Source organism: Ochotona curzoniae, unplaced genomic scaffold (genome assembly GCF_017591425.1).
Source record: "Ochotona curzoniae isolate NIBS_2020 unplaced genomic scaffold, NIBS_Ocur_1.0 scaffold_3208, whole genome shotgun sequence".
Classification (NCBI taxonomy): Eukaryota; Metazoa; Chordata; class Mammalia; order Lagomorpha; family Ochotonidae; genus Ochotona; species Ochotona curzoniae.
This window is the reverse complement of record NW_024467106.1, coordinates 32,720,204-32,954,258: the sequence shown is the minus strand read 5'-3', so window position 1 is coordinate 32,954,258 and position 234,055 is coordinate 32,720,204. Positions and strand designations below refer to the sequence as shown.

General features: G+C 47.8%; 5 protein-coding genes and 4 non-coding genes across 21 annotated transcripts; 1 reads left to right on the top strand and 8 right to left on the bottom strand.

The window, feature by feature from the left end:
• Positions 1 to 6,309: 6,309 nt before the first annotated feature.
• On the bottom strand, positions 6,310 to 16,098 carry AQP7 (aquaporin 7). Of its 9 annotated transcripts, none has more exons than XM_040963716.1 (7): positions 15,601 to 15,917; positions 9,124 to 9,247; positions 8,627 to 8,764; positions 8,315 to 8,433; positions 7,912 to 8,129; positions 6,793 to 6,883; positions 6,310 to 6,457 (listed from the first exon to the last, which is right to left on the bottom strand). In XM_040963716.1, the coding sequence occupies exons 1-7, from the start codon at positions 15,748 to 15,750 to the stop codon at positions 6,440 to 6,442; spliced, it is 858 nt and encodes a 285-aa protein (XP_040819650.1). In that variant the 5' UTR covers positions 15,751 to 15,917; the 3' UTR covers positions 6,310 to 6,439. The 9 variants fall into 9 exon arrangements, with proteins under 9 accessions (XP_040819650.1, XP_040819646.1, XP_040819647.1 ...); XM_040963712.1 differs by lacking the exon at positions 6,310 to 6,457 and adding an exon at positions 15,925 to 16,098 and having other exon boundaries at positions 6,615 to 7,704; positions 15,601 to 15,706; XM_040963713.1 differs by lacking the exon at positions 6,310 to 6,457 and adding an exon at positions 7,687 to 7,704 and having other exon boundaries at positions 6,615 to 7,611.
• A 45,930-nt stretch (positions 16,099 to 62,028) lies between these two features.
• AQP3 (aquaporin 3 (Gill blood group)) lies at positions 62,029 to 66,654 on the bottom strand. Of its 2 annotated transcripts, XM_040962887.1 has the most exons (6): positions 66,534 to 66,654; positions 63,812 to 63,938; positions 63,340 to 63,477; positions 62,873 to 62,991; positions 62,452 to 62,669; positions 62,098 to 62,354 (listed from the first exon to the last, which is right to left on the bottom strand). In XM_040962887.1, exons 1-6 carry the CDS (start codon positions 66,639 to 66,641, stop codon positions 62,183 to 62,185), a joined length of 882 nt encoding a protein of 293 aa, XP_040818821.1. In that variant the 5' UTR covers positions 66,642 to 66,654; the 3' UTR covers positions 62,098 to 62,182. The 2 variants fall into 2 exon arrangements, with proteins under 2 accessions (XP_040818822.1, XP_040818821.1); XM_040962888.1 differs by lacking the exon at positions 62,452 to 62,669 and having other exon boundaries at positions 62,029 to 62,354; positions 66,534 to 66,641.
• Positions 66,655 to 76,600: 9,946 nt separating this feature from the next.
• On the bottom strand, positions 76,601 to 88,991 carry NOL6 (nucleolar protein 6). 2 transcript variants are annotated; one of them, XM_040963343.1, is made up of 26 exons: positions 88,905 to 88,991; positions 87,812 to 88,027; positions 87,611 to 87,727; positions 85,076 to 85,255; positions 84,728 to 84,896; positions 84,357 to 84,491; positions 84,107 to 84,270; positions 83,897 to 84,017; positions 83,624 to 83,682; positions 83,436 to 83,537; positions 83,149 to 83,264; positions 82,845 to 83,022; positions 82,232 to 82,354; positions 81,968 to 82,116; positions 81,744 to 81,819; positions 81,422 to 81,562; positions 81,189 to 81,306; positions 80,952 to 81,106; positions 80,682 to 80,845; positions 80,200 to 80,352; positions 79,907 to 80,004; positions 78,924 to 79,048; positions 78,721 to 78,810; positions 78,153 to 78,347; positions 77,944 to 78,045; positions 76,601 to 77,779 (listed from the first exon to the last, which is right to left on the bottom strand). In XM_040963343.1, the coding sequence occupies exons 1-26, from the start codon at positions 88,953 to 88,955 to the stop codon at positions 77,630 to 77,632; spliced, it is 3,447 nt and encodes a 1,148-aa protein (XP_040819277.1). In that variant the 5' UTR covers positions 88,956 to 88,991; the 3' UTR covers positions 76,601 to 77,629. The 2 variants fall into 2 exon arrangements, with proteins under 2 accessions (XP_040819277.1, XP_040819278.1); XM_040963344.1 differs by lacking the exons at positions 77,944 to 78,045; positions 78,153 to 78,347; positions 78,721 to 78,810; ... (5 more) ...; positions 81,189 to 81,306; positions 81,422 to 81,562.
• Positions 88,992 to 99,179: 10,188 nt separating this feature from the next.
• On the top strand, positions 99,180 to 157,301 carry UBE2R2 (ubiquitin conjugating enzyme E2 R2). 2 transcript variants are annotated; one of them, XM_040963216.1, is made up of 5 exons: positions 99,182 to 99,358; positions 135,969 to 136,055; positions 143,062 to 143,159; positions 151,641 to 151,775; positions 154,046 to 157,301. In XM_040963216.1, the coding sequence occupies exons 1-5, from the start codon at positions 99,182 to 99,184 to the stop codon at positions 154,263 to 154,265; spliced, it is 717 nt and encodes a 238-aa protein (XP_040819150.1). In that variant the 3' UTR covers positions 154,266 to 157,301. The 2 variants fall into 2 exon arrangements, with proteins under 2 accessions (XP_040819153.1, XP_040819150.1); XM_040963219.1 differs by lacking the exon at positions 151,641 to 151,775 and having other exon boundaries at positions 99,180 to 99,358.
• A 1,136-nt stretch (positions 157,302 to 158,437) lies between these two features.
• Positions 158,438 to 221,240, bottom strand: UBAP2 (ubiquitin associated protein 2). 2 transcript variants are annotated; one of them, XM_040963214.1, is made up of 29 exons: positions 220,844 to 221,240; positions 218,284 to 218,423; positions 213,134 to 213,211; positions 211,512 to 211,622; positions 205,563 to 205,716; positions 202,798 to 202,875; positions 195,081 to 195,135; positions 193,565 to 193,668; positions 190,846 to 190,905; positions 189,354 to 189,406; positions 186,680 to 186,747; positions 185,114 to 185,303; positions 179,697 to 179,910; positions 175,546 to 175,820; positions 174,767 to 174,936; positions 173,456 to 173,672; positions 166,929 to 166,968; positions 164,465 to 164,618; positions 163,691 to 163,760; positions 162,593 to 162,788; positions 162,055 to 162,146; positions 161,764 to 161,811; positions 160,077 to 160,158; positions 159,690 to 159,895; positions 159,393 to 159,492; positions 159,205 to 159,312; positions 159,011 to 159,078; positions 158,731 to 158,922; positions 158,438 to 158,634 (listed from the first exon to the last, which is right to left on the bottom strand). In XM_040963214.1, exons 2-29 carry the CDS (start codon positions 218,380 to 218,382, stop codon positions 158,539 to 158,541), a joined length of 3,378 nt encoding a protein of 1,125 aa, XP_040819148.1. In that variant the 5' UTR covers positions 218,383 to 218,423; positions 220,844 to 221,240; the 3' UTR covers positions 158,438 to 158,538. The 2 variants fall into 2 exon arrangements, with proteins under 2 accessions (XP_040819148.1, XP_040819149.1); XM_040963215.1 differs by lacking the exons at positions 173,456 to 173,672; positions 174,767 to 174,936; positions 175,546 to 175,820; ... (11 more) ...; positions 218,284 to 218,423; positions 220,844 to 221,240 and adding an exon at positions 168,949 to 169,100.
• Positions 165,138 to 165,218, bottom strand: LOC121145171. The gene has a single exon (XR_005881968.1). It is a non-coding gene; the product is annotated as a small nucleolar RNA SNORD121A (small nucleolar RNA).
• LOC121145149 lies at positions 178,463 to 178,570 on the bottom strand. The gene has a single exon (XR_005881947.1). It is a non-coding gene; the product is annotated as a U6 spliceosomal RNA (small nuclear RNA).
• Positions 184,972 to 185,052, bottom strand: LOC121145170. The gene has a single exon (XR_005881967.1). It is a non-coding gene; the product is annotated as a small nucleolar RNA SNORD121A (small nucleolar RNA).
• On the bottom strand, positions 188,625 to 188,758 carry LOC121145154. The gene has a single exon (XR_005881951.1). It is a non-coding gene; the product is annotated as a small nucleolar RNA SNORA71 (small nucleolar RNA).
• Positions 221,241 to 234,055: the final 12,815 nt, after the last annotated feature.

Below are 234,055 nucleotides of genomic sequence, written 5' to 3'. Positions count from 1 at the left end.
TAGGGTGGAGTGTCCATGCAAAAATGGAGTGAGGCTGTGTTGAAGTGGTTGGAGAGACATCTGCCAGGCCATGCAAACGGGAGCTGTTCTCACACCTTCGTGTCATCCACACCCACTACACAGACCCCAACAGTTAGCCAGTGAAGTAGGCATGGTGTGGGTTGTGGGAGGCAGCCCTGTTTACACAGAAGCTGTGCATCTGCCAGACCACGCTGTGACAAGGAGCATGCCAGAATCGATTTGGAGAAATAAAAACCTCTGCCAGAGCACCCAGGTGACCTTTGTGATGTCCAGGGGAGAAAGCCACCAAGCACCAACAAATTCTATGGAAAGAATGAATGTGAATGTTTCCTGATTTAATTCAAGTTATACTCCCCTACACTTGCTCAAAGAAATTGCAGATTTTGATATCAGGGAATAAAAACATTTTCAGTGACTTTAGATTTATGGATTTTTTAAAAATGATAACGCCTGCCTAGTTTTTTCTTTTTAATGTTGATTTAAGAGGCAGAGACAGATGTTCCATCCACTGGATCATTCCCAGATGGTGGCATCAGGACAGGCTGAAGCCCCAGGAACTCCCGCTGGATCTTCCTTGTAGGAAGCAGTAATCTGAGCACTTGGGCCGTTTTCCACTCCCTTCCCAAGTGCATTTGCAAGGAGTTGTATCACAAGTGGGGTGGCCCAATATGCAAAACCAGCATCACAAGTTAGAGCCAAAAGGCTGGCCCCATCTGCCTCGTCTGTTGAAAGGATTACTGCTTGATGCTATACTGAGACCAGACTATAGGGCTGAAGGAGGTGAGCATGAGGAGTAACCAGGAGACAATTGGAAGGTCACTACTAGATGCCAAGGTTCCAGTGGCTTGAACCAGGGTGGTGGGTGGTAATAAGATGTGGTTATGTCTTTTAACACTTCCAGGATTCACTGACAGCCGAGATGCAGGGCTTGTGTGTGCAAGGAGTCAGGGATGAGTTCAAAATTGGGCATGAGCAGTTGCAAGAAAGCATTTGCCATTTATTGAGACGAGAAGAACAAGTGGGAGGAGCAGTCTTGGATGGAAATCTGTCCAGTAGGCGGTCACCCATAGCATCTGGTGCCTGGAGACAGAACTTGACTGGAGAGCTAATGTGGGGTGCTGCTGGCATGATTATGTCCTGCGAAGGCTGGGAGAATGAGGAAGCGATAAGGAGCCCTGGCCCTCCGTGGTGGAGAGGGTAGGAGCTGAGCACAGGACTCCAGCAGACGTTTCCACATGGTGGCAAGGCAGGGCAATGGGGTTTCCTTCCAAGCTGTCCAGAAGAATGTAGGCATCTCTCACCTTGTCCTGACCCCTCTGAACCTCCTGAGGGAAATGACTGGCCGCAAGGACCATGCCTGGCAAGGTAAAGTCCCACAGTGTCCAGGCTCCCAGGGCTTTCAGAGAGCGCAAGCTTCAGTTGCCTCCTTCCTCTTGCCCATCCCTTAAACATGAGGCCCCGCAGGTTCTGTAACCTCTGCCCAGCTCACCTCTTCATGGAAAACCCTTCAGCTGCCACCCAAGTGTAAATGTCCCATCACCAGCTGTCACACCAGCACCCGGAGCTCAACATCTCTAATGCCAAGCCGGTCATTCCTCCTCCACGGTCTCCTGCTGACTCCACCCCCTGCCCTGGACCTCCCACACAGCCGACCTGAAGTCCCTGCCTTCAGGGATAAGTCCCTTTTCCTCTCCCTGTCACCTGTCCCACCAGCTGTATCTGCTCAGCTGCCTCTAACTTCTCCCCTCCCCAGGGGCTCCCTTCCACTGCACTCCCACACTCACAGGCCAAGTAGCTCTCCCTCAAGCACAGCTCTGGCTAGTGGCTCACCCTGACTCACCTAAATGTCTCCAGCCACTTCCTACCCATCCTCCCCATGGCACCACACTACGTGGCCCAGGGTACAGCTTGTACCTCTGCTTGCCGCTTCCTTTAGCTGAGCACCCCTGCCTCACAGTCTTGCTGAATAAGACCTGAGCCTGGGTCTTGGGAGCTGGGGAGCAAGAACGACTTCCCAGGGTGGCTCTCTAAGGGGGTTCTTGGTTGTTGAACCCCTTCCAAGATCAGATGCCACTTCAGGGCCCAGAAGCTGACCCAAAACAGCTCCCTGCAACAGAACAGGGCCTCTCATAGCCTTAAGAGTGCATCATCCTCTATTCATGGATTTATTTATTTGAAAGGCAGTTAGAGATCTGCTATCTACTACTGGTTCACTTCCCAGATGTCCACAGCCCACAGGTCTGGAGCAGTTGGGAGCTAGAAACTCCATCCGAGTCTCCCACATTGGTGATAGGAAACTAGGTACTTGGACCGTCTTCCCCTGCCTTCTCAGGCGCACTAGCACGAAGCTGGGTTGAAAGCAAAACAGCAAGATTCTAACCAGCACCTCATCCAGTATAGTATGCACTGCCATGGCAGCCCCAGGACATAGCTGACCTCATTGGCCCGCAAAGGGACTGCTTGAGTCCCTGGAAAACACAAAGGTCTCAATTGCTGTGCCTGGTGGATCTAGCTCTGAGCTATGTGTCTGCTCCTGAGGCACCTGATCCAGCCTCAGCCTCCTCCTACCCAGGCCTCCCACTCCGTGCCTGGAGCAGCCTCTCCAAGCCACTGACTCAGCCTCCAGCCAGAGAAAAGGAGGACCTAGGGGCTCCCCTGTGCTGGCTACCCGTGCTCCCCCACATCTTGCTTCCTCTGAGCTTCGTGATACAGGTGACAGCTGAGGCCTAGAGACATTGAACAGCCTGCCCCAAGTTGGGTGGTGGGTGCTTGAGTGTCTGGTGGTGGTTGTTTTCTTTAATTTGGGGTTGTATTTATTTTATTGTCATTCTAACCGTCCCTGTGTAACATTCTTGTCTGGAATATAGTTCGTGATTTTAAAAACAAAACTAGGCAATTGGGCCGATGCAGTAGCATAGAAGACTAAGCTTTTGCCTGCAATGCCAACATCCCTTATGTGTGTGAGTTCAAGTCCTGATTACTCCACTTTACAATCTAGCTTTCTGCTTATGGCCTGGGAAAGCAACAGAGGATGTCCCAAGTTCTTGGGCCCCTGCACCCATATGAGAGATCCAGAGCAAGCTCCTGCCTCCTGGCTCCAGATCAGCTCAGCTCTAGCCATTGCAGCCATTTAGGGAGTGAACCAGCAGATAGAAAACCTGTCCCTCCTCTAGCTGTGACTTTGTCTTTCCAATAAAAATAAATAAATATTGAAAACAAACATGCAGGCCGAGGGCTGGAGCTTGCCTTCCCCCTCCACAGAACCAGTCTCCCTGCCTTAGATTACTTCATGTGGGGGGCAAGTATGGTGACACGAGAGTCACATGACACAATGCATGATGACGGCAACTGATGCAGCCATGCACGCTGGGCCCTGGAAGATAGGAGTGATGATGTCACCTCATGAGCCTCCTCCAGACCAGCCAGCTGTGCCAGCAATGCCCTTCAGTGGCCAGCGAGAACCCCGCTGCACACAGGAGTGTCTGGATCTTGCTCACATCCTCTGTTCTGTTCCCAGCCAGGAATAGGGGTGAGTGAGGCCCAGACAAGAGAGCTGTGCCCGAGGTGGCTGCTCCCACCTCCTGCTGGGGACTAGGTGACAATGAAGCCAGCCAGACCCACACCCCTGGGGGGCTCTATGGGCAAGAGCAGGCCAGCCAGGGTGAGCACTCTTGACCCAGCTGTGACCAGGTGGTAGAGCACAGAACCTGTAACTGCAGAGCTAGAAGGGCCTGGCCTGGCCTGGCCTGGGAGTTGGTTCCTGCTCCCCTCCTCCAGCTCAGCTGCAGGCTCAGGGGGCAGGGTGGGGAGCCTGCAAATTGCCAGAAGCAGTTGGAGTCAGGGGCTGCCCAGATGGCGGCCAGTACAGCCCCCTGAGGTCACACGGTTGGACCCAGGACCTGGAGAATGGGGAAGGACCAAGGCATCCTCAGTGCACACCCTAGCGGGCTCCTGGAGCTGCCCAGGTTTGTCTGCAGGAGGAACCATGAGTGTGTGTGTGTGTGTGTGTACGTGTACGCATGCACATGTCAGCAGGGCCCAGCCCCTGTACACTTCCCTCACCTTTGCCTTTCAGCCCACCACACACACATACACGCACACACTTCTCTTACCTCCTCCCCTCCTTTCCGGTCTTCATCCCAGGGACCACATGACTCCACACCCCATGTCCTGGATCACCAAGCCACCACATCAGCCTCTCACAGTGACCACCAGCTCCTCTTCCTTCTTCCCACGCCCTGGACATCAGAATGTGTGTGCGGTGCAGCACATGCCCTCGGCCAACAGAGTGAAGGGCATTGCCCCTTGTGCCCAGGGGCCGGACTGTCAGGTGGCCTGGGCAGAGAACAGGCCTCCTGAATGCCTCACCTCCAGTTTTCCCTCCCAGGGACATGAGGATGCCTGGGAAGGGCTCAGCGAGGGACAGGAGGAGCCAGAACCCTGGGACCCATCACGGTTGCCTCTTTCTCTATGCTGAGGCATGCTGCCCTGGAATGCCGGGAATGAGAGCAGCTGCTGGACTCCCAGGGCCACTGACGCTGAGAGGGACAGATGGTGGGGGGGTGCACAGAGGACAAGCTCCAGACACCAGCCAAGGAATGATCCAGCTTCTCCAGGCTCGGCGGCTCCTAGCAGGGGTCTCCCTGACGCCCTGCCAGGCCCTTCCCCTACCCCACACATGTCATGGCCACTTCTTGTTTGTGTTTGTAACTACATGGTTACACAGCACATTTATATAAGTTGTGGAGAATGATCACTTGACAAACCCAGTTGGCACCCTGGAGCTCCGGGCTGCAAAGGTTCCAGGCCTGTGCTCTTCCACATCCCTTGTTGCCTAGAGGAATGACCTCCCTCCCCTCATTTAGCTTTCATAAGCACAGAAATTATGCTAAAGCTGCTAGTATTTTTTCTTTTTTTTTTATTTGCTAATATTATTTTTTTAACATTAATTTATTTGAAAGGCAATGTGATCTTCCAACCTCTGGTTCACCCCCCAAAGGGCTAAAAGGGCTGGGACTGAGCCAAGCTGAAGCCAGGAGGCCAGGACTCTGTCCAGGTCTCCCACGTGAGTGCAGGGACCCACGCACCTGAGCAATCTGCTGCTCTCCCAGATGCATTAACAGGGAGCTGGACAGAAAGAGGAGAGACCAGGACTTGAACTGGCACGCCGACATGGGTTGGAATGGTAGCACTGAAAGAAGCAGTTTAATTCACAGCGCCACCAGGCTAGTTTTTCATCCCCTTCTTTTGTTAACCACACACATGTGTGTTTCCCATAGTATCTTGACATTTCACCCGTCGGGAGCTGTCACGCTGCGTGTAGCCACATCCACGAAGCCTGGCTGCCTGGCTCTCCCCTTCAGCTCTCTCCTAATAAACAAGGCACAGCTGCGAGTGTTGATGGCTGGGACCATGGCACTCTGTAGGCCCAGAATATTGTCACAGCCACCCAGAGGGGTTGATATTCTCACCCCGTTTCACAGACATAGCACTCCAAGGCCCAGGGTGCCTGAGTGACTTGCCCAAGACCATACAGCCCTGTCCACGGTCAGCTCCCCCAACCTGGGCTATTTATCTTCCTCCCCGGAGGAGCCTCTTCTCCCTGCTGTATCCTTGGGGGGAGCACACTGCCTAGCCCCCAGGCCTGGGCCAGACAGGAAGTCCTCCCTGATTCCCCTCTCCCCTTCTAGTCACCCGTCCCTCCTAGTGCTGGTCACATCCCGAGTGTACTCTGGGTCCTCAGCACTGACCTCTTCAGTACCCGCTCTGCTCACAGCCCCAGCGCCACCCCCTGCACACAGCAGCTCAGGAGGCCCTTCTGGTCATCTTACTACTGTCCACCCTCCCAGGAGAAGTGCAGCAACCTCTGTGCTGCCCTTGGTGGCTCCCAGCTCCACAAAGGGCACCCTCACCTCCCATGTTGCTGTGTCTGCTCCTCTGAGAAGCCCTCCGGGAATTCCTTCTGCACCCCACAGCCCCCAGCAGCCCAGGCTAACTTGTTTGGTTTCCCCCCCCGGCAGATCCTCCCCCTGCCACCACCATTACAGGCATTCCTCCCACACAGGGTGCTTGCCCTCATGCACTCATATACACCACTTCCAGATAGGGCCTGCACACAGTAGGAGAGCAGGATCATTCCTGAAAGATTTATTTATCTGAAAGAGTTACAAAGAAAGATGTTCCATACACTGGTTCACCCCCAGGTTGCTCTTCAGGCTGAAGCCAGGGTCTTCCATGTGAGCAGAAGGAACCCAAACACTTGAGTCATTATCCATTGATTTTCCCAGGTGTATTAGCAGGAAACTGGATGGAAAGTGGAGCAGCTGGGACTTGAACTGGTGCCCATTTGGGATGCTGGCATGTCATTGCAGGTGGTGGATTCACCTGATGTGCTGTAGTGCTGGTCCCTCCTGCCTCTTCACCTTTTGTGGGTCTTCTTGTAATTTTTTTTAAGATGCATTTATTTGTATTGGAAAGAGATATTTACAGAGAGAAGAGAGAGATTTTCCATCCACTGGTTCACTCCCCAACCGACCACAATGGGTCTAAGGTCCCAAGGCTTCAGGCTGTCCTCTCCTGCTTTCTCAGGCCACAATCAGGGAGCTAGATTGGAAGTGGAACAGCTAAGACACAAACCAGTGCTCCTACAGGATGCTGGTGCTTGCAAATGGAGGATGAACCAATTACACCATCCTCAGCTTTTTGCCTTTTCCTTCCCAACTTCTCATGTGGGACAGTTCTGGTTCCAGAGCAAAGAACCCACTCCCTTACCTCCCCTCTCAGTCCATGCCAGGAATTGCCAAGGGAGTGAACACTGACTCTTGGAATGGAGGCAGCGGGTGGGGAAAAAAAAAAACTGACTCTGTGTGTGAAACACAGATACGCAAATGGGAAGTCAGCACCTGGCAGTTGTGGTGTGGAAATCACACATGTGGCTGTGGAACCAAGGGCCACAAGGCTGCTAAAGAGGCATGGTGGTGCAGATGGAGAGATTCCAACCTGTTCTGGGACTCTGGTCTGAGAAGAAGAGCCAGGGAAGGGGCTGGAGTCCTGTCCCCAGGGCAGCCCTAAAGCTAACTCCCCAAATCCCTGGGGCTCCCTCTGCCTCCCGTCTTCCTGAAGCTCCTCCACCCTGTACCTGCATTGGGGGCCCTTTCTGCTCTTACGTCTCTCCCCCTCCCAAACCACAGGGCTGTTCTCTCCCATTCCCCTACAAGGGGGTACTCCAGCTCCCAGGGGCTGGAACAAAGTGAAGCCTCCTTGGCTTGGGCAGCCCCAAGCTAACACATGACCCTGGAACTCCTGGTAGAAGAAACCAGGAGGGAAGGCCAGCCACAGGAGGCCCCAAGAGGTGGGGAGGGTGCCGCTACAGGACCACTTTCTTTTTTTTTTTTAATAAAGATGGGGCGGGGTCACTAAGTGTCTCAGAAGCTCTCTAGGGGCATGGAGTCGCTCAGAGTGGCGATGGGCTGCACAGAAGGTGTGTTGGTGGACATCACAGGGAAGTGAGAGCTGGTCTTAGGCAGCGCAGTTAGCCCATGGTCTTCAGACACCGCAGAGTTCTCTGGTCCCTGGGACTCCCGTGGGGCCCTGGAGCCAATGAAGACCAGGTAGACGATGCCACCTATGTAGGCACCCAAGGGTGGCGCCACCACTGGTACCCACCACCAGTTCTCGCCGGCCCTGCAGGCAAGAGATGTGATGACCAAGCGGACGCCTGCATTTACCTGGGGCCAACACTGGTCAATTAACAGAGAATCACCTTCCTCCCTTCTCTCCCCTAAGACACCCGAATCTGATTCAAGGACAGAGCTGACACCCAGTGCAGGAGCTGGATCTGTACCCAGGCTTGGCCTGGGAGAGCTGTGAGGGTACAGGCAGGGGTAGTACCTGAACACCTCTGTGCCCCAGCCAGCAATGAAGGTGAAGAAGCGGGGAGGCAGGTCCCGGGATGGATTGATAGCATAGCCGGTGTTCATGCCCAGGGATGCTCCAATGATGGTAACTAGGATGCCGATGACCAGGGCTTGTGTGCCTGGCAGCGCTGGGTTGTTCTCCTTGTCGGTGATGGCTAAGATACAAAGCTGGAGCATCCCGGTCAGTACCACCTAGGGAGCAGGCACCATGGTAGCCCAGGTCCCACTCTTACCTTGCCCAGCCCAGCACTCCCCCAAGTCCATGTGCCCAAGCATGCACACACATACACATGGGCAGGAACCGATCTTGGTACAGTCTCCCATCCAGGCTTCTGAGGAGCGCCTTGGGGAGCAGCCCCCAACCCTGGACCACTGACCTCATTCAGGAAGCCCCACCATAATGTCATGTGCTCAGGAAGATAGGTAGCAAAAATGCCTGCGGTGGCCTGAGGACCCGTCACTGCCAGCTCTCCACCGGAGAAGTGGAGAATGGCCCCTAGGGAGACACACATTGAGTGGGCACCTGCCCTAACTGAACTCCCCAGGCCTCCCCCAAAGCAGATGGCCGGGTGGAGGGCTAGGGAGCAATCCCAAGGCTTTTTGTGTCTTAACCGAGTTGGGATCCAGCAAGCGGGAGGTGTAGAGCAGAGCGGGGGTTGGAGGCAAGTGGCCCAGGGCTAGGCACCTACTGTAGAAGAGGCCGTAGATGGTGGCGGCAGCGGTGAAGGAACCCAGGAACTGGCCCAGCACGTACACGGGGTACTTCCTCCAGGACATGCGGCCCAGCGCGCAGCTAGCAAAGGTCACAGCTGCGTTCATGTGGGCCCCTGCGGAAGAGGGGGTGCGAGGGCCGGGGATGGAGGGTATTAATGGCAGGAGCAAGTATTGACAGCTGCAGGTGTCTAAGCAGTGCTTCCTGTATGACAGCACTCCCAGACACACCACCCACAAGCCAGTGACCACCATCCTTGTCCACCATAGAGAAAAGGAAGTCACCTGCCCACAGGGACTGGCTACTCACAATGGTGGCCCCTGGAGAGTCTTGAGAGGTAAGGGACTCCGAGAGTTCTCCTGCCCAGGGTGACTGGGAAAGGTGACACCCAACTATGTGGGAGGCCAATTGGAAAGGACCCGTGGGGACCCCTGGCCTTGTCCAGGTAGGTGAGGCCTGGCCTTGCTCACTTACCAGAGATGTTGCCTGCCACGTGTGCTCCCATGGTGACACCGAAGCCAAAACCTATATTGACACCGAGGTAACTCCCGTGCTTCTCATCTAGGACCATGTGGGCCACAGAACCCAGACCAAACACCTGTAAGGAAGGGCTTTTGAGGGGCCACATTCCAAGCAGCTGAGACCTCCAAAGGGCCCAACACTTGGCTCCCAGCATTGTCCCCAAAGACCCTGTGCTGCCTTCTTCCAGAACCTTCTCTTCCCTGCCCATCTAGGGCTCTGGACCTGAGCCAGTGAGAGCTGTTTGATGGGGCCAGGGCTGAGGCAATGAAAGCAAAGCCTCTCATCATGCACACACAGGTGCCTGGACCCCCATCCTTCAATCCCCGGGAGGAGGCAGGCCTGGGTGGGTGGCTCGTCTGGGTTGTGTCCTTGGGGCAGTTTGCACTCAAGCTTGAGGAAGATTTTCCAGGGGTCTCCAGGCTGCAGGCACAGTGAGAGTGTGGGTCCCAATTCTCCTGCCCTCAACTCTGTCACCTGGACTCGGACATCATTCACAAAGGCACTGCTCTTGTGCACCTGTCACCACTCCATCTGCTTGAGAGACTCCGACCTCTGCAGGGAGCGAAGAGGTCCTCACTCAGCCTCCAGTTACACCCTCCTCCCCCCGGCCTGGCTTCCACTGGTTCCCATAGACTTGAGTCTCTTCTTTCCTAATAAACCTTGCCATCTCAGTCCAGCCTCCCTCTACAGCCATGGATTTCTCAGCTGCTCCTTGCTTGTGGCCATTCCTGCATCCCTTCCCATGTACCCCTCTTCCTTCAGTCTGGCTTCTGCTCACATGAAAGCCCCCTGGCAGGGCCCTAGCAGTCTCCTCATCTCCCCAAGTGCTCCCAGGCAAATGTCTAAGCTTGACTTTGCCACCTGAGCTGCTCTTCGCCACACTGGGGTTCTGCAGGGCACCCCCCTCCATTCCTCCCCTTCCTGGTCTTCTCCCCTTTTGCTGGCCACATGGCTGTTTCTAGCTCCTGCTATTGTTTCCCATGGGTCTTGTGAACACATCTGATTCAGGCTATTTTCAACCCTAACTCCAGTCACTCTTCCTGAATCTTCCTTCCAGGACTGTGGCATCAGTTGTGCCTGAAGCATCAAAATTCCCCATCATCTCTTCACCTGGGAGCCACATTCCTATTTCTAAATACCCCGGGGGATTCCCAGACCATCACAGTCTCCATCAGCTCATCCTGTGTTCTGCTGCTCACACTTGGCTCCCCATCCCAGTGTGCCATGCCAGAAACGCAGAAGTCACTGATGAGAGCTTCCCCTCTGCCCTGCTTCCCAGCACCCCGCTCACTCTTGGGACATCCTGCCGGAGTTCCTCCTGAAAGCCAGAGGCTCCTTCCTGACCACGTCCACCCCTTCTTCAAACATTCACAGGCTCCCCTCCAATTCCAGGATGAAGTCCTAATTCAGTACCCAGTCGCTGAGGCCCCTTCAGAGGGGTGGGCATTGTGGCACAACCAGTGAAGGCATCACTCGGGGTGCCCACTCGCCCTCTCTGAGTCATTGGTCCAAGTCTCAGTTATTCTGTGCTTCTGAACCAGTTTCCTGTTTATGTGCCTGGGAGCTAGCAGCAGAAGGCACAAGGACCAGAGTTGTTGCTACCCACATGGGAGATTCACACGGAGTTCCTGACTTCTCCCCAGCCCTGCTCTGGCTGTTGGGCCATTTGAGGAGTGAACTAGCAGATGGAAGACTCTATCTCTTCTCCTTCTGTGTGTGTGTGTGTGTCTAACCTTGCCTTTCAAACACATAAACGCATATTAAAAATAATAAAAATCCCCATCATTTGAAGTTCAAACTCTCGGTCCCCTGAGCATGCAAATTTCCAACCCTTGCCCTGTGGCTCATGAACAAAGCTGGCCTTCTAGGGCCTTAGTGGTTCCAGCCCCTCCCCAGCCTGGTCAGTGAACAAGGCCCTGCCTGCTAAGTACCCCCAATAGCGAGGAGGTCAGTTCCAGGGGCCACACCCCTGTAGGCTACAGATGGTCTGCTGTCCTCATCCTGGCTGCAATAAATGGGACCCAAGGTCACCCCAGGCTCTTAGGGAAGCGCCTCCATGTGCTGACTCACAGAGCATGCTGTCATGGAGCCAGCCCCCCACTTCCTGGCACAGGTTCCACAGCCAAGAATAACAGCACAATGCCTGGTATGTGCACAAACCTTGCAAAGCTCTTTTGCAAATGTCCCTTGCCTTCTGTCTTCACGGCAAAACTGTGTGGCTAGCGTTTGGTTTTTTAAAAAGTTTTTTTTTTTTTTTTTTTTTTTTTTTAGTTTGAAAGGCAGATTTTATGGAAAAGGGAGAGACAGTGAGATCTTTCATCTGTTGGTTTACTCCCCAAATGGCCACTTGGGCTGGAGCTAGGCTACTCTGAAGCTAAGTCTCCCGTGTGGGTACAGGGTCCCAAGGACTTGGGCCATCCCCTGCTGCTTCTCTAAGTGCTTTCTCAGGGATCTGGAATGGAAGTGCAGCAGCTTGGCTTTGAACTAGTGCCCATATGGGATGGCAGCCCTACAGGCTGAGGCTTAACCTATGATTCCATGGTGACAGCTCCAGAGGTAGTGTGGATAAGGAAACTGAGGTCCTAAGAGGAGTTTTGAATGCAGTTGGGCTGCTGGGAGCAGCCCTCTTCCCTTTTCTCCTACCTCCCCCAGATACAGGGGAAAAAACTTTCCCTCACTCCTCAACCCTTCCCACCATAATCAGTAGTCTACATGGGTGTCCATCCTTCTTAACTATGTACGCATCATCAAAAATAAAGCATTTGTTTATTTTAAAAGAGGTGTCTTGAACTACTCAAAACCTGGAAATGAGAGCTTTACCCTAGCTGAGGAAGAGCTAATGAGTCAGTCTTAGGAATTGTGCTGAACCTAAGCCAAAGGGTAGACTAGAGAAATGAAGAATCAAGACTGTGGTAGTAGGGGCAGGTGTCATGGTATAGTGTGTAAAACTGCTGCCTGCAGACCAGACTAGGCAGACTACAACACCTACACGCCTCATGTGGACTAGATCAGGGAAAAGCCAGGCTGGGCTGATTATTCCTACAGGTGCAAACAGAACTAGAATGGGTGAGGGGTGTTTGAGCTTAGCCACAGCATCAGCTGGCAGAAGCTGGCACTGGGGGTTAGTTCTGTCAAGTCAAACCACAGAACTATCCGGAGAGTGCCTAATCTGGGAGTGGGAGAGGCCTGGGAGGGAAATAGTGGGCTCATCCCTCTTGGGTTACCACTTTCATGGGAGGGCATGAAAACTAGGACAGGGGCTGGGGTGGAATGGGATGTGGGACAGACTGGACTACTGCTACACATACTGGCAAATCAAGGTAGGGGGCGGGCCTGGTGGGGGTTAGTGTGGGTCGCTCTGACTAGGCTGCAGCTCCCACTGGTTTATGCGAGGGCCGAGTATGTGGTGGACAGAACCAGGCTGGACTGCAATACCCATTGGTTCCAGTGGAAGTCGGGAGTGAAAACAGAACCAACCCAGCAATTGCAACCACCAGCTGATTGGGGCGATGGACTGTGCCGGGCCCTGTACTTGCTAGCACATACAAGAATCTGGTTTGAGAACACCTCAGACAAAGTTTCTTTGGAGATCTCCCCAATCAAAATGCTGGACTCAGAACCCTAACCAAGAAAAGAGAGAAGACAGAACAGGTCAACCAACCATCTCAGCTATATCTTGGCAGCAAAATACAGGGCAGAGACTCTATGATGGACTATGTCAATCAGTGGATTCTTCAAAGACCTCATAGTGCTTGGAGTGGCAAGATTGGCAGCGATTCATAACTGTTGAAATATCAAAACCACTTGACCAAGAACCTCAGAGCATACCCTACATCCGGGACCTGGGGAGGGTGGGATATTGGGTGGGCCTTCTCCCTTAATACCTCCCCTTTAAACATGAAGGAAACAATATGGAAAAAAATTTTAAAATAATAATAAAAGAAAACACACACACACACACAAAAAAGCAAAACTGCTGCCTGCAATGCCCGCATCCTATATGCGTCCTGGCTGCTCTATTTCCAATCCAGCTCACTGCAAATGCACCTGAGAAAGCAGTGGAGGATGACTCACGTGCCTGGGCCCCAGCCTCCCACATAGGAGACCTGGATGGAGTTCCAGGCTCATGGCTTCTGCTGGCCAATGTCAGCCAATGCAGCCATATGGGCAGTGACCCAGCTGATGGAAAAATCTCTCTCTCTCTCTCTCCCTCTTTCTCTCTCTTTCTCTCTCTCCCTCTTTCTCTCTCTTTCTCTCTCTCTCTCTCACACACACACACACACAAGTAAGTGTATAAATATCACTCATTCAAAATAAAATAAGTGTAAAGAGAGAGACTGAGTGATACTAGAGCAAACTGACTTTACGCTGGACTTAATGTGTGACCTCAGGCAAATACCCAAGACTCATGGAGTCCCCAACACCCAACTGTGAAGTGCCCATGCCCCAGGCGCTCTGACGATGTGGGAGGGCACCCCATGTAAGGGCTGAGTCCCCTGGTGCTCAATAACGTCAGAGGAAGAGAAACACAGGTGTGTGCCAGCCTCCAAGTGTGTGGGTGGTGCCTGCTGTCCCTAAGAACTCCCCAAGGGGTGACCAAGGTTCCAAGGTTTAACAGCCCTCACGGGGCTGGAATGTCTTGTCATAAATGAATGACTTTGTCCCGGGCTAAGGAGAGATAGGAGTCAGCTGTTGCCACTCACAGCTCAGGAGACTGGGAAAGAGGGCGGGGTGGGGAGGGAGGGAGGGAGGGAGATGCAGGGAGCGTGCTCCTCGCAGCGACAACGGGCCCAATGCGTGTGTGCTGGGAGGCTGGCACCAGGCCTCCTCCACACAGTTCTGCCAGCTCACTGGGAGTGTTCCCTAACGAGGGAGCTCATTCTGGACAGCTAAGATTCTTTTGCCAAAGGTCACATAGCCAGAAGACAGCAGAGCCAGGATTCAAACCCATCATCAAGGCCTGGGCAGGCCCAATTCCTCACATTTACCACCTGAGAAGACAAGCTTGGAACTGGACAGATGCCCCGAACCCAGGTGTGCAGGGTGCCTCACGCTCTGGGACACTCTGTGTCCCATCATCTCCTGCACTTGTGGCTCAGTGCACAGACAGTGCACACCCAGCCCTGGGCATACCACACTTTCAACACATACACACACACACACACATGTTCACCTACAATCTTACATACACACAGCCCCAAATATACTCATACTCCCTTCACACACACACAAACATACACGTTCACCTACAATCTTACATACACACAACCCCTAATATACTCATATTCCCATCACACACACACACACCCAGCCCCAGGTACTCTCACTTTAAACCCACACAGGTTCACTCACACTCTTCTACACACACACACACACAGCCCCAGGTTCACCCACCCTCACCTCCTCCAGCTGCCTCTGACTGCCTTTGCATCCCTTCCCAGGAGTCCCTCTTCTTTTCCCAGGCCTGAAAGTCCATGGCACTTGCTTAGGGCACAGACCTCTGGGCCTGGGGACAGTCTGGAAGCCAGTGGAAAGAAGACCAGGGTCCCTCTGCCCCGTGCTCCCTGCAGTCTGTCATCTGTGCCCATCACACTCAAGAAGAGCCCATGACGAGGATTCCCAGCGACCTGGGGATCCTGGTCTGTGTGCAGCTTCCTGCCTGCTGACCACGTCCTCCTGGCGGGACAGGCCCTCGCCCCTTCTGGTTCCCCTGAGTCTTCTGATGGCTGCACCAGTGCCTGCCTGCACACACAGAAGCCTCCCTGCTGGCCCCAAACTGAGACCTCAACCCGCCAGGGCTTCTCAATGCCATGACTACAGCAATGGGCAAGTTCCTCCTTCCCTGGTCACCACCCCTCTCCCCTGTAGGTCCCACAGGGCACCCAGAATTCTCTTCTAAACTCTGCATTCTAGGGGCCAGTGCCGTGGCATAATAGATTAAGCTTCATCTGCAGTACTGCCATCCCATACAGCTGCTGGTTCATGTCCCAGCTGCTCTGTTCCCAGTCCAGCTGCCTGCTAATGGGCCTGGAAAATTGAAAGATGGCCCAAGTCCTTGGGCACCTGTACTTGCGTAGGAGACCCAGGAGAAGCTTCCAGGCTCCACACCCAACCACATCGCAGCCCTGCTGGGTAACTTCCATCACTTCCTCACCCTTCTCAGGATTGTATCTCAGAGGCTGACTTCCAAGCTTCACTTCACCCTGTCTCCCCTGGATTTCCCATCCCAATGCCATCCCTGATCCCCAACACTCCCACCTCCCAGTCACAGATCCATCCTGTCCCCAGGAGAATTGGTAAAAAAAAAGGCCCCTCTCCACACTTCCCATTGCTTCTTCCCCAGACTCTCACCTCAGGGGCGCTGGGCAAAGGACCCCCAGTCTGCCGCATTGCCGGGCCCCATCCACACTGTGCCACCTGCTCACTCACCATCATGACGTAGGTGCTCAGGAACTCTGCCAGGAACTCTCGCACACTCTCCTTCTGCAGGATTGCATGGATCCTTGGTAGTACAGGCTCGGAGACCATCCGGGAGCTGTGGGGCGGGTGGGCTGAAGCTGCAGCCAAAGTCAAGGCCATGGACAGAGAGCTGGGGCAAGTCTGCGTGGCCTGCTGCACAGCAGCCCTTCACCTCCTGGCTGAGTTAATGGGTAACCCTCACAGCACGCTCCCCACAGACACCTCCTCTTGCTCAGGGAAGCTGGGAAGCGCTAGGCCAGGAGACACCACAGAGCCTCGGGGCCAGGGCAGTACCTGGGCTGCATGGGCAGTCAGCCTCTGCTGTCCTCTACTTGGTACTCAAAGCAGTGGGAAAGGCACAATGAAGGAGGCTCTTGGCTGAGGGGTGAGCTGCAAGTGTAATGGGCAGTGCCCAGGGGCACAGAGCAAGGGGACCCGGGGGCTGGAAGAAAGCAAGAGAGAGGAGCCCAGCTATCTGCCTGTCTCTCTGACTGCTTATCTCTAAGAACCAGAGCTTTGGGGTCACAGGCCCAGGGCCCAGCAATGGTGAGGCACTCTGCCAACAGAATGGGGTGTGGCAAAGTCTACTGCAGGGCCCTCACGGCAGCCCGAGGTCTGAGGCCTGTGCTAGCTTTTGCACAAGATAAAGGGTCAGAAGATACCCGGGCTGTGTGAGATGCAGAGGGCGGGCAGAGAAGGAGGAGAGGAAGGACTGGGTCTACTCCCTCAGTGCAGAGCAGGTGTACAGCAAGCTGAATGAATGAGCACAGGGGAATCTGTCTGCCTTACTCTGGGCTAGAGCCTCTGGGGATGTCCACATCGCTGGTGCTTGATAAATACTTGTGTCATCAACACCTGGTGAGGTGAAGAAGTTCCAGGCCCTATGGTCTATGTGTTGGGGGAGACACAGGGCTGGGGCTTGGGGGAAATTATAGGCTCTGAGGAATTAGAGGGAAAAGGGAACAGACTACAGATACCCCTAGGTGTGGCGTTGGTGCTTCTTCAGACTAGTGAGCCTGCCCCGCTGGCCTCTCCCCACGCAGCCCCCTGGCCTCTCCCTACTCATTCCCCTTCAGCCTCTTTGGCGGACAGCAGCATTTCCTCCATCTCTTCCAAGTGAACACAGGGGTGAATGTTGTCCAGGGACCCTCCACTGATCAAGCTGAGGCCCCCCGTTCACCTCCCATCCACCCCAGGCCTTGCTCCACTTCTTACACTGGGGAGAGCAACCCAGGCTTAGCATGTAGATGTGGCCTAGACAACCTACCAACTCCCCATTCAACTCCAGTTCCCATGCTGCCTCCTCCAGAAGCCCAGTCTCCACTACAGAAGGCCTCCCCAGTCCTGAGGAAGAACCTGAGAGCAGGCAGGTACAGAGCAGGGATCCCCCAGGACCATCCAGGGGAGGTGCCAGAGGAGGCAGATGGGACCACCAGGAGAAATCGGAAAGCCCCACTCCTCCCTCCTCCCCAGCATCAAAGCAGCAGCAGCTGGCCAAGGAACCACGGAATACCTCCTCTGTCTGTCCCTCACAGGTCCTGCAGGAAAGGCTGCTGGCAGAATCCCAGGTCTTGGGAAGTAAAAACAACTGATGAAGGCCTGGCTCAGTAGCCTAGTGGCTAGAGTCCTGGCCTTGCATACACCGGGATGCCGTATGGGTGCCAGTTCATATCCCAGACACTGGCTTCCCTTCCAGCTCCCTGCTTGTGGCCTGGGAAAGCAGTAGAGATCGGCTCAAAGCCTAAGGACCCTGCACCCGTGTGGGAGATCCGGAAGAAGCTCCTGACTCCTGGCTTTGAATCAGCTTAGCTCTGGCTATTGTGAGCACTTGGGGAGTGAACCAGCAGATGAAGATCCTTTCTTTTTCTCTAAAAAAATATTTTTTTTTTTTATGGAGCCAGCAACTCCAAAGGGGGGATGGGTATTGCCCTGTGGGATTCTGCTGAGAGAGGCTGGCCAGAGGCAGGAGATAAAGTGACATGAGATGGGAAGAGAAGGGTGGTCCCCATGAAGCCTGGTGGAGGATTAAGCAGGATAAGAGCCTCCTCACAACCCCAACCACAGAGACCAGGGCTGGGGGCGAGCGAATGAAAGCATGCAAGCATCAGGAGGCCTCCCCCACAGTCAGGCCAAATGGTGACACCCCTGTGAGTATACCACAGGCTGCAGGAGCCCGGGCGAGTCTGAGCAGAGAGGGAAGGTCCAGGGAGACTGCAGGTGCTGGCTTAAAGCAGTGGGAGTGGCCAAGGAACACTGGACCTTTGGGCGCAAAAGACCAGTAAAAAGGCAGCTGGTCAGATGATCTGAGAGACCACACAGAAAGAACCACATTGGAGCATAGGCAGGCTAGTTGAAGGAACAGGTGTAGACTAAGAGGGCGTACAAGAAGACTAGCTTGCAAACTGAGGACTGGATGGGAAGTCAGCTCATCTAAGCAATCTGTTAGTGAGGGGCAGCACAGCTAACAACTCCCCGATACTTTAATGAACTATCCAGTCCAGCAACTTAGCCACTTCTCTTATTAGCCAGTCATGGACTCAGTCCGTTATTACATCATTTGTAAACTCGTTTAGCCATTGAATCAGATTGGTCAACCACAAACTCTCCAGCTAACTTCAACCATTCCTCTTGCTAGTCAACATTTCTTCACTCTATATGCATCTACTTACGAGTCGGTCAAAAACAAGTCTCCCAGGGAGAAGCCTGGGAGGTGTGTGTGTGTGTGTGTGTGTGTGTGTGTGTGTAGTGAGGCTGGAAAATTATTGTTCATGTTTGAGAGGGAAAGAGTCAGGGTGGCAGAGGGCGCAGGACAGCACTGCCATCCAAGCGCTCATGACACCTAGGGCTGGGCCAGGCCAAAGCTGGGAGCTGGGAAATCAATTTGGGTCTCCGACATGGGTGATGGGAGCTCAGCTTCTTGAACCATCCCCTGCTGCCACCCAGGGTGCACACTGGCAGGAAGGCCAGGACCTGAACTCAAGTCCTTCCATGTGGAAGGAAGGCATTCCAAGGGACGTCTTGGTCACTGCCCCGAGAGAGTGTTAAAGAAGAATGGCTGTGTGGAGGGCCAAGGTAGCCACAGGACTGATACAAAAACGACGAGAGGAGTGCCCATGCTAGAAGCTCTAGGAGATAGTGTTAAGACAGCATGGCAGGAAGTACCAAGGCTGTGACCTTGACTTCTGCAAAAGGTTATGGGGGAAGGAGATCAAGCAAAGAGGGCTTGGGAGTGCAGGGGGTGACTGGGCAGGGCCTGGGAGCCACTCAGAGGAGCAAGCGCCCAAGACCCCAAGGCAGTGAGAGATGGAGTCGTGTGGATGGCGGCAGGAACAAGCACCAGAGGACTTAGCAGGTCGGCTAAGGGCTGATGGGGTCACTGTGGCTGGAGCTCCGGGAGCAGGGGCCAGAGGAGTGGCAGGTGGACCAACTCCTGCTCTACCCTCCCTAAACTGCCCATCCCTGGGACCGCGGGAGAGAAAGTGAAAGAGACCCCTTCTCTGGGGCCCGTGGGTGGGTGCATGGGGAGGAGGGGTACTGGGGGGAAAGGCTGAGGGCAGGACAGGAGGAGCTCTGAGGTGAGGCTGGGGGCGGGGGGGACGACAGGTGCTTACCACCTCTGCCTGTCTGTCGAAGCCATATTTTGTCTTCCAGATAATTCCAGGCTGTGGAGCCAACATTAAGTCACTAGGACAAGGGGTAGCCCCTGATGGTGCCACCCCTAACCTACCAAGGGGGCGGGGAGGGTGGGTGTGCCAATGGGGAGAGGCGCGGGAGCCCCGCCCTCCTCTGTCCATGCTGGGAAGGGTAGGAGGTTGGGGGCAGGTCCCCTGACCCCTGGATCAGACCTTTCAGTGTTTCTCCTGACCTTCCCAAGCCTGAAACCTGACTCTGGACTCCGGAAGTGCCCACAGCTTCCTCTTAGTAACTCCAGCCCCTGACAGGTGGGCTATCCTCAGGCCCTCTTGCTGTGGGACTCCAGGGCCTCTTCTTGGACACACACACAGAACAAGGCCCTGAGAGCTCTGACAGCCCCTACCTCAGAAAAAACTGTCATCACCTGTCTTTCTTAAGCTTCTCCCTTCCCCAGGGACTCCAACTGCGAGCGTGGAGAAAGCCCCTGAGTATCTGTCCCCGGGGTCCTCTATGCGCTCCAGCCCTGCTGACCCCACCTGCTGGAGCCAAGATTGACCAATCACCAAGATTCCCTCTAGCCCCAGGGAAGGAGACTCAAGGGGCAAAACCAGTCCAATAAGCCTCCCTGGTGCCCCACGTCTGACCACATTGTTCTCCCAGCCCCATTCTCCCACCATGGACCCTAATAGCAGACTTACAGACCAAGGAGAGAGTGGGACATGCCTGTGTCCCAGTCGCACAGGACCAATTCCGAATACAAAGTCAGGCCTTCACCTCCAAGTTTGGGCTGCTGCCTCAGGCAATCAGTGACATCCTCTGCAGTGCAGTTCCCAGAGAGAGGCCCCAGTGCCACCTCTGCCTGGATCCCAGTCCTCCTGCTCAGTGTTTGTTCTCTGATTTGGCCCCAGCATGCCACATGCTAAATCCCAGGCTGGGCCCCCACGGCCCGCCTTCAGGTCCTCCTGGCTGGAACCACCTCTCAGTCTGCTCCCTCCTCTCCAGGGGAGAGGTTAGTAGGGCAAGGGGTTTTCGCCAGTACCGCTGGAGCCAAGCGTAAATATGTCACCCAAAATAGCACCCATTCTTCTGCCAGCAGGAAGAGCCAAGCTCTCCCAGTGAGAGCTCTGGGCCTCACGGTCTCAAAGGAAAGGCAGGTGCACCGGACCCAAGGGTGGGCCTGGGTCTGAGCCTCGGAGCCTCAGCCAGCCTTCCCAGCACCCCAGGCCTGAAGGAGGCTGCAGAAGCTCCTGGAGCCCCCAGCCGTGAGGAGAACTGCAGAGAATGGAGACTGGAAACCTGGGGTTTGCCCTGTGACAGCCCCCCACTGTGAAGAGGGAAAGGGAGAACCAGTGGGGGAAGGGGGAGGACAAAGAAGAACAAGCCAGGAAAATCGGGCAGGAGTCAAAGCACACCAGAGGATAGGACTTAGGGCTGAGGGAGCTCAGCCATACACACACACACACACACACACACACACACACACACACACACGTGCACGCGCATATACACACCACACCAAGCAGTGAGTCCGGGGACTGAAGATACAACCCACGGTGATGGGAAAGAATTTCTGGAGCCAAGTCCTGACTAGGTGGGCCTCATAGTGGTGTGGGCAGTTTGGAATTGAACAAGTGATCTGCAGACCGAAAGCACTCTTGCCTGGCAGGCTGAGAGCCCAGCCCTGGAGACGCTGTGGTAGGTACCAAGAGGCGACAAGAGTTGGGTGTCCAAAGCTCTGCAGTGCAAATGGAACTGTACACTAGAGGGCGCCAAAGGCCAGGCCAAGTTAGGAATCGATCCAGCCACGTGTTGGGAGGAGGATTGGGGAGGGCGAGGGCGTGGAGGAGGATGGGGCGTGGGGGACATGGGGAGAGGGGTGGGCCCCCAGTTCTCCACAGCCAGCCTCCGGTTTGCACTCCATCCCAAGTCGTCCAGTGGCCACTCTGTAGGGAGACAAGGGCCTTTGCAGTCCTATGGTTTCCTTGTCAGAAGTCCTTAGGGGTGGACCCTCAGTGCAGCCAACGAAGTCCCAGTTTCAGTTACCCCCATCCCATATCCCGGTGCCTGGTGAGTCCCATCCAACTTCCTGCTAGTGTCCTTGCCAGGAAGGAGGCAGCAGAGGATGGTGTAAGTGCTTGGGGCTCTGCCACCACGTGGGAATCCCGGATTGAGCTCCAGGTTCCAAGCTTGGGACTGCGGCTACCTGTGAGCAATGAGGATTAAAATCAACCAATCAGGGCCCGGCACAGTAGCATAGTGGTTAGAGTCCTTGCACGCGCCAGGATTCCATATGGGCTCCAGTCTGTATCCCAGCTGCTCTGCTTCCCATCCAGCTCCCTGCTTGTGGCTTGGGAAAGCAGTGGAGAACGGCCCAAAGCCTTGGGATCCTGTACCTGCATGGGAGACCTAGAGGAAGCTCCTGGCTCCTGGCTTCGAATCAGCTCAGTTCTAGCCACTGCAGCCACTTGGGGAGTGAAACAGCAGACAGAAAAATCTTTCTGTCTCTCCTTGCCTCTGTATCTGCCTTGCCAATAAAAATAAATAAATCTTTTTCTTTTTAATGCATTTAAAAATCAATCAACCAGACAATCAAAAGAAGCCTTCCTTAAGAAATAAACTGCTGGGCCTAGTGTAATGGCCTAATGGATAAGGTCCTTGCCTGGAGTGTGTCAGGATCCCATATGGGTGCAGGTTCTAGTCCTGGCGACCCAACCTCACAACCAGCTCCCTGCTTGTGGCCTGCGAAAGCAGTTGAGGACAGCACAAGGTATTGGGACCCTGCACCTGCGTGGGAGACCTGGAAGAACTCCTGGCTCCCGGCTTCAGATCGGTGCAGCACCGACCGTTGCGCTCACTTGGGAAGTGAATCATCATTCGGAGGATCTTCCTCTCTGTCTCTCCTCTCTGTATCTCTGACTTTGCAATAAAAATAAATAAATCTTTAAAGTAGCCCCAGGAGTCTCAGGCTCTGCCTGGCCCTGTCTGCAAGTTGTAAGAGGTTTTAGATGCTTCATCTCTTATTTTAAGAAGGGCAAAGACCTGTGTAACTGCACAAAAGATTAAGCTGCCACCTGCAGTGCCAGCATCCCATGCAGGTACTGGTTCCAGCCCTAGTTGCTCCACTTCCAATCCAGCTTCCTGCTAACGCACCTAGGAAAGCAGTGGAGGATGGCCCACGTGCGACCCTGTACCCATGTGGGAGACCCAGAAGCTCCTGGCTCCTGCCTTTGGATCAGCTCAGCTCTGGCCATTGCAGCCACTCAGGGAGTGAACCAGCCAATTAACGATCTCTCTCTCTCTTTCTCTCTACCTTTGCTTCTCCCTCTCTAACTCAGCCTTTCAAATGAATAAATCTTTTTAAAAAGAAGGGCAGGTGTAGCCCTGGGAGAGGGGGCTGCCTCCGTTCCTGTTTGTGCTGTCAGTATATCAAGGTCAGAAGGTAACATACAGTGGACCTAGGATCTGAGATGAGGTCAGGTTGCGAGCAGTGTGCCCTGCTCTGATATCAGGTTGGTGAGCGTGGGAACAAGGATCCAGCCGGGGACAGGGATCAGGCCCCGGCGCTGCTTTCCTGGGCTGGTTGTTGGGAGCTTTGAGGTGAAGAAGACCCACTCCCACATAGTTCAACACACACAGCAGGTAGCTTAGGGTGCACCTGGCAAGGTTAAACAGGCCTGCAGGAGGGCAGGGGTCTCTAGACATAGTGAGGTAGGCACTAAGTTAGCCAGGATGAGTGGCAGGGGGCGGGGTGAATAGCAGTGACATCTGATGTCTGGTGGTACAGTGATAAGCCTGGTGTGTCCCGGGAGCAGTGCGTGGTTCGCAGAGCGGTAAGAATGGGCACGGCTCCGTAGGATGGCCTGGCTTCGGCTCGGTTCTAAGGATCTAAACAACAGCAGGGTAGTCCAGCTGACCTGGGGCATGTAAAATCAGGGTGGTTGCTGGACCTGGGCTGGGCATTTGCCCCAGGGATTCATGAGATTATTCTGAATATGGCAAGATACCCCAGAGTGATGGGGTCTGAGGTAGAAAAGGAACTGGTAACCCCCAACACTGGACTGCCCAGGGGACGAGTGGAGCCAGCTGTGGCCCAAGGCCAGGGGTCGGGCAGCCAGGCAGGTGTTTGCAGAAAGCCCCCAATAGGCAGGTGAGCAGAGAGGGTACTGCCATGCTGGGGAGTTGGGACTGGGGAGGCAGAGAGAGAGGTCGGTCTTCCATGGCAGATTCTATTCCCTAATTCCCACAAATGAGAGGGCGGGGCCGGGTCCAAGCTGGGAGCTCCGTCACCTCCTGGGTCTTCCACGTGGATGACAAGGCCCCGAGCACTTGAGCTGTTTTCTATTACTTGCCAAGGCCCACGTTAGCAGAAAGCTGAAACAGAGTGGAGGGGGGAGCTGCTCCAAGGTCCCCAGCCATAGCTTACCCCACTGCGTCACAATGCCCACCCCTTTAGCTAACTCTGGCCAACGCTAGCCCTGGGCCACCATGAAGACCCCTCCAGATGCCTTGCACACTCACCGGAGTTTGCATCCCAGCTGATACAGAATGCATATGCAGCCTGCAATCAGACCCTGTCCCTCAAGTGTGAAAGTGAGGACCCTCCCGACCAGCTTCTTCTAGCAACCAGATGGCCCTGGAAAACGTTTGTGAAGCCAGCAGCATGTGGAAGATCCAAAACTAATCTGGAATGGCTGGTGTTGCAGTAGAGTGTTAAGCTGCCCCCTGTGCTGCCAGTATCCCATACACAGTGCTAGAACAAGTCCTTGCTGTTTCACTTTTTTTTTTTTTAAGATTTATTTGTTTTTATTGGAAAGGCAGATATATAGAGAGGAGAAGAGACAGAGAGGAAGATTTTTCATCCAATGGCTCACTCCCCAAGCGGCTACAATGGCTGGAACTGAACCAATTCGGAGGCAGGAGCCAGGAGTTTCTTCCTGGTTTCCCACGTGGGTGCAGGGTCCCAAAGCTTTGGACCATCCTTAACTGCTTTCCCAGTCCACAGGCAGGGAGCTAGATGGGGATGCCGGGATTAGAACTGGCGCCTGTCAGGGATCCCGGCGCATGCAAGGCGAGGACTTTAGCCACTATGCTGTCACTCTAGGCCCGCTGTTTCACTTTCAATCCAGTTCCTTGCTAATGGTCTGGGAAAAGCAGCTAAAGCTGGTCCAAGTGCCTGGGCCCCTGCCACCTATGCAGGGACAAGGCTGGTGTTGCCAGCTCCTGGCTTTGACCTGCCCCAGCCCTGAGCTATCCCAGCCATTTGGGGCATGGAAGGAGTGAACCTGTCGGGGGAAGAACTCCCCCTGTTTCCTGTCAGTCTACCTTCAAATATGTAAATAAATTTTAAACAATAAAAGCTAATTCGGGAGCGGCCGTTGGCCTGTTAACACACCACTGGAGTTACCTGCCTCCCATATCAGGGTGCCTGAGTGCTAGTCGTGGCTGTGGTCCCAATTCCATCTTCCAAGCAACCTGCACCCTTGCAGGCAGGCGTTAGTGGCATAGTACTTGGGTACCTGCCACCCTCCTGGGAGACTCAGGTGAAGTTCTGGGTTCCTGCCTTTCATGTGAACCAGCAGAAGAAAGATCTCTCTGAGAGCTGGTGCCATGGCTCAATTGTCTGGTCCCTCTGCCTGCAAGTGCCAGCATCCATATAGGCACTGGTTTGTGCTCGACTACTCCACTTCCCGCGCGGGTGCAGGGTCCCAAGGCTTTGGGTCGTCCTCGACTGCTTTCCCAGGCCACAGGCAGGGAGCTGGATGGGAAGTGGAGCTGCTGGGATTAGAACTGGCACCCATATGGGATCCTGGCACGTTCAAGGCAGGAACTTCAGTCGCTAGGCCACCGCACCGTGCCCAAATAAATCTTTAAAAAAAAATAAAAGTAGAAGAAATTTCTCAGATTTCTTCCTCCATCCCCTGCCTTTTTGACATATATTGCCAAAGCACCCCTAAGTCAAAGAAAATCTCCAGGACCCACAACCATGTCACTTCTAGGACAACTATTGTTAACATTTGTTCAGTTTCCTTCTAGTCCTTTCTCTCTATGTTCAGATCTACACACTGCCTCCCCACTTAGTCAACAGAAAGCAGCATGATGCTTACACAAGGTTTTATGAAGTCCTCTTTTCATTCACATTTTTTTTGTGATAGTATGTTTCCCTGCCGCAAGCTTAGGAAAAATATGGCTGGACAGCCCCTGATGGATGGTACCCCACCCTGTTGTGGCGCCCCCTGCTGGTGGACCTTCAAAGGCGCCAGACCTCTGGCACAGTAGACGCAATTGACTGAAGTCTAATTAGGAATGAAAAGACAAATAAAATTTTTTTTTCAATATTGTATTTATTTGAAAGGGAGAGAGAAAGAGATTTCCATCTGCTGCTTCGCCCTCCAAATGACTGCCACAACTGGGGCTAGTCGAGTCCCAAACTAGGAGTCAGGAACCACACTCCCATTTGGCTGGCAGGGGCCCAAGCACTTGGGCCATCTTCCATGGCTTCCCCTGGACCCATTACCAGGATCAGAAGTGGAGCAACTGGGACTCGAAGCTGCATTCCTTTGGGCTGCTGGCATCACAGGTGTGCCACAACCCGAGGTCTCACAGATAGATGTTTTCAAAATTCAAAATGAAGAACCAAAAGTGATTAAAAATGCTAAAATGTCTTTAAGTTTCCCTCAATGCTGTTTAAAAATGCTGACTTACTTCAAAAACCATCATTTCAACTCATCACTTATTTCAGGTCACATACCATGTCACCCCATTTACTTATGTAAACTGCTCCCCATCAAACTCATTCATACCTGTGGGTTTTCACACTCTTGTGGGTCCCAGAATGCTTTGTCTAACTCAGGAACCTGTGGCATCAATGAGTGTGGGAGGAAGGGGTAGAGGGAGAGGGACCTCAAATGCCCCCTTTCAGACTCACTTCTCAGAGACAGAGCAGACAGAGCAAGGTACCACCTGGCCTAAGAGGTTTCTGCACCTGCCCCAGAAGGCCAGGGGTCCCTCCACGCCACCCCCGGGAACAGGGTGTGGAGAAAGGCAAGGCCCATGCAGAAGTCCAGATGGTCTGAGGGATGGAAACTCACGACTTCCCAGCCCTTGCCTCCAGCCCCAGATGCTCATCCGTCGCAGAGTCACACGCGGGCTCTGGGATAGAGCAGATGGAAAACAACGCGGACAGGATCAGACGCCACCAAGTTCACGGGAGGCAAGGAATGGGACTAGAAACCCAGGCTTGCTCCAGCCTGGCATCAGAAACCAGGGCTGGGGTCCCCACCTGTTACTTTAGACAGGAGCCGGAACTATCTGGGGGAGGCTTCCTGGAGGAGGGACTCTGGTTGCCGAAGCAGCTGGGAGAAGTGACACTGAAGCAGTGTGCCTGTGTGGCGAGCATTTGTGTCCCCAAATCTGCCCTTGCATGAACGTGAGTCTATGTGTATCTTTTTTAGTTGTGAAAGCTTCTCTGTGGACACACACATACACACATACTTTCTCGAGTATGCACCTGTTCTTCTGGGTTAATGTTTTCCTGCCTGCGTCAGCACGGTCGCACCCGGTGGGCAGCTTGCTGCAGAAACGTGCCCTATCTGATCTGGTTAGGAGCTGTAGGCCTGGAACGGGGGCTTGGGGTGGGCAGGGAGCCCAGTTCTGCCCCCACAGGGCGAGCAATACTCCATTCTCCTGCAGGAACGAGAGAGAAAAAGAGAGGGAGAGAGAGGGAGAGAGGGAAACGGAGAGAGAAAGAGAAAGTAGGCTCAGAGGTCCTGGGCAGTCCCAGGGGGCAGGGTGTGTCTGCTGTCTCCCCTCTCCCTGGAGGGTACCTCATGGCCACCCTGCTACAACCACTACCCACTGTCCTCCGCAGGAAGGCGGTTGCAAAATGAGCATGTGCGCCCGGAGCCAGTCGGGAGGGGGGTCAGCAGCTTTCCAGGAACACAGCAATTGCAGCAAGGGCCTGCCTGTGCGCTGGGATGCCAGCGCCCAAGGGTGTTGAGCCTTGGCCAGGAAGGGCCCTGGTGGAACAGGGGGACCCGGGGCAGGGTGAGGCCTTCCCTGTTCCTGGGCCGCTCCCTACTTTGCTGGAGGGTCCTTCCATCCTCCCACACCTACACTGGCCCCCGGTGCAGGCTGGGCCAGACTGGGCAGGAAGACACTGTCTCTCCTGCTCCTGGCCAACTGCAAGATCTGGAGTGAGTCAAATCCAGGTGTCCTGGCTCTCAGCCCGGCCGAGGATGCCCCAGTGCAGCTGTGGGAGCAGGAGAGAAGAGGCTGGAGACAGGCTCCCCCAGTGCACCTGGCCTTCCTGCTCCCAGGGCTATCTCCTGAAATCCTGGAGAAGGAATCCAGCTCCGTGTGGCATGAAATTTGCCATCTTAGCTGGACCTTTTTGTTTTTTAAGATTTATTTATTTTTATTGGAAAGTCAGATTTACAGAGAGAAGGAAATACAAAGATCTTCTGTCCACTGGTTCACTCCTCAAGTGGTCGCAATGGCTGGAGCTGAGCCAATCCGAAGCCAGGAGCCAGGAGCCTCCTTTGGGACTTCCAGATGGGTGCAGGTTCCCACCTGGGAAGGCTTTGGGCTATCCTCTGCTGCTTTCCCAGGCCACAAGCAGGGAACTGGAAGGAAGTGGAGCAACAGGGATTAGAACCAGTGCCAACATGGGATCCCAGTAGATACAAGGTGAGGACTTTAGCCACTAGGCTACTGCACTGGGTCCCTCTCTAATATTTTAAAATTTCCACTTCAATAGTGGTAAGTGTATCAAGGGATCTTCTTTTTTATGATCTATTATTATTATTATCATTATCATCATTATTGAAATGCAGATCAGATTTACAGAGAGAAGAAGAAACAGAGAAAGATCTTTCATCCACTGGTTCACTCCCCAGATGGCCACAATGGCTGGAGCTAGGACGATCTGAAGCCAGGAGCTTCTTCTGGGTCTTCCACACGGGTGCAGGGTCACAAGACTTTGGGTCATCCTCTACTGCCTTCCCAGGCCACACAGGGAGCTGGATGGGAAATGGAATAGCTGGTACATGAACTGATGCCCATATGGGATCCCAGCACTTGCAAGGTGAGGATTTAGCCACTGAGCCATCTCACAAGGCCCTATGAAGGATCTTTTTAAGGTTCATGGAGGGCTGGCACTTTGGCCTTTCAAGTGAAATAAAAACATTTTCAAAAACTACACATGAGTGCTTTCTTCCATGACAGCCGTGTCATGCTTAGTGAACAATTCCATGGGATGACCAAGCGCCGGCACAGTTTCAGATGCCTGTGCACTGATGTGTTGGCTAGTTTGAGTCAGGACCCAGACGAGAGCACCCACGGCAATCGGGGTTCAATGTCCTCCCAAGCTAGGGTCACTTTGACTAGACCTTCCTCTGTCTGTGGTGCTGGCAGGTTGGGTAAACGGGGTTCTGTAGGAAGTCCCGTGTCTATGAGCTTCCTTCTAGCGTCAGTTACGTCTTTCTTAGACTACACAGAAGATAACGGATGGTGCGATTCTATTTAGAATCTTTCTGAAACAGAGAATCCCTGGAAAAGGCACACCACACCTCCCGTTGCATCCCTTATGAGGCCACAGAGTACCAGTTGCCCGCAGGACTGATGCTGCCCCATCCGTGGGCTTAGGGGGTGACGGACTGAGCCTGCCCTCAGCAAGTCCTCTCATCGGGCACTCATTCTCCTGCAGCAGCCTTTGAACTCTGCCTGCATCCATGAAAGAGTATCAGGAAGGAGACACACTCCAGGTCCTTACCACCAGGAAAGAAAAAGTCGAATACTGGAGGTGTCTCGGACACTGGGATCTCAGGGCAGGGAGGGAAGTCGGACAATGGTCACTTCACCAGGGTGAGAGAGGGCACACAGGAACAGTGGAATAACTCAGATGCCACCAGGCCAGGAGCCTGGGTTTGGGGCTGGTTTGAACTTTCCTTTTCTTTCCTAAGAAAGAGGTGCTCCCTGCCCGGATAGCTGAGCTCTTGAACTTGAATCCAGCTCAGCTCTTTAATTGGCGTTGGGTGATTGTCAGCAAGATCTTAACTGGCTGTCTTCACTCATAAAGTGTAGGCACTAATCCTCATCTCACAGCGTCGTGGGGGAATGGCTTGAGTGGCTGCAGGGTGTGGCATGTGCCTGCTACAGCAAACCCTCTGGGTGGTTGACAAGATAGAAAAGGACTTGTGTTCCATGTCTCCTACCCCAAGCCCAACAGCCAAGCTGGACATGCTGGGGGGCGGGGAGAGTACCATGTGCTCACGTCACAAAGCAGGGCACAGAGTGCAAACTTCCACCAAGATCTTCAGCCACTTCAGCCACGGGCTTCCCACCCCCCAGCCCTTCCCATCACAGCCTGGATGCTGGATATTCCACTCTGGACTAGAACGCCTGGTCTTCCCTTGGGTCTGGAGGCATAGCTGCCCCATCTACCCTGCTGTCGCTAACTTCATCAACAGGTGGCCGGCTTACGGAGCAGCTGGGGATCCAGGCATGACAGTGTCTTCTTTTAGGATGTCCGGTCCCCTGCACCCACTGAAGGAGCGGTATCCGATTCTTCATTGGGAACAGAGCAGGTGCTCAACAAGTGTATTGTGGAGAAAAATTGAGCTCCCCTCCTCTGAGTGGGAGAGAAATCAGGGAAGGCGCTTCTGTTTGAGGGGTGTGGCATGGGCTGTTTTGGGAATCCTGGAGAGAATTCTCAGGGCTCTAAGACCCAGAGGCCAGGCCTGGGGGTGGGTTTGCAGGAGGCCAGGAGAGAGTGGAGAGTGGGGGGTCCTCACATCTGCCCCAGCCTGTCTGCTCCATCCACCACTCTGATCCCCAAGCAGCAACTGTGGTCACTCAGCCTAGGTCAGTGGGACGTCGTCCCTTCCCACCCCCAACCAAACCCATATCCTTTATTCACCACCCATGAGGTGGGGCCCTTGCGCCCCCTGCTGGCAGACCACGCTGACTCTTGGGCCTGAATTGGTTTAAGACCTCAATCCAGCCCAACCAAGCCTTCCCTCTGGTAGTCTCCAAGGTCACTTCTGCCCGGGTTCTGCTCTGCTCCTGCCCCCCTCCAATCCGGCTCCCACACCTTCATATGGTTTCCCTGTTTTCTTTTTCCACGTCACCTGTACTGCTTCCTTTCTTGTTTTATTGACCTCGGTGTTGTCTCTGTTTGCTCTGGCTAAGCCTACAGCCCCAGGATGAAAACTCTGAATTTGAGAAGTGCCAACCTTGAAAGGTGGGGCAAAGTGGGGGTTGGGGGGATCCAGTGAAAGAAAGAGGACTGAGAGTAGGTCCCAACTTCAATCTGGGGAACACTATTGCTCACCCCTCCCTCCTCCACCCCATAGGCAAGCAGGGTCAGGGCCCAGGGCAGGGCTGGATGGAGTCACAGCCTCCCAGGGACAGGTCTCAGCCTGCACGTTGCTGATTTGTTTGGAAGCTCAGCTGCAGAACCCTGCACGCATCTGGCTGAGCAGATTACTACTATAGGCCCCTGGTCCTTTAAGCCCACACCCTATAAAAACCCACATGGTCCCCTCCCAGGAAGCCCCCAGACCAAGCCTTCCCATCCACCCTGGGAGGCTAGGGGGAGCCTGAACCCCACAGCCTGGTAAGATGGCCCTGCAGGGATGGCTGTCCCCCCTGGCATTTTGCCACAGCCATGTAAACCCCAGAGAGGGTCCAATGATATCTCTAAAACCATGAAGGGAGAGCTTGGAACAGCCCAGGCTTCCTGGTTCCCAGCCCAGACCTCCTGCAAGCATCTCTTAGGTCACAGAGCATGATGGGAAGGCGTCAGCAGGCTTGGGGCCCTGGGACAGGAGACAGCACACCCAGGCACAGAGTGTACACACACCTGTGGGTTTCCTAGGGGCTACAGGCTCTCCCCACCTCCTGGCAAACGAGTCTGCCAGAATCCTGTCCTTCGTCCCTGCATCAGGATAAGAGAAAACTCGGACTGGGTGTTTTGGCCATGTTTGCTGCTCCTGGCCTGCCAGTGCAGCCTGGGAAAAGCGTGTGCACCATCCTCTTCCACCACTCCCTGCTCGCTCCATCTGCCAACAGGTTAGGCCTAAAGAGCCACCCAGGCCTGCAGCCGGGCTTAAGGGATAAACTTAGAGAGGCCACCACTGTCACTGCAAATTAAGGGTACCCAGCCAAATCCTTGTCGGGGAAGCTGAGCTGTCATCAAGGCATTCTTCCCCACCTTCCACTACCCAGGCATCCTCCCCATGGTTCCCAAAGTCCCAAAGCTTCAGCCCTGCTTTAGGGAAACCCCTGCACCCATGGTCATGTATTCCAGTGCACCTACAACATGACAGTCTCATGCCCCAGGTACCCTTCCCACCGGTGGTGCAATGTCTGCACAGCCCACATGGGCGGTGTGCACCAGGCACAGCCATGAACAGGTGTGTGTCTCAGTCCCAAGCACAGACCCCAGCATGTGCACCCCCACAAATGAACACACAGGGCTGCAGTCCGCAGACTCCCTGCCCTTTTGCCAAACAAGGGACCATCTGAGGGTGAGGGATGAGTCACCTGCTACCCGCGTGAGCTGCTGAGCTGGCAGGGTGGGAAGCCCCCAAGGCCACAGCTGTGGCCTGGGGGGACCAACACCCTAAATGCCACCTGTGCCTCCTCTGTCTGACTTTCTTTATCTCCTGTGCTCAACCTCAGCCAGGGCTCAAGGCAGGAAAGTATCTGTATGCCCTTTTTAATTTTTTTAAAGATTTATTTTTATTGCAAAAGCAGACCTACAGAGAGAAGGAGAGATAGAGAAAAAGATCCTCCATCTGCTGGTTTACTCGCCAAATGGCCACAATGGCCTATCCAAAGCCAGTAGTCAAAGGAAAGAGCTTCCTCAGGGTCTTCCACATGAGTGCAGGGTCCCAGGACACAAAGGAAGCTGGGTGAAAAGTGGAAGAGCCAGGACATGAACCAGCATCCACATGGGATCCCAGTGCACACAAGGTGAGGATTTAGCCACTGAGCCATTATACCAGGCCCAATTTAAAAGGCAGACAGAGAGAGAGAGAGAGAATCTTCCTTTCATTGGTGCATTTCTCAAATGGCTTTGGACCAGGCCAGAGCCAGAAGCCAGTACTCAGTAGTGACCCAACTACTTGAGTGAGTTACTGCCTGTTTGCCCCAGGGCTCACATTAGCAAGAAGCCAGAACTGGGAGTGCAGCAGAAACGCAGCTAAGCACTCCAGGATGGGTTATGTGTCTACAAGCAGCTTTTCTTTCTTCCCACCTCCCCACCCCCCACCCGACAGTCAAGGCTTTATTTCCATTTATCTGAAAGCCAGAGTTACAGATCAAGAGAGACAGAGAGCCAAAAATTGTATTCAAGGGGTAGCAGGGACCTGCTGTCCCCCCACGTACATTGTCAAGCAGCTGGATCAGAAGTGGAATAGCCCAAGCCCCAGCTGATGTTAGAATGTTGGATGTTGGTATTGCAAGTGGTGGCTTAACCTACTGTGACACACTCCCAGCTTCAGGAAAATATGGGAATTATGTAGAACCTGGATTAAGATGTAAACTAATGTACTAAAACCCTTTAGAATGGAAAAAGGACTTTTTGAGTTTTGGTTGATGCCTACATATTTTTTATATTGTTAATGTTAGGGTCCAAAATCGTCCCACTGTTGGATACCAAAGAACCAGACGTGGATGCAACCAGCAAGCAGAGTTTATTGAGCTGGCTAGCCAGGGTCGAGCTCCTCACAGGGCCACGCAGGAAGGGTGGATGAAGCAAGACCCCGAGCTAGGGACAAGCCTGATTCTTTTTTTTTTTTTTTTAGAGATTTATTTATTTTTATTACAAAATCAGATATACAGAGAGGAGGAGAGATAGAGAGGAAGATCTTCCGTCCGATGATTCACTCCCCAAGTGAGCGCAACGGCCGGTGCTGTGCCAATCTGAAGCCAGAAGCCAGGAACCTCATCGGGTCTCCCACACAGGTGCAGGGTCCCAAGGCTTTGGGCCGTCCTTGACTGCTTCCCAGGCCACAAGCAGTCAGCTGGATGGAAGTGGAGCTGCTGGGATTGGAACTGGCGCCCATATGGGATCCCGGCGTGTTCAAGGCGAGGACTTTAGCTGCTAGGCCACACTGCCGGGCCCCAAGCCAGGTTCTTATAGGCCAGTTTGGCCGTTATCACAAAGCCCACACCCACGAAAAACACTCCAATCATTTTAAAGCAAATATGAAACATTCAGATCAATTACAGGCAATTCTAAAGGCCCGCGAAATACCTCAAGTCCCTATTCATTATGACAAGACAAAAACTATTCTAAGCTAAGGGGTTACAGATGCAAAGGAATAGGTAACCTATCTATGAAATACAAACCATGGGGCTGTTTATTTTTACCTTATCAGGGCCACTGACCCTTGCTTACATCCTGAGCTTGGGTGAAGGGTCCAAATTAGCCTGAGTTATTAAAAAGCTGCTTCTGGCTTATTCAAACTACTTCTAGTAATTAGCCTTTTAACATTTTGGTTGCCTCTAACAATATAAACAATTTTTTGTAAGTTTATTTCTATGCTTTGTTGGTGAATCATGGAATAGGTTATATAGAGAGAAGTTCTTAAATAAAGACAGCTCTGGAGGTCTGGGGCAACGGCTCAATGGACAAATCCTCAACTTGCAAGCAAGGATCCCATACGTGCACTAGTTTGTGTTTTGGCTGCTCCATTTTCCTTCCAGCTCCCTGCTTGTGGCCTGGGAAAGCAGCAGAGGACGGTCCAAAGCCTTGGGATCCTACACCCGCATGGGAGACCTGGAGGAGGTTTCTGGTTCCTGGCTTCAGATGGACACAGCTCTGGCCATTGCAGTCACTTGGGGAGTGAATCATCAGACAGAAGATCTTCCTCTCTGTCTCTCCTCCTCTCTGTATGTCTGACTTGCAATAAAAATAAATAAATCTTTAAAATAAATAAATAAAATTTTTGAAAAACAAATTTTGTTTCTCTCATTCTCCCTCCTTACACAGATCTAGTCTCTGTCCTCAACAATCCAGCTTCACACAACTGTCCTTGTCATAATCTTTATTTTTTTTTCATTTTTAAAAAATATTTATTTATTTTTATTACAAAGTCGGATATACAGAGGAGGAAAGAGAGAGAGAGAAAGATCTTCCATCCAATGATTCACTCCCCAAGTGACCACAATGGCCGGTGCTATGCAGATCTGAAGCCAGGATCCAGGAAACTCTTCCAGGTCTCCCACACAGGTGCAGGGTCCCAAAGCCTCGGGCTGTCCTCAACTGTTTTCCCAGGCCACAGGCAGGGAGCTGGCTGGGAAGTGGAGCTGCCGGGATTAGAACCGGCACCCATATGGGATCCCGGTGTGTTCAAGGCAAGGACTTTAGCTGCTAGGCCATGCCGTCGGGCCCAATTTTTTTCATTTTTTAAATGATATTTTTCTGTTTATTTGAAAGGCAGAGTGACAGAGAAAGGGGAGAGACAGAGCAGCTGGGACTCCACCCGGCTCTCTCATACGGGATGCTGGCGTTCCAGGCAGCGGCTGAGGCACCGCACTGCACCGCAGGCTCTACCGATGTCCTCTCCTGCCCACCAGCGTGACATGGTCACTCTGCACCGGCAATCTTCCCCCTCCCTCCAGTCCTCGGGAGGATGCCTGGCTCCTTCACTGCCTTCCCCTCTGCCCAGGGCCCAAGTCTCACTACGTGCCCACCCAGGCTGTGTTCAGCACCCACACTGTCCTCAGGCCTCCCTGCCTTTTATCCTACAGTGTATGTGTTAGAAAACATGTAACCAGTAGCTCTCAGTGAGAAACATTCGTGTCCATTTAGCATCCGTTGATAAAGCCGAGGAGCAGTTCATAATTTACAAATAACACTGAAACAACGCCCTGTGGAAGGTTTTGTTTCATGCCAGCTTCCCATATTTAGAGTGTTGATTTGAGACTCAAAAGTTCTGCTTCCAATCTGATTCCCTACTCACGCTTCTGGGAAAGCAGTGGAAGATGGTCCAATAGTTGCTGTCATTTAGGGAATAAACTAGTGGATAAAAGAGCTCTGTCTCCCTTTCTCTCTTTCTCACTCTCTTTATCTTTGTTACTCTGCCTTTCAAACAGTAAATAAATCTTCTTTAAAAACATTTCACACATCGCTTATTGTGAAATAGTCAGATCTTTTTTTAACAAAACAAAACTCCACAAAATATGTATGTCAAACCATTCATAGTGCTCAGACAAGATTGGGCTTGCAGCCTGCAGATTGTCAATCCCATCTCCGTGTAATCAACGAAACAAAAGACTAAGCCTTGATTTGTGGTGTTTGTCAATTTCACTCATGCAAATACTTTCACTGTGGCCTTTTTCCAACTATGAATGTGAGGTCATTGAGCCAGAAGCTGGGGAGAATGTAACACATCATTAGACAGTTTCTCTTCCTTAAAGATACAATAGATAGAAACACTTTGAAGAGCACAGATAACAGTAAAATGTGGGAATAATTAGGAAGTGATGAGTTTTGATTATATATTACCTTTGTTTTCAAAATAATTGAGTTAATTACATGTTTCTGTAATTTAATTTTTAAAAGCAGCTTTGGATAACAAGCAGTTTGCCAAATCCTGGAAAATGTCACCCTCAGCTCCGCAAACATGCTCCTGCCTGGAACACCCCCACACTCCTCTCTGGCAAATGCCAAATCGTGTGCCACCGCATTTGCCTTCAGCAGGCTCACCCAGTCCCACGGCTTCCCTCTCATGGTCGCTGAAGGCCAGGCTACCTCCCTTTTTTTCCTCACCTATTTTCCCCAGGGCATAGTGTGAGTCTTGCATCCCACAGAATCCCCCCGGCTTAGACAACGCCTAACAGTCGGAAGGGACTCAGTGAGCCACGTGTGGGCTCAAGGCGGAGGGCACAGAGGTGCCTTGCAGAGGCGATGCAGCCTAGACTGGCAGCCTGGTAGGATCACCAAGTAAGTCACCAGATTCCCACACCCACCCACGTGCAGTACGACCCTCCTACCTGAATCCCCCTTCCCCAGGATGCATCTGCTTCATCCAGGATCTGAGGGGAGGATGCATAGAACTGCACACATTGCGTCCACGTGGAATTTTATGGAGGGGCTATAAACTTTGCAGATGTCTTGTGCTTGTAGAAGCAACCCACCCCACCACTCCAGCACACACACACACACACACACACACACACACACACACACACCTCATAAGAAAGGACAATGCCAGGAACTGCTCTCTCTTCTGTTGCAGACTTCAGCTGAAACAAGGGCTCTCTCTTTCCCCATCCTGCTCTGTGTCAACTGTCCACATTTTTTTTTTTTTTAGTTGCAGAAAGAAAGATTTTTTACCCACTGATTCTCTTCCCAGATGCCACAATAGCCTGCACTGGACCAGGCAGAAGTCAGGAGTCTGCTACATGAATGCGAGGCCCAAGCACTTGGGCTATTCTCTGCTGCTTTGCCAGGCACATTGGCAGGAAGCTGGAGTGGAAGGGGAGCAGCAGATGGCCACATGTAAACCAGCATCGTGGGCAGCTGCTTTACCTGCTGCATCCACCACAATGCTAGATGCCTTTTTCACCTTTGGAATACAGCTTACCTTACGTTTGTCAGCACTAAAGATTTCCTGTCTTAGTGCACGGCAGCAGCCTGGAAGAAAGATCAATACCTTACTGCCCTGCTAATGCTGTGCCTAGATTTTGAGATCCCCCCAAAAATCATCAGGAGTCTGAAGTTGATGCAAACGCATAAGGGTGGTTTATTCAGGCTAGCCTAGCCTCCCAGCCGCCACCCAGGCACAGTAGGGCAGGGGGAGGGGCAGCAGCCTCAGCAGCAGAAGGGGCAGAAGAAGAAAAAAGGGCTGAGCTTCAACAGCACATTTATACATTTATACATTTCAGGCCAATTCTACACAATTATACAGTCATGATTGATCAGCTTAAATGTTAACTTTCTTTTTTTAAAGATTTATTTATTTTATGGCAAAGTCAGATATATACAGAGAGGAGGAGAGACAGAGAGGAAGATCTTCTGTCTGATGATTCACTCCCCAAGTGAGCGCAACAGCTGGTATTGCACTGATCTGAAGCCAGGAGCCAAAAACCTCCTCCAGGTCTCCCACATGGGTGCAGGGTCCCAAAGCTTTGGCCCATCCTCGACTGCTTTCCCTGGCCACAAGCAGTCAGCTGGATGGGAAAAGGAGCTGCTGGGATTAGAACCGGTGCCCATATGGGATCCTGGCGCATTCAAGGTGAGGACTTTAGCCACTAGGCCACCGCGCCAGGCCCGCAAACAACTTTCAACAAATTGGTGGGCTATAGGGCAGTGAGCAAGTCTTATTTAACACCAGAGGCCTCCATCCTAAGGAATTCTTTGCCTACGTGACCTGCCAGGTGTCCTGCCAGGTGTCACATAAACTGTCAGGCCTGGAGTTCACACAGCCCCCAGCCAAGCAAGCAAGGCAGAAATCACAAAAGCAGAAAACACTTAGGTTCTTCACTGCAGAGGGTCCTTGGGGCAAAAGAGACAGGACCAGGGGAACAGCAGCCTGAGGAGGGGCTTATGCCATGGGCTAGAATGCCCACTTGTTGCTTCACAGATTGGCAGGTGAGATTTGAGGGGGCCATGCACATGCGTTCATCCTGGAGCACCTCTCCTCCCTGCAGGCCTTGGCTCCGCCCTCCCTTCCCCACTCAGCCCAGTCCCTGCTGGGTTCTTTCCTGGCTCTGCCTGTGATGACGGAATCTTAAAACTTTGTCTCTGGGCTTCCCCCCCCCTTTTATTGGAAATGCAGATTTACAGATAGAAGGAGAGACAGAGAAAAAGATCTTCCATCTGCTGGTTCACTCCTACACTTGATCTTAGCCAAAAGTCTGAGAAGCGATGCTGGTTCACTTCTTAGGTGGCCGCAATGGCCAAAGCTGAGTAAGTCTGAAGCCAGGAGCCAGAAGCTTCTTCTGAGTCTCCTACAGGAGTGCAGGGTCCCAAGGCTTGGGTCATCCTTGACTGCTTTCCCAACAGGGAGCTGGAAGGGAAGCAGAGTATCTGGGACAGGAATTGGTGCCCAAATAGATCCTGTCATTTGAGAGGAAGGATTACGCAATTGAACCATCACACCAGGCCCGGGTGGCAAACAGGGACCTGACTATAAGTGAGACTGACCCCAATTCACCAGGAATAACTAAAGTCCAGAGCTGGCCTGATCCATACCCCAGGTCCCCAAGAGTCACCTCGGCTGTAGAGGCCTGAATATCTGGCTGACAAGTTAGGCTGCCCTGCTCCAACCTCCTCCCATCCATCGCCCAAGAAGACAGTGTGGGGGCCCAGCTCGCCTTGAGCGCGCCAGGATCCCATATGGGCACAGGTTCTGATCCCGGCAGCCCCACTTCCCATCCAGTTTCCTGCCTGTGACCTGGGAAAGCAGTCGAGGACAGCCCAAAGCCTTGAGACCCTGCATTCACATGAGAGACCCAGAAGAGCTCCTGGCTCCTGACTTTGAATTGGTGCAACTCTGGCCATTGTGCTCACTTGGGGAGTGAATCATTGGACGGAAAATATTCCTCTCTCTCTTTCTCTCTCCTCATCTCTATGTATGTGACTTTGCAATAAAAATAAATAAATCTTAAAAAAAAAAAAAGACAGCCTGTTGCGTATAGAGGGATAGGGTGGTAGGGCCTCTTTCATTCTGTCTTCCAAAGCAGCCCAAATGGTGATACACCTGCAGTTCCATAAGCCACCATCACCTGCCCCTCCTGTAATCCGATCTGAATCTCTCCTGCTTTCATAACCTTACCTTTCCTTCCCAGAAAGGGACCTTGGCTCCCACCCTAGAAGTGACCTCACCAAGGGACCATTCTCCACCCTCCAGCTCCTCCCCAGCCCAGACCCAAACTCTGCCCAGCCCAGCCCAGCAGAGCCCAGCCCAACCCAGCATCTGCCTGTGCAGTTCCTGGAGGAGGTCCGGAGTAGCTAGCTCAGACAGCCCACCTTTCCCTCCCTGCCCTCTGCCTGCGACTCTGCCCTGCTTCCCCTCTCCCCAACACAGGCATGCACACCCCACCCTGGGGCCAGTGCCACTGTCCACCTGTCCAGACTTGCCTTTCATCTTGCTACCTGACCGCACAACCTGGCCAGTGCCTCGAGACAGAAAGTCTCACCCAGGTCAGAGAGAAGAGCAGGAAGTGGGGTGTGGGGGACAGCAGTGTACATGTGTGTCAACTCTATCCGATCCCATGGCCAGCTGTTGTCCTTTCCCCTGCTTATCCAGTGCATGACCTCAAGGCCTGGTCCACCCAACGCCTGGTTTCTATGCTTTATAAGGAGCCACAGACCTAACAGCCAGCTCCAGAATGGGCTGGCGATGGGGACAAGAGCAGTCCCCAGGCTGAGCCCCTGGCCCTGCACTCCAAGGCCTGTTTTCCACATACAGTCCATGGTCCCCGAGGTGGCTGAAGGGGACAAAGACTTCCCAAGCTGGCCTACAGAGTGTTTGGAGATTGATGCCTCTGAAATCGCTCCCAGCTCACCCAAGTGGCAGGGGCCTCCTACCAAGGCCATACTAAAGGGGTCAGGGGCACAGGAGAGGCATGTTTCCCCAGGGGCTGGCCATAGGATGGCCATCATCAACAGAGAACTGTCTGTCCCCTAGGTAGCCATCCTGAAGAAATTCACACCATGTAGCCGGCGCCCTGTTGGGTCGCTGCCCAACACTGTTCCTAACCACACAATCACTATCCCCAACAAACTCCCACCTCTGCAATCCATTTTTTTTAAAAGATTTTTTTTTACTGGGAAGGTAGATCAGATTTACAGAGAGAAGGAAAGACAAAAAGATCTTTCACCTGCTGATTCACTCCCCAAATGTTTGCAATGGCTGGAGCTGATCGGAAGCCAGAAGCCAGGAGCTTTCTCCAGGTCTCCCACATGGGTGCAGGGTCCCAAGGCTTTGGGCCGTCCTCTGCTGCTTTCCCAGGCCACAAGCAGGGAGCTGGATGGGAAGTGGAGCAGCTGGGACCCAACAAGTGCCCAAATGGGACACTGGTGCATGAAGGGGCAGGATTAGCCAACTGAGACATTGCACGGGACCCAACAATCCACACTGTTCCTTAGCTCAAGAGACAATTTCCTCCTCAATGGAGAGTGCACCAGAACTCAGGATTTCTGTCGGAACTGTCTCCCTCAGAGCAGCGGGGAGACGGTCAGGAGTACCTGCAAGGAAACATTGTACCTTCATGACTCACTAGATCTTCAAGGGCCTGGCCAGGGTGCTGCACGTCAGAGCGCAGGTTCCCCTCCCAGCCCTGGAGGGCTCCTCAAACTAATGAGCAAACAAGTAGGTGCAGTCGTTAGAGATAATGGTGCGGGGAGCCTCTGGGAGCTGCCAGGGAGGCCTGAGATGAAGCTCAAGGATTAGAGGACACCAGGGAGGCCCTCCAGGAGGAAGCCACATTCAAATCCACCTGAACAGCAGTAGAGAAAGGGATAAACAAACGTTCCCCCAACCTCGGCCTGGGAAATCCCCCCTGGCTAGGAGTGCAGGACCCTGGAGAGGTCGGTCACCCTAGACCTGGAGCTGTCTCCTACCGGGTTCCGTCTCCCACCCGCTCCTACAGTGACAGGGAACCCCTAGCAATCCACAAATAGGGGAGGGCTTGGGAGGATTAGTACCTGAGCTCAGATTTGGGGCGGAAGGGCAGGAGTGGGGCTAAGAAATTGGTGAGGAGGCGGCAGCCGAGGGAAGCCACGCCAGAAGAGTTGGAGCTTTCACCCGGGAAACTGTGGGGCGCGGGAGCCAGAGCCGGCTTGCGCTCGAGGTGGGGGCTGATTTCCATATTTACTATTCGAATCGTCCGCTCACATTCAGAGCTCAGCCCTGGAGCGTGCGGCCGCCTGGTAGGGTGGGGGCAGGGGCGGATTTGGGGGGTTTATGACTCCAGGCAGCCCCGGGTAGCCTCTTGCTGTGTGCGGGAGGGGTTGTTTGGGACACCGAAAGAAGAGAGAGCTGAGCAAGCCGGCGGATGGAGAGCCGAGAGCAGGATGGGCTCAGCGCGCCACGCAGCTCCGTCACTCACGCCTCCCAGGTCTGGCGCCGGAAAATAGAAGCTTGGGCTCACAGGGTTTACAGTGCAGTGAATCAGAGAGTAATTCAGAGCTATAAAATACTGATACTTTCACATAAACAGCGTTTTTTGCCTCTTTTTTTTTTTACACGAAAGTACAGCTTTTATTTGGAACTGTGATAATATCCATCAAACGTGAAAGTTACAAGAAGTAAAAAGAAATTGCTCACAACTCAGAAATGGCATAATGCCTGTTAATACATTCCCTCCTTTCATCCAGTAATCTAAATACTGTTTTTTTTCTAAGTACTTTGTTGACATAATTAAAAATAATTCTGCATAAGCCTGCTTATATAAAACTCTTTTCACCTAATGCCATGATTACAGAATAATTGTCAACGCTTCAGAACTACGAGTTTTTAAAATGTTTCGTTTAATTATTTGAGAGAGAGATACAAACAGAGATATTACCCATCCACCGCCTCACTCCCCAGTCACAAACAGCTAGCCGAAACTGGAGTCCGGAGCTGTAGCCAAGAATCAAACCCAGCGACTTGCAATGCAAGATGTAGGTGTTAATTGATGGGCTACATGCCTCTTCCCCAGCACTAGGAAAAAAGCCATACTGACTTTAATGTCTTCTCCTCCATCACTGAGTTGTTAGTTTGTTTCAATATTGCAAATAAAAGACTCTGTCTACATCTCCAATTATTTTCCCAAGGATAAATCCTTGGAAATGATATAAGCAGAATATGACCTAAGAGTAAAGAGCAGAGTCTGAGTTTAATTCTCTCTTCCATTTGCTGCCTCACTCTCCCAAACTCTCACAACAACCAGCCGATCTGAAGCCAGGAGCTTCTTCTGGGTCTCCCATGCAGGTGCAGGGTCCTAGGCTTTCGCCCGTTCTCTACTGCTTTCCTAGGCCTTAAGCAGGGAGCTAGATGGAAAGTGGAGCAGCTGGGACATGAACCAATGCCCATATGGGATCCCAGCATTTGTAAGGTAAGGATTTAGCAATTGATTTAGCATTGCATCTGGCCCAAATTTAATCATTTGCATATTTACTTCTGAAACCCACCCGTTTAACGGTACGAGGGTTCAGAAGAAGGGGTCCAGAGATGCTGTGGTACACGAGTTATGCACTTACTTATGACACAGGCATCCCATGTGAGCACTGCTTGGAAGTGGAGCAGCCAGGACACAAACTGACAACCATGTGGAATCTAACATCACAGGTGGTGACTTTCTGTTTTTAACATTTAATTGTTATTTTTCTTGGAAAGGCAGGTATTCAGAGAGAAAGAAAGACACAGAGAAAGATCTTCCATCTACTGGTTCACTCCCCAAGTGGCCACAATGGTCAAAGTTGGGCCTGTCTGAAGCCAAGAACACAGAGCTTCTTCTATGTCTCCCACTTGGGTGCAGGGTCCCAAGGCTTTGGGCCATCCTTGGCTGTTTTCCCAGGCCACCAGCATAGAGCTGGATTGAAAGTGAAGCAGCTGGGACAAGAACCGACACCCACATGGGATCCTGGTGCATGCAAGGCAAGGATTTTAGCCACTAGGCTACCGCACTGGGCCCCCAGATGGTGGCTTTACCTGCCACAATGCAGATTCCTAAATAAATCTTGAAAGAAGAGGAGAAGCAGAGGCAGGAGAAGGAGGAGGAGAAGGAAAAAGACTAAAAAGAAAGGGGAAAGAAAAAGAAACATCTTCATCAGGTCCTCCCTCAACCCCTGACCCGTTCCTGCCACCTGCCTTGGAGAACTGAGAGATAAATTCAAAAGTGGCACTGTGAACCAAGCTTCTCTTTGCCCTAATTAAGTGTTTTCCTGGCTCTTTGACTAACTGCCTTTCTCTCGGCACCCTCGCTTTCTGACAAGTAAGTGTAAGTGCATCTCTCTGCTTGAACTTTGTCAGAGACACTTGTGCTCAGTCGGCTGAAAGCCCTGGAAATACTCAAAAGTAAATAAAATAGGCAGCAAATAAACAAGACAGGGTTGAAGTAGCAAGCACATGCCAAGTGCTGGACAAGGCACTCCGTGTGCGCCTGGGACTCAAGACAAGGCATTTATTCCTCATTGAGCCCCTGTTGGGAGCTCACACTGGGCCAGGATCCCTGGGGACTTGGCCGTGACGGAGATAGACAAGGCTACTACTGCTCACCAAGCTTTTGGTGGACAAGACAGCGCAACTGCCCGAGCAAGTGGCGAATCCTCTGTGTTAAGTATCAGGGTAGGTAGGAGCAGAAATCCCTTAGGGTGATGGGTAGGGGAACCTGGAAATTCTAACAAATGGGAATTCTGGACCAGGCTGGTTACTGCCAGGTGCCGTAGGTGCAGAAAGAGAAGACGTGGAGACTTCCTGGCCAGACATCTACACCCAGTGTTCCAGCACAACAGGACCCAGCCAAACAAAAGATCCATGTGAAGCTACCTTGGCCCTGGTGTAAAGGAGGGTAGAGAGCCCAGCAAGCCCAGTGGGGGAGGCCCAGCAAGGCCAGAAGACACAGGCTCCAAGCAGGCACCCACAAAGCACTTAGGGATCGCAGATAGGGGTCAGAGAAGAGAGGGACCCACCCTACCTGTAGGCAACTGGCTGGGTTGCCTTTTATCAGGCAAGTGTTACACTGTTGGGAGAATAGCAGCTAGTAGCTGGCAGACATTCTGGGCCTGGTTAATGCCAAATCTGTGATAACTATAATAGTATGCCAGCATAGTTGCCTATTCTATTTTTTTTAAAGATCTGCTAGTGGGTCCAGCATGGTAGCCTAGTGGCTAAAGGCCTCGCCTTGAACACTCCAGGATCCTATATGGGTGCCATTCAAATCCTGGCAGCCCTGCTTCCCATCCAGCTCCCTGCTTGTGGCCAGGGAAAGCAGTCAAAGATGGCTAAAAGCTTTGGGACTCTGCACCCACGTGGGTGACCCAGAAGAGTTCCTGGCTCCTGACTTCAGATCAGCTCAGCTCTAGCCATTGCAGTCACTTGGGAAGTAAATCATCAGACAGAAGATCTTCCTCTCTGTCTCTCCGCCTCTCTCTATATATCTGACTTTGCAATAAAAAAGTAAATAAATCTTTAAAAATAAATAAATAAAGATCTGCTAGTGTATGCAAAAGCTGGAGTTGGGGGCAGGGGCGTGCCTGGCTGGGTACCCATCTGCAAGTGTCAGAGCATGGGCTGGGCCAAGTCAGAATGGGCTACAGCAACCACCAGAACACTAAGAACTGGATCTAGGGTCAGATTCTGTAGGAGAATTGTGAGTTCACCTCTGTGGGACTGTAACAGCTGCCAGTTTACGCAGAGAACTGGGAGCAGTGATTGGCCAAGCCAGACTGGACCACAGAATTCAACTGACAGGAACCCACCTGACACTTGCAGGATCTGGTGCTGGGAGGAAGCCAGACTAGACCAGGCTGAAGCACCCTCCAGCACATGCAAAGGCCAGAACTGAGGGCAGACCAGGCCAAATAGGACAGCTGTCCTCACTGGCACGTGTGAGATCGGGGCCAGGAGCAGGTCTTGTATGGGGAATTTGGGGAACTCCCCTAACAGGCCTGCTGTGGGACTAGTATGGGGAGCACTAGAGCTAGGGCTGGGGGCCAACCAGACCAGGCAACTTTGTAGCATTTGTCAGCATTTGTGTGGGCTGTATCCAGGGATAGGCCAGGCTGGGGTAGGCTGGGCCAGGCCTCATCACCCACTGGCATACATGAGACCCAGGACAGCGTGTGGGCCACTCCCAGCCTGCTGGCATGCAACACCCACCAGTGAGAGCTGAGATTAAGGGTGGACCATGCCATCCTGGGTCAAAGCACCTGCCAGCACATGTAAGACCTGAGACTGGGATTGGACCTGGTAGGAGAACTGTGGGGACTCTCCTGCTGAGCTGCAGCTCCTGCTTATAAATACGAGAACAGAGACTCTGGGTGGACTAGGACAGGCAAGGGTCCAGCACCTGCTGGCCATCACCAGAGGCAGAATGGATGTGGAAAAAGCCAGGCTAGTTTGTGGCACTTACCAAATCACAGGAGAGCTGGATCTGGTGGTGGGCCACACTGAGCTACGTTGTGGCATCCACCAATGAGAGCCGGAATGAGTGTGAGCTAGTTGAGCTAGGCCATAGTACCAGCCGGTGAGTGCCAGGACTAGGGACCAGCCATGTCAGTCTGGGTAGCAGCACCCACTGGCACATGTAAGATCTGTTGCTAGGAGCAGGCCTGGTAGGAATACTTGGGGAACTACCATGCTAGGACACAGCTCCTGCTGGTGAGCGCAAGAGCCAGGGCTGGGAACAGGCTAGACAAGGCTGGGCTGCAGCACCTATTGACATGCATGTGAGCTGGGTCTGGGAGTAGACCGGACAGTATCAGTCCACAGCACAGACTGGCACAAATGAGAGCCAGGGCAGGGTTCAGGCCAGACTGAGTTGAACCACAACACCTACGAGGTCACGTGCAGGCTGGAGGTGGACCAGACTGGGCTAGGCTACTACACCCCTCAGCAAGAGCTGGGACTGGGAAAAGGCTGGGCTGAGCCAAACTGTATAGTACCTGCTAGTGAATGCTGAGACTGGAGGCAGGCCATCTCAGACTGGGCCACACTACCCTGCTAGCATATGCAAGACACAGGCCTCAGAATGGGTCTGATAGGAGACCTTCAAGGACTCCCTGACTGAACTGCCACTTCCCCAAGTGAGCACAAGAGCTGGGCCTGGCAGCAGGCCACCCTGGGGCAGGCCAAACTGGGTTAAGCTGCCATACCAACTAGTGTGCGCAAGAGCCAGGATGAGTGTGGGCCAGCCAGGCTAGGCTATAGCACCAATTGATAAGTGTCAGAAATGGGTGCTAATTATGTCAGGTGCATCCCTGGCAGGGGCAAGATCTAGGGCTGGAAACATGCCTGGCAGGGGAACTATGAGCACTCTCCTGCCAGGGATGTATCTACCAGGGATGGGGGTGCCCCAAGATGGAAAATGTCGTAGCACCTGTTGGCATATGTGAAGGCTGGGTCTGGGGGTGGATTGGACTTAGCTAAGCGGCAGCACCCACAGGTGTTCATGAGAGCTGGATGGGATACAGACTGGGCCAAACTAGATCTCAGCAGAGGTTAGCACACGCAAAAAATAAGGCTGGGAGTGGGCCTGGAGGAGCTATTGGGGGTTGCCCCAACTAGGTCACAGCACCCACTGGTATATGTGAGAACTGGATCTGTGGTGGACTGACTAGGTTGGGCCACCTCAGAACAATGAAGACCATGCAAGTGACACCCTCAGGATATTCTTCCCACCATCGGGGTCCTTGGGACAAAATCAGGAGATCATCCCTGTTCCCTGACACTGCTGAGATCTGGCAGCTAGGAGCAGCACATCTCCCTCCCCTCCCCACATAGACACACGAGGGAGGGCGAGATCTTTCCTGTCACCCACTTTCCCCTCACCCCTGCATCCCTTCCATCCCATGCAAAGACCTGCATGGGTCTGCAATCCCTATGTAACAGATATTTTAAAAATAAGTTAAATGTAAAAAGAGAGAGAGAGAACTGGGACCAGAATGATGAAGACCTGGAGGAGACAGGGATGGGGCAGGAACTGGGAAGGTGATAATGGGACAGAGGACTTAGAGATGATGAACTGGAACAGGTGAAAGGGCTGGGAGACTATTAGGACGTATATGGCAAGGATGGCATGGTGGCAGCAGAGGCAACAGGAGAGCTGGGAATGGACCAGGTTGGGTGGAGGCAGCTGATAAGGATGAGCAAGTTGGTTCAGAGAGTCACAGCTTTGGGTTGGGACTGGAACAGGCATAGTAGAAGCACTGGAGAAGGCATTGTAGTTATGGGAATTGGGTCATGTGACAGCATGGGTGAGAAAGGGGTTAGGGTTGTGATACAGAATAAGGGTGACAAGTGAAAGACAGGGTCAGAGATGAGTGATGACCAAGGTGACCCAGGGTGACAGGAAGTGTGGGTGTGATGATGTTTGCACTGTTGGCAAATTGGAGACACCCTCCACACCCCCTCCCCAGGCCTCTTTCAACACTGGGGCTGTTTCTTAGGCCGCAGGTCCCATGACTCAGTACCAGACATCAATCGTGTGTTCTGATAAGATCTCCAGGCGCACCACAGCCAGAGATATTGGCTGGGTGCCCATCTTGGCTGTGCCTAGGCCCATTGAGGGACTCAGGCATGGAATCCTAGTGTCATCCCTGCATCTTCCTCCCCACCCCACCCCACCCCACCTCACCCCCAGGTTCACATCCTCTGCTATTCAGAATCCACCAAGGATCCCTGGCACCCTTTCTTTTGAGCAAACAACTTCTAAGACAACCATCCCAAATTGGGGTGTTGGCTGTTCTACCATGCTTCTGTCACAGATGACCCCTAAATAAATTTCTAGGCTTTCTAAAGCTTTCTCATAATTGAGCCGGTCTGAATAATCACCTCCACTCATCCCACAAGTATTTACTGAGTGCTTTACAACATACTTAAGGCTGGCATTTAAGACCAGACCAGTTTCCCTGGCTCTATGAAGCTCCATCTGGGGAAGCCTTGTGGATGGCAGTCACCATGAAGAGAGCGTGTGACTCCTTATAACAGATGGGAACAAATTGCCTGTCATACCCTAAAGACAATGGGTGCCCTGCAAGAACATATTAAGGCCCATGTCATCCCCAAATGATTGCAGTAGCAAAACCAATATTTGGGAACTCCAACTTCTATATAGATGTCTGAGACTCAACTACCTGAGCCATCATCAGGTGGTGCAACCCTATGATTATTTGGGGAGGAACCAATAAATGGAAGATCTCTCTTGTTCTGTCTTTCCATCTGTCTGTAACTCTGCCTTTCAAATAAATCTTGAGAACTGGATGATATTAGTGCTAGAAAGGACATTAAGGTGCAAGTCATCTCACAATGGTGCTGATTGGAAAAATGAGACAACAAATGGTGATGGGTTTTGCTATGGCTTCTTGACCTGCCGTGTTAACCTGCTCTCAGACCATGGTGAAGTCTGGTCTCCAGTTCACTCCCACGTCTCCCAAGCTTGACAACAGGTGTGCCCATAGCAGCCACCAAGCAAAGCGGTGACAGGCTTTGATTTCCCAGAACCTCCCTAGCCAGGATTCCCTGTGAGCTTTACCCCCTGGCTTCCCAGACTCATCTGGTACCCTAACGCCAGGTGCTCTTCCAGAGCACCCCGATTGCCTCCCTTCTGCCTGAAGCATCCCACAGGCTAGTTTTTGTTCATCCTTCAGATCCCCACCTAGAGGCCACCTGGTCCTAAAAAGAGTCCCAGACTCAATTTCTTGCTATCATTGTGAAAATCTGAATCACTTTTGAACAAGCAGCCCTGCAGTTTCATTTCATACTGGGCCCCCAAAAGTCAGTGGCCAAACCTGCGTGAGAGTTTTATTTTGGTTAAAAAGCATCCCAGTTCCCAATTTCCTTTGATTGTGTTGGTAGCCTCTTTCACTAACTACTTTTCCAGAAGCAGGAACCATGTGCTAGGCTCTATTTCCCTTTTCTTAAAGGTCCTCAGTTTCCATTTGGAAATTCGTTTTGTTCAGCGAGAACTGATAACTCTCTTGGGGGCTAGAGGTGTGGCCCGTGGTCTCACTCTAATCCAGAATGCTCAGGCATGATGACAATCAGTGGGGATCTAAGGACTTGTTGGGACAACGGTGGCCAAGTTGTTCCCTCTCTCCCCTCCTGGATCTTAACAAGGAACCTTGGGGCCCGAGAACTTGATCCATTTGCAGGATAAAGAGGCAGCATGGAAGGGAGGCAAACAGGACAGAGAAAGATGAAGGCGATGGATTAAGCCTCACCGAAAGTTTTCATATACATTCCTCAGTTATGTGATCCCATGACCATACTTTTTAAAGATTTAGTTAGTTAGTTAGTTAGTTAGTTAGTTAAAGATTTAATGTTTTTATTGGAAAGTCAGATACACAGAGAGGAAGATCTTCCATCCTTGGATTCATTTCCAAAGTGGCAGCAATGGCCAGAACTAAGTCAATCTGAAGCCAGGAGACAGGAGCTTCTTCCGAGTTTCCCACATGGGTGCAGGGTCCCAAGCCTTTGGGCTGTTCTCAATTGCTTTCCCAGGCCACAAGCAGGGAACTGGATGGGAAGTCAGGCCACTGGAACATGAACCAGCATCCATGTGGTAAGGACTTGAACCACTAGGCTACCATATCAGGCCTATTTATTTTTATTTGAAAGGCAGCTTTTACAGAGATAAGGAGAGGTAGAAAAAAGATCTTCCATCTACTGGTTCACTCCCCAAATGACCACAATGGCTGGAGCTGAGCTGATCCGAAGTCAGGAGCCAGGAGCTTCTTCCAGATCTCCCATGTGGGTGCAAGTGGCTCAAGGACTTGGCCCATCCTCCACTGCTTTCCCAAGTCACAAACAGGGAGCTAGAATGGAAGTTGGTATGGCGCAATGGCTCACTGACTCCATCCTCACCATGCATGTGCCAGGATCCCATACGGGCACCAGTTCATGTCCTGGCTGCTCTACTCCCCATCCATCTCACTGTTTGTGTCCTAGGAAAGCAGTCAAGGATGGCCCAAAGCCTAGGGACCCTGCACCAGTGTGGGAAACTCGGAGGCAGCTTCTGGCTCCTGACTTCAGGTGGGCTCTTGGCACCTCCTTCTCTGTAAATATGCCTTTATAAAAATAAATAAAATGTTTAAAAGGGCTAGAGCAGCCAGGATACAAATAATTGTTCATATGGGTGCCTGCACAGGGTAGATTATCCTATTGAGTGCCACACCAGCCTATCCCATAAACATTTTTTGACCTAAACTATGTTTCACCATTGCTCTTTAGTTTGCATCCAGATGCTGCCTGTCTGATATTGTTGTACACATCTTGCTCATTATCACATTCAAGGTACCTACCAACCTGCTACAGAAAGGATGCTACACCCCAGCTGTAGGACACAGCCTAGGGTTCCTCGTACCTAAGCAAATGTTACATTGCTGGGAGAAAATAGCTGGCAGGCCTTCTGGGCCTGGTTAATGTCAACTATTTGTTTACTATACCCCAGTGTGCCAGCATAGTTGCCTGTTCTATTTTTCTTTCTTTCCTTTTCTCCTTTTATTTCTGGGATGTCTTGGGGGATGGCCTGACACAATGGGTCAGTTGACTAATCTTCTCCCTGCAGGTGTTGGGATCCCATAAGGGCAGTCCCAGCTGCTCACCTTCCCATCCAGCTGTTTACAGCCTAGGAAAGCAGTAAAGGATGGTCCCTTGGGACCCTGAAAACACATGGGAGACCTGGAAGAAGCTCCTGGCTCTTGACCTCAGATGGGTTCAACTCTGGCCATTGCGGTCATTTAGGGAGTGAATCAGTAGATGGGAGATCTTTCTCTGTCTGAGTAAATATGCCTTTCCAGTAAAATTAAATAAAACTTTACCAAAAAGAAAAAACAAAAGCTCTTGGGAGAAAGGGACAGAGTGCCTGCCATTCCACCATGGCACCATGGACACATGGTAGTTTGAGCCACCCTATTGCCATCACTGCTGACACACGCTCATGGGTGGAATAGGGATGTGTGTGCCACCAGTGGTGATGGGGATTAAAGATGGGTCACAATGTGGGTCACTGAGGACTTGTTTAACATATGTAAAATTATTTCGGGGGTTTCCACAGACCGAGCCAATGCACCCAAAGATAATCAATGGAGATGGAGTGGATCAAAAGAGGAAATCCAAAGGGTCAGGCTGAAACACCCACCTACACACAAAAGAGCCTGAGCTTGAAGTGGACTGGGTGGGTAGCTGGGTTGCAGTATCTGTGGCATTCACAAGAGTCTGTATTTGGTGGTAAGTCTGATAAGGGTTCTTTGCAGTCACCCCAACTAGGTTGCAGTACCTGCCAGTGCATGTCAGGGCTGAGGAAGGCCATGTCAGGCTAGGCTTTGGCACCCAGCAGTATAAATAACAGCTGGAACTGGGGGTGAGCCGGGTCAGACTGCAGCACCTTCTGGCACACATGGGGACCAAATCTGGATGCAGATCTTGTAGGGGTCCTTGGTAGCACCCCAACCACTTCAGAGTACCTGCCAGTGCACACCAGGCTGTGTCTGAGGAACGGGCCAGGCAGGCTAAGCTGGGCTGGCTTGGGCTGGGCTGGGCTGTAGTGCCCACTGGCACATGCAAGAGCTGGATCTAGGGACCAACTCAGTAGGAGATCTTATAAATGAGCCTGATGGACCCACTCCACCTCAGGGAACATTCCCAACCTCAGGAAATATCACATGGACATCTGATCTGGCCTCAGAATTCATGCTGAGGGACTGGGCTGCCCTTGATGCTGACTCTGTGTAGGGAAAGACAACATTCTGGGATGCACACAAAAGACAGGACAGCTAGACTCTCTGATTCAACAGAGAACCTTGAGTGCCTCAACAAAAGTTGGAAAGAAAAGCAGGTTGTACAACAGTACAGGCCAAATTCTCTACCGAGCATCTAACGCTATGGACATACTAAAACAGGCAGAGCTAGCAGTGGTAGGGGAGATGGTATCTCACCTGGCACAATACCATCTCAGAACAATCAAGATGACCCAAGTAACATCCTCAGCAATCCTCACTGTCGGGGTCCTTCCCTGTCCCCTGACACTGATGTGGTGTGGCAGCAAGGAGCAGCAAATCCTCTCCCTACCTGCACAGTCACAGGAGGGAGGGCGAGGTCTCTCCCCTCATTCATCTTCCCCTCCCCCATTTCTTCCCATCCCAGATACATGCATAGGTCTGCAATCCCCTCATCAAGGTAACAAACATTTAAAAATAAACATTTTTAAAAGGTGCTGAATAGTAACAAACCTTAAAAAAAAAAGATACTCAAGATGTAGTTTATGAAATAAGCAAATACATGGATTAAGTCCATGGCCTCTTGCAGAAAAACCTAAGGTCCTGTTTTACACCAAAGACCCTTTCAGGAGCCTTTCTGCTGGGTGGTCTCTTTGTTTCTGTAGACTTCAGGGGGTCCAACTTGTTTCTCCTGGCTAGGGCCCAAGTCTTAAGCATAGTCACTGTCTGTTCCTCCCAGACACTGAACCTCTGCCCCTTGGGCTGGGACAGCCCTATGCACCATCATAGTGAGAGCGGGTTTGCAGAACCTTCTTCGCTCAGAAGGCATAGCCTGAGACCAGGATCCAGGCCTAGGATCCATGCAGGTTGCTTGTGCTGGCAACTCAATTTGCCACCCTTCAGAATGATAGGAGGATGCCAACCGGCTGACATCACTGGGTGAGGTGACACCGACCACCAGCTGCCTGGTTACCCACACTTGTATGCAACAGATAGGCAGTGGGAGACAGGAGACTGAGTCATTTCTGCTGCTCACTTATTCTGCAAGTCTTTGCTATCAGCTACTCTATACCCCACACAGGCATCAGGACTCTGTTGGAGTTTTCAAATCTGCTTCCTGAAATCTGGCTTGTGGCCTCAAGATCTGAACACTTCCCAACCTCCTCCTTTTAGCTCTATCTGTGCTCTTATTCCATCATCCCACACACACTTGTTAGGAAAAGTGATTTGTGGGCCCAGTGCAATAGCCTAGCAGCTAAAGTCCTTGCCTTGAACTTGCAAGGATCCCATGTGGGCACCAGTTCATGACCCCGCAGCCTGGCTTCCCATCCAGTCTGTGGCCTGGGAAAGCAGTAGGGGATACCCTAAAGCTTTGGAACCTTGCAACCACATGGGAGACCTGGAAGAAGCTCCTGGTTCCTGGCTTCAAATCAGCTCAGCTCCAACTATTATGGCCACTTGGGGAGTGAATCAGTGGAAAAAAGATCTTCCTCTCTGTTTCTTCTCCTCTATATCTGACTTTCCAATAAAAATAAAAATGATTATTAAAAAACAAATATTCTTATTATTATTAATTTTGCACAATGTGAACACCCTCTCCCATCAATATTTGTATCATGCTGCTATATATTTGATAATGATCCTTTAATATTGGGAAGGGGTTTTAAAAATACTGTGATTAAACCGGGCTTCTTCCTTTGATTTTCGTATTTTAAATAAAGCCACAGACATTTATATAAAAGAAAAGCATCTGCCCCTGGGAAACTCTTTTGAGGACAGAGGTCAAAGTAAACTGTATAAGTTACTTACATCATTTCTGTATGTATTTAATATAAAGATCAATATCTGTATAACTTTAATCTTTTATTTTTTGATAACTTGTGATCATTGAGAAAGTGTTGTGAAACTTTCCAATGATGTACACCTATGATGACGTGAAAAATTCCTTCAGGGAAATTTATGTTCCTTCCATTTTTACCAAATTGCAAATTTTCATCATGGATGTGAAAAGCATTAATATTATAACTTTATGTACAAGATGAAAATAATTCGCTAAATTTGCCCTTTTTTACACAAAATAAAATATTAAAGTTAAAAATAAATAAATAAAAATAAAAGAGAGAGAGATCTTCTATTCACTGTTTCACTCCCCACATGACTGCAAACACCAGGGCTAGGTCTGACCAAAGCCACGACTCCACAACCCCACCTGGACTTCCTACATGGGTGGCAGGGGTCCAAGTATTTGGACAATCCTTCCAGGTACTTTAGCAGGGATTAACACACACACACACACACACACACACACACACTTATAGCTGGTTAGATTCAGTACATAGATGGCCCCGGCCCCCCAAGAGGCAGTGTGGATATATTTTGGAGTGTGAGGACAGCTGAATGTGTGTGTGCCAATGAGTATGTGTGTCAGATGAGGTGTGGGGGTGATAACATGCATACTCAACACAGTAAGTAATAACGTTACCAAAAAGGATATGAATTTTTTAGGGTTTTTTTTTTTAGCCTATGAAATTGTACCATAAGATTAAAGTAGAAGGGAAAAATAAATTACAAAAAAAAAAAGATTTATTTATTTGTATTGGAAAGTCAGATTTACAGAGAGGAGAGACAGAGAGAAGGATCTTGCACCCACTGGTTCACTCTCCAAATGGCCACAATGGCCAAAGCTGAGCTACTCTGAAGCCTGAAACCAGGAGGTTTTTGTGAGTTTCCAACATGGGTATAAGATCCCAAGACTTTGGGCAGTTCTCAACTGCTTTCCCAAACTACAAATAGGGAGCTGGATGGAAGTGTAGCAGCCAGGACATGAACTGGTACCCATATGGGCTCCTGGCATATGCAAGATGAGTTCTTAAGCCATTAAGCTACTTCTCTGGGCCCAAAAAGGGTATTTGAATTTAAGGCTGGGGGAATAGGTGTGTGCATAGGTTTGTGAATGTGGAAGTACATGACCACATGTATGTCCAAATGTGTTCAAATTTCTGAGGGTGCCATGACTGAGTGGATGTCAGTGTGTGAGTGTACAGTGCTTGCATGCAGGTGTGTGGAATGTTGAATGGGTGACCATTCTAGGGGTGTCTGAGGATGAGTGGGGTACAGGTATGCTTGTGTGTATGGGGCCAGCATGATGGCTCAACTGGCTAACTGCTGCCCTCAAGCACTGGCATCCCATATGGGCACTGATTCGTGTCCTAGCTGCTATACTTCCCATCCAGCACCCTGCTTGTGGCCTGGAAAAGCAGTGGAGGATGACTCAAGTCCTTGGGACTCTCTACCCACATAAGAGACCCAGAAGCTCCTGGCTTCGAATCAGCTCAGCTCTGGTCATTGTAGACATTTGGGGAGTTAACCAGCAGATGGAAGATCTTTCTCTCTGTCTCTCCTTCACTCTGTAAATCTGACTTTCCAATAAAAATGAATAAATCTTTTAGGAAAAAAATATTTTTCTTTATCCATCAGCAAACAGCCCGCCGAAGCTGGGGTCCACCCATCATCACCTTCTTCCGCACTCAGCTTAGGCCACTCCCCACCTTCCCTCAGCCAGTTCCAGTCCCACCCTGACAGTGACCTAGCAGAGAGTGAAGGATGAGGGTAGCAGGCACTCCAAGCAGGGAGCAGGAGTGGGAGGGGATCTCCATGGAGATGAGTACTGGACCTTGTCCAGATGGCTATCTGGGCTCCCACAGTCCTCTCTTTCCTCCTCTGGCCTCCTTAGCTGTGAGTGTGGAGAGGAAAGCTGGCCTGAGCCCATCATGGCTCCTCCTAGGCATGTCCCAAAAGCCACTGAGGCTGGAGCATGCAAGAATTTGTCCTTGGGTGCCTTCCTAGGATCCAAGAAGGGGGTTGAGGCAATTGGGTGTGGTTTAGGCTTTATCCCTACAACAAGGCACGTGACGTCCAGCCCCTCTTTGACACCATGTCAGACCTCATTCTGACCAAGCCCTAAAGGGAGAGGACCTATGCAAGTTCATTTTCAGCCCACTCCCCACCCCATCTCACTGTCAGCCTCCCCTGTGTTTTGGCCATGTGGTGCAGGGAGGGGAGAGGGCACAAACACTCCCTCCGCTCCCACAACTGCTGCCTCTACCAGCTGCTGGTGAGAGCTGGGAGAGGCCCCCAGGGTCCCAGGGACTGGGCTGGCTTCTGTCCCATCCTTGAGGAGCTAGGCCAGGATGCAGTCAGAGCTTGGCAGGAGTTTCCTGAGTAAACAAGGGTTGGCCGGGAGTGGGGGAGGCGGGTACCCTGCTCCTCTTGGGGACTGATTTCCTTACCACCAGCCTCCAAACCCCTACTTCCTCACCTCCACCAGAACCCCACAAGATGATGGGGTATCCAACTCTCCCTCTCCTGGGAGTCTGAGTTTTCTATAGAAAGGCTTGGAGATAGGGGCTCTGGCTACTATCTCCCCCAACCCAGGCTGATTCCACTAGAGAGCGAGGGACAGATGCTGGATGGTCTAGCTCACGAGGGCCCCACAGCAATGCCAGCCCCCTAGAGCTGGAAGAGACTCTCGGGGGCCTTGTGGTTCACTCCAAGCCGAGCTTCTCTTTGCCTCAGTATCCAGGGAGTGCCCAAAGAGGCGTCATCCCCATCATCAATCGCCTCCGCCTCTACGGCCCTGACTCCTACATCTGGCCTGGTGTTGACTCATGTAATCCTCACCTCATGTAACCTCCTGCGGTAGACAGAGCTGCTGTCCCCATTTCACAGATGAAATGCTGAAGGTACAATGATAAGGCGAAACGGGTCAGGGAGCCAGTGGTCAGAATCACCAGAGGTTGTAACGTGGAAAACTTAGGAAGGCGCTGTTTCCACTGGGGGTCACAGGGTCAAGGGGACAGATTAAGCACTGACCTGGGGACTGACAGCAGACACATCTTACCCCTTAGGCAAAAAAGCTAGAGGAGAAGCAATGTTCCCAAATGAGTACCAGCAAGTGCCCTGGAAAAGGCTTGAATACTCTACTCTCCACTTCCTCCATGACGCCTCCCACTTGCCAAGCCCAGCTGGGAGCTGGCAGGCAAGAGATCCTGAGTGCAACAGCCCATGAAAATTAGCCTCCTAGAGTGAGCACAGGGCAGCTTGGTAATTGGAACAGAGGCAAGTGGAGACTCCCAATTACCCCAGGTCCCAGGGCTGGGAAGTATGAGGTTGCAATGCAGGAGTCTAGACAAATGCACAAAGGACTGTCTTGATGAGGGGCTGGGATGGCTGGCTTCCTGTCTGGGATCCCAGCTGGGATTCAAAGAGGAAGTGACACTCCCTGACACCCTACACAGCCAAGATGGCCTAGCCATTAAGAGGACCTCTTGTGGGGATGGTACCATGGTTCAACAGACTAACCCTCCACCATGTGGCGCTAAGATCCCATATGGGCTCCGCTGACCTTCCAGCACTCTGCTTATGGCCTAGGAAAGCAACAGAGGATGGCCCAAGTCCTCGGGCTCCTGCACCCACGGAGAAGACCCAGAAGACATGCTTGGTTCCAGATTGACTCAAGTTTAACCACTGTGGCCATTTGGGGAGTGAACCAGCAGATAGAAGACCATCTCTTCTTCTCTCTGTAAATCTGCCTTTCCAATAAGAATAAATCTTTAAAGAAGACTCTTGGTTCCCATAACCTCCTTCTCATTAATCTCAGAGAAGCCAAGGACCCCAGTCACAGCTCTGAGCCCTGAACAAGTGAAACCAGTTCCACTACACCTCCTCGAGGGCCCCAGAAATCAGTTTCAAACTCAGGATCCCCTTGGTCCAAACTCTGGGGTTCTCCCTACCAGGTGTACAGGTCCCTCCTCCTAGTAGAAAGATGAGGCCCTCCTCCCACCACACCCCTGCTCTGGCTGGCCCTGCACTGCCCACCCTTCCTGACCCTGGGGTCTTTATGCTGGGTGGAGTAATCCATCTTCTCCCCTTCCCACCCCACCCGTCTCTACCCCACCTAGTTTCCCCAAGCCCAGGGATGCCCCACCCAGCTTTTCAGAGAAAAAAAAAAAAGTTACAGAGGAAGAGCAAGGAGGGAGCTCCTTACCAGGAATTAAAGGAGGAGACTTGCCCCAGGGTGAGACCAGCGGGACTGAGCTGGCAGTCCCTGGCAGGTACCTGCAGATTCGGCTGAGGACCTGCAGACGTGTGCTCCAAGGTCACATAGGGGCTGCACAGCACACAGGCTGTTTACTATCAGGAACCCGGAGACTCAGACAAAGAACCAGAAAGTGGGGGACAGAGGGAACGAGAGGGGCCCAGACATTATAAAGGTACAATCAGATATGTGGAAAGGCAGGCCCACCTGGAACACAGAAAAGCATGCTTACGTAGGCTAACACACACACATATTACATGCACACACACGCTCGCGCACAGGCCAACTCAGAGCCAAGGTCATGTGTCAGGGAGGCTGATTGCAGTCGAAGCAGGTCAGAGTGCAACAGCAACATGGACAGTGGAGTAAGGAAGACCACTGTGGGTCGAAGGCACACATGCTGCTTCCCTGTCCACAGGCTTGGAATGAGGGAAAAAGAGGCTCCCCACAGCAAGAGACATTCTCTTACTAGAATTTACTGTCAGCCAGTGCTGGCCATGGAAAGCACATGGGGGGCGGGTTCCCTCCTGGACGTGGAGTGTCTCCTGGGCCCCAGCTAAGACCCAGGCTCCAGGTCCCAGCCACGCCTCTCCCCATCTCCAGAAGTTTAATGCTCTAGCTAGCAAGTTCCCAGCGCTGCCTGTTCTTCTATACCTTGTACATCCTCCCCTCTCTTCCTATACCCCTCCCCTGCCCAGGAAACTCAGCAGTTGAGAGGATGCCAAATTCAAAGACCTTAAAAATATCTAGCCTCAGCTCCCACCCCTACCCCCTGAGGTAACACTGAGGGGGAGGTTCCCATCCAGGGCCACCCACCCCCCCACATGTCTTTCTCTTGTCGAAGAGTCATAGGCAAGGAAACCGAAGGACGTAATTGTCACTCAGCTAGCCCAGGAGCCGCCCCCTGCCCTGCAGAGAGATGCATCCTGTTGCCTCCTGGGCCACCAGGTCAGGGGCAGCAGCTGGCTTTGAGAAAAGTGGATAGCATGGAGCGTGCTGGGAAGCATGGCATGACGTTGGGCGGGGTAGGAGGGGCGCCCCAAGAGGGACCACGCAGCTGGAAAGAAACTCAGCAGTCCACTGGCTTCCCCTTCCTCATGCTGTGGCCCCCAGGGAGGGGCCGCTCCCTCTGGCACCGGTCCCTCCAGCATTCCAGACACGCCTCTGGGGAGCCCGGGGACACCAAAGAGGCAGAGACAACTGAAGTGGAATTGCCTTCTCCCACCGTCACCCCTCCAGGCACAGTGCTGGCTGTGTGACCCTGCACAGGCCACCCACCCTCTCTGGGAATGGGAAAGGGGAGAACCAGAGTTGGCTCAGTCTCTAAAATGGGCCATCCTCCTGCCAGGCCTAATGTTCCTCTGGCTCTAAGGAGTTAACCCTGCAGGAAGATTTGCTGGGGAGGGCACACCCCTCACACAATTCTGAATGCAACCAAGGGAAGATTCTAGAAGGAAAAAGAAAATGCAAAGGGGCTCTCAGGGCTTAGGTTTGCTCAGGACCTTTCTTCTCTGGGCAATCAGGGTGCCAGGGCCGGTCAGTTCAGCTCCTTCCTTACTGGGCACAAGAGTGCCTCAGATTGACAAACTGAAACAGAAGAGATAGGGATGAAGACCATGGTGATTTCTGGGCTCAGAGAGCTGGTTGTACAAGATGGTAAAGAGTGGGAGACAGCAGGGACATCTTCCTGGAGGAAGAAGCACCAGAGATCCTGATTTAAATGAGTAGGAAGATTTGCTTGGGATTTTGCAGAGCGGGTCCAAAGGCAGGAGAGTGCAGGTGTGCACAGGCAGCTTAGGTGGAGCCTTGCAAGTGGGAAGGACAGGAGGCAAGTCCTGGAGGGGCTCAGGCAACAGGGAGGGTGTTGGATGTCAAAGGGAGGGGCAGGGAGAGGCAGGGAAAGAACATGTCATTCAGCAGGTATTTCCAGAAGGTCCCTCTGGTTGCTGTGTGGCCAACTCTGGTAGGCCCAGAGCTAGAGGCTGCGAGAGGACATTGTGGACAACGTCTGGGTGGAGATGGTTCCCATCTGGCTGATCTGCCTTTTGGACAGCTGTTCTCACCTTTGGGCAGCTTGGCCTTGGAAGAAAGTTCTTCCTTGTGTAAGGCTCAATCTGGCTTCCAGGCGGTGTGTGTGGGTGCAGGGACTTGGGGGAACAAACCAGGCTATTCACTGCACTGGGGATGTCCGGAGGATAGAAGGCTGGGAAAAGTGGGGAGCACCGGGTTCAAGATGAGGCTCAGTACTAGGCTGCTTGACTTCAGGCGTGTGACTGACCCCTGCCCAGCCAGCTGGGCATCTTGGTTATTTGTGGCTAGACACCCTGAAATTTCATAACTGACCCTGAAGCTGTTGCAACAGGCTAATCCTCCACCTGCACCGCTGGCAACCCATATGGCCACTGGTTCAATTCCCAGCTACTCCACTTCCTACTTCTGGCCTAAAAAGGCAGTGGAGGATGGTCAAAGTCTTGGGACCTTATCTATGAGTGAGAGACCTGGAAGAAACGTTTGTGTCTTGGCTTTGGATCAACTCAGTTCTGGCTGTTGTGCCCATCTGAAGAGTGAATGGTGGATAGGATACCTCTGTCTACCCCTCTCTGTAATTCTTGACTTTCAAGTAGAAAACATACTAAAAAAAAAAAAAAACAACAAAAAAAAAACTGGGCTCTAGCAGCTAAAGTCCTTGCCTTGCATACGCCAAAATCCCATATGGGCACCAGTTTTTTTTCTTTTAAAGATTTATTTTTATTGCAAAGTCAGATACACAGAGAGGAGGAGAGGTAGAGAGGAAGATCTTCCATCCAATGATTCACTCCCCAAGTGAGTGCAACAGCTAGTGCTATGCTGATCTGAAGCCAGGAGCCAGGAACCTCTTCCAGGATTCCCATGCAGGTATAAGGTCCCAAGCCTTTGAACTGTCCTCAACTGCTTTCCCAGGCCACAAGCAGGGAGCTGGATGGGAAGTGGGGCTGCCAGGATTAGAACCGGCGCCCATATGGGATCCAGGTGTGTTCAATGCAAGGACTTTAGCCGTTACGCCACACCACCGGGCCCTCGGCACCAGTTCTAATCCTGGCAGTGCCGCTTCCATTCCAGCACCCTGCTTGTGGCCTAGGAAAGCAGTTGAAGACAATCCAAAGCCTTGGGACCCTGCATCTATGTGGGAGACCTGGAGGAGGCTCTTGACTCCTGGCTTCAGATAGGTGCAGCTCCGGCCATTGCGGCCACTTGGGGAGTGAATCAATGGATGGAAGATCTTTCTCTGTCTCTCCTCCTCTCTGTATATCTGACTTTTCAATAACATAAAAAAAAGGGCCTGGTGCGGTGGCCTAGCAGTTAAAGTTCTTGCCTTGAACGCGCTGGGGTGCCATATGGGTGCCATTCAAATCCCGGAAGTTCCACTTCCCATCCAGCTCCCTGCTTGTGGCCTGGGAAAGCAGTTGAGGATGACCCAAAGATTTGGGACCCTGCACCCATGTGGGAGACCCGGAAGAAGCTCCTGGCTCCTGGCTTTGGACAGACTTATCTCTAGTCGTTGAGGACACTTGGGGAGTGAATCAACAAACTAAGATCTTTCTGTCTCTCCTCTTCTGTATAAATCTGACTTTCCAAGAAAAATAAGTAAATCTTCTTATAAAAATAAAGTAAAACAAGCAGATAATTGTACAATGGGCAGTTTCAAACATTCTTTTTATTGAGTTATATATATATGTATAAAAGGCCAAAGAGTGCATTCTTGAATGGAGGATTAAAGGGGTGAAGGTAAGGATCTCCCAACCCCCACCCCTCAGACTGTAACATCTGCTGTATATATATATATATATTTTTTTTTTTTAAAAAAAGCAAACATGAAAATGATGACCTGGACTTGACCCTTGTGCCTGAATTATTACAAAAACACCGCTCCTTCCTAGGTACAGCCACAATTCTGAGCTTCCCCGAGGTTTATAGAAGCTCCCACTGAGCACACACACACACACACACACACACACACACACACACACACACACACCCTCCGCACATCGCCCCAAGGGGCTCCTGAGACACCTGTTCCCGGCTCCCCCGTTCCTAAGACCCTGTCTTCCTCTGGGCGCTCCCTCAAGAGTGCAAAGCTTTTCCCACTCCGTCCCTTGTCCTGAACACCTGGGAAACCACACACACACACACACACACACACACACACACACACACACACACACACACACACACCCTGCTGTTCGTTCTCTCCTCCGTGAAACAAGGATGTATTGTCCCTCCTCCCCATCCCACCACAGCTGCAGTCCTTTCTGGGCAGGGTGCCAGGGAAACCCTAAAGGTTCAACAGGGTGAAAGGAGAGGGGGAGCTTGCTGGTCCGGGCAGGTTCAGGGAGGTGGCTCCCAGGGAGTGGCCCCTGCACAGTCCGTGGATGCTCCAGGGAGGGGCTGGGGGTGCTGCCCTCTCAGATCTGTTCCTTGTGCTTCATGTGGGCCAGCTTCACGTTCTCTGCCTCGGTGGAGGGGGGTGGCGGCTGCTCCAGGTGGCAGCCGATCATGAGCTGGTACACAAAGACGCCCGCGATGGAGCCCAGCAGGGGCGAGACGATGGGTACCCACCACCAATGCCGGCCAGTCCTAGGGGGCACAGACACACACGGGGCTGGTGGTAAGGGGTGGGCAAGGCGTAGAGGCAGGCTAAGTCAGTCGGGGAGTCAGAAGGAGCTACACTTACGTGAAAACCTCCGAGCCCCAACCTGCAATGGCCGTGAAAAGACGGGGGCCAAAGTCCCGAGCAGGGTTGACAGCATAGCCAGAGTTGAAGCCCATGGACGTGCCGATGACCAGGACCACCAGGCCTACAGTGAATGCTTCCAGGCCGCGGGGCACTGGGTTGTTGTAGGGGTCCACAATGGCCAATACGCACACAATGAGGGAAGCTGTGCCTATAAACTAGGAAGAAAGCAAGCAGGGTTGGAGCAGTTTCCTCTTCCCCTCCCCTGCCTCAGCATCCCCACCAGCTCCCTGGAACCCTGTCACCTCTCATGCATGTGTGCATGCAAGAGAATCTCTGGCAAGCCACCACCAGGGTCTGACACCGCAGGGTAGCTCAGGTTCCTGCTTCCTATGCGGCATACTCACAGCCCAGCGCATACCTGGTCGAAGAAGCCATTGACCATGTCCAAGTGTCCAGAGGGGTAGGTGGCAAAGATGCCCGCTGTGCCGTTGGGGCCAGACACGATAAATTCGTTGTTGGCAAAGCTCAGGATTGCATCTGGTGACAGATTAAACCAGAGTGGATGAGGGCAGAGGCCTGAGCCCAGCCTCACCTCTCTGGCTGGGCCTTCTGCACCTTCCCAGGGGTCACAGGTTGAATGTAATTACCGTCATGCCCTCTGGAAGCAGAAAGCTGAGGTGGCACAAGGCGGAGGGTTGAGACCTACTGTTGCCCAACTTGTTTCTCTCCCCTGTGCCCCCTACCTTGGCCTGTGTGTAAATGGGTGAGTCACGGGGCCCAGGAGCCCAGGCAGGCCCCAGTTATCTGTCATGGCAAAGCCTGGTGCCAGTAGGTCCCAACAGCAGAAGGCGGACAGTGGGGGAGGGCAGGGTGGGAAACACTTACCATAATATAGCCCAAAAACGATGCCAGCACCCAGGAAGGCTCCAAGCGTCTGTGCCAGGGTATAGACGGGCAGCTTGATCCAGGGCTCACGTGCCAGGAAGCACATGGCAAAGGTCACAGCAGGGTTCAGGTGGGCCCCTGGGCAGAGAGGGGAGATGGGGTCTGTAAGCCTCAGCCTGCCCCAGTGTGGAGTAGAGGCCAGTTTCTCCCATCACCACCAGTTGCTGGCAGGGAGAGAAGGATTTCCTGTGCACAGAATGGCAATGGGACTATGTCCCAGGTCAAGTGTGATCATCTCTGACTCCAAGTGTCTAGTTCTGCTTCCACCCACTCCTCTCCCAAAGGCCCCAGGCTGAGGCCACAGCTATGACCTGATGAGCTGCAATTGGCTGTATCACCCAGGTAGGATCCCTGGAGGGAATGGTATCCCGACACAAGGGCCAAAGTGGAGGGGAAGTGGAAAAGACCTTACCAGAGACCTGACCAGCAACCAGGACACCCAGTGTGACAGCAAAGCCAAAGGCCAGGTTGATGGTGAGGAAGCCACCGTGGGTGCCCCTGCTGAGCACAACCTGGGCGACAGAGCCACAGCCGAACATCTGTGTCCAGAAACAAAACGAGACAGGGAGGCTGAGACCCAGCAAGTCTGGCTCCAGAAGGAACGAAGCCGGCACCCTCCCACTTCATCATCCTGGGCTCTCGCACCTGGCTCACTCATGTGGCTGATTGCACCCCTCAGAGGAAGGAGCCAGACCCTCCCCAGGACCCCTACTCCAGTAACCCAACCCCAATACAACAAGGGCCTGTGGAGGTATGTGGAAGCCCGCTGTGTGACCAGGAATCTTAGGGGATGCCTACAGCACACTTTCACTGGCTTTTCTAAAAGGCCATCAGGAGGAGGGTATCTCTCCTCCAATACTTCAACCTGTTCCTCCTCCCCTGGGGGAGGAAAAGTTCTCACAACCTGCTCCACAGGAGCTCAAGTGTCAGGGTTGGGGCGGGGAGGGTGCAGTAAACCTGAGGAGGCCAGGTGAGGTCCTCGCTACATCCTCCCTCTCAGAACCCTCCCCCCTGCTCAACCTGCTTGCACCCCCTGCCCTCCACCTCACTTTGGACCTCCTCTTGCCAGCCACCCCAACCTTTGTGCCCTAGGTGTGCAGGCTCCCCATTCGGACAGGAATCCCAGTCCCAGAGACTCTGTGGAAGAGGGGAGATGGTGAGAGGGCTTAAGGGAGGCTCAAGGCTATAGCATTCTATAAGCACAGACCATGCTGTCTGGCTCCTCTGGCCAAAACATGGAACTACTTTGCAGGGTACCCACTGCAAAGAGCTGTCACCCTGAGCCACCAGCGTCCCTCAGGTTGCTCCAGCTCTTACCTCGTCTCTTCTCCCATCTCCCTATAACTAAAGGACTGTCCTTGCCAATGGGACAGTGCCAACGTCACTGGGCTGTCAAGCATTTTCATTATCATCCCTCAGAAAGACTAAGAGATAGTGGGCAATGCTGGCAGCAGTCAGGTAGGGCAAAGGTGGGCAGGCAGGTGAGAGCAAAGATCAGAGGTTGGCAGTGTGTGTGTGTGTGTGTGTGTGTGTGTGTGTGTGTGTGCAGCTGGGGGATGGTGAGGGGCAGGCATGAGGGTCTGGACACCCTGCCTCCTTAGGCAGGCCCTGGCTCAGCTCCTTGCCCGCCTGAGGCCCAGGCCTGGCTCAGTCCCAGGAGACCTTGGAGGGAGGAGCTGTTAGAGCCAGTTCCACCACCTTGGGGCTAATCTTCCTCTTCCTCCCAGTTCCAACTCTGCCCTCCCTCCCCCCACCCTGTGTTGTTGGCCAGCCTCCCCACCACCACCACCACCACACAAAGGGGCTTCTGTCACCCCAAAGCCAACCCTGATTTCCCCTCTGCAGGCTCTAGGTTCCCCTCACCCCAACCCTCACCTTGCCCCTTCAGGAGTCCCAGGCCTGGCACCCCCTTCCCCATTTCAGCAGCCCTCGAGGCTGTATTTTTCACTGACACCTGATGCCTGGGATCTACCTGCACCTGACCACCTTTCCCACAAACATGTAGCACCTTCCTTTTGTGGTCTGGGCTAAGCCAGGGACTCAACCTAAAGGGCTGACTGCTCCTTTGGTGAAACTGGAGGACACCCTTCCTTGCCCTGGCTGCCTGAAACAGCTGGCTGCATTCATACATCAGATAGGCAATGGCGGGGGCTCCCCCCATTCCCTTGCTGGCACAGATGATGGACGGGGGAGGGGGTTGGACTTGGCAAGGCCACTAGGCTTCAGAGAGGCTGTGGATGCATGGCCTACCTGCTCCCCCCCATCTCTTTCCAGACCATACTACATTGAGTATGGGCTTCCCTCCAATCTTATTTGCTCCCCAGAATACAGTGTTTGGCGGGCCTGGACCCTCTAGGGCTGGGCCGGGGGCAGGGTGGGGGAGCAGAGCCTAATACCCCACCCCCTGCCCTGAGCAACAGAACCCAGAAGGAAGCAGGTAAAGCACTTATGCAGCTAGAAACCAAAACTGTAACTGGGACAGTAAGAGTGGGGTGTTCTCCACCGGCCTGGAGAAGCCACCAAGCCACCCAGGAACAGTTGGAGGGATCCAAGCAGTAACCCAGGCTTCCGGAAGGGTGAAGGAAGGGCTGGGAGGTGATCCAGGGTCTGGCGGGGAGGGGGTCCTAGGCACTGGGGCAACTTTCACGTGCCCTAGTCCTTGGCCTTGGAGGCTCTCCCAAGGCTTCCTGCCCCAGAATCTCCCCTCCCTGGTGTTGGCGGCCCATTTGGTCTGAGCCCTCTGCCTCCACCAGCAGCCAACTGTCCAACTTTAGGACTTTCTCCGGCTAAATTATTAATTAGGGACCAGACACCCAGGACCCAATAACACACTAAATCTCATCTGCAGGAGTGACCCCTGGCCCCAGCCTACGGGAGGGTACAGGGTCAGAGTTGTCACAGGGATTACCAGCTGTCATCCTGGCCAGGTGGTGCTGTCACAGCTGAGGTTCCAACTGCAGAGAAGGAGTGGGAGGGAAAGGCAGGGATCAACCCCACCTGCCCGCCCACCTCCCAGTCAAATCTAGACCAGAGGTCTGGAAAATCACGGCACCTTGGGTGGACAGACAAGATCGGGGCGGGGGCGGGGTGTTACCGCGCTGGAGCTGACAGGCTCCCGGGCTCCCTCCACTCACCACGAGGATGAGGGTCCCCAGGCACTCCGCCAGCGCCTGGCGCAGCAGCCGATAACGGATGTGCAGCATCTCCCCGCAGCGGGACACCAGCTCCTTCTGTCGACCCATGGTGGGGGCAGGCGGCAGCAGCAGCAGCGGAGACTGCGGAGGGCGAAGCGAGTGGTGGCCTCGAGCGCCGGCGGTGGCGCCCTTTATACAAAGCGGCCAAGCCGCCCCGCCCCGCCAGCCAGCTCCGCCCCCGCTATGGGCGAGGAGGGGGCGGTCACCTCACCACCTAGCGTGGGAGGGCAGGGGGTGCGAGCAGCTATAAGGATGGGGTGATCTTCAGGGGGCGCTTAGGAGCCTGATGTCTGTGGAGCTGATTTGGGGCACCACTGGAGGGATCATGACTGGGAAGATAGGAGCTGCCAGGGAAGGAGAGTCAGGGTGGACAGGGCAGCAAAGCGAGCTGGCTCTGGGCTCTTTGGGATGGCCAGCTGCGCCCAGAAGGAGGCCATGGGCCCCAGCTGGACGCAGGTGCTGGCTTCCAACCAGAGTTCAAGGGCCTCTTGTGCAGTGAGCACATGTTGAATGTTGCACATCCTAGCCAGCTCTGTCCACAGCTGGGTCCCACACGCGCGTGTGTGCTGAATGACTGATCACTCGTCCCCAGGGCTCCTGGTGACTGGGTACACGCCTGTTGAACACGGATGGGCCCGTCTAGCCCACACACATGTACCTGCGAGCCTGGGCCTCACATGGCCCCAAAGGCTGAGCTACATTTGTCCTGGCATGCATGCTCTTTGCCAAATTCTTGCCAGCAGGGAATGTTCCAGCTGCTGCTGGGCGCCCTCTGCTCTTCCCCAGAAAGTCTGTCCCTTTAAAACATGAAGCTGGCTGAACTGTGGGAGCCTCATCTCTAGGAGGTCAAGGGGCAAGCCTTGCACACTGTGCTGTGTGTAACAAGGAACCTCAAGGCAGGGGCTGCAGGAGCAATGAGGGTACTGCCGCTGCACTGCGGCTTAGCAAGTTAAGCCTCTGCCATCCCAGATGGGCACCAGTTCAAGTCCTGACTGCTTCACTTCCAATTCAGCTCCCTGCTTATAGCCTGGGGAAGGCAGTACAAGATGACCCTAAGTCCTTTGTCCCCTTCCACCGTGTGGGAAACCCAAAAGCTCCTGGCTCCTGGCTTTGGATTGGCTCAGCTCGAGCCTTTACAGCCATTTGGGGAGTTAGCCAGTGGATGGAGGATCTCTCTCTGTTTCTGATCTTTGTAAAATCTACCTTTCAAATAAAAATAAATAATTCTTGAGCCTGGCACAATAGTTAATGGTTAAATCCTTGCCTTGCATGTGCCAGGATCCCATGTAGGCTCCAATTCATGTCCCAGCTGTTCCACTTACCATCCAGCTCCCTGCTCCCTGCTTGTGGTCTGGGAGGGCAGTGGAGGATGGTCCAAAGCCTTGCAATCCTGCACCTGCATGGGAAACCTAGAAGAAGGTACTGGCTCCTGGCTTCAGATTGGCTCAACTCTGGTCGTTGTGGTCACTTGGGGAGTGAGTCAGTGGATGGAGGGTCTTTCTCTCTTATCTCTCCTCTCTGTCAATCTGCCTTTCCAATAAAAAATGTAAAAATTTAAAATTAAAACAAGTAAACAAATAAATTTAAAAAGAAAAAAATGCGGGTGAGGGTTTTGGCAGGGATCAGCCTGGGGTTAGGGTTAGCCCTGTTCCTCCCATGGCACAGACACATGCCTCTAGGTCAGGCAGCATTGGTAGGGGCATGCCACACCCAAACAAAAGATTCCAAGGAAGCTAAGGACCCTGGGGACTTAACCCCTAAAGAATGGCTATGAGAAATGAGAGCTTCCAGTCCTAGAAGGTGATTCAAGCCCAAAGAGATGAGGTTTAGCTAAGTGCACGGGTTAATTCACACACCAGCAGGTGCATGTGTATACACATTCTCCAGCACGCAGTCGCAAGCTCACCTAAAGAACTGCACTCACCTGAGAAGCTGACCATAGGAGCGCACACGCACACACACCACACACACTCTCCCAGCCCTTGCTTCCTTGGCCCACAGAGATGCACCCCTCCCTCTCCAGCCGGGTCCCCAGGGGCTGGGAGGCCCCATGGTGAATCAGAAAACCATCACCCAATGCCTGCCCCCTGGCCCCATTGCCAAACTGTGACTCAAGACAGAGCCCCAGACTCCTGGTGCCAGAGCCCAGACCACAGGCTATGCGAGCAGGGGATCAGCCCTGCCTGTGCTCTCCTCCCACCCTCTCTACCTTATGGTGTGCATCTCACAGGGCAGACTGGGGTCAGGGAATCCGCCACCACTGAAAGAAAGCAGGAATCCCAAGCCGCAGCACCTGTCCTCATCCTGCCCCATCCTGTCCCTCACCTGGGCCTGTTGGCAGCAAATCTGACCATGAGCAGGGGGAACACAACATGGGCCACAGCTGCCACACAAGGGCCCTGTGCACATGTGTGCTCATGCTTAGCTCACATGGGTGAACACATGTGCTGCACTGGGAGGCCGGGTTCTACCCACGCTGTGGATTAGTGTGCCTTGTTAACACTAAGCAGTGTTCATTGCAACATGTGCTGTGCATGAATATGTGTGTATATGTGCCTGTCCATAGCCTAGGTCTGCAGCTCACTAGAGAGCATCTTCATGACTCCCACCAACGTGGCTGATACCCGAGGCTCAGCGAAGAGATCTGAATGCCCTCTTCCCCTTTCCTCCTTCAGTCAGGGTCCAACCTTGAGGACCATGTGTTCCAAGCACTCCATGCCCTCCTTCCAGACTCACTCCTGTCCATGTGAGTGAGTGCACACATTGACGTAGGTGTACATGTGTGCTCCTGGGATGGTGAGTGTGGTTTTTTTGTTTGTTTGTTTTGACTGGCAGGTCTTCACGCTTCTTTGTGGATGTGAGATTTCACTGCTGGGAAGAGGAAAAGGAAGCAATGCCTTCCACAGACCCCTTATTCCTCAAGTCACCTGGAACACAGAGGGGTCATGGGAGGCTGTACAGAAGTGTCAGGCTGGACCCAGGATAGGGGGACAGAAGCGGGGCAGCCTTGCTATTGGGCTCCATTGCCAAGGTCCATGCAGTCAGCTTCTCCAGGAGCAGCAGAAGGCAGAGGAAGCTGGCATTACAGACAAGGGGGCTGGGCTTAGCGAGGCAGGAGCCTCTGAGTCACAGGGCGGCTTACCCGGAGTTCTCCAGGCTCCCCCTGGCGCTTCGGGAAGGGAAGCCTGGGGCCAGGCACCCAGGGAGGAGACAGGGCGTCTTGAGCAAGTTGTATGTCTCACCTGGGTGGGAGGACTGAGCCAGAGAAGGGGCTGGACACCCAGGACGCCCACCGTGGGAGTTTGTGACTCCTTTCAAGGTCAGAGGCAGAGAAGGACTGAGATGCAGGTTCCAGCCTGTTGGGCTAGAGGGGTTGGCAGGGCCCTTGAAGGAGTAAGGGAGGCACACCCCTTCATTTCCTGCCCCCTAGATTCTGCCCAAATGGGAGCAGCTGGAACCAGTGAAGGGGAGGGTGGAGATAGAGAAAACATCTCACTCTAGCATGCCCCCCAAAGTGTGTCCCAGGTCCCCTAACCTCCTCTAGTGTTCTCAAGTTGAGAAAGCACTTCCTACTGCTTTGCAAAAACAACTCCCAAAGTGGATGACTTCTCCCCATTTCCCAGATGACAAAATTAAGGTTTGCAGAGATTTCACCTGCCAGGATCAATGAGCTATGGAATGCTGGGCCATGATTTAAGACAGGTGGACCAATGAAGAAGACAAGAAGACCTAGAAGCAAGGAGACCTAGAATGGGGTGGGCCTTTGACACAGTGATTAAGCCCTCACTTGGGATGCCCACACCCCACAGGCTTGTTCAAGTCCTGGCTACTTTCTACTGATCCTCTTATGTGTACTGGGGAGGCATCTAGGGATGGTCCCAATACTTGGGTCCCTAGCACCCATGTGAGGAAACCCAGATGGAGCTCAGACTCCTGATTTAAGCTCACCCTGGGTGTTACAGGCTTTTGTAGAATGAACCAGTGAATAGAAGATCTTTCTCTGTGTCCCTCTGCCTTTTAAATAAAATTAAATAATACTTTCTGCTTGTTTGTTTAATGAGAACAAGCAAGGGAGTAACCAGACAGCTATAGATCTGAGGCTTAGGAGTGAGGGGGCTCAGGAAGCAGGTGCCAGAGCTCCCAAAGGCCTCCACTCATAGGCTACTGGTGAATACTATTCCTGCTGCTGCACATGGACAGTTGGGGGCTGACTCTGGACAGGCCTGGGGAGGGGAGAGCAGACCCGATCATGAGCATCCCAAGGCTGAGGAACAGGCAGGCAACTCCTCCTCCCCTGCCTACACAACGAGCCCCTATTCCCAGGTGGGCGAGAGGACAGTACAAACCCCTTGCTTGAGCACCTCTGGCTGGATGTCCAGCTCACCTTGAGAGCATTCCTCTTTTGGTCTCTGTCCTGGAACCCCGGCTCCTCCCTCTCGTTGCTGAGCTGCTTCAGCAACCTTTGAGGGATTATGACAACGGCGTGGGGGTGGGGGGGAGTCCTGGAGAGGAGGCAGAGGAGGCCTGCTGATGGGCAGAACCCTCTCAAACACCTGGTCTGGCCCCATCGACCAGTCATGTAATACTCCACAGCTCCTCAACCTGCCCACTCCTCCTCCCAGTCTGTTTCTTTACCAGCCACCTGCAGGTTTCAGCTGGAGGAGGCTTCCCACTTCCGGGTCCATATAAAAAATCAAACCAAATTGTGCCTGCTTCAGGTTTCGGCAGCTTCTACAGTTCACAAGGGAGGCCAGATCTGTAACATATTCCTTGAGTGGGTGCCCCCTTGGCAGCCCTGTGCACATATGGCTGTGTGGCCCATGTGTGTTTGTCTGTATGTACCCACTGTGGTCAGTGGGCATGTCCTTATCTGCAGCCTTGTCTCGGCCTTGCTGGGAGGCTGGGTCTGGTGTTTTTAAGAGCTGGAGATAAGACATGGGGTCTGCTGAGGAATCTGGAGGGGAACTGCTGGATTCTGGGGCTGCCCTAAGCTAGCCTACAGAACAGGGAGAGAGAAGTCAGTGACACGGAGGTGACAAAGACCAGGCCCCAGGTGTCTGAAGGGCTCTGGGTCACACCTCAGAAACCAGGCACCAGAATTTGTCATTCTATCTTCACCACCAGGGCAGCTTCTGGAACCAAGATAAGAATACTGCAGAAGGTGAGGGGTCAGGGCCAGGAGCTAAGGATAGGAAAGCTTATGGCTTCCTGGGTGTTAACCCAGTGCCCTACAACAAGGAAAGGGGACTGGCAATCAGAGGATTTCCTACAGGAGGAAATGTTTAGCTACGGATTTTGTGAAGGCCTTTCTAGGGCCAAATTCTAACAGGGACAATCAGCTGTCCTGGTCTTGAAGACAGTAGCAGAGATCCTGGACAAGAGGATGGGGAGTTTGGGAAGGACTTTGGGTTCCACACGCCAAGGGTCTAGACCTCATGCAGGGGGGGCCAAAGATCCTGGGGCTGCACTTGTGAGCAAAGGCTCTCCCTGGGACTGTGGCAGCTGGAGGTGCTGGGGAGAGGGTAGCCAAGCAGGCAAAGGCTGGCCTCACCGCCTCCAGCCACTCACAGCACACTCTGAACAGGCCTGCCAATGGTAGCTAATGGCACTCCCGAAGGTTTCTGAGCCATTTGGAAGGCTCCCTCCAGCTGCCAATTGGCCGTGGGTTGAGGGATTGTCAGGGGAAAGGTGAAGGCCAAGGGCCCTAGGAACAGACAGGTGAGGAAAAGAAACCAGACAACACAGGCTATGGCTGGAGGGAGGCAGGATTTGCAGGCTGAGGGAAGAGGGCAGCTGGGCAAGAAGCTGAAGGTAAAGGAGGTGGGCAGGAGCCTGGGACCTGCAGTCGGAGGGCAGGAGCAGCAGGCAGTGGAGGCAAAGGTGGCGAAGAGGCTGTGCATCCGGCCTGCCAGGAAGCTGATGAGTGTGTGTGAGCCAGCCTTACTCTACCTGCATCCCAGCCCTGGCTGGCTGCTTAATTACAGGGCAGCCACCGGCCACTGCCCTGAGGGAGAGGAGTCACAAGGAACGATGCCAGGGAGCTGTCAGGCTGCAGAACTTTGGGGCTTGGGTCTCTGGAGCATCGTGGAGGCAGCCTGGGGCAAGGCAAGGACGCCACAACTGACCAAGTGGGCATGGTGAGCGGGCTGCCTCTCAGTGTTCCCTTGCCCATTAGTCAGGGACCAACCTTGGCTTCTTCCTTCTCTAGGAGACCCAATCCCTGCCCTGTAGAGGTTTCTGGGGTGGGAGAAGTAGACAGCTGGATCACGGGAGTGGAGATTTCAGGTTTCATTTATTTAAAAGGTAGAGACACACAAGATGGAAGGAAGATCTTCCATTTGGCTGATGCATTCTTCAAAACGCCTGCAGTAGCCAGAACTGAGCCTTGTCAAAGCCAGAAGCCCAGAATTCCACTTGGAGTCTTCCTTAATATCCAGTGACTAAAGCTGTCATCTGCTGCCTCCCAGGTACACATTAGCAGGGAACTGGGCCTAGGAATGGAGCCAGGACCTAAACTCAGGCACTCAGATAAGGGATGTAGGAGTCCTGTCTTTTTTTTTTTTTTCAGATTTATTTATTTTTTATTGGAAAGATAGATATACAGAGAGGAGGAGAGATAGAGAGGAAGATCTTCTGTCTGATGATTCTCTCCGCAAGCTGCTGCGACGGCCAGAACTTATCTGATCCGAAGCTAGGGGCCAGGAGCTTCTTCCAGGTCTCCCAAGCAGGTGCAGAGTCCCAAGGCTTTGGGCCGTCCTCTACTGCTTTCCCATGCCACAAGCAGGAAGTGGAGCCATTGGGATACAAACCCGCGCTCATATGGGATCCTGGCACGTTCAAAGCAAGGACTTAAGGCACTAGGCTACTGAGCTGGGCCCAGTGGGTGTCCTGTTTTAACTACTGCACCCAACGTCCACCCTGGAGTGGAGGCAGAGCAGCACACACACTCCAGCTTTCTCCCTGTCCTTGACCCTGATGCTAACAGCTGCCCTTCAGCAACCCTGCGCAGGGATAGGAGAAAGGCTTTGGGCAGCCAGAAACAGAGAGGAGGAGGCTGAGCTTTCTCCTGCTCCCCTGGCCCACCAACAGAACCTGCAGCTCAAGCTGTTCTTGTCCTTGTTCTCCGCCGTTCCTGTCTCCCAGGAAAGCCTGGCTCAGCAGAAGCCATCTACCCCGGCTAATACACCTGGGTTCTCTGTAGTCCCAACCCCTAGGTCCCTGGGTGACCTCAGACAAGTTCTTACACCTCTCTGGGTCTTTCACAAACCAAACTCTGCTCCCCACCTCCTCCCAGAGCTTAGGTGGGGAGGAAATTTCCCTCTGGGTTTGGGACGCCCCTCTGCTTGCCTCCCTTTAATTCCCTGGGGCAACCTGAGACACCTTTCTCTTTCCTCTCCATGCTGTGGGACAGGCAGGTTGGCAGGGCAGGGGTGAGTCACGTGCCCTCGGCTTCTCCTCTCCCTTCTCGCTCACCTGGATAATGAGTGACTCACAAAGCAAGCACCGGATGTTGGGGGGGTGTATTACATATACATTTTGGGGGAGGGGATGAGACCAAAGCCGACCTAACAAAGGTCAGGGACTGAACAGCACTTAGGAAAGTTATCTGCTGCATGGACGGCTTGGGGTCCCAAGCAGAAGGAAGGTCTCCAATTAAGATTCTGATGCAGAGGATGTTGTCAGAGAGGACCCTCTGAGAGTTCATTAACGTGAGTGACACAGAGAGGTTTAGGTGGATCAATAGTGATTCAAGATCCATGGGCAGCCCAGCTAGGGGGAAGCTCAGAGGGAATCCAGGATCCCTGACCCCTCCTTGGTTGCTGCTTCTCCTGGAACTTGCTCTCCACAGCCAGAGCTGAAGGCAAAAACCTACACACTTACAGATGAGTGCACACACAGCACAGCTGTCATGTCCTACATCAGAAACTCGTCCCTCGTCTTTGTATTCCTCTGCAATGCTGGGTGCAGAGGCCCCTGAAGCAGGCACGCCAGGGACTGCAAAACCTATGCCACCCCATGCACACCTGCTCACTCCTAGGGCTTCTAGCAAACTCCCCAGCTGCCTTTCCCACCTTCAGCCCTGCTACATCAGCCCAAGTACCCTGCTACTCTGAAACCCTTAGAGTGGCCAAGTAAGCTTTGTCATGGGCTGCCGTGAAACAGGGTTGAGGTCTTGAACATCAGACTCCTTGCCTACATCCAAGAAATGAAAGCAAAAGGGGTCCAAGTGTCCATGTAAGAGACTGAAGTTGGAACCTGGGATTCCAGCCCCTCGGTTAACAGGGAGCAGGGAGTGTAGGAAGGGGTGGTGAAGTTCCTAGGAATTGAGTTTTCAGCCTTCTTTCTTTGATACATTGGGCACTCTGTGCTTGACAAGTCACTGTCATGCCCATTCTACAGATGGGGAGACTGAGCCCAGCAAGAGGATTTATTGGATAGTTTGGATAGCTAGCAACCTCTGGCCAATTGGATAGTTTGAAACTGGCTAGCAACCTCTGGCAAGCCCCGAGAGCCCAAAGTCTCACAGCAAGCCCCAGGGACCAATGAGAAGGGAATGGAAGGTTCCACAGATGACAGCAGATCACAGACAGGGCTTTGAAAGGGATGACACTTTTTTTTCCCCAATATTTATTTATTTTTATTGGAAAGGAAGATATACAGAAAGGAGATACAGAAAGATCCTCTGTCCACTATTCACTCCCCAAGTGGCCACAACAGCTGGAGCTAAGCTCATCTGAAGCCAGGTACCAAGAGCTTCTTCTGGGTTTCCCACAGTTTGAATTCCAAAGCTTTGGGCTGTCCTCCACTGCTTTCCCAGGCCACAAGCAGGGAGCTGGACAGGAAATAGAGCAGCCAGAACATGAACCAACACCCATATGGGATCCCAGCGCATGCAAGGTAAGGATTCAGCCACTAGGCCATTGTGCCAGGCACTGGGATGACACTTTTCACACAGAGTATAGCCTGGCATATTGACTAAAAAAATAATCATGAATGAGTCTATGAAAGAGATGTAAACCCCAGCACACACAGCATTTCAGCCCTATGCTGAGCTGCCCCAATGACAGTGAGGATGGGAGATGGCCACTTGATGTCATCCTAGGATCCCCAATGTAGAGCATGTTCCGAGGGTACTGCTTAAATGGTTTCAGTAGATCTGTACTTATTTAAGATTTGTTGGGCCCGGTGGCATGGCCTAGCAGCTGAATTCCTCACCTAGAGCGTGCCGGGATCCCATGCGGGCGCCGGTTCTAATTCCAGCAGCTCCACTTCCCATCCAGCTCCCTGCTTGTGGCCTGGGAAGCAGTCAAGGACGGCCCAAAGCTTTGGGACCCTGCACCAGTGTGGGATATCCGGAGGAAGTTCCTGGATCCTGGCTTTGGAATGGCTTAGCATTGGCCGTTGCGCTCACTTGGGGAGTGAATCAACAGATGGAACATCTTCCTCTGTCTCTCCCTCTCTGTATATCTGACTTTGATAAACATAAAATAAATCTTATATATAAAAAAAAGAGTTGTTGTATCTTTGATAGTTACCCAGAGAGAAAGAGGTCTTCTATCCACTGGTTCACTCCCCAGCTGGAACTGAGACAATCCAAAGCCAGGAGCCAGGATCCTCTTCTGGATGTACCAGATGGGTGTAGTGGCCCAAGCACCTGAGCCATCTTCTGCTGTTACCTCCGACCATAAGCAGGATACTGGATAGCAAGTAGAACAGCCAGGACAAGAACTGGTATCTATATAGATGCTGGCACTACTAGATGGATGATTAGCACTGGCCAGATCAGGATCCTTCTTCCCCTTTGGAGCCTCTTGGTGGCCTTCCTTGTCTCCCATCTGCCTGGCTCAGGGCCAACCCTGCACACAGCTGCATCCTACTTGAGTCAAGCCCCATATCAAATGCCATGAACAACACTGAGACATCTGTGTCCAAACACGTTCTCTGTCCAAAGAAGTCAGTACACAGACCAGCTGAAACCCAGGGGGAAATGGGAGGTGAGCCAGAAACACGGAAGAATGAAGCAATTTAATTTTCTATTAAAGTTAAAGACAATGCAAGAGAGTGCACTCCACTAGATGTGGCTGCCAAGTGAACTGAATGAATATTCACACTTGACTATTCCGAGGCAAGATCCCTTCAGGCTGGGGGGTGAGGGCAGGGCCTAAGGAGGGGCACTATTTGAGCTGAATCTGGAAAAACAGCCAGGATTAGGAGAGACAGAGAAGCAGGGAGAGGCTGCCAGAAAGGGGGTGTGGAGCACACGGAAAGGAGGTGGCTCTCATCCCTCCTCCCTGAGGCCTGGGGGAGCAGGATAATGGCCCATCACCTCTGTAACCTAGCTCAGGTGCAGAGCAGGGGGGTCAAATTGAGGATCATGGCAGAGCAGCAGGGCCAGGGATAGCACCCAATGTTTCCAGAGTCCCTTATGGATTGAAAGTGCCCTGGTGACCCTTCTCCCCGACCCAGCCCCTTCCTGTGCTCTGTACTTTTCCACTGTCTCCTCCCTGGGAAGCAACAGCACCAGCACAGGAGGGCATTGTGCCCCTTCAATGTGGTCCATTCATGTCCACTTGGCCTCTGTGCCCCTGCTCGGGGACCCTTGGGGGAGCCACATCTTTGCTGGGTCCCATCTCAAGTCTTGGCACTGCAGTTGAAGGCACACTGGGATCTTTGCACAGGCCCTGGCAGTGGGAAAGTGGATATGCCATCCTCTCCAAATGCTTCCAGGAGAAGCAGGTCAAAAACACACAAAATAAACAAATGAAATAGGTCCAGGCCAGGTGGACAGGTGAATAGGTTTCCTAGGTTCAGCTCACTGTCCTGAGTTGGTTCCCATAAGACATCATGGTCCTCATTCTGGCACTGGTACACTGGACAGTTAGTTAGGGCAAGGCTCCTGTTAGGGATTACAGGGCATCAGGACATCAGGCTTGCTGCAGAAGGTTCTTATGCAGTGAAGGTAGTCACCCTGTTGACATCTTGTTGCAGAATGCCAGTGTCCTGCTGCCTATCTCAGGCTTGCTCTGGGGTCAGCATCACACAGTCCACCTCTCACTTCGGACCTCCACAGCTTGCACCAGGCCTTCCCCCAGCACAGCAAAGTCCTCCAGGATTGCTTCTATGTTGGGGACCATCGCCAGCTCCTCACTCTTAGACAGCAACGTGCACCCCTTCATGCTAGAGGCCTAGGTAAAAGAAACGCATAGTAAGGTGTTTCAATGAAACATCTGGAATGAGGCCAGTGGTGGGGCAGGGATCGTGGAGATGTGCACACAAGCCCACACACTCCACACCTGACACAGACACTTGTGACCACATGTGGAAACACAGCCGTCCCAGGCCAGCATACCTTGAATGGCTGGGGCTGGAAGCTGGTGGGTTTCCAGAGAACACCAATCACCTCCCCACCATGTCGGTCATAGAAGAAAAGGGCTAGATCACCAAAGGCCTCCTGGGAAGGATGAAACAGCCAAGGTTATAGGTGGGTGGCTGGGAGCCTCCTCCATGGCCCAGCTCCACGTGGGCTTCCTCAAAGTTGGACAGTCCTTGGGGACCTACCCTGAGCTGTGCCAGGTAGAGCTGAGGAGGATCATAGCCCAGCACAGGCATCAGTGACGAGGGCCCTGGCTTGCTGAGCAGACCTCGGCAGAAGGAGGCAGCAGGTGAGTCCACAGCCTGGCGGTGCCGGGGTATGTGACGGGGAGAAAGGCGGATCAGCACATCATATATGTCCAAGGGCGGCCGGAACACTGTCTAAGGAAGCAAGAAGGAGGGATCAGCGGCACCCCCTGGAGCTAGGAACAGGACCAAAATCCCCACAACATGCCTACTTTGGGCCCTTTCCTCCATCTGACCCCATGACAGGCTTGTGTGCCTATCAGAGGGCAGGCACACCACCAAGAGCCATAGAGGAAGCAGCAGGGGCCGACTCCGGTACAGAAAGCATGCAGGGGGTAGCCGGAGGCTGTCGGGGCCCAGGCTTTTCCGCAGGCTCCACGGTGGCTTCTACACCTTCTCCAGACCCCAGCTGACTGAGCAACCTAAAGAAGACTCCTTGAATTCTGGACTTGTGAGGTTCGAGGGCAATCCCCCGAGACGCTGGACTCAGTGCTGACCAGGGGCTTACCCTGATGTCCCCATGCCCCCGGGGATCTATCAGCTGCTTCTCTAGGACAGGCAGGGCCTCAGCTGCCAGGACCACAAGCCGCTGCAGGATCTGCAGGGTAGAGAAATGTCAGCTGGGAAATAACCATGGGTATCTCCCAGCTCAGGCCTAGGCAAAGGAAAAAAATGAAATCATATATTTCATAGGCAGGTATAGGGCTGAACCTGGGCTGTGGGTCCATTCTGCGTCCACACGGAACTCTTGCGGTCCTGCGGGGTAATGATGACCATGACAGGGAGCTGGGTCCGAGCTGCCAGGAAGCCACTCCGGATCTCAGCCTGCTCCTCCACTAGACATAAGGGGGTACTGGGTTAGTCTCCCCTTCCCTGTCTGACACCCTCTACCATCCCAGGTCCTCCTATGGTGTCCCTATCAGAGATAGATTTTCCATCACCCCTCCTCCAAAAGGCAAAGGCGATGAAAGGGACACAAGGGACATGGCACCTGTCTTATCTGGGTGTGGCGTTAATCTCCCAACCTCAGCACAGAGGCAGAATTTTCCACTGCCTGGTACCCCCAGCCTAGATTCCAGGCCTCACTAGCTGAGGCCTGCCCTCTCCCAATCCCCCCCACCCCTACTCCCACACACCTGGGGAATTGAGAACCTGATACCCTGCTCCCTGCTGAGACTGGGGAGCTCTTCATGTTACAACAGGAAACCACCACTTCCACCCGACTCTAACCTCACTCACTAACAGAACTTCTCACCTGCTGCTCATGGGCCCCTCCTGTCCTTCTCTACCCTCCAGGGCCCCTAGGTAACCTGTGACCAGCTCTGATCTGTTCTTTTTACTGATTTGTTTTTATGCAAGAGACAGGCAGACAGGGACAAATCCTCCACCTGCTGACTTGATCCCCAAAATCCCCCAATGGCTAGCACTGGGCCAGGCCAAAGCCAAGAGGTGGGAATGCCATCTGTAGCCCCAGTACATTCTGTCACTACCACAAGTATAGACGGTGTCTCTATAGCCAGGTTTCAGTCATGGACACTTGTTCCCGACAGTTCCCGACCTGAGACCCTCAGTGCTGGGTGTAGAAATCCAGGAAGAGGGAGACAAGGAGGAAACCCAACAGACTGGCTGGGAAGCTCCTTGCTGCCACAGCCTTCTAGCTCTTCTAGCAGCCTGACCCCAGTCCCACCACTTACCACTGAGCTCACTGTTGAGGTTGACGATGAGGGGGTTGTTTTTCCAATCGAAAGTTGAAATCAGGAAAAGGAATCGGAGGAAGCCAACCTGGGGGGAGCTGAATGGAAGGAGTGAGCAAACCATCTGGGGTCCCCATCCCCAAAGCTCATTGCACAATCCGGGCAGCCCAGGGCCACTGGGGTGGATAGTGGGAGGGCAGGGGGTCTTGCAACCCTTTCATCCCTGGCTTGAGTTCCCAGCTCCTATTTTAAGTGTGGCAAGAAGGTGGAAAGCAGGTCCTGGGGGCAGTCACCTGGGAGGCGTAAAGGGCTCTGGATGCAGGAAAAGGAAGGCAGCCACCAGATCCAGGCTCTCATCGGTGAACTCCTCTCCCAGAAGCTGGGCGCGCACCCACCGTTTGGCCAGCCGGGCAACGCCAGAAAAGGCGGGGTGCTGCTGTTGGAGCCTGACAGTGGGAGGGGGGCAAGAAGAGCAGCAATGAGAAGCAAGCTCTTGGGAGCCAGGACGGTACCTAAGGCCCACTCCTACCCTCACCCAATGCTGGGCTTGAGTCTTTTATCTCAAGTCCTCCTAGGGCACCGGAGATTGACCCTATTAGCGCTGCTATGACGTTATGGAGCAGAATCCTTACTCAGGAGGATGTAGTGGGTGAGGGTCAGGACCCAAACTTGCACACACACATCCCCCACACCTACTCTTCCAGAGACAACCTGGAGGAGAGCAGAGTGGGGACAGGGAAGGGTCTGCAAACAAAAGCCTGGCATGCAGCCTTACCCATGCAGGGCGCTGGACAGCAAGGGCAGCTGCCTCGTGTCCCTCTCTAGCCGAAGGGAGGCAGGCGTGTCCCTCAGTGAGATCATCCCTTCGGGGCTCCGAATCTCCTTCAGGATCTGGGGCTCCCGCTGATAGGCCACCCGGATGCGGAACACAAACCCATCCTATTGAAGAGGGGGTTGCAAAGTGGAACCAGGAGACAGGATCCAGCCTGGAATTCCCAAGGTATCCTCTTCCACTCCGACACCCCCTGCCCCATACCAGCCTGACCTTGAGGACATCAGTATGGGTGGCGGTGGCGCGGCACCGCAACCCATGCTGTTGTGACAGCAGCTCTGCCAGGCGCAGTTGGAAGGCAGCTCGGACCCGCTGTATGGCCTCGGCATCCTGTGGCCACTGACCGCTGCCCTCCAGGTGGCAAATCACTGAGAAAGCAGATGAGAAGGGATTGTACAGTAGCTCGGAGTGGGAAAGGGCTTGCTCATACTCTCCCCTGAGCCCTCTTACCGCTCATGGGCTCCACATAGGCCGGACAGGGCTTATCAGGCCGGGGTAACAAGGAGGCCCGTTCTTGGAGATGCCCATGGAAGGAGGGGACTGGCCAGACGGGAGCTGGTGGGAACACCTGTAGAAGAGGGGTGGGGGTAGACACTGAGTCTGTGGCCTGAGGCGGGTGGGGGAGCATGGAGCAGGGCGGGATCATCTGGCAGGCAAGGCTCTCTGCCTCTGCTGCAGCTCACCTCTGTGTATCGCAGTACTGGGTGTGCCCCCTGGACAGCAGCCACAGTCAGAGGGAGTCCCTCCAGCCCCCACAGCAGGCGGCTGAGGTCGTCGTAGCAGCGCACAGCTGCTGCCAGGGCTTCCTCCCCAGTGCTGGAGTTCTGAGGGGTAAAGGACTGAATCAGTGGGGGCAGCATCCCTTAAAACTCATGGCCCAGGCAGCAGTGGAACCAACACCCCCTCTACTGGACACTACAGAAAGTGCAGCCTGCCTTGAACACAAAAGCCGGTTTTCTCCTGCTTCACTGCAGTTGCTAGTCTGGAACCAAAGCCCTTACTTACGTCTTTGGGGCCTTGAATGAGGGTGTCCAGGAGGCCCCCAGTGTAGTGGATGCAGGTATCTGGGATGTCAGCATGTCTGAAGGAAGAGATACACAGTGAAGGCAGCAGGGTAATGGCCCCCAGTAGCAGGTAGGCTTTCCACCCCAGAGGTCTGAGCCAGACCCTCCTCCAAAGCTATCCCAGCCTACCACTGCCTCCTGGCATCCAGAGGCTATTACACTCACACTGCTAAGAGGTGGGTAACCACCTGGTGGGGAATAAGGCGCTTCTGGAACATTGAGGCTGCCTCCCAGACCACAGCTTCCCGGATGGCTCCATCCTGGAAGCGTCGAAGCTCCGAGCGGGACCCCCAGAACTGGCGGAAGTCAGCAGCCTGAGGAGAGGTCAGGACACAAAGGCTCTAAGAAGTCTTTGTGGCACGCTTCAGTGCAGACCGCAGAAGGATCATCCGCTCCACGCCCCCCCAGGGCGAGTACTGGACTCCTCACCTCCGGCTGATCGGCCTCTGGACCCAGTTCAAGAACACTGGTCAATCCTTCAGGTCGGAGGAGCAAGCCCAAGGTCAGGGTCCCAGCGTCTTTGTGCTTTGGTGGCTCCTGGCTAATGTCCCACTGGAGGGTTGAAAACGGCTGAGCTCAACACAAGCACCCCCTAGCCTGGCCTGTAGCTGCTTGGAAGTCCTCCAGCAGAATCAAATTTTAAGGGATGGTGTAGCTGTTTGTTGTTGTTGTTAAGATGTACTTATTTTTATTGGAAAGACAGAAAGATCCTGCATCCCCTGGTTCATTCCCCAAATGGCTGAAATGGTTAGAGCTGAGCCAATCCAAACCAAGGAGCTTCTTCCTTGTCCCCCATAGGGGTGCATGGTCCCAAGGCTTTGGGTCACCCTCCACTGATCGTCCCGGCCACAAGCAGGGTGTTGGGTGGGAAGTGGAGCACTCAGGATGTGAACCAGCTCCCATATGGGATACCAGTGTTTGGAGAAGGAGAATAGCCATATGAGACATTGTGTTGGCTCCAGATGGTGTATCCTTTTATGTCCTTGGGACCCTGGATACAGCCCCACTCACTCAAAAATTCTCTAAACTCATGCCACTTTACCTCTGGGACTGGAAGTCTAGAGTGAGCCAGCAGGTGCAGTCGGGAGCCCAAGCCCTGCTCCAGGAGGGCAGTCAGTGGGCCCAGTGCAGCCGAGACATAGTCCCCACCATGGTCCTGCAGCTCTTGCCAGAGTTTCAGCTTGTGACATGCTGCCTGTAGGCGACTCAGTGGACGGAGGCTGGGAGGGCAAAGAGGGGGAATCAGGGTTGGTTAGCCCTAGGACCACCAACCCCCAGGGACATCTAAGCACCTGCTGGATGACCCTAGCCCATCACTGCAGCCTCCCTCTTCCCCCAACACTCACTGCAGGAGGTGGTCAAAAGTCCGGACCATGGGTTTGGGAGTCATCAACAGCAGCTGAAGCCCATCGTCAGTTTTGCTGTCCAGCAATGCCATGGACAGCCGTGCCTCCTGCTGTACCTGAAGCCACAGGGCAAGGAGCACCGCTGCTGTAGCCCTTGCTGACCAACAGCTCTCCCAGACATGCCTGCCCCAAGCTCTGTGGGGGTAGGTGTGGCACTGATGCAGGGGACACAGCCAGGGCCGAAATGCTGGGGGAACATGAGAGTAGGAGTGGGAACCCGCTGGTACCTGGTGGTAGGTGGAGGCAGTGACATCAGCACAGAGGTTGAGCCGGCCAGAGGGGTCCAGAAAGACAACAGGGAAGGCCTGGTGGAAGTCAGCTGGAGCTGGCTTTGGGGGGAGAGGCAGAGAAGCCAGTCAGGATTGGGGACTTACTTTCAAGCCAACAACACATAGCTAGACCTTCCCTGACTCACCAAGCTGGGGTCTGCGTTGAGACACAAACTGATCCCATTGGTGGTAAGATCAGTGGTGGCTGAAGGAACCAGAGAAGGTTAGTGTTGCTCAGAAGGTCCTCCTTTCACTGGACTGTTAAGGATGCCCTCCCTTGGCCAGGGGTGGGCATCACCACTCATCTCTAGGACAGTCTGCTCCTCTGCCAACTGGCAAAGAATCACAGGACTCTCTGCTGGGATGAAGGGGTCCCTTTACCGTGTACAGCCCAGCCCAGCCCAGCCCGGCTGTCTCACCCAGAAACTGTAAGGCGCTTCGCAGGACCTGGTAGCCACTCATGGTGGTGTGGATCTTGCGTGTGGACACAAGGAAGGCCACCAGCATGGAGATAAGAAAGCCACTAAACCCGCCCCGGCCCTGAAAGTGAGATGACCGGAGACACATGAGATCAGAGGCAGCCCATTGCATGCCAAGGCAGCAGGGAGGGTGGGCTGCCTACAACGCACCTTGTCCAGCTCCCGCTGCCGCAGCCAGACCTTCAGAAGTGCCACGCCGTCCTTTAGCCCTGGGGATGAGCCCAGCACAGTAGAGAGCAGCTGCACATGGGACTCGAGGGCAGTATCCTGCAGAACCCAGGTGTTATAATGGGGGGTAGGAGGCTCTGGGCTACCTGTGGGAGGAAAAGGAAAACTGTCATAAAAGGCCCCCACCACACCCGTTCCCTCCAGCTCCACCAGAAGACAAGCGCTGGCTCACCAGCTTCTGGAGGATTCTGCCCTTGGAACCAGGCCGAGCGCACGTTGTTCTTGGTTGGCAACAAGCGACACGGGCGGAAGAAGTCGGGTGGAGGGCACGGATATAGACGCACGGTGACCAGGCGTTCATCCTTTCCTGGATGGAGGCAGAAGGTGCTGAGATCTTGCAGCCTGGGGGCCTGCAGGAGTCTCCATACCATGCCCTCTCACACCTGAGGGCCCCATTTCCTCCCCGTCACAGATTTTGAGGTGCCTACAGCAATCCCTCTCACAGTGGAGGTCCAAGCCTCTTCCCTGGTCTTGACCTCGTGTCTCTGCCCCTCTCAGATCTGCCCTCCCACCCTGAGCCAACACCTAGTATATGTCTCCTACCACTTGGCCGCAGCAACAAGGAGGGCTTCAGGTGGCAGCCATGGGTGTAGGAGAAGCGTACACTGCCAAAGAGTGGGTCTTGGGCCAGGTGGTGAGCCAAGTGTGCCAGGTAGAGGGCACGCTTGCGGAAGTAGCGTTGGTTCAGCCCATCTTTGTCCTGCAGGATTTCCTGGAAAGACAAGGCGAGGAGAAATATGGCCAGTCCCACAGGTAGTTACAGGGCTCAGGGGCAAGATGGAGCGAGCTAAGAGAGTTCCAGCACCTCTTGAGGATCAAAGGGCTGATCCAGTCCCAGCAACGCTGTTCCCCATTTCCAGGGTGAGCTATCCCTCAAGCCTTAGACCTTACCCTGGGCATGGTCAGTGTCATGTCCACATTGATGTCTGGCCGGATGCATGTGCCTAGGAGGTAGCTGCCCACAACAGTGACGTGGGCAGGGGGCAGGAAGCGGAAACAGCCTTTCACGGTGTAGGGTACTTGGTGAACAGGAACTCGAACCCCAGCCGGGAGCCAGGACTGGTCAGTGAGCTGTGAGGAGCATACAGTGACACATGGTGATTTTTGCCTGCATTACATGGCCCCACGATACCTTCTAGACATCCTGACACACCAGTATGTTCAAATCCAAATGCCCAACCTTCTCCATCACGGCAACTCCATACTAGATACTCAGGCTAAAGCCATTTAAGCCAGCTTGACTCATTCTTTGTTAACCATTTTTCATCTACATTCAGAAATGGACCACTTCTCTGCAAGTCCCTACGTAGATGCCCCGAGTTTACTTTTGTTCCCCTTCACTCTGCTTTCCAACAAATCGAGTGAACTTTCAAAAAAAGAAAAAAAAAAAAAAAACCGAAACCTCTTAAAACCAGATGGGGTTGTAGGAGCAGGTTAAGTCACCCTCTGCGATGCTAGTTCTATGAGTGCTGGTCTGAGTTCAGCCTGCTCTGCCTCTAAGCCAAATCCCTGCTCTTGTGCCTCAGAAAGCAGCAGATATTGGCCCAAGTGTTTAGGCTCCTGCATCCTCACGGGAGATCTGCATGGAATTCCAGGCTATAGGTTTTGGCATGGGGTAACTCCAGCCGTCACAGCCATGTAGGGAGTGAATCAGAGGACAGAAGAGCTCTCTCTGCCTTTCAAGTAAATAAGTAAATCTTAAAAACAAAATAAGAAAACAACCAACCTGGAGAAGTAATCCTAAAGATCACTGCTCTGAAAAACCCCAGCAGCTCCCCGTGTCCCCTATAACAGGAGCCAAAGTCCTTATTTTAGTATACAAGGCCCTGCAGGAGGGTCTGGTATTGTGGCATACTGGATTAAGCCACTACTGGTGACGCTTGCATCCCACATCAGAATGCTAGCTTGAGGCCCGAATGTTCAGCTTCCAATCTAACTTCTTCAATTAAGCCTCTGGGAAGGCTGCAGGTGAAGGCTTGAGTACTTGGATCCCTGCCACTCACATGAGAAACCAGGATGGAGTCTCTGGCTCTTGGCTTCAGTCTGATTTATGAACTCTGGCTGTTGCAGCCATTTGGGGAGTGAACCAATAGATGGAAGAGCTCTGTCTCTTTCTCTCCATCATTCTGCCTTAAATGAGTCCCATGTGCAGCTGCTCTCCACTGCCTTAAAAGTAAAATAAAGCTAAAATAAAATAAAATAAAAGGCTCTGCATCATCTGTGGCTTTCTGCCCTAACTTTCTGAACCTATCTCCTTCTACTTTGCATTCACTGACTCTGAGGACTGCCCCAGGTACATTCTGCTATGAGCCTCCCCTGTCCTGGGATATTCTTTCTTTAGGAATCCATCTGGCTCACTTGCTGCCTTCAAGTTGTTTCATAAATCTCATTTCAACAAGGTTGACCTCAAATGCTTCATTTAAAATTGCAAACCATTGGGCCCAGCAAAGTAGCCTACTGGCTAAAGTCCTCACCTTGCACGTGCCAGGATTCCAGGTGGATGTCAGTTCGTATCCTGGCTGCTCAACTTCCCATCCAGCTCCCTGTTTAGGGCCTGGGAAAGCAGTGGAGGACAGCCCAAAGCATTGGAACCTGCACTCACATGGGAGACCCAAGTAGAGGTTCCTGGCTCCTGACTTAGGATTGGCTCAGCTCTGGCCATAGCGGCCACTTGGGAAGTGGACGGAAGATCTTTCTCTCTGTATATCTGCCTTTCTAATAAAAATAAATAAATCTAAAAAACATAAGTTGCAAGCCACTTTCATCTCCTCTTCCTTGTACCTTAGTTTGCTTTTTCCCATTTATCACCTCCCAACACAGCCATACTGCTTACTTGTCATGGCTCACTAGTTACCGTCCATAATTTCAACATCACATGATAAGATACAGTGCCCGGCATAGTAGCTTAGTGGCTAAAGTCCTCGCCTTGCATGCACCAGGATCCCATAGATGCACCGGTTCATATCCCGACTATTCCACTTCCCTTCCAGCTTCTCACTTATGGCTTGGAAAAACAATGGAGTAACGCCCAGAGCCTTGGGAACCTGCACCCGTGTGGGAGACCTGGAGGAAGCTCCTGGCTCTGGACTGGACTGGTTTGGCTCCAGCCATTGCGGCCACTTGGGGAGTGAAGCAACAAATGGAAGATCTTTTTCTCTGTCTTTCCTTCTGTCCATAAATCTGACTTCCCAACAAAAATAAATAAATCTTAAAAGAAAAAGATGATGATGTTTTTCTCTTTTGGTAACCAGCATATCACAATAACACAAATAGTGTAAGACATAGAGATACTTGCTGAATGAATAAAAACATAAATTCCTACACGCCCATTTGAGCTCTTCCGGGACCCTAAGCTTGCAAGAAAATGCAAGGCCCCCATTTGGGAAGCTCACACAGAAGTCCGCTTGGCCAGGCCACCGGCTTTACCTCTGTCTCGGGGACTGAGGGCACCTTCATGAGCCTCTGGTTAATCTCCCTTAGGAAGGCATCGATCCGATCCTTCTTCTTCTCCGACACTCTCACTTCCTTTAATAGCTCCTCTACCTGCAAGGGAGGGCAAAGCAAGAGTCTGTCAGCCTGAGGGTCCTACCTCTCTCAGCAACCACAGCCCCCCCAAACAAACAGGACCTGTAAGCGAAGCAAGCTGGAATGGAACAGACTCTCGGTCTCTCGGAGACGATTCAGCTCCTCATTGGTGGGCTCCTTATACAGTTCTGCCCTGCTGAGCTTCACAGGCTGCAGGAGTCCACTGGTGGGAGAGCCAGCTGCCGGCCGCTTCTTGGAGGATGTCTTCCTCGCCTTCCTGCCCTCCCTGCCTGTGTCTTCCGGGACTGATTCCACGGCCTGTGGTCGGAAAGGAAGAAGTCGATGTGATCAGGACATCTGCTGCCTGAAGTCCCACCAGGACATGCTGTGGGTTAAAGCTTCATGGGCTCCTGGTTCCTCCTCTGAGTGGGTGTCAATTCTCAAACTCAAGAACAGTGATCTGGGGGAACATCTCTTGAATTCCAGACTGCAAATTCTTTAACTTGAGGTTCTCTGTCATACCTGACAATACAAGCATGGAACTCTGCTTGCAGGTAGCTGGGGTAGAAGCTGCTTTAAGCCCTGCCCTACGTGACATCAAAGCCCTTTATATGGATAGGTGCTAAGAAAAATCTGGAATCCTCCTCTTCTGCTGACACCGGCTGGAACCTTTCAAATATTTTCCCCACATCCAAATTCCGCCAGGTTCCATCTGCCCCAGCTCACCGGAACAGAGTGCTTACTGAGAAGGAGCTGGAGCCTACAGGGCTTCTTGCATGCACTAAGTAGATCATTCAATCCTCACAATAATCCTTTTAGACACTCCCATCACTCACTCCCAAGTTCCACAGCTAGTGTACCCGTCCCGCGAGCAGGCCTGAAACCTAATTCGGTCAGATCCCATACTTTGCCCTGTCCTAGAGCTGCATGCCAGTACCCTCCACGATCCCACACAAACTATGAGGAGAAAGATCCAATTTGACAGCAAGGCACGAAGAGGTCAAGGGAATGACCCAGGCCGTTAAATCTGCCAAGGAGGCTGAGGCTTAGTAGGCCCCAATCCTGCTCCCCACCTCCCTTTCCAAATCCCCAACTGTTGCAGCGCCTCAGCAACGTGGCTCCTCTACGCTGACGCCCGGGCGTCCCTCCCCCGCCCTCTCGAGGCAGGGTGTGCACATCGAGCGTTTCAACCCACCGCCGGCTCTCCAGGACCTCCGCGATGCTCGCCGGCAGGGGCCGGACCCATGGCTGGGTCTCCCGCACTTCGGATTCAACACAGCTTAGCCTCCCACGTGGGCGGAAATGCTGCGCTCGGCAGCCTCACTACCGGCGAACCGCGTTCCCAGGACTCCACCCACTCCGGAGCCATAGGGCTAAGGGGTCGACAGGTTGCTCACCATTGGTTTCCGTGTTCAAGGCCCGCCCACCTTGGGAGGAACCCAACGGGAGTCCGAAAGGGACGGGTTAGTCGTGATGAGACACCGGAAGGCTGCCAGTCGCGGCTTCCTGTTTCGCTCACTTCCGCTTCTGGAGTCTAAACCGGAAGGGTGAGGTTAGTTTAGGGTTGTGTTGTTGGAATTGTTTTGTTTACCTCAGTGAATCCTTTTGCATTGTCAATAAACAATTAATATTAGTGCTGCCGCCAAAATATACTCTGAACCTACCAATTTTTTTGCTCCAGGTTTGGTCTAGGTCACAATTATCTTGTACTTAACAATTGTAATAGTTTTTCTCCAACTTTTACTTACGATTAAAAATTCAAATGGTTAAAATGATCGAAAGTATAGAGATTGTAAACACAGAAACGTTGAATGAACAGTATAATGGACTCTCACAAACCTTTCAAAATGTAGCGTTGACGTTTTACAAAGCTTATCTTTTTCTGTATATGTATATATTATTTTGCAAAGCCGTTTTAAAATCAATTGCAAACGTCTCTAAATACTTTGGGAAGTATTTAGATCACAACTCCGTCTTACATAAACATCATCCATTTATAAGTTTCAGGAAAATTAGCTTTGAATCTTATTTTGTAAATTCCATATTCAAATTTGCCAATTATGCTAATAATAGCCTTGTGTTATTGTATCTTATTTCCTGCATCGAGATAGTGTATTGTGTTTTGTTGTCATGTTTCTTTGTTTTAATCTGTAACATTCCCGGACCTTTCCTTTTTTTCAAGGGGGTGTTTATGATGACATTTTTGGAGAATATAGGAGTTTTAAATCTTGAACTTTTTAGAAGATTTATTTTTTAAAGAACGATTTTTATTGCAAAGGCAGATTTACAAGGAGAAGGAGGGACATTCAAATAATTTAAACATTCTTATCAAAGAGGGCAACGATGTTAAGTTCCCAGGACAAAAAGGCATGGTAAAATATGGAAACTCCAAAGTAGTTCAGTATAACTGGGGCATGAAATTTGAATGAAATTTTGCTGACTGCTGTTAATGTTCTTTGTTAAGTTATGTCTAAGTGAGTGCCAAAAGTTAGATCTTCTATCCACTGGTTCATTCCTCAAGTAGCCACAAGGGCCGGAGCTGAGCCAATCCAAACCCAGGAACCAGGAGCTTATTCCAGGTCTTCCACATGGGTGCAGGGTCCCAAGGTTTTAGACCATCCTCGAACACTTTCTTAGGCCTCAAACAAGGAACTGGATAGAATGGAACAGCTGGGACATAAACTGGCGTTCATATAGGATGCTACACCTGAAGATGGGGGATTAGCCAATGAGCCATGATGCCTAGATATTTGCCGAATAAACAAATGACTTTCTTGTGGGTGGACAATATAGGTAAACAATTGATTGAAGTACAGTATTGGGAGTGGTATGAAGTACTGTGGACACATGACACTGGGAACATTGCAGGGAAGTGAGGTAACTCGTGTCAACTCCAGATGTCCTGTCCACTTCTTCCTGAATGACTCTGAATCACTTTAGATTTCAGGTTGCCTTAGTTTGCTCAGTAAAATGGATTTTCCAATAATGACTGCACCATAAATTTTTTTCTTTCTTGAGGATTCAATAAGGCTTATCACATAATGATGATGCCTTATTAAGGATTCAATAAGAACCTGTCACATAATGATGATGCTTAGAAAATGCTAGCTGTTACTGTTTAGTGGCCCTCTAGGGGGAAGAAGTGCTTTTTTGTTTGCTTTTGTTTTAATTAAGAAATGTTTTTTCTTAAAACTTATTTGAAAGGCAGAGAGAGAGAAAGCGACTGATGCTTCATGTGCAGTTTAACTTGCCAGATGCCCACAACTGCTATGCTGGGCCTGATCAAAATCAGGAACAAGGGGCCCGGCGCGGTGGCGCAAGTGGTTAAAGGTCCTCGCCTTGCACGCCCGGGATCCCATATGGGCGCCGGTTCTAATCCCGGCAGCCCCGCTTCCCTTCCAGCTCCCTGCCTGTGGCCTGGGAAAGCAGTCGAGGACGGCCCAAAGCTTTGGGACCCTGCACCCACATGGGAGACCCGGAAGAGGCTCCTGGCTTCGGATCAGCATAGTATTGGCCCGTTGCGCTCACTTGGGGAGTGAATCATCAGATGGAAGATCTTCCTCTCTGTCTCTCCTCTCTGTACATCTGCCTTTCCAATAACAAAATAATAAAAACAAAATCTTTAAAAAAAATCAGGAACAAGGAAGTATATTTGGGTCTCCTATGTGCATGGCAGGACCCGGATTCTTATGCCATCATCTATTGTCTCCCACAATGCATTAGCAGGAAGATGGATCAGAAGTGGATGCAAGGGCCCAGTGCGATAGCGTAGTGTTTAAAGTCCTCGCCTTGCATGTGCTGCCAGGATCCCATATGGTCACCGGTTCTAATCCTGGTAGCCCCACTTCCCATCCAGCTCCCTGCTTGTAGCCTGGGAAAGCAGTAGAAGACAGTCCAAAGCCTTGGGATCCTGCACCGTGTGGGAGACCCAGAAGAGATCCTGGCTCCTGGCTTTGGATTGGCGCAGCATCAGCCGTTGTGTTTATTTGAGGAGTGAATCATCGGATGGAAGATCTTGCTCTCTGTCTCTCCACTCTGTCTCTCCTCCTCTCTGTATATCTGCCTTTCCAATAAATAAAAAAAATCTTTAAGAAAAAGTGGATGCAGAATATATCCCATACCCTATACAGCAGCTTAGGCTGGCACACCTAAATGCTTGCCTCTGATTCTGGCTCCTTCTAAGCAGTATCCAGGTATGTTAACATGTTAAATGAAAAGAATATTGATCCCTTAAAAAGAATCATTTTATAATGCCAAAATCAGCCTTCCTAAATCAAATACTCCTCCATTCATTTATTTGACCAAGATTTCTTTATCTTGTCAGAAGAAAGAAAATGGAGAGTCCCTTACCAGGTCCCTTACCTTACAGGCAGAGGGTAGGTCTTCTGTTTTTTATTGTCACCACCAGAGGGCAGTACTCAGTCAGGGTGGTGTTTACCTGCGATTAGGAAACCTGAGAGAGCTCTAGGAAGCAGTTTCCACCCATTCTTTCTTTGACCATATTTCTGACTGCTCAGTATGTACCAGACATAGAGTTACTGGTATATAGTTGTGGACTCTATAGTCTTTTGAGAACCTTCTGTGTGTCTGTGTGGTAGAAGGGGTGTTCAATTGTTGATTTTAGGTTTACTGATTGCCCTTCTGCCCTTGGCCATGAATCTCTAAGAACAATACTTGACATCTACTTTGTGTTATTGTGCTGGTTACTGAGGATACGGTGATGAATAAGACAGTCTTCAGCTTAGTAATTAATTATGTCTTATCAGCAAAGATTAAAAAAAAAATTAGTGCTATGGAATTCCACTTCCTTCAATGTGGGACTGGGCATACCGAGAATCTCCCAGTGAAGGCGATGCCCACTGTGGATTCTTAACATGACTTTGTGAATTGATTTAAGCCCAAGGAGCAGTTTCTGATCTAGGTGCCAGGTGTGTGTTCCAGTGAGGTAAAGCTGGTGCTCCGTCATCCTAGGGATCAGGGTGAGGCTGTGATGAGTTCATGCGGGTGAACTGCTTTGAAGATGAACTTGCTGCCTATTTGTCTACTCATAGCATTGCTATTTGGGGTGTCAACATCCTAGCCCACATCTCCAGGTCAGCACTCCTCTTGTCCCTAAATGTTGTAGTGGAGGAGGAAAAGCCAGACTCCTGTTGTACAGCATCATTTTGGGCAGGGTTAGCATGGCCGGAACACTTCCTCTTCCCTAAAGGGAGCTCTTCATTTCAGAGGGGGTTTGAATGAAGCCCTGACCTAGACGGTAAGGCTGGCGGGGGGGGCCTAGGAAGGGATGCCCTAAAATGTTGAGACTCTGGGGAGGCCACCTGGCTCATGGGTTAATTAGAATGCTGCTTGGCATGCCCCAGTCCCATGTTGCAGTGCCTTGATTTGAATTCCATCTTTGTTTTTGATCTTTGCCTCAAACGACAATGTAAAGAACTAACAACAACAAAAAAGAACTAATAACAAAAAAACTAACCTGAGACTTCATCTTTGAGGGGGAAAACAACAACATGTATGGATTTCACATAATGACTTCCTCCTAAACAGCATTGTGTAGAAAAAGGGTGGAGAGACCTGACACACTACCTCAGCCAGGTGGTGAAGGTCAACATCAACACTGCTAAGTCAGGTGCTACTTCATGCCTCAGATATGATGCGATGTAAATGGCATGTATCTCTTAGATCCTTCCCTTAAGAGAGCCATAACACCCAGTATATCTGACCATGAGGAAAACAGTGGAAGCCTTACATGAGGAACATTCTGTAAACATGATCAAGTACTCTTCAAAACTGTGAAAGTGATAAAAAAAAAAAAAAACACAGGGAAAGTCTGGGCTCAGTGCACGAGCCTAGTGGCTAAAGTCCTCATCTTGTATGAGCCAGAATCCATTTTGGGGACTGATTTGTGTCCTGGCTGCTCCACTGCCCTTCCAGCTCCCCGCTTGTGGCCTGGGAAAGCAGTTGAGGACAGCCCAAGGCCTTGGGATCCTGTACATACATGGAAGATCTGGAAGAAACTCCTGGCTCCTGGCTTCAGATCAGATCTGGCCATTGCAGCCACTTGGGGAGTGAAGCAGGGGATGGAAGATCTTCCTCTCTGTATCACCTCTGCTCAGTATTTCTACCTTTCCAATAAAAACAACTAATTTTTTAAAAGGAAAATCCAAGAAATTGACACATTTCAGAAGAGCATAGGAAGACAGGAAAGCTCAAAGCAGTCTGGTATTCCAGATGGAAACTGAGAGCACAAATAGGACCTTACATAAAACTAAAAAAACATGAACATTGGTTAACTATAGGAAATATTAACCTAAGATGTTAAATGTTCTTAGTAAGAGAAACTGTGGGGACTAGCACCATGGTATTTAAGCTAAGCTTCTGCCTGTGGTGTTGGTATCGCATACAGGCAACAGTTAAATTTCTGACTGCTCCACTTCTGATCCAGCTTCCTGCTTATTGCCTGGGAAAACAGCAGAGGATGGTTCAAGTCCTTGGCTCCCTATACCCAGGTGGGAGACCCAGAAGAAGATCTAGGCTTCTGGCTTAATCAGCGTGGCTCCCACTTTGCTGTTTGGGGGAGTGAACTAGCAGATGCAAGATCTCTTCTCTCTGTCTCTGCTACTTTGTAATTTTGCCTTTCCAATAAAAATATTTGTGGTATAACAGATTGTGTTTAACATATTCATTATTGCATAATTAGGATACATTAAGATGTTTCAAAGTTAAGACTTTTTTTTTTTTTAATTTTTAGTAATGATTACATGGCTTATCAGGGTGAGAAGGACCAGGGTTTAGGGAAAATTGGGTGAACTCATTGCTTCCAAAATTGCTATTTCTTCTTGTTGTTCCTGGGAGAAACAAATGGGGAAACCATTCCTGACTTTCCACACATCCCAGTACCCAGGGATGAGGAACTGCCACCTCATATCAACCCAGAGTCTCGGGCCCAGTGGCATGGCCTAGCAGCTAAAGTCCTCGCCTTGAACGCGCCGGTGGGCGCGCCATATGGGCGCCGGTTCTAATCCCGGCAGCCCCACTTCCCATCCAGCTCCCTGCTTGTGGCCTGGGAAAGCATTCAAGGACGGCCGAAAGTCTTGAGACCCTGCACCTGTGTGGGATACCCAGAAGAGGTTCCTGGATCCTGGCTTTGGATCAGCAAAGCATTGGCCATTGCACTCACTTGGGGAGTGAATCATCGGACGGAAGATCTTCCTCTCTGTCTCTTCTCCTCTCTGTATATCTGACTTTGCAATAAACAAATAAATCTTAAAAAATTTATATTTATTGGAAAGGAAGATTTACAAAGAGGAGAAAAATAGCAAAAACTTTTCCCTTTGCTGGTTCACTCCCCATGTAGCTGTGACAGCAGGTGCTGTGCCCATCCAAAGCCAGGAGTCAGGGGCCTCTTCTTGGGTTTCCATGTGTGGGTGCAGGATCCCAAGACCTTAGGCTATCCTCAACTGCTTTCTCAGGCCACAGCAGAGAGCTGGATGGAAAGTGGAGCAGCTGGAATCCTGGAGCTACAAGGTAAGGATTTAGTCATTGAGCCTTTGTGCCAGGCCACAGTTTTATTACTATTTGTTAAAACAGGAACAGCAGGCCAGTGAACTCTACCATCGCTTCATTATAACTAAAGCCTCTGTCAAAATGAAGCATGATATACAGAATACAGCACGCCTTTGAAGGTTTTCTTTAAAGTTCTTGTTAATGGACCATTTACCTTGTATCACGAAATACTGTACATAGATGATCTCATTTAATCATTACAATTGCTTGTGTTAGGTATAATTAACTCCCTTTTATTGGTGCTGATGAAACAGGAAGAGGTAATATTAAAGTTGGAGCTGGGGTTGAAATCAAGATCTTTCTGATCTCAAATCCTGTGCTGCTTTCACAGCATCTTGATTTTTCTAGGAAACAATCTTAGAAGACAGTGAACTGTTTGCTTCACGGATTGTGAAGTATTTTTTAAAAAGATTTTTCTATTTTGCTTTTTAAAAAGTATTTAATTTATTTTTATTGGAGAGGAGAGACAGAGAGGAAGATATTCCATCCATTGATTCACTTCCCAAGTGGTGGCAATGGCCAGAGCTGATCTGAAGCCAGGAGCCTCTTCCAGGTCTCCAAACTTTGGGCCATTCTTGACTGGATTCCCAGGCCACAGGAACAGAGCTGGATGGGAAGCAGGGCTGCTGAGATATGAACCAGCGCCCATATGGGATCATGGGCATGGAAGGAGAGAGGACTTTGAACTGTTAGTCCACCATGCTGGGCCCAAAGATTTATCTATCCTCTTTTTCTTTTCTTTCTTTCTTTCTTTTTTTTTTAAGATTTACTTATTTTTATTACAAAGTCAGGTATACAGAGAGGAGGAGAAACAGAGAGGAAGATCTTCCATCCGATGATTCATTCCCCAAGTGACCGCAACGGCCAGTGCTGCGCCAAGCCAAAGCCGGGTACCAGGAACTTCTTTTCAGGTTTCCCAAGCGGGTACAGGGTTCTGAAGCTTTCGGCCGTCCTCTACGGCTTTCCTAGGCCACAAGCAGGGAGCTGGATGGGAAGTGGTTTCCGGGATTAGAACCGGTGCCCATATGGGATCCCGGGGCGTTCAAGGCGAGGACTTTAGCCACTAGACCACGCCGTCGGGCCCGATTTATCTATTTTCTAATGGAATTTTTAAAAAGATTTATTTATTTTTTTTATTATAAAGTCAGATATATAGAGAGGAGGAGAGATAGAAAAAAATATCTTCCATCAGATGATTTACTCCCCAAGTGAGCGCAACGGCCTGAGCTGCGCCTATCCTGAGCCAGAAGCCAGGAACCTCTTCCGGGTCTCCCCTGCAGGTGCAGGGTCCCAAGGCTTTGGGCTGTCTTCCACTGCTTTCCCAGGCCACAAGCAGGGAGCTGGATGGGAAATGGAACTGCTGGGATTAGAACCGGTGCCCCTATGGGATCCTGGCGCGTTCAAGGTGAGGACTTCAGCCACTAGGCCGTCGTGCTGGGCCCTGGAAATTTTTGTTTAAAGATTTATTTATTTTTATTACAAAATCAGATATATAAAGAGGAGGAGAGTCAGAGAGAAATGTCTTCTGTCCGGTGATTCACTCCCTAAGTGACCACAACGGCCATTGCTGCGCCAATCCAAAGTCAGGAACCAGGAGCTCTTCTGGGTCTCCCATGTAGGTGCAGGGTCCCAAGGCTTTGGGTCATTCTCTATGGCCTTCCCAGGTGAAAAGCAGGGAGCTGGATGGGAAACAGAGCAGCTGTGACTAGAATCGGTGCCCACAGGGCCCGGCGCAATACCATAATGATTAAAGTGTTCGCCTTGGACAAGCCAGGATCCCATATGGTCATCGGTTCTAATCCTAGCAGCTCCACTTCCCATTCAGCTCCTTGCTTGTGGCTTGGGAAAGTGGTTGAGAATGGTTCAAAGCTTTGGGACCCTGCACCTGCTTGTGAGACCCAGAGGAGCTCCTGGCTTCTGATTGGCTCAGCTCCAGCCATTGCAGTCACTTGGGGAGTGAACCATCAGACAGAGGATCTTCCTCTCTGTCTCTCCTCCTCTCTGTATATCTGACTTTCCAATAAAAATAAATAAACAAACAAAAAAAAAAACTGGTGCCCATATGGGATCCTGGCACGTTCAAGGTGAGGACTTTAACCACTACATTATTGTGCTGGGCCTGGAAATCTCAATTTACAGAGAAGGAACTACAGAAAGTAGCTGCAAAGTCAGAGCTGATCTGATCTGAAGCCAGGAGCCAGGAATTTCTTCTGGGTCTCCCATGCGGGTGCAGGGTCCCAAGGCTCTGGACCGTCCTCTATTGTTTTTAGGCCACCAGCAGGGAGCTGGATGGGAAACAGAGCAGCTGTGACTAGAACCGGCGCCCATATGGTATATTGGCACATGCAAGGCAAGGACTTCGACCACTAGGTTCTTGCTTGGGGCCTAGACCATGACGTATATTCAAAAGCCTAGGAGTTGAGGACTGTCACGTGTCATTTCAGATGATCTCTAAAACCCCTCATTTCCAAATCGGATACTCAAACTGAACGGACTTACAGGGGCTCAAAGCCCAACCACTTTTTTTTTTTCACAAATGGTGAGCTGAAGGGCTAGCCAAGAACATTGGCCTCAAATCACACTGTGAATGGCCAGTCAGTTCCGGGCTGTGTTCTTTCCCCACCACTTGCTCTGAATTTGGGGAAGTTGTGGCAGGCCCAACGGCCCTCCCCAACTTCTCGGCTGGGAAACTGCCCCTCCCCACGGAGGTGACTTGGCCAAGGACACACTGGCATGAGCGAGGACTGGAACTGCCAAGCGACACGTCGCCGGGCCTGTTCTAGGCGATAATGCCCAAATCCTCAGCGCATCCTAATCAGGGGCCTGCTTAGGGCCAGCGGGGCGGAGTCGCGGCCTGAGGCTTCCGAACGACCCGGGCTCGGTCTCCGTCTGCTCCAGGGGGTCGAGCCCAGCGGGCTCCAGATCCCGAGCCCTCTTCCGGGACACGCCTGAGGAACCGCAGCGGGGGCGCCGTCCAACAGTCCTTCCAGGCCCAGGCGACCTCACCGCGGCCCGCCCTCGGCCCTCCACGGCCGTGCGGCCCTTTAAGGGCGGGGGGGGCGAGGAGGGAGGACACACGCCGACGTCACAAAGCGCCGCCAGCACTCGGGCCGGCGGGGGAGAAGGCGGGGAAGGGGGAGGAAGAGGAGGAGGGCGAGGCGGGCCGGGAGGGAGGGGCGCGCGCACGCGCGTCGGGCCGCTCGCCGCCGAGAGCCGTCCCCCTCCCGGCGCGCGCCCCTCCTACCTCTCGCCCTCCCTCTCGCCCTCCCTCCGACTCGGCTCCGTCGCTCCCGCGGCGCGAGGCGCTCTCGCTCTGCTCCTGCGCCCCTCCCCCCGCGCAGCCGCCGCCGCGAGACCCCCGCCCCCTCCGGCCCCGCGCGCCCTCCCGGCCCCGGCGGCCCCCGAGGAGAACGAGAGGGCGAGCGAGCGCGGCGCTCCCGGGCCGCCGGCGCGGCCCCTTCCCCTTTACCATCGCCGGCCCTCCGCCGCCTTCCTCCGCTGCCACCTTCTCTTCGCCATCCCCCACCCCACACCACCACCAGCACCGCCGCCGACGCCGCCGCCACCACCACCACCACCACCACCACCACCACCGCCGCCGCCGCCACCACCAGTCGAGGCCCCCTCCGGGGGTGGGGGGGAGGCCCGGACCCGGAGGCAAATTCCCCTAACTCCCTCACCCCCTGCCCCCATCCGGCCCGAGTGTGAAGAGGAGGGCCCGGCCCGGCCCGCGGTCGTGTGTGAGGAGGACCCCGGGCGGGCCCGCGGGCCGAGCGAGGCCTGATCCGGCCCGCCGGGTGTGTGTGCGGCCCGGCTCGAGGGCGAGCGGAGGGGAGGGGCCTGGTCGGGCCCGGCCGGTGCGTGAGGACTGGGGCCCCGGCCCGCACGGCCGCCGCCGCCGCCGCGATGGCCCAGCAGCAGATGACCAGCTCGCAGAAGGCCCTGATGCTGGAGCTGAAATCCCTGCAGGAGGAACCGGTGGAGGGCTTCCGGATCACCCTGGTGGATGAGTCGGACCTCTACAACTGGGAGGTGGCCATCTTCGGACCCCCCAACACCCTCTACGAAGGCGGCTACTTCAAGGTACTCCCTTCCCCCGACCTGTCCGTGCGGGCCCCGGGGCCTCGGCTTCCACGCCGCTCCTGGCTTGTTTTCGGGGCCCGGCGTGTGAGCGCGGCGGAGGGAGGGGGCTCCTCACCTCGGCGGCGGCCTCCCCCATCCGCGGAGGCCAGAAGGCCTTGCTCACCGGGGGCCTTTTCTTTGTCCTGTGGGTTAGGGGCGGGAGGCCGGACTACACCGGGAGAGAGGGAAGCCTCTTTCGGACTGGGGTCTTGGCTCCCGGAGGAGGAGGAGGAGGAGAAGGCCCGGTCTTTGTTTGCTTCCCAGCCGAGGGGGTAAAGGACGGGGAAGAGGTGGTGGTGGTGGTGGGGTTGCAGCCTTCCCTACTTGCCCTCCCATCGGAGCCCTCCCTAACGCAGCTGGAAGTGCCCCAGAGGGCAGGGTGACCTGCACTGACTGGATTGGACTTTTCTTTTTTGGGGGGGTGAGGTGGGGGAGGGGCATTGGCCTGTCATTCCCGAGGTTGCCAGTGCCCTGACATTTTGAGCATTTGTTGAGCTGTGATGGTTCTAACTTTGCGTTCCAGTGGGAGATAAGGAAGACCGAGACCCTAGGGGTTATTAAGAAAGAAAAGTTGGGGGGGGGGTGCTTGTTCTTTTTTTTTTTTTTTTTAACCGCTGTTCATTTCTGGGAACTTTAATTTTGCTCCTTTTCTGTCCTGACTCTCAATTTATCTCGGTCAGTGGTTCTTTCTAAGTGCCCTTTGTCCTCATCCAGGCCATTTCCCCCCTCCCTACGTGTAGAAATATCCAGAGGGTGCAACATGTTTTTTAGGGAGATAGGTGGTTTGCCACCTCGGGGAGACAAAATTGAAAGCTTTTGCTCAGGTGGTTGCTTACTTAACAAATGGGGTTGTCTCCCAGAGAAGTGTTGTGGTCCAGGTGAGGGGATTTCTCTGGGCGGGACCAGAGACATTGTTTCTTTTTTTGTTTGTTTTGTTTTCCATGATTTTAAGACAGTGGTTATTATTTCCAGAATCCAGTGATTTTGTTGTTTTCTTTTAACCCCAAAGCAGATAACTTCCAGATACTGAGTTTGGTTATGTTTTTACTTTAGCCTTTGTGCAGACTGTAATAGATTGAAGACTTGATTCATATAAATGCTGGAAACAGAGAGGAAATAGTGTTTAGGAATGCATTTAATTTTTTTATTTCCACCAAAAAAATAGGCCAGTGAGTCAATTTTAGTTTGTTTTGAAGGGAGGGGTTATCTTGGCACCAGTTTTAAATGAGTATCTTAGTCATGTAGTTGTGGTGTGTATTTTTAGGACTACCCAATTACTTAACTCTTGTTTTCTGTGCTTCTAAAGGTGGAAACCTCAATTTCAGATGTGAAATTAGGTCAACTTTGTAGGAAATGGGATTAATATGGAAATGTTTAATATTCAAGCCTGTGATAGTCTTTGAAAAGCACATTTTTAGAGTATTATGTAAGAACAGTACCTGTATCAGTTAATTGCTTCTCTTTTTTTGGGGGGTGGCGATTTTTAAAATTGCTGAGAAAAGGTGCAAGTGACAGTGACAAATTGGAAAAGATTGTTGTCTGTTGTCAAATACCAGTTTTTATTTGTATATACTGGAAAAATGAGTTACACAAGATGGAATTTATGTGAAAACTTTTCCAGCCAAATAGTAGGAAAATAGGCAGCTGAAGTTAATAGAATCCATTTTTATTTCCAAAATGTCATTTTTTGGTGGATAGCTAATGATTGGAGTAAATGGGTACTTGTTAGACTGGCATTGCTCCAATACAGTATGTTAAAAATTGGATAGGAGAGGAGTATTGCAAATGGTATATTTTTGCATCAGTAATTGGGAAAGAAGTGTGTGTAGAAAATCCTCTCAATTTGAAAATAGGTAGTATGGAAGGCTTCTCTATTGATTATATTGATTTAAACCAAATGTTTATTTTCAGTCCTGTTTAAAAAGAATGCTTTAATGTTTGTTTTAGTATGCTGAGTTTCTTGATATTTGTTTTTAGTTCTAATTCCACAAAAATGAAAATTCTTAAACAGATTTTGTTTTGTCTGGTAAGAAGTATATCATAGGGGATAGATTGAAAACCATTGTTTGTTCCACTGTTTTTGATAGCTGTGGAAGGGGACAGTTTTCCCTACCAGTATTTTTCCTACCAAATTTTAGTCCAATTTTGCATGACTTATTTTCAGGTTAAACTTTTTTTTTTAATATAACTATTTCTGAAGGCAGTGAAATTTCCAGTGATTCTTTAACTTTCTCATAAAGTGATTTTTCCTAACTTTTACCTACTAATAGGTTTATAGCTCACCTTTAGCACCATGAAATATAGTTGACACTATAGAATCTACTTGGGAGAGTTATGAGATCTGTACTATTCTTCAAACGTTTATTTTTGATTTCTCCTGCATTTGCTTATTTAATGTTTCTAGTCTGTGTGGTTTTCAGCATTAAGGGAAATGGTTGTAAAAGTGGTTTCTTCTATTTTCTGTACTATATAAATTTTTAAGTTTGTCATCTTTTTGCCTGATTTATTCCAATTTATTTGTCACTTTGAATTTTACTCTAGGGATTAAAAATCGTTCAACAAAAAAAGTATAGAGGATTGCTTAGCACACTGAGAACCTTGTGTATTTATTTTGATACTGTAGAACAAATCGGAATTTTCTTGTCACTGGAAGCATGAGTAATAGCTCAACTCAACGGTTAATGAAGATTTTCTTTTTTTTTTTAAAGATTTATTTTTATTATTTTTTTTATTGGAAAGGCGGATATACAGAGAGGAGAGACAGAGAGGAAGATCTTCCGTCCGATGATTCACTCCCCAAGTGAGCACAACGGGTCGATACTATGCCGATCCGAAGCCAGGAGCCTCTTCCGGGTCTCCCACGCGGGTGCAGGTTCCCAAGGCTTTGGGCCGTCCTCGACTGCTTTCCCAGGCCACAGGCAGGGAGCTGGAAGGGAAGCGGGGCTGCCGGGATTAGAACCGGCGCCCATATGGGATCCCGGGCGTGCAAGGCGAGGACCTTTAACCACTTGCGCCACCGCGCCGGGCCCTAATGAAGATTTTCTTAAAGACTTATTTCATTTTTATTGGAAAGTTAGACATACAGAGAGGAGGAGAGACAGAAAGATCCTCCATCCACAGACTCACTCCCCAAACACCCTCAGTGAACGGAGCTGATCTGATCCGAAGACAGGAGCCAGGAGCCAGGAGCCTTGAGCTTTCTCCAGGTCTCCCATATGGGTGCAGGGTCCATGAATGGCTTTGGGCCATCTTTGATTGCTTTTCCAGGCTGGGAGCTGGATGGAAAGCTGGGCTGCCTGAATTGGAACCAGCGCCTATATGGGACCCTGGGAATGCTAGATGACTCCAGCCACTAGTCTGCTGCACAGGGCACTAATGAAGACTTTTTAAAAAGTTCACTGCGTTTCCTTTAAATGAACTATCATGTCCATTTTCTCCTGATATGATCATAACTGAGAGGAGGCTCTTTGGTGTAGAAACTCATTGGAACTGCTGAATTATTCACCAAAAACAAGGTAACAATGAATCTAGAGTCAGAATGTAAGTACCTCTTTCATAATATGTGTAATAGCAATAACTTAAAGTATTGCAGTTGGGAGTTTTGTTGGTTTTTATTTAATAATGCAAGATAGTACAATCTGGGTGTGTTGCATTTTTAGAAGACTCCTGATAACTTAGAAAGTTATTATAAAACTCAGTTTTCCTTAATGAGACCACTCTATCAGCTTTTAAACATTGACTTACTGTTTTTCTTTTAACTTGAATTTCATTGTCTTATTATTATTACTATTGCAAAGTCGGATATATAGAGAAGGAGAGACAGAAGGATCTTCCGTCAAATGATTCAATCCCCAAGTTTCTGCAATGGTTAGAGCTGAGACTATCTGAAGCCAGGAGCCTCTTCAGGGTCTCCCACATGAGTGCAGGGTCCCAAAGCTTTGGGCCATCCTCGCAGGCTTTCCCAGGCCACAAGCAGGGAGCTGGATGGGAAGCAGGGCTGCCGGGATTAGACTGGCACCCAAATGGGATCTCAGCACGTGCAAGATGAGAACTTTAGTTGCTAGGCTCCATGGTCACAGGCTTCCCTTTCCCAGTAGCCTGAAGGAGAGAGCTCTAGAGCTCTAGAGAAAATATGAAGCAGGAGGTTGCTTCAGTCCTTATTTGGTGGGGAATATTGGCTGGTGTCTGCCATTGGTTCACAGTGACTCTGTTGCCTGAGGGGTGTGCCAGAATTCTGCCATCCCTTCTGGGTTGTAGCCTGAGGTTAGAGACATACTAGGCTGGAAGCAAGCTCCTCCTCCTTCCAGTAACCATGGTAACAATCAGTTCCCATCCCTCATCCCATTCCTTTTTTGCTTCAATTTAGATCTTCCCCTTGGGTTACAGGAATCCAATCCCTTGGGCCATTCTTTCAGGCTCCCAGGGTCTGCACTAGCAGGAAGCTGGATCTGATAGCTCTGGCATCTAACCCCGGGGAGTAGCTATGTAATGCTTTTGTTTGTTTTAAAGTTTATTTTGATTTAGAAGGCAGATATATCTGGAGGAGGAGAGATCTTCCATCTGATGGTTCACTCCCCACATTGCCACCATGACTGGAGCTGAGCCTATCTGAAGCCAGGAGCCAGGAGCATCTTCCAGGTCTCGCACATGGATATAGAGTCCCAAGGCTTTGAGTCATCCTCTGTTGCTTTCCCAGGCCACAAATAGGGAGCTGGATGGGAAGCAGGGCTGCCGGGATTAGAACCGGCGCCCATATGGGATCCCAGCACAGCAAGGACTTTAGCCACTACGCTATTGCACCAGGCCCAAAATAAAATAAATCTTAAAAAAATTATAAAAGCAATACTTTTGTGTTATAACGGTTATATGAGCCTTTTAATTTGTTTTAATTGTTTTGAGTGTTTATGACATTTATTTGAAAGGCAGAGTTATAGAGAGGGTAGGAGAGACAGAGATGTTTCCCCTCCTGAAAATGGCTGTAGTAGCTAGGACTAGACCAGGCTGAAGCCCCGAGCTTGGACAGTATCTTAAGCACTCTGGCTGGCTGTCACACTAACAGGAAGTGGATGAGAAGTGGAGCAACTGGAACTTAAGCTGGTGATCATGTGGGATGTTGGCATTGCAGTTGACTGCTTTAACTGCGTCCCAACTCCCCAACTATTTTTATCCTTTTCATGTTTATTTAAGAAAAATTTATTTTACTTGGAATGTCAGTGTAAGAGGGAGAAACAGAGAAAGAGAACTTCAATCCTCTGAGGGAGAAACGGAGAGCTTCTGTTTGCTGGTTCACTCCCCAAATGGCTGCAACAGCCTGTGCTGAAATGTTCTGAAGCCAGGAGTTTCTTCCAGGTCTCTTACACAGGTGCAAAATCCCAAACACTTGGACCAGGAGTCAGGAGTCTCCTCTGGGTCTCCCATGTAGGTGCAGGGTCCCAAGGCTTTGAGCCATCCTCTTCTGCTTTCCCAGGCCACAAGCAGGGAGCTGCATGGGAAGTGGAGTGCAGCTGGGACATGAAGTGTGCCCATGTGGCATCCCGATGGTTACAAGGTGAGGATTTTGCCACTAGGCCACCATACTGGGCCCACCTTTATTATTTTTTTTTAAGAATGTATTAAAGGCTGGGTGGGATGGTTCTGGCTAAATCTTGTAAATGCTGCACGTGGGAGACCCAGAGGAGGCTCCTGGCTTCAGATTAGTTCAGCTCCTGCAGTTGTGTCCACTTGGGAAGTGAACCAGCAGGTGGCATATCTCTCTGTCTTTCCTTGTCTCTGGTAGATTTTCCTTTTCAATAAAAATTAGTAAATCTTAAAGAAATTGTTTTTTTTGAAAGGCAGAGTGATAGAAGGGTAGGAAGAGACAGAGAGATTGTTTGCTAGTTTATTCTAGAAATGCCTAGTAATAGCTAGGGTAGGTCAAGTAGAGGCTAAAAGCCAGGAAGTCATTTAGGTTTGTATGAGTGGCAGGAATCCGGGGACAAGGACTGTCTGCTTGTTGGTTCATTAGCAGGACCTGGATGGGAAGCACTACATATTTGGGACTAGGACCAGGCTCCTGTCATGGGTTATAGTTTTGACATGCAGTGCTATAACAGTTACCTCTATTTTTTTTCTTAAAATTTTTATGTTTTTTTCCTTTAACTTTTAGGAGCCTCAAGGGCATTTTGCCTTCACTTTTTTTTTATATCTACTTGATATTTTAAATGATCTTTCGTGAGAAAATTGGGAAATGTAGATAATGGAATATGTATTTAAGATGGAATGTAATGGTCTATTTAAATAGGATTACTTGATTTGTTTTAGTTGCTAATATGAAAATGTGCTTTATGTAGTTTAGGCTGCTCTGACAAGTTATCATAGGTGGTTTAGAGGCTGGGAATCAGATCAGGGTGCTTCATGGTTGAGTTCTGCTGAAGTCTCCCTTCAGACTTACAAGTGATTCTTGGATCCTCACATAGCAGAATGAGAAAGCAACTGCTGTCTTCTTTTACTTTTTATTTAATTAAAAAAAAATTTATTTGGGTCCGGCAAGTTGGCCTAGCAGCTAAATCCTTGCCTTGAATGTGCTGGGATCCCTCATGGGCGCCAGTTCTAATCCTGGCAGCGCCACTTCCTCTCTGTTTCTCCTCCTCTCTCTGTATATATATGACTTTGCAATAAAAATAAACAAATCTCTATAAATAAATAAAAAGGGCCTGATGTGGTATCCTACTGGCTAAAGTCCTTGCCTTCATGCACTAGGATTCCATATGGGTGATGGTTCTAATTCTGGATGCTCCAGTTCCTCTCTAGCTCCCTGTCAGTGACCTAGGAGAACATTGGAGAATGGCCCAGGGTTTTGGAACCCTCTAGCTTTATGGAGGACCTAGAGGAAGCTTCTGGCTCCTGGCTTTGCATAGGCTTAGCTGCTGCCCTTGTGGCCACTTGAAGTGAATCAGCAGATGAAAGATCTTCCTGTCTCTCCTCCTCGCTGTATACTGACTTTCCAATAAAAATAAATATTTAAAAAATATATAGTTCTGGGGGGTCTGGGATGATGGCTTAATGGCTAAATTATCACCTTGCTTGTACCGGGATTCCGTATGGGTGCTGGTGCCTGTCAGTTGCTCTCCTCCTCTTCTAGCTCCCTGCTTGTGGCTTTGGAAAGCAGACAAGAATGGCTGAAGCCCTGGGAACCTGCACCCACATTGGAGACCTGGAGGAGGCTCCTGGCTTCATATTGGATAAACTCCAGCCATTGCAGTCATTTGGGGATTGAACCATCTCCTGATGGGAGATCTTTCTGTCTCTTCGTAAACTTGGTCTGCCTTCCCAATAAAAATTAATAGGGCCTGGCGCAGTAGCCAGTGGCTAAAGACCTTGCCTTGGACACACTGGGATACCATCTCGATGCTGGTAGTGTCTTGGCTACTCCACTTCCCATCCAGCTCCCTGCCTGTGGCCTGGGAAAGCAGTTGAGGATGGCCCGAAGCCTGCTGGCTCCTGGCTTCAGGATGGCTGTTGCGGCCTACTTGGGGAGTGAATGTGCGGATGAAAGATCTTCCTCTCTCCTTCTCTCTGTATATCTGCTTTTTCAATTAAAAAAATAGTAGTAAATCTTTACAAATTAATGAAACTGGGCCTGGCACTATAACCTAGTGGCTAAATCCTCACCCTTCATGCACTGGATCCCATATGGTTGCCAGTTCTTGTCCCAGCTGCTCCACTTTCCATCTAGCTCTTTGCTTGTTGTCTGGGAAAGTAATGAAGGATGGCCCAAAGCCTTAGAACCCTGCACCTGCATGGGAGACCTGGAAGAACTCCTGGCTCCTGGCTCCAGGTTGTTTTAGTTTCAGCCATTGTAGCCACTTAGGGAGTGAACCAGTGGACGGAAGATCTTTGTCTTTCCTTCTCCTTGTGTAAATTTAACATTACTATAAAAACAAATACATCCTAAGCAAATAGATAAGTAAATAAGTAAACCTTTTTTTTTTAAAAAAGATGTATTTATTCATATTGGAATGTCAGATATACAGAGAGGAGGAGAGACAGAGAGGAAAATCTTCTGTCTGTCGATTCATTCCCCAAGCAACCACAGTGGCTGGAACTGCACTGATCTGAAGCCAAGAGACTCTTCCAGGGCTTCCTCGCCAGTGCAGGGTCTCAGGCCTCAAGGTGGGAACTGGATCGAAAGCTGGGCCACTGGTATTAGAACTGGTGCCCATATGGGATCCCAGTGCGTGACAGGTGAGGACTTTACTTGTTAGGCTACTGCTGGGCCCTAAATAAATCTTTACAACAAAAATCAAGGCGAAAAGAGTTTTTGGCTTGGCATTGTAGCACAGCTGGTTAGGCTTCTGCTTGTGATTCCAGCATCCCATGTCTGAGTGCCACATCTGTTCAACAACTCCTTTCTACTGTACCTAAGAAAGTCACCTGTGATGGCCTATGTGTTTGGATCTCTGCCACCTATGTGGGACACCAAAATGGAGTTCCTAGTTCCTGAGTTTGGCCTGATCCAGCTGTGGTTGTGGCAGCCATGTGGGCAGTGAACCAACAGATAAAGAAGATTCTTTGCCACTCTGCCAGATAATTAAACACATAACTTTGAAAACAAATCAGTGCTAGTAAATGAAACTGAAGTGGCACTCTGATACAAGATACTGATATCATTGTGGCACTGCTGGCCCAGGCATTTTTAGTATTATATTAAGGAAACCTTTAAAATACTTTCTTTTATTGTTTTTACTTTTATTTATTTGGCAGGCAGAGTGACACACACAGGGTGCACAGATTGCAAGAGCTAGTGAGTGAGCAGTTTCTCATTTCCTGCTTTAACCTGCGTTGAGAGATTTTTTTCATCCTCAGGTTTTAGTGGCAGCAGTGTCTTGGATTTGTTCAGCTGGAAGCCAAGAGCCCAGAACTCAGCCTAGGTGTGTTGTGGGTGTCAGGGAGGTGAGCACTTGAGCCATCTTCTTGCTACTTTTTCAGACCCCTGTTTAGCAGAGAGCAGCCTGGACTCAAATCTTCACCGTGATATGGGATTCTGGCTATGCAGGCAGTGGTTTCAACCACACTACAATTCCTGACCCCCCTCTAAAATACCTTATTTGTTAAGACCAAATGAAGTGATGGGTCTATATACACATTTAAATTTTGAGCACTCAAGAAATGCCAGAGATAAGCATTTGGTGTGGCAATTAAGATGCCACATGGGACTCCTGCATCACATTTTAGTATGCCTGGGTTCAAGTCCTGGTGCAAATGTATTATTATGTGTTTATTTTAAAAGATTTATGTATTTTTTTAAAAGGTAGAGTTGTAGAGAGAGGGAGAAGTATCTTCCATCCACTGGTTTACTCCTCAAATGACCATAGCCATCTGGACTGTGCCAGGCTTCACAGAGGATCCTAGAACTCCATCTGGGTCTCTCCTATGTGAATGGCAGTTCCCAAGCACTTCATCCATCTCCTGCTGCTTCTCAAGGTGCATTATGAACCTGGATCTGAAAAAGAACAGCCAGGTCTCAAATTGGCACTCTGATATCGGATGCCCTAGTCACAACCAGTGACTCAGTCCATTTTGTCACTATGCTGTTGGAGGGGCGGGGGGTGTTCCACTTCAAATTATAACTTCTTGCTACCAAGTATGCTGGGAGGCAGCAGTTGATGACCCTAAGTACTTGAGTCCTTGCCATTCACATTGGGAGAGCTGGATAGACTTTCTGGTGTTCTGTTTTTGCTTGGAACGCCCTAGTCCCAACAGAGGAGATTGGGGAGTGAATACTGTTTCTTTCTCTATCTTTCAAATTAGTAAGAATAAGTAAATAGAGATATTTTAAAATTACTATTGGGTCTTTGAATTACCTAATGATTTTGCAGGGATAGTGTTTTTGGGGGTTAAATCCCTTGAGAATTAACAACCCTCCAAATTCTGCATGCAGTTTCAAGAAATTGCTATTGTTTAATTTTCACCTCAGACCTCGTTGTCTGGAACATAGTTGTAGACTTGGGACCCATTGTTTGGACTGCTTGGTTTCTCCAGTTGCCCTTTGGGTATCCAAATTCATTTTGAGTTTTTTTTTTTTTAACTGATATTTTATTTAATTGCCAGGTTCCTTAATTAGATAGGATGTTCTTGGTGACTGAAGGTTTAGATAAAAATTAATTGTGAGTGAAATCTTGGTTATGTAGCTAATATAGCAAATTAGGATCTTTGTGTAGGACTTCTTTTGCAATTAAATACACTTAAGGGGAATGGTTGAGATTTCTTGAACTGCAGTAATGAGCATGAGCGGTTTGCTATTACCTGTCAGCAGTGTAGCAACCTTCACTTCTGTGGTTCCATGAAAATAAAGAAAATATGATGCAGAAATTCTTACAAAAATGTACTATTCCAGATATTCTAATCCATTTATTCTGTCAAAATTCACTAAAATATTCATGGTGAATAATTGCTGCAAACATACTTTTTGTTAAAGTAGAATATTGGTAAAATGCTATCCCCAAATGGTACTTTTTCCTTCACTACTCATGATAAATGTGTATTAGATGTGTCCAAATTATAGAGATTAATTACACCTTACCCATTGTGGTTTGTGATGGTTAGGCATGGACCAGTCCCATGACTCACCCACACGGGTCCAGGGATCCAAGTTCTTGGACTGTGCTCTACTGCTTTCGCAGGCCTTTAGCAGGGATGATCCTGATGCTTCCTGCTATCCCACAGCACTAGTGAATTAATTCTTAACAAGGAGGTACTCTGTTGGAGGAAATTTACGTTAAAAATCTGTTATTGGGGCTGGTGTTACATAATGGTGAGTAATACCGACCCATGTATCGCCAGCATGCCATATAGGTTATATGTTCTTTTCCTGACTGCTCTAATTATGATCCAGCTACCTATAGGTGATTTTGGAAAAGTAGAGATGGCCTAAGTGTTGTAAAGTTTGGGCCTCAGCCACCCTAATGGGAGCCCTTGAATCTTGTGGCTTTGGCCTATCCCAGCCCTGGTCATTGTAGCCACTTGGGAAGTGAACTAGCGGGTGGAGGATCTTTCTGTCTCCTTTTTCTCTGTAAATCTGCCTTTCCAATAAAAATAAGTATGTTTTTAAAAGGTTTATTTATTTTTATTGGAAAGTCAGATATTCAGAGAAGAGGAGAGATAGGAAGATTTTCTATCCGCTGATTCACTTCGCAAGTGGCCACAATGGCCAGAGCTGAGCCAGTCCAAAGCCAGGAGACTCTTCTGGGTCTACCACACAGGAGCTTTGGGCCATCTTCAACTGCTTTCCCAGGCTACAGGCAGGGAGCTGGATGGGAAGCGGGGCTGCCAGGATTAAAACCAGCGCCTGTATGGGATCCTGGTGTGTGCGAGGCAAGGACTTTAGCTATTAGCTACTGTGGTGGGGGCCCAAGAAACAAATCTTTAAAAAGAAAATTATATGTAGAGGTTAGCACTAACAGACACAGCAGAATCATACTTGTTTGGGTTTGAATATGAATGTGTTTGTGTATGGATATAAATTTGTTTAAAGGAGATTATATGTAAAAATATGATGAATGTTATATATCAACAAATCTGGGAAAGATCAACCAAATACACCATTTTAGTTATATATTATAAAACTACAGGAGTTAGAAGACTGGCTAACGATTGTATGCACTGGTATAGGCATGAGCCAGAATAATGGTAGGCAGGTTGGGTTTTACCGTGGCATCAGTTGACAAGTGCTGGGACTGGAGGCAAGTTCTGTCAAGCTAGACCACAAAACCACTTGGAGGATACAAGATTCAGGATGCAGAATGGGTCCAGGTTGAGGGCTTGTGGGCACTTCTCTCATGGGCTGCAATAGCTACTGATGAGCATGAGAACCAGGATGGGGGAGTGGGCTTGGCTGGACAGGCAGTGGCGCCCTTGGCATGAGTGTGTGCTGGAGGATGGAGTTGGTTGGGTTGAGTTAGGCTTCAGTGCCCAATTATACATAGATCTCAATGGGATGTGAGGCAGACAGAACTAGTCCACTGCACGTGTTGGCAGGCACAGGAACCAGAGCTGGGGAGCCAGGGACCAGTCCATTGGGGGTTATTGGGGTTCACTCTGACTGGACTGCAGATCCCCTTGTGGTACATTAAGGCTGAGCATGTACTGGGCAGGGATGGGCTGGCTGCAGCATCCATTAGTTTGGTGAGGATTGAGGTCAAGAACAAATTGATCAGGCCCGGCGCGGTGGCGCAAGTGGTTAAAGGTCCTCGCCTTGCACGCCCGGGATCCCATATGGGCGCCGGTTCTAATCCCGGCAGCCCCGCCTCCCTTCCAGCTCCCTGCCTGTGGCCTGGGAAAGCAGTCGAGGACGGCCCAAAGCTTTGGGAACCTGCACCCGCGTGGGAGACCCGGAAGAGGCTCCTGGCTTCGGATCGGCACAGCATCGGCCGTTGCGCTCACTTGGGGAGTGAATCATCGGACGGAAGATCTTCCTCTCTGTCTCTCCTCTTTGTATATCCATCTTTCCAATAAAAAGTAATAAAAAAATAAATCTTTAAAAAAAAAGATTTAATGTTTTTATTGGAAAGTCAGATACACAGAGAGGAAGATCTCCCATCCTTGGATTCATTTCCAAAGTGGCAGAACAAATTGATCAATTACCCCAGTGAAACTTAACAGCAAATTTCTGGACCAAAGGAGACTTGGGGATGGACTATGCCAACCAATCAACCTCAGAAAAATTTTCTTGTCTGTGGAGCAATGATATCAGCATATCTCAGAACTACTGAAGAGGCTAAAGTGCTTGCCTAGCATGTGTTGCGATCCCATAGGGGCGCCGGCTCGTGTCCCAGGTGCTCTACTTCCCATTCAGCTCCCTGCTTGTGGCCTGGGAAAGCGTAGAAGATGGCCCAAAGCCTGGGAACCCTGCATCCACGTGGGAGATCCAGAAGAGCTCCTGACTCCTGTGTTCAGATCATCCCAGCTTTGGCCAGTATGGCCATTTTGGGTAGTGAACATCCAATGGAAGATCTTCCTCTGTTTCTCCTCCTCTCAGTATGTTTATTTGAAAGAGTTAAGGGAAACATCGTTCAACACTGGTTCACTTCTCAGATGGCTGAAGTGGCCAGAATGTAAGCAGGATCCACTAGCTGCCTCCAGGTCCCCCATGTTGGGGACCAAAGCACATGGGTCATCCTTTGCTTTTCCCAGGCACTTCACAGGGAGCTGGATCGGAATTGGAACAGCCAGGACATGAACCAGTCTATCATATGGGGTTCTGCTGCTATAAACCTGTGGATTTACCCACTGTGCCAGGCCGTTTGACCTACATAGTTGGCAAAATTTGCCTTTTACTGATTTTACACTTGTGTTGCAGTTCAGCACTTTCTTCTTCTTCTGTTCTCTGTGTATTATAAATTGGTAGATGGATCCAAAAGCTTGGTCAGGCTCTGGTTGAATTGGCACTACTACGAGGCAGAGTGTTGTTTTATTGTTAGGCATGTTTCTGGTATTGTGTTCTGTCATTTTGATTATGTTAGCAGTTATTGGGTTCACTGCCCAGATCTGTCAACTTCTTGGTAGCTTCAAAGTATTATTTCCTTCCTTCCTCCTTTCCTTCCTTCCTCCCTTTCTCCCTCCTCCCTAATCTATTTATCTGTTTCTGTGTTTAGTTGTTTGAAGGAGTGACAGAGATCTTCCATCTGCTGATTGACTACCCAGATGGCCACTAAGGAACCAGGAGCTTCATCCAGGTCTCCTGCAAGAGTGACAGGGGCCCAGATACTTGGGTTGGCCCTTGCTTTTTTTCCCCAGGCTACCAGCAGGGAGATAGATGGGAAGTAGAGCAGCTGGCACTTAAATCAGTACCCATGTGCGATGTTGGCATCACAGGTGGCAGCTTTAACAATTGTTATATTATGAGCACTGGCTTCACAAATAGTGACTTTTGATTATTTAGTTTTCACTTATTAATTGGAATAGTTTTATAAGGAGATTCTTTTTTAGGATGGTGAAATAGCTCTATCATCCTCTGAGAGAGACATCCACTTTTTTTTAAAGATTTAAGAATTCACAAATAGATTGAAATATATTTTTGGGGCTTTTTATTTATTTGTTTTATTGGAAAGTCAGTTATACAGAGAGTAGGAGAGATAGAGAGGAAGATCTCCTGATTGTTCACTCCACAAGTGGCCATAACAGTTGGAGCTGAGGCAATCCAAAGCCAGGAGCCAAGAGCCTCTTTCCAGGTCTCCCACATGGGTGCATGGTCCCAAGGCCTTGTGCCATCCTTAACTGTATTCCCAGGCCACAGGCAGGGAAATGCATGGGAAGTGGAGCAGCTGGGACCCATATGGAATCCCTGGGAGTGCAAAGCAAGGATTTAGCCAGGCTCTCTCATATTATTTATAATACTTTTTAAAAATTGTTACTTTATTTTGATAATCTTTATTTTTTTAAAAGGTTTATTTTTATTGCAAAGTCAGATATACAGAGAGGAGAGACTGAGAGAAAGATCTTCTTTCCAATGATTCACTCTCCAAGTGATCACAGCGGCTGGTACTACGCCAATCTGAAGCCTGGAGCCAGGAGCTCTTCTGGATCTCCCACGCTGTTGCAGGGTCCCAAGGCTTTGGGCATTGTTCTGGACTGTTTTCCCAGGCCACAAGCAGGGAGCTGGGTGGGAAGCAGGGCTGCTGGGATTAGAACTGGCAACCATGTGGGATCCCAGTACTTTCAAGGCGAGGACTTTAGCTGTGCTAGGCCACTGCCCTGGGCCCTATTTTGATAATCTTTATATAGTTGTTAGGCTACAAAGGGTCATGGGCTACAGGAAAGTGGGTTAGACCATAGTTTCCACATTTTTTTTTCTGTGTATGGGGTAAGGGGGAAGATAAAGGGAGAAGCTCCACCCAACCTCCCACCCATCTCAGGGTCTGGGGATGGAGATGGTCATTTGATGTTGGCCTGAGGCACTGATAACAGGCAAGGATGTGCCAAGGGTATTACTTGAGTGGTCCTCACTTCTGAGATGATGTTGCCTTATACCAAAAGTGAGAAACTCTGAGGCCTGTTGGCTGTGCGTGTCTACCTCAGTGTGCCCACAGATGCATGTACTTGCCATAGAGCCTGGCCATGTTGCTCAGTTTGTCTTTTGATTTGCTACTTGGTGTCCTCTTCTGGCTTAGATGAGCTGGCCATCTTGTGTCTGTCTGGGCATGCTTAGGTGGCCCAGTTGTGCAACATGTGCTCTGGGACTGGCCCGCATGTCCATGTGATTTTCCCTGAGGTTTTTTTTTTTTGTTTGTTTTGTTTTGTTTTAGTTTTTTTTAAATTGCAAAGACAGAAGGAGATACAGTGAAAAAGATCTTCCTTAGGCCCGGCGCAATGGCGCAGTGGTTAAGGTCCTCGCCTTGCACGTGCCAGTTCTAATCCTGGCAGCCCCGCTTCCCATTCCAGCTCACTGCCTGTGGCCTGGGAAAGCAGTCGAGGACAGCCCAGGGCTTTGGGACCCTGCACCCCTGTTGGAGACCTGGAAGAAGTTCCTGGCTTCGAATTGGCTCAGCTCCAGCCGATGGAAGATCTTCCTCTCTGTCTCTCCTCTCTGTATATCCGCCTTTCCAATAAAAATAAAAATAAATTAAAAAAAAAAAAGTTAAAAAAAAAAAAAGATCTTCCTTTGCTGATTTACTCCCCAAGTGGCCATAATGGCCAGAGCTAAGCTGTTCTGAAGCCAGCAGCCAGGAGCTTTTTCCACATCTTCCACGTAGGTGCAGGGTCCCAAGGCTTTGGGCCATCTTTGATTGCTTTCCCACCCTGGCCACAAGCAGGGAGCTGCAGGTGGATGATCAGCCTTCTGCACTATGGTGCCAATCTCTGTGTTGATACTGCAGACTTTATAGTTAATCTCCAACTGCATCATGCCTTATCTCTCAATGTTGATGATAATTGGATGTTCCCACAGGGGGATTTGTTGGTCAGTTACCTGGTTAGTACCAGGAAGATCCTCTGCTGAGCTAGAGTTTGGGATAATATGGCTTTTGGGAAAAGAGACACTGACTGGCCTTGGCAAGGAGTACCTAAATAAACTTTTTAGAACAGGAATGTTGGACATTTCCTGGAAGTTAGGAGCATACTAATTCTGTGTATGGTTTTGATGCGGCAGTAGGAGTAGGTGCTGTGGTACTACAGGTGGAGCTGCCACTAGGTCTGGTCTGCATCCCTTTATCAGAATTCCTGGGGCAGAGTTCTGCCTCTGTTTCCTATCTAGTTTCCTGCTAATGTGCATTTTTTCCCCTATTTTTATTATATTTTTGACAGTCTTTACATAGGGTAAAAAGCTTCAAGGGCTACAGGAAAATGGGTAGCTAATGTGCATTTTGGAGAGACAGATGAGTCAAGGACTTGGTCACCTACTACCCATGTGACAGAGATCCAGATGGAAGTACTGGCTCCTGGCTTCAGTCCAGCATAGTCTAGGCAGTTGTGAGCATTTGAGAGTGATCTAGGGGATGGAAGATCAACATTTTTCCTTTGCCCTCCTCTCCTTCCCCTTTTCCCTCTTCTTCCCATTCCTCTTCTTTCCTCTCCCTCAACCCTATAGTTGCTCCAGGGTCGAGGAAAATCTTTCCAAGCTTCTTTATTGACAAAGTCTACCTTAGTGCAGCCACACATCCAGACACCAAGTGCCAAAATTAAACCAGGAGTGTTGTCCAGCCTGCTATGCTTTCCATCTAACAAGGCAGTTGATGTACCCTGCCGGTTCAGATGATCAGACTGTCCTATCCCCTGTGTCTTTCTGGGCATGCTGTCTAATGCATAAGCAATGAGAGGCACAGTCTTGACACATGGACTCCAGGCTCAGACCACATAGTCTGTGACTTTCCTTGTGGCTGCCACACATGGTCTTCTGGCCTCCACTTTAGTTTTCAGGGTACTGTGTTCTAAGTTGCTCTTTCTGTTGGCAGTTAATTTTGTAGTGAACTCCTTTTTGAAATTGCATTTTATATTCCTACTCTGCTATCAATTTATGTATGTTGATCTTACTCATTTTCTACTTTAAGTGGATAATAGTAGTAATTGCATTCAAATAAGATGCATATTTTATATGTGTTTATGTTACAATGGCATATTGATTTTTGTATTTGCTTTTTATTATTATTATCATTTTATGATACAGCTCCCATAGTCCCTTACCCCTTCCCCAAACCTCTCCTCTCATCCACTGAATTCCCCTATGTTATTACTATAGTATAATTCTTCATAAACAGTCATATGTCTGTCATTGTAGGCATGGACAATGGCAGGAAGTTCAGCATCTTATTGTCAAGATATAGTTGGGCCTGGCATGGTGGCCCAGCAGCTAAAGTCCTCACCTTGAACGCACTGGGATTCAATATGGGCGCCAGTTCTAATCCCGGCAGCCCCACTTCCCATCCAGCTCCCTGCTTGTGCACTGGGAAAGCAGTCGAGGATGGCCCAAAGCCATGGGACCCTGCACCTGTGTGGGAGACCTGGACGAAGTTCCTGGTTCCTGGCTTCAGATCAGCGCAGCACCAGCCAATGCGGTCACTTGGGGAGTGAATCATCGGACAGAAGATTTTCCTCTCTGCCTCTCCTCCTCTCTGTATATCTGACTTTGCAATAAAAATAAAATAAGTCTTTAAAAAAAGGAGAAGATACAGTTAACAGTTTCATTGGGAGTCCATCTTTGATCTGGAAGTAGCAATGCATACTGCATTGTACCCATATCTGGAAATGATAATCTCCTTTACACAGTTACTGTACATCCCCTTAAATGGAAAGCCATAATACAAAATCAGCAGGAAGAAAAAAAGAAATTAAAAACGCCATGAAGTTAAATAACCTGCAACTGATTGACTAATGTGTTGCTGAAGAAATGAAAATCAAGAAACTTCTTGAAAATGATGCTACTGTATGATCTATGTGTCTGAAAAATTTAAGAATTTTGAAGAGATGAAAAAAAAAATCAAAATCCTTGAAATACAGTTTCCGCTGATCTTTGTTGGTGAGATATGTATCCTGTAGGCAACAAATAGATGGGTTTTGTTTTTAATCCAGTCTACTTATATATGATGTTTGATTGATGAGTTTAACCCATTTACATTCAGGGTTAATACGAATGCGTGGTAATTTGGTCCTGTCATTTTAGCAATGGATTATTAATTGATTTAGTCTTCTGTTATTTTACTGGGATGTTCTTCACATTTGCTTTTGGTTTTGGTTTATTTTTATTGGAAAGGTAGATCTACAGGGAGAAGGAGATAGAGAAAGATCTTCTGTCTGCTGGTTCACTTTCTCAGTAGCCACAATGGCTGAATCTGAGCTGATACAAAGCCAGGAGTTTCTTCCAGTTTTCCATGTGGGTGTAGGGTCCAAGGCTTTGGGCCATCCTCTACTGCTTTCCTAGGCCAGAAGCAGGGAGGTGGAGTAGCTGGAACGCAAACTGGTACCCATAAGGGATCCTGGCACGAGCAGGGCAAGGATCTAGCCACTTGAGCATTATGCCAGGCCCACTGATACTCTTTAATATTTAAAAGAATGTCATAACATATGAAGCCTGAAGGTTACATTGTAGACTGTTCAGAATGATTTTATAATTGGTGGTGAGTAATACCTTCATTATGAGAAAGGTGGAGTTAAAAATTTTAGTTCTCTGGCCATTGTGCCGGTATCACTTGTAGCACTGATTTGAGTCCGTGGCTGCTCTCTTCCAGTCTAGTTTCCTGCTGGTGGCCTGGGAAGAAAAGCTCAGGATGACCCAATGTCTTGGACTCTTGCATCCATGTGGGACACGTAGAGAAATCTCCTGGCTTTGACCTGATCTGGCTGGTGTGGCTATCTGGGAGTGAACCATCAGGTGGAAGATTTTTCTTGCTCTTTCCTCTTCTGCTTTTGCACCTCTTCCTTTCCCTGTCCCTTTCTCTGTAATCCTTTAAAACACATATCAACATTAAGAATTTGTATTCACGAAATATTATCTAATATTTTTTCTAGCTGGCCATAAGTTATAGAAATGTAGGTGCTTGATCCAAATCTGACTTGATTATGGATTCTTGCCTTGATATACTGCCCTCTGGTGGAGGTTTTGTACTTCAGGCTAAATACTGGAACATTTACCACTGGCTAAAATTTCCAGGCATTGGCAGCCATTTCAGGACCAGTTAATTAATGCCAGGTTTTGGGCACAATCCTGAGAGATTTGGCCAGAATTCTACTGGGAAGGAGAAAGATCCATCTTTACCTCCTTGCTTTCTAAGACAGGTGGCCTGCTTTTCTCCTTGAGGCCTTGTCTTGTCTGTTGTGTTGTTAGGGCAGGAATTGGGGTAGAGCTGTTCTGTTGGGGATTTTTTTACTTTCTTTTAAAGTCTATACTTTCTTGTTTTCTTCATATTAGTGTTTCTGAATTATGATAACTGAAATCAAGTCAGTGTTACAGTCATTTAAGAATTTGTAAATAGTATGTTGTTGCTCTGTGGGACAGTCATAAGGCTTTTGTTTTTGTTTTAAATATTAATTTTGGGCCCAGCTTGGTAGCTAAGTGGCTTGAGTACTCTCCTTGCCTCCACTGGGATCCTATATGAGGGCCGATTCATGTCCCTGCTGCTCCACTTTCCATCCACTCTTTGCTTCTGGCCTGGAAAAGCATTAGAAGATGGTCCAGAGCTTTGGAATCCTGCATCCACTTGGGAGACCCAGAAGAAGCTCCTGGCTTCGGATTGGCTCAGCTCTGGCCATTGTGGCCATGTAGGGAATGAACCAGCAGACAGAAGATCTTTCTCTCTGTATATCTGTTTTTTCAATTTAGAAAAAAAGTCTTAAAAATTTTTAATTTTATTTGAATGCAACAGAGACAGAAGAGAGGGGAGGAGATTTTTCATCTGTTGGTTCACTTTCAAATGGCCACAATGGCTGGCTCTGGAATAGACTGAAGTATAGGGAACCTGGAGCTCCATGTGGATTTGCTACGTGGATCCTACTTGTGCTGCTTTCCCAGGTGTGTTAGCAAGCAGCTGAATTGGAAGCTAAGCAGTTGCGACTCAAACCAGCACTCTGGTAATGGGATATTAGATGGTGGCTTAAATTATGGCATTATAACCCAGCTGCAGTTTTGTTATTTATATTTATTAATTTTATGAAGGTTTATTTATTTTTATTGCAAAGTCAAATATACAGAGAGGAAGAAAGACAGGAAGATCTTCCCTCAGATATTTCACTCCCCAAGTGACCACATTGGAAGTGGAGCTGCTGGGATTAGAACTGGCACCCATATGGTATCCCAACACGTTCAAGGTGAGGACTTGAATTGCTAGACCACCATGCCGGGCCCTGTTTTGTTTTTTTTTTTTTTAAAGAATTATTTAGTTTTATTGGAAAGTTGGATAGAGAGGAAGTTCTTCTGCCTACTGATTCACTCCCCAAGCAGCCTCAATGGCTGCAGCTGATCCGATCTGAATCCACGAGGCAGGAACTTCTTCCAGGTCTCCCACGTGAGTGCAGGGTTCCGAGGGTTTGAGCTGTGCTCTGCTGTTTCCCAGGCCATAGTCGGAAAGCTGGAAGGGAAATGGGCCACCAGGATTAAAAGTGGAGCCTTATGGGATCCTGGTGCACTCAAGTTGAAGACCATGCAAGGCTACCAAACTGGGCCCCCAGCTGCAATTTTAGCTTTTTTTTTTTTTTAAATTGATATTATAGAGAAGGAAATATATTGAGATCTTCCATCCACTGATTCACTCCCCAAGTGGCCACCGTGGCTGAAGCTGAGCTGATTCAAAGCCAGTATCCAGGAACTTCTGGTTCTCCCACATGGGTGGAGGATCCCAAGACTTTGAGCCATCCTCAGCTGCTTTCCTAGGCCACAAGCAGGGAGCTGGACAGGACATAGAGCAGCTGGGATGGAACCCAATGCTCTTGTGGGATCCTGGTCCTAGAAAGGGGAGGATTAGCCTGTTGAGCTAACACATTGGCCCCTCCTCTACAATTTTTTTTAGTTTTACTGACTTGGCAGAGTTCTGTGGTGACAACATATCATTTTGTAATCTCTTCATCTGAAATCTCATTCTAGAAGAATCCCTTAAATTGATGTAATCAAATTAATGGCATTTTTTTCTATTGTTTGTGCTTGTTACAGAAATTTAAGGTTTTGGTTTGAGAAGAGGGAGTAGGGAAGTGGGAAGAAAGAGACACAGAGAGAGTACTCCCGCAGAGCTCCTATCTGCTGGTTTACTCTAAAAGATGCTGCAGTGACTCAGGAACTAGAGATTCAGCCCAGGTCTTATCACATGGGTAGAAGGAACACAAGTGCTTGAGTCATCATCTGCTGTTTCCTAGATCCACACTGGCAGGAAGCTGGAATTGAACCCAGAGACTGTATACACAGATGGCCCAACTTGCAACGTAGCTATTTGGCTAAATGGCTCCCCTAATTTGTCCTTTTAAACAAGAGAAAGAGACATTTGAAAGCTCTACTGGTTTGTTTTCCACATGCCTACAATGATCCAGACTGGTCCTGGCTGAAACCGGGAGCTAGGACCTCAGTTTGGATCTGTTGGGTGGCTGGGAGCCAACTGCACAAGTCGGGAACCTGAGCCAAATGTGAACCTAGGCACTCTAGTGGACTGCCTGCCCCTAACTTTTATAATCTTGACGTCATGGAACACTCTCTCCAAAACCACTGGGACCCCAAAATCTGTTTGTTCATGTTCCTTATGTTGAAATGTGGCATGGTATCTGCAAATAATCTGTGCAAATCCTTTTATCTAAACTCATCCTTAGATTTGTTGTTATGTTTCATTCTTTTTATTTTTTTTTTTTTTAGATTTATTTTTATTATTATTTTTTATTGGAAAGGCGGATATACAGAGAGGAGAGACAGAGAGGAAGATCTTCCGTCCGATGATTCAACGGATCGATACTATGCCGATCCGAAGCCAGGAGCCTCTTCTGGGTCTCCCACGCAGGTGCAGGGTCCCAAAGCCTTGGGCCGTCCTCGACTGCTTTCCCGGGCCACAGGCAGGGAGCTGGAAGGGAAGCGGGGCTGCCGGGATTAGAACCGGCGCCCATATGGGATCCCGGGCGTGCAAGGCGAGGACTTAACCACTTGCGCCACCGCGCCGGGCCCTATGTTTCATTCTTATACAGTACAAACACATTGTAAATCATTGTTATACTGTATTGTTAAGAGAATAATGACAAGGAACAAAAGTGTGTATTTTTTTTTCCTCCCAAATATTTTATCTGTGGTTGGTTGAATCTGACAGTGTGAACTCCTCAGATACAGAGGATCAACTCTTTTCTTTCTTTTTTTGTTTGAAGGTTTATGTATTTGAAAGGCAGTTTCAGTCTCTATGTACACTCCAGAATGGTAGTGACAGACACCTACTGACCTTCTATGTGCTGTTCACCCCCAGAAAGACTACAACAAGCCTGGTTGGGTCAGACTGAGGTTGTATCAGGAACTGTGAGTGACATGACTCTAGAAACTTAAGCAGTCATATTGTGCCTCTCAAGTGCTTAACAAGGAGCAGAATTGGAAACTGAGTAGCCAGCTCTCAGTCTACTATGGGATGGGAATATTCCCTATCTATCTATCTATCTATCTATCTATCTATCTATCTATCTATCTATCTCTATCACATATGTATATATATAATTTATTTATTTGTAAGTCAGAGTTACAAAGAAAGAGGAAGAGACAGAGATCTGCTGGTTCACTCTCCAAATGGCTACAATTGCTAGGGCTGGGCCACATTGAAACCAGGAACTTCATTTGGGTCTCCAATGTGAATGGCCAGCATCCAAGTGTTTGGACCACCTTCTGCTTTCCCAGGCACATTAATGATTAACATTTTGCTGATTTTGCTTAATTTTTTAATTTTAAAGCAAGTTTTATTAGAAAAGCTGGGAAAAGGAACTCCCATCCTAGTGATAGGAGGGGACTTTGAGAAAGGACCCACACAGGAGGAAAGGTGGAAAAGAAAGACCAAGATTTTGTTTAATTTCTCTTTAGCTGGTTTCAATTTCTTATATATATATTTTAAGACTTATTTTTTATTTGAAAGGCAGAGGTACATAGAGAAGACAAGAGAGAATATTCCTCCTGCCGGTTCACTTCCAGATGGCCACACTGGCTGGGACTGGACCAAACAGAAGCCACAAGCCTGGAGCTTCTTCTGGATCTCCCACAGGGGCACAGGCATTTGGGTTGTCATTTGCTGATTTTCAGGAGCACTGACAGGGAGCTGGATTGGAAGTGGAACAGGTGGAACTTGAACCTGGTATATTGGATCCATTATCCTTGTGTACCATAAAGCTGTCCCTTATCTGGTTTCTTAAAACCAATTTGGATGTCATGCCATTTTACTTATAAATGATGTATCTATCTAGTTGTGGCTTTCTTATTGAAAAGCGTAATTTTTAGATCATTGCTGTAGCCTAGTCACTGAAGTCCTCACCTTGAATGCACCGAGATCCCATATGGACACTGGTTCACGTCCCAGCTGCTCTACTTCCTTGCAGCTTTCTGATTGTGGACTGGGAAAGCAGTCGAGGACAGTCCAAAGCCGCTGGGACCCTGCATCAGCAGGGAGACCTGAAGAAGTTCCTGATCGTCTTCGCTCCAGCCTTTGTGGCTACTTGGGGAGTGAATCATTGGACGGAAGATCTTCTCTCTGTCTCTTCTCTCTGTATATCTGACTTTGCAATAAAAATAGATCTTAAAATTTTTTTTTTAAATATTAAAATGGGAAACTGCAACTTTTTGTTGATAAATAGGTCTCAACAATTTCTGGTGTCAAATCAAAGCTTAGGTCTTTTTTTTTTGAGGAAAGCTTCCAAACTTGGTTTCTGGGTTAGGTGGGTGAGCCAGACAACTCTGCTTTTGCTATTCATTAAAGTTACAGACTTGTTTTGGTTTCCTTGTTTTCAGTGTGTGATATTTAGACTTGTAATTAGAGGATCTCTCGCTGACGCTTTCTAGAATACAAACCTTTTGTTTTCTGTAATGGGAGAGTAATTTACCTGACTGAAGGGCTAAAGGAAGAGACCCTAGTGTTAGCTGTTTTTAACTTTTTAAATCATTATTTCATCCTTTTACATCATGGATTTCAGAAGTACTATTGAGTTTCTAAGTCTTTCTAAGTTTCTGTGTACCCACCTGTTAAACCCCTGTTTACAGAACCACCCGTAAGTTTAAGTCTACTTTTAATAATGATTACATACTTGAGAAGGATGCATGGGCACTGGCTTTTGATTGTGTGGGGACAGTGGAGCTGTGGAGAAAGATGGATGGGATAAATATTTCAGTTCCTTTTTCCCCTTCTGTATCTGCAGGGAGGCTATGATAGTGAGGGGGCTGCTCCTTGCTGTCAGACTACATCAGTATCTGGGGGTGGGGAGATCATTTGATGATGCCTTAGAAACCCCAATGTGGGGAAGAATGTTCTGAGGGTGTTGAGTAGTTTGGCTGGTTCTGAGGCTTGTTTGGCTTGGTTTCACCAGGGTAGAGAATGTCTTTCCAGTGTTTATTGGTTGGTCTACCTTTCCAATAAAATAAATAAATCATTTAAAAAATACTTGACAACAAAAAAAAAAGGTTCTGGTTTGGGCATCTGCTTCCCACATCAGAGTGCCTGAGTCTTAGTTCCAGTGTTAGCACCTACTTGCAGCTTCCTGCTGATGCCGATCCTGGGAAGCACAGTGATAAGCTCAAGTGATTGGAATTTGGCCACCTGTTGAGGAGACCTGGATTGCCTTCATGCCTGCACACCTGTGTTAACATGTCACATACATACCCTTGAGGGCATTGATGAGTTGAACAAGCAGAGGGGAACTTTCTGTTCATTTACTCTCTTTCTCTGCTTCTCAAATAGATAAAAATATATTCATTATTTCAGTTATTAAAATACGGTTTGAGAGAAAACAAGGTTTTAAATTTTTCAGTCTATTGTTCCCCAAATGAATGTCATAGGAGATAGCTTTTGTTTTTCTGCATTTATCTTTGTCACTAAAGCATTACTTATAATTTGATATGATATACATTCAAGAGTTTGAGATTTCTTCCTGTTTTCCTTTTACCATTGCTATTACTATAATTCAAGGTTTTGCTCTTTCATAACCAGGAAACTCATTTAACCTCCTTCAGTTGTCATGTATACCTATGCTTAAGAATCTGCAGTGCTTTTCCTGAAGTCTAGTTAGGAAGGTATGCTAAATATAGTATGAAGGCAGACTGTTCTTCAGTCTGCCTTAGGTTTGTGCCGTCCACATAGGAGAGCTGCATGGTAGTCTTATTGTCACAGGCCTTAAGAAAGTGAACTAAACAGAACTAGACAGAAAATCTGTTACATCTCTCTCACTCTGCTTTTCAAGTAAGAGAGAGAATATATATATAATTGAAAGGCATTGAAGGGGAGAGACAGAGATCTCCTATCTGCTGCTTTACTCCTGCAAATCGCAACAGTGACCTGCTCTAAGCTTTGTTGAAACCTCAAGCCAGAACTTGGTCCTGGATCCCATGTGGGTGACAGGACCTCAAGTACTTGAGTCACCTTCAAGTGGCTTTCCAGGCATGCATGCTACGGAACTGGGTCAGAAGCAGAGTCGACAACTTTTTTTTTTTTTTTTAAGATTTTAAAAGTTTAATTGGAAAAGCAGATTTACAGAGAGGAGAAGCAGAATGATCATCCATTCGCTGGTTCATTCCCTTACTGGCCACAGTGGTTTGGAATTGAGTTGATCTGAAGACAGGAGCTTCTTTTGGGTCTCAGGCCAGGTTTAGGTTCTCAAGGCTTTGGACTATCGTCTGCTACTTTTGCAGTCCACAATCGGGGAGCTGGAAGAGAAGTGGAGCAGCTGGGACAAAAACCAGCACCCATATTAGTTCCCAATGCATGCAAGGTGGGGATTTAGCCTTGAGATACTGCACCAAAGCCCTATCCTGTAGTTTTTTAAGGTTGCTGGATCACTGTGCCTATATGAATGGTTTTCTGTTCAAGCTTTTCACAGTCCTAGAGAGTTCGTGATTAAGCTGGTAGAGTATATGAGTATTTTTCTCTTTTTGCCTGCTAATGTCTTTTTCCTGTGATATTATGAATGGACTTGTCTTCATGCTTCGATTTAGAAGCATTTGTCACAGAATCCTTTATCAGAAGGTCTAAACATTCCTCTTGGTTTGTGGTTTTCTCTTCAACAAAATATGGCTTAGTCTTACAAAATCAATTTTATGCTTTAAAATAATTTATAATATATATATATTTTGAAGATTTATTTATTTTTTATTACAAAGTCAGATATACAGAGAGGAGGAGAGACAGAGTGGAAGATCTTCCGTCCAATGATTCACTCTCCAAGTGAGCTGCAACAGCCGGTGCTGTGCTGATCTGGAGCCAGGATCCAGGAACTTCGTCCAGGTCTCCCACACGGGTGCAGGGTCCCATGGCTTTGGGCCATCCTCGACTGCTTTCCCAGGCCACAAGCAGGGAGCTGGATGGGAAGTGGAGCTGCCGGGATTGGAACCGGCGCCCATATGGGATTCCAGCATGTTCAAGGGGAGGACTTTAGCCACTAGGCCACACCGCCGGGCCCTTTATATATTTTTTTTCATGATGAATTCAGTAGGTTCATGTATTTACCCTCTCATCTTCCCCCATTGTCCTCCCCTCCACACTGTTTTCTCTTACATAATCACAATAGTGTAGTCCTTCAGCAACAGTCACAAGTCCATCATATATTATGGATATATATTATATACAAAATAAATATAAATTTTTAAGTGTCTAATAACATTGTAGGTATAGACAGTGGTAGAGTCCAGCATCCTGTCATCAAGATATATTTAACAATTTCATTGGGAGTCCATATTTTATTCAGAAATATAGATGCATACCGTGTTGCATCTTCTTTCTGGATATGATAGTCTCCCTTATACAATTACCCTTAAATGAATATAGGTATACATGTTTACCTTGTGTTTATCTTATATTTTGCATGAAGGTTGGCTTATATTAGAGAGAACATATGACATTTGTCCTTTTGGGATTGGCTTATTTCACTGAGCATAATTCTCTGTAGTTCGGGCCATTTTGTTGTAAATGATAAATATTTGTTCTTTTTTAATGACTGTAGTATTCCATAGAGCAGATGTACCACAGTTTCTTTTATCCATTTCTCTGTAGATGGGCTTCTTTATCTTTGCTATTGAAGATTTTTTTTTTTTAAGATTTATCTATTTATTGGCAAAGTCAGATATACAGAGAGGAGGAGAGACAGAGAGGAAGATCTTCTGTCCAATGACTCACTCCCCAAGTGAGCACAATGGCCGGTGCTGTGCTGATCTGAAGCCAGGATCCAGGAACTTCGTCCAGGTCTCCCACACGGGTGCAGGGTCCCATGGCTTTGGGCCATCCTCGACTGCTTTCCCAGGCCACAAGCAGGGAGCTGGATGGGAAGTGGAGCTGCCGGAATTAAAACTGGCGCCCATATGGATTCCGGGGCGTTCAAGGTGAGGACTTTAGCTGCTAGGCCATGCCGCCGGGTCCTGCTATTGAAGATTATGCTGCTGTAAATATAGCATTATAGGTCACTTTCTCATATGCAGACTTCATTTCCTTTGTATATATTCCACGAAGTGGGATAGTGAGTTTTAGGTAGATCAGTTTTCAGTTGTCTGAGCACTCTCCGTACAGACATCCATGATGGCTGTGTTAGCCTCTCTTCCAGCAATAATGAAGTAAGGTAATCTGTCCTCATCCTCGCCAGGAGGTATTGTTAATAGAATTCCAAATGTAGGTCATAAACTAATTTTTTCAAGAATGATTTATTTATTTGGAAGGCAGAATGATAGGGAAGAGGCAAAGAGAGATCGTCTATCTGCTGATTCACTATTCACGTGTCAGCAATAACTGGGAATTCCATCTGGGTGTCTTATGTATGTCAGAGGCCCAGGTAGTTGAGCCATTGCCTGTAGGTTTCCCCACAGGCTGGACTGACAGAAGAGACATGATCTAGCACTCTGATATTGGATACTGGTATTGCATTCATTGTTTAACTCTCTGCACCACAATGCCAATAGTTCTTTTATAGTTTTTAATTTTATATGCCATTTCTAGAGGAAATAAATGATAGAATTAAAGTTCATTTGAACATTTGGAAGAATCTTGCGTTTCATAATTTTTTTTAAAGATTTATTTATTTTTATTGGAAAGGCAGATGTACAAAGAGGAGAAACAAAGAGGAAGATCCTCTGTCCGATGATTCACTCCCCAAGCAGCCGCGACAGCCGGAGCTGAGCCAATCTGAAACCAGGCGCCTCTTCCTAGTCTCCCACGTGGGTGCAAGGTCCCAATGCCTTGGGCCATCCTTGACTGCTTTTCCAGGCTACAGGCAGGGAGCTGGATGGGAAGCGGAGCTGCCAGGACCGTTCTGGTGCAACCAGTGCAAAGACTTTAACTGCTACACTATCACGCTGGTCCTGTTTTATAATTTTTTAAGGATTTATTTATTTTTATTGGAAAAGAGATCAGATTTATGGAAAGAAGGTGAGACCAAAAGATCTTCCATCTGTTGGTTCACTCCCCAAATGACTACAACGGCTGGAGCTAACCCAGTCAAACCAGTAGCCAGAAACTTATTCCCAGTCTCCCATGTGGGTGCAGTGTTCCAAGCTTTGAGCCATCCTCGACTGCTTCCCCAAGACACAAGTAGAGAGCTGGAGGGGAATTAGAGCACCTTCAACAGGAACTGGTTCCTGTATGGTATCCCAGTTTGTGCAAAGTGAGTATTCAGCCACTGTGCCATTGTGCTGGACCCCCTTTTAAAAATCTATTTGTAGGAGTGAGAAGTCGTCCTGCTTGCTGTTTTATTTCTTTACCTTACTTCTTTTTTTTTTTTTTTTAAGGATTCATTTATTTTATTGGAAAGACAGATGTACAGAGAGGAGAGACAAGAAGATGTTCCATCCAATGTTTCACTCCCCAAGTGGCCACAACGGCTGGTGCTACACCGATCTGGAGCCAGGAGCCTGGACCTTCTTTCCGGGTCTCCTACGCGGGTGCAGGGTCCCAAAGCTTTGGGCCCTCCTCGACTGCTTTCCCAGGCCACAAGTAGGGAGGTGAATGGGAAGCAGGGCTTCTGGGATTAGAACTGGTGCCCATATGGGATCTTGTTCTAGGCAAGGACCTTAATGATTACGCTATCGCGCCGGGCCCTAACTTTCTTATTACTAATGTCATTTTGTCTTTTTGATTATGGCTGTTCCAGCAAGTATGAAGTGTGAAAGGCAAAAGCAAAGTTACAAACATACATACAGGGAGGCATGGCTCTTTATTCACTGGTTCATTCTCCAAGTAACTACAGATTAGATCTGGTCATATCTGGACCAGGTGGAAGTCAGAAGCCAGGACTCCGTTTGGGTTTCCACTTGAGTGTTAGGAGCCCGAGTGTTTGGGCTGTCTTTTCCAGGTACATTAGCAGAGACCTATATCTAACATAGAAGTTGGAATTTAAACTAGCAATCCAGAATGGAATGCCAAGGTTACAAGTGAGGAATTAAACACATAATATAAAGCTTGTTCTGGTGTTTTGTTTCTGACCAGGGCCCAACGCAGTAGCCTATGTGGATAAATCCCACCTTGCAACTGCCAGGATCCCATATGGGTTCCAGTTCTAATTCTGGCTGCTCCAATTCCCATCTAGCTCCATACTTGTAGCTTGGAAAAAAAAGGTAGAGGATGGCCCAAAGCCTTGGGTCCCTGCACTCGTGTAGGAGACCTGAAAGACGCTCTAGGCTCCTGGCTTTGAATTCAATCAGCTATGTCTGATGCGTCAACTTGGAGTGAACAGCGGGCAGAAAATCTTTCTCTCCTTTTCTTTGCAAATCTGATTTCTGATAAAAATAATAAATACATCTTTTAAAAATTCATTTTGGTAATCTTTACATAGTTGATTAGGACACAAAGGGTCATGGGCTACAGGAAAGTGGGTTAGACCAGTGTTTCCACATTAATATTATTTTTCTTCTGTATCTGGGGTAAGGGAAGAGATAAAGGGAAAAGCCCCACCCAGCCTCCCACCCATCCAAGGTCCCCTATGTGGGACATGCTCTGAGGGTCCTGCTCATGCAGTTTTGATAGTTCAACAGTTCTGAATTGCTGCCAGTCTCACTACTCCAAGCACAATGAAATCTCTTCAGAATCCACTGGCTGACATAGTCTCTACATGGTTGGGGTTCTGAGATCAGCAGTTCAGTTGGAGGGATCCCCAGAGAAACTTGGTCTGAGGTGATCTCAGACCTGAATCTTGTGTGTCCATGCTATTATAGGGTCTGGCACAGTCCATCGCCCCAATCAGCTCATGTATATGCTGGTGGTTGCAATTGCTGGTCAGTTCTGTTTCCAGAACATCTTCCTTGCGAACCGATGGGTATTGTAACCTAGCCCGATCCTGCCTACTTCATACTCAGCCCTCATGCAAACCAGTTGGAGCTGCACCCTGGTCGCGGCTACTTCCCATAAGCCCCACCAGGCCTTGCCCCCTACCCTGGTTCCCATACTTGCCAATATGTATTGCAGACTTGGTTCAGTCTGTCCCATATCCTATTTAGCTCTTGTGCATGTCAGTGGGCATTGAAGCCTAGTTCAACCCAACCTGCCCTTTTGTCCAGCCCACACACATGCTGGTGGGTGCTGTTCTGTCCAGCCACATATATCCAGTCCTGGTTTTCATGCTTTCCAGTGCAAGTGGCAACCCAAGAGGGAGGTGTCCACTATTTCCCTACTTGGCCCACTCCCAGATCATGCACTCTCCAGGTGGTTTGCAGTTTAACTTGACAGAATTTATCCCTGTGCCAGCCTCTGCCAGCTGATGCTGCGGCAAAGCCCAACCAGCCCTCACCCACTCTGATTTTTGCTTGCACCCATCGGAACAGTCAGCCCAGCCTGGCTTTTCCCTGAGCTAGCTCACATGAGGCCCACAGGTGTTGTAGTCTGGCCTGGCCTGGCCTGGTCTGGTCTGGTCTGCCCCATCCCAGCTCATGCTCTCCAGTGGGAGTGGCTATGCAGCAGGGAAGCTGTCCACATTCCCCCTACCAGCTTTGCCTCATTCCTCCCTGGTTCTCACATGCTGGTCGGGTGCTGCAGCTCAGTCTTATATGGCCCACCTTACCTTGGCATTTGCCAGTGGGTGTTGTAGCCTGGCCTGGCCCACCCCCAATTCCAGCTGATGCTAGTGAGGGTTACAGCCTAGCCCAGTCCATTTGGCATCCAGTCCCTGCCGTTAAGTTTATTAGTTTGTGTTGTGACTGAATTCGACCCCACATATGCTATTTTGGTGCTCGAACTCGCCAGCAGTTGATGTGAACTGGTTCAGCCTGGTCTGCGCCTGACCTATGCTAAATGTATGCCGCTGGATAAATATCCCTGGCCGAGTCTGGGTTTCTCCCTATCATGGTTCTTGTACTCACTTGCATGGACTGTGTCCTGACAGAGGAATTTCTAGACTGCTCTATCAGAACCTCTCATATTGTCAGATCTCACACACACCAGTGGATCCATGAGCCAGCCCTACTTAGTCTACCTCCTAGTAGGAACAGTGGGCTTTCTTGACTGGCTTTCAACCCATTCTGTTTTTACTATTGAATGTTTCAGCCCAGCCAAGGCTCATCTATACCCAGACCTGGCTTACACATGGCTCAGTAAGGGCAGAAACCTAGCCTAGTCCATCCTACACCTACCCTGGTCCCCTGGAGCACCAGTTGGTGCTGGAGTCTAGCCTGGGTTGTTGCATTCAATCCTAGCCTCCACACTCACTATTCGAACCCCAGCCCAATTAGGGTGTCTTAGCTCCCCAATCAGGCATGTTCCAGACCATAGATCGTGTGCATGCCAGTGGTTGCTCTGACCCAGCTTGGCATAGCCCGTCACCTATCTTGGCCTTTGCCTTCTATGCTGTGTCATAGTATCCCTGGTGGACCAGTTGGTGTAAGAACCTAGTTCAGCATGGCCTGTGCTCCATCCCGATTTCTGTTCTTTGTGAGTTAAGCCCTACCTGGTCCATCCCCTTCCAGTTGCAGCTTGGCCCACCCCACATCCTGTTTTAGGATGCACATTTGGGTGCTTCTGCCTTGAACTGCCTGGACTGTTGTAGGTTCCTTTACCCGTAAGTGATGGCAGGTTCCATGGTCACACCTAGCTCAGCCCATCACCACCCCAACTCGCAAGCTAACCAGTGGAACTTGTATTTCCACAGGGTTGGGCCCACACTTCCACCAGAGAATTTATCCCAGGATTTGGTTCTCTTATGTGTTGGTTAGTGTCCTGACCCTCCCAAGTGTGACCCATCCCCTGTCCCACCACTTGGACAGGTACTGATACCTAGCCCTGCCAGGCAGGCCCCAAGCCATAGCTTTTGTGTGGACTGGTGTGTGGCAGTCAGTGCTGCTCTATGGTGATAGCCCATGTCAGGATTCCCATGTGGGTTGGTGAATCAGTCTGGTCCAAACAGAACTTATGGAATCTCCCCTCCAAACCCTCAGATCTCAATCCCCAGGCTTGCAAGCAAGTTCCGTGATTTTATCGCTAGGAATCATATGGAATTCATCCTTTGCCAATACTTACACTAGCCTTATGCCTGGATGTCCCTAGGCAGCAATTACAACCCTAAAAACCCCAGGGCTTGCTGCTGGGCAGCCGGCAGGCAGAGCACAAAAGCCTAGGACTATCACAGTGTGGCGACAGTGCCGATGGGCTGAGTCCTGGACATTGCGTCTGACCTGGCCTGGGTGCTCTGCGCAAGTGGGTCAACACCATTGTGGAGGGCTGCTGTCACCTGAACTGCCAAGGTCGAACTCCCCAAAAGTAAAATCTTATTATTAAAAAATGTTATTCCAATGCTTTCTGGCTTCTTGTTTTCTGATGAGAGAAAAGGTTTATTTTAATTAAAAAAATTTTTTTGGGGGGGGGTTTGTTTTGTTTCTGAGGAACCATGCATATATATATATAAAGAATTTAAAGAATTATTTAATTTTTATTGGAAAGTCAGAAAGACCTTCCGTCTGATGATTCACTCCCCAAGTGACCACAATGGCAGGTGCTGAGCCGATCCGAAGCCAGGAGCCAGGAATTTCCTCCAGGTCTCCCAAGTAGGTGCAGGGTCCTAATGCTTTGGGCCGTCCTCCACTGCTTTCCCAAGTCAACAAGCAGGGAGCTGGATGGGAAGTGGAGCAGCTGGGATTCGAACCAGTGACCATATGGGATCCTGGCGTGTTCAAGGCGAGGACTTCATCTGCTAGGCTACCGTAATGGGTCTAACCTTTTTATATGTTGAGTTTCTTTTTTCTTGTTTTCTTTTTTCTTTCTTTTTTCAAAGGTCTGTCTTTGGCTTTCAACAGCGTGGTTATGGTATACTTGGGTGTGGCTCTCTGTGTTTATTGTGCTTAGGGTTTGTTCAGTTTCTTGGAGGAGAAAGTTAAGGTTTTCCATCCAATTTAGTAATTTTTCCACCTACTTTTTGGAATATTCTTTGTGTTCACTGATTTTCCTCATCTCCTCTTGGTCTTATTGTGTGCAGTGTTGATGTGAAGAATGATACTCCATAGGTCTCTGTATTAGTCATCAGTTTTGTCACTATAATGAAATACCTAAGGTAGGCTAAGTTGGTAAAGGAAAAAGAAGCGGTTGGGTGGACCCAATAGAATTTGAATTGTGGTGTTACAGTGCTTGCTGGCCAAACCATGAGTTGGTATAGTCTCTTGGCAAGAAAAAGTGTATGTGTCTGATTAATGTGATGTCTGTTTTATTTATTTACTTGAAAGGCAAATTAATATTCTCTATTTGGTAAGACACTGCTATCATTATTTCCTTTTATCTATTTATTTGTTTTGAAGACTTTTTTCATTTATTTGATAGGCAGAGTGTTAGAAAGAGACAGAAAAAGGCGATCTTCTATCCTCTGATTCACTTCCTAAAGGACTGCAATGGTTGGGGTTGGACCAGACTGGAAGCAGAACTCAGTGTTCTGTGTGGGTTTCCCCACATGCTTTGCAGGAGTCATTATTTGTGCCGCCTTCTGCTGTATTCCCAGGCACATTAGCAGGCAACTGGAGTCAGAAGTAAATCAGCCTGAAGCTGAGCTGCCATTCCCACAGTATGCTGGGGTTGCAGGCAGGTGATGGCTTAGTGCATTGTACCACAATGCCAGACCTCCTTCCAAGTTTTTTTGGTTAAGATATATATATATAATATAAATAATAATAATATTTAAAATAATAATATATATATTTAAGATTTACTTATTTTTATTACAAAGTCAGATATACAGAGAAGAGGAGAGACGGGGTCGGGGGAGATCTTCCGTCCAGTGATTCCCTCCCCAAGTAACCGCAACGGCTGGTGCTGTGCTGATCTGAAGCTGGGAACCAGGAACCTCTTCCGGGTCTCCCACGTGGGTGCAGGATCCCAAGGCTTCGGGCCATCCTCGACTGCTTTCCCAGGCCACAAGCAGGGAGCTGGATGGGAAGTGGAGCTGCCGGGATTAGAACTGGCACCCATATGGGATCCCAGTACATTCAGGGCGAGGACTTTAGCTGCTAGGCCATGCTCCCGGGCCTGAAAACAACTTTTAAAAACTGGTGCGCACGCACGTGTGTGTGTGTGGTTTATATGTGGTTGTGTGTGTGTATATTCCACACGATGACATATTATGTATGTACTAACTGATATGTTACAAACAGAATATTTTATGAAATGAGAAAATATATATGATATTAATGAAAAAAAATTTTTAGTTTAGCATCAGGTAGAAAAGTAAGCTTTTAAATGTGAATGGTGATATTGGAAATGGAGATAAGCTAGACTGCTTCTATATATATATATTTTTTTTTTTTTTTAAAGATTTATTTTTATTATTTTTTTTATTGGAAAGGCGGATATACAGAGAGGAGAGACAGAGAGGAAGGTCTTCCGTCCGATGATTCACTCCCCAAGTGAGCGCAACGGGCCGATACTATGCCGATCCGAAGCCAGGAGCCTCTTCTGGGTCTCCCACGCGGGTGCAGGTTCCCAAAGCTTTGGGCCGTCCTCGACTGCTTTCCCAGGCCACAGGCAGGGAGCTGGAAGGGAAGCAGGGCTGCCGGGATTAGAACCGGCGCCCATATGGGATCCCGGGCGTGCAAGGCGAGGACCTTTAACCACTTGCGCCACCGCGTCGGGCCCTATATATATATTTTTTAAGATGTATTTATTTTTCTTGGAAAGTCAGATATACAGATAGGAGAGACAGGAAGATCTTCTGTCTGTTCATTCACTCCCCAAGTGGCAACGATGGTCCAAGCTGAGCTGATCTGAAGCCAGGAGCCATGAACTTCCTCTAGGTCTTTCACACAGGTGCAGGGTCCCAAGGCTTTGGGTCATCCTCAACTACTTTCCCAGACCACAAGAAAGGAGATGGATGGGAAGTGGGGCTGCCGGGATTAGAAACAGGGATCCCGTGCGTCCAGGGGAGGACTTTAGCTGCTAGGTCACCATGTTGGGGCTGACTGCTTCTATTTTAATTGCAGTTAAGACACCAGTACTAGGAAAGTTTAAGTAGAAGTTCAGTTCCTTATTTATAAAATAACAAATGATTTAGAATAATGCAAGCATCGTGTATCTTAAAGTAGTTAGGGTTAACAGAAACATCTGTGAAAGGAATAAAGTCTAGGTTTAGAGGGAATGAAATTTATGAACGAAATACAAAACCCACTCTAACCTTGATATTTAAATAAGTGCTCTAAATGCTTTATTTATAAGTTTATTTTTTTGTTTTTGGTTTGTACAGCAAGACATTCTGAGATAAATTTTGGTAATTTTTACCTCATTAATAAAAATTTTTTTACCATCCTGTAACCACTGATACTGTTAAGAAAAACTTTGTTAAGTGCCGGGATGGGATTTCTGGCCTTGCTTCTGAAATAACAAATGTTGTGAAAGTGAAACTTGTTGAATGATAAGGGCTGTGGTGCTGACTGCCAAAAAACAACGTTTTTAAAGAAAATTTTATAATAAACAAAATACGTCCTGGAAGAATATACATCATAATGTGAATATGTATTATTTCTGGGTGGTATAGGGTCATTGCTGTACAGATAGGGAGAAAAATTTGTACTATGAATGCCATAGATTAATATTTTGTTAATGGGTGTACCTGTAGATAATACTGTTTTCAGTTCTATGAGTTAAGGTAAAATTATATGGCTGTAAATTTTAATGGTTTAACATAGTCTTCATAAGTATTTCAAAAGATGCCAAGAGAATATTCTAATCACCCTGTCAACAATAATAGCAAAGCTTAATAAAATTCATGGAAATAATATGTGTGATTCTCAAAAAATATGATGCATGAATCTCAAAATACCAAAATATTAATATTTGTGTATCAAGCTTATCTTCTGATTTTTATTTCCTATGGATTTTTTAAGTACCTTCATATGTATGCACTGTTATAATTATGAGTCTACCCTATAGAAAAAAGTTTTGTTTCTTTGGGCTACAGTAGGATGGATTTTGAGTCAGAGGAATAAGTTACAATATTATTTATTAGCGTTCAATTTTTTTTTTTCCAGGCACATATTAAATTTCCTATTGACTATCCATATTCACCTCCTACCTTCAGATTCTTGACCAAAATGTGGCACCCCAACATTTATGAGGTAAGAAATGTCCAACATAAATTGCTGTGGAAATTTTATTTGTAGAATAGCATTTTAAAAATAACCTGTATATCAGCATGCTGTGGTAGATATGGTTTTACATTTTTAGTTAGTTGCTTCAAGTTTAATTATTTCAAATTGAGGGTAGCTTATGTATACTCATTAAAGATATTTTTTCCTTTTTAAAGATTTCTTTCTCTTTATTTGGAAGATAGATTTTAACAGAGAACGGACAGAAAGGGGTTCTTCCATATGCTGGTTCACTTCTTGAATGGCCATAGCCACTGGGGCTGGGCCAATCCGAAACCACGAACCAGGAACTTTTTCCAGGTCTCCCATGTGGTTTTTGGGGGCTGAAGGACCTGAGCCATCCTTCACTGCTTTCCCAGGCCATAAGCAAGGAGCTGGATCAGAAGTGGAGCAGCTGGGACACTGGGATGCTGGCACTACAGGGTAGAGGATTAGCCTACTGTTGGCACCAAGATACAGTTTTTAAGCTTTTGCAATTCATTGTTAATAATACACAAATGTTGATGGCTGCATTTTTAAAAAATTAGTAGATAAACTTATTTGTGTACCCATCGTCTAACTACACAGCAAGGGTCACCTGTTGCTATCAGCAAAGCATCAGCTTTTTAAGAGGGGGTTTTCCCACCTCATTTGGAGTGGCCTTTCAGGAGATTTTGCTGAACATTTGAGAGCCTCCTTTGAAATAGATCTAATGTGAGGTTCTTGTACTGAACAAGTCTACATGTGATGACAATACACAGCTTTAGGTTAATTCATAAGGAAACCTAGAATACAATGTGTTAGTACATTGGAACAACTCTAATTTTCCGAAATATGGTTTATCATTGGGACAGGCTAACACTTAAGCAATATCTAGCTTTTTTCCAAAAATAAGCTCCTAAAATATTGGTTTGTTTCTGTGGTTTTATTAATATTCAATTTAGTTTGTATAAATGACAGTAAATACACCATAATAAAAATAATTTTGTTATAGGAGACAATCAGTAGAAATAATTTTTTGCTTTGCAAGTTCAGACAGATTTCAGTACTCAGAGGAGTATTTTTTGTCCTGGATTTTTATAGCAAAGTACCTTAGACTGGAAAAATTATCAAAAACAAATACATGGTTCACAGTTCCGAACTCTGGGAAGTCCCACATGATGCTGTGGCAGAGCTGGTGTCTGGTTAGGGCTTGTTTCTTTTCTTGTAAATGGCGCTTTATTGTGTGTCCTCACATGATCCAAGGGGCATGGCAGTTCACTGCGGCCTCTGCTATAAAGACATTAATCCCATTTGTAAGGATGGAGGTTTTTGTTGTTGTTTATTTATTTCAAATGCAGAGTGACAGAGATCTTTTGTCTGCCATTTCACTTCCCAAATGCCTGCAGTAGCTGGGACTGAACCAGGCGGAAACTAGGAACCTGGATTTTCATCCAGGCCTCCGAGGTGGTTGGCAGGGGCCCAAGCCCTTGGATCATCTGCTGTTGCTTTCTCAGGCCACTAGCTGGGAAATGAATTTGAAGGAAGGGGATGGAGGTTGGGGTAATCCCAGGTCCTATGGAATTGTGTCATTAAAAAAAAAAAAAAGGTAACGGGCTGGTGTGGTAGCCTAGTGGCTAAAGTCCTTGCCTTGAAGGCGCCAGGAGCTCATATGGACACCAGTTCTAATCCCACCTACTTCACATCCAACTCGTTGTTTGTGGCCCAGGGAAGCAAAGAAGGCCCAAAGCTGTGGGATCCTGCACCCGCGGGGGAGACCTGGAGGAAATTCCTGGCTCCTGCCTTCAGATCAGCTCAGCACCAGCCATTGTAATCACTTGTGGAGTGAATTGTTGGATGGAAGATCTTCTCTGTCTCTCCTCCTCTCTCTCTATATCTGACTTTGCAATAAAAATAAATCTTAAAAAAAAAAACTGCTGTACCACAGTTCTCATGCTAAGCACTGTGTTTTTGGAAGCATTAAGAGTCTTCTTAATAGCTGTATCATCTCTCTTTTTTTTTTTTTTTTTTTGGAACTGTTTATTTATTTATTTATTTTTTTTAAAGATTTATTTTTATTATTTTTTCATTGGAAAGGCGGATATACAGAGAGGAGAGACAGAGAGGAAGATCTTCCGTCCGATGATTCACTCCCCAAGTGAGCGCAACGGGCCGATACTATGCCGATCCGAAGCCAGGAGCCTCTTCCGGGTCTCCCACGCGGGTGCAGGTTCCCAAAGCTTTGGGCTGTCCTCGACTGCTTTCCCAGGCCACAAGCAGGGAGCTGGAAGGGAAGCGGGGCTGCCGGGATTAGAACCGGCGCCCATATGGGATCCCGGGCGTGCAAGGCGAGGACCTTTAACCACTTGCGCCACCGCGCCGGGCCCGGAACTGTTTATTTTTAATGTTTTTTTTACAAAATTGAGAAGGATGTATACCCATGTGGAGCCACTAATAAGGTTGGGGAGTGAGGAAGTTGAATGGAACAGATGTTTTCAATCTTTTTTCTATTTCTCCTCTCTGTATATCTAAATTTTTCAATTAAAAAAATATATATCATAAGAATTTGGGAAATAAAGCTATGAGATTGTGTTATGTTGTATCGTATTATTTTTTAATTACCCATAAGAAAGGCTTTGGGACATCCTGCTTTCCTAGGCCACAAGCAGGAAGTTGAATGTGAAGTGGAACAACCAGGATGCGAACTGATGACCATATGGGATTCTCACATGGGCATGGTGAGGATTTAGCCACTAAGCCATTGCACCAGGCCCCAAACGTCTGTATTTTTAAAAGTTTGTTAAGGCGTTCAGCATGGGATCCCATATAGGTGCTGGCTGTTCCACTTCCCATCCAGCTCCTTGCTTATGGCTTGGTAAAGCAGTAGACGACGGCCCAAAGCCTTGGGACCCTGCAATCATGTGGAATACCTGAAAGAAGCTCCTGGCTTCGGATCAGCTCAGCTCTGGCTGTTGTGGCCACTCCGGGAGTGAGCTGATGAAAGGATCTTTCTCTTTGTCTCTTCTCTCTTTAAATTGACTTCCAATAAAGATAAATCTTTCTAAAAATACCTGCCTTAAAAAAATGAAGTTGTTAAACACATTATTTAAGTAAACATACATACTTTTATTAAAGATTTATTTGTTTTTATTGCAAAGACAGATATACAGAGAGGAGGAAAGAGAGAGAGGAATGTTTTTCGTCTGATGACGCGCTCCCCAAGCGGCTGCAACAGCTGAATCTCGGCCAATCCGAAGCCAGGAGCCAGGAGCCTCTTCCGGGACTTTCTCATGGTCCCAAGGCTTTGGGCTGTCCTTGAGTGCTTTCCCAGGACGCAAGCAGGGAGCTGGATGGGAGGTGGGGCCATTGGGATTAGAACCGGCACCCATATGGGATCCTGGCACCTTCAAGGTGAGGACTTTAGTCACTAGGCCATGGCGCTGGGCCCACATGCATACTTTTATTATCTAAATCACAACTTTTAAAAATTTATTGTTTTTATTGGAAAGGCAGATCAGATTTTTTGAAAGATTTTATTTAAAAAAATTTTTTTTGGAAAGGCAGATAAACAGAAAGGAGGAGAGACAGAGAGGAAGATCTTCTGTCCGATGGTTCCCTCCCCAAGTAGCTGCAATGGCTAGAGTTGCACCAATCCAAAGCCAGGAGCTCTTCTGGATCTCCCACGTGGGTGCAGGGTCCCAAGGCTTTCGGCTGTCCTTGACTGCTTTCCCAGGCCACAAGCAGAAAGCTGGATGGGAAGCGGGGCTGCCGGAATTAGAACCGGCACCCATATGGGATGCTGGCGCATTCAAGACAAGGACTTTAGTCACTATGTTATAGCGCTGGGCCCAAGGCAGATCAGATTTACAGAGAGAAGGAAAGACAGAGAAAAAAATCTTTAGTCCTCTGGTTCACTCCCCAAGTCACCTTATTGGCTGGAACTGAGCTGATGAGACACCAGGATTCAGGATCTTCTTCTAGGTCTTCCATAGGAATTCAAGTTCCCAAGACCTCTGCTGCTTTCCCAGGCCCCAACACATTTTTATAGGAGTTTATTTTTATATTGTTTTACAAGAAGACATTGACGGGCCTGGTACGGTAGCCTAGTGGCTAAAGTCCTATTCTTGTGCATGCCAGGATCCCATATGGGTGCCAGTTCATGTCCCAGCAGCCCTAGTTCCCATCCAACTCTCTGTGGCCTGGGAAAGCAGTTGACAATGGCCCAAAGCCTGGGGACCCTGCCACCCACGTGGGAGACCCGAAAGAGGCTCCTGGCTTTGGATCACACCTCAGCTCTAGCTGTTGCAGCTGCTTGGGGAGTCAGCACGGAGGATCTTTTTCTCTGTATACCTGCCTTTCCACGAAAAATATTACAAATTAAAAAAAAAATACATTGACATAAATCACTATTTCTTGGCAATGGTAAATTTTTACTATTTTTATCATTAAAATAATTCAAAATTAATTAACTTGTAAAATATTCCAGCTTTCATGAAATGGTACAGATGTATTTTATAGAACATTTAAAAATATATACCAGGATGTAACATTGTTTTAGTATATATGATCCCGAAGCGAGCACAGGATTCACTATCTTTAAATTGCAAAATGAGCAAAATTTTAAAAATTATAATTGTTTGTAAGGATAGTACAGTTTATTCTCAAACACAAGCTGGATGAACAGATTCATTTTCTGTAACGATTAGATAATATATAAAAGAGATTTGTAAAAAGATACTTTAAGGATGGCACTGTTGTGATCAGCTAGCTACTACTTGTGGTGCTGGCATCCCTGCGGGTATTAATTGAAGTCCTGGCCATTGTGTACCCAATCCAGCTCTCTGCTAATGCAACTGGGAAAGCCGTGGAAGGTGGACCATGTGCTTTGGCCCCTAGAGCCACATGGGATACCTGAAGGAAGCTCCTGGTTTCTGGCTAGACACACAAACACATTCACTCTCTCTCTTCTCTCTCCTCTCTCTCTCTTTCCCTTCCTCCGTGTACCCCCTGTGACACACAAATCCTCCCTTCCTGCCTCTCTGTACCCCCCACCTCCCAACCCCCTTGCTATTTGGGATTGAGGCAGCAGATGGAAGACCTCTTTGCCCTATACCACCCTTTGTTGTTAGACTGTATCAGTGCCAAGGGATGGAGACAGTTGTTTGATGTTGCCCTAGAGACCTCTATTAGGGGAAGAATGATTTGTGGGTATTACTTGAGCAGTTTTGATAGTTCTGAGAAGTTGTTGGCTTAGTTGTACCAGAGGTGAGAAATTCTCTCTAAGGCCTGTTGACTGTCCATGTTCACCTCAGTGTGCCCACAGATCTAGCTACTTGCTGTAAAACGTGGCCTGGAGAGTTAGTCAGCCTACCCTTTTTTTCTATCCTTTAAAGAGTTATTCGAAGACTTCTGTTGGCTTAGATAAGCTAGCTAGCTATCTCTTGTGTGCATCTGGTATGCTGTCTATTCTTGCATGGGACTCAGCAATTAAGGCTGCCCAGTACTGCAGTGTGTGCTCCAGTGTCCGCCTACATCTCATGTCTGTGATGTTTCCCGAGGTCAGGGATCCAGTGCAGAGGCCTATTAGGAGTCCCCAAGAAATCCCCACTTGGAAGGTCCACAGATTTGGCTCCTGTGTACACTGGCTATTACAGGGTCAGGCTCAGTCCACCCCTCTACCAGCTCATACATGTTCTAGCAGGTGCATCTGCCTGGTCAGTTTGTGCCAAACCCCAGTCTCATATGAACTAGTTGGTGCTGTGATCTATCCCAGCCCAGCCACCCCCCAGTCCCAGCTCTTATGCATGCTGGTGGATGCTGCAGCATAGTCATGTTGACTCCAAAGAATCTTTACCAGGCCCACACCAGTCCTGGCCTCCTGTGGCAGGCCCCCCAGCCTGGTCTGCCCCCATCCCCTACACTTGTGCTCACCAGTAGGTACTGCAGTTTATCAAAGACAACCCCTAAGAATCCTACCAAGCTTGTTTTTGTTTTTTTTTGTTGTTTTTTTTTTTTTGTAGGGAGATATTTTCTTTCTGCTTGTTCATTTCCCAAATGTTTGCATTGCCAAGCTGGGCCCGGGCATACCTAGGAGCCAGGAACTCATCCTTGTGCTCCACTTGGTTGAATAGATCAAAGTTTGTCAGCCATCTCTTGTTGCTTGTTTTAGGCACATTGATAACGACTTGGATCTGATCAGATGTGGAGCAACAAGTTCTCAAGCCAGAGCAGCACTGCAGGTGGCTTAACCTGATGTCACTGTTCAGACCCTGAGTTATTCAGTTCAGTAAAATCCATGATATACATATTTTTGGTCAGTTGCTTATTTGTTGTCAAAATTGAAAATCCATCACTAAATCCAAGGTCATGAAATGTAACACTCCCACATACTGTTTTTTTTTTTTTTTTAAGATTTATTTATTTTTATTGGAAAGTCAGATACACAGAGAGGAGAGACAGAGAGGAAGATATTCCGTCTGTTAATTTACTCCCTAAGTGGCCTCAACAGCTAGAGCTGCGCCAGTCCAAAGCCAGGAGCTTTTTTCCAGGTTACCCACACAGGTGCAGGGTCCCAAAGCTTTGGGCTGTCCTTGGACAGCCCTCCCAGGGCTCAAGAAGCTTGGAACTGGATGGGCAGTGGAGCAATCAGGACTTGTGCTGGTGCTCTGATTTGAAGTGCAGGCATTGCAAGTGGCTGCATAACCCCCCGAATCCACAGTGTTGTTCCCCATTCTACTTTAGGATGTGTAGAATTTGATTTGTTTATCTAAACTCATGTTTATATTTCTCTCAGTATGTTATATATCTTACTAAAGATCAGTCTCAAAACATGCTTACCCATAAAGCCTTTTGCCTTTTTTTTTTCTACTCCACCTCTCATGTGGTTTCTGCTATAATATGGTGTTTCTTTTTCCTCTCTCTTCTTCCCTTTTTCCCCTTCCCCAGTCCTTCTCCTAAGTTTCTGAATAAGTTCATCACTGTATAGGTATTTGTTGAATGTTGTATTTGTGTTTTGTAGAATGGAGATGTATGCATTTCGATTCTTCATCCGCCTGTAGATGACCCACAGAGTGGAGAACTGCCCTCTGAGAGGTGGAACCCTACTCAGAATGTGAGGTAAGGTGTCACATAAGGAACAGTGGTGTTTGAGGCAGTCCTTATTTTGTCTCTGGTAAAGTAAGATCATATGTTGACCTGTAACCTACACAAAATAATCCTTTATTGTTGTTTTCTCTTTAAGAACGTTATGAAATAGTTATGAATCTTCTTTGAAGAGTTGTGTTTACTAAGCAGTATTGCAATGATTGTCATTTCCCTGTGTTTTTCATTGATATTTTCAGATCTGAATTATTCTTCCTGCACTGATCCCAGCACTTCTGTTTGGATTGATTGCTTCTTGATCTTGGCATTCTTACTACTTAACTTTTTAAGAAAAATATTTATTTTTATTGGAAAGGCAGAACAGATTTACAGATTGGAGATACAGAGAAAGATTTTCCGTATACTAGTTTACTCCCCAAGTGACCGCAGTGGCTAGAGCCAAGATGATCCGAAGCCAGGCGCCAGGAGCTTCTTCCAGGTCTTCCATGTGGGTATAGGGTCCCATAGCTTTGGGCCATCCTCTACTGCTTTCCCAAGCCACAAGCATGGAATGGAAAGGAAGTGGAGCAGCCAGGACTCGAACTTGTGCCCATATGGGATTCTGGTGCCTGCAAGGCAAGAATCTTGCCACTGAGCCAACATGCCAGGATTACTAGTTTCTTTTTCTTTTTCTTTCTTTTTTATTATTTCATTTTATGACACAGTTTCATAGGCTCTGGGATTCCCCCAACCCTTCTCCATACCCTCCCCCCATGGTGGATTCTTCCACCTTGTTGCAGTATCACAGTTCAAATCCAATCATGATTCCTTCATTGCAAGCATGTACCACGCGTAGAATCCAGCATCTTTTTGTCCAGATAAATTCAACAGTTTCTTGCGGTGCATTACTACTTAATATTTACATATTAAAGCTAGCTTTCCAAACAACATTATTTATTTATTTATAGTACAAGGATAGGAGGGGGCTGGTGAAGACAGACAAAGTTATCCTACCTGTGCTGGTATATTCCCAAGATGGCCACGGTAGCTGTGTCTAGATAGGTCTGAAGCCAGAAGGCATAGACCTCAATCCTCATCTTCTTCATGGGTGCTAGGAACCTGAGTGAAGTAAGAGTGACTCCTGAGAGTGACGTACGAATGCAGAGATCAGAGTTGACCTGGGCCTGCCTCCTTCTTGGTTGTAGAAACACAGAGATGTCCATGGTCTGTATTGTGGGTTGATAGTATGGGCACAGGGGACAAAGCCCAGAGCCATGGAGATTATTCTCAGATTTATGGAATTTGCCCTCCCTAAGTTTTGAACTGAGTTGGGACCTCCTCCCTATTTTATTTCATTCTAATTGCTCTTTTTACTATTGGGGCCAGCGTTGAGAGTCAACAGACTAATCCTCCACCTTCCAGTTGCTGTCATCCATAGGGACACTGGTTCATGTCTTGGTTTCTCTATTTCCAATCCAGCTTCTTGCTTGTGGCCTGGGAAAACAGTGGAGGATGAGCCAAAGTCTTGGGACCCTGTACCCAGTTGGGAGACCTGGAAGAAGCTGCAATCAGTTGGAGATGTGCATGAAGTCATGTTTTGGAGCCCATATGTTGTGTGGCGTTAGTGATAGTCACATAATAATACTTGCTGGGGTTCTGACACGCTGGTCTAGCAACTAAACTCCTCACCTTGAACGTACCGGGATCCCATATGGGAGTTGTTTCTAACTGTGGCAGCCCCACTTCCCATCCAGCTCCCTGCTTGTGGCCTGGGAAAACAGTTGAGGACGGCCCAAAGCCTTGGGACTGTGCACCCTCGTGGGAGACCTGGAAGAATTTCCTAATTCTTGGGTTTGAATCGGCGCAGTATTGGACGTTGCTGCCTCTTGGGGAGTGAATCATCAGACGAAAGATGTTCTTCTGTCTCTCCTCCTCTTTGTATATCTGACTTTCCAATAAAAATAATTAAATCTTTTTTTTTAAAAGGTTTATTTTTATTATTTATTTATTGGAAAGGCGGATATACAGAGAGGAGGAGAGGCAGAGAGGAAGATCCTCCGTCCGATGATTCACTCCCCAAAGTGAGCGCAACGGCCGATACTATGCCAGTCCGAAGCCAGGAGCCTCTTCTGGGTCTCCCACACGGGTGCAGGGTCCCAAAGCTTTGGGCCATCCTCGACTGCTTTCCGGGCCACAGGCAGGGAGAGCTGGAAGGGAAGCGGGGCTGCCGGGATAGAACCGGCGCCCATATGGGATCCCGGGCATGCAAGGTGAGGACCTTAACCACTGCGCCACCACGCCGGGCCCTAAAAATAATTAAATCTTGAAAAACTCATAATAATACTTGCTGGTCGGGCCCGGTGCGATGGTGCAGTGGTTAAGGTCCTCGCCTTGCACGCCTGGGATCCCATATGGGCGCTGGTTCTAATCCCGGCCGCTCCACTTCCCAAAAGCAGTTGAGGATGACCCAAAGCATTGGGACCCTGCACCCCATGGGAGACCCAGAAGAGGCTCCTGGCTTCGGATCGGCATAGTATCGGCCCGTTGCACTCACTTGGGGAGTGAATCATCTAACAGAAGATCCTCCTCTCTGTCTCTCCTCTCTGTATATCTGCCTTTCCAATAAAAATAAAATAAATTAAAAAAAAAAAATACTTGCTGGTCTCAACTTTCCATAACAAGATGTCCATCATCATACCGGGCTCATGCTCAACTTTCAGTTTATCCAAGGCCTAGGCATACTTCAGGGCGTCTTTTTCAACCTTAGCAGACTTTGAAACTTTTCAGTGTTTTGTTAGTCTGTTTCACTACTACATATGTAGATCTGATGGCCGGTTGGGATGGATTTCCCAGCTCTTCAGTGTGGGATGCTAGGCTTGTTTGTGTGCAAGCTTAGCTCACTGTGCATACCAGCACATAAGGTTACAGTTTTGAGCATTTTTGTTTTGGGCATTTTATAATTTAAACTGCACTTTACTATTTTTTTTTAAAGATTTATTTATGTTTATTGGAAAGTCAGATACACAGAGAGGAGGAGAGAGGAAGATCTTCCGTCCGATGGTTCACTCTCCCAGTCACTACAACGGCTAAAGCTAAAGCCAATCAGAAGCCAGGAGAGCCAGGGGCTTCTTTGGGGTCTTCCACACTGATGCAGGTCCCAAGGCTTTGGGCCCTCCTTGACTGCTTTCCCAGGACACAGGCAGGGAGCTGGATGGGAAGCATGGCTGCTGGGTTTAGAACTGGCGCCCATATGGGATCCTGGCATGCTCAAGGTGAGGACTTAAGCCACTATGCTATCGTGCCAGGCCCAAGTTGCACTCTTTCTGTGTGTCTAATTTGAAAGGCAGGGAGAAATAATATCTTATTTCCTGATTTGATGTGCTTAACAGCAGGGATGGTCCAGGCTAAATAAAGGTAAAGCCCATAACTTAATCCATGTCTCCCACATGGGTGGTAGAAACAAAAGAACTTCAAGCATCACCTACTGCTCCACAGTGTATTTGTTAGCAAGAGGGTGAATTGGAAGCAGAGCCAAGACTTGAACCTGTGGACTTCAGTATGGGATCCAGTATCCCAAGCTGTGAATCGTCTCTCCCATCCCACCATTAAATTCATGTACTGAATGATTACCTGGATAATTATTGCATTACCATGGGATTTCAAGATATTTTTGTTTTAAGCACACATCGATGGTATCTTTTGCCTTTCATTGGCTAAAAATATTACAGGATTTGTTGTTTGAAGATGACCAGCCATTTCTTTATCTCAGTTTCTTCAAGGTACAGGATTCCTTCATATTTATGCCTGTGTGTACTGCCTGTGGCACCAGTTACCATAATTTTTTTCTCCTGTGGCCTGCGGGCTATCTGAGCTTGATTTATTTAGCAGCATTCTCCAGAATCACGACCTGAGGAATTACTTTTATTGCTTTTTTTTTTTTAACACAGAGAAAGTAATATTTAATCAAAAGAAATGAATTTCAGGTAAGAGGATACTAGATATAAAGATTTTCTTCAGGACCAGTATGATTTGTCTAATGCTTTTTGCCATTAGAGGATTCCCATTTGCTTACTTTAAGTCAAGCAACATTAACACTTTAAAATTCGTAGTTCTGTGAAAAAGAGGTAAAGTTTAATACCTAGGATAAGTCATAGAAATGTACATGTATTTTTTTCCTTTTTATTTATTTATTTATTTTGGGGGGGAAATGATACCATCATATACTTATGAGCGCGTGATGAATTCTACTAGAGAATAAAGATTATTTGGAAGCAACCAAACTGAAATAAAACCATCAAAACACATGGGATACAGCCAAAATGTAGAGACTTTACAATAAAAACTACTTATCTTTGAATATCCCCTAGGAACTTCAATCATAATTCAAAAAGTATTTGAATTCTAATCATCTATTACCTTATTGGAATTCTTTGTACCTCTTTTTGATTAATTCTTTCTTGGTTGTGGTTTTTTTTTTTCATGTTTGTGAATTTCTTGGGGTTAATAGGATGTGTAGTATGCTTTCTATAACCTCACATAAATGAAGATGTGGTACATGGAAATCTGAAACACTAAGAGGATATAGTCAACATGGGCAAGCTTCTTCTTTGTGCTCGATTCTCTAGGGTCATTTTGTGTCTAAGGCTTCTATGTCCCATATCCAGCTTAAGGGTGGCTGTAGCAAAATAGCAGTAGAAGTGGCTTAGAGTTCAGCTTATCCTTTTGCTGTGATTTGTGGATTTGTTCACCCTGACCACCTGTCTTCTGTCCCCTCACAGCATATATCATAAAAGAAACTTGCACATGGTGGTCTTCTATAACCTACAGACTAGTAAGGAACTAAGCTTTGTGTTTGTGTTTAAGCATAAATCAGTCTGTATCATAAGACCTGAAAGTAAGAGTTGGCCAAATAGGAGAATCATGATAGTAGAATATGGTAAGGCCACATTTAAAGAGATGGAGAATCATTAACCAGGGTGAAGCAGAGAGGGCACTTCCGGAAAATAGGATAGGACAGGCTGATGGCAGAGGGGTACCTAGAGACTGATGGACACAGCAAAGCAGCGGAGACAATGATGTGGTGTTAACAGTGATCGATACCCCAGGACATTCAGTGAGCAAAGATTTGAACCCCACTGGAAACTGGAACTCCACTCGCAACCAGGTGGAAAGGGGAGTTCAGTGGGAGCTCAGCAGATAAACCAAAGAACTGCCTATCCTGCTGGTTTATGTGGTCCAAGCAGGAGCAGAGATGCAGTAGTAGATCCTAGACAGGCAGTGCTGGAAAAAGGTGGATCTCACAGCCCAGACCCTCAGCAGAGCCACATTGGGTACCATTTTGTGTATGGAGGCAGAGGTTGTTGTATATGATTGCACATGCATTGAGCTTGGAGCAAACTGATTTCTGACTTGGTACATTGCACTGACATGATATACTACAGGTTCTTCCCAAAATAGGTTCAGGTAGCCCCCAGCGGGTTCAGAACTCCACCAGTGGCACGTCAGGCGCCATTTTGTACAGTATGGCAAAGGCTATGCACATGTGCTGAATTGGGAGCGAACTCACTTCCAGCTCAGTGCATTGCACTGGTCCCACAGGGAGAATAATGCTGACTTTGGCTCCCTTACGGGTCAAAATATTACTGAAGACTTCCCCTACAGAGAAGCAAAAGCCTTGTCAACCTCACAGTTAACTGAGGAATACATCGAGAAAATGGGAGATATAGAATTCAGAAAACTCATTATAAAGCTTCTTACCAACAATGAGAAGCACATACAGGAATTCAAGGAATTTAAGGAATATGTCATATAGAAGATAGCAACACTGAAAAAAAATCAAGCAGAATTATTGGAAATGAAGGACACAATAGAGCAAATTAAAAAATCAGTAGAAAGGTTTGTTTGTTTTTTAAGATTTATTTTTATTGGAAAGGCATATATACAGAGAGAATAGACAGAGAGGAAGATCTTCCATTCGCTGATTTCACTCCCCAAGCGGCCGCAATGGTTAGAGCTGATCCGTTCTGAAGATGGGAACCAGGAGCTTCTTCTGGGTCTCCCATGTGGATACAGGATACCAAGACTGTGAACTGTCCCCTACTGCTTTACCAGGCCACAAGCAGGGAGCTAGATGGGAAGTGAAGCAACTGGGATACGAACTGGTTCCTATATGGGATCCTGGGCATGCAAGGCAAGGACTTTAGCCATGAGGCTACCGCACCGGGCCCAATGGAAAGTATTAATCTATTATTGATTGAATTTTTCACTGACTCAGATCATACATTTGCATCATCATCTTCTAGAAGGTTCTTGATTTTCATTTCTTCAGTGACACGTTAGTCATTATTATATTATTTAACCTCAGTGCATTGTGAATTTCCATTTTTCTTGTTGATTTTGTATTTAAGGGGATGTACAGTAACTGTGTAAAGGAGACTGTCACATCCAGATGTGATACAATGCAGTGTGCATCTCTACTTCCAGATGAAAGATGGACTGCCAATAAAACTGTTAAATTTATCTTAACAGAAGGTGCTGGACTCTGCCATTGTCCATGCCTGCAATGATGGACTTAGGACTGCTTATGACTGTATTACTATTGTAATAATATAGGGGAACTCAGGTGGGGGGAGGTGTCTAGAAGAAAGTTCACATGATTTCCTAGATGCACTGGATTAAATTGGCAGGTTGATCGTTTTGTAAGTTCTTTGTGGAATTAGGAAGTTTAAGGTAGAGTAGGTATGAGAAAAACAGTGGGTTTGGAAGGGTGAGTAGGACCACTTAATCCTGGTAAATGTCTCTCATGAAGAGTTTACAATACCGTGCCTCTTGCTGGAAAGCACAAAAATATACCTTAAAAACTGTTGAGAACCAAGTGGTACTTTTTGGAGGGGTTGTTCGCATCTTTCCAGGCAGTTCACAACTGCACATTGGCAGGGAGCTCAGTGGTGTGGGGATGTGACATCACACATGACAGACAACACATCGCACCCTAGTGGTGTCTTTTCCCCCCTTCTATACTTTCTCTGTGTGTGTGTGTTTGAAGAAACCCATATTTTATTCTCTGTCTACAAGTTTGGATTGCTTCGAGGAAGCTCGATCAGTCCATTTTCCATTGCTGGCAGTGATGCGTCTTTTTTTTAATCCTTTTAATGTGATTTCTGAAGAACTCCAAAAAAAACTCTTGGGAGGAGGATGGTAGCAAGACGAATTATTCTTAGCCTAATAGAAAGGAGTGTGTGTGTAACATGGAGAGGGGTGGAAATGGCAAAAATTTTGTAAAGTCAAGATACCATTTTTAGGGAAAAGCTTCATGAAATCAAACATCCAATTGCCTGGATCCCCATTTGATTGTTTATTTACTTCCTGGGAGCCAGGTGTAAGAGTCTGTTTCAAAACAACAGAATCTATAACCTTGTGCCAATAAGAAAAGGTAGAGATATTTTCTTTTTTTCCTTAATGCCTTTATGCACAGATGTTATGGAAGAAAAAGCCTAGGAACAATTATGAGTGTTTGTCATGCTTGACTTTTTTCTAGTGGAAACTTTTTATTCCTTAATTTTTATTTATGATGAAAAAGTACTTGCTTCAAGTAGACTTGAAAGCAGTAGACGGTATGGAGGCCTTGGGCTTTCCTCTGCTGTCCCCCCAGGCTATAAGTAGGGAGCTGGATGGGAAGTGGAGCAGCTGGAACACAAATTGGCATCTGTATGGGATGCTGGCTCTTATGCGGTGGCAGTGGTGATGGTCAATTAGCCAGTTAAGCCAATGTACCATCCCCAAGAATGACTTCTAAATTGCTTAGCATTGTGCACCCAATATCTTACTTGATGCCTGTTACTAAACATAGTAAGTATATTTGAATCAAAATTGCTATTTTAAGCTAGTTCTTCCATGTAAAGGCTTTTCAAAAAGCTTTTATTGTGTTGTTCTGCCTAATATTTGTTTACTTTCAAGTGTGGAAGAAAAATATATTCTGCGTATGACTGGTTTTTACATCTGTGACACCACATTAAGAACTAGACATACAGAGCAGCATCCTTTTCCACCCTCTCCCACAAACAAAAATGCAAAATACTGCCTTGAATTTGAACTCAAGTTTTTTGTGCTTTTTTTCAAACCCATTCTAATTATTTTGTTATTTTCTTACAAGATGGATTTGAAAGCTTCCAGATACCCAGCTTTGGCAGAATAAAACATGTATCTGTTGAGATAATACCTTCTAGAGTTCATTTTTTCCCCCTGCAATTGAACTTTATGCTACATGTATAGAGTTCTCTGCTTTGTCAGAGAACTCTAGCAGTTTGTATCTAGCTTCTGCTTCAGTCAAGTGTCGAAATACAATTTTATGATGATCAATTTCCATTTACCCTAAGGTCTCAAACATTATAGTCTGAAATTAAGTTATAATTTTAAGGGAGAGGAAATTGAAAATCAAGTTGATCTTTCTAAAATGCAGACTTCTTTTGAATATTGTGACTGAATATTCATGACTGACCCTTTTCTTCCTCTTTCTAGGACTATCCTATTAAGTGTAATCTCACTGCTTAATGAGCCTAACACCTTCTCTCCAGCCAATGTGGATGCCTCAGTTATGTTCAGGAAATGGAGGGACAGTAAAGGAAAAGACAAAGAATATGCTGAAATCATTAGGTAAGCAGTTTGTTTTTTCTTTTACTTACCTACAGAACCAAATTATATTCTGGAACTAAGGGATTAAATCAAACCTGAATGGCAGAATTATTATTTTTTAAATTATTTCTTTATGTTCCCTCCGCTGAACCCTGTCATCCCATCCCATGGTTGATGTCCCAGCCCTTCTCCTCCCCTTCCTTTCAGAATTATTTCTGATAAAACTAGGACAATTTATATTAAATTTACATTGTGTGAAGAGGAGATATGCGCCTGGGTCCAATGAGCTTTCCTGTACAGAGATACCTGCTACTGTGTGTATCCAGTAGATCTGTTCGATGGAGTCGACCTTTGATGGGCTTAACTCTCCCTGCTTATCCTCTACTAATTTTTACAAGTATTTTTATTGGAAAGTAGATTTACATAAAGGAGATAGAGAGAGAAAGATCTTCCGTTTGCTGGTTCACTACACAGGTGGCCATAATGGCTGGAGCGAAGCCAATCCGAAGGCAGGAGCATGGAACCTCCTCCGGGTCTCCCATGTGGGTAGGGTCCCAAGGCTTTGGGCCGTCCTTTACTGCTTTCCCAGGTCACAAGCAGGGAGCTTGATGAGAAGCATGGCTGCCGGGACACAAACTGGTGCCCATAAGGGATTCTGGTGCGTGCAAGGCGAGGATTTTTAGTGGCTAGTCCACTGCTCTGGGCCCTCTAATTTTTTAGGTTATTTATTTATTTGAATGTCAGCGACAGGCAAAGATCTGTTTTCCATCTGCTATTTCACTCTCCAGAGGGGCCACAATGGCCAGGTCTGTGGGCCGACTTAAGCTTGTAGCCAAGCAGATGCCAAATACTTAGGCCGTGATCAGCTTCCAAGCCTTTTGTGCAGTACTAGGTATCTTTTCTGTCAGATGTGCTTAAGCAGGTACAGGTGTTGGAAAGCAGTGTTAAGTTTTTTTCTTTTTTTAAGATATATTTTAATTAGAAAGTCACATGTACAGAGAGGAAGATCTTCCATCCACTGATTCATTCCCCAAGCAGCCTCAATGGCTGGAGCTAAGGTGATCGGAAGCTAGGAGCCCAGAGTCTCTTCTGGGTCTCCCATGCAGGTGCAGAGTGTTAAGGCTTTGGGCTGTTGTTGACTGCTTTCCCAGGCCACAAACAGGGAGTTGGATGGGAAGCAGGGCTGCCAGGTCACGAACCAGTGCCCATATGGGATCCTGGCACATGCAAGGCGAGGACTTTAGCTGCTAGGCCCCATGCTGGGCCCAAGAAGTTTGTTTTATTCCTATTTGATGTTTACATAGTAGGTTATAATAGGAAGAGTCAAGGGTTAGTGGAAAGTAGGTGAATCCATCATTTCCAGTTTTCTTTTTCTTTTTGTGTCTGGGGGGAAGGAGAGATAAAAGGGGAGAAGCTTCACCAGACTCTCAGCTGCCATCTGCCTCAGTATCGGGGGATGGGGAACGCCACCAGATGTCATCCCATAGGTCCCTGACGTGGAGCATGCTCTGAGGGTTCTGCTCAGGTGGTTTTGATAGTTCTGAAATGCTGTTGATTCTGCCGATCCAGGGATAAGAAAATCCTTCCAAGGGCCATTGGCTGGCATAATCCATCTTAGAGTCTCCAATCACTCAGATATTTGCTATCAACACCTGGCTGAGGTGGTTGACCAGTATGTTCTGCCTCCGTCCTCTGCTATGGTACCAGGTGTTCTCTGCAGGCCCCAGTGGTCTGCCATATCTTCAGTGTGCATCAGGGTATGCTGTTCACTGCTCCCTCTGAGCCACCAAGGAGATCTGGTTCTGACACATGTATTGAACGGTCAGCAAGTGCAGTGGCCTTATTGGTTGGAATCCTTCAGAATTGTTCCTTACCTGCAACCTCAGGAGTCCTCCCTCCAACATATCCCCTCGCCCTTTCTCTGGTTCACAGTCCCTGCACCCAGGAGTATATGGAGCGCCCAGTCCCCGATGTCACTCATGCAGAAGAGCTGGGCTGGGAGTCCATGGTGCCAAGTGTCCCCCATGTGGTTTTAAAACATATTAAAAAAAAAAATAGAATAGATGAGTATGATGGCATACTCTTATCACGAGTTTGGCATTAACTGGCCCCAGAATGCCTGCCAGCTACAGGCTGCTTTTCTCCCAGGTGTGTCACACTTGCCTAGGTACAAGGCAACCAAACTAGGCCATTTACTACAGTTGGGGGTTAAGAAAGTTTAATCGGGGCCAATTATGAATCCATTTTCAAAACTGGGCCTTACTGTAAACTTTTTGTGTTATGCTCTTTAGGAAACAGGTTTCAGCCACTAAGGCCGAAGCAGAGAAGGATGGAGTAAAGGTCCCCACAACTCTGGCGGAATACTGCATCAAAACTAAAGTGCCTTCCAATGACAACAGCTCAGATTTGCTTTATGACGACTTGTACGACGATGACATTGATGATGAAGATGAGGAGGAGGAAGATGCCGACTGTTATGATGATGATGATTCTGGGAATGAGGAATCGTGACATGCTCCTTCAGTGCCCCTGCACTGCCCTGCCTTCTCAGGCCAAAGGGAGGGGAGCAAGTGGGGACCTGGCAGAGGCCCCTCAGCAAAAACCTATTCACAGGGGGTGGGAAAACACAGCTCCTGCTGACTCCCCATATGGATCTCAGTTTGCTCCTTTTTATGGACCTTTAATGGAGAGAGAAATACCCTCCACAGAATGTCTGAATTCTTGCATTCTTTACCCTTCCATCACTGTATTGATTCTTTTTTTTTCAATGACAGCAACCCAAACTCTCACCTCACATCGTCTACAGAATGTTCACAGCAAAACACGTTTGGTCTGTTTTTAGATTCTTGAAAAATTAAATAGTCTTTCAAGATGTTTAATGTGTTTAAAGCTGGGAACCCATTTGGAGTTCACAAATGCTGCATATACTGCAAAAGAAAATGAAAAAACAAACAAACCCACAAACTTTAAAGAAAAGCAAATTTGCCAAGGTTTAGCTGCATTTACACTAGTGTGTGCATTCGTTCAGCCCCATGGTGGTGAACATTACTTCTTTTCCTTGCTAAGGCTGGGATGCAGCAGGTGTCAGGGACTCGATGCTAAGTCTAAGCCGCACGCAATGTGCTCCTTTCGCCTCCCTGAAACCATCTTAACATGAAGTCTTAGCTACTCTGAGGAAAGGAATTAGAGTTTGTTTTTTGAAATCGATTGGGATCTAAAGCCTGAAATAAATATTCATACTTTACATAGAACTGAGCACTTGGTTGCTATTTATTTTAAAGGCAGGGTTATTTTTTTCCCCACCAGGGTGTGGGCGAGTGGGGAGGATATGGGAATTAGTGTGTGGATTTGTAGTGATGGGAACAATTAAGAAATAACTATGCCAATGCTGGCTGTTGCTGCTGGAGGCAAAGCCAACACTACTACTGCCCACTGCTGGGAGACACCTGTCCTACACATCCCACTGCCTTCCCTCCAGAACTACTCTCATGGCGTTTGGATTGGTTTTTTAAAGTAGACACTTTTAATTACTCAGTATTAATCCTAGGTGCATGTGTTAAGATTTTGGTTTTCCATTGAGCTGCTTCTACCAATAGCGATAAATGTGGATGTGAGACCTGAGTGACTGGTTTTTGCTTTCCTCATTGGATGTGATCTGGGCTTATTTTTCCCCTTTCTCTGTACTTTGGCTGTGGAATACAAGCAGAAACTGCACAGAGCTCCCGGGCCTGTCTTCTGGCAGGGCCAAGGGAAGTGACTGCAGGCAGTGTTTAAGCCAGACAAGGCTACAAGATCTTCCTGCGCTGCAGTTGCTGCAGCCCTAATTTCCCAGGTCTGTTGTACATTGTTTCAATCAGTATCAACATCCAGCAGCCTTCACCAATCCAAGAATTTCAGAGCGGGAAGGTGAAATTTGGTTTGGGGCTGTTGCCAGTCCATGGGAGGGCAGTGCTCTTTGGGGAAGACTGGTAGAACAAAATGATTTTGGAAAGAAAATGTAAAATGTATACAGCAAGGGCTGAATGTGGTCCTACTCAAGATCCCTGTGCACCTGTGTCATTTTGTGAAGATCCTAGCGCAGAACCAAAAGGCAGTCCGAGTCCCAGGATGGTCAGAGTAGGCAATGCTTTACTTCCATAGCTCCTCCTTCCTTTCTGATCTCAGGGTTTTCATTCACTCTTCAATCTTTCCCAAACATAGCTATTTCCCAGCCGCCCTCTGGCCTCTCAAGTTTGATATGAAATGAGAATGCTCTAGGGGACACTGTTCAGCCTTGTCTAAAAATCTATAACCCCCACCCAGTGAGGGCTGCCTCCTTCATCCTTGATTCCAGTACCATTCAAGGAATAGGGCAGCAATGTGTTAACACGTTCTTTAGGTGATTAATTACACTCTGAACCGTCATAGTTGGTTGTTGGGTCTAACCTTTTCATCCCTGCACTGCTTAGGCAATGCTTCCAGATAACCTGCAAATATTCTGGAGCCAAAGCTTCTCTTGATCCTCTCAATTACCTAACATCCCTTCCCCTCGGCCCTGGCCCTCCCAGCCTTCTATCCCAGGTTTACAGCCAAGAGCTTGGTCTTACTCTCTTGGAGCCCTAAAATTAAGCCTTTCATTTTTACTGCTAGAGCATCTCGGACCCAGGACACGCTGGGCATCCTGGCATCAGGGGAGGTGCCGTGCTGCTCAGTGCTGTCCCATCAGGCCCCTGTTGGCCTCTGTTGCACGTTGACTCAGGGAGCCAGAGAGCCAAGTGGCGCTTGTTCTGACTACCCTTCAGGTGTTGTCTTATGAGAAGTACCATCAGTTCCAGAAATCTGGGGTGTGCTGACTTGAAGACATTATGATCGGGTAGATGCTGGTTCTGTATCCTGTCCAAAATACTTGAGTAATCAGGTGGGGGAGGGAGGGAAGTAGAGGTCTCAGCTCAACCCAGAACCTTTGCTGAGTACAGCTGTGCTGATTTAGTACGACATGAACTCAAAACCCTGCATTCTTTTTAAATTCTGATTGAGGCCTCACTGGATGCTCTTCATTTCCGTGTCTTCTGAGGCGGATGAAGGTGTAAGACAATATCATGATTCTGTTGCTGCTTCTCTCAAAGTCTTCCCCCTTTTTCTCATCATTCCGGAGTCCTTTTTTATTAGACACAAGTTTTTGTAGTCCTGGCATCTCCTTCCCTTCTCTGGCAATGATTTGCTTCTTTACTTGCTGGTTTCCTTGTATGGGGCATACATAGCAAGAGACTGCAAGGGAGAAATGTATAGTTCTTGCTGAAAAATTAACTCTACCCTCCCATTTGATAAACAAGGTTTACATTTGCAACTAAAATCCAGATGCAATTTTCAACTATTCTGAAACCAGCAGGACACATTTGACTTTAATAGTTTTCTTAGCGGAAATTGTAGATGTTTTTTTCAGTTTAACTTATGAGAAGATTATCTGATGCATTTTGTGTTGACTTCCCCTTTAGTGGTTTATTTTGTCTTTCTGCCCATCTGTCTACTAATAAAATGTGAAATAAAATATACCTGTCTTGCTACTTCCCCATGTGTTAAAAGGTGGTTTTCACTGTTCCCTTGCACTGTGCCAAGGACTTGGCTGAAATGTTACACCTTCAACCAAACCAGAAACCCTGAAAAATAGCCACCCCTATTCCTTAAGAGTTGATTTTGAGTCCCAAAAGGTCACGTTGGCTGATGGAATCATTTTTTGTTGTAGTATTTGTGGAATCATAGCCTTTATCTCAGGGAGGATCTCGAGCTATTTTCACACAGACCCTGACCATGGTGATTCCAAGGCTCGACACCCCTTGGTCATGACTCAACTATCAGCCTAGCTTCTTTGGCCATACATTATAGTCCTGAAGCGCTATCCTGGTGTCCCCAACTGGACAAAAGTGCATGGCCTGCCTGCCCTGAGAACAGCTGGTTGGTTGGAAGATTCTTGACCAAGCCTTTCGCCTGCCACATCATAACATGGTGATTCATTAGGTATCTGTTCCACTCAGCCCTCTACAACACACTTTAGTCACAATGAAAGCGACACAACTGTTAACTTGAACTGATTCTCAGTCATAACACGCAGAGGCTGTGCATGCTCTCAGAACTTTATTAGGTGGAGTTTGGGCAAGACAAAACCCCTGAAACAGTCACCCCTGGCTTAGGACAACTGGACTGGAGGAGCCTTTGCTTGGAGGCTTGCTTTCGTTGAGGTGAAAGCTTTGAACTGCTCTTGAAAGGGAGCTGCCTGGCTGGATGTCTCAGCATCTCAGTTCAGATGATTTCATATGGACAGCCAGAGGGAGGCAAGTCTTTGGGGCCGAGACCAAGCCCCTGCTTGAGATGAAGATCAGCAGGTGCCCAGGTTTGACAAAAGGGGACCGACCGAGACAAATGAGAGAAGGAGCACTTTCTTGAAGAGGTACGGAGGAATGACAGAGCAAGAGAAGTTGTGATTCCTCAATGGTGCCTGACCTGCAAACCCAAACCTTCCTGACCAGGCAGAAGAGCTCGGGAAGGCCTAACGGCAGAAGGGGGAACTGCAACGGGCCCCTGGAACGGCATGGCTCTCTGCTGGCTTCTATCACATTTACAAATACATACATAAATACACTACATACAACAGGGAGCTAGGGTGGCAGGTTCCCCCAGATGCTTGGCTGACATAACTGCATGGCTCAGGAGTTGTAGGAAAGGGTGCTGGGCTCCCAGGTATCTGCTCCATGTGCTCACTCTTGCCCAGGGAGACCCCACCCCAGACCCCCCATCTTCAGGTTCAGGTTCAGTTTGTCCAGTATGGAGAGTTGCCATAGGTGGCTTTGGAGGCTTGAGACTTGGGCTGCAGGGAGCTGGGCTGGCTGCGCTGGGCCGAGCCACTCTGAGGAGGGAGGGGGGGAGGGAGGAGGGAGAGAGGCTGTCAAGGCTGCAGCAGGATCCCTGACCCAGGAAGGTGGAGGCCTCCGCTACTGCTCACCTGGGCATCCTGCGGGAGGTGGTGGTGCAGCAGCTGCGAGTGGGGCTGCTGGTGAGCAGGCAAGATGTGCAGGAAAGGTGGGGGCGCATAGCCAGGGGCTGCCCCAGGGGCCAAGGGCCCTGTGGAGCCTAAGGCTGAAGGCAGGCTGAAAGGCGGAGGGGTCCCTGCATGAAATCCCTGCTTGTCAAAAGTCTGCAGTACAAAGATGACAGAGGTGGCCATCAGGTTGGACCACACCTCCCAGCAGGCTTCCCCTCCACCCTGTCCCTTCCTCCCTCACCTGAGTCTTGTTGTAGACAGACCCAGCCATATCAGGGAGGCCAGCGGTGCTTGAAGACACCGACACTCCTAGGAGAAAAGGCAATTATTCCCACAAGAGCTGGTGCCAGGTCCAACCTCCACACACGCGTTCCAGGGCAGTCTGGGGTAGCCCTCAACCCAGGAGGAGACTACTGGAGGAGGGATGGGTGCTACCTTTGGCAGACCCAGACCCCGCAGACTTGCTGGGAGCCTGTGCTGCACCGCCATAGCCAGCCTTCGTGTAGTCTCCGGCCGCTGTACCCTGGGTCAGGTCGTCGTAACCTGGCGTTACAGAGGATGTGTGAGCCAGGCAAGCGTGTCCTTGAGGTCCCCATGCCCCTACGTGCAGGAGTAACCTTCACCTGTGCTGTAGCTGTGCTGGCCATAGCCGCTGGTCTGCTGGAAAGGGGTGCTGGGCGTGCTGAGGTTCACACCGTGCTGCTTGGCTGACGCTGGAGGAACCTATTGGAGCAGACACGTAAGGTGTCTCGTGTAGGAGCAAGGTGAGGTGATGACCAGCACCTGGCTGCAATACTGTCACATGCCAGCGCACTGAAGAGTTGCAGGACCCTCCACCCCCAATGTCCACTTTTGTCCACAGGAGCTGGAATTTGGGTTCCAGGGCTTGCAGGCTTCTCAGCAAGTGTGCCGATACTCACAAACATTGTGGGCCCATACTGGAAGGCACCGGGCATGCCTGTGTAGTAGGGCAGGCCAGTGTAGCTGTAGCCAGGCGGCAGCGCAGGATTCAGGAAAGGCTGTTGCGCAGTGTGGTGGGCCTGGGACTGGCCCTGCTGGGGCTGAGCTAGTGTAGTGGCAGGTGCAGGTGATGCGGAGTCACCTCGGCCAAACTTGGTGACATCACCTAGAAGAAAGTGGCAGTAACTTGAGTTACTGCCATTATCCACCCAGTGGAAAAGCCAGACTGATTCCCTGGGCTCCTCTGTGGACAACTGGAAGACTCCCCTCTCAAGCTTCATCTCCGGAATCCACTGTCAGGGACTAGGCCTGCCCGTTTCTGCTTCTGGTCCGCTGAACACACTCACCTGAATAGGGGTTATTAATTAAGCTCCCATCTCGGCCTGCAAGAGCTGTGGGGGCGGCGAAGGGAATCCCCCCGTAGTAATCCTAGGAGAGAGAAAGGAGTCTGGTCAGCAGCTGGCCCAGCCACACTCATGGAGGCCGCCAGGTCCTGGGTGCCTGCTGTGCCCTGCCAGTCAGAGCTGGTACAGGCCATGACTCAAACACACACTTGGACCTCTGGCAAAGGCTGCAGGCATTGGCACCCCTGGCTTTTCAGGAGCGAGAATTAGAAAAGCCACTAATTGGAAATCAAGCCAACACTGCTTGAAGGGACAGGAGTTATGCCAGGTAGGCAGGGGCAGAAGCAGGATGCCAAGTGCAGTCTCTTAGGGCCTCCTCTCCCTGTGGTAAGCATGGAGACAATGGCTGACACAGCAGAGGTGCCAATGGAGGGCATAGGCCCAGTGTGCTGCTCTGTGAGGAGGGAACCCTATACCACACCTGTGGCCACCACTGCCAGGCACAGCTACCCAGGAATCCTGGTGGTCAGCAAGAGCTCCCAGCAGCCCTTGAACCCACTCTTCTCTACCCTGAACAGCCTCGGCCAGAGGCCCTCAGTCCAAATACAGCAGGTACAGGGGATGCTCAGAAGGGGGAGCCCTTACACAGAAAATGGGTCATTCTAAAGGCAAGAGTTGAACAGATGTACAAACATGAATTAGGGGGCCTAGTGCAGTAGCCTAGTGGCTAAATTCCTTACATTTCATGCTCCGGCATCCCATCTGGGCATGGGCTTTAATCCTAGCAGCTCTGCTTCCCACCCAACTCTCTGCCTGTGGCCTGGGAAAGCAGTTGTGGATGGCCCAAAGCCTTGGAACCCTGTACCCGCATGGGAGACCTACAGGAGGCTCCTAGTTCCTGGCTTTGGATCAGCTTAGGTCCAGCCATTGTGGCCATTTGGGCAATGAACCAGCATTTGGAAGATCTTCCTCTTTGTAAATCTTTCCAATCACAGTGGTTAGCTCTAGCTGCTCACTCTGCTGGTGGCAGAACAGTAACACATGGGCCTGGTGTGCTGGCCTAGCAGCTAAAGTCCTCGCCTTGAATGTGCTGGAATCCCATATGGGTGCCGGTTCCAATCCCGGTGGTTCCACTTCCCATCCAGCTCCCTGCTTATGGTCTGTCCTTAGACAGTCCAAGGCCTTGGGACCCTGCACCCGCGTGGAGACCCAGAAGAGGCTTCTAGCTTCAGATGGGCTCAGCACTGGCCATTTCGGCAGCTTGGGGAGTGAACCACTGGACGGAAAATATTTGTCTCTCCTCCTCTCTGTATATCTGCCTTTCCAATAAAAACTAAAAAGCAAGACGTGACAAGTGAACATGGGTCACCTTGCTGAGGGACACGTGTGGTCAAACCCAGAGGGGGAGGAAGGCTTTACCAAAGTCCAGGGCCAAGGAAGCAAACCCTATTGTGCCACGTGGCTTTCCTTTAAAAACCAAACAAAAACCCCACCACTGCTACCCATGAGCAGGGAGGATGGGAGCCTTGCGTAGCATAGGGTCTTGTCCTAAGCCCAACCAGCCAATCGAAACGATTTTATCAAGGCTGATACACAGTAGGGTAGGCAAAGCCAGGCAGGGTAGCAGCGAGGGTGTGGTGCCCAGGAGGCACACGTGCAAGCCCCACTGTGTAGGCATGCTTCCACCCACCATGGGCAGCCGGGACTGCAGCATCTGGAGCTCATCGTAGCCGTAGATCTGCAAGAGACCCAGAAAGGGCCTGTCAGGAACCCTGCCATGAACAGCAGCTGGACAAGCCTCACCGGGGAGTTCCGGCTTTGACAGGACATAGGGGAGGACCCATCAGGGTTCAGGGGGGCAGATGTGGGATGGCAAGGTGGGCACCCCATGTGATGCCCACCACCTCCCTCCCCCAGAGTTCCCGCCAAGTCTCTGCCCCCGGACCAAGGCAAAGGGGCGCTGGGGATGCTAGGGGCTCACCGGGTAGGCAGGAAGCAGTCCTCCAGGGCCCACAAGGTACTGGCTGGGCAGCAAGGGTGGCAGCCCCTGGGGCAGATTTGGGGGCGGCTTGCCTGCAGGGAGACCAAGCACACAGTGCTGCATGGCTGCGTAGGGCGACTCCACAGCTGCTCCGGTGGGAGGTGTGGGCCACGGGACAGACAAGCGCAGACCAGCATTTTTCGGGATATTTCCAGGATACAGAGCTCGGTGTCTGGGCAGAGCCCCTCCTCTGCAGCCACAAGCATCCGAATCTGCCTCTTCCCAGGCAGAGCCAGGTTTTCCAGCAGCTCCCAGACAGCCTGGCTCAGATGACAACTGGTCACTCAATGTGGCCAGCAGGAGCCCGTGGGAGGGTGCCCTCCTCCCTGCTGTAGCACCATGTCCGCCCTTGCCCTAGGTCTTGAACAAGGACAACCAATATGAGGGGCCCTGAGTCTGCCTCGCGGGAGTCCCCCAGACAAAACCTCCACCCCCAGCAGGCCATGGGGGCAACAGGAAAGGCCCCTGCAGCACGCACCTGAGGTCACCAGGGGTGCGGCCCTGGCCCCGCTGCTCAGTGCACTCCCGGCACCCCCACCCAGGCAGAGGCTGGTGGCTACGTTCATGTTGCTGGGCAGGCTGGCTCCTGAGGAGGTGGCACTCGAGGCAGAGGTGGCTGTTGTAGAGAACGTGGCAGAGGGCTGCAGGGATGGGACACTCTCCACACTGGCATGCTGGCAAAAAAAACAACAAACAAAAAACACAGGACACAGGGAGCTGGAGAGGGCAGCAGAATGCTGGCAGAGCCGAGCCAAAGCCGTGTGCTGTTCACCTCCCCATGGCTGCGGAGATGAGAGGCAGAACAACTTCCCACCACTGATCCTGCTGTAACTTAATCCTGAGACTAGCGGTCATGTGACAACACTGACAGTGCTCTGGACTCTGAGCAGAGGGACGCACAGAAGGCGTGGTAGATAGAGGGCGCTCTTCTGTGAGGTGGAGGTACACACAGGGTGGGTGCCCTGCCCCTCAGCCCCAAAACTGACAACTCGCTTCCACCATGTCCTTCCACAAGGAGGTGGCCCAGCTTGTGGAAGATCCACCCTCTGCTTGGGGACCTGCCTCCAGGAGCTGATGCTGACTGAGGCTCTGGGCCAGGAGCTCAGCCTGCAGCCTTTCCTGCAGGTCAGTGCCCACCTACAGCCTGATCCTCTTCACCCCCTGCCACCAGGCCCGCTTGCTCGTTGCCCCCTCAGTTGTTTCCTCTGTGTGGTCTCTGCAGAACAGGTGCCTGTTAGAAGGGATTCTTCCCAACAGGACTTGTACTGGGACCCAGGATGGAGTTAGCAGCGAAGCTACTCTTCTCTAAATGGCTTTCAAATGAATCAAAACAAAGCCCAGAAAATTAAACCTCTGCTGGCAGATGAAAATCAAACAGCTTGGACAGTTTTTAACAGGAAATTCATCAGCTGCCCAGCCCCTGCCCCGAGGATATAGTAGGTGTGGGAACAGTGTTGCCACGGGCCAGGCATGCCATGTCGCAATCAGCAGCACAGCCACCTGGCTAGTGTGAGACATTTCCTTCTAGCAGCTTGAGACCGGACCACAGCCCCTCAGCACTGCACCAGGAACTCACTGTGTGGGAGGTGCTCACAGAGAGGGCTGCATGCGAGGAGGGCAGGCTGCTCGGATGGCTGGAGAGGGAGCTGGAAGACAGAACAGACCGCCCAGTGTCAAGGCAGGGAGGGCTGGACTCGGGCTCGTCCACATCCCCAGAGAAACCATCCAGTCCCCATCATGTGCCGGCTGAGCACAGGGACTGAGGGCGCTGGGAGCTGAAATGATCAGTGGGCCAAGGTCACTCTACAGCTTCAGCCCATGAAGACCATCAGCGCTGGGCTGCCCGAGGAGTCCGCTGTGTCTGCACACCCCACTGAATCTGTGGGGTACGGCTCTGTGCTCTACCAACAGGCCACTCAGTGCCTAAAACGCGAAGTCAGAGTAAGTTAAAGGCTTCTGGCTCTAGACTAGAGGTGGGCTGAGTATGTCGCTATCCTCAGAAGGCGGAGACCACCAGCAAACCCACTGGCCCACCCACCCTACTAGGATCAGCTCTCTGAAGGCAGGATAGGTGCAAGGCACATGGCAGTGACCCAGAGCCACAGATCCACCAAGATCCGAGGCCTAGGACACCTTCTGGAGGTGTTGGGGGATGACAGCAAGCTCCCATCCCCACCTTCCCAGGGGATCAAGGACTCTGCTAGCCACAGACCTCTACGCACCTAAGGCCTTCATATCTGGAGTCTGCACGCGAGGGGATTCACGCAGCGGCCCAGGGCATCAAGTGCTTTGCTCACGAAAATACACTTGCCCCTATGTGCCCCTCCTGAGACACACCCTGTCCCTTTACCTGCTTAGCTGAGAGAGAGGGCTGCCAGGTTGGGTCAGGGAGGGCAGACTGGCAGTGTGCTGGGAGCTGGAGGGCAGAGGCGCAGTGCATGAGGTGGAGCTGGGCAGGGGGCCCACAGCTGGAAGGGCCGAGGCAGCGTCTGTCGTCTTTGGAGCTGGAAGAGATGAAGCAGTTGTAAGGAAAGACATCAGCTAGCTCTGGGCCGCAGTCCGAATGCCCGGTAAAGCTCGGTTAAGCCCCTTCTCTGCTAGCAGTGGGCCACCAGAGGCCATGTGGTGGCAGACTCTGCCAGGCTTGCACTGGACCGATTCCTTCTGCACACCTCACGGCCCCCTGGCCTTGCGCAGCATGCAGAACAGAAATAAGAATGACAAGGCTACCTGCAAGAGGCGGCACGCTCTCCTCTCAGAAGCCTGTTGAGGGTCTCCTGGCAGGACAGAGCTCCCACAAGCATATCCAGCAAGTTAGCTCAGGCCACTGCTGCTGCCACACTGAGGGCATGTGAGGGCAGCGAGCCAGGAATGCAGAACCAATCGGCTCCAACCAGCCATACACGCATTGTGTAACACCCACAGTCAAAAGCATGGTGAGAAGGGCCGAGCCACATGCTGGACCAGGTCAGTCTCAGAGACCAGAAACAGCTTCCTGAGGCTGCAGTCAGGTGGGTGTAACCATGGAAAAGACTCAGTTCGGGGTTCTCCACACATTTGGCTCAGATATGTGCTTGGAAAGGAAACATCACTGTCTTTTCCAGAGAGCAGCACTCCACCCTCCGCTGCTGGCAGCACGAGGGGCTCAGCATGAAGCCCCCTGGGCCAAGGGCGAGAAGAAAACAAAGACGTAGCAACAGGTTCACCACCACATCACTTCATGAACCTGGCCACCCGAGGCAGCCTGCTTCCCACTGGCATTGCACCCCAATGGAAAAACCTGTCATCATCTGCCTTGCCCAGAACTAAAATAAATTGTAATGGCTGGGCCGCAGGTTATATTGCTAACACCTGGGCCCAAAACTCCTTCACTGCAAGTCAGGTAGGGAAGAGAATGGGAAGCAACAAATGTATGTCACATGCAAACAATTGTCTACTAAATACTTCCCATATTGTTTGGTACCGAAACTTAGAACTTCAGTATGCGCCTGCCACCCTAGGCCTGCACCAAAGCTCCTCCCGCCCAGAAGCTCCAGTGGCTCACAGGCTTGGGGCTGTGGGATCCTGGCAAGCCAGCCAGGACATCAAACCTGAAACAAGACTCTGGTGCCCCCACGTTGTCATTTTTGTTCCAATCAAGGTCCTATTTCCAAGCCACTGCAAATACTGGCTGCACATTTACCTTACTGAATCAGGACAGGAAACCACTAGCATCCCTAACAAGCTGGTCAGGGCTCCCGGAGGTGCATCACCATGTTTCCTCCCAAGCATCCAGAGTATCTTCTCTAGCTTCCTAAGCCAAAGAGCTACAGACCCGAAAGCCAATGAAAAAGGGTGGCCATATTCTGCTTTGAAAGTCTCAATGAGCCTGTCACCAGCTCCTGAGAACTGTGAAGCCAAGCAAACCTTAAATAGATCGCACATTCTGCAGTGTGATCAGCAAAGAACATGAGACTATCACCTCCTCCGTCCTCTGGCTGTGACATTTCTAAAAACGTTATATCAGGGTCTGGAACTGCAGAGTGGATTAAGCTGCCATCCACCTACATCCCACAGCTTCCTGATAATGTGCCTGCAAAGGCAGCAGCAGATGGGCCTAGGGTTCAGGCACCAGCTACGCAGGTGAAAACAATGGAGCTCCTGCCTCTTCAATCAGCCTGACTGAGGCCTAGCGGCTACAGCCACAGAAACAACCGATAACAAAGGCTCCTTTCCCTCTCTCTCTCTTCCCTGTTGGTCTGCCTTTCAAAGCAATAAATCCTGGTGCCAGACGCGATGGCTCAATTGGCTAATCCTATTACTAGCAACTGCTGGGATCCCATTGGGATGCTGGCTCATGTCCAGGCTGCTCCGCTTCCCATGCAGCTCCCTGGTTGGGGCCTGGGAGCGTGGTAGAGAAGGACCCAAAACCTTGGGATACAGAAGCTCCTGCTTCAGAATGACTCAGCTTGGGCCGTTGTGGTCATTTTGGGAATGAACCAGCACACATGGGATCTTTCTGCCTCTCTCTAAAATTCTGCCTTTCCAATAAAAATAAATCAATTTTAAAAAGTGATAAATCCTTTAACAACAAAGCCACCACCAATCACCTGCTGGTGAAAAATCTCTAACTAATCTTCTTTACATTACAAGAACAATAGCTTGATTTTATTAACCAGTTTATTTAGCTCCTCTGTAGTGATAACAGCGCAAAAGTGTTAAGCAGAGAAAAATAAAAACACTAGCAGCCAACTGGTGCGCTTGTCAGCATGTGAGTCCCGCGTGCTCTGCTGGGGCTGCCGCAGGCATGATGGGAGCAGAGCCATTTTACTCACCATCTAGTGTCTGCTGACCCCGATCGCCACCATGTCCATTCTACAAGGAAAAGAAGATAAAGTAAGTGATAATCACCTAAATGACTTCCAAAGACCAATAGTGCTTTATTGTTTTAATAAAAAGAGAGGCAATTTGCTATGATGTAATAAATTGTAGGGAGCAGACATTCTTGCAAACCAGATTCAGTGACTGGAGAAAAACAACACAGGCAGCCATGAAACAAACGTCAAGCCATTAGGAAAGATCCTAACTGGACAGATTATGTCCCACCATATTCCCATCTCCTCTAACAAGTTCTGTCTTTCTGTCTCGCTAACATCCCTTGGGTAAGAAAGTACTTCCAAGTCATTAAAAACACTCTCATGCTAAGCAGTGCAGTACTGCCTGAATGGATCTCACTGGAAAAAAGAGAAGTGACCTTGCGGCACAGCTTCTGCCGCAGCCGTTTGGACAGGGCCCACTAGAGAACAGAACCCAAATAAACGTTTTGGGAGCCGTTCTGGGACACGCGGCACAGATGGAAATCGGCCTCCCCAGTGAGAGAAGCAAACTCAAGGCACGAGGGAACGGGAGGACGGAAAAGCTCAGACACTGCCACAGCTGAGAAAGAGCAAGAGAAAAAAGACAAAGCAGAGTTTTCCACATAAACATCAAAAACTAAGGAGAAAGACCATTTACCAATCGTGCTTGCAGTAATCTAAAACAAATCCTGCTCAGGAGAATGTTATAATTACGGACAATGCTTCTACTTTGCTTCGGACTGACTCAGCTCGAGCCAGTGTGACTACTGGGGGAGTCAAACAGCAAAACTGCCTTTCCAGTAAAAACAAATAAACAAAAGGTTGCAATCAAAGAAAGGCAACCCCATCAAATCTCACAGTTGTAAACCGAGGGCTGTAATTGTCATTCGGCCTAAGAGCCAGGATGCCGCATGGAATGCCTCGCTCTGTATCAGAGCGCCCAGAATCTCACGCCCAGCTCTGCTACTGTGGGCCCTGGGAGAGAGCAGGCCACTGCTGCTGCTCACACGGCAGACTTGGATTTAGGCTCCTGGCTCCTATTCTTCTGAAGATTTGGGGCTCTCTTTCTCTGCTTCTCAAAATTAAGAAACTAGACGGGTAGTAAGTAACCCAAGTACTAGCCTGCTGCCGGTCCTGAATGAAGGGTCACATCTCTCCAACACTGATCTGCACCATTTAACTAAAAAAGCAAGAAGCAGACAAATGTAAGAGGACTGCTTTCACATCTGCTCAGCCAGGGACACCAACACCCCACATCAGAACGGGGCTTCAGGTCAGGGATGCTCAACTTCTGACCCTGCCTACTGCCTGTTCCCCCTCCCACGGGCAAGACAAATCATCAACAAGGTGCACAGGGCCAGGGTGTTGCAAGCAACAGACAAGTAACCGACGGACACACAGATGCACAGGACGCTTGTCACTGCGGGCACTCTTCCCATGAGGTTCTCTGACAGACTGGAACATGCGTCCCCCAAAGGCGCTGAGAGAACAATCCCTGGGACAAAGCAACATGTCTGCCCCTCTCCGCTCACATGCCAACATCAACAGTAAGCGTCGCCCCCTCCGCAGATGCCAAACATGAACGGGACAATACAGAATCGTGGAAAAGCTTGTGCCAGTAAAATAATATCTGAGATGGACAAATTTGCTGACCAACAAAAATTAAAAACTACAGTGCCTGAAAAGCAAATGACAGAAACCAATTGTATCATTCATTAAAACCTCCTCAAAAAGACAACTTCTGGCCTAGACCGCTCAACAGATGAATGCCGACATATTAAACCAGGCACGAGGCTAATCCCACAAATGTCCTCAGAGAACATGAAATGAGTTTGGAAGTGATTAAGCAGAGATAAAATCATATAACACAATAGCAAGCAAATGGCTAATCCTGAATCCAGTTTGGAGAATCATTACGTTTTAATCTATGGAGCAAAAAGTCTAGCAGATGTTCAACATTATCTATCTGAGGTATATCTAAGAATGATCTAATAAGTACCTGAGGATATAGAGTAGAAAGCTCAGGTCTGAAAGTCACCTTCAGAGTTACAGCAAAAATTATCAGATTGGAGACTGATGTTGTAGTGCAGTGGGTTAAGCCGCCGCCTGCAACGCTGATATCCCATTTGGGTGCCGGTTCAAGTCCCGGCTGTTCCACTTCCAATCCAGCTCCCTGTTACTAGTGCACCTGGAAAAGCAGTGGAAGATGGTCCAAGTGCTTGTCTCCTCACCACCCACATGGGAAACCCAGATGAGTTCCAGGATGCTGGTTTCAGCCTGGCCCAACCCCACCTACTGCAGCTATTTCAGAAATGAGCCAGTAGATGGCAGTCTCTTCCACTCCATGACTCTGCCTTTCAAATAAATAATGCTTTAAGAAAACTGATCAGACTAAACAGCAAAAGCAAAAAGCCTTCCTGGCTAGTCACATGCCCTACTCTAAGTTGTCTTAATTGAGGTCAGACCTAGAGAAGCCAGAAACAGGCCAACAAGTAGAAAACAGAAAAACAGCATAGGGTGGAGGGCTGTACTGGCTCTCAATTTCTATGGAAATGACCATTGAAGAATCCAGAGTGACTGATTCGTGACAGCCAAGGCACAGTTCTACTGAAGGCTTTGATGTAAGAACAATGCAATGGGGGAAGGGAGAAGAAAAAAAAAACAAACAAACAAAAAAAAAAACCAAAAGAAAGCTCTAACTCAAAATATGTCCCAAGGCATAGCCAGGGATTTGGATGTCAAATCCAATACAGCAGAAAAATCTCAGAGATCACTTAATTAACATTATTCTTGGATTGCTTATACTGTCCTTATGTTCCCAGCTGACCATGCCTTATTGTCACATTACTTACCGATGTCAGAAGTACAAGGGGCAGCAGCAGCCGTGGGCCTGACTGTGAGCCCCCAGCTGGGACACCCATGTCTTAGCCTGGGCATGGATAATGTGCATCCATGGAGGGTGACAACTCTGCCTCGAGAGTGGGCTCCCGGCATCATAGGGAAGAATCACAAGGGAGCTCCACCTCTAGGCTCCGACCCTCCCCTCCGCAAGTGTTAATGCCATGTGGGAAGTGAAAAAGCAGGTGGGAAACTGTCTATTCATTTCTCTTGTGGCCTCTCAAATGGATAAAAATGACAAAAAAGGCCAAGCACACCTAGTGGCTAAAGTCCTCGCCTTGCATGCGCCAGTATCCCATACTAACCCCTGTTCTAATCCCGGCAGCTCTGCTACCCATCTACCTTCCTGCCTGTGGCCTGGGAATGCAGCCCAGGGCGGTCCAAAGCCTTGGGACCCTACACCTGCTGGGGAGACCGTGAAGAAGCTCTGGGTTCCTGGCTTCGGATCGGCTCAGATCTGGCCACTGCGGCTGCTTGGGCTGTGAATCACTGGACGGAAGATCTTCCTCTCTGTCTCTCCTCCTATCTGTATTATCTGCCTTTCCAATAAAAATCAAAAAATAAAAAGTTACACAAATCTGCTTATTTGTGAGGCTCTCCAAAAAACCTTTTTGTTAAAGGGGAAGTACATACAAAGGAACAACTGGGGCCAGTGCAGGGCTCCGCAGTCTAATCTTTTTTTTTTAAAGATTTATTTTATTATTTTTTTTATTGGAAAGACAGATATACAGAGAGGAGAGACAGAGAGGAAGATCTTCCGTCCGATGATTCACTCCCCAAGTGAGCGCAACAGCCGATGCTATGCCGATCCGAAGCCAGGAGCCTCTTCCGGGTCTCCCACGCGGATGCAGGGTCCCAAAGCTTTGGGCCGTCCTCGACTGCTTTCCCGGGCCACAGGCAGGGAGCTGGATGGGAAGCGGGGCTGCCGGGATAGAACCGGCGCCCATATGGGATCCCGGGCGTGCAAGGTGAGGACCTTAACCACTTGCGCCACCACACCGGGCCCTCCTCAGTCTAATCTTGTACCAACAGTGCTGGCAGCCTACACAGGCACTGGTTCCGGTCCCGGCACTCCACTTCTAGCACCCTAATTACGGCCTGGGAAACCAGTTGAGGATGGCTCAAAGCCTTGGGATCCATGCAGATGGCATGGGAGAAGTGAAGAAGCTTCTGGCCTCTGACCAGCTCAGCTCTGGCATTTAAAGCCATTGGGGAGCAGATGAAACATGTGTCTCTAAATTTCTCTGTAAACCTGTGGAGATTTGTGAAAAAACAAATCTTGTAAAAATTCAATTAAAGGGCTGATGTGGCCTTGTGGGTAAACCTGCAGCCTGAGCAGATTCACATCTCAACTGCTCAATTTCCAACCTAGCTCCCTGGTAATGGCACGAGAAAGCAATGAAAGGCAGCCCACGTGCTGGGGCCCTGCTCGAATGCTAGGGAGCTACAAGAATCTGGCTTTGGTCTAGTTCAACTCTTGATGTTGCAGCAACCTGGGAAATCAACCAGCATATGGAATGTATCTCTCTCTGAGGCGCTTTCAAGTATGCAAATGAAGATCCTCCATCTGCCAGTTAACTCTCCAAGTAGCCCCAACAGCAGGAGCTGAGCCAATCCAAAGTCAGGAACCATGAGCTTCCTCTGGGTCTCCCACATGGGTACAAGGTCCAAAACCCTTGGGCCATCCTCTGTTGCGTTCCCAGGCCACAAGCAGGGAGCAGCTGGGACATGAACAGGGACCCACATCAAATCCCAGCATATAAAAGGCAAGGATTAGCCACTTTCAAACTGGGCCCCATGTGTGAATCTTTAAAAAAATAGAAATAAAATAAACAAAATTTTAATTAGAAACCCTAAACAGCTAAAGGTGATGAAATGAAATTCTAAGATATCACATCATATTTACAAAATATTATAAGTAAACAAATACAGAATTCCAGGTCCTGTGTAGTCACCTAATGGTTAAAGTCCTCAGCTTGCATGCGCCAGCATCCCATATGGGTGCGGGTTCTAATTCCAGTTGCCCATCGCCTTAGGATCCTGCACACATACGGAAGACCTGAAAGAAACTCCTGGCTCCTGAGATCAGCTCAGCTCTGGCCATTGTAGCCACTTGTGGAGTGAACCAGTTGATGAAGATCTTCCTCTCCGGCTCTCCTCCTCTCTGTAAATCTGCCTTTCCAATAAAAATAAAGAAATCTTGGGCCCGACGCCGTGGCCTAGCAGCTAAAGTCCTCGCCTTACACATGCTGGGATCCCATATGGGCGCCGGTTCTAATCCTGGCAGCTCCACTTCCCTTCCAGCTCCCTGTTTGTGGCCCTGGGAAAGCAGTACAGGACGACCCAAAGCTTTTGGACCCTGTACCCGCATGGGAGACCAGCAAGAGGTTCCTGGTTCCCGGCTTCAGATCGGCACAGCACCACCGGCCGTTGCGGTCACCTGGGGAGCGAATCATCGGATGGAAGATCTTCCTCTCTGTCTCTCCTCTCTGTATATCTGACCTTGTAATAAAAAAATAGATAAATCTTAAAAAAAAATCTTAACTAAAAGAGAAATACACAGAATTTCAAAAACATTGTTGCCAATATACAGAAATGAAAAATGTCAAATAGCTAAGTGCAAAGAAATGTAGGCTAAATATTTATACTCCATCAGGGTTTTTTTCATCTATTTTTGATTCTTATTTTTGTAACCACCTATTTTACGCTTCAACTGTTTTGTTGTTGCTGTTGCATTTCAAATTAAGTTCACAAAAACTAATAATCTTAGTAGTAGAACAGTACTTGCTTCATTGGTTTAATTTTATGATAAAACTTACTCACAAAGCCACAGATGTAAATGTGTCACTGAGTGAGTTTTAATAGACACATGCTCACAGTCTAGATTCCTACCACGACAGAGAGCACCATCACCAGAGGGAAATCCCTGGATGTGAATAGTCTAATACATAAGCAAGGCAGACACCTGATTCACAAGGCACCTGTTGTATTTTAACTGCATGCAAGGCTAAAGTAAGACATTACTAGTATGATCCTGATTACAAAGTAAACAAGAAACAAAAACATTAGAATTAACCTCCCTGCTACACTTATTCCTTAAGTCTCCTGCGCTAACATTCAAGACACATGTACGCCTCAACTCTGGAGGACACTAAAAGTCAGGCGTACAGCCAGCAAGCCTGTGTGGCTACAGGCCTGTAGAAGGCCAGAACGCAGAAACTGACACGGATCTGCTTCCTTGGCTTATCTTCCAGTGTGGCTTACATAGGCTGGGTAGAGTGCCTCAAATCTTCACACCATCTAGTTAACAGTGATGGGGCAAAGGAGCCACATTCAGAGATGTGCTGGGGATAAAGCAGACCGGAGCATGCAGTGCCACAGTGCGGCCACAAGACACTACCTGTGGAGCCCCTGATTTCCAAAAGGGTCTGTGCTGGAAAGTCCTGCCTTAACCAGACTCGGTGAGGCAAACATCCTAAAAAATAAAAATACCTAATTTCCTCGAGAGGAAAAAAAAAAAAAAAAACCCTCATACTGAAAAGCAGAATTGACCAAACTATGCATAAACTTCCTACTACCTTAGAGAAGAAACTCAGAGAACAACTTACCGCGACTGTTCCAGCAGGGGCTAAATCCGACGGACTCACAGAGCTTTGGTATGCGATCCTGTTACGCACAGAACTCTGGTCATAGGAGGAAGACGTTGTTACTGGACTAGTGGAGCTCAGGGATGAGCTGGTCAGGCTGGAGGAGGTAATGACTGAAGTTGTATAGGTGGAGTTCTGTACTGCACTGGTCATTGGTAAAGAGGTATTCAAAGGATCACTAAGAGTAAAAGGTATCAGACACAAATATACGTCACTTCACATGGTTTCATGAAATAGAGCTACATTAATTTACCCTCCCATTCTAAATTTAAAAAGGAACTATAAATGTATGTTACATCCTTTTGAAATCATTTCAGCCTATATTTGAGAGGCAGAAAGAGATTTCTCCATCGGCGAGTCCATGCCACACAAGGCCAGTGATAGTTGTGGCAGCAACAAGGTTGAGCCATGGCCAAAGTCAGGGACCAGGAACTCAATCCAGATCTGCGAGATGGGAGGCAGGAGATGAACTACTCGAACCACCACTCTTGCCCCAAGGAATTTATAATGGAAAAAGATGGTATAAGGAGCCAGAATCTGAAATTAACCCAACGAGGGACACAATCACCAGCTTACTAACTGCTTGTCTCATCACTTGACTTGTGATGTTCCTGAATCGTGTTAAAGGACAGCTTCCTTAGTATCTCCCACAGGAGATCGATGTGATGTAACTGATACATTAGGATTTCTTTAAGAATTCTTAAGAATCTCATCAGGAATTCATCAGCCTTTTAAAACTGGGATTCCCTAATTAAAAAAATATTCCACTGAGGGAAACTTGGTGTTGCAAAGATGTGTAGACATCAGATCCTTGAACTATCACTGGTAAATGCTGAAGCCACTGTGAAAGAAACTTGGTACTTCTGCAATGATTACATATAAGAGTTATTTATAACATGACCCAGTAATTGTACTCTGTAGGAATACCCAAAAGACCTGGAATCACACACAACTTGTTACCAAATACCAAAAGATGTTCAAAGAATACATCAAATGTCTACCAACTTCTCAAAGATTAAACAAAATGTTGTGCTATTCAAGGACATACAACACATGCACCTAGAAAACTTGCGCTAAGGGAAGTCAGACACTAAATGTCTAGTATTACATGACTCAGAGTTCAGGACTTGAGAATCCTGGCAGGTTGATTAATGGTCACCAAAAAACTGCAGTCAGGTATGAGATGGCTTTGAGGGTGATGGAAACAATTTTGGAATTAAACAGGATGTATCCTCAATTCCAATTTTTCTAAGAGAACTGAAAGCTATATACCTTAAAGATTTTGAATATAAGCTGATGGGAATCTGATTACTATCTTCACTACATGGAGCTGATCCAAATTCAGAGAGAGAGGGTTCTGATCCAAACTCCAATGCCCCAAACTGGACATTTAATCCTGTGACATCTGCTGAGCCAGGCATTTCCACCGCAGAAGCAGGAATCTAAAAAAACAAAACTGACACGTCAGGAACAAGGATCAGAAATTCTAAGATACAAAGATCTATAATAAAACCAAACCCACAGCTGGGTTATCTAAGCCATATTACAAAAAAGGGGGAAGTGGGAGATGAATCATAGAACAAAGAAAATTAAAGCTAATGAGAGGAAGGTCAGTATTAATATCACCAACTGCAACCTGGTTCCTTGCTAATGGGGCTGGGAGTGGTTAGGGGTGGGTGAGCAAGGACATTGGATATCCGGTTCACTTCGCAATTCCTAAGATATGCCACTTGGGAAAGCATTATCTCGTCAAGGCGTCATGTAACCTTTAGATACAGCACGTCGCAAAATACACAAAAGCAGATATGTATCAAGTAACTGGTTAATCTTAAATCCATTACTGAACTAACAGTGTCTGGTTCGTGGTACAAACCCTTTTACTCCAGTGTCAACCCAGCAACTCAGAAATAGGCAATTCCTCAAACAGCAGTCAAGCAGGACTTGGAAAACAATACATTGTATTATACTGTCTGAGACTTGATATTCCAACACACAACAAGATGGCACAATACACCCGCCTTTGTAGCTGTACCTGCATCAGGATGGCCCACCTTAGAAGCTGGAGGTATCCGCCGCTTGGGCAGTTTCATGTGTTTGGGCTGTGGCTGGTGGGCAGACACAGCGATGTTTTCCACAGTCACACTGGGAAGGTGCAACAGTTTGTTCACAGTGGAGGCGCTGTCTCCAGGCACAGGTTCTTGGAGTTTTGCCTGAGAAGGAAAGGACTCCAAACCAGGGGGAGGAGTGGGGATGGCCTGGGTCTGGTGCTGTTGCCGCTGGCTCAACTGGCTAAGGACTGGGGATGGCTCAGGCTGAGATTTGAAGTCTATGTAATAAAGAAAATAAAAGTGATAATTAATTCTTTGGCACAAGACTTTGAAACTCTACACTTGATCAGTGTTCACATAAGTGACAGGGACCCAACTACTTGAGCCACCACCAATACCATTTGGGGACTCTGTTAAGAGGAAGCTCAGTTTGGAACCATAGCAGAAACTGAACACACATGCATGCTCCAGTGTGGGACGCAAACACCCTAACCAACATCACACCTGCTAGGCCAGCAATTTTTTTATTTTCAGGTTTGATTGGTGGAAAACAGCATTGAAAAAGTGCAAAATACAATGATATAAATGCACACAAGCATTCTTTTCTTTTAGAAGTCTTCCATATATCTTTGGCCATACTTTTTTTTTTTAAGGCATAAAGGCGGTTTATTCAAGTTAACTTAGGTCTCCAGCAGCTGGGCTGGGAGGGGGTGGGGCAGCTGCAGCCAAGGCTGCAGCAACAATGTCATACTTTTTTTTTATTATTATTATTATTTTAAAGATTTATTCATTTTTATTGAAAAGGCATATTTACAGAGAGAAGGAGAGACAAAGATCCTCCATCCGCTGCATCACTACCCAAATGGTCACAACACCCGGAGCTGAGCCAATCCAAAACCAGGAAGTTTCTTACAGTTTTCCCATGCAGCTATAGGATCCCAAAGTTTTGGGCCATCTCCTGCTGTCTCAGGCCATAAGCAGGGAGCTGGAAGGGAAGTAGAGTAGCTGCGACATGAACTGGCACCCTTAAGGGATCCTGGCACTTGTAAGGCTGAGAATTAGCCAACTGAGCCACTGTGCCATGCGATGGCCATCATTTTTTTCCACCTGTTTGCTACTTTCTTCTATTAGTACCACCTTTTATATTAGCAAGTTAACTTTTGCATATGATTATGATTTTCAAATCATTCTCACAAGCTGTCTTCTCCGTATTTTGATTTGGTTATGGTGTTTCCTTTCAATACTAAGACTACTCTCAGAGAATATCTATAGGCATGTTTATAGGGTTTCCCCCCCACAATCTTTCTTGAGTCCCTATTTTTGTTTAAATAATTGACACATTTGGCACCTTGCTACAGAAATACAACTTCATTTTCTAACCAGACATTTGATTTTGTTTTTATTTTTAAAAAAAATTCATTTCTTTTTATTGGAAAGACAGAATTACAGAGATAAGATACAGAAATACCTTCCATTCATTGGTTCATTCCCTATACAGCTGCAAAGAATAGAGCTCAGCAGATACCAAGTAGGGAGCTTCTTCCAGTTCAACCATACGTGTGCAGAGGCCAGAAGCCTTGCAATGGCACAGATCAGCACTTGTATGGGATGCCAGCATTTGCCAGTCAAGCCAGTATGCCAGCAAAAACATTTAATCCTAATATCCTTTCTTGGGCCTGGTGCAATAGACTAGTGCTAACTCCTGCTTTGTATGTGCCAGCATCCTGTATGGCTGCCAGCTGGTCTCCCAGCTAGTCCAGTTACCATCCAGCTCCCTGCTTGTGCCTTGGGAAAGCAGAAGAGGATGGCCCAGAGTCAGGGGATCCCGTACATGTGTGTTTGAGTCCAAGAAGCTGCTTCTGGCTCTGCATCAGCTTAAGCTCCAGCTGTTGTGGCCACATGGGGAATGAACCAGCAGATGGAAGATCTTTCTGTCTCTGTATCTATGTCTTTTAAAAAAAAAAAAGGAGGAGGAAAGAAATTTCAACTGCAACTACTTAGGCTGGATTGCAGTAAAACTCAATTTACAAATAAGGAAGGGCAGGCACAGATTAAATATTAGAGACACGCATCAAAGGAGATCTACTATAAAGGATAAAGGGAGTGTTCTTATCCTAAAACTCATTGTTGTGTGTACAGAAAAAAGTCAAGTCAGGGGAGACCACTGATAACAATGGCTTGCTGCAGAAGTGGCTGGGAACATGGGACTGCTGCCACGTACTCTGCAAAGGCTGCAAACACACCAAGCGGAACGCCTGTACCACGTGATTTATCCTCGACATCTGCTTTCCTTTACAGAACCTGCAGATTTGTTAGGCGTGAGAGAGGATATTTACATAAAAGCACTGTGCCTGCCACTTTAACACGACTCCCTGGTAGTTACCACTTCAATCCTGGGAGAAGCCTTGGATAGCTCCAACACCATAAGCCATTGCTACCTTTCACAGGCCCTAAAAGCAAGCCAGTGAAATGTTCCCTAATGCAATGTAGCAGGTGAGCACCAGTAGTAAAGGGTGACTCAATGTCACTAACTTCTGTGGGTGTTCTTTAGGACATACTCAGCTCACACATGCTGTGTTTACATGCAAGCGTCAGAAGTGTGGTATAGTGTGACCAAGTGTGGTAGACACATGTGTTAGAATAAGGAAGCATCACATACATGGGAGACCTGGAAGAAGCTCCTGACTCCTGGCTTTGGATCGACTCAGCTCCAGCCGCTGTGGCCACTTTCTCTCCTTTTCTCTCTCTGTACATCTGCCTTTCCAATAAAAATAAATTTTTTAAAGGCAGGATTTGAAATGCTATGCATGTTCAAATCTGTCATCTTAACAGAACTCAGAAAATTCTGTATATTACCTTAAAGTGCTGCATCCTTATATTTGCACATTTGAAACATGCTTTGCCATAGCTGTTCAAGGAATGAACTATACTATGATGATGACATGACAACAAACATCTTTGTGCAGGGGCCATTCTAATCTTCTTGGTATCGGTCCAATTTACGTACATGTGCCACTGAGGCAAGCACGAATAAGAATGAAAAAAAAAAAGCAATTATTACACATGAGTGTATTTAAGGTAATGAAAAACTGAATTAAAAACACCTTATTCTGATGAACTGTTGAGGTATCAGGGGAGTTGATGGAAGACGTGTCAATCTGCCTTTCAATTAAATAAACAAATCTTTTTTCTGAAGATTTTATTTATTGTTATTTGAAAGGCAGATTTGCAGAGAAGGTAAGAGAAAGATTTTCGATACAATGGCTAACTCTAAAAAGGGTGAAACAGCTGGAGCTGAGTCAATCTGAACCTAGGAGCCAGGAGCTTCTTTCGAGTCTCTCACGCAGGTGTAAGGTTGCAAGGCTTTAGTCATCTTCCATGGCTTTTGCAGGTCAAAAGCAGGGAGCTGAAAGGGAAGTGGAGCAGCAAAGAAATAACTGGTGCCCGAATGGGATCCCAGCCCTTACAAGTGGAGAATTAGACAACTGAGCAAGTATACTGCGCCGTAAAAAATCTTTTTTATTAGAAAAAAATTAAATATGCATATGTAAAAATATATTATATATAAATATAAATAGATTTAATGTGTATATATTGGGTGCAGGACAGCAGTACAGTGGCTTTGCAAGCTAATCCTCGACCTGGTAGTACCAGCATTCCATGTGGGTGCCAGTTTGTGTACCAGTTGGTCTACTTCCCATCCACCTCCCAGCTTATGGCCTGGGAAAGCAGTGGAGGATGGTCCAAATCCTTGGCACCCTGCAGCCATGTGCAGATGAGGAAGAAGCTCCTGGCATCAAATCACTCATCTCAAGCTCTATAGCCCTTTGGGGAGTAAATCAACAGATGGAACACCCTTCTCTCTGGTTCTACTTCTCTCTGTAAGATGTGCCTTTCAAAAAAAAATATGTGCCTATCAAATTAAACACTTCCTAGAAAAAGCATTTTAATAAAAACATATGCTCATTTTAAATAACAGTTCTATGAACTGTCTGAAGTACTTTTTACAAAGAATGTTATTATGTAAAAACTATTTTAAAGTATAAAAATGAAACAAGTCTGAACAGATTCTACATTAGAAAATAGAGCTTCACACACTGTGATGGTTAGCATGGCCACAGTGGGAGCAACCAGCAAGAAGAGTGTATACTTACCAAAATGACTAAGGACAGAGGACTGGGGTGCTGAAGGCTTGAGGTCCCAGGAAGTAGTAGTCGTGGGGGGGCTCGTACTATTCTGTTGTGAACTTGGGTTGGTGGTAAACTGGCCCAAACTTGGAACTTTCAACTGGTCCAAAATCTGGGAGCTACTGACGTTTGCCATTTTGGATGGTGCAAGCTCTCCAAATCCTGAGCCAAGAACGGATGACTTGAAGAAGAAATTAAAAAAACAAACAAACAAACAAAAAAAAAAATCTCAGCAACATAAAATTTATGCCCTAGTCTTTAATATTAACAATTAATTTACTTACTTGAAAGGCACAATTACAGAGTGAGAGGGTGGAGCAATCTCCCATTTGCTGATTTATTCCCCAAACAGCCATACAAGCAAGGACTGGGTCCAGCCAAAGCCCGTTGCCTGGAGCTCCATGTGGGTCTCCTCTGATGGAGGCAAGAGCCCCAATTGGAGACATCTTTCTCTGCCTTCCAGTGTGTGTTTGCAGCGAATTAGACAGGAAGCGGAGCAGCAAGAACTTGAACTGGCACACAGCATGATTGCCAGCAGCTTAAGCCCCTGCAAGACACTGGCCTCTTGCTCTAATCTTTAAAATAACCAAGTATAATGTATTTTAGAAACTCTAATCTTAAGCAGCTGAATCAGTAACTCTCATTAGAAAATATTCCATAAAAACATTATGCAGTAAGACTAAACAAATCCAGCAATTTCTCTTGATTCTGATGAAAGTCAAATCAAACAGCAGTATTTGCCACATATCTAAAGAAATTAAGTAATGGCAAAAGGTCATAGTAAAGGTCATATTTATCTAAAAATGAACACATGCAAATGATTTGACAAAAAAAAAAGCAAATTTCTTAATTAGCAAACAATACCAGTCATCTTCAATGATTAAAATAGGTTTGGTAGAGCCCAGCGCAATAGCCTAGTAGCTAAATTCTTGCCTTGCAAGCGCCAGGATCCCATGTGAGTGCCAGTTCATTTTCCAGTTGGACCACTTCCCATCCAGCTCCCTGCTTGTGCCTGGGAGAACAGTGGAGAATGGCCCAAAGCCTTGAGAACATGCACCAACGTGCTGGAGATCTGGAAGAAACTCCTGGCTCCTGGATCAGCTCAACTTCATTCGTTGCGGCCACTTGAGGAGTGAACCAGCAGATGGAACATATCTCTCTCTCTCTCCTTGTCTCCGTAAATCTGCCTTTCCAATAAAAATAAATACATCTTTAAAAAATGAAGAAAAAAATATATATGTGTTCACAGAGGAGATCAGCCATGACATTATCGTATAGGATAAAACAGTTCATTGTATTTAAAAAGCTAATACTCTAAAATCAAGACACTAAAGTCGTTACTTTTTAGACTGAAGACTGGGGGGTCAATACCTGTAACTCAGAAAGGCTGAGAACACCAACTCTGCTCATAGGTGATCACAACACTACTCCCCCCTCATCTGCTCCACGGTTTCCAAGAGCCAAGGGGAATGACAGTCTATGAGGAGAAAAGGCTGAGGAAGGTTCAAGCGGTGTTACATATGAAGATCACCGTGTACACAAAACAGGAGTCGGCTTCCTCCTGGGAACCAGCAGAGTCTCTCGGATGCCACTTGAGAAGACAGAAAAAGGGCAGCAACTTCTCAGAGAGGCAACTACTACTGGCACCAACTATACCTTTTAGGGCTCCTGAAATGGGTCCACTCGATGAGGAGCGGCAAGTAGCTATAGGAGATCAAACTACATCTTTTGGCAGAAGTGTCAGAAGGGAATGAAATGGATCAGACGGGTAGCAAGCTTGGGTCATGAACTGGACCATTCCTACCCCCTCCCCGAGTGATACAGTCTGCACACCTGTCCATCCACGGACCCCAACCCAGGTCGTACTCTCCTTCAGGGGGAAGTGAAAGCTGATGTCACGTGGTCCCTCCCCTTCTCAGAAGTAGAAACCTCCCTCTCCCTCCCTTCCTCCTCTGCCTACTGTTTCTGTGAGTTCCTCACCTTTGAAATAAGCTTCGTAAAATAATTTTTTTAAACACCATGAAAAAATTTTTTGCCAAACACATTTATTCAAAACCAAAATCAAAACTACTTTGCACTCTCAAAAAGGTTAGCTCAAGAAAGTTTACATATTAATCTGTGAAATTTCCTTTATTAATGTACCAAAGCAAAGGTTGGTACTGTAGCAAAGTGGATTAGGGGCCTCCAGCAAGGACAGCAGCCCATACTGGAATACTAATTCAAGTTCTGGCTGCTTGACGTTAGAGTCAATGTGCTGAAAAGGCATCTGAAAAGGCAGCAGACGGCCCACGAGTCTGGTCTGCACCAGGACAAGCATCTGTGCTCCAAGCTTCTACCTGGTCCAGACCTGGCTGTTGTGGCCATCTGGGGAATGAAGCAGGAAATGCAAAATTTCTTTCAAATAAAACTGCTCAAATGATGGCTTCTCAGATATTTCACTATCTCTATTTCCTCATGCATCAGTTAGTCTTGGCAATCACACTATCTGTATATTTACAATATCATGAAATCCCTGATTCAATGACTACAGCCTTGCCCTAAATATAAATATCACTTAGCTGAGGGACTCTCATTTTCATCTGCAAATTCAAACAAATGGAGCATGAAGCCAGCACTGTGGAATAGCTACTTAGGCCTCCATATGCTGTAACAGTATCCCACGAGAGCCGGTTCAAGTCCCAGCTGCTCCACTTCTGATCCCATACCCTGTTACAGAGCCTGGGAAACCAGCGGAAGATGGGCCAGGCTTTAAGGCCCTGTACCCATGTGAGAGAACCATGGGAAACTTTAGCTTTTGGATGACCCCAGTTTCAGCTTTTATGGCCACTTAGGGAGTAAACCAACTGATGTAAGATCTCTCACGGGTCCAGCACGGTAGCCTAGCAGCTAAAGTCCGCGCTGTGAACATGCCCAACAGCATACGGGCATTGGTTCTAATCCCCATGTCCCTGTTTCCCATTCAGCTCAATGTTTGTAGCCTGGAAAAGCTGTTGAGGATGGCCCAAAGCCTTGGGACTCTGCACCTGTGTAGGAGAACTGAAAGAGACGCCGTGCTCCTGGCTTTGGATCAGCACAGCTCCGTACACTGCAGCCATTTGGGGAGTCAATCAACAAACGGAAGATATTCCTCTCTGTATATCTCTTTGCAATAAAAATAAATCTTAAAAAAAAAATCTTTCTCTCTACAATCTTGCCTTTTAAATAAATGAATCTTTTAAAAATAATAGATCAAAAAACATATTAACATGCTCATTGACAAACATATGCAACAAACACAGGGACCCAAATAGAAACAGAGTAAAACAGAGTTGCCCATTATCTCTCCAGTACGATACTGAGACCAGAGGTTGGTCATACTAACCAACATATAGTTAGGTCACTAAAAATTCAAGCTCCGCAAGAGATTTACATCAACACACTGGGACACCAGCATCCATTCCAGGGAACTTCGTTGGAGGATCTCAGCTTCTGGTCCACCACAATAATTAATAATGACTACCTTTGGTAAATGGGGTGAGCTCTTTGTAATTGGCCAGCAGTTGAGATGAGGACTGGGATGCCAGTACCTAGATTACAGTGCCTGCACTAAAGTCCCAATTCTACTCCTCATTCCAGCTTCTTGATAACATACACCCTGGAGGTACCAGCACTTGATTCCGTCACCTGCATGGCAGGTCCGAACTAAGCCCTGACCCAGCCCAGTAGACATGGCCATCTGGAGTACTCGTGACAAACGCCTCCATTCCCCCACCCCTCACAGAGAGGTAATGATTTCTGATTTCCCTCTAACTCTCCTTTGTAGGACCTCTCACTGCCCCTCAATGAAAGTGTGAACTATGAACTCACTGCCAAGCTAAGATTCTAGCACATTGCCAAGGAGTTCACAGCTTTACACCATTAGGAGACAAAAAGAAGAGAATATGGGAGTTCAGTCAAAATACAAAGGTTTTAATTAGGCCTTTCAAACCAAAGATGAAACCATGTCCATTTCAAGCACTGAAACTAACTCAAACAGTGACACTAAATAACCTAACTTCCCAAGCCTGAACGTGACATGACTACATGGAGAAGATAACAATGAAATGACAGATTTTTATTTCATTTGTACTAATTTAAAAGACAAAGAGAAGGAGAGAAAGAGACCAACGCAGAGAGAACTTTCACATCACTGGTGTCATCCCCAAAATGCCCAAACATCAGGGGTTACACCAGACAAAACCAGGAGTCTGAATTCAATCTGGATCTCCCATATATTTGGCAAGAACCAAACCACCAGTATTCACAAGAGCAGGAAGCAGGAATCAGAAGCTGATCCAAGACTTGAATCCCAGCACTCAGATGGGATACAGGCATCCCATGGAGCAGCTTTCTCATTATCATTTTTACACACTTACTTATTTCAAACGCAAAGCTGAAAGGAACAGATAGGAAAGTACTGTCCACCCACTGCTTCACTACTCCCCAGATGGCCACAGTGTCCAAGGCTGGGTCTCTATCCAGGTCTTCGATGGTGCATCAGTAAGTAGGTGGACAGAAGTGAAGCAGCTGGCATTGAATCGGCATCCACACAAAATGGCAAACTAACCCAGGATGACACAACAGCAGTCACCCCAAGGAGCATCTTAACATCCATATCCAACACCCACCCCAAAGCTTGCAAGTTGAGTCTTCTAAGGATAGAACAAATGATTTGATCTGACAGGGAAGAAAACTCCATCTCTCAACAACACATTTCAGCGTTTAGCTGAATAATCAAAATAACCATCATAAGTGATGGTCTATTCAATGTCCTATCAAACTCCCCTCTGACAGCAAAATTTAGGAAAACTGAGCAGGGATTTCACTTCCTAATATTCTAGAATAAGCTAAGCTCTGAAAGTTCTTTCTGATAGCAGCCTGACATTCCTCAGAAGTCAGAGGCAAACATGCAGCACTAAATGACACCATCTCAATGAAACAATGATCGTCTCTATGACATCATCTGGGATTTAAATGGGAAAAATGCCCAATTTTATAGAATAACAAAGCATGTAAAGCACAAAATCAGATTTTGAAAGATTTGTTTTTGCATGATTTTGTAGCAAGCTGACTTACTTGCATGTGCATAAGTAGAAAATAAAATTTTAATATATTAAAGAAAAACTTGAGAAAAAATCGCAGAAAAAAATTGTGAGCAAAGAGACATGTTCAATGTAAAGGACCCATTAACTGAAAAGAATTCAATGTATCAAAAGGAAGCACTGTCCAGAAAACTCAGTAGCTGCTTTCCACACGCAATCATCAGATATGTGCTTGGGATTTATCACATCACTGTCTTCTGGACGGAGATCCTGTTGCCAGTAAGTACATTCCTTGAAAGCCTGACTGAAATGGCAGTGACTTACCAGACTCTGAGGAGAGTAGGAGTTGGCAGCCAAGGGGCTGCCAGTCCCTGATGCCATCTGAGTGTTGTGTTGAGAATTGGTGAAGACGAGGGCTTGGCTAAAGCCCGGCTGCTGTGAAGCTTCAAAGGAGCTGGCTTCTGAAGCTTGGCTGGGAGGAACAGACTTCTGCAGCAAGGCCACCAGATCAATACTGGGCAGACAAAAAGCAAACAAGAAAAACAATTTGCAAGCAAACCCTACAAAGAAATGAATCTGAAAAGTGAACCAAAAATAAATTTATACTAAAAATTTATCTACAAGAAAATAATCTTTGGAAATGGCTCTCAAGGGTGGTAAAAAGGACTGCATCGGGGAGTTACACACACACACACACACACACACACACACACACACACACACACACACACAGAGCGCCACAAAAATCAAAGAAAGCTCTGGCAAGAAGGAAAACAAAAACAAAAATTGAAAAAATTTCATAGAACAATGCTCACAAATAATTTCAAAAAGGGGGGGGGGGGGGGGGGGAAAGACACACACACACACAGAGACAAATTCAGGACCCAGCCTAGCCTATGATCCCAGATGGGCTTGGGTTCGTAACATGATGGCCGTGCTTCCCATCCAGCTCCCTGCTTGTGGCCTGGGAAAGCAGACAAGGACAGCCCAAAGCCTTGGGACCCTGCACCTGAGAGGAGAACTTCCTGGCTCCTCGCTTCAGATTGGCGCAGCTCTGGCCAATGTGGTTGCTTGGGGAGTCAATCAATGGACAGAAGATCTTCCTTTTTCTTTTTTTAGAGATATATATATTTTTTATTTTGAATTTTTGAATTATGTGTTACAATTTCGTATAGACTGGGATTTCCGCCCTCCACCAACAGATTTTCCCCATTTTATTACAGTGGTATAATCCTGTTGTTCTAACTTATACCAGTGGTTGACCTTGTTTCATGGCTTCTCAATTATGGAAATGTATAATGATGGAGTACTGGGGTCTACGATATTCAGATGTGGGGGTATAATGGAACATGCATCCCTGCTTCAGACGAAAGATGGATTCCCAAAGAAACTGTTGGACAAGTGTAGACAATGGGATGCTGGACTGTCTGACATTGTCTGTAGCAGCAATGTCGGGGTACACTTAAATACGAGACAGATGTTCCTTTCTGTCTCTCCTTTTTGTATATCTGACTTTCTAATAAAAATAAAATAAATCTTAGAAAAAAAAAAAGACTGCTTCATGTCAGTGTGAAATATAATGTATTACAATATTCTTCAGGGAAAATGGGTTTAAGTCAAAAGGGAACTACTAAACAGAAACCTTTTAAATGTTTATGCCTTTCATTTTCATGAATGCATTTTGTAAATATAACCTCTGCCAATTTAATTCTTCTGACATAACCACTTGAGAAGTGACTGAAACGCTGTCAGCTCACACCAGGTAGGAGAATTACAAGTCACACTTTAGAGAAACGAGGAACAGCACACTGAGAAATGAAAACACTTATTTATGCTGAAGGAAAACATTTCAATCACGGCCTGAAAAGTAACAATGGTGAAAATGCTTACCTTTGCCCAGGTGTGGTCTGATTCTCTCCTGGAACAGATGAGGAAGTGAATACCTTTGTTTCAGAAAGCTGTAGAAGAGTTAAGACAAAAAAGGGGGGGGGAGTGGGGTTAGTTAACTCAATATGCAAAACCAAAAAGATCTTGGAATTCCTAATAAAACGTTCATCCATCCTCAAAAATTCACCTGCAAGGTATTTTAAGATAAATAAAATATGTAAATGACTGTGACATATGACTTCATATGTGAAGAAAATTTTCTTCAGGTGAAGAAAATTCTAAATTGCTAAGTCTACAAAATAATTTATCAGGAAAACGGTGACTTTAATGGAAAGCAATGATAAAATCAAGGTCCAAGTTCCAGTCTCCCTACTGTGTCATTACACAAAATAAAAATAAAAACAGCAAAAACTTCTGCAAAAGTGAAATAAGACACAGGTCGGGGCCAGTGCCATGTCATATCAGGGTAAGCCTCCACCTGTGGAACTGGCATTGCCTAAGAGTGCCAGTTTAAGTAAGGACTGCTCCACTTCCCACCCAACTCTCTGCTTATGACCTGGGAAAGTAGCAGATGGGTCAAATCCTTGAGCCCCTTCACCCACATGAAGACCTGGAAGAAATTCTTGCCTTCAAATTGATTCAGCTGCCGCCATTGTGGCCATCTAGGGAATGAACCAGTAGATGGTAGATCTTTCTCCTTTTAACTCTGCCTTTCAAATGAAAACAGAGGATAGATCGGGCCCAGCGCAGTAGCCTAATGGCTAAAGTCCCCACCTTCAATGAGCCAACATCTCATCTGGGCATCGATTTCTATCCCGGCTACTCTACTTTACTTCCAGCTCCCTGCGTGTGGCCTGGGAAAGCAGTAGAGGGTGGCCCAAAGCATTGGGACCCTGTGTCTGCATGGGAGATCTGGAAGAGATGCATTACTTTGGATCGGTTCAGCTCCAACTGCTGTGCCACTTGGAGAGTGAACCAGTAGATGAAGGATCTTTGTCTCCTCCTCTCTGTAATTCTGACATTTCAATACAAATAAATCTTTTTTTTTTTTCTGCAAGGGATGTGAAAGCAGCATGTAATCAGCTCACATGGCACCACTTCCAGCACATTCAGCAAACCATCCCCTTGATCCACAGAAAACCATTGTGAGAAGCAGGGGCCTGGGAAGCACTGCCACAGCCCCCTAGGGTCACCTGGTATAAAAGCGACAAAAAGGCCAGAGGGAAATCATGGCTTCCCTGCATCACCAACAAATAGGACACAGGACTCGCTCAAGTGACAAAGCACTGTCAGACGCAGGGAAAATGGCCTGGGGAAGCAGCAACACTGAGCCCAGAAAAACACCCTCCAAAGGATCAAGCTGCCACAAGATAGCAGAGCACCAATGCTGCCTGCTCTGCTAATGACCCTGGGAAGGCAGCAGCAGAGGATGGCTGATCCAGGGAGTCACTCGGGCCAGTGCCAACCACATGACAGACCAAGATGGAGTTGCTGACTCCTGGCTTCAGCCAGGCCCAGCCCTGCCTGCTGGGGTCATTGGGGAAACAGAACGGATAGAAGGTCTTTCCATTGCTCTGCCTTCAAATCCATCAATCAAAGATAACTCTGGCAGAGTTCAGAGCACCACTGGTAGAAAAGTGGGTACTCACCAGCCCCACAGATCGCCTTGCCCCCGCATATTCCCACATGCCCACTGTGCTGGGCTCCGGCCCTGAAAACCATGCCTCTTCTTCCTTACAGTTTCTGCTTTCACTTGTTCCTTAAGTGCTGAACCAGCAGTCTGCTGCACAGGCTCCATGGAGTCAGCCAAGCACTGCCCTCCAGGGCACAGCACGTCAGGGGAAATACCAAACCAACTTTGTCAAAACCACACAGGTCCAGCAGGGGGTCCCGCAGAGAGCCCCTCGGCCAGCTGCCAGCAGGCACTCAGAAGGTGCTGAGGGACAGGTGTGGGAAAGCTGCAGGGTTTGCAAGGGACGGCACTGGACCCTCCAGACACGGGGAAGCGCTTTCCACAGCTGCTCTCCCTGCACTATCAATGACCAGGGCACGGGCAGCCCACGATCACTTTCGAATACAGGGGAAATAAATAAATCTTAAAAAAAAAAAAAAAAAAAAAGATGACACATGTCTTTTGGTGATACTGCTATGATACAGCAAGTAAAGCTAGCACTGATATTCCATATGGGCATCAGTTATAATCTAGCTGCCCTAATGCATCCTTGAAAGCAGAGAAAGATAGACCTGTTCCTCAAACATTCCCACCATAATCAGTGGTCCAAAAAGCATGCACACTTCTCAATTATGTAAACATCATCCAAAAAATATCCATAATTCAACATGTTTAAAGATAGTGCAGAAAAAACAGTTTGGCAGTATTGTTAAACACACCCACATACCAGCAGCCCACATCAAAATGTGTATAGAGTGTCTCCTATTCAATAGAACTTTCAGCAAATGCACATGGCTCTAAGGCAACAGGTGGCTTCCCAAGTACTGGGGTTCCTGTTATCTAGGGGCATTCTTAGCTACTTATTTTTCTGACCCAGGCAAGCTGGCTGTTGGAAAGAAACTGGGTAACAAGCCGGATGCCCCGAGGCTCCCTCTCCTCCAAAAATGTTTTTTTAAAAAAAGACTGTTTGAAAGAGATGAGTCTGATCTGTGACCAGACACTTACATCCTCAGTCCAGTCTTCCGTTGTCCATTCCTCCACAGAATTCTTCCAGGCACCTGTCGAGAAATGACAACAATCAAATTGCACAGCACAAACTCACACGTGGCCACACTACAAAGGATTTTTGTATTCTGTATTATCTCCCTTCCCCACCCCCCAATCATACAATGGAAATCTCAATCCCAAAAACATGAGATTTCTAACAAATTCTCACTATAGTCAGTAATATTTTCCAATACAACTTAGCTAGATCCTGATTATTCCAGGCCCCTCCAATTTAAAGTTCACAGAAAATAATTACAAATGGAAATACATCAAGACACTAACTATAACCATCCAGAGAACTCAGATTATAAATGGTTCTCTCTTCCCATCCCTGGACACTCAAACTGCCATGTTTCTCTCCAAATTTTTGTATAGAGTGCTGGCATTACTACAAGGAGGTAAAAGCTACCACCGATATCCCAAATTAGTACTGGTTCCAGTGCCAGCTGCTCCACTTCCGATGCATTTCCCTGCAAAGGTGTCTGGGAAGACAACAGAAGATGACCCAAGTACATGGGGCACCGCCACTCATGTGGAAGACCTGAGAAAGTTCAACTGCTGCCTTTGGTCTGCTCAATCACTGACATGGCAGACATCAGGGATTAGACCACTAGATGAGAATTTCTCTCTTTCAAATGAAAAAACAGAAGTGAAAGAGAATAGAAGGTGATAAGTGATCAGGTTTAATTTTTTTGGAATCATGTCAACCTAATAATCTGTTCACAATAAAATGGTGGGTGTGGGTTAAGATGCCTGCTCCACTTTCAAACTGCCTAGGTTCAATTCTTAATTCTTGGCTCTGGATCCAGACTCCACCTTCCATTCAATATCAAAACTGGGGGAAAAAAAGGTGACAATCTAGGTGGAAGGCCTGTATTGAGTTTGGCCTCCTGGTTCTGGCCAAGCCCAATCTTGTCAACTGCCTACATTTAATAAGTTACTCAGCAGATAAGAATGAAAAAAGGGGGGGTGGGGCGCAGATGGAGGAAGAAAAAGGTCAATAATCAAAGTTGGACATGTTTATCAAATGGCTATAAAAACATAAATATCTAAATTCTTGAAAGACTGACTTATTTTGGAAGTCACATTTTACAATGAGAAGGAGGGAGGGAGAAAAGGACAGCGAGGAGAGAGTAAAATCTTATCAGAATCTTCCATGTAGAAGGCCACAACAGCTGGGTGGAAGCTGGAACCAGGACCTCCACCAAGGTCTACCTCGCGAGCACAGGAACATAGCACTTACATTCCCTCTCCCAGGCAGGGAGCCAGATTGGAGGTGGTACAACCAGGGCATAAACTGGTGCCCAAATGGGATGCTAGTATGGCAGACAGCAAGTTTACCTGCTATGTCACAGCAGTGGCCACCTGAACTTTCACTAGCTAGTCTTGGTAAAAATGAAAGATAATTTAGGTATATTAAATAAATAAACTGAAAACAAAACATCCATACCTTTGTAAGAATTTTTGTTTGGCAGATCCTGAACTATGCTGTGATCATTGGATGCCAGTTCTATACATGAATGTAAAACGCAAGATTTTAGCATACAACAAAGTACACCTCAGAAGAGAAATTGGCCAGCAACTGACAAGGATTGGGGACCAAGCATTCACATAAATTACAGCCTAATGCTACAATTATTCTGCTTTATTATTATCAGTGTTCATCATTTACTATGTCTCAATCATGAACCAATCCTTGTGTTATGCATGTATTTAATCATGAAGGGAAAAACAGTGTACACGGGGTTTGGAGCACTCTCTAGTTGCAAGCCTTCCCACTAGGGATTTTACAACACATCCCCTATCGAGGATGGGAGATACAGGAAGAACAACTATTGTGTCTATACTGCCACAAGTTTTATTGCTCTTTGAACAAATGTCTCATCAACCACACTCAGACATTCCCAGGTTTACCAAGCTCCCTTAAAAACTGTCTAGCAGTTTGGCCAGTTAGTTTTCCTCAGAAAAAAAAGGTTTATGCACACTATATCTGACAGTCAGCTTTCTGGGCTGCGATGCTGTGGGCTGGGATTAGACCTCTGTCTTAACAATAGCAATGTACCACTGCAAAAAAATGGCATCAGCTAATGGAATCCTTTCACTATATTTTCCAACCAGCTCATTTTGCTTAGGTAAATGTGTTTTCTCAAGAAATTTGTTACTGTAAATTACAATAAGGAGGAGGGAAAGGAAGTAGAAAAGATAGGTGAAAAAAATGAAGGGAAAATAAATGAAAAACAGCTAATAAGAGTTAATTCAACATTCTATAATAGCTTGATTGTTTTAATTATCAGACAAATAAATTCACTAGACATAGAACTTATGTACTTTTGTTCAGATGTGCTTTCACCCCACTTTTTGCAAAAGCTATGTATGGCAGTGTGACATTATATGTAACTATGTACTTCTCTGCTCAGAAATTCTAGTTGTTTGACCATCCTCATTAGCACGTGGAATTATTAATTTTCTCATAGCCAATTTAATAGATGAATGATAGGTAATTAATTATTACTTTCATTTCACGAGCTACCAGTCATAAATATAAATATATATTCTGTGGGATGATATGCCATGTTTTACCATCTTCTTTCATGTTGCATCTGTTTTAATATTTTCATTTTCATTTAGTGAACATTTTATTTTGAAATAATTACAAAGTCACAGAAAGTAACCTCCCACCCAGAAATATGAGGGCTACATCTCACATAATTATAAAACACTGTAAAAGCCAGGAAACGAATATGTTTATTGTGTGTGTTTATTGTGTGTGTGTGTGTGTGTGTGTGTGTGTGTGTGTGTGTGTGTTGGGGGGTGTGCTTCCATATTTTTTATCAGAGTAAAACACAGATTAAACAGAATTTATCCTTCTTGGCCCAGCGTGGAAGCCTCGTTGACTAACATTCTCTTCTTGTATGCCCGGGATCCCATATACGCGTGGGTTCATAATCCAGCTGCTCCACTTTCCTTTCAGCTCCCTGTCTGTGGCCTGGAAGGCAGAAGAGGATGGTCCAAAGCCTTGGGACTCCATACTTCTGTGGGAGACCCAAAGGAGGCTCCTGGCTCCTGCCTTCAGATTGGCTCAGCACTGACTGCTGCAGCTACTTGGGGAGTGAACAAGCAGATGGAAAATATCTGTCTCTCCTTCCCCATGCATATCTGACTTTCAAATAAAAATAATTAAATCTTAACCCAATCCCCCCAATTTATCATTCAGAGGTACTAGGTACATTCCCAATGTTATGTAACCATTATAATTATCCATTTGCAGAATTATTCCATGTTCTCAATGTTTTTTGTTCAGAGAGGTTTCTTTTCATGCTGCTGAATTTTCAGGCTTCTGCATTTTTCCACATATAAACAGTCTGTCAAATGAGGAATTTACACAAATTTTCCCCTAGAGTATGGCTTGTCTTCATTATGTTCTTCTTCAAGAGAGTAGAATTTCATAACAGGTAGCTACCAGCAGGGAGATGAGTGGGAAGTGGAGCAGCCGGGATTCAAACAGGCACCCATATGGGATTCCAGCAGATACAAGCGAAGAATTCAGCCACTATGCTATCATACTGGTCCCAAAATAAACAAATTAATCTTTAAGAAAAAAATCATCTGGGCCCAGAACCGGGGCCTAGCAGCTAAAGTCCTCCCCCCAGTACGTGCCGGGATCCCATATGGTTGCTGGTTCTAGTCCCGGCAGCTCCACTTCCCATCCAGCTCCCTGCTTGTGGCTTGGGAAAGCAGTCGAGGACAGCCCAAGGCCTTGGGCTCTGCACCTGTGTGGGAGACCTGGAAGAAGTTCCTGGATCCTGGCTTCAGATCAGTATAGCACTGGCTGTTGAGCTCACTTGGGGAGTGAATCTTTGGATGGAAGTTCTTCCTCTCTGTCTCTCCTCCTCTCTCTGTATAGCTGACTTTCCAATAAAAATAAGACAAATCTTAAAAGAAAAAAAAAATTCATCTTTGCCTAACACCACGAAACTCTTAGGGCTGGTATTGTGTGGTTCAGGGGGTTAAGTCACATCTTGCAATGAAGACATCCCATATGGGCAACAGTTCCTGCTGTTCCACTTCCAACCCAGCATTAGGCTAACGGCAGGGGAAACAGCACATTGCAAACATAAAACCTAGAGACAAAACACAAAACTAGCGTATGTCAAAAATAGAACACTTACCACTTCCTTCATGAGCTCCATTCTGAGCAGTTTCCCAAATCACCGCCTTTGCCCCACATCCATCTGAAGATGTAGAATCTGAATAGTCCGCAGGATTAAAAGTCCTTCAGTTTGAAATAAGCAAATAAAGACAAATCAAGCAAGTAAAGCCACAAAATTGAAGACATATGAACATACAAAAGACTACCCTCTCTCACTTTCCAATTTAAGTATAACTATTTTTGCAGCCTTTTGTCTAAAAGTTGTCTCTATTCTAATGCAAGCATGAGGACGAAGGAATCTTCTGATAAGGGATCTAATGCAGAGGCCCACTCAAAACTAACCTATGAACAGAGAACAGGCCTTTTCTACCCACATCCGAAACTAAGGTTGAACTTTTCAAAAGAGAATTTATGAATTGCTTTATACATAGAAACACTGGCTGTGTTAATTAAGTCCCTCTTTTTCCTCAAAATCTTAAACTGAACAAGCATAAGCAATCATAAGCCATACGTCTAGTATAGGCCACAACAAACATTGCCTTTAATATGTGCATTTAAAAAACAAGCAGAAAAATCTAAAAAGAAAAGTCATGAGCCAGATGAATACTTAAGTACTCCCTGGGTTTTCATTTCTTCATTTTAAATAGACAGCTCAAACAGAAAACAGAGAGGACAAGCAGCATCACAGCCATCGACATCACCAGCTACTAAGAGCTACCCACTGACAGTGTTTTCTGGAACCAACTCCCTTCCTTCCTTCATGACTGTTCATCAACCTATGGCTTCCACAAGAACAAAAGCCTTTCAAAGCAGTGAGCATTATGGCACAACAGGCATCAAAGTACCAGTGCTGCTTTCAGGCCCAGCTGTTCCACTTCTGATTCAGCTTTCCTGTTAATGCACCGGGGAGGACCACAAGTGATGGGTCAGATACTAACGTGGGAGACAAGGACACAGCTCCCGGCAAAGCCCCAGGTGCTGAAGCCAATATGGAAGTGAACCAGTGGATTGCCCCTCCTACCTATCACTCTGCTATTTCAACAAATCAATCTGGGAAGAGAGAGAATTCAGAAAGAAACTGCCAATTATACTGCCTTATTCACAATTTAAACTCAAGGAACAACATTAACATAAGTGTTTCACAGCTGTGGGATTTACAAGCATGGCTCCCACAGCAGCGGTTTTCAGCTGGGGATGATTACACACCCTCCTCCCAAGAAACATCTGGGCAATGTCTCCAGACAACCTCAGGAGAGGTGCCACTGGCATTTGACAGAAAAAAACAGATGTTCATAAACACCCTATAACGTACACCATTAACCTAGTAAAGTATTGTCCAAGTTAAAGCATCTATAGTGCCAAGGAAAAGAAAACCTCCCCTAAAAGCTATTGAGGTATCATTTAACTTGCTGGTAACTCTTCTAAAATACAAAAGAAAAATTTGTGAATCATCCGGTTAAATTTGACAAGGTGGACAAAGGAAAAAAACTGAACATCTAGGGCAGAACTACATAAGTATGACAGCTGTAACTTACCCCATGCCTTGCGTTGAAAACCTTCCTGCCCCTCTCCCTCTACCACGTCCAAATCCTTAAAAAAATAAAAATCACATGATAAAACTTAAACCCCACACAATTAGGCTTCTATCATCATATTCATGCTATACTCAAAACCAAGACAATACAATAGCACAAATATGCCCATCCAGGGTACCAAACTGACTATTCTCAATGACAAAATTGCCTACCCAGGAAGGAGTATTAATGGCTAGAAAACAACAGAATACTGCTCGAGTATTTGTAATATGTAACAGCTACACCTAGGCAAACTACATTCAGAAACAGTGTGTGTTTTTGTCTTTTAAAATCTAATCATTTGGACCCGGTATGGTAGCCTAGTGGCTAAGTCCTCACATCGCAGGCATCGGGATTACACATGGGTGCTGGTTCTAATCCTGGCAGCCCAGCTTTTCACCCAGCTCCCTGCTTACAGACTGGGAAAGCAGTCAAGAACAGCCTAAAGTCGTGGGACCTTGCACCGAATGGGAAATCCAAAAAAGGCTCCTGCTTGCTGACTTTAAATCAGCAAAGCTCTGGCTCGAGGCTGCTTGGGGAATGAAGCACAGTACGGAAGATGTTCTCTTTCTTCTCTCTGCATATCTTACTTTCCAATAAAAGTGGATATATAAATCTTTTTTTTAAAATCTATTCATTTATTTGGAAGAATGAATGACAGAAAGGGGACGAAAGAGGTATCTGGGCCCAGTGCAATAGTGTAGCAGTTAAAGTCCTCGCCTTGAACATGCCGGGATCCCATATGGGTACCGGGTTCTAATCCCGGTGGCCCCGCTTCCCCATCCAGCTCCGCTTGTGGCCTGGGAAAGCAGTAGAGAGCGGCCCAAAGCTTTGGGACCCTGAACCTGCATGGGAGACCCAAAAGAGGCTCCGGGCTCCTGGTTTTGGACTGGCTCAGCTCTGGCCATTGCAGCCACTTGGGGAATGAATCATCGGGAAGGAAGATCTTCCTCTCTGTCTCTCTTCGACTCAGTATATCTGCCTTTCCAATAAAAATATAAATATAAACCTTAAAAAAAAAAAAAGACAGAGAGGTATCTTGCACATTTTGGACGATTCTGAAAAACATCCAGGTCCATGGTAAAGCCAGCAGCACAAGGTTTCCCACATAGTTGGGAAGAACTCAAACACAGATGCCATGAGGTACTGCCTTCTCACCCACATTAACAGGAAGTTGGATTAAAAGGAGTCAATTTAAATGGTCACTCTGACACAGGTTTTCAGCAGAGCAAACTGAGGTTTAATCTATTGTGCCACATTATAAGCCTCAAATTACATCTTTTAAATGTGAGTACACAATTGTATGGTAGGTTAAACCACTGTCTGCAACACCATCATCCTATTTCTGACAGCAGTTTCAACTCCTTGAGGTTCCACATTTCACTCAGCTCCCTGCTAACATCTGGAAAAGCAGTAGACCATGCCTGAAGGGCTTGGACTGGTGACACCCACATGGGAAACCTAACTCTTCATTTCAGGCTTCAGCCAGGGGAAACCCTAGCCAATGTGGGAATACAGGGTGAAAACCAGAAAATGGCAAAGAGAGCATTCTCTGTCTTTATCTGCTTATATGCCTTATAGTCTAGCCTGGCTGTTTAAAAGCTGCTGATGCCATCTTGTTTCAGCCAAGAGAGGAACTGTGGGGAAAAAAGTGGATGTGAAATTACTGCCTAGGGACATCCAAGGACAAGGCCACCATATGCGTAGGTGAGGAAAGAATCCTAAGGGATCCTAACAACAGGGCCATTGTACTTGCAAGTAAGTGAGGGGTCTGAGACCTGGTGGTTTGGAGGAGAGACAACATCTGTATGGGTCAGATCGATGCATCAGCCCACATGGGAGTTAAACTGGGCTTGTTAGCACGGCACATGGCTGCTCACCACATGCCAGCCCACATGAAAGCTAGGGCTGGGGACCTGTTTAGCACAGCTAGATCTCAGTACCTAACAGGGGACGGTTCATATTGGGCAGGGCTATGACAATCAGCACGCAAGAGAAAAAGATCTTGTGGGAGATAAGTGAGCGCAACCCTGTGGAAATACAAGTCCCATTGGTTAGCTTAAAAGTTCGGGTGGTGATGGGCCGAGCTAGGTGTGACCATGGAACCTGCCAACACTCGTTGGTCCTGGGACCAAGAATAGGCTGGGCAGGACCAGGCTGCATCACCCACATGTGCATCCTAAAACAAGGTATGGGGCGGGCCTGGCTGCAACATTCACTAACCCACACAAAGGCCAAGATGGAGGGGCAGGCAATGCCAGGCAAAGGCCTAGCACCCACATGGTCGAGATCTGGTTCTGAGAGTAGGCCAAGGGGGGAAACTTGGGAAACTCCCCTAGTAGCTCCTGCTGGCAAGTATATGGTCCAGGTCTGGGTGTTGGGTAGGCTGAGAAAGGTAGCTCTAACCATTGGCAAGTATGTGGATTGGTTTTGGGAAGGGGGCAGATCAGGCATGGCTGAGCAAACCTCAGCTCACTGGCAAGTGCAGAAACCAGGATGGAGCATAGGTCAAGATGGGATAAGCTGTCACACCTACAGGTCTGCATGAGCCAAGGATGGGAAGAGATTGAGCAGGGCCAGGTTTCAGGTTCTTCACCACCAAGATTTGGGACTGGGGGAAAGCCAGGTCAGACCAGGCTGTAGCACCCAAAGGCAAAGGCCAACCAGGTGAGGAACTATGCCAAGCTGGATCAGAGCAATCACTGGCACATGCAAGATCTGTGGCTGGAAAATGCCCTGGTTGGGGAGCAAAAGGGACACCCTGGCTGGGTTGTGGGTCCCACTGGTGAGTTCAAGGGCTGGAGGAAGGGCTGCTATCTGGTCTGGACATGGCTACAGTCCCCTGGCATAGGTGTGGACTGGGTCTGAGGTGTGCCAGACTGCATTAGACTCCAGCACCCACTGGAGCTTGTGAGAACCAGGGTGGGCATAGGATGGGCTGAGCTAGATCTCTGCCACTGCTGAGCCATGTGTGAGCTGTGTTTGGGTGTGGACCAGGCTTGGCTATGCTGTAGCAGAAAAAGCAAAATGATTGAAGGCTGATCAGGAAAGGTCACTGTTATTGCTAGGAGAGGAGGTGGACTAAGTGGGACTGGCCCATGGTCCGACTGATGGGTGGAGTTCTGGCAATGGGAGAGGTTCTGATGGAGGAGCTTGGGAAACTCCTTGGTCAGGACACAATCACTGAAGGTTAACATAAGAAATACGATAGGGCGGGCCCGGCGCGGTGGCGCAAGTGGTTAAGTCCTCGCCTTGCACGCCCGGGATCCCATATGGGCGCCGGTTCTAATCCCGGCAGCCCCGCTTCCCTTCCAGCTCCCTGCTTGTGGCCTGGGAAAGCAGTCGAGGACGGCCCAAAGCTTTGGGAACCTGCACCCGCGTGGGAGACCCGGAAGAGGCTCCTGGCTTCGGATCGGCATAGTATCGGCCCGTTGCGCTCACTTGGGGAGTGAATCATCGGATGGAAGATCTTCCTCTCTGTCTCTCCTCTCTGTATATCCGCCTTTCCAATGAAAAAATAATAAAAATAAATCTAAAAAAAAAAAAAAAAAAAAAAAAAAAAAAAAAAAAGAAATACGATAGGGAACAGCCCAGACCAGGCCAGGGAATGGTACCACTGGCATACAATTGCCACATGTTGGGGGCAAGCCAGGTTGGCCAGTTCATATCACCGGCTGGTGAATCAGAGCACCAGAATAGAGTGTGGGTCAGGTCGGGTTGGACAGCAACACAAGCCAGTTCACGAAGGCCAGGACTGGGGACCTGCTGGGCTGGGTTAGGCTGTAGCCCCTACCAGCATGAGCTAGAACTAGGGTGGGCTGGGCCCAGCAGGGCTACAGCACCCATTGGCAAAAGTCATGGTGAGACAGGCCATACCAGACTAGGCTGCAGCACCCAACCAGCACATATGAGACCTGGGAGGGAGGGGGCAAAGTTGGTAGGTGGAATGTGGAAAGCTGTCCTGCTGGACCACCACTCCCACTGAAGAGCATGATCGCTGGGATCAGGGGTAGACCAGGAAGGGAAGGGCTACAACACTGTTGACCTCATGTGAGCCAGATCAGGGAAAAGCAAGGCTGGGATAACTGTTCCTATTGGTGTATACACAAGACAGAGTAGGTGTGGGTTGGTTGGGCTTTGCTACAACATCAGCTGGCAGAGGCTGGTAGAGAGGCAAATTCTGTCAAGTTAAACTGCAGAACCACCTGAGGAGTGCATGATCCAGGAGTGGGAGCGAGTCCATCAGAGAAACAGTGGGCATCTCCCTCTTGGGTTGCCATTCCGACTGGTGAACATGAGAACCAGGATTAGGGATGGGCATGGCTAGAGAGTGGCACCCACATGCACGTGTATGGACTGGATAATGAGGCTGGTTGGGTTGAATTGGACTTCAATGCCCACTGATACATATGGGTTATGGGACAGACTAGATCTGTCAGCTGTACATACTGGCAAGCACAGGAACCAGGGTAGGGGGTAGGCCTGGAGGAGGTTACTGTGGGTTGCTCTGACTAGGATGGAGCTCTCACTGGTTTGCATGAGGGCCAAATGTACGGTGGGCAGGATCAGGCTGGGCTGTAACACCCATTAGATCATATGGAAGATAGGGCTGGAAATAGAACTGATCCAGCAATTGCAACCACCATCATGTGCATAAGCTGACTGGGATGGTGGATGTACCAGACCCTGTATCAGTAAGCACACACAAGAATTAGGTCTGGGATCTCCTCAGATGACGTTTCTTTGGGGATCCCCAAAACTGAATCACTGGACTCAGAACCCCAAACATGGAAAGAATTTCAGGTTCCAAGGTCTGATTATGGAGTGTATATGTCAGCGCTGAGCCTCCTCAGTGGCTCAGATGGAGCAGTGGGCAGCATATCCAGGTACACATGGAGGATATGGCAGTACACTAGAATCCACAGAAGACACCTGGTACCACAATAGAGGATGGAGGACAGAACAAATTGATCAACAACCTCAGTCAAGTGTTGACAGGGAATACCTGGACAAAGACAGACTTCTAAGGGGACTATGACAGCCAGTGGATTCGTTGTGCTTGGAGAAAATTTCGTTGTGCTTGGAGTGGCAAGATCATCAGTAATTTATAACTACTGAACTATCAAAACCTCATGAGCAGGACCCTCAGTGCATGCCCCACATCGGGGACCCTGGGGTGGTTTTGGGTGGTTGCCCTCCACCCCAAGGTGGAGATGCATTTGGGAGGCTGGTTGTGGCTTCTCCCCTTATCTCCCTCCTTGATCCAGACACAGGAAGGGAAAAAAGAAAATGTGGAAATAATGGTATCCCCCACATTCCTGTAGCCATTGACCCTTATTACCCTAATTAACTATGTAATACCATGAAAATAAATACATAAATAAACCTAAAAAACAAAGAAAAATAAATTGACTTCCTATAAATTCTGAGAACTAAAACTTTACCTTAAGATTTTAATTATAAAATTCTAACAAGAAAACACAGGGAAAACATCACAGAACTGGATTAGACATAGGTTTACAAATAGGATATCCAAAGCACAGTAAACAGAAGCAAAAGAACCGGACTTTATCAAAGTAGAAACCACTAGGGCAGGTGTTTGACAGAGTAACGTCCCTAATTAGGATGCCCACATCCCCTAGAGCACCTCACTGGGTGACAGAGGCTCTGCTTCTGACAGAAATTCCTGCCAACACAGACCTTGGGAAGGTCACTCTTATGGGAAACCCGGACTAATTCTGCCTTCATACTACCCAACCCCAGCTGCTGTTGACATCTGAAGAATCAACCAGTGGATACAATTTCTATGTATATTCAAAAGACATTAAGCAACAGACAAAAATGTCAACCCATAGAATGGGAGAGAATGCTCATCAACTGCATATCTAATTAAGTGGCATATACAAAAAAATAGATATAACCACAAAGAGTCAACAACAACAAAAAACCCAACAGATTCAAAAAGTATCAAAGGAGCTGAAAGCATAGATAACATAGAAAATAACAAAACACAGAAATGACCATTAAGCACACAAATTCACAATTTGATAGGAAAACATAAAAACTGCAATAAAGCACCGCCTGACATCTACTGGCACAGACAATATTTTTAAAAAGCACAGGAATTTAGTGTTGTTGGAGACAGAGATCACCTCTGTGGCAACAGTTTGGGAACATAAACTGGTGCAAGACTCAACATCGTGGCCCAGCGAGTTTAAGCCACTGGCTTTGACAGTGGTGACCCACATTTGAGTTGCCGATTCAATTCCTACCTGTCATGCTTCCAGCTCAAGCTTTTAGAAATACCTGTGGGGAAGGGTGGGGGTGGACAGATAGGAAGCACACTGGTTCAATTGGCTAATCCTTCCTCAAGCACTAGGATCCCATTTCAGTGCCATTTCATGTCCCAACTGCTCCACTTTCTATCCAGCTCCCTGTGAGTAGCAGTGATGCATAGCCCAAAGCCTTGGGATCCTGCACTCACACGGGAGACCTGGAAGGAGCTACTGGTTCTAATCAGCTCAGCTTTGAATGCTTAGGGAATGAATCAGTACTTGGAAATTCTGTCTATCTCTCCTACTAACTGTAAATCCGACATTCCAATGAAAGAAAGGGAGGGAGGCAGAGAGACAGAGAATGGAGACACAGGGGAATGGAAATGAAAATAGATAGCCCAACTACATGGGCACCTGCCACTCATGCTTCAAGACCAGGATAGAGTCACAGGCTACTACCTTTGACCGTACTGTAGCATTCATTTGGGGGGAGAAGGGGCCGGGGAAGGGATCAACAAATGGAAAATATCTCCTGCATCCTGTTTCTGTCACTATGTCTTTCAAATAAATAAATCCCAAGGAGAGTGGGGGGAAAAAAAACGTAATGTGGAGAAACTGATTTAATATTGAACAAGACTCCTTTCACTGATTCAATCCCCCAAACGCCCCCAATGGCTGGAGTTGGCCCAGTCTGAAGAGAGTACCCAGAACTTCTTCAGGGTCTCACCATGGGTATAGGGATGCAAGGACTCAAGCCATCCTCTGCTGCTTTCCCAGATGTATTAAAAGAGCTGGATCAGAAGTAGAGCAGGCAGGACTCAAGCTGCTGGCCATATCGGATGCCAACATCATATGCAGAAACCTGAATGACTACTTTCTCTTTTCTCTTTTCATTTTCTTTTCTCTTGTCTGCCTCCCTCCTTCCCTCTCTCCCTCCCTTCCTCCCTTTCTTTCACCAATCCATTTATTTCTTTTAAAAAGGCCCTGCTTCCCTTCCAGCTCCCTGCTTGTGGCCTGGGAAAGCAGTCAAGCACAGCCCAAAGCTTTGGGACCCTGTAATCATGTGCGCGATCAGAAAAAGCTCCAGGCTCCTGATTTCGGATTGGTTCAGCTCCGGCTGTTGCGGCCATTTGGGAAATGAACCATCAGAAAGAAGATCTTCCTCTCTGTCTCTCCTCCTCTCTGCATATCTGCCTTTCCAATAAAAATAAATACATCTTGAAAAAATGATACAAGCTTAACAGCTCATTCAGAGGAAACAGCAAATGAATGACAAAACCTTAAGATATCAACTCTTCTTCTGGACGACACTGCCACCCTCCATCAGATCAGAGCCTTAGGAAAGCAATGCTAGATCCTTTCCATCTGATCTCATGCGTTTTCTCCCTCTAGTCCTGTCTTACCTCTACCACGTGCTCGCTTCCCACGATCTGAAGATTTGTCCCCTTGACTGCAATCAATTCCATTCTCTTCACCTCTAACTAGGGGGGGAAAAAAAAGAGAAAATCTATTCTTCTTTCAAAATCTCTCGCACATAATCCTACCAGACATATACAGGACACAATGAGAATAAAGCCTAAACAGAAGGTTAAATTTAACCCAAAAATTTAGTAATAATAGAAACAAAAAACAACTCAAAAACTGAATCACAGTACATTTTACTTACCTCAGATGTCAAAATTCCAGAAACAAAATTAGACTAATCTACTGATTTCCCTCTCATCAATATAAGCTTGTGCTTCCCTAAAATACACTCATTTCTGGAGTCTGCACAGATATGTAGCAAGCTAATCCTCTGCTTGCACTGCCAGGATCCCTTATTGGTACCAATGCAAGTCCCAGCTGCTCCACCTCCCATCCAACTAATTGCTAATGTGCCTGGGAAAGCAGCAGAAAATGGCACGAGGCCTTGGCTCCCTGTACTCACCTGGCTTCAGACTGGTACAGCTCTAGTTATTCTGGCCACTTGGGGAGTGCACAAACTGATGGTTTAATATTTGTTTTTATTGGATAGTCAGATATAGAGAGGAGGAGATACAGAGAGGAAGATCTTCTGCCCACTGAGACTCACTCCCCAAGTGGCCACAATGGTTGGAGCTACGCCGATCCAAAGGTAGGAGCCAGGAGCTTCTTCCAGGTTTCCCACATGGTTGTAGGGTCCCAAGGTTTGGGCTGTTCTCGACTGCTTTCCCAGGCCACAAGCAGGGAGCTGGAAGGGAAGGGAAGCAGCTGGGACTTAAAAGGAGCCCATACGAGATCCCCTTGTCTGCAAAGCGAGGACTTTAGCCACCAGGCTATTGCACCTGGACCTCTTTCCATCTCTGATTTTGAAATAAATAAATCTTTAAAAATAAAAATTAATAGAAAGCCTGGAATGGCTCAGAATGACAAAACAGAAATACTAGTTTGAGTTTCTAAAGCATGCTCTGAGTGCTCACTCGTCCTCATCTCCAAACAGGCACTAATGACGCCATCCTACAGAAACTACATACTACAGACACCCTGCATGGCTTGCTCTGCATGCCTCTTCAAGGGCACTAACTCTCAGCGAGACCTTCACAGACAAAGCACTTAATCTGTCAAAACTTTTCCCACAATACTCATTTCAAGGTTCATCCAATAATGGTTTTTAATAACTCCATTAAAATAGTAATATAGATATTTTGGGGCAGGCATTGTGGTGTAGTGAGTTAAGCCACTGCCTGAGACACCAGCACTTACAAGAGTGTGGGTTCAAGTTCCTACTTCTTCACTTTCAATCCAGCTTCCTAGCAACGCACCTTAAAAAACAGCAAACAATGGACCAGGTGCTTGGGCCCTTACTATACACATAACAGACTCCGATGGAATTTTAGGCTACTGCCTTTGGCCTGTTCTAGCTCTGACTGTTATAAAAATTTTGGAGAATTATCCAGCAGACAGTAAATCTTTCTCTAATTCTGTCCTTCAAATAAATCCATCATAAAAATAAATATTATGCAACACTTCTAACTATTACAGCCCATTTACTTTCACCTATTTTCTTCAGTGCTATATATAGAGTGTACAACATATATGACATAATGGAATGAGTGAGTTACCAAATTCACTAGGTGATTATGCTAAATATGTCCCATTCATTCATAACTTAGCTATTTTGCATTTGCATATGGTAGGGCTGTAAATGCTGCCAAACCTAAATCTAATAAAGTAATGAGAAAAGTTGCTCAATAGTTTTCCTGTTAATCTAACCCATATCTATATAACAAGTGTAGGTGTAAGAAAATGTTTGCTTTGGTTAAAAATCATCTGAAAGGCATCGAGGGTGACAGGGCTGGTACAGTGGTACATCAGCTTAATCCTCTGCCCTGTGGTGCCAACATCCCCTAGGGAAGCCAATTCATGATTGGTTCACGTCCCAGCTGACTGACTCGCCATCCAGCTCTTTACTTGTGGCCTGAGAAAGCAGTGGAGAACGGTCCAAAGCCTTGGCACCTGGTACCCACATGAGAGATCCAGAAGAGGATCCTGGCTCCCAACTTCAGATCAGCATATCTCTAGCAGAGGTGACAGCTGAGTGTCGAGGAACAAGGACATGATCTATCTTAACATTACTCTCCCAGTTGCATTAGCAGGGAGGTGGATTGTGAAGTGCAGTATATAAGCACCAAGTAGGCACCTGTATGGAATGCCAGCACTGCAGGAGGTTGTGTAACTGCTAAGTCTCAATGCCAGCCTAAAACCAATTTCACTTTAGTGGACATCATGGTATAGCATGTTGGGCTACTGCTTGTCATGCCCATATCCCACACCTGAGTGCCAGCATGAGTGCCAGCTACTCCACTGTTAATCTTGTTCCCTACAAATGACCAGAGGCAGTCATTGATGGTTCAAGTGCTTGCATATCTACTAACAGCAGAACCCAAAACCAAGATGCCATTCCCATCTCTTGGATTCTGCCTGGCACAGCCCTAGCAGTTGTGGCCACGTCTCTATCACTCTGTCTTTCAAGAGTACCATCTATAAAAAGTATTTCATTTACTATTAAGTGAAACCCTCAAACACCTATTTCAAATAACTAGTTCTAGCTTTAAGGATAAATCCTGCCATTAAGGATAAGCTTACCAGCAATGCTAGCAGTAGCCTTTCAGCATTTCACACTGCATGAAAACTCATAGCCTGTACTTACATTCTCTGGAACGATTGCCACCTCTTCCTTTCCTGTTGGTGTTGCCACGTCCTCGACTTGGTTCTCTCTCATTTCTTTTCTCTCTATTTTCTTTGTTTTCTAAATTTTCTTTCCCCAAGTTTTTCTTCTTGCCCCCTACAGTCTCCCAGGAAGTCTACCAAAAAGAAAAGGTTGTCATTCAGACTAGTCATTAAAAGTACATATAATTTGAGCATGCTTTTATCCAAATAGCCCAGCATGTGCAGTTAACTGGCTTACTATTTTAAATCTTCCTCGTGTACTTCTGCTACTTCGATGATCAAATGACAATGCTAACCGCCTGCTGACCTACCAACATACTGTTTTCCCAATAAACAGCAACTTTCCAAGACGTATACTACTCCACCTCAAATCAGCAATAGACTTTCAGACTACTAATACATAGGTTATTTCAAAAATTTCTGCTTTCAATTGTTAGTATTTCAAAGATTACAAAATTATTTAGAAGGGGGAACAGCATTGTGGCATAGAAGGTTAACTGCCAACTGCAAAATCAGCATCCTATATGGGTACCAGTTCAAGCTTTGAAGCTCCATTTCTGATCCAACTCCATTACATATCTAGAAAACCAACATAAAATGGCCCAAGTGCTTTGATCTCTGCTCCTCCATGGAAGACCCAAATGCACCACCTAGTTCCTGGCTTCAGCTTGGCCCAGCACCAAACCAAGATGGCGGAATAGGGTAAGAACACATTTAAACAGATGGAGAAACATCAGCCAGTGTGAAGCAGAGAGGGAACATTCTAGCAAACAGGAAACAGAATGATAGCAGAGGGGCACCTGCACACTGACAGACATGGGAAGGCAGCCGACACAACAGCGTGGTGCTGCAGTGAGGATACCCAAATGGCATTTGGCATTCAGTAAGCGGTAATCTCCACCAGCAACAAGGTGGGAAGCGACATTCACTGGGGGCTCAGGAAGTGAACCCAGAAAAAGAATTGCCCATCCTGGTCTGTTTAATTTACCAGGAGCAGAGACAGAGCAGCAAGTCCCAGACAGGCAGTGTAGGAACAGGGTACATTTCACAGCCCAGTCTGCCCCCAAGAGCTGAATCGAGTACCATTTTGTATAGGGAGTCAAAGGCTATGGAACAGTACTGAGAATGCACTGAGCTGAGAATGAACTCATTTTTGGCTCAGTGAACTGCAACAACATGAAATCCTACAGGCTCCACCCAAAATGGGTCTGAGTAGCACTCACACCTTACGGCCAGCAGATCAAGAACTCTAGTAGTGGCACATCAGGCACCATTCTGTACAGTGTGGAAAAACCTTTAAGACTGCAGGGACAACTGAGCTGCGAGCAACTTCGGCATCGCACAGGTCAAACACTGTCCATGTAGCCCTCAGACCTAACGGCCAGCAGGCTCCAGAAAAATCAGCACTGCCAACAATCTAGTTACACAGGACACCTGGTGTCTCCCTAATGGTAGGAACTACTCTAACAGGAAGTAAGAGAAAGGTTGTACAGACAACGGTGCAGCCTCAGCACGGGATCACAGGAGATGGAGACTAGGGAGCCAGGAGCTGGGGCTACAGAGACCATGGTGCAAGTCTAACATAAGAGCCCAAACCTTGAACTTGCTGGAGGGAGTGGCAAAAGTGACTGCACATGGGCCCGGCGCCATGGCGCAGTGGTTAAAGTCCTCACCTTTAATGCCCCAGGATCCCATTTGGGGCGCTGGTTCTAATCCCAGCAGCCCTGCTTCCCATCCAGCTCCCTGCTTGTGGCCTGGGAAAGCAGTCGAGGACAGCCCAAAGCCTTGGGACCTTGCACCTGTGTGAGATATCCGGAAGAAGTTCCTGGATCCTGGCTTCGGATTGGCATAGCATCGGCCGTTGCACTCACTTGGGGAGTGAATATCAGACGGAATATCTTCCTCTCTGTCTCTCCTTCTCTCTGTATATCTGACTTTCCAATAAATGAATAAATCTAAAAAAAAAAAAATTTGAACTGTAGACCTGTGGGTGACACACCTTAGAATCTTGCCCCAAGGAGAAGAATCTGATAACCAGAAGTACAATTATCAATAAAGGCACAATAAATATTACCAAATTTTCCCCTGCAAAGCAGCAAAACCCTTTGCCAACATCAGAGTTAACTGAGGAAGACATTGAAAAAATGGGGGACACAGAATTCAAAACACTGGTTATAAAGCTTCTTAACAATCACACGAAGCATGTAACACAGGAGCTCAAGAAATTTAAGGAACATGTCACACAGGAAATGAATCAAATGAAAACTGATATATCAGAAATTAAGAATACAATGGAGCAAATTAAAAATTCAGTGGAGAATCTCCAAAATAGAATGAATAAAGAAGAATCTCAAAATTGGAAAATATTTCCTGTCACCAGGAGGAAACAAACAAAAAGCTGGAAGTATAGCAGTAAACAGTATTCAAGAACTGAAAGACACTATTAAAAGGCCAAATATAAGATTATGCAAGTCCCAGAAGAAGCAGAAAGAGAAGCTGGGATTAAAGGTGCATTCAATGTAGTAATAAGGGAAAATTTCCCTAATCTAGAGAAAGACCTGGGAAACAACATCCAGGAGGGGCACAGAACTCTCAACAGTGTTAACCAAAAGTGATCTTCATCACAACACATGATAATCAAGTTCTCATCAACAGAACATAAGGAAAAGATCCAGGCCAGAATAAAATGGAGTGACATATTCCAAATTCTAAAAGAAAAAAATTGTAGACCCAGGATAACATATAGAGCAAAGCTTTCCTTTGTTTGAAAATGAAATAAAATCCTTACTAGGTAAAGTTAAAAGAACATGCCTATTCCAAACCTGCTCTACAAAGGATACTTAAAGATGTTCTCTTGACAGAGGAACAGCACCCACTAAAACCAAAGGGAAATACGAAGAACATCTCAGGAAAATAACAGAAGACTAAATCAAGTAACAACCTACTGCTAAAATGACAGGACCAAATTACCACCCATTCATATGAGCCTTGAATGTAGATGAATCTTAAATGCAAACAGGTTAAACTCATCATTCAAACATCATAAATTAGTAGACTGGATTTAAAACTCAAAACCCATCTGTCTACAAGAGACATATCTCACCAACAAAAATCAGCAGAAACTATATCTCATGGATTTTTTTAAGTTCTTCTCTTCAAAACTCTCATTAAATTCTTCACGGACTCATAGATCATACACTAGCATCATTTTCTTCAACAAAGTTATTGATTTTCTTTTTCATTTCTTCAGTGACATATCAGTCATTCAGTACAATTTATCTAACTTCATGGCATTGTAAATTTCTATTTTTCTCCTGTTGTTGATTTTGTATTGTAGCTTTTCATTTAAGGCGATATGCAGTAACTGTGTAACGGAGACTATAGTATACAGATATGAGAGTACAATGCACCATGCATTTCTACTTCTATATCAAAGATGGACTCCCAATGAAACAGTTTACTATATCTTGACAACAGGATGCTGGACTCTGCCAGGCACCCAAGGATTTGAGCCAGCCTGTTCTGCCTTCCCAGTGCATAAGTAGGGAGCTAGATTGGAAGTGGAGCGCCCAAGACATGAACTAGCACCCATACAGGATGCCAGCAAAGCAAGCAAAGACTTGGCTTATCACCCCACAGTGCTGCCTCTGTGTCATGCTTTTCTAATTAAATGAAGCTCAACAATTTCAGAGAAAGAATGCTATAGTGACAAATTTGTTTTTTAATCTGAATAAACTAGACAACTGTATGAAATAGACTGCAATCCTTTTGTGAGAAAAACAAGTAAATTTCCGAAAATCCTGAAAAAAATTATAAACAGTACACTGGTTTGCCACTGTGTACATGTGCACATCCACAGTGCACTAGCTGTGTGAAGACATAAAACACTTCCGCATTTATACTACTCATCCACTACAAAATGGGCAGCTTTCTGTGCAAAGCACCAGGGAAAGGCACATCTTGCCCCACATCATTAGGCAAAGTATAGCCCTCTGCCAAGCACATATTGGCTGAAGAATTTAAAGAGACCAACAAGAATTTATGAGGGAAGTAGAAGAATGGTAGAAAAGGCAATTCCTGTTAACGCCACAGTAAATGGTAAAGCTGCTACTGCACACTCATACAACTGCAGAAGCATACAGATCAGGAGCTCAATGTGAGCCAAGTAACTACGGATGATTTCCACAAAAAACACCTGTGGCAGCATTTGCCATCCCAATTTTAGCACTTGTACAGATGCAGGTGAAGAAATCGGCATATTTTAGTAATCAGGAAAGCAGCATTCAGACAACTCATTCACTCTCAGTTTCACATAGACCCAACAACAGAGACAACATACAAAAATAAACAAGTACAGTAATGCAAGGGACTGACCACAAAAACAATTTTCACATGAGAACAAAAATGAAGATGAAACTAAATGCTCAGCACTTACGAACGTGTGTTCCCTATTTTGCTCGATGATAATTATCATTATGTGAGGGAAAAAAAATAAATTCACCCTTAAGAATATGGACAAGTCCACCTAATACCTTCCCAAAGCAGAAACTTTGCCCCTACAAGACCCTGTTCACAGAACAGAGGCAGCCAACAGGACCAGACTTGTTTTTCTACAAGCCTTATGAAGCACTTGCTCCTAGCAACCTTACAGTGTTTACAACCTGCCACCCCACTTCAACTAACAGTACCTCAGCTACGCAAACTCTTTCCAGCTGGTTAGTCACAGTTGCTTCAGTCAGCAGCCAGGTAAGAAACAGGGCTATCAGAAGGAAAAATTGCTATGTGCCACACAATGTTTCTGAACAAATCAGGATTTCACAAAGATGTTGTCTCCATTCCCTCCACACCACCAAGCCTGCAGACCTCTAAACAATGACTCTTCCGCCCCTGTATCCAGGCTCTTATAGGCCACTTTCTTAAGAGGCGAAGAAAGGAAATTCAATGTGGCCACACTGAAAAAACAACTATGTTCAACAGGTAACCAAAAAAAAAAAACTACTTTTATGCAATATTCTAGCTTTCTTTTCTAATATTAAGCCTATAACCATCTGCCTGGGGAAGCTTTAGCTCTGTCACTTCTAAAAAGGAAGACTGTTAGCTTACCCATACACTCACCAAATGTTAAATAATGAAACCTATTTTCTTATCACATGTTATGAGAATGTATACGTAAGAATATCCACATGTAAAGAGACCAACCAGCAGATCCTGATCGAAATGCAATGAGAAGTTAGGGCTGACAACTGATATGAAGAAACATTAGTTAAGCCAAGAGAAGTTTTCATTAGATAGAAATATCCTATATCCAAACAGTTGTGGAAACTGAGGATGGAGTAGATGATCAAGTTCAAGTCTTTGGATTCCACAACATCATGAATAAACTATACACAACAACAACAGTCAGTTCAGGTTAATGTTATTTCTGGAACTTAAAAAAAATACGGAATGACTGTAATAGCCCCGCAAATACTACCCAAATCAAGATGAAGTTCAAAATGTATCCCTTTCAACTATGTAAACATAAAATAAAAAAATAAAATTAAAAATTAAAAATAAAAAATTCCATTAAAATTTTACAAATGCAATACAGGCAACTGGCAATGCAGCACAGTGGATTAAGCCAACATCTGCAAAGCCAGCATCCCATATTGTTGCCAATTTTGAGTCCAACTGCTCTACTTTTGACCCAGCTCGCCTAACGTTCCTGGGAAATAAATGGAAAATGGCCCAGTGCTTCCTTCAATTCCTGCACCCATGTGTAAGACTTGAACCAAACTACTGGCTCAGTCCTGGTTGAGTACAGCCATTTGGCAACTGAACCAACAGATGAAAGATCTCCATGATTTGAAAAAAAGTAAATAAATCAGTTTTTTAAATGCAACACAGAAACGAAGACAAATAGCAATGCAAACCAATTAGTAACATTTACCGTGTCTGAATTCCCTTCCAGCAATATATTGATAGCTTTGTTCACATCTCCATTACAGTCATGTAGGGCCACAATGCATTCATCTTGATTTTTTCCCGTCACTTCCATAAGCTTTTAAAAGTATTAGAAAATGGTTAGGGAGGCATCCCAAACTGGATGATTATCAAGATTCTTCTTGATATTCTTCAAATACAGAAATTATGCAACCCAGGCACATAAAGATGGCCATGTCCAAACTGAATCTACAGCATATGTTCTATTATTGTGTCTGCCCCATATCCTTTCAGTAAGTCTGTCAGACTTAAACTACATATCAACTCTCCCACAAGTTAAACTATGTACGTTTCAGTTTATTAAACAGTACCACATACATAAGTATACACTGAGGCCTGCACAATGGCACAGCAAATTAACCCTCTACCGGCAGAGTTAGCATCCTATATAGGTACCAGCTGGAGTGCCAGCTACTCCCATCCAGCTCCCTGGTGATGGCCTGGGAAAGCTGTGGAAGATGGTCAAAGTGCGTGGTCTCACAGCAGGAAACTCAGTTACTGGAACATGACTACTAAGCACTGGAATATGTGACTGTGAGGTAAGGATACAGTCTGATTTCTAGACTCTTGAAGACAAAATAAGCAACAAAGGATTTAAACCAGGATTAAGTTTTCAAGAAGACGTTTCATTAAAGTTGTAAATGAAGACATTACCTAAAATTGCTTGTAATTTTCCCAATAGAAACTTGGAATCACACATAAAATAGAAAGACAAACAGAGGTTGATACAATGGCTCAATTGGCTAATAATTTGCCTGAAAGTGCCGGTATCCCATATGGACACCAGTACCTGTCCAGGCTACTCCACTTCCCATCCATCTGTCTTGTTGCTTCGCCTCTCTGTAAATATGCCTTTCCAATTAACAGAAAAAAAAAAAAAATCTTTTTTTTTAAATTTAAGTTTTTCTAAATATTAAAAAATATTTAAGATTGTGCTAATTATTAAACATTTTTATATATGTAGGTATTTCATAATGCATAACCAATGGTCCACATAAACATTAGCATTTAAAAAACACTCCATCGGGCCCGGCACGGTGGCGCAAGTGGTTAAAGGTCCTCGCCTTGCACGCCCGGGATCCCATGTGGACGCCGGTTCTAATCCCGGCAGCCCCACTTCCCTTCCAGCTCCCTGCCTGTGGCCCGGGAAAGCAGTCGAGGACGGCCCAAAGCTTTGGGAACCTGCACCCGCGTGGGAGACCCGGAAGAGGCTCCTGGCTTCGGGTCGGCATAGTATCGGCCCGTTGCGCTCACTTGGGGAATGAATCATCGGACGGAAGATCTTCCTCTCTGTCTCTCCTCTCTGTATATCTGCCTTTCCAATGAAAAAATAATAAAAATAAATCTTTAAAAAAAAAATAAAAAACACTCCATCAGCAGGATGTATATATTCAATTCCTTCATCTGGATACAGACAAATACTTTAGCTACAAGTCAAAATTCAACACATGGACATGAGGTGCCACTAAAAAAGACTCACAGTTTAATAATGAAATCTTCAGTAAAATTATTTTTTGAAGCACAGTAACATCACATTACTAAAATCATACTCTTCTGTCAAATACATACCTGTTTAACTTTAGCTTCAAAATCTGAATCATTCTTATCAAAGATCACTTGAGCAAGACGCATCTGTTCAGCTGTTGCCTGGAAAGCAGACAGCCGTTAAGCAGTTAAGCACAAAAACACGAATTATATGCCAAAATCTGGGTCAAATAAGCTCTCAAGCACTACAGCACCTCAATAACAGAATTATCAACTTTAAAAGGGAGTGTTGTGTACTGGATTAACACGCTATCTGTGACACCAGCACTCAACAAGTGTCACTAACATCTAATCCAGATTCCTACTGCTGACCTGCGAGAAGCACAAGACAGCCCACATGTGAGACCTGAAGCTCTTAGCTCTGCAGAGCGCCCAGCCGTGGCTACTGTGAACAGCTGGGTAGTGAAACAGCCCATGGAAGATCTCGGACTCTCTCACCGTTTCTAGTAAGTAACTCTTCCAAGCAAATCATTCCTTTTAAAAATAGGGGAGGGGGCCTGGCGCAGTAGCCTAGCGGCTAAAGTCCTTGCCTTGAATGCCCAGGATCCCATCTGGGTGCCGGTTCGAATCCCGGCAGCTTCACTTCCCATCCAGCTCCCTACTTGTGGCCTGGGAAAGCAGCCAAGGACGGCCCAAAGCCTTGGGACCCTGCACCCGCGTGGGAGACCCAGAAGAAGTTCCTGGATCCTGGCTTCGGATTGGCATAGCATCGGCCGTCGCGCCCACTTGGGGAGTGAATATCGGACGGAAGATCTTCCTCTCTGTCTCTCCTCTCTGTATACTTGACTTTCCAATAAATAAATAAATCTTTAAAAATAAATAAAATAAAATAAATAAAAATAGGGGAGGGGAGCCCTCTATTGTAGGGTGTCCGTTTCCATGGTAAGCATCACATCAAGTAATACAAAGGAGAAATGAACTAAAGCCTCCCTCATCTTCACAGGTTATGTCACTCCTTTAAATTTTCTTCTTCTTGGGGAGGCAGATGAACCAACACAAGAGAAAAGCAAGAGAGCCAGACAACAGAAGCCAGGGGCTCAGGATTATAACCCAACTCCAGGATCAAAGCAAAACGGCTACTGAAAAGACATCTCAGTTCTGAAGAAAAAGCTTGTATTTTGCTAAATAGCAAAACAGTTTATAATCAATCCTTATTAAACTTTTTTTTAACTTTCCATAGGGGATATAACAGCCAGCTCATCTAGGCTGGAACATGACAAGTGCCTCCTCAGAGAACACAAAGTAGAACATGGTGGACTACCCTCCTGGCCCAGCTTTGCAGCAACTGTCTGGGCCTGTAGATTCACGAAGGTGGACTTGGTCAGCCAATAATTCTTGGCAAGATTTTCTCAACCCTGGTGCAACAAAGCTGGTAATAGAACTAACAAAAACAGTTAGTAACACCCTCAGAATACTCATCCCCACATTGGGGTTTCTGAGGTCAGCAGTTCACCATCCACTAGCCCTGGCTGCAAAAAGCAGCCTCCCTCCTTGCAAACAGAGGAGAAAAAAAAAATGAAGCATTTGTCCCACCAAGCTTCCTCAACACCTCAACTATACTCCCCCTAATCAAAGGTGCACAAGGGTCTGTATTCCTCAACTACGGAAACAATATTAAAAATTACAACAAGGAAAAAAAATTTTACTAGGACTGGCTTGTGGTGCATCAAGTAAAAGCTACTGCCTGGGTCCCAGCACCGTGGCATAGCGGCTAAAGTCCTCGCCCTGAATGCCCTGGGATCCCATATGGGCACCAGTTCTAATCCCGGCAGCTCCACTTTCTATCCAGCTCCCTGCTTGTGGCCTGGGAAAGCAGTTGAGGACGGCCCAAAGCTTTGGGACCTTGCACCCAAGCGGGAGACCTGGAGGAAGTTCCTGGCTCCTGGCTTTGGATCGGCGCAGCATCAGCTGTTGCCCTCACTTGGGAAATGAATCAACAGACATAAGATCTTCCTCTCTGCCTCTCCTTCCTTTGTTCACTTTAAGGTTACTCATTTAGAAACTACTCTTCTGGGGGCAGGTACTGCGGTGCTACCACAGTAAGATGCTGCCTGCTAGTACCCCGGAGCAGAACACCAGCTGAGTCCCAGTTGTTCTGCTTCCCATCCAAATCCCTGTTAATGCACCTGGGAAAGCACATTGGTGTCTCTCAGGCATCATCAAAGGACTGCCCCCCATCCCCAGGTGTTGATGTAGTTTGATAGGAAGGAACAGCTCCCTCTCTTAGTCATGCAAACACAGGAGAAAATAAGTAAAAATAAAGATTTGTTGGGCCCAGCACAGTAGTCAAGCAGCTAAAGTCCTCGCCTTGCACACACTGGGATCCCATATGAGCACTGGTTCTAATACTGGAGGCCCAGCTCCCCATCTAGCTCTCTGCCTGTGGCTGAAAAGGCAGTAGAGGACGGCCCAAAGTCTTGGGACCCTGCCCCCACGTAGGAGACCCAGAAGAAGCTCCTGGCTTCAGATCAGATCAGCTCTGGCCATTGCAGACACTTTGGGAGTGAATCATCGGATGGAAGATCTTCCTCTCTATCTGTCCTCCTCTCTGTATAACTCACTTTCCAATAAAAATAAATAATAAATCTTTTTTAAAAAGTTCTGCTCTGCTTCTGCCACACCCAACCCTCCCTACCCTAAACAGAGGCCCACATAGGTGAGCATCCCTCAAGTATGCAAACAATATTAATTAAATTAAGAAAACAAAAAAATACAAATTAGAACATGAGGATATGGAATACTTCCCACAGTTCAACAAGCAACTTTTTCTAGTAAGTAGATAAAACTGTGCCCAGGGAAAAACCACAGGTGAGACCACACTGGGAGGAAATCCAGCACTCCAGCCACCCAAAGACTTCCTTAGAAAATCAGCCCAAATTGTGCTAGCAGGTGGGAAGGGAAAAGGCAGGATGGGATAGCCTAAGTTCCCAGTAGTTCATGTGCCCTTTTTTCAAAAGATCTTGCTTGTTTTTACAGATATGATTAAAATAAGCAATTAAATTTTTAAAAGTTATTATTAGATAATCCCAACTACAAGTACTTGTAAATTGCATCACTTCTTTAATAAAAGAGCATTCGAGAAACTTTTTTTCTTAAATTCCGATCAATAAAAAAAATAATGTCCCAGCACTGTATATGAACAGTTCTTAATCAGGTTTGTGTGTGTGTTTTGGTTTGTTTCTTTTTAAGGCAGAGTTACAAGGAGAGAAGAAGAGGAACAAAGAAACAGACACACTCTTCCACCTGTTAGCTCACTCCCCAAGTGGCAGCAAGGGCCAGAGCTGGGTTGGTTTGAAGCCAGGATTTCTGGGTCTCCCATGTGGGTGTACAAGCCAAACACTTGTGCTAGCCTCCACTGCCTCCACGATCAAAAACAGAAACGGAACAGATGGCCAGCAGCCGTGGCCTAGCAGCTAAAGTCCTCGCCTTGACTGCACAGGGATCCCATATGGGCGCTGGTTCTAATCCAGGCAGCTCCACTTCCCAGCCAGCTCCCTGCTTGTGGCCTGGGAAAACAGTCAAGGACACCACAATGCTTTGGGATCCTGTACCCATGTGAGAGACCGGGAGGAGGTTCCTGGTTCCTGGTTCCAGAATGGCACAGAACCAGCCGTTGCATTGGGCGGAAGATCTTCCTGTCTCTCCTCTTCTCTGTATATCTGACTTTGTAATAGAAATAAATCTTTAAAACAAAAAAAAGAAAAAAGAAAAAAGAAATGGAACAGTCAGGACTCAAATCAGTTGCATATTTGATGTCAGCACTGCAAGTGTAGGCTTAGTGAGCTACACCATGGTGCTAGCCCCTAGTAAGTTTTTTTAAATAAATGCCAAGCTGGGTAACAGTATTTAAGAACAAACACTAGAAAGCAAAAGTATCTGTTATGATGAACAAGTCACAAAGCCAATCTTACTTAAGAATCAAATAGGGACCAGTATTTGTGCTGTGGCTCTCTGCTACTATGCCCAGGGAGACAATGGATAAAGGCTCAGATAACAGCCCCTTCCACACTCACAGGAGACCCAGATGGAGTTCCAAGCCCCTGGCTTCAGTCTGCCCAGTTCTACCCTATGACATTATTTGGGGAGTGAACCAGCAGGTGAACACATTCTTCCCTTTGACCTGACTCATTTCTTTTTGATGGAATGATCAAGCAAAATCTACACATTGTCTCACTAAAACATCAACAGGGTGTGTCAGTATGAAAAGATTATACAAAGTATTTGCAATTATCAAAGGATAATCAAGCCAACTTAAAATTACCAGCCAAGGTTTATTTACTTTGTTGCATAGTGTCTCCCAAAAGAAGCTTGTTTATGAATTCAGCAAATAACATTATATAACTATGTGCCAGCTTTTATGCTCAGCACTTCTTGAACTGTCTCACCTCATTAAAAATAATATCTTAAATAAACTGCAGAGTAGGGTGCATCTAACATTAAAAGCATTACGCAAACAGATCTTGAAAATTAAGATCCATCCCAAGGCTGAAAGAAACACTCTCCTCAATGCTTTCAAGAAAAGGCCAGTGGCATGGCCTAGCAGCTAATGTCCTCACCTTGAACATGCTGGGATCCCATATGGGCGCCGGTTCTAATCCTAGCAGCTCCACTTCCCATCCAGCTCCCTGCTTGTGGCCTGGGAAAGCAGCCGAGGACAGCCCAAAGCTTTGGGATCCTGTACCCATGTGGGATGCCTGTAAGAGATTCCTGGATCCTGGCTTTGGATCGGCATAGCATTGGCCATTGCGGTCACTTGGGGAGTGAATCATCGGACGGTAGATCTTCCTCTCTGTCTCTCCTCCTCTCTATATATCTGGCTTTGTAATAAAAATAAATAAATCTTTAAAAAAAAAAGAAAAAATCTTGAAACATCTTAGACTTTACAAATAGTTCACTACATTAGAGTGGTACTTAATACATACTTTGATTTTCATAATGGATTCTAGAAGCACAGCAAAATTAACAATGACGGAGATGGTCTAAATGTTAGGTAGTAGCTACAGCCAACACCAGGATCAGTTTTCACAGTATATTCAATTGTCCTTTGCATCGACAATATTACATCCTTTATTTGCAGTCTCTATTTTAAACGAGGTCCAAAATCCTGAGGTTTCCTACAAAACTTTAAATGCCTTAAATCTATACAAGTCCAGAAGAATTTCACCAACACCCACCTGCACCACTTGTTTCTGCGGCTGTGTTGCCTGTGTTGTTGAAATCTGGGGTTTTTCCCGAGCACTGCGGCAACGGTCACTGCTCACTGAAGTCATCATATACAGTATATACAAAATAACGTATGTACAAAACAGAAAACCTGCAAGAAAACAGGCACAGTAAGCAAAACTTCCAGATCACAGGAAAACGCAAGCATTTCATTCAGGGGAAAGGTGAACACATAAGGTATAAAAGATCTGAAACAGAAACTCTTGAGAAAACAGCCATTTAAAGATTTAATTCACAAGCTGCTTTCAAACTAATTTTATTAATACAATCCAAATGTTTATGGTTTACGATCTCAATAATTATAAAAAGCATCAAGTACCACCAAATTTAACTACAAATCATTTCATCACTAAATTATTGTATAAACTTTTATCTGCCTCTTCCCACTTGCAACCGGCACTTCAATTTTAAGAAAACAAAGTATATAGCCAAGATTCTGTCCAGCTAATAACTAATTCTTTCATAACCTAATTCTAACTGCAATACCCATAATCAAATAAGCCTAAAAACAAAAACCATGAGAAACAATAAATCTTCCAATGCATCAAAAACAATTCTGAGAAAGCTAGTGCTGTGACTCAATAAGCTAATCATCCACCTTCAAGTGCCAGCATCCCAGATGGTTCACACTTCAAATGCTACAGTTCCCATCCAGCTGCCTGCTTGTGGCCTGGGAAAGCAATTGAGGACCACCCAAAGACTTGGGATTCTGCACCCATGTGGAAGACCCGGATGAAGCTCCGAATTCATGGCTTCAGATCAGCTCAGCTCCGGCCATTGTGGTCTTCCTCTCTGTCTCTCTTCCTCTCCGTATATCTGACTTTGCAATAAAAATAAATAAATCTTAAAAAAAAAAAAAAGCAAATCATAAACTGATACCAGTTCACACACCTTGGGATGGCTTTCACAATTTTTTTCATACAAAGTTTTGCTGGAAAGAATGTGGCAACTTGCCATCCTGAGCACCACTGAGAGAATGTAAAATGGTGCAACTGCTCTAGAAAACACAATAATGGTTCCTCAAAAGTCCAAGAGAAGGGCAGGCATGCAGCTCAACACTCAAAGCAACTCAGGGTGCCTGCCTTTCAGAGTGTCTGGGTTCAAGATCTCACTCTGCGTCAACTTCCAGGTTTCTAATAATGCACATCGTGGGGGAAGTAAATGATGGGCTAAATGCTTGAGTCACTGCCACCCATCTGGGAGACCCAGAGTTCTGGGATCCTGACTTTCATTAAACCCAGACTTACATGTTGCAGGCATTTGGGGAATGAACTAAGGAAGAGATAGACATCTCTGTCTCACTGTCTTTCAGTTATATTAAATATATATTTTAAAAATCCAACCAACACGGGGCCAGCGTCATGGTGTAGCAAGCTAAGCCTCTACCAGCGAGGATAGCACCCTCTATGGTCACTGACTCAAGTCCTGGCTGCTCCACTTCTGATCCAGTTTCCTAATACTAGCCTGGGAAAGCAGTGCAGGCTGGCCTTGCATCGATGTGAAAGATCTTCAGGAAGCTCCTGGTTCCTGGCTTCAGATGAGCCCAATTCCAGCTGTTGCCACCATTTGGGGAGTAAATCAGGAGAGAAGATTTCTGTCTTTCCCTACCACCTCAGATTCTCTCAAGTAAAACAAAATGAATCTTAGAAACTTTCCTCTGTATTTTTCTATTAACTCAACTTCTCAAATAACAGTAAGAAAGAAAGTATTTTGGGGAAAGTGAGTCTTTTAGCCTGGGGATTAAAATAACTCATGTCCCACAGTAGTTTATCCAAAAGCAATTCCAGGACCCACCTTTGGTGGTCCAAGTAGCTAGGCTCTTGCCACTCAAGTCACAGAGCTGGGGACCAAGTCCCTGCTCCTTGTTTTTGGCCCCTGCACGGCGGTGTCAGCCACTGTTGGTATATGGGGAATGAGCCAGCAGATGGCAGCTCTCAGTTTGCTTTTCTGTCTCTCAAACAAGTACATAGTTCAGGGGAAATTGGAATTCTTTTAATTCCACTTTTTCAGGAACTTTTTAAAGTCCCATAAAAATCCTGATTTGTCAATTCCACCCCCTAGTATATATCATGCCAGGCATATATATCTAACTGTAGACTTTCAAATAAGTAACAATTTTTTTAAATTCAGACTTTGTTCTCTGTCAATCACGGTTCTACATATTGACATTGAAATGTCAGGACAGATGACTTCCTATTCATGAAAAATATCTTGCTTAGATGTGAAGCAAAAACTTCCACAGGGAAAATAGATTTTATACAACATGGGGGAAAAAGGTAATGAAAACCCTCTGGGAAAACACAGCTCAGAAAAAAGTCAACTGGATGTATGATTCAACAAACTTTTTGGTGTTATTTTTATATAAAACTTCTGAAGACAGAGAATTGCTTACTCTAGATAAGAATATTAGTTACCTAAATAAACACCAGTCTTAGTGATTATTACCAACACTGAAACACACAAATGACAAAGGTATGGAAAGTAGACCATTAAAAAAAAAAAACCCGACACCTTCAACTATATTGTCATTTGGAAAAAAAATTCTTTGTCCTCCTTTCTGGAAACAGTACTATTTGCAGTAAAGAGGCACACTTCGCACCATCCAGTCGTCACACCATAGCAATTCGGTTCACACTTGTGCTTCATCCCTTCTATCACCCTCTTGAGTTCTACTATCCTGGAAGAGTCCAAGGGAGTTCTCAGAATAGAAACAGACAAGAGCAAGAGATTCTAAAAATAATCTAGTAGGAACTCAAACACACATAGCTCGGGTTCTTAAACTGCAGGAGATACCAGGTTACCTCAAGTTTAAAACTATTTTACCACACCTCATTCAAAGTATACTTAAAAAATTAAGACTGTTTAACATGGGTCTAAAAAAAAACCTGCATAGTACTATGATTCAATGTCTATTAAAAAAAAATTAGAAGTAGACATTTGGTCTAACAGCTGAAACCTACATACCACAGGAGACCATGGGGGTTTGGGATTGGGGGCGTTCAATGCAGAACAGCCAGTTAAGCCACTGCCCTGGATGCTAGCATCCCCGACGGGCACTTGTTTGTGTTCTGTTCTACTTCCAATTCAGATTTCTGCTAACGCTCTGGGAAAGCAGCAGAAAACGTACTTGCACCCTGCCACCCTGAGGCAAACCCAGAAGACCCTAGCTTCAGCCTGGCCCAGCCCTGGCTGTTTTGCACATCTGGAGAATGAATCCACTGATAGATTCTATCTCTTCCTATCTCTCTGTAACCATTTTTATTTTATTTTATTTTATTTTATTTTATTTTATTTTATTTTTTTGTTCTGTAACCATTTTGAAATAAATAAATCTTAGATAGTTTTTAAAGGGGAAAAAAAAAAAAGGAATGCATGGGTTTGATAAGCAGAATTTTGTGCTAAGTAGATCTATGGAGGAGGTGATGGGAGCTCCAAACATAGCAGTAACTTGGATTGAGGCCCCAGAGGGTCCCCACATTAGTACCAGCTGTCACCAACACTATAACCACACGTACCACCACCAGCATGTGAAGAATGAGCCAGCAGATGTGAGTTCTATTCGTCACTCTTTCTACAAAAGCAGGAGTGGATGCTTAGCCTGTCAGTAAGATGCAGTCTGGAATGTCCTGTCCCTCCCCCCAACAGTACCTGGGATAAATGGTCAGCTCTGGCTCCTGCTTCCAGCTTCCTGCTCCTGGGAGAACTCAAGGAGCAGTAGTGATACAGTGATGACTCAAGCGAGTTTAGGATTCTGCTGCTGAGCCCTAGACCCTAGGCTAATAGCCAAGTCAGGGTGGCATTTTGCACATTTGAGGAATGAACCAGCAAACAGAGAATCTGCCTCTTGTCCGTCTTTCAAGTATGTTTTAAAGGGGAGTAAGGTGCAGAATCAGTGGCGTAACAGTCAAGACACCTGCTATATCCACATCCCCTATCACAGTCGCTGGGTTAGAATCCCTTCTGTGCTCCCAATTCCAGGTCTCTAAATGCACATCCTGGGAGCAGCAGGCCAGGTGGCTCAAACGGTTGGGTAGCAGCCACCATGTTGGATACCTGGACTGGGTTCATAGCTCTGCCTTCACACTCAATCAGTCCCAGCTGTTGTGAGCATTTAGAGACTGACTAGTGGGTTTGAGATCTCGGTCTGCATATAAAAAAAAAATACAAAAAACATTTAGGAAAGTAGTATATAAATCTCCTTAAAATCAAAGCACAAAACGGTCTAAATATTTTGTAATACAAGTAAGAGTAAAGCAGCAGAGTAAGTCAACAAGACTGAGCCTCAACCATTCCAAGTAGGAGGTATTTTTAGAAAAAGTTTCAACTATTTTTCAAGGACTCTTCAAGAAAGGATACTTCAGTGGGACAGCTGCATATTCAAGTGATCTCAATTTAGAACAAAATGAAGATGGTGAACAACCAAATCCAGTTTTATTAAACTTTAGATAAGCAAATACCAAATATTTCAACGGAATCCTAACTTCTTAACATTAAGGCAATAAATATCTGGGTAAAACTTAACTTAGAATGTGTGTGCGTGCATGTATATGTATATGTAATTATACACACACACACACATATATATATAATATGTACAAAAACAAACCTATATAAAATATCCTTGGGTAAAACTTAACTTAGAAGCCATGTGATACATCCTTAATGGAAAAAGAAAAAAAAAAGCATACACATCTAATGACTTTGGGAAGTTACAGAACACTTTCTAACGCCATGCTGAGGATAGGGGCGATTCCTCTCTGTCTCTCCTCTTTGTATATCCGCCTTTCTGATAAAAATAAAATAAATCTTTTTTAAAAAAAAGATCCATCTGTATGTATATCATCTCCTAGTTTAAAACCAGCAATAACGAGCAATGCCTGCAGTTTACTATGTGCTTTCTATCAATATTAGCTCATTAGCCATCCACAAGCAATCTACTTAATACTATTACTCTATTCTATGGATAGTATATACCATTCCTTTTGTGTAAGGTACTGTTAACTGTAATTGGCATCACTTGCACAGCTCATGACTTTAAAAAAAAAAAGGAAAACTAGCACTGTGATACAGGCTAAGCCATCAACTGCATTGCCAGCATCCCATATCAGGCATCCACTAATCAGAACCAGTTCAAATCCCAGCAGCTCCACTTCAGATCCAGCTCCCTGCTAACTAGCTCGAAAAGCAATCTAAGATGGTTCAAGTGCTTGGGTCGGGTCCAGCGTAGCAGCCTAGTGGCTCAAGTCTTTGCCTTACACGCTCCAAGATCCCACATAAGCACCAGTTCAAGTCCCAGCTGCTCTACTTCCCTTCCAGCTCCCTGCTTGTGGCCTGGGAAAGCAGTCAAGGATGGACTAAAGCCTTGGGACCCTGCATCCAAACTTCACCACTCAATCCAGTTTTCTGCTGGTCACTCCCAAGCATGCAGCAGATTAATCAGTATGCAGGGTCCCTGTCACCTACATGGGAGACAGTCCTGAGCTCCAGCTTTGGCCTAGCCTATCCCTAGCTGTCGTACACATTTGAGGAGTAAACCAGTGGATGAAAGCTCACTCAAGATTTTCTCTCTCTCTCTCTCTCTGCATTTCATATAAATTGAAGAACAATAAAAACTTAAGGATAAAATATAAGAGTCTAAAATTGTGTCATTTCAAGTTAAGCCACCACATGCAATGTTGGCATAATGGATTAAGTTGCCATTTTCAGCACCAAGCATTAGTTCATGTCCACTGCTCCAATTCTTTTTTTTTATTCATTTTATATTACTAAGATTTATTTATTTTTGTTACAAAGTCAGAAATACAAAGAAGAGGAGAGATAGAGGAAGATCCTCCATCCACTGATTCACTCCAAATGACTACAATGGCCAGTAGTGCTGTGACAATCCAGAGCCAGGAGCTTCCTCCAGGTCTCCCACATGGGTGCAGGGTTCCAAGGCTTTGTGCCATCCTCAACTGCTTTCCCAGGCCACAAGCAGGGAGCTGGATGTGAGTAGGGCTGCCAGGATTAGAATTGGCGCCCATATGGGATCCCGGTGCATGCAAGGCAAGGACTTTAAACTCTAGGGCATTGAGCCTGGTTCTGCTGCTTCAATTCTGATCCTGTTTCCTGCTAATGTGCCTGGAAAAGCAGGATGCCCCAAGTAGTTGCGTTTACTAACATCTGAGACCTAGACTATCAACTCTGGGTTTCCATGGAGTCCAGCTCCATTCATCGTGGCCATTTGGAGAGTAAACCAGATGTTGGTCTCCTCTCTCTCACTACACTTCACCTTTCAAATAAATCAATCTAAAAATGAAAATTAACTCAATTAAATATATTCCTTATTTCTTTGTTTCTAGCCAGTGCTCAAACCAGCCTTGACATTCTCCACAACTGGATCTGCTTTTTCGCCTTTAATTTCCAGTTAGATTCTCAATAGCATAATGAAGATTTCCAATTCATTTTTCTATTCCCCCAATGTGGACAGCAATTACTTTCAATTCAACATCAATACGACCCAGGGACATTTTAGGGTCAGTTAAAAATATGCTAAACAGAGCCCAGCATGATGAATCAGCTCTTGGCGAGAGAACATGTGGATGGAAGATTTTTCTCTGTCTCTCCTTCTCTGTAAATCTGTTTTTCAAATAAAAATAAAGGTTTTAAAATAAAGGTTTAAAAAAATACACTACACAACTCTACTGACAAGCAGCTTCAGTTCTTCTCTGTAAACTTAGAGCCGGATGTCACTTTTCTCTGTGAGCTATCAACAGCCACTTCTCGGCGGCATTCCTGACCTCCTCCCAAGACACATCTACATTGGAAAAGAGCTTAGAGATGTTCACCACGCTGATTAGAACAGCTTGAAAACGTCAAAATTAAAAGAACTGAAGGCACAGGTCTCCAGTTAAACTAAATAAATTTATCAATACAGACACATACAATGAATCCAGTCCAACAGAACTCAGCATAGGATTTCTTTTCTTTTTTTTTTTTTTTAAGATTTAGGTTTTGTTTGTTTTTGTTTTTGTTTTGTTTTGCAAAGTCAGATATACAGAGAAGAGGAGAGACAGAGAGGAAGATCTTTCGTCCGATGATTCACTCCCCAAGTGACCTCAATGGCCAGTGCTGAGCCGATCCAAAGCCAGGAGGCAGGAGCTTCCTCCAGGTCTCCCACGTGAGTGCAGGACCCCAAAGACTTGGGCCATCCTCAACTACTTTCCCAGGCCACAAGCAGGGAGCCAGATGAGAAGCTGGGCAGCCAGGATTAGAACCAGTGACCATATGGGATCCTGGCACAATCAAGACTTTAACCACTAGGCTACTGCGCCAGGCCCACAGATGAAGATCTTACTGTCCCTCCTTCTCTCTGTAAATCTGCCTTTCCAGTAAAAAGAAATCTCTGGGGGAAAAAAACCCCTGCTAAATCAAGTAAAATGTAACAGATTTTATGAGACACTTCATGGGCTGTTATTGTTGCTGAACAGATAATCCTGCACTATCAACATCAATATAGGCACCAGCTTTTTGAGATCCGGCAGCTCCATCTCTGATCCAGCTCCCTGCCGAAACACGTGGAAAAGCAGCAAACGGCCCCAGCGCTGTAGCCCTACACCTGCTCGGGAGACCAGGAACAAGTTCTGGGCTCCTGACTTTAGCCTGACCCAGGGCTAGCCTTTGAGGTCACTCAGGAGAGAAAATAAAGATGGAAAATGGACCCTTTGCTTCTCTCTCTTTTTTTTTTTAAAGATTTATTTATTCATTGGAAAGTCAGATATACAGAGAGAAGGAGAGACAGAGAGGAAGATCTTCCGTCCAATGACTCACTCCCCAAGTGACTGCAAAGGCCGATGCTATGCCGATCCGAAGCCAGGATCCAGGAACCTCCTCCAGGTATCCCATACAGGTGCAGGGTCCCAAAGCTTTGGGCCGTCCTCGACTGCCTTCCCAGGCCACAGGCAGGGAGTTGGATGGGAAGTGGAGCCACCGGGATTTGAATCAGAGCCCATATGGGATCCCAGGACATTCAAGGCGAGGACTTTAGCCGCTAGGCCAGGCTGCTGGGCCCTTTGCTTCTCTTTCTAACTTGCTCAAATTAAGAAAAAAAAAAAAAATCCAGAGAAAATGTTAATGTAACTGACTTAAGGGGTAAAAGAGCACGAGGATGATAGCACAATGCTGCCTACGAAACCAGCATCCCCAACAGCCCTGGTTCAATTCCCTGCTGCTCCATCCCGGCCCAGCTCCCTGCTAATGTCACCTGGGAAAGCAGAAGAGATCTCAGTTTGTGGGCCCCTGCACCCATGTGCAAGACCTAGCTCAAAGTTCTAGTTCTAGTTCCAGCAAGGTCCAGTCCTGGTTGTTTGTCATTTGAGGAGTGATCTAGTGGATAAAAGAGCTTTCTGTCTGCCTGTCCCTCTTTATAATTCTGTCTTCCAAAAAATAAATCTTTCTAAAATTAAAAAAAAAAACTAAGAATTCTTCCACAAGACAAAGCAGATACAATTATCACAGTAATCAAACAGCAAATTCTAATTAAAACTGAACAATGTATGATATCCAGAATGTCTGCTGAAAAAAGTTGTAACTTCAGAAATTTGTATATACTTGATCCTGTAGGAAAAAATCCAAGAAAGGGAGATGTAACCTATCACTTGCCTGAAGAACCTTACCAAATACCACACTCAATTCCTGGCTGCTTTCCTGTCACCACCAGCAACATCCTGGGCTTCAGTGCCGGATTTAAACTGTGTCCTCTGTCCCAGTCTATCACATAAGCAGCATGAAAAACAATGTAACCACTTTCCCATCAGAATGCAAGCACCTAGAAAAAAAAGGCACAGTGCACGGGCTCTGGAGCCTAGCAGCTTAAATCCTCACTTTGCATGTGCCAGGATCCCATATGAACGCTGGTTCTAATCCTGGCTGCCCCGCTTCCCATCCAGCTCCCTGCTTTTGGCCTGGGAAAGCAGTGGAGGATGGCCCAAAGCCATCCTGCACCTGCATGGAAGACCCAGAGAAGGCTCCTGGCTCTGCATCATCATAGCTCTGGCTGTTGCAGCCACTTGGGGAGTGAATCAACGGACAGAAGAGCTTCCTCTCTGTGACTCCTATCTGTATTATCTGCCTTTCCATAAAAATAAATAATATCTTTAGCGCTGCATTATTGCGCTGATAAACCCTCATGCTGGCAACCATTCACGTAGAGCATACAAATTCCTGTCCAGCTCCTGCTCATATCTGATCCAGCTCATGCCTGAGAAAATTGTGAAAGGGGACACGAGGACTTGGACCTTCCACTCAAGGCAGACCTGGATGGCTGGCACATCCCCACTGTCTCTCCCTCCTTTGCTTGCAGGAAAAGGATTACCCTGCTGAGCCGCCGCATCAGCCCCTAAATATGTAAATCTAAACATTTTAAAATTAAAACAGTATTTATTGGGGCCAGCACCATGGCATACCAGGCTAAGCTCCCACCTGCAGCACCAGCATCCCATACCAACATCAGTTCACCAGTTCGAGTACCTGCGCTCCACTTCTAATCCAGCTCTGCTAACAGCCCGAGAAGGCAGCGGAGATTCATGTACCAAGGCTGGAGACCCAAAAGAAACTCCTAGTCTCAAATCAGCCCAGCTCTAACTGTTGCAGCCCACTCTGTAACTCTTTCAAATAAAGTACTAGTCAAAATGTTTATTAAAACTTAGATCTGTATAGCACTCAGAATACTCCTTCCAAAAGCCCCAGAGACCCACTCATACTATGATTAACCTGCAGTTTATTTAACAGTGGTAACAGTTACCTAACTAACAGCAGTAATTATATTTATCACACATTCGGACTGGGAATTATGTCTGATAAATAATTGAGAAAATAATCACTTACATTATCTATTTGGATCAGCAGAGTATTGCAACAGCTTCAGCCACAACTTACAACACAGGAATCTCAAATAGGAGTACAGGTTTGAGTCCTGACTGCTCCAGCTCATATCTATCCCCTTGTTACTGTGGTTGAGAAGGCAGCAGACAAGTGCGTAGACGTTTAGTCCCCTATCTCTAAGACCTACATGGCGTCCCTGGCCTGGCCCAAGCCCTGGCCGTTTCATCCATTTTGGGAGAGAACAGTAGAGAGCTGCTGAGATTAGAACTGTCACCCACATGGTACCCCAGTGCATTCAAGGCAACGGCTTCAGTCACTATGCCACTGCGTCAAGCCTAAACAAGTCCTTTTTAAAAAACAAAAAAAAGTGGGGTCCATGATAGGGCACCAGCAGTGCCGGTGCCAGTGCTGGCATCCAATATGAGTGCCAGTTTGTGTCCCAACTGCTCTACTTCCCATCCAGCTCTCTGCTTATACCCTAGGAAAACAGCATAAGATGGTTCAACTCCTTGGACTTCCACACCCACATGGGAGACTAGAAGAGGCTAGTGGCTTCAGATCGGCTCAGCTCTAACAAATGTGGCCATTTGGGGAAAGAACCAGCAGATGCAAGATCTTGGTCTCTCCTTCTCTCTGTAATTCTGCCATTCAATTAAAATAAATCTTTAAAAAAAAACCTCTGTGGTATTCATAGAAGGCATAGCTAAAACATCCCACTGGGCTGGGACTGTGAAGGAACAGCAAGTTGAGCTGCCTACAATGGGGGCATTCCATATGGTACCAGCTAATGTCCTGGCTGCCCAACTTTCATTCCAGCTCCTTGCTAATGGGCCTGGGAAAGCAGGAGTCCTGCCCAAGTATGTGGGCTCCTGTGCCCATGTGGGAGACCTAGACAAAATTCCAGGATCCCGATTTCTGCCAGGAACAGACTCAACAGTTGTGGTTCTTGACAAATGAGCCAGCAGAATGACGAATGGTCTCTCTCTTTTAAATGAAATAGTCAAGTCCTTAAAATAACAATAAAACATCCTGCTATTACTGGCTAACATCACTAAAGCCAACTTTGAGGAAAGTGACAGCACAGGCTGTGAAGCAGTCTCTCCATAGCAGCTGCTGGCTCACCACTGTCCACTCCTGAAGGCCAGGTGCTCAGGAAGCCACACCACTTCCAGGGTCTTTAAGGATACCAGAAAAACAGATATCCTGAAATGAAGATCACCCTGATCAATGACAATGCCAAATCCCTGGAGAAGGTGCGTGATAATTCGGTCGGAGACAAAAGGAAAGGAATGTCAAAATGACAGGACCAGGTCAGATGCCTAGGAAGACACTGCAAATCACTACAAGAAAAACAACCTCACTCGGCAACTCCACTCACATCCAGCTCCCTGCTTGTGGCCTGGGAAAGCAGTCAAGGACGGCCCTAAGCCTTGGGACCCTGCACCCACATGGGAGACCTGGAAGATGCTTCTGACTCCTGGCTTTGCATGAGCTCAGCTCCAGCCATTGTGGTCATTTGGGGAGTGAATCATTGGACCAAACATCTTCCTCTCTGTCTCTCCTCCTCTCTGTATATCTGACTTTGCAATAACAATAAATAAATCTTTTTTAAAAACAATAAGAAATCTTAAAAAAAAAAAAAAAAAGAAAACAATTCAGAACCAGTGTTATGATGTAGTAACTTAAGGGTCCAACTACAGTGCTGGTATCCCATGTGAGCACCAGTTCCAGTCTTGGCTGCTTCACTTCTGATCCAGACCCCTGCTAGTGATCCTGGGTAAGCATCCTTGGGTTCCTGCATAAAGGAGCAATTCCAGGCTCCTGGCTTCGGACCAGCCCAGCCTTTACAGACATTTGGGGAGTGAACCAGCAGGTAGAAGCTTTCTTTTACTTTCTGTAAATCTATCTTTCAAACAAAAATAAACCTAAGAAAAAAGTCTCCCATGTGGCGGTAGGGACTCAGCTACTTGAGACATTATCTGCTGCCTGCCAGGGGCATAAGCAGGGACAAGGTATCAGTGCAATAGCTTCATTCAAACCAGCACTCCGATATGGTTTGTGGGCCTCCCACGAGGCGGTTTAACCCACTGCAGCACATGCCTGCCACATACTTCAATTTTCTAGACTTGAATCAGATGAGGAGCCCGAGGACAACTGCGTAACACGTGGAAAACAGTTCTCCATTACCTAGATACAACTCCAACACTTCACCGTCAATAAATTACACTTCTTTGGTAGGGAGAGAGGAAACATTTGCAAGGACACAAGACAATTTATAATCCCAATATGCTGGGAGTAAAACAAATATTCCTAAACACAGAACAGAAAAATAGATGCAGCATACCCTCCCAACAGAATACTACATACTGTTGACAGTGAATATTCAAATGGATGAATACCAAACAGGTCAGAGTGGAAATATCAAAGAATCACAATTACATTCACATCAAGACTGAAGTACGGGCCCAGCGCAGTAGCCTAGCGGCTAAATCCTCACCCTGTATGTGCCAGGATCCCAAATCTAATCCCGGCAGCCCTGCTTCCTATCCAGCTCCCTGCTTGTGGCCTGGGAGAAAGCACTGAGGACGGCCCAAAACCTTGGGATCCTGCATCCGTGTGGGAGACCTGGAAGAGACTCTGGGCTTCTGGCTTCAGATAGGCTCAGATATGGCAGTTGCGGCCGCTTGGGGAGTGAATCAATGGACTAAAGATCTTCCTCTCTGTCTCTCCTCTCTGTGTATCTGACTTTCCAATAAAAAGAATCTTAAAATTTAAAAAAAAAAAGAGAAAGAAAAAGAAATCAGAAGATGGGGCCAGTATTGTGGTACACTAGTAAGCCACCACTTGACATATACTAGCATCCCATTCCAGAGTGACAAAAATTTTCGAAACCCAGCTATTCCATCTCCATTCAGGCTGTTAGTGTCCCTGGAAAGCAGCAGAAGCTTGCCCAATTATCAGGGTTCCTTAACTGCACGAGAGCCACATGGAGTTTCTGGCTTTAACCTGGCCCACTGCTGGCTGCAGCAGCCATTTGGAGAGTGAACCAGTAGATGGAAAAGCTTGCTCTCTCCTTTCCTCACTCTGCCTTTCAAATAAAAAATCCTTTTAAAAAGTTCAGGACCTGGTTATAGCACCATGGCATAGTTAGCTGGGGCCTCCGCCTGTGGCTTGGGCATCACATACGAGCACTGGCTTGTGTCCCCGGATATTCCTCTTTCCATCCAGCTCCCTGCTTACAGCCTGGGGAAGCAGCAAAGGATGGCTCAAGTCCTTGGGTCCCTGCAACCATGTGGGACACCCAGAGGAGGCTCCAGGCTCCTGTCTTTGGGTGAGCCATGCTCTGCTACTGCAGCCACTTGGGGAGTGACCCAGGAGACAAAAGATCTGTCTCTCCTCACTCTGTAACTCTGCCTTTCAAAATGAAAATAAATCGTGCAGTGGTTAAAGTCCTCGCCTTGCACGCCCGGGGTTCCCATATGGGTGCCGATTCTAATCCCGGCAGCCCCACTTCCCTTCCAGCTCCCTGCCTGTGGCCCGGGAAGGCAGTCGAGGACGGCCCAAAGCTTTGGGACCCTGCACCTGTGTGGGAGACCCGGAGGAGGCTCCTGGCTTCGGACTGGCATAGAATCGGCCGTTGGGCTCACTTGGGAAGTGGATCATCGGACGGAAGATCTTCCTCTCTGTCTCTCCTCTCTGTATATCCGCCTTCTCAATAAAAATAAAATAAATCTTTAAAAAAAAAAAAATTGGGGGCTGGGGAGGGAGAAAGTGGAAGGTGGCTACCATTTTGGCACAGCAGTTAAAACTGTTACCTGCACAGCCAGATTCCACTTAGGCAACTGGTTGTGTCTCTGCTGCTCCATTTCTGATCCTGTTCCCCTGTTAATGGCCTGGGAAAAGCAGTGTTAGAATGACTCAATTGTTTGGGCCCCTGCACCCACATGTAAGAACCAGATGAAATGTCTGGCTTAAGCCAAGTCATTGCAGCCATCTGGGTAATAAAACAGTGGATGGAAGATCGGCCTTTTCCCCTCTCAGTAGCTCTTTCAATGTAAATAAATTTTTTTTCACAGAAAATACTGGCATAAGCAATTCATTCTGTAATCGTCAAAATCAATTTAACATATTTCATTCATTGACTTGAAAAAGAATAAAAGGATGAGTCAAAATTAGCACAATATGTACCACATGCTACAAGTTCTCCTTCTAGCATGTGGGAAAAAAATGCCCTGGGAGGTGATGTGACATGACAGGTTAAGCCGCTGCCTGGGAGGCCAGCATCCCATGTAGAAACTGGTTTGAGTTCCTGCTGCTCCACTTTCAATCCAGTTCATTGCTAAGGCTCCTGGGAAAGCAGAGAAGCTGGCCCGAGTACTCAGAGACCTGCCACTCACATGGGCGACCCACCTGGAGTTCCATCCCATCCCTGGTACGCTAGGGCCACTTTGCAGAGTGAACCAAGACTCTAACTCTGCCTTTTAAATAAATAATTTTTTTTTTTAATCAGCTGCTAAAATCCATCTGCTCTACCAACTTCAGCCGTCAACACCGGGGGTGCTTTTACTGACAGTCCATTAACTAGTGCTAACTGATTTCTGCTGACACACTGGTTACCTCACAGGAAGAAATAAACACATCTGTTAAAGGACATAGGAACCTCACAACCTGGAAGTTCATCAGACTTTCTTTTCAGCAGGCACCAATCACTTCCAATACATGCCACCCTCCTCCTAAAGGAGTCTGAAACTTTGTGCTCTCTTTATATATATAATCTTATATATACATAATCTTATCCTTAATTGGGTAGAAACTGTGACCAGTTATCAGAACGCCAAGGGCGCTTTTCAACAGTGCCCTTTGTGTCCAGATTCCCCAGACACACAATGTCCCAGGGAGCAGGGCACTCGGGCTGCCCCCAGCAGCAGGAAAAGGAAGCAGAGATGTTGTTGTAGCTCCAGTATCAGTCCCAGGGACTGCTGCTCCAGCCCGCAGTTCAGAGGCCAGAGGAAACCAGAGCGGCAGGAAGCAGCCAGGCAGTCAGCACAGCCCTTCCCCGCGGCGTTTCACTTCCATCACAACAAAATCTCCCCATTTCACCAAGCCTTCAGGGGCAGGTGGAAACCAGGGAGTGAGGGGGAAACAAGAGCTCTCAGGACACGTGTGAATTAGCCCTAAGTAGGAAAAACAAGAACGGGCTAGCAGCAATCACCTCCACCTAAAAGCATCCACACAAAGAGGAAAATGACCTGACCCAGGGGCCCTGCCCCCAGGTGTGCTGCAAGACTGCTGGCCTCCAGGGAGCGGATCTCCGCCTCTCCTCGCAGAGGGGGACCACACCAATGCACCCAGCCTGCACCTCGGATCTCAAGAGCTGAACCAGCATGCTCCTCTTCCTCCCACCTTCACTTCATAAAGTCACACTGCACAGTCGCAGCCAGTGGTGAGCGCCTATCCCTTGATTCAAAAAGTGGGAAGAGAACACATGGCAACAGAATTCACCCAAAAGTTACTCTACGACCTTCAAATCCAAGATCATCTTGAAGATACCTTATCGAGATCTTTAAAAAGCCGGTAACTATTTGATTACACAAGTGCTGGGGGGGAAATTTCAACAGTTAATGCCGGGAGAGCCAGCCAATCCTTTGGATATGCAGTGGAAAACAATATCCAAAAACCACAGGATTGGGATGAACAGGAAGTTAACAGGAAGGACGATGGGACTCGATCTCCGGAGAGAACCGAGACTAAAGTTGCAACAGTTGAGATGCCAAGGCAACTAATTAGAGTGAAAACTCGAGGGAGTAAAGTAGGAAAGCTGAGTGAATCAGGAGCAAAGAAAACCGAGCTGTAATGCAGCCA

Excerpts from the sequence above, each read along its gene's own strand:
- AQP7 (XM_040963710.1), bottom strand. The coding sequence starts at position 15,750 with ATGGCCTTGACTTTGGCTGCAGCTTCAGCCCACCCGCCCCACAGCTCC. Across the intron at positions 8,434-8,626 it reads CATCTACGGCCTCTTCTACA|GGGCCATTCTCCACTTCTCC; the intron begins GTAGGTGCCTAG and ends GTGTCTCCCTAG. Across the intron at positions 8,130-8,314 it reads GGTGGGGCTTCCTGAATGAG|GTGGTACTGACCGGGATGCT; the intron begins GTCAGTGGTCCA and ends CCTGCTCCCTAG.
- AQP3 (XM_040962887.1), bottom strand. The coding sequence starts at position 66,641 with ATGGGTCGACAGAAGGAGCTGGTGTCCCGCTGCGGGGAGATGCTGCAC. Across the intron at positions 62,992-63,339 it reads CGTTTTTGGGCTATATTATG|ATGCAATCCTGAGCTTTGCC; the intron begins GTAAGTGTTTCC and ends ATCTGTCACCAG. Across the intron at positions 62,670-62,872 it reads TCAATGGCTTCTTCGACCAG|TTTATAGGCACAGCTTCCCT; the intron begins GTATGCGCTGGG and ends CTTTCTTCCTAG.
- NOL6 (XM_040963343.1), bottom strand. The coding sequence starts at position 88,955 with ATGGGTCCGGCCCCTGCCGGCGAGCATCGCGGAGGTCCTGGAGAGCCG. Across the intron at positions 82,355-82,844 it reads CTAGACTTCCAGTCCCAGAG|TGGGACATTAGCCAGGAGCC; the intron begins GTAAAGTGGCAT and ends TCAACCCTCCAG. Across the intron at positions 80,846-80,951 it reads CCCATACTGATGTCCTCAAG|GATGGGTTTGTGTTCCGCAT; the intron begins GTCAGGCTGGTA and ends CCTCTTCAATAG.
- UBE2R2 (XM_040963216.1), top strand. The coding sequence starts at position 99,182 with ATGGCCCAGCAGCAGATGACCAGCTCGCAGAAGGCCCTGATGCTGGAG. Across the intron at positions 99,359-135,968 it reads ACGAAGGCGGCTACTTCAAG|GCACATATTAAATTTCCTAT; the intron begins GTACTCCCTTCC and ends TTTTTTTTCCAG. Across the intron at positions 136,056-143,061 it reads GGCACCCCAACATTTATGAG|AATGGAGATGTATGCATTTC; the intron begins GTAAGAAATGTC and ends TGTGTTTTGTAG.
- UBAP2 (XM_040963214.1), bottom strand. The coding sequence starts at position 218,382 with ATGATGACTTCAGTGAGCAGTGACCGTTGCCGCAGTGCTCGGGAAAAA. Across the intron at positions 205,717-211,511 it reads TGGAAGGGAATTCAGACACG|ACTTCCTGGGAGACTGTAGG; the intron begins GTAAATGTTACT and ends TCTTTTTGGTAG. Across the intron at positions 179,911-185,113 it reads CCTACTCTCCTCAGAGTCTG|TCATCCGTTCTTGGCTCAGG; the intron begins GTAAGTCACTGC and ends TTCTTCTTCAAG.